The 288,358-nt window shown below is 35.5% G+C and overlaps 1 long non-coding RNA gene and 1 pseudogene across 5 annotated transcripts, besides 8 other annotated features; one reads left to right on the top strand and one right to left on the bottom strand.

Moving 5' to 3' along the window:
- RNU11-5P (RNA, U11 small nuclear 5, pseudogene) lies at positions 21,493-21,621 on the bottom strand (annotated as a pseudogene).
- Positions 38,793-40,127: an enhancer, noted in NCBI's record as "VISTA enhancer hs598". NCBI's record gives its function as "enhancer in: neural tube[4/4]" and the evidence as "EXISTENCE:transgenic organism evidence [ECO:0001131][PMID:17130149]".
- Positions 43,578-44,134: an enhancer, noted in NCBI's record as "OCT4-NANOG hESC enhancer chr14:29923477-29924033 (GRCh37/hg19 assembly coordinates)". NCBI's record gives its function as "activates a minimal SCP1, AML or CMV promoter by ChIP-STARR-seq in primed H9 embryonic stem cells {active_cell/tissue: H9 hESC(primed)}" and the evidence as "EXISTENCE:reporter gene assay evidence [ECO:0000049][PMID:30033119]".
- Positions 105,263-107,082: an enhancer, noted in NCBI's record as "VISTA enhancer hs342". NCBI's record gives its function as "enhancer in: forebrain[4/7]" and the evidence as "EXISTENCE:transgenic organism evidence [ECO:0001131][PMID:17130149]".
- Positions 105,263-109,681: a biological region, named in NCBI's record as "VISTA enhancers hs342 and hs1523".
- On the top strand, positions 106,351-287,419 carry LOC102724934 (uncharacterized). Of its 5 annotated transcripts, none has more exons than XR_001750707.2 (7): positions 106,362-106,656; positions 117,141-117,224; positions 119,949-120,112; positions 151,880-151,960; positions 223,624-223,723; positions 230,631-230,671; positions 286,991-287,282. It is a non-coding gene; the product is annotated as an uncharacterized LOC102724934 (long non-coding RNA). The 5 variants fall into 5 exon arrangements; XR_001750708.2 differs by lacking the exon at positions 286,991-287,282 and adding an exon at positions 245,676-245,780; XR_943701.3 differs by lacking the exon at positions 286,991-287,282 and having other exon boundaries at positions 106,351-106,656; positions 230,631-234,025.
- Positions 107,063-109,681: an enhancer, noted in NCBI's record as "VISTA enhancer hs1523". NCBI's record gives its function as "enhancer in: midbrain (mesencephalon)[11/13] | forebrain[12/13]" and the evidence as "EXISTENCE:transgenic organism evidence [ECO:0001131][PMID:17130149]".
- Positions 221,730-224,237: an enhancer, noted in NCBI's record as "VISTA enhancer hs1168". NCBI's record gives its function as "enhancer in: hindbrain (rhombencephalon)[3/8] | cranial nerve[8/8] | facial mesenchyme[7/8]" and the evidence as "EXISTENCE:transgenic organism evidence [ECO:0001131][PMID:17130149]".
- Positions 254,271-256,726: an enhancer, noted in NCBI's record as "VISTA enhancer hs1539". NCBI's record gives its function as "enhancer in: hindbrain (rhombencephalon)[4/5]" and the evidence as "EXISTENCE:transgenic organism evidence [ECO:0001131][PMID:17130149]".
- Positions 280,867-282,715: an enhancer, noted in NCBI's record as "VISTA enhancer hs566". NCBI's record gives its function as "enhancer in: forebrain[5/5]" and the evidence as "EXISTENCE:transgenic organism evidence [ECO:0001131][PMID:17130149]".
- Positions 287,420-288,358: the final 939 nt, after the last annotated feature.

Here is a 288,358-nt window from a genome sequence, read left to right as displayed (position 1 = left end):
TGCCATGTAACTGTAGGTTTTGACCGAAGGTCATTGCTCTTGTCAAATGGCCGTCTCTTTATAACCTTGGGGTTTCAGTAATGTTTCCTTCCCTTTAACCACTGGGACCTAGTGGTGCCAATAATTTCCAGCTGTAACTAGTGTTGGTTTTCCCACACCCTACCCGTTCTTTGTAAATAGTTCCTTCTTCTTTGTTGGAGTTGGGGTTGCCTAGGCTGGAGTGCAGTTGTTATTCACAGGTTATCATAGTCCACTACAGCCTCAAACTCCTGGGCTCAAGGGATCCTTCCCCCTCAGCCTTCCAAATAGCTAGAACTACAGGCGATGCCAATGTTTGGCCAGTTCTTTTGTCAAACTCTCCTCAAGTTATCTAGTTTCTATGTGCTGAATATATTGTGCCGGGAAAGTTGCTGATACATTATTTTCAAGTTTACTTTCTCTTTATTTCTATTGGCCAAATATATTTTTAGCTTTTATTTATTTTAAACCATTCTATGTCATTTTGTGTATATTTCTATAAAACAGCATTTATAGATTTTCCTTTTTGTTTATTCAAATTGAATGTTTGGTCTTTTAAATATAAATGGTTCTCAGTCCATTTATATTTATATGAGCTCTGAAACATCTTATTCTTAACATCTTATTTTTTGCCTTCTTCTTATTTCCCTTTCTTTAATGTTGACTTCTATGAAATTATCATGACATTGCTCCTTAAATTTTTTAAAGACATACCCATAAAATACATAAAGTATGATTCCATTTGTATAAATTTGAGAATAGGCAAAGCTCAACTATTCTGCAGGTATGCCTACTAAGGTAGTGTGACTAAGGACCATAAAAACAAAGATGGTGGGCAACAAGCTGCAAGTCAGGTAACGGGAATGGTTTTGTTGAGAACACTGGAAGCTGCTAAGGGGGTGGCAATGAAGGTGATTGCACAAATGTCCACTTTATAGTCATCCATTAAACTCTATGTTTCAAAAACATCTTTAGTGGTTTGGTAGTATACATCCTGTTTCTGTAAAATACTTGATCTTCTGTTTCATTATTAGCAAGATGAATATTAATAACCTAATTCTCAAACAAGATATGACTTTAACATACTTTTATTCATCACCCATGGCTTCCAGTTATTTAAGGAATCAGCAAATTTACTTACAAATTGTCATAAAAGTTTATTTTACAGCATTTTCTCATAAGAACAATTAAATATAATGAAATAGCTTAATTAAAGACCATGATCGGTATAGTAGAATTTTATTCATTATAAAGCAATGTTAGTGGAGAATATACTTCATGCTCACATTGGGCAACATGGATGCTTTGTTTTGTTTTCAAAATGGGTATTGAAAAATGCAATGAACAGCAATGGTGAGAAGAATGTTCAGGATAGTTATAATCTTGGAGGTGCTGAAAAACATGGTTACTCCTCTTGATAAAAAGCTGCATGTAGTTAATATTGGAATGATGTGGCGATATATATTCTTGGCTTTTTTTTTTTTCTTGGAAAAAATGTTGTTACCTGTTTGAAATTCTGTAGCCCTAGTTCCAGTCACTTTTTTAGTAGTAGAATTGCATTATAATATGGATGATTTTTTAGAAGATTGACCTGTATTTTTAAATATTTATTCATTAATTCAGCATATATTATTGAATGCTTACTGTGTATAATACACAGGCATACATCACCGAACAAATGAGACATAACATTTGTCCTGGGAAGCTGACATTCAAGGAGTGGAAAACATGTAAAAATTATGTGCATAATGAATATAAACATCCTTATTTGACTTCTTCCATAATTATGCTATTTGGAACTATTTGTTTCAGGGCACAAGTGACTCTTCTTGCTTTTCTTAGACCTCATTTTATTTGATCTCATTTGAGGTGTCCAACAACATTGACTTCCCACCTTCCCTTTTTATAAATTTTTATTCTAAGCTGGACACTATGGCTCATGCCTGTAATCCTAGCACTTTGAGAGGCCGAGGTGGGTGGATCACTTGAGGTCAGGAGTTCCAGATCAGCCTGGCCAACATGATGAAATCCTGTCTCTATTAAAAATATAAAAATACAAAAATTAGCCAGGTGCAGTAGCATGTGCCTGTAGTCCAAGTTACTTGGGAGGTGAGACAGAAGATTCACTTGAACCCAGGAGGCATAGGTTGCAGTGAGCCGAGATCATGGCACTGTACTCCAGCCTGAGCGACAGAGTAAATAATAATAATAATAATAAATAAATTCTTATTCTTTTCCTGTCTGAGACTATAATAGCTGGACTCTTCTATCTCTTTTTCTTCTTCCTTTGTGAGTTTGTCTACCTCTCTCTGTCCTTTGGCTGAAGTTATTTTAAAAGGCTAAGATCTTGAATCTTCTTTCTTTCTCATTTATTCTCATGCTTTAAATGATCCCTTCTATATAAAGTTTTCCAGTCTTATATTGCCAAGTCTCTACTAGGTATTTCTGTCTTAGATGATTACTTTCTCCTTCAAACTTGCTGTTTTTCCCCCCATTTTGTCAAAACTATCCTTATTTTCTTCTTTAGCAAGCCTCAATATAAGAGTAATACAATGGTAATAAAAATAATTGTAATAATAATACTTATTTAACTCTTTCTTTGTGACAAAGACTGCTCTAAGCACTTTACATTCAGTAACTCATTCACTGTTCAAAAAGTCCAAAAATTTCATCATTACAGATGTGGAAACCAAGGTATGGAGAGGTGAAAAGTTTTCTAACTGGACTCTCAAAAGCTACTGCATCTACTGTCTTTATCCAGGTCAACCATCAAAAAGTCACTAAATCAGTATTTCTAAAACTTTGTTTTTATTATGTGAAGCTCTTAAACTTTTAATTGTAGACACTTTTAAATGTGTCTGCATTGCACATTTACTGATAATAATATTATTTATCATTCATTGAGGGTTTATTATATGTGTTAACAACTGTTCTAAGAATGTAAGCCAAAATTTGAAATTTGCATATATTAGCAAGTGCTTTTTACTTTTTCTTCTTTTATTTTGTTTTAAACAAGTGTTTATTCAAGAATAGTTTTAGATTTATAGAAAATTTGCAAAAACAGTATAGCAAGTTCCCATATACCCCACACTCATTTTCCTGTATTGTTAACATCTCATATTACTGTGGTACCATTGTCACAACTAACAAATAAACTTTAGAACATTATTATTAACTAAACTTCATATATTATTATTATTGATTAAACTCCAACAGATTTCATTAATTCTCCTCTAAAGCCCCTTTTCTGTTCCAAGTGTTTTAGATGGAAAAAATATATAAGGAAAATCTACTTTTCTTTAATGTCTCGTAACCCACATTAATTTACTGTTTTATCAGGCTTTCTCTTCAAGTATTTCTGTAATCCCAAGGGGCATTTATATGCCACACATTTATCTTCTGGTTCTTGTGTCTCCCCTCCCTGAGCCACGTCATTATGAATACTTCTTCACCTGTCCCCTTGTCGTCTGGTAACATGAGCCAGACCTTCCACAATATCTCTTTAGGTTCTGGCTCCCACTGGGGAAGCCAATTCATCTGCCTCTAGTTGGAAGACAACCAATATTGAAAACAGTTCCTTGTGAATCTTTTGTTTCTGTTGTGGCCATGAAGTATAAAAGAGCCACCTTATTAATGGAATGAAGCTAAAATATTAAACAATCTTCAGATCTTCAATTCACCTTCAATATCTCCCTCTTTCTATGTACCCACTCTCCAGATCACCAAATCTTAATACATCCTTTGCAAAATCTTTGGGCTTATCCATCCTTTGCTTTTTATTCTGTTGTGATAATAGACCAAAGTTTCTTTCCTTCCTTCCTTCTTTCCTTCCTTCCTTCTTTCCTTCCTCCCTCCCTCCCTCCATCTCTCCCTTCCTTCCTTCCTTCTTTTCTCCCTCCCTCCCTCCTCCCCTTCTTTCATTTCATTCATTCTGTCTGTCAGGGATATCTGAATCTTGCTTTGTTTCCTAATCAGATATAACCTTCACCTTTAAAGACATACATGTTACTATTGAGCAGCGTGGGAGTTAGACATAAATTGTAAGTGGTTGACATAAGTGACTGGAGTTATTATTCTCCTTTTAAAACATAACTTCCAAGAAATAGTCCAGCGATTAACAGTGACCCTTCCCACATTTTCAAGATTTAGCATGGTATTTTCTTCACTTATGAAATAACTTGCACACACAAGATGTATTATTGGCTAGGTAAGCTGGTTACTGGTGAAGTGATAGAACGTCAGCTATCAGCAGGGTTGCCATTGGTTACACTCATGACCCGTTTGAAATAATTAGATGTAAAAGACTAGAACAAGTTTATGCTCACAATCTTGGAATTACAGTCATTTAGATTATGGCATGACGTAAAGAAATGTAGAGTCTTTCTACTTAGGTATTATATTTCAAGGTTTGTTTCAGTGTGTATGAAATGAGCATGGACTAAATATTCTTTGCACATCAGAAGTGCCCTTTGTTATTTCTTTACAGTAATCTGGGTCCTGCGTAATGCTAGGTAGATACACATTCAATCAGATGTAAAAAAAAATCCTTCAAAATATACATTTGCAGAGAATGAGCATGTAAAGTAAGAGTGTGAAGTCTAATCAATTGTCTCCTCTGCCCTTTTTGCCATTAAGGCAAGTTTATTTCTAGTTTAACCAGAATGACGGAAGTCAGCTTTGGTATGTTTGTGTGGTGTTAGTGGTCACATAATAGACCTGTCGTATGGCACATCTGAGTGCCAATCCTGTTTTGCAAACATCTATTGTAGTTGTAGTTTTTTTCTTTTCTTTTCTTTTTTTTTCTTAGAGGAAATTACCTGGGTCCTGGTTAGACATCTCCAGTTATTTTAAAACATGATGGATTAGCAGAGAGGAGAGAATTAAAATACTTTTTTGTTTTCTCTGACAAACTTTATGTCCATTTCTTTTAGGGAGGAAGCATTGCTACTGGTCTCTATCAGATTGGTAGGACTTTGAAACACTTTCAAGGTTCACAGAGGTTAGTGAATGGGGCACTGAGGAATAAGAAACATGCACCCTTCCCACCTCTTTTCTTCTCTGATCTCTTCTCTCCTCCCCTCCCTTCCTCTTCTGTTTCCCTTTTCTTTCCTTGTTTTTCTCCTCCCTCTCTCTCTCATCCACTCCTTTCTCCTCCCCCTTCCCTCTTCTCTTTTTTTCCTTTCTTTTCCCCATGCCCCACTTTCTACTCACCCCCACCTTTGTACATTTACTAAACTGGTTTAGGGCTTTCCTTGGGGCTAGATTATTCCTCTTCCTTTTTCTCCTTTTCACATTAGTGTACTAGTCACTGCTTTGAGTTCTTAGAACATTGGGCAGAATGGTCCTGCCAAGATTCAGGTGGGGAATAGATGAAGCTGGTTGGAAGGTAGATAGCTCTTCTCACATATATTCCAACAGATTTTCCAGAGTTCCATACACTGGAGAATTGGGTGCTGGTTCAACTATCATAACAGTGGTCCTTTCATTACCATTTTGAATTTGTTTCTTGCCTATTGTGCCTACACTATGAGGACAAGTAATTTGTAGTGTAAGATTCTAGCATTCCTGAACATAATCCCACAAAATTCCTGCAAAATCGTACCTTGTTCTCAACAGTGGGATAATTCCACTTGGTTCCAAGAATCCCAGAGGGAGAATGGGAGCAGGGCAGGCTGGAGGTGTTAAAATAATTTCCCTGGCTGGGAGGTGGCTCACGCCTGTAATCCCAACACTTTGGGAGGCCGAGGCGGGTGGATCACCTGAGGTCAGGAGTTCCAGACGAGCCTGGCCAAAATGACAAAACCTTGTCTCTACTAAATATACAAAAATTAGCTGGGCATGGTGGTGCACGCCTGTAATCCCAGCTATTTGGGAGGCTGAGGCAGGAGAATCGCTTGAACTCAGGACAGAGAGGTTGCAGTGAGCCGAGAGTATGCCACTACACTCCAGCCTGGGTGACTGAGACTCCGTCTCAAGAAAAAAAAAAAAAAAAAAAAGAATTTCCCTGTATTCTGATTCCATATTAGCCTTCAAACATATACTTAGTGTCTCTGCCTTGTGGGGAAAGCCCAGGTGGAGACTGAGAACAGACTTGTCATGGCACCTCCCGCTCTTATTTTGTTATCTTGAGAATGCCATTCCTCCCACCAAGGAGAAGTGTGATTGCTTGCATATGCCATCTGCTTACAAACCCCTGTGAGCTGAAATTCTCCCCCAAAAGGTTTATGTAAGCCCCCTGTGAACTGAAACTACTATGTTTTGCTCAGCTCAAATAAACACCGAAAAAGTATCTAAGCATTTGAACTTATAATAACATATTTATCCCAACACATGAGGCTACTCATCATTGGTGTATGTGTAATATATAATTGCAGCATGCAGAAAACAAACAGCTCTCGATCAGAGAAGTCTCTGGATCCCACGGGGCACTAATCATCTACCAAAAATAGAGATGGTTGGGGAAAATAACTTATAATTGCATTGGCAATCCACTATTAAAGTATAATTTCATGTTGTTTTCATTTCCAGCAAATAAATAATATAACAACCGACTTGAAAAAATTGCTCATTGCACTTAGTTGCAGACTAAAACATGAAATCTAAAAATTGAGTATGTATACACATTTGACTAAGTGTGCATTTTAAAATTCGAGGAAAAATATGCACATGCACATCTATACATATATGTATAAGAACTTATGTCCTTAATTTATAAGTAAAAATTGACTTATACTCCTTATAAAATTTAAATTATGCTTTTTAAAATAGAAATTCATTCATTTGACTTATAAATAAAATTATGAGTATATATATAATTTTCTTTAATGGCCTAAAATATTTATATTTTAAAGATCCATTTTTGTTATTTGTTCTCAAGATGGAGGAATTACATGTCAACTGTATTTGCATATATGAAGCATAGAATTGTAGGTCAGCCAGCAAACTGAGACTGAAATTACATAATACTAAGTGAACCTGGCATTATTTGAACTGAATAATTTATGTTAATGAAAATTATATAGGTTTAATCAAAGAAGAATAAAAAATGATATTATAAGGCAGAGAAAATAAAAGGAGCTTAAGATAAGGGGTGACCAAATGCCCAGCTGTGAATGCTTTGTCCTTGTTTCCTCTTGTTGCTATTTCACTAAAATGTGTTTATGACGTGAGTCAAGACTATACTATGATAGGGAATTGATCTCTCATCTCTAAAATATTATCCATGTAAATTTCATTTAAAGCTATCTACCTCATGGCTAGTTGTAAAGATGAACAAAAAATATGAAGTAAGACTGTTTTATAACCACAATAGAATAAAAGGCATCATGCAAAGTTAAAGTAGTAGCTACAGTAATAAATAATTAGAAATAAAACCTTATTTCCCACCTTGTTAAAAGGAGACAAGAGGGCCCTCCAATGATGTTCGTGGAATAAGAGTTTGAATCTAGACATAGCCAGCAACAAATTTCCGCACTCCAGTATGTCACTGCAGAGGTTTATTGTGCCTTTTGGTGCCAGGACACACTGAATTCAAGGAGTCCTTACCTTTAAAATGTATAAGGCAGACTTTCTAGTCGCTGAGATGAACTATCAAGAAAACACATTCTGCTGAAGCATCCAGCTGCAGCAGGGCGTTAAATCCAGTTGACCCATAGGTTAAGGGAAAGATGCAACGATGACTCCAAGAGTTTTCTATCAATAAAAAAGCAACATTTTTGGGCATAAGTTGCACAGTATATTGGATTGATACACTAGTCAAAAGAAAAATAGACTCCCTAGAGTGTTGCCTTTTGAATTTATAGTTAGCTTGTCAACTGGCAGCAGCAGTAGGTTTTATTGATGAGCTGAGCAGGACTTCCAATGGCTGCTACCTTTGGAAGGTGGGTTACTAAAATAAACATTGCTTTATGGGTGACAATAAATTAGTTAGTCTATAGTTAAATATGGAAAATATAGAGGAAACCCCACAGAAGTTCAACAGGGATAGAGAAAAATTTAAGGCAGCTACTTGTGTGGGTTTTATATAACATGTAACCTTTTAAAATAAAGTGATCTGCATTGGCTCATGTAGACTGTGGGAAGACTTGGCGAGGAACACTTTTGGGTATATTCAAGGCTGTATAAATGACTCCCAATGTGTCATCTGAAAGCTGTTAGGATTGAAAAAGGCACTGGAACCAATTCTTTCTTTTGTCTCCAGGAGGATTCGAACAGCCCACTCTCCTGGACTCAGAGAGAAATCTTTTTCACACCTCTCCCAAAGACACTGGTGCCGGAAGCATGCGCTGGGCCATATGTAAGAAGCAGCTACTGCAAAGGCAGCTTTGCCAGTGTATTCCCACTGGCCCTTAAAGGGCAGGGGAAATGTCACCCTTATACCTGCTGACACTTTGCAGATTCTCCTGTTTATCATGCCACACTTGGGTACCATATTCACAGAGGTTAAGGAAGTTTTATGAAGCAAAACCTCATTGCTACATAGGGAATGCTGTCCCTGAATTTGAATTTCTAAATACAGGATCTTAAATGGGATAAGATTACTCTAAAGCTCAAATGAAATAATACAAATATTTCAAAACTTGTAAAGTGCTAAATATAAGCTATTATGTAGCTGATATAACAACTCAGTTTTGAGAAGAAATTAAAGCCACACTGCATTGTAAAAGGAGTCCTATATCTAACCACTAAAAGTCTGCATACTCTAGCTTTATATTATCACCAGCAATTCCCATCATGTAAGAGTCATCAGATTCCAAGACACTGGACTGGTTTTGTGGCCCTTCAAGGACATACAGATTTATAGAATTCTTACATTTCTTACTTTATATGCCAGCTTGGGGGCTGTATCCCCAGACCGCCAAATTTCATGTAAACCAAAAATATCTAATATGTGAGCCACACGTAGGCAGCCAGATTTGAACTGCACTGCTCTGAGAAGAGGGTTGCAAAAAAGGAGCAAGGGACTATTGGAAAAAACAGGTCCCAAGCCATCAAGTACTTTGAAGAACTATTTCAGAAAATAAAGAAAACAAGCAAATTCAACCCAGAGACTGGTACTTGGGTGTTTGTGCTCCTAGCAGCTCACCCCACTAAGAAGGTGAACAGCTGCATTCCCACCTGCAGGAAACGCTGGGTGGTCTTGAAGCTAGCCTTGTATAGAGCGCTTCACAACAATTAGCTTGGAGGTAACAAAAGTCTGAAGAGATTGGTATTTCATCAATTTTATGTGAATAGTCCCATATCAGATGTTACAGGAAATGTAGAAATGTATATATTTCTAGTTTCTTTCTTTAAATGTCAGAGTTTTGTGTTACTTTATAATTTCTTTCCCATTAATAATACTATAATGCAATTTAGAAAAAAAATTTAAAAACTAAAAACAAATGCATTGTAAAGGCCTTTGATACATATGAATTTGCTTTTCAGAAAAGTTATATTTTTACCAACTCAGTTTATGATTCATGTTTTTCAATATTGAATATTAGACTTAAAAATGGAAATTTAACAGGTAAAAAATGCTACCTAAATATTTGTTTGTATTTATTTTATTAATGAGTTAAAGATTTTTATGTGTTTACTATTAATTCATGTTTATTTGCTTATGTATTTGAACTAATTTAAGACTCAGTGAAAAAAATCTGTAATTCTCAGGCTCAGTGACAAGTTGTTGTCAGTAAACTATTATTTAATCCAAACTATTAAAATTAAATCTCACTTATTATCAACAGTAGTGTATAGTATTTATTGAACGCTAACGATGTGGCATACACTCTGGGAAAGACTTTCATATATCACCTTAATTCTCTCCAGTCACTGGCCTACTTCTCAGCTCCTCTCGACAGTAACGCTTATCAGAAGTCCATACTCACTGCCTCCAGTTTGTTACTGCTGCATTTTGCCGTAACCCAAATGAATACAGATTCTGTCTGCCATTTCATTCAGCCGTAGGGACATAATCTCCTGATCAGCAAACTGAAAAATCACTGTATATTTTTAATGTTTCTCCACCCCTCAAGAGGCATTCACAAAGTTGAACAGTTGTGAAAAAGGACTTAAAAGGCTGCGCTGCTCTCTTGTCTTCTATGACTGCAATTTCCTGGTTTACCTGCTCCCTTCCTGGTGGCTTTTCTACTGTATTTTCCTGGGCTGCACCTCATCCTGTCATGCAGTCAAGCTGGGAATCCCAGAGATCAGTCTTGGATCCTCTTCTTGCCTTCTACATCTTCCTTCCAGGGGAATTCTCATCATAGAATGCAAGCCCTATAAGGGCAAGAATTTTTAGCTGTATTTTTTTGCAGTGTTTATTCCTAGCACCTAGAACAGTACCTGGTTCATATTAGGTGCTCAATAAATATTTGTTGAACAAATGAATGAGTGACTCCAGCCTCAAAATATATGTATCATCTATATACTGATGGTTTTTTTTTTTTTTTTTTTTTGAGATGGAGTTTTGCTCTGTCACCCAGGCTGGAGTGCAGTGGTGCATCAGCTCACTGCAACCTCCACCTCCAGGGTTTAAGCAATTCTTCTGCCTCAGCCTCCCGAGTAGCTGGGACTACAAGCGCGCACCATCACGCCCAGTTAATTTTTGTATTTTTAGTAGAGACGGGGTTTCATTGTATTGGCCAAGCTGATCTCGAACTCTTGACCTCATGATCTGCTCACCTCGGCCTCCCAAAGTGCTGGGATTACAGGCGTGAGCCACCTCTCTCAGCCATGTTAATGGCTTTCAAATGATAATCAGTTGCTTGACTTCTTCAGCTGTGAACTCTAGACCTGTGTTTCTGTTCACCTATCACACCTCCACAGGGATGGGTAAAAAGTGTCTCCAGCTTATCATGTCTGAAGCACAACTGTAAATAACTCTTACTTTTTTGTGTTCTAGTCTTTCTCACCATATGACATAGTTACTCAAGTGAAAAACCTAGGATTTTGCCTTCGTTTCCTAGCTCCCCAATTTAGTCCATTGGAAAGTCCCTTTAGTACTATTCCCAATATATCTCAAATCTTTTCACATTTCACCATCTTGGCTGCTACCACCTTTGGTGAAGCCACCCTCATCTCTCATCTGGACTAAAACAGAGTCCTCCCTCCCCATTCGCACGCTTATCTCTTCACCCTAATCCACATGGGATCCTGAAGGGGCATCATCTCACTACCCTGCTTAGTATTTTCCAATGGCTCTTTGCTCCTCTGAGAATACAATCTAAGTATCTTACCAAGACCTGTAAGATTTGAATCATCTTTAGTATCAATTCAGAATGTGAACTGGATAACAGAGTATGTCAATGTCTACAAGACTGGAACTTGCTTTTGTTTGTTTGTTTGTTTGTTTGTTTTGAGACGGAGTCTCACTTTATCGCCCAGGCTGGAGTGCAATCGCACAATCTTGGCTCACTGCAACCTCTGTCTCCCAGGTTCAAGTGATCCTCCTGCCTCAGCTTCCTGAGTAGCTGGGATTACAGGAGCCGCCACCACGCCCAGCTAATTTTTTTATTTTTAGTAGAGACGGGGTTCTACCATGTTGGTCAGGCTGGTCTTAAACTCCGACCTCAAGCGATCTGCCTGCCTCAGCCTCCCAAAGTACTGGGATTACAGGCGTGAGTCACCATGCCAGGCCACATTTGTTATTTTTTAAATGAAATGAAATGAAATGAAAAATTTTTGATATTGAGTCTCACTCTATCGCCCAGGCTGGAGTGTAATGCACGATTTTGGCTCTCTGCAACCTCCGCCTCCCAAGTTCAAGCGATTCTTTTGCCTCGGCTTCCCAAGTAGCTGGGATTACAGGTGCCCACCACCATGCCCAGCTAATTTTTGTATTTTCAGTAGAGATGGGGTTTCACCATGTTGGCCAGGCTGGTCTCGAACTTCTGGGCTCAAGTGATCTGCTGGCCTTGGCCTCCCAAAGTGCTTGGCATGAGCCACCGCGCCTGCAGAAAGTTTGTTATATTTTCAAGTGGAAGGTGGCAATCTCTCTCCAGAATAGCCAATGACTAACTAACCAGATTTATTAGTTCCAGATTTTATTTCCTGAAAGCTAGTGTTTTACGAGGAGAAGGATGTGGGCAGAGAGCACTACACTGCTATTAGGACAGGTACTGAGTAATACTTATTGTAAATGAATATGTCAGTACTGTAGTACTTAAAGCAAATGCTTGAAGAAAATATTGCATTTAATACTGGAATACTTAGGAAAACTGCAGCATCAGAAATGACCACAGGCTGTTGCTATTTATCCACAATTTGGGGATTAGGTAGCACTTCTTATTATATGATAATTCTTTAAGATTGTCATTTAATTGGAGTGTATTGATTAGTTTATTACACATATTTTATGTATATAATTATGCATATTGAATGTATGCATAAACATACATTTCTCAACTTTGTCCTATTTTGTGAGTTTTTTTATTGGTTTATTTGTGAAAATAATGAAATCTCCTTATTTTAACGTGCAAGTACTCTAGGAGAAAATAGTGTAGAATACATGATTGTTACTTTTTTCATTGTTGGTAGACTATTTAAAAATATAGTTTAATATTTTCTCCTAAATATTCACAATTTGACATGTATTTTATATACTCTTAACTCACTGAAGAAAATATAGGCATATTATTTTCAAAGGTGTATATATTCACATCCATATGTATCCCTACAGTATATTTTTAAGACAGCTCCAATTAGGAATTTTTAGTTCTACTTCTTACTGTTACCTACTTTGTTTTTAAATGATATACACTTATTCACATTGAAATTGTCAGTCTCTTCAAACATTTTTAGCTTATTGTCTCTGGATTTTACGTTTTAATATATTTGTAAAAAATAACTAAAGATTTAAAGAAATTAATCAATTCATTAATCAAACCTGTCCACTTCACATTTTGTAGAGATAAATTAGCACACTATTTCAGAACTCAGTATCATGATTTTAAATCTCTAATATTAATATTAAAAATAAACATTTTTGTGTTTGATATTTTTTCCAGCTCTACGCAGATATTTAAATGGTTTTAAATAAAAACTTTCTATTTGCTTTTAATTTGAATGTCTTTTAAAATCAATTCCTTAACTTTCTCTCATGTCTGACAATCTTTTAGACTTTTGAAATCTTTGATTAGGAAGTGTATGTTAAAATAGTCTGTCATTAATTCCACATCAATTTATTGGTTTTTATCTTCCACCAACACTAAAAAAATTAAAGGAAATTAAAACTTTACAATTTAAAAAATAGGAACATCTAACTCCAATGTACACCCTACATTTTTATTTTTTATTTATTTTTATTATTATTATTTTTTTAGAGTCTCACACTACTACCAGGGCTGGAGTGCAATGGCGCGATCTCGGCTCACTGCAACCTCTGCCTCCTGGGTTCAAGCAATTCTCCTGCCTCAGCCTCCTGAATAGCTGGGATTACAGGTGCCCGCCACCGCGTCTGGCTAATTTTTTGTATTTTTTTTCTTTTTCTTTTTTTTTTTTTTGTAGATGTGGGATTTCACTATGTTGGTTAGGCTGTCTTGAACTCCTGACCTCGTGATCTGCCCGCCTCGGCCTCCCAAAGTGCTGGGATTACAGGGATTACAGATGTGAGCCACTGTGCCCGGCCCGTACACCCTAAATTCCAAAAGCATATTTGACTCTTAGGAAGACTCAAGCTCCATATTAAATGCAATAGAATCTAACTGAGGGTTCTGTAGAGGGCTGATAGGTGGCAGGTTGTGAATGCCACGGCTTTACTGCACTGGCATGAAGTAAAACATTATAAAAAAATCTACTGTTGATATGAGTTTTAAAATTGTAATCAAGTTACCTCCCCTTCTGACCATTTCATACTTAATTAACAAATATAAATAATATATTAAATATAATAATAGTGATAAATGCAAAAAAAAAAAAAAACAACCATAGCCTTTAACTGGGTGTACTTTACTGGCTTAACACTGCCTAGGAATTTTTCTGTTTTTCCTAACAAACATACTTTTTCCAGCTTTATTGAGGCACAACTGACAAATAAAAATTATATATATTTGGCCAGGTTCGGTGTCTCAAGCCTGTAATCCCAGCACTTTGGGAGGCCGAGGTGGGCAGATCACAAGGTCAGGAGTTCAAGACCAGCCTGACCAACATGGTGAAACCCCGTCTCCACTAAAAATACAAAAATTAGCGGGCATGGTGGTGCGTGCCTGTAATCCTAGCTACTTAGGAGGCTGAGGCAGGAGAGTCACTGGAAGCCAGGAGGTGGAGGTTGCAGTGAGCAGAGACCGCACCACTGCACTCCAGCCTGGGCGATAGAGAGACTCCTTCTCAAAAAACAAACAAACAAACAAACCCCAAATATATATATATATATATGCACACACACACACACACGCACACTTAAGGTGAACATGATATTTTGGTATACAGTATGTGTATGTTGTGAAATGATTACTATAATCAAACAAATTAACCTATCACCTTACATAGTTGCTTTCTAGTGTGATGAGAATACTTTAGAGCTACTCTCAGGAAATTTCAAGAATTTTTTAATTACTGTACTAAATTGACTTTCCCTCAAAATTTGAAGAAAACTTTAAATTATGAATATTTTTAGCAAACACAAAAGTAAAATGTATTATAGAAAAATAACTGTATTTTCACTATCAAGGTTTATAATGATTTTTTAACTCATAGGAAGAGTAATTATGGAAGAAGTAGATTTAAAAATTATTTTTTGGCCAGGCGAGGTGGCTTATGCCTGTAATCCCAGCATTTTGGGAGGCCGAGGCGAGTGGATCACGAGGTCAAGAGATTGAGATCATCTTGGCCAAGCTGGTGAAACCCAGTCTCTACTAAAAATAAAAATTTTAGCCGGGCTTGGTGGTGTGTGCCTGGTCCCACCTACTTGGGAGGCTGAGGCAGGAGAATCGTTTGAACCTGGGAGGCGGAGGTTGCAGTGAGCCGAGATCCCGCCACGGCACTCTAGCCTGGCTACAAAGCGAGACTCCATTTCAAAAAAATGTATATTTTTTATGATAATGAACAATTATTTTTACTTTATAAAGGCTACATAAAAAAGTCAAAGACAGCCGGACGCGGTGGCTCACGCCTGTAATCCCAGCACTTTGGGAGGCCGAGGCGGGTGGATCACCTGAGGTCGGGAGTTGGAGACCAGCCTGACCAACATGGAGAAACCCCATCTCTACTGAAAATACAAAATTAGCCAGACGTGGTGGTGCATGCCTGTAATCCCAGCTACTCGGGAGGCTGAGGCAGAAGAATCGCTTGAACCCAGGAGGCAGAAGTTACGGTGAGCTGAGATCGCGTCGTTGCACTCCAACCTGGGCAACAAGAGCGAAACTCCGTCTAAAAAAAAAAAAAAGTCAAAGACACAAAAATTACTAGTATTTGCTTAAATTGAAAGGGTTGGGTGATTAATAAAGTACAGAGTTTATGAAGAAGAATAAAAAATTTTGGAGAAGAAATTATGGAAATAAATATTTGATTGCTTGTCCTTAATTTTCAAAATTTTGATTTAGGTCTATTTTAAATTAGAAAATAGAAAGATCTAAATATAGACATGGAGACAGAGACATAGATGCTTGTATTTTAAGTTATGACTGATGTTGACATAGAGTAAAACTTTATTGATTTAAATTTCTCTTAATCTTTCTCTTAAGAGGAATATTGCTCTTTCTTTGTTATCAGAACATTCTAGAGAGGTGATAGATGAGTGCTTGTTGTGTGTTAGGACTCATTATTAGCGGTATCTTTTCATAAACATGTGTTTCATTTTGTTTTACCAAATCCAAATCCTTCTGTCAGTAGTACCAGCTATCGGTAAAGTGAGACAAATATGTTATTCAACCCTAGACTCTGGAAGTTAAGTAATTAATTTTTAAGATGATTGATTATTATAGAATCTAAATTTTTGCCCAAATTATGTTTTTATGAAGGTTTTCTCAAAATAAATGTTCTAGGATAAACCTCATAGGAAAGACAAAACTCATGCAAAAGTTATTTTTTCTATATTGGATATAAAACAATAATTTAAAAATTATGCAATTTGGTAGAATAATTTTTCTGATAACATTATTAGACAAAATATTTTCAATATTGATAATGTCTCACAGTAAGTGTTTCTGAAAAGTTATTATAAAATCTATATAGAGGTATCACAATAGCTCATTGAGTTATGAAGTACTAATATAATTTTTGATATCAAATTCTACTTTTTAAATTGCTGACTCTTTCAAAACTTTCTTGATTTCCAGGTCACATCTTCCACTTTCTGTCTATTTGAATTTCTAAGGTTTAATTTATGCCAAGCACTAAGTACTTTGCATGTATTAGCTAATTTATAGTTCTGATACTCTGTAAGTTATGTGGTGGTGCATGCCTGTAATCCCCTTTTTATCCTTATCATCCCCTTTTACAGATAAGGATGTTGAAAACAGGTGAATAACTTGCCATGTTTGGGAACCCAGACAGCCTGGTTCCAGCACTGACATTCTTAATTGCTATCCCTTACAACTGCTAGCATCATATTTTCTAGTTTAAAGACGAGGCCAGGCTCATCGCTTATATTAAGGAATGGAGAATTTTATGGCATAATCCACTGAGCAAGTCCTTCTGTCAGTAGTCCTAATAAGTAACAGTTATTAGTATTTACTAAAGTGCCACTGTGTATGAGTCTTAGAGCCAAGTCCTGGAAGGATGCAAAGATAGACTGTCCTTAAAGAAATCTAGACACTTAAAGAGAAGAGAGATGTGCTCACCAATAGAGATATGAGCAAAATATTGTGATAACACAGAGAAAATTAAAAAAAAATAATCTGAGATGGTTAAAGGGAGTGAGGAGAGAAAAAAGCAATCATTGTTAAGAGGGTCTGGCCTAAGACCACAGTGCAATCAAACTAGAACTCAGGATTAAGAATCTCACTCAAAGCCACTCAACTACATGGAAACTGAACAACCTGCTCCTGAATGACTACTGGGTACATAACAAAATGAAGGCAGAAATAAAGATGTTCTTTGAAACCAACGAGAACAAAGACACAACATACCAGAATCTCTGGGACACATTCAAAGCAGTGTGTAGAGGGAAATTTATAGCACTAAATGCCCACAAGAGAAAGCAGGAAAGATCCAAAATTGACACCCTAACATCACAATTAAAAGAACTAGAAAAGCAAGAGCAAATACATTCAAAAGCTAGCAGAAGGCAAGAAATAACTAAAATCAGAGCAGAACTGAAGGAAATAGAGACACAAAAAACCCTTCAAAAAATCAATGAATCAATCCAGGAGCTGGTTTTTTGAAAGGATCAACAAAATTGATAGACCGCTAGCAAGACTAATAAAGAAAAAAAGAGAGAAGAATCAAATAGACACAATAAAAAATGATAAAGGGGATATCACCACTGATCCCACAGAAATACAAACTACCATCAGAGAATACTACAAACACCTCTACGCAAATAAACTAGAAAATCTAGCAGAAATGGATAAATTCCTCGACACATACACTCTCCCAAGACTAAACCAGGAAGAAGTTGAATCTCTGAATAGACCAATAACAGGAGCTGAAATTGTGGCAATAATCAATAGTTTACCAACCAAAAAGAGTCCAGGACCAGATGGATTCACAGCCGAATTCTACCAGAGGTACAAGGAGGAACTGGTACCATTCCTTCTGAAACTATTCCAATCAATAGAAAAAGAGGGAATCCTCCCTAACTCATTTTATGAGGCCAGCATCATTCTGATACCAAAGCCGGGCAGAGACACAACCAAAAAAGAGAATTTTAGACCAATATCCTTGATGAACATTGATGCAAAAATCCTCAATAAAATACTGGCAAACCGAATCCAGCAGCACATCAAAAAGCTTATCCACCATGATCAAGTGGGCTTCATCCCTGGGATGCAAGGCTGGTTCAATACACGCAAATCAATAAATGTAATCCAGCATATAAACAGAGCCAAAGACAAAAACCACATGATTAACTCAATAGATGCAGAAAAAGCCTTTGACAAAATTCAACAACCCTTCATGCTAAAAACTCTCAATAAATTAGGTATTGATGGGATGTATTTCAAAATAATAAGAGCTATCTATGACAAACCCACAGCCAATATCATACTGAATGGGCAAAAACTGGAAGCATTCCCTTTGAAAACTGGCACAAGAAAGGGATGCCCTCTCTCACCGCTCCTATTCAACATAGTGTTGGAAGTTCTGGCCAGGGCAATCAGGCAGGAGAAGGAAATAAAGGGTATTCAATTAGGAAAAGAGGAAGTCAAATTGTCCCTGTTTGCAGACGACATGATTGTTTATCTAGAAAATCCCATCATCTCAGCCCAAAATCTCCTTAAGCTGATAAGCAACTTCAGCAAAGTCTCAGGATACAAAATCAATGTACAAAAATCACAAGCATTCTTATACACCAACAACAGACAAACAGAGAGCCAAATCATGAGTGAACTCCCATTCACAATTGCTTCAAAGAGAATAAAATACCTAGGAATCCAACTTACAAGGGATGTGAAGGACCTCTTCAAGGAGAACTACAAACCACTGCTCAAGGAAATAAAAGAGGATACAAACAAATGGAAGAACATTCCATGCTCATGGGTAGGAAGAATCAATATCGTGAAAATGGCCATACTGCCCAAGGTAATTTACAGATTCAATGCCATCCCCATCAAGCTACCAATGACTTTCTTCACAAAATTGGAAAAAACTACTTTAAAGTTCATATGGAACCAAAAAAGAGCCCGCATCACCAAGTCAATCCTAAGCCAAAAGAACAAAGCTGGAGGCATCATACTACCTGACTTCAAACTATACTACAAGGCTACAGTAACCAAAACAGCATGGTACTGGTACCAAAACAGAGATATAGATCAATGGAACAGAACAGAGCCCTCAGAAATAATGCTGCATACCTACAACTATCTGATCTTTGACAAACCTGAGAAAAACAAGCAATGGGGAAAGGATTCCCTATTTAATAAATGGTGCTGGGAAAACTGGCTAGCCATATGTAGAAAGCTGAAACTGGATCCCTTCCTTACACCTTATACAAAAATCAATTCAAGATGGATTAAAGATTTAAACGTTAGACCTAAAACCATAAAAACCCTAGAAGAAAACCTAGGCATTACCATTCAGGACATAGGCATGGGCAAGGACTTCATGTCCAAAACACCAAAAGCAATGGCAACAAAAGCCAAAATTGACCAATGGGATCTAATTAAACTAAAGAGCTTCTGCACAGCAAAAGAAACTACCATCAGAGTGAACAGGCAACCTACAAAATGGGACAAAATTTTCTCAATCTACTCATCTGACAAAGGGCTAATATCCAGAATCTACAATGAACTCAAACAAATTTACAAGAAAAAAGCAAACAACCCCATCAAAAAGTGGGCGAAGGACATGAACAGACACTTCTCAAAAGAAGACATTTATGCAGCCAAAAAACACATGAAAAAATGCTCATCATCACTGGCCATCAGAGAAATGCAAATCAAAACCACAATGAGATATCATCTCACACCAGTTAGAATGGCAATCATTAAAAAGTCAGGAAACAACAGGTGCTGGAGAGGATGTGGAGAAATAGGAACACTTTTACACTGTTGGTGGGACTGTAAACTAGTTCAACCATTGTGGAAGTCAGTGTGGTGATTCCTCAGGGATCTAGAACTAGAAATACCATTTGACCCAGCCATCCCATTACTGGGTATATACCCAAATGACTATAAATCATGCTGCTATAAAGACACATGCACACGTATGTTTATTGCGGCATTATTCACAATAGCAAAGACTTGGAACCAACCCAAATGTCCAACAATGATAGACTGGATTAAGAAAATGTGGCACATATACACCATGGAGTACTATGCAGCCATAAAAAAGGATGAGTTCATGTCCTTTGTAGGGCCATGGATGAAATTGGAAATCATCATTCTCAGTAAACTATCACAAGAACAAAAAACCAAACACCGCATATTCTCACTCATAGGTGGGAATTGAACAATGAGATCACATGGACACAGGAAGGGGAATATCACACTCTGGGGACTGTTGTGGGGTGGGGGAAGGGGGGAGGGATAGCATTGGGAGATATACCTAATGCTAGATGACGAGTTAGTGGGTGCAGCGCACCAGCATGGCACATGTATACATATGTAACTAACCTGCACAATGTGCACATGTACCCTAAAACTTAAAGTATAATAATAATAAAAAAAAAAGAGATTTAAGAGACACAGTAACCAAAAAAAAAAAAAAAAAAGAGGGTCTGGCCTAAAAATTGAGATAAGATGCATATTTGACATCAATCAGAGTTATTTTTTAAAACAAGAAAAGTAGAGCAAGAATAAGAAATATAAGCATTTATGTTAATTAAATTCTTATTTATCTTCCAAAGGACAAGGGTCAATGAAACTAAAGATAATTCCTTTCCCTGTCCTTGAATACATTCACATAAATACATAAAGAGAAATAAAAATCGCCATTACTTAAGATGAGCCAGGGCATACATCCTTTTAGGTTAATTCACAGGACAGGGACAAGCTCCAAACCACCAGGTAGAGTGGGTGAGGCATTTCTAGTATACAGTCAAGACCTGTCGAGACTCTCCAGCCTGTAGGACACTCAGATGTCAAATTGAAGTGGTAGAAGTTTACTTGAGGTCCAAAGAGCAGAGCATAACTACTTTCTGCTTTGTTAGGGTGTGGAAGGTGGTTTGCTGAAGTAATAAGTCTAGAGGTCGTTAGTCCCATTTCTTCCAGTTTTGTGTATATAATGATAGTAAATTAAATTTAAAACTTATTATTAAAAATCCTCTTTGAAGTAGTGTTTCTGGTTTTTTAAAAAATAACTCCAGCATTAGCCTCCAGATAAACAATATAAGTTTTTTTACCTTAATTTTGAGAAAGATTTTTTTTGTAAAGCTTTAAAAAATCACCTATTTACTTTCAGAATGGATTGAGGAAAACTTATTTAAAAAGATGTGTACACAAAAAGGCTTATTTATTTATTTATTTATTTATTTATTTATTTTATGAGTAAGGGCACCAGGACCAACAATCACCAGTGATATGGTTTGGATCTGTGTCACCGCCCAAATTTCATCTTGAATTGTAATCCCCAATGTTGAAGGTGGAGCCTGCTGGGAGGCATGGGTCATGGGAGTGGATTTCCCCATTGGTGCTGTTCTCATGATAGTGAGTGAGTTCTTATGAGATCCGGTTGTTTAAAAGCATGTAGTACGTCTCCCCTCTCTTGGTCTTGCTCCTGCTCCAGCCATGTAAGAAGAGCTGCTTCTCCTTTGCCTTCTGCCATGAATGTAAAGTTCCTGAAACCTTCCCAGAAGCTGAACAGAAGCTGCTGTGCTTCTTGTACAGCCTGCAGAACCGTGAGCTAATTAAACCTCTTTTCTTATAAATTACGCAGTCTCAGGTATTTGTAGCGTGTGAGAATGGACTAATACAACCAGCTATCCACCTGCCAAAAAATTATACTTCCAAAATTCCTTGATGTCAATTCTGCACTAAGAGCAATCAAGTTGCCCTGCATGTATCACTCACAACAGCAGCTTTTTTTTTTTTTTTCAAAAAACCGTTTAGAATAGAGAAAAAAAATGCTTTTTTTTTTTTGGAAGTCGAAAATATATGATTACAGGAGCAAATATATTAACTGTGATTAAACCCACACAGAAATTCCTGATAGCCAGTAACAAGGTAAACAGAATGGATTTTATAACTCCTATAATCTTGTAAAAGATGTGGATTACTTTTTCAAAGGAAAAAATTATGTGTAAGGGACATTGAACAAAATATGTAGATGGTTTCCAATGATAGTTTTATATGGTTTGTCCTATATAGACTCTAGATAAAAATCAAGGCCATCACATCAAAATTCTAGTACTTGTAAATTATTTGCAATATTTTTTACTTGTCTTTTTTTTTGTAAATAATTTGTAAACCATTTACTTAGTAAATCTGTTATCGTGGGAGGCTTAGTGAATGTGGTCCAAGTTTACAGCTTTCTGGTTTAATTTGCTATGAGGTAGTTCTTAGTCTATCAGACAAACTACTCATACACCCCTCTAAATATTCTATTTTCTTTTGATATGTACCACTTAGAGCTTTTGAAGGGAAACTAGATAGGAGAATGTGTTTATATCACTAATAAAACACGGTTTGCATATAAGTTCTGTGTTAGGAATTAAAAATGTCTAGCTCTCAAAGGTTTATTGTAGCAGTATAAAGTGCAGCTGTAGAGACAAAATGCCAAGGTTCAAATGCAAGATTCGCCCTCTTTTTAGTTGCAGTACTTTAGTGCCTATGCATCCTCTTCTATAAAATGGAGTTGAAACTAGAGACAACTATAAGTTCTAGGCAATGATTAATGCATATATCACACCTAATCAGCACCATCTAATTGAGTGCTTTTATTGTCTTAGATGAGATGTTTCACATGCTGTTATGACATGAGTCAGACTGAATTCTTTTTGTAGAGAGGAGTTCCCTCCTGTACAGATGTGAGTAAAAGCCCTCAGGGCTTATCTTTTCCTTTAAGAAGTAGCTTGTGAGCTACTCAAATTCCTGAAGATGCATTTGAATAAAGTATAATTACACATCAAAGTACAGGACAGAAATAATTTTACACCCACACTTTCAGGATAAGTCATCTACCTCAGCTGTGAGGGAGCTATAGTTTTGAAATATTTGACTTCAAATTGTATCAAAATTACCAGCTAAACTAGCAAAACTTAGTCATTTAATCCATTTCTAGAAAATTTAAAGAAATTGATGTACTGGATTAGGTAGTTTAATATAGGAAATACCAATTTTAGGTTTGGCAGAGTTGATATCAGAAATGTTTGAGTTAGCTATTTCAGAACCAATGACTTGTGTGTATAAACACACATACATTGTGTATATAGATACACACATATTGGAATATATATGTGTGTGTGTGTATATATGTATATTTATACCAATTATATATATGTGTGTGTGTGTGTGTGTGTCTGTGTGCGTGCATGTATGTATGGAGATTTATCACATAAATTAACTCACACAGTTATAGAGGCCAAGAATTACCATGATCTGCTGTTTGCAAGCTACAAAGTTGGTGGTGTAATTCATTCTAAGTGTGAAGGTCTGAGAACTGAGGGGCTAATGGTATAAGTCCTGGCCTGAGTCCAAAAGCCCAGGAGCCAGGAACACCGATATCTGAAGGGAGGAGAAGATGGATGTCTCATCTCAAGCAGAGAGAGAAAATTCATCCTTCCTCCACATTTTCTTCTATTTGAGACCACAGTGGACTGGATGATGCCCACCCACACTGGTGAGAAAGGATCTTTTTTACTCAGTCTGCTGATTTAAATGTTAATCTCTTCTGGAAACACCATCACAAACACATCCAGAAATAATGTTTTACCAGCTGTCTGGGCATCCCTTAGTACAGTTATGTTGATATATAAAATTAACCCTCACAGCTATAACAAGGCAAGAGCTTGTGAAATCTAAAGATTTGAAAAGCCAGGAAAAGGATAATTAAGCCTATTTTATGACCTTTCAGTGGGGCTACTTAAAGCATTTCAGAAATATGGGAGTGGGTCTCACTGTAAACATGGCTTAGGTGAGAAAAGATGCAATACCACTGAACATAGAGTACCTCTATAAATTTCCCAGTATGTCCACTGGAGAACCCCAGTCACTCAGCAGATCCTTCTCTTCTTTCTTTCTGGACTGAACTGCTCACAAAACTCAGGGGCACAATAATTAATTAATAAGCACTGTCTCTGGTAGATTTCTTAATTCTATCTGATATAATCTCCTTTCTGAAGTTGCCTGCTGTGACACCCATAGTGACCTATATTAAGTTAACAATAAGAAGAAAATAATTATATCTTGGATACCTGTTTATTAAGCATGGATTTTTAATGATTGCCATGTTTTATCTGACTTTGAATCAACCCTTTGGACCTAGAACATATTCAAAAGCTATTCCCAGGCACTAAGACCCAAAGGAATTCAGTAAGTATTAACTATTATTTGAGTTTGATTGAGAGGAACTAAGTAAAATTCCAAATCATCTATTGAAACCTTCTTTGAAGATGATAAATAATTTGATGTTTAAACATCAAGGACTTTGGTTGGATGGCAGCAGGAATAGTGGAGTAAGGAATTTCAAAAATTCACTTCTGCATTAAGGAATAAAAACATTGGCAAAAATGGTCTAAATATCTTTTTTAGAACTCTGGAAATTACCTAAAGACTTGCAACAATCCAAGACACATCTGTTAAAGAAAAATGGCTGAATCTGGGTAAGAACAGCAAACTTTGTGGTATTTTAATTTGTCCTAATTCTACCCCTCTTTCTCCAGCTCTGCAGTAGCCTTGCGAACCAGCAGCCCCACAATCACAATGAAAACAAGGCAGTTAGCAGTCACCAGAAGGGTCACAATGGGTTGATGCCTTTTCAACGCTCTATTCTCAGAGAATTGTCATTTATCTTGCAGTTCTCTGAAACTCTTCACTTGCGGGAAGGGTTTGTCTATATGTGAAGCAACTCAGAAATCACTCTGAACAAATCACTTTTCCCCTGGGAGAAAACTAACAGTTGTAATTATTTGATATCACCTCTGTCTGAGGCAGCAATAACAGTTGGAGCAAACAAGAAGCTTGCCAAAGAAACAGCTAGAGATGAGATGTCTGTAAGGCACTTTGAAAAGCTTCTACTAATTCCTGGGAATCAAGGAGTCCACAGGGCTACGTACATGCCCAGGAAACACCTAAAAAGGCCCTAACCTCTCATCTCTGGCTGACCCTGAGGCTCTGTTAAAACAGAAAGTGCAGGCTAAAGCAGAGTTGAAAACTGACCAGCTGAACAGTTAAGTGATGACCCAACATGTACACAGAGCAAAGGCTGGACAACCTATTGCTTTCAGGAATTTAAGGAAATCTCTGTCCAATCATTAGCCAACCACTAAGCTAACTAATCACAGAAACAACAGAGAATACAAATTTTAAAGGATCAGATTTAGTTCTGGAAAGCCACTGAAAAAATATATCAGCAAGAATAATAAACCATGGGATAGAGAATCTGATTTACAGAGCTGTCACATTATATTATTGCAGATGTCTAGGTTTCAAGAAAATAACTGTGAGGCATGTGAAGAAACAAGAGTATGATTCATGCACAAGAATAAAAGCAGTCAATAGAACCTGCCAATGAGGAAATACAGATGTTGGATTTACTATGCAAATACTTTAAATTAGCAATTTAAAATACTTTCAAAGAACAAAAGGAAAGTATACATAAAGAACTAAAGAAAATATTAGAATGGTATCTTATCAAATAGATAATATCAATATAAAGATAGAAATTATAAAAAGACAGACATTTTAGAATTAAAAATTAAAGAAATTGAAATGAGAAATTCACTAAAGGGCTTAGTAGCAGATTTGAGATGGCAAAAATAAAATTTAGTGAACTTGAAGATACGTCAATTGAGATTATCCAAATCCAAGAACGAAAGACGGAAGAAAATAAACAAAAATCTCAAGAGACCCAAGGGATAGAACCAAGCATACTAACATGCTCATAATAGGAGTTCCAGAAGCAGAGGAGAGACAGAAAGGGGCAAAAAGAATACTTGAAAAAATAATGGCCAAAAATGTCCTAAGTTTCATGAAAAACAACAATCTGTGTACCCATGAAGCTCAATGAATTCCACTTAGGATAAACTCAAGAAGATCCACACCTAGATACAACACAATCAACTTCAAAAGCTAAATAAAGAATTTTGAAAGCAGAAAATTAAAGTGACTTTTTATGTCACAGGATCCTCTTGTTACCTTTATGTGTAAGTTACCTCTTGTAACAGACAATTTCTCAACAGAAATCACACAAGTCAGGAAAGAGTGAGATGACTGACTCAAGGTGCTGAAAGAATAATACTGTCAAATGAGAAATCTATATCCATCAAAGCTACCCTTCAAAAATGAAGGGAAAATTAACATATTCTAAGATGAATAAAAACTGAGAAAACACATTGCTAGCTGACTTGCCCTAAAATAAATAATAAAGGAAGACATTTAGGCTGAAATGAAACGAGATAGTAACTTGACTCTACAAGAATAAATAAAGGGCACCAGTAAATATAACTGCATAGATAAATGTAAATGACAATATTAACGTAGTTTTAAATTTGTAGCTCATTTTTAATTCTACCTAATTTACAAAGAAAACTACGTGAAACAATAATTATAAATCTGTGTTGACGGGCATATAGTGTTTGAAGGTTAAATTATATGACAATAGCACAAAGGAGCAGGGAGTGAATGGAACTACATAGAGCAATTTTTTGTGTACTATTAAAATTAACTTGGTATCAATAAGAAACAGATTGTTATAAGTGAATATGTTAATTGTAAATTCCAGGACAGCCACTAAGAAAATAAATGTAAAAAATATAGTAAAATAAATGACACTGGATTTAAATGGTACACTAGAAAATATCTATTGACACAAAAAATATTCTTGTAATAGAGAAATAGAGTAACAGAGAAATGAAAAAAGACATGACATGTAGACATAAGACATAAACAAATAGTAAAATGCCATATGTAATAATAAAATATGGGCAATTACATTAAATATAAGTCAATTCAATTCTCAAATCACAAGGCAGAGATTGGCAAACCAAGAAAAAATTTGCATTTCTAATGGCATCAAAAGGAATGAAATGCTTAGTAACAGATTTAAGAAAAGTGCAAAACATACACTTAAAAAAATAAGAAGCCTTAAAAAAATTTACACCCATCTTTTATGAACTATTCCAAAAATAGAAGAAGAGGGAACACTTTCCAATTCTTCTATGTGGCCAGTGTTCCTCTGACACCAAAATCAGACAGGAATATCACAAGGAAAGAAAATTACAGACCAATATTCCTTATTAATATAAACACAAAAGTAGTCAGAAAATAGTAACAAACCTAATCCAATTGTCAATATAGAAAATTATATTATCTGTGAATACATCAAAGACCTAATAAATGTGAATAAATTAAAGACCTAGAAAATGGAAAGACGTTCTGTGCTAATAGATTTGAATATAATGTTATTAAGATGGCAATACTCTGTAAACTATTCTATGGATTTAATGCAATCTGTATCAAAACTATCAAACGAGAGCTGACTTTTTTCAGGAAATAAAAAGCTAATCCTAAAATTTAAACAGTAGAATATTATTCAGTTGTGAAAAGAAGTGAAGCTTTGATACATTCTACAAGACAGACGAACATTGACAACATTATGCTAAGTGAAAGAAGTCAGACATCAAGGCCATGTATGGTATGATTGTATTTATATGAAATGTTGAAAATAGGCAAATCCTGTTAGTGGTTGCCAGGTATTGGGAGAATAAAGCATGAGAAGTGACTTCTAATTGGTAAACGGTTTCTTTTCGGGTGACAAAAATGACCGGAATTAGATAGTGATTGTGATTGCAAAAATTTGTACATATACTAACACCTATTAATGCGTAAAATTTTAAGAGTAAATTTTATGGTTTATGAATTATAATTTAAATGAATGAATGAGTTGAATCACTAAAAAATTTCCACCAACCTTTGACTGGAGCTTCCCTGCCATTTCATATCTGTTTTCTGACAGCTAATGATCAATGATAAAATATAATTGTTTGAGTCACAGGTGATTACAAATGACAGTATATGCTAGGTCTGCTATGTGCTAGACTAAATATTGTATTTATTTTCATTGGGAATTGACATGATACAATTCTAAGAAGAATGTCTTGTGCTTAATTAGTATTTTTTTAAATCACTGAATTGTTAAAAAGTTTTAAAGCTTTTATTATTAAGTTTTGTGAAAATTATTTTGGTAACTATGTTATTCATTAGCTCAATTTTTCCCAGTAAGGGCATCTTCAGGGCTGACTCTAAACCCAATAATAGAAAACAAAACAAAACGAAATTTCTGTATAAAACAATACTCACCTCATTAGTAAACTCCAAGCTAAATTCAAATGTAGTCATTCTGATAAAGTTCATATTTTGACAATCATGATTCATTGTCCTTTTACAGCAGTTAGGGGGTAGCCATGAACTATTTCACGTCATCAGGGAACTCAATTATTGGGGCCAATTATTTGCCAAATGTTAGTGACTTTTCTGTGTGTTTGCCTAAGGAAGTATCATGTCGTATTTAGAATTGAAATGCTTTTCCCTAGTCAGATGATAGTGTTGTACAGTAGTCATTTATGGACTTTTTGGTAGATTAATGTGGAAAACAGCAATATAATACATCTATACAACAACACATTTCTAGATGAAGCAAGCACTTCTGTTGATTTTTCTGAATAGTAGCTTGTATTAGAACTGGTGAACCAAATGAAATGTTCCCTTGATCTGGATATTTTCTAACAATGCCAAATTAAACAAATTCAAGTGAATTTTTTTTATCTGTACTTCTAATCAAGGCAAAGTTTTTAACCTACAAACCTGAAGATTTTCCTCTGTGAATTCGTTTTATGTTTACCTTTGTTTACTTACAGAGTGACCTGTTGGTGGATATAATAGATATTCATAACTATAGAGAATATTAATACTAATTAATCAGAAATAGTATATTTATTATTGTGGCTGAATGTATGCTTAATGTAATTTAAATAGTAATAATATGTCAAACAGTTGTTGAAGTCTTTTTCAAAGTGTTTTGCATGTGTTGATGTCTTAAAGGTGATGTAACTAAGTTACAGAGAGGATAAGTAAGTTGCCTGATGTCACCCAGACCACCAGCTAGTAAGCACTTGAGCTGAAATTAAAATTTCAGTAGTTTGACTTCAGAGGCTATTCTCTTAACTATTTTGCAATGCTGTTTCTCAATTAAAAAAAAGTTGGATAGATTATTATGTACTACTTACTTTGGTGAAGGAATAGGGGAAATATTAGGCTGAAAGGGTTATTAAAGATGAAAGTTCTGTGATTATTTGTGAATTTCCATAGTTATCAGCCCTTAGTGTGACAGCCATTCCCTACCTCCAGTAATAGGACTTGAATATATAGAAGTCATATCTGATATGTCAGGCATTTGGTCAACCACAGACTCAAATATTAGCAGACATAATCTGGTATGAGTATTAGTAAGAACAGATTTTCCACTGCTTTACAAATTATTCCACCCAAGCACCTCAATCAAGAGAGAAGAATGAACCAGCATTTCATGAAGACTTAGGGAAGGGCTATGCTATTGTGCTTTCAAACGGAAACTTTTATCTTAACAAATATATGTGATTAATTCTTTTGCAAAATGGATTTAATTCCAAAAACTCTATTGTTTTAATACAAAAGTAGGTTTTACCATATTTTGCAATAATTTGACATTCTAGGAATATGAGCTATGTTGACTCTAGATATATAAATTGTAGCTTAAGAAACACAGGATTCCACTCCACACCCATTAGGTTGACTAATATCAAAGAAGCACACAGAACGGAACTAGTCACCAGAGCTGTTGACACTGTGGAGAAATTGGGACCTGTGTGCACTATTGCTGGGATACAAAATGGTGCAGCAAACTGTGGAAAACAAATGATGGTTCCTCAAACAATTAAAAATAGAATTACTATATAGTCCAGCAATTCTGCTTCTGAATATATACCTAAAATAATTGAAAGAAGGGTCTCAAAAAGATTATTGTACACCCATGTTCATTGCAGCATTATTTGAAATAGCCAAAGGATGGAAGCAACCAAATAGTCACTGATGGATTAATGGGTAAATAAAGTGTGATATATACAGATAATCAAATACTATTCAGCCTTGAAAAAAAGTAAATTCTGACACACCCTACAATATGCCTGAACTTTGATGATGTTATGCTAAGTGAAATAATCCAGTTACCAAAGGACTAATATTGTATTATTCCACTTACATGAAATACCTAGTTAAATTCATAGAGATAGTCTTATGGTGGTTGTCAGGTACTTAAGGAAGAGGTAATGGGAGATTATTGTTTAATGAGTATAGAGTTTCAGTTTTTTAGGAGAAAGAGTTGCCAAGATGGATGGTGATGATAGTTGTGTAAGAATGTGAATGTACTTAATACACTAAACTGCACACTTAAAAATGGTTAAAATGGTAAACTTTTTATTGTATGTATTTTACCACAAGAAATAAAATGCAAGTTAAGAAAAAGGAAATGTAGGATTATGTGATAAGTATCATCTCCTGTGCAGAATATGCTTTATTTCACTGCTACCTCCATGATCCAAGCTACCTGGATCAATCTCCTACTGCATTACTTTTATAGTCTTGTACTTTAGGGTGACCATATATTTGTCATTCATACTGGGGCACTTTTGAGAGTGAAAGGGTATACTCCAAGACAACTGGTATAAACTTGATTGTGCTAATCTCAACAGAGAAGCCATAGTGGTCTTTGAAAAATATCACATCGTATTCTACTGAAAACCCCCATCACCTCCCTATTTTCCCAAGTGACTAATGACTGCCACATTGGACAGTGCTGATCTAGATAATTTAGATACCTGAGCTTTCTATTTTTCCTCAAACATTGGGCTATTTTGCTCCTTTTAGAAGGTTTAATAGCTTTCATAGTTTATAGCTAATATGTAAGCTCTATGAGAGCAGGGAATGTACTGTTTATTCACTGCTACATCCCAGGCACTTAGTCCAGTGACTGGGATGAGGCAAGGACTTCATATTTGCAGTATTCAAGCAAACTATGATTTTTGCCTTAAGACCAGAAAAATGTTTAGAAATTCAACAAATAATTTGAGAAATTATATTCTGGAATGATATTTTTTATTTCCATTTTATCTGATAAATATTGTGATAGGTAATGTAGAAACGTTTGAACCCAAAGATAAACAAGTAGACATTAGTGTATCAAGATTATGTCAATGTAACTGATGCATCCTGTTGGAAAAATGAACAAAATTTTTGAACTTTGTCTTTTCTTATCCACTACTAAGTTGTTAATTCTGTGCTAATTTTTTTTATGAACCAGAGCTATCCATTATATTGCCTTTTACTTGAAATATGTCTATCAACTGTGTCATATTTTACCATTCACCACCCGTTGTACTTTCAATTTTGGGGAGGTAGGTGAAGTGAGAAAGGAGAATACTGATGGCATTCAGGGCTCACAAACATGTACAAAGAAATACTTTGTGAAATCATGCTCCTTTTCTTCATCTTTATTTAACTGGGCTCATGTGAGGAATGTTTAAAGCTTTGTGTGTGTGTGTGTGTGTGTGTGTGTGTGTGTGTGTGAGCGTGCACACGCACGTGCATGTGCATGGAAGAGGGAAAGAGAGAGAGAAAAATGCATGACAGTGCTTACCTATGAAAGTTAGAACATGACAGTATGGCACAGAAACTTCTAACATTCTGGCTATATTATATCATAAGCAAATCATGAGTCGTGTCTATATTTTGTTTATTTCTGCATACTTCACAGTGCCAAGCCCTCAGTAGTCGCTCAGAAAATTTATTCTAAAAAATAATGCATTCCCAGTTAGCATTTGTTATCAACCAGCAGCAACCAAAATCACATTTTGATAACAATATGTGGATATTGCCCAAACAAGCAGATTTATTGGATGAGCATTACTACAACCATAGAGCATTTTAATAGCTTAAGATTTTATGTATGCAATGTAAATATCTTCTTGATACATTGAATATTATGACAAAAAGTTTTATTACTTCAGAACAGATGAATAATGATGCAAGGATGAATTTTGAAGAACATTCTTGCTAGATGGATAGACAAAGTGTTCAAAAACATTTGAGAAAAGAATTTACTAAACATTATCTGCATGTGACCTCAAGCAATTTGTGATGAAACGTGTATGTGTGCACATGTGTGTATGTGTAGGAAATAAACTCAAATAGCAAAGATACATATATATTTATATTTTATATGTATTTATATATAAATTGATATATTATTTATATATATTTATATATTTTTATATATTATATATTATATATTTATATATTTTTATATATTATATATTTATATATTATATATTATATATTTTTATATATTATATATTTATATATTATATATTATATATTTTTATATATTATATATTTATATATTTTATATATCTATTTTATATTTTTAAATATATTTATATATTTTTGTATATAAATTTATATATTATGTATATATATTTCTGTTATATATATTTTATATATATTTATGTATATAAAATATAGATATATTTTAATTCATTGCATTAAATTCATAGTTAGCTCATAGGCACACAGAATTTAGTCTCTTTCTTCTCTGTCATTTTCTTCTTTTATAATTTGTTTTACCATAAAGAGATCAGAGAAGCCTGTTATGGTACCGTGGCAGGAGAACAGGAGATCTCAGGAGAAATCCAATAATTAAACCACTTTGCCTGGCAAGTAACCCGTTGGAAGGTAATGGTTCTGGAGAATAAGTTGGTAGGAGCACTTAATTATGGCAGCCTTTAATTCAATGTGAGCTGCCTGAACACTAAGAGTTTGATCAGTATGTGTTAATCTAGTTAAAATAAGCACTTTTTTCCTCAAAGTAAACTGGGTACCTAAATGTATGCATCTCAAAAATCTGACTTATAGTAACTCCATATTTTAGAGATAAAGATTTAGGTAGGGTGGCATTTAAAACAAACCACTTGCCATTATCTGCAAAAATGTGATTATTCTAACTTAAGGATTTAGTCTTACCCAAGTTTTTTCTTTTTATATACACATGTACTCACACATATATGTAGTGAATGATGATGACATGTAATGAAATAATACTGTATTTTCAAAGCCACCTACCTTTTAATCCACTCAAAACAGTGCCTGTGCATGTTGATTATGTGGCAGTTGAGACCAGCTGCCCTATTGCTTCTTTTCTATTGAAGTTGCGTTCTAGAAATGACAGAAGCCTTAACCTTTATTTAGCGGGAAAAGCCATTAATCTGTCTTCAGACTTTCCCCTACCTCCCACAGAAAAAACAATTTGCTCTTCAAAAGTTTGTTTGGAAATGAAACCAAATTCTGTGTTTCCTCTACAGATGGTTGACCTCTTTCAGTTGGTGACTGCATTACTCATTTAAACAATTATACAGGTCAGTATAGTGTAATCTAAATTATTTAGTCTCTTAGTGTTTTTCAGACACTACTGACAGTTGGAGAGCCTCCAGCTGCTGGTGGTACCTGGATTTGAACTCCACACAATGATAACAGAATTTTAGTCTGAATTCAAGAGCCCATCCATTGACAGTGCCTACTAACTCGCTTGACAAGCTTGCACACTGGTCCCAAGGGAGTTATAACTTAAGTAACAATATGTCAACACATAAAGATTTTCAGAAGAAAAGTTTAAAATACGTGTGATTTTAAAACAATCATTACTACCTGGTTGATCTTTCTTCTGAAGCCTAACCCTGAAATACCTTTCTTTTTTGTTTGTCCCCCACAGGGAACAACTCTAAACTACCAAACAGATTAGCAAAATATTATGATAATCTTTTCCATCTTAATTTGTACTGGAGACTGAATGTGCCCCAGTATCAACCTTAATTACTGTATAACATTTCAGCAGTGTAGTTCATGAAAATGTCAGGGAGTTAGCTAAAGGGGACTTGGGGTCTTGGAAACATCAGCGGGGGACTCGTAAGAGAATGTGTGCTCCACAGGACAGTGGAGATTTACAAACACAAAATTTAGGACGGAGATGGAAATGAAACCTAGGGCTAAGGTGTTAACACCAAGCAAATCCAATAAAGTTTGAGTTTCTCAAGGTAGAGAGAAGGCACAATGCAATATAGTCTGGTGGTCTTTCTAACACCTTTAAATAATTTTAAAATTAGTAAAATTTAGGTTCCAGCAGTTAACACAACAGCTTGTAAAATGACTCTTTATAATGAGGGATCTAGTATGTTCAAGTTAATATATCAGTTTGAATTAATGAATTTTTAATTCAGATTCCTTTTGCAGCTTGAATTCAGACTAATTACAGGTTTTAAATTGTCACTAGTCGGAGCTCAGCCAAGGCATATTTCCTCTCTTCTTTACTTGCACCCTGAGAATTCATGAATCAATTTTTTTCTGGGTCATGACTTTGCCCCACCAGGAGCAGATAAAACCCTTTAGTGAGAAGAAAATGCAATGGCAGGGATCCCAGTCAGTCAGAATTTGTACGCAAAATGCAAGGAGGTAAAAATGACAGAGGAAATTTCCCAGCTATGAGGAAAAAATGCTTAAAAATCATGTATATAATCGAAACAGTAATGAATTTAGTAAATACTTTTAAGCACAGCAGTATCCACTTTTATCCTTGTAATTTAGGATTATTGGATATCTTACGAGAGGGACTGCCTTTTGCAAACCTTATTTTTAAACAGCAGAGGTCACCTTAGTACAAACCTCTTCAGGGGGGGAAATGCTTTCTGTTCAGTGGTGATAAATGAAGTACTTTTAAACGATCAGTAACCCTTCTCTTATTTCATTGAAACTCAAAAATCAAACTCACGTGGTTAGTTGGGAATTTAAAAAAGTTGAGCAAAATGAAATTGTTTTAAAGTTCAATTACTTTTTATTTATATCCATTTTAAAATGATTCTTTTCCAAAAGGAGAATTACATGAAATAATTTAAGTAATCATAGGGTCCGATATATTTCCAACTTGGTTAACAATATTCCATTTTGTGTTTACTATTAAAAATATCCAGTAAATCATTCTGGCTCAACCACTATGGCTTATTTTTAAAGCTAATTGTATCTGTAAAATATACCTCTTAGGAAGGAATGGCTAATAAATAGCTCACTAAATGTAAAATCTTTCAAAAGGCAAAAAGTAAAAAGTTATTAAATAAAATTTCATTTAATAAAACATAGATCTGTTTAGATAAATTGATAATATTCTCATGCTTTGTTTTGTGACTTTCGTAGCTATAAGCTATAGTTCACCTAATAATGTGTGATAAGCTAGTTTAGGCATTTGCTTTTCAGATGTTTGAAGACCAGAAGATGTGAAGTGGAATGTTTCTGTTTTACAAGACTTGATGTAAAAATATTCTTTTTTTAGTAGTCGTAAGTTCATTAGAATACACCTTTAATTAATAATTATGTCTGGTTACATTATATGATCTTTATTGAATTCATATTTTAAGTAAATTGACCTATGAGATATAATCAATTTTTGATAAGTAGTTCAAATAATCCTTTTATTGAATATGCCAATATGTCATTTTCATGTTATAATGAACAACAATAACTATTCTGACAATAGGAATAAGATTTATTAATACTCCCTCCTTCCTCTGCCTTTTCCTTCTCTCCCACCAGATGACAAAGTTGCGTAACTTTCACACTGACTGCTGAGACAATTGCCCTCTTACAGGGAATGGGAGGGAAATTCAAAGAAATAAAAATTCCCAGGAAATTCTTAAATGCTATTTTAGATTTTAATCACTTTATTAGATTTCTTGCTTGAGTGATTTGTGCAGAAAACATTTTATCTATTTTGTTTTCCTCTGATTACCGAACTGTGTTGGACACAAAAGTCTACTTGGAACTAGCTTACAGTTTAAAGACAGGTTTAATAACAGGTGAACACTGGAAAATATGCAAACAAAATGGCAGACATGAATGACTTCATTTAAAGCATAATTGCTTCTCATCAACCCAAGAAATCATGCAGAAACAGTCTCTGTTTTATCCAGCCAGGAAGAGACCAGAGAAATCACTCAGGCAGAGATACTAAAAGGAAGGTCCATTCTTGGGTCTCAGCCAGACAACCACTCTACACACAGATCCAAGCTTAAAGACAATAGTCCTTAGAATCACAGTTCATCATAACAGATAATTATACAGCAAGTAAGACAATAAGGTTTTTTGGCCTCTGACTATATAGACTAATTGCTGGCTATGGAGCTCTGCCTGGAAGGCACACAGCACAGCCTCTGCAATGTCTTCCTAATATGTGGGGACTGGTGTAATTTCGGTGGACAAGAGGTTTACTGTTTAGTGAATTCCATATGGTGGTTCTTTCTCTTTTGCCGATTTTTTTCCCCCAGCAGACATATAAGTATTTCAAATGATTCCTGACATATCTACCTGGAGAGAGTTTAAAAGGAAATAATCCTGCCTAGTATTCCAAGGAAGTTTCCCATTGATTTTTAAAGAAATCATTAAAAAGGATGCAAAAAAGTCTGGCCATGTAACTATAGTGTTTAACATTGCACATTCCATTCCAAAATATTAAAAATTAGGATATGATATCAACTTTTATTTAAATGCATATGGATGTCAGCACTTTTGCTTGATAATATAGGCAAAACCAAGAGTTAACGAACATTGCTTTTGAATATGCACCTGGAAGGAATAAAGTTCCACTCTCGTTTTGGTTTTGTTTTGTTCTTTTTAATCTTTAACAGAATCCATCATGATTACACTTGTTATTTATTTATTTATTATCAGGAAAGATTAGAGGTATCAACTTTGAAGATATTTATTCACCAGAGAGAGTTCCTGACAAGCTAGCAAGGGGGTGCAGAGACTCAAGAACAGTGATCCTGCCTCTCCCCATCAGAAACAAATATGTCTCTCTTCAATTTGTGTAGCCCCAAACACCAGCCAATTAACTTGAAGCTGAGTTTTGACTCAAACTCGTGACCCTTCAGGCCATAGAGCCCTGTTCTGCATCTGGTGTCATTGAACCAAGTTAGGATAAAAATAATCTCTGCTATTGTTTTTGTGTGTGTGTGTTGCTTCTTTTTCCTTGCTTTTAAAAATAAATAATGCTTTTAAGACCTACTGAGGTCTTTACGATTCCTAAAGCTTTCTACATGATATTTGTATGTTTTCTCTTCTTTGGAAGGAGAAAAAAGCTGGAACACAATCATTTTTATTGAACAAAGTTTGCAGTTCATTAAAGGCTTTCTGGCTCCCATGTGCAAGTGCTGACCATTACATCACGCGCCCTGAGGGTTGTGCTAGAAAAGAGAAAAGAAGGCGAAATCAGCAAAAATAAAAGCGTCTTCCTGACTTGAATTGAAAAATGTGCTTGTTTTTTGTTAAACACCACAAATTTGCAGGAAGGCTGGCAAGTGTAATAGCATTCTGAGCATATGCTACCTCGGAGGCACAAAGCCCTCGCTTAAAGAAATACACTCAAAACCTACACTTTGATCCCCAAGATTTGATCAAATAAAACAATAGTTTCCAAGCTGTGTCATCTATTACTAAGTTAGTTTAAAGATTCTGTTAAATAGGAATGAATATGTACCACCGAAACCATTTTCATTTCATTCACTTTTTTTTTTGTAAAATAATTTAAAAAATTCCAGTGGAAAGAAAAAGATGGATATCTTTCGAAATAAGGTGAACTGAGGAGCAAAACAAAAAAGAGGGGGCTGAGGATAGAAAATTTGCTCTTTTATTCTATTTAACTCTTGTTTTCTAAGAATTCAGCAACATTTGGCTATTGGGGATGTCTGGAACGTAGGACTATGTATAAAATCTATGTTCAGACGTTATAAGTTATATCATAATAAAAGTCCAGAAGTGTAATGAGGTGGATGTGTACAAAAGGGGCTTCAAGTAGTGTCTGCAACCCAGTGGCCATTAAATTCTGATATAATTTTGGCCCTAAATAGTGTCTATTTTTTTAATTGCGAATACAGTGAATTCACCATTTCTTTGTGGTTTGATATTCAGAAGAAAAAAGCAAAACCAAGCCCAACAAGGCCAATATCATTGCTATTGAGGCGATATTTTAATGTATTCTTTTATTGTGTGAATACTTTTTTGAAAGTACACAGATCTTAAATATCATAGCTAGAAAGTTGATATGGCTTAGATTTCAGATGATAAACACTACCACACGGTGTCATATTAAAATGTAAAAACTATGTATGCACGCCACAGCCTCTGCCTGCTATGAGTTTGGTTGTACGAATGTTTTTTTGACTTCTAAATCACACATTTGCTAAAATGAGCTCTGGTAGATATCAGTTTGCGCACAGGCACAATGTGTCTCAGTCAGATTCATAAAACAGAGAGCTGAACTATACTTTGACTTTTGACATCAACAATCTGACTTCAATATTTCTCCACAAAAAGAGACTCCTGACTCTGTGCTGTTTCAATGTGATGGATAGCTTTTCAGCTGCTGACAGCACTGAACATAATAAATGTATTCATCAGCATCAGGGGCTGCATATCCCCATGTCTTAAGTTTTATAGCTAGTGGTTTTTGAAATGCCACCCAGAAACACCTGCAGCACTGCCTTGTTTCTGCAGAACTGCAAAGCCACTGTGAAAAAATATTATTGTAAAGTTGTCTGTATATCAGCATTTCTGTGCTAAACAACCTTTTAATTGCCTACCCTCTAATTTTTCTTTGCCTTGAAACACTTGCAGACACATATTTTAATTTAAGCCGCTCTGTTTGACTCCTCTGATCATCTGGGTTTTCATTGTCGTTGCTTCACAATAATTTAATGTCATATATAATGGCATCAAATTGGGGAAAGCCCTAAAAGCTGCCAATCCAAAGTGATCTGAATGTTCCCGAGTACAAGTCTAGATAAGCTTGACTTGTTTGTGCCAACATTATTCATCACATTCTGTGTCTAACTGGGCCAGTGTTCTCTTGCTATTGCATTTTTAAATCCTCTTTCAACATACTCTGAAGCTCCTTAATCAGTGTGTTTTCTATGCTACAGTTAACAAAATGGTTGCAAGTATACGTATGCACTAAAAATAAAAGAAAGAGTATTATGACGATGCTTCCTACACTACTATCTAAACGTTTTACCATATTGTTCTTTAACTTGGTTCTTGTTTAACAAATCGCATTTTGTTTGCCGCTAGAAGAGAAGAGTTGGACCACATGTGCAATTCCACATTGGTTTTAGATTTTAATTTAATAATATTACAGAGAGCTAACTACTATTAATGAAAACTTATTTGTGAGGCTACTCCAAAGTTGATCATATATGTCTTCTTGGGAGGAGAAGAGTTTTATTTTATAGCTAATTAAAAGTTTCTAAAGATGCTGTGGATTTTTTTGTGCAAATTAAAATTAATTAGAGTTATTAAGGAGCCATGAAAAGAAGGATTTGAGAAATAGTGAGAAATATTATTTAAACCCTAATGGAATTCAGTGAAACCCACAGGTCTATTACAGGCCCCTGATTTGCCAGGATCACTGCAGGGAATCTAACATTAATAAGCACACTGGTAATTAAATCATTTGTTACTTTGTCTGTAATGTTGTAATGTTTCACTGATACTCTGTCAGAGCTCTTTGTGCAGATCAGAGCTAATCAAAGGTAATCAATTTTCAGCATTTGAGAAATCTGTAAATGATTATACATTCATCAGATCATTTAGTGGAGTGCAAGGAAAGTGCAATGCAATTAATCTTCCTGCATGAGGAGGAATTACCACCACAGAATTCAACAGTTATAATTAATTTCATTGTCTTGCTGTGAATTTTGATTGCTTTTCTTTGGACTGTATAGTACAAATGATGATTCATTGCAAAGTATTTGCAAAGCAAACACACCAGTGTGCTATGCAAATTAAAGTAGCTGTATAACAGATAGGTTTCAAACTTCCTATTTACTCAGGGTTGTTGAGTACTAATTTGGCAAATAATAATTGCTTGTTAACTTTATACACTCTTCCCTTGAATATCAAGATTGGTAACCAATATAAATAGAAAGCACGTGCTATTTTGTATCTTATGGTATGTATGCAAAATACTAGTTAGCACTTAAACTTGTTCGCTTTACCAAATAATTTAGGCATTAAAAATGGTTATTTACTTCTGAAATCATTTGCTATTTATTTAACTTAAACAAAATAGCAGGAATAGATTATGCATAGAAGTGGGTGTTGCTTTTCCCATTAATTGTAACTAGAAATGTTTAAGAGACTTTCACTTGAGACATTTGATTTTTAGAATCTATTTGTAATATAGAATGTTGCTATTTAACAGAAATATGTAATTTTGGTACATAGCAGGGTGTTGCTAAAACACTCTTCATCATTTACAGATTTCCTACATAATCTCCTTCAGTTTCCCAATATTCTGTACATTTAAAAATATGCTTGTGGAAACAAATACCAATTCAGAAGTGATCTAAAAAGTTCATCTCTTATTTTGTGATAAATAAAATATATATATTTTTTGAGACAGTGTTTCACTCTTGTCAACCCAGGATGGAGTGCAATGGCGTGATCTTGGCTCACTGCAACCTCCCCCTCCCGAGTTTAAGCGATTCTCCTGCCTCAGCCTCCCAAGTAGCTGGGAGTACAGGCGCCTGCCACCACGCCTGGCTAATTTTTGTATTTTTGGTAGAGACGGGGTTTCACTATGTTGGCCAGGCTTGTCTTGAACTCCTGACCTCAAGTGATCCACCCACTTCGGCCTCCCAAAGTGCTGGGATTACAGGCATGAGCCACCGCACCCGGCCAATAAAATGATTTTTTAAATGAAGTGAACGTTAATGATAAACAATAACAATGTACATAACTTTAATGTTAACTGTTTGTGAAATGACTCCAATTCCTGTAATAATTAAAATGTGAATCATGATTGTTTTTCTTTAAATCACTTTGTGAGATCCAAGTCTCTAGTGTTTTTCCCTAAATTAAACTTATCTAAGTGTTAAAATCAGCTTCAATCCTTTACATACATATACATCCAAAAATATGAAGCCTCACTTTAATATTTCTTAATCAAGAATTTGAACTATGTACTTGAATGTCAATTGAAAACCAATATAAGATGTTATATTTTCCTCAGATATGTTCTGTGTGTGATGTTACTTTTGTAACATCTTTGTTGATTGAACTTTGAGGAATAAGTAACTTTTTTCACATGTTAATTTTTAAACCTGTGAATTAGTTTAGGTTAGTTCAGTTACCTGCTAAAATCAGGAGTACTATAAGTCTTTTCTGTTCTGAAAAACAGAAACAAGAACAAAAACCTGAACAAAACTCTAATGGGTTAACTGACTAAATTAACACATTCCAAATCATGTGAAATTGAAAAGTCAAGATATCATCATTTAAAATTCATGGTAAGGTAAATAATACAAGATGTAGACTAAAATAATGCAAACTTAATGGTAAATTGATACTTTTTTTTCTGAGAGAATAAATTAAGCTGTCTGGAAATCCAAATAAATATTCAAATAATAAATGAGGCCCCAAACCACTATTTTGCTGTCAAAATCCATAGAGCAACCATGGGAAAACTCTTTATGGCATCAAATCTGTCATATGCTTTAAAACCTTTGTCTATTGTTTTTGCAATGAATGCAATGAATGCTTCATTTAAGATTTTGATAAAAGACAAATATTAAGATAAATAATATACAGGTATACTGTATAAAATTTTCCTATTTCTTAACCATAAATGTATTTATATTATCTCTTTTTTATAGGATTTTAAAAACATTTATTCAAGTTACTTCATTTTAATCTTTGCTCATATTTTTCTTTTAATGATTTTCCATTGTTGCCAGCATCGTAGCAATCCTGTTTTATAATTCTTTCCAGTTTTCATGTTTGATACACCATGCTGATTTTTGGTATTGAAGTTGGTTCAAGCAATATTATGTGTTAAATATAGTTCAACTAATTTAAAATTATTGAACTATATTTAAAATTATTTCTGCCAGGTTCAGAAAATTTACTTAAGGAAAACTAGTCTTTTCAATTGATGCATTCCCTAATTTATTCAAGGTTGGATCAGCAGGTACTAACTCACTTGATCATTTTGACTAAGTTTGCCAGTCAAATCATCAGAAAAATATAGTTAATAGAATAGAGATATAAACACAAGATAAACCAAAGACGGAAAAAGAATAAAATGCATAATATAGAATGTTTTCTATGAGGATCATGGGCTTTTGAGTGAAAAAGACTTGGTTTATATCCTGGGTCAACTTCTTTCAGGTGGTGTGACCATGTGAAATTTTCCTCACATAAACTTTCTACGTTTTGTTCATAAAATGAGACTAGTACTCTGTTTTGCAGAAAGTTATTGTATTGGAAATGCGTGTGAAACAGTCTGGCACATAGTAGGTGCTCAAAGAGTGAAAGCTGTTATTATGACCCACAGAATGAAGAAAAGACATGTGTTAGGTGATGGTGGCAATACAGGAAGAGACAGCCATAACTTTGGGCTTTTGTAGGAATGTAAAACAAATTTTTCCAACATATTGGCCTGTTTGTTACAAAAATCAGACAATGAAAAATATACTGTTATTGATTAAAGAATTTGAAACACATGGTTCAGGTTGGGGATATAGATGTTATGAAGTTCTTCAGTAATTGTTTCTGAAAAGGTTTTCTTTTATTTTTAATTAATATGCTTGAATTACTTCAATAATCTATTCCTGCATGTCCCTCAACTTACATCTCTTACATATCTACTTTTAAAAAAGTTTCTATAGGGCTCCTGAATTATGACCTCCTTTTTCATTTCCATTGTAAGAGAAAAGTTTGAAATGGCAAAAATATTTTGATAATTTCTACTAGCTTGTCTCAGCATTATTTTTAAAGTAATAATAATTAACAAGCTTATTTATTAGATTTATCTTCAATTTAGCTAAGCAATTATTTTCTAGGTAGGATTGTAGAATCCAAGACATTCAGAAACTTTTAGTTTACCACAAGTCAATTTGAAAAACTGAGTCAAGGGTCAATATTAAAGTATCAAAATGCAACATAAATATTTTTTAAAGTAAATATATCTCTGGAAAGATAAATTTTCATAGTATAATTTTTCCACAATTCTTGGCTGGCTCTTTTCTAAATCTCCTATTAAGTATAAATCAAAATATTTTGTAAGTAAAAAATAAAGTCAGGGCTAGCTTTATAAGATTGGAAAAACATGTTTTATTTTTATTTTAGTAACCACAAATTCAGGACATGTTCCTTATATAACATTTAATTAATCATTTGATGAAACTTGATATTTCACCTAGTGTACATTTTAAGGAAACTTTTTATAACTCAGTAAATATATTTATTAACTAAATATGATTGTTGAATATATGTTTCTGCTGGTGATGTCCATAATCCGTCTACTAAGTACCAACACTGTTTTCTCTTTTCCTTTTCTCAACATTCAGAAATTCTAAATTTATTTCATTGGACATCCAAGTGGCCTTGAGAAATTCCCAACTATAATAATGAATGAAATGCAACTGGTGAATGAGCCATATATAATGTTGACAGATTTTACAAGTGTTGTTCTGTTATTTTAAAGCAGCAGTCTTTGAAATTTTCCTTTAATGTAAGATGGAGAGCAATATAAATAATACATCTGACTGAAAGGACATGAAAATAAGAAAAAAAAACCTGATAGGGTCTTGCAATATCATAATTTATGTGAAACATGTAAAAAAATGCATACATAGCACCTTTCCTGTCTGGCTTCAACTGCATTCATTTGTTGTCAAAACAGGTTTCCATATTTAACTTCTTTTTTTGATTATGCCTTTTCCTTTATTTCATGGAATGATATGTTATTATCTCTGAAGTGTAGATTTCTGCCAAGTTCTATGCACTTCAGTGTTAAGAGTATGGCCCACGACTCTGGGAATCTTTGTTGAAGCTGTAGAAATAAAATGAATAGTATCAAAGCTTGATGGCATCTGTGGATAGGAAACTCATTAAAGGCCCCAGCCCTCTGTTTTATTTCTAACCACATTTTCCCTGTGGGATTTCAATGTCTTGCAGGATGAAACCAGCAGGACTCATTACTTACAAAACAATGTTTAGAGTCCTTTCGTGGTGCTGGAATGCTTCTGCCAGTCAGGTAAAGAACCTAGGCCTTTATCCTTTTGGGGACAATGCCGGCCAGCTCACAAACTGCTTGGAAAAGTCATGCCTTTGAATGTAACTGCAGGTGTTGCTCCCCAAAGGCTGTTGGTTGGTACCCTCCTATGCAATGTACAATGGGATAATAGAAAATTCACTTTGGAATTCAAACAAAGTCTTAGAGAAATGGAAATAATAGGAACACAATTTTGAGACTTCCTTAGTTTTTCCCACGAACTATGGACCATGACTAATACCCTCGGGGCAAAAAACATCCCTTTGCCTTTAAGGGATGTATACAGTTCAGTGTTTCAGATAAGTAAGTTTCATGACTTCATCAATTTTGTGGCTTCTATTCATTTACTAGAAAATAAATTTAAGCAAGAGAAGAAAGCCATGTTATGGGATAGAACTTTAAGACACCAAATCTAAAAAAAGGTCAATGCATTTGAATATAAAGTACAAAATATAGCTTTTTTTTCCTCCTAAAAGAAATCATTGCTTTAACTAGATTCACTAAATCAAATTAGTATAGCTCTGAGTGAATTGCCTGTCTCTCTTTGGCAATGTGGCCAGTGGCATTTTGGAAATATTCTTAGAACTTGTAAAATTCCTGCAAGAATAATAAGGACCTTGCCATTGTGGAATCAAAGAGATTCAATCACTTAAAGTAGTACTATAGGCTTGTCAAGTGGAATTGCTTTAACAGATTTGCTGAATAACTCATCCATAATGGCTGAAAATTTCAGCCATTTTGTTAAAACATCCAAGGCAGGAGAGATTAGTGCACACTATAGAATAGCATATGTATAATCACGAAGAAATTTAGACCACGTCTGCACTGTGAAGTACCATTTAAACATCCCAAGCTCTAGTCATTGCATTATGGAAAACAATGTGAGCTATCTAAAAAAATGAAGTGTGGTTTGTCCTTTGCTAGCTGATGAGACTTCAATAGCATTTAGGCTTGGTAAAATGTATTTCTAAACAAAGTTGCTATCATTACAGCTTGTCCTTACAGATGAGAAGTTCATGTAGAATTTAACTGGAGGGATTATAAAAAACAGTTAAATGTGGCAACCATAGAGAAGAAGTTAATCAGTGAGAAAGTGCTAACCTAGTTGTTGAAGAATTAGTATCAGTTAGATTCCTATTAATAATAGTAGGATGAGCTGACAACAAACATCTGGGTTGCTAAAATGAGAAATCATTAAGCCTTTCTCTTTTAAACACATTGTTGACAATGGAGACATGCATGTTATTTGTCAATGGGCAAGTTTCAACTTGCAGATTTCAGGTATTTGTTTTCACAATTTTATCTTAATTCTGAAACTGAAATCAGCAAATAAACTGCCATTTTAAAGATTGTCCTTCAAGCTTGGTGTGCTTTGCAGAAATGATCATGAAAGTAGCTGCTGGGATAGGAAGGGAGAATCATAATTTAAAATGTGAAATTCATCTCTTATTTTCCATGCAGAAAATGTCAAAAATACGATACTTGACTTTGTACAAAGGTGAAAAAAATCTTAGTTGAGAATAAACATTTTCCCCACCTATATTTCGAATTTTACATTTTGAGGGTTATATTTGGCTTGAGTTGCATATGGCATTCCGTAGAATAAAAACATGTCTATAAAAGTCATCTTCAGCTTGAATTTAAATTCATCTGCTTGTTACCTTGTTTAAACAATAAAAAGGGAAAATATTCACCAGGAAAGATGTTTAAATACCAGGATGTAAATAATGATGTAGCCATGTAATTTGAATAAAATTTTAATGGAAAGAAGAGCAGATGAATATCAGAATATGTTATGAATAGAATACATGCAACGGAAGGGTATTTCCTATCAAAAGAAAAGTGGTAAGAAATTTAATAGCTATAATTTATAGTCCCAAAACTAATGCATTTGGAATAGGATATATAGAACTCTTTAAGCTTCTCTCTTCCAAGAATCTCAAGAGTCTATATACATGCAGATTATAAAATTGAGTCAGAAGGATGTTAACACAATCAACAATATATTTTGCTTTTCGCTGTTTACATAGCTTTTGCCAGAGACCATGGGATAGGTCAGCTGTACTACCAGAAATCAAAACTTTAATTTTAGCATTTTTTTCTACAACACTTCTGTATTCTCCAAAGCAAAGTTGCTAAAAGGATTAGAAAATTCCTCTTAAAAGCACACAAAGCTTTTTGGGGAAAAAAAAAATCAACTAATTAACCAATCTAATGAGTCATTCAATAGTAAAAGCAGGATTTATTTTACATGTTCCAAATATGCCAGCAATTGCTGCCTCTTCTTCCAAATCATATTGAATCCGTCTTTACCAAGCTTTCCCATCCCAGTTGGCTGTGCTCAGGGACTTAGAGAAAGCCAATAAATAACACCCTTTTTTTCCTCCTAAGTTTAGGATCAATTAAAAGATATGTAGTAGAGGAAGCAGAATGAAACTCAAAATGTCAGCTGTATTACCGGTAAATGGTGGAAAATAGGACTTGACTAACAGGTAAACCACTAAAAACATAACTCTATAAACAAACCTCCCACATAGCCACAGGCAAAGTCCCATACCTGCAAACACCCCTAGCAGGGCTGGAGCCTCTTGACTATAGGAGAGTGAACCTAGACTTATTCTCCCCATTGGCAGACAGATCTGAAGGAGAAAAATGCAGAACTGTCTTCCTCCTAAAAGCACCTGTACAGAAGTTGCTCTCCCTCCACTGGGACCCGAGAATGAAGGCGATATGGGTCCTCTTGGACGTTTGTCCTTCTAAGAAATAAGAATAAATAAATCAATCAACAAATAAATAAAGTAAGAGGATACTTCTCTTCTCTTCTTAGGAAACAAGAGGAGTGGGGAGTAAATATGCCCTTAAAAGCTGTCAGATAAATCTTTTAGTTTTGCTACTGAGTTGAAAATCTCATTTGTTCTGTGTACTTATTTTCTCTTTCTTTCCCTATTCTAATTTTATTTATTTTGTGCCTTTTTTTCCCCCTTCCACATGCACATTTTTTCAAGTAGCCTAGACTGTTTTATTATGTAGCTGTTTGGGGACTAGAGAGGAAGGTTTTATTTTTTAAAACCTACATATAACTTCCTATTCCTCACTCCACAGTATGGCTTTCTATAAGAGAATGTCTGAGTCAGATACTGTAGTTGAAAGAGTGATATTAATAAGACCAATGAATTTTCTTTTGAAGGGACTAAAGTATTTAGGTGCCCATATTTATATCTTAATAAATCCTAATTTACCTTTTCATCTTACTCATATTTTTATAAGCTCTTTCGTTTCATTTCCTACTGGTGAGTGACCCTGTTGCACCAATTAAATAAATCTGTTGTTTTAGAAATGTAAACTTATATGAGAAGGATGTGGATCCCTGCTACTTAAACAAAAACAAAAACAAAAAAACAAAACAAAACACATCATTAGATCAAACCACTGCATGCCACTACAAACATGCACTGAATAAAACTGATTTCTGTTTTTCACACATAGAGAACCTGTTATTTCTACTCAGAGCATGGTCCCCGGGCTAGCAACACCAGAATCATGGACAGCTGTTAGAAATACAGACGATTGGCCGGGCGCAGTGGCTCACGCCTGTAATCCCAGCACTTTGGGAGGCCGAGGAGGGCGGATCATGAGGTTAGGAGATCGAGACCATCCTGGCTAGCATGGTGAAACCCTGTCTCTACTAAAAATACAAAAAATTAGCTGGGCGTGGTGGTGGGTGCCTGTAGTCCCAGCTACTAGGGAGACTGAGGCAGGAGAATGGCTTGAACCCGGGAGGCGGAGCTTGCAGTGAGCCGAGATCGCGCCACTGCACTCCTGCCTGGGCGACAGAGCGAGACTCCGTCTCAAGAAAAACAAAAAACAAAAACAAAAAACAGAATGTTGTGTGCCATTCCAGCTCTCCTGAACTAGAATCTGCCCTTTTACAAGCCCTCCCAAGTGATAGGTGGGCACGTTACCTTTAGAGAAGCACTGGGTTAGGTAATTATTATCTCATCTCAAGAAGCTCTTGTTACTCAAACTTTTTTTGGAGCTGTGCCGTAGAGAGGTGATGGGGATTTGTTCTGTTCACATCGTTGCCAGGAGTGTCTTAGTCCAGTAGCTGAGACAGTGGGTGGGTAGGCAGGGCCCTATAAAAGAGGTCCCTGACTCTGAGCTACTCCAGGGCACCACTGACGCAATGTGAACTGTGGACTCAGACTTGGGTTTGAGCCCCAGCTTCACCACTTACCAGCACTGCAAACCTGGCAAGTTCCTGGACGTCTCAAAGCCTCATATTCTTGTGTGTGAAATTAGGAAAATAATACTGATTTGTTTAGATTTATTGTAAAGATTACATTACGAGACATATGGTAAGTGCATGCCATACAGTAGGGAAATAATATATTTTAGTTCTTTTCCCTCATTTCCTACAAGTGATAGGTGTCCTTATTTTAGTTTTAATAGTCTCAGATTCAGCCTCATGATTCTACACTAGCCAATGGGAGAGGTGGGGAGGGAGGAAGGTTTTCCCCTCCCTCTACGAGGCCCTTCATGGTTGAGTGATGATTATCATATTATATTCTGATCTACCACAAATAGGTCTCGTGCACTGATCACCAACTCTTCTCACAACCATCTTTTTAAGTGGGAACTGTACCTATATCGCTTATTCATAGGTGACATACAGGTGCAACAGTTATGTAATTACCCAAGGTCACACAGCTTGTAAGAGTTCAGACTGAGATTCAAACCTGTGCTCTTTCTAGGGACCATGTTATTCACAAGTGTGTTAGACATAGAAGTGGAATTATTCAGTCACTTTCTTTCATGCGGTTTCGTTAATGGCCTAAGGGCATGTATTTTTAGGTTAAGGGTAGAGTCCAAAATCTGTAGAAAAAAAAAAAACGGAAATTAACTGGCACACGCAGGAGAAGCCATCTTAGATGTTGGCCTCATTTTTCTAGGTAAGAGTCACACTGTTCCATCAAGCAGCAACAATTTCTCTACACTGAAAAGTTAAGTCATCTCGTATTCCCTATTGTCTTAGGAAATAAATAATTCTGGCTTCACATAGCTACTTTAAAGAACTCTGGCTCAACAATGAATGGTGGTGGAAGAGAAGATGGAGTCAGCTGCCTACCTGGCTTTCTTTCGTGGTCAGCAGGAGGCTGTAACCAATGCCAGTTTTTCACACATAGAGAACCTGTTATTGCTACTCAGAGCATGGTCCCTGGGCTAGCAACACCAGAATCATGGACAGCTGTTAGAAATACAGAATATTGGCCGGAGAACAAAAGCGAATGTGAGCTCATCTTACTTTTTAGACCCCTTTATGAACACCATTCTTCTTTTCAAATTTTATTATAGGCAATCATAACATTTATGAAATATAACTTACTTCTGATCTCTTGACAATTTTAAAACTGTACTCAAGATGATATTGTTTTAAAGAAAATCTAAAACTTCTGAATTTAATTAGTGTAATTCGTTCATTTATTCATTCACTAATTCGTTCAAGAAACGTATATGATATATCTTCCTATGTGAGCCTCAGCATAGTCACTGATACATCAATGAGAAAGACAAGATGTCTACTTTCACAGAGCCTGTGTTCCAGTCAGAGGGGACAGAATTCCTGCTCTAGTGGTAAAGCTGCCCCATTTCATCTATCTTAATGGTTTTTAGCTGGTGATGGGGAAAAGACATAGAACATTTAATTTAGTGAAAAACACCAAATGTTTTGTAATTACACAAACAAAAAAACTAGTTGTAACCTTTCCTGGTGAAAACTAACCCATTTCAATACGCATATATCTTACCATAATCAGGTTCTGTCTCTGAAAGCATTGAATGATGATGATAATTTAAATTAACAATATCATTTGTAACTGTAAGGTAAATTGATTAATACCTAAATATGGAAATTTCAGTTTCTAGAAACATCTCAAATAATGTCCAGAAAATATGGTACATAGCATAAAAACATCTATCTGTCCATCTATTTATCTAACTATATTCATAATATCTAATAAGTTTACTATTTTTGATACAACTGGATTCTTTGCCAGGTGCCATTACTTATTCAATTAAATGAATATCTTAGACATCTATACTTCAGTAACAACTTTTGGAGAAAAATGTGCCTGGGAATTTTCCAGATTATTGTTATGCTGTGGAAAAGTAGTATTGCACATTGCCCGAAGAAGGTGCTCATAGTTTAATTCTCATGCAAGACCCCGAAATTTTCTATTTTAAACATTTCTTTTCCACCATTCTTGACATTTGAATTAATCATTCACGTCTGTGACATGTTTTCATATTATCATTTAATACTGATGTCAGTACCAAACAGTAATAAGGGTGCAAACATCTGTTGTTTACTCTGAAATGATTAGCTTCCATATATAATAATAAAAATTTACCCCATTGCAATAATGTTTTAAAAAACCTTGCAAACATTTTGAACTCTGGTGATGCCTTTCAAAAGGCAATGGAAAATCACTTATATAAAGTTTGCTTTCTATCCACTTAATCCCAGAAAAATCTAGGATGGATGGGAATAAGGTTCATTCCCGAAGATGTTTATATTAAGAAGAGCCTATTAAATATATTCTTAAGCCTGCTTGCTGTTGCTTAACTTCACTGAGACCTAGAAACAATGCAACTGAAGTGACAAAATCACCTTGACATCTGGTGAGTCAGGTCTATTATTTTATTATTTTACTGTCCCTGTCCCAACTTTGCTGGTTGTTTCTTTGGTGACATTTAAGGACAAGACACAGTTGATTGATAATAATGCTGACTTAAAGTAGAAATGGAAACATCTGGAGGAATCACATTTCTTTGCCTGGATAACCTTTATCTGTCCTTTGAAATTCTGCTTAGATGTCATTTTCTAAAGCAAGCTTTCCCTAAACCCGTAAATTAGCCTAAATGTCCCTTTTTGGAACTCATGGCACTTAGTGTGTACTCCTGGTTCAGTGTTAGAATTATATCATAGCTGAAAATCCTCCCTATTAGACTGTAAGCAGAGCAGCACCAGCCTTATTATCTTTGTACTACTGGTATCTAATATAGCAATATACTGCCTGATCATGCATAAGGAGCCAGAATTAGGACACAATGATGAGAGTTAGAAAATAGCATCAGGCAATATATTAGGTAGGCAGAGGATGAACAAGATATTTTGTTTCCCTCAAGATCTAATTGGATATAATCTGTACGTAAATAGATAGTACCATGAGGGTGTGCACAGGCTACTACAGGGATTAAAAAAGGAATTTAATCAGCCTAAGCGGAAAGGAATGCCAAGGAAATCTTTCAGAAGAGCTAATGTGGGAACAAAGTGCTCATGGATCGCCTCAAGCATAAGTGAACAAGACAACTTTCGGAGCTGCCAATAGTTAATGGTGTTTTGAATTTAGAATTTTAAAGGTAGAAGATTGTATTAGAAAAGTAGATGGGAGTTAGGACAGGATGATGTAAACCGAAATGCCAAGTACTTAGTTTTGTAACCTGCAAAATGAGAAGCCATTGAAAAGTTTTAAGCAGGGCAGTGCTATGATAAAATGTAAATTTGAGAGGGCTAATCTAGAGTAGCATGATAGAAGATGAATATGGGGGTGCACAAACTGTGACAAAGAGACAGTGAAGAGGTATGACTCCAGAACTGAGGTATAAGAGTCAGGGATAGAATAAAGGCATATTAAATAGGCAAAATTAAAAGGACTTGGTGAATTAAAAGATTAGGTGTCTGGCAAGGTGAATTGAGTTTTCTGGATTGGCCATAGCGGGTACAAAGGGGACATTCATTGAGAAAAGTACACGAGGATAGGGAAGAGAGCTCAGTTTTGGACAGGGTGTGTTTGGGGAGCCTGTAGATGAGGAAGTCCAAAAGGCATTTAGGTGTGTGAGTCTGGAGTTCAAGGGCAAGGTCTGTGGTAATGATACAAGTTTGGAATTTGTCATGCTGGTTGAAGTTGTGGGGATTATAGAGGGCATTGATATTTTTAACACAAATCCCTTGGGATCCCTTTTGCCCTTTGCTTTCTATCCAGCTCCTCCACCCCACTCCCTCATAGTTTTGTATCTACTGGTGTGGGGGGTTGCCCTTGGGTATGGTGGCTGCTTCATCTGCAGGTTCAGAGAGCTGAAAGCATCTGGTTATTCCAATCCTAGAAGCAGACGTTAGACAAGGACCAACCAGTACAGGAGTATGAGATCAGCTCTCTTGCCTCTTGTCAGGGGCAAAGTGTGAGTTGTAATTTGCCCTCCAGGACTTTACCCAAAATTGTACCTTTGCTTAATTTTTTCCCATTGCTTGTCCTGCTTCTGCATTCGCTTACTAGTCTCCTTGGGGAGAACTTCTCTAATGAATCACTGGAACGCAAATTCTCATCTCGGGTCTATTTCTGGGTATGTCTACTTAAAACATATTGTGAGTAAGACCATCCAAGTGGAGTATTTAAAATGGAAAGGAAACATGTCAAAAAAAAAAAACAACCCCCAAAAAACCCACAGGGATATCACCGGTCAAGGATGGACTGTGAGAATCATGATCTTGGATTGTGTGACTATAGGTAGGGCCATCTTAGGTGTTGAAAAATGTCCTTTCAGACCAAGTGGTTTTTTCATCCCTTGCTCTATTTCTGGCAGGATGAATTCTTGCTGCTGGTAAATGTGAAGAAATGCGGGATTATCTGATAAGGTCACAGTGACACTGTTAGGAAGGATGCTGATAAATATATCTTGGCCACAACAAAGAATTAATCCTAGATTGGGACCAATTGGATATTGTGGACTGCTTCATACATGAGAAGGAATCGTAATTTCACCCCCGTTTTCCACCAGTGTTATGTGGTGACATCTTTCTATGGACTTAAATATATAGATCTACATCATTATTTTTAATTACTGCTTTGCATATTGTTGCATATATGAATTATGGTCCAATAAATAACTCATCTTTCATAGATATCTTGTTTTTCCTCATGTTTTTCTTATTATAAATGATGCTGTGAAGAACAACCTAACACACACATCTCTTTTTGTATAGTTGATTATCTTTTTCTCAGGAAATATTTTTAGAAGTGAGATTTGTTTGCTAAATGATATATGTGTTACACATTTGGACACAGGTAGTTCTATAAGTTTTTTAATTAACATGACATATATTTATGCATACAAGTTATAACTTTATTTTCTCATAATTCAACAACGGCACCTCTATTGTAAACCCCCATTTCCAATTGACAACAGAAAATCTTATCTAATAGTCAATTTTAGGTTAAATCAGTCCAATAAAGTAACTTTAAACTTAGTTAATGCTATTTAAAAATGCCACCATGTGGAGGTTTAAATTTTCTGTTCTGGGCCTCTCTTACTGTATCTTATCTGGGGCCAGTTCTTAGTTCCAGGGTGCTTATGCAACTGTCACCAGGGTCTGATCTGGCTCTGAGTTGGTTCTGCACTGGCAATTTCCCCAGATGTGATTTATCAAGACTCTCCTTTGGCACTAATGGCACACAGTGTTTCTTCAGTGATGACATGTCTGAAGTTTGAATGGAACGCTGCTTAGATGTTTGGCCCAGCTGATTTTTCTGAGATGCAGCTTTGTTGTTCTCAGGTTTCTGGTTGGAACAGTAACCAACTCTGTGTCCCATCATCCCAGCCCTAGGATTCCTCAACTGACCGCTGGCTCTATCTCTCAGCAAATCTTCCCGTCCCACTGGACACATGGAAACTTTGGATCTCTATGCAACAATCAAAGGGAACAAGCAACTGTAGGGAAAGTAGGAAGTCCAACAATTTCTTCTTCATAGACCGTTTTGCCTGATCTTCCTGAGGAAAGAGGTAATGTCACTAGGTAATTCTGAAGAGAATGAGGAGAGTAGTCAAGCTTTGAAGAAGCAGCTGAAGAGAAGAAGCTAACTATGGGAAGAAGTGTCAGGCAGTGTTGATAAACTCCAGACTATAAATTTCTAGTAGGCAAACATGGGCAAATATGTTACATTTTCTCCATCACTGCCCAGTGATAATAGCAAAGGGTTGAAGACTTGCAGAACATCCAGGGGAGGTAGGACGGGGAGGTTGAGGATGTCTAAACATAGTGGGAATAAAACAATGAATGAGCTGGACAGATACACGGCAGGCTGTGGTCAGATAAGGGGATAATGGGTTTTCATAGTTTAAAGGTTGAAAGTTTTCAGGAGATGAAAAACCTTGTAGGGGAGGATTAAAGTAAAGGAGTCAAAACCAATAAATTTAGAAAGTCAAATCACTGTGAGGCTGGGGATTTGCTTGGAAATTGAAGCTGGTTAGGATGAAGGTTGAACTTGGGGTGAAGAGGAAGACACATTTCCAGGTTCTAAAGACATGGAGGGAAACCGCTGGGAGTTAAATAGAATGAAATTAAGATAATGAGCATTACAACAGCAAGGAGGGTTAACATATATCAGAGGGCAAAAGCCTGAAAGGAAAACAGATTTGAGAGGAGTTAAGAAGGTAATGGTCTGAAAAGGAAAACCAGGACAATGGAATACTAATCATTCTCTCTATCTCTCTTCCCCAACTGCAGAGCTAGAAGACATAGACAAGGATGAGAAGAGCTATTCTTAGGGGAGAGCCAGATTTCAGGTAAGGAGATAGAGGTAGTTCATTTGGCAGATGATTCAGAGAGCAGGAAGAGCGAAGCATGAAGAAAGTGAAAGCACAGTAGAGAATAAAAAGCTAGTGAAGCTTGCGTTTTGAATGACAGGCAAAGCAGAGGGAATCGGGAGAGAAATTTAGTGGACTGTTCTGAAGAAAGCCTTCTGAAGAGAACTTTGGTACATAACCGCTTGCTGTCCCTGGCTGAGGTCGTCAGAGTTTGTAGCTCTATTCATTCTCTCTTTGTGTCTTAGTCGGCAGGCGGTGACTTAGCTTGAGGTTCCAAAAAGAATATTGATTAAAATACATTTTAAAGTTTACACCTGGAGTTGTGTGCTGCTGTTAAGTGTGAATATGCTTAATGTTTTGAATAGAAGTAAAATTCACTTGTGGGACAAAGTTGAAATTTGCATGTGGACCTAGCCAAAATTGATTTGAGTTTCTTGGGTTGTGTGATATAATTAGCAAAAATATTATTAAAGCCTTTAAAGTCATTTTTCCCAAAGCAGATGCTAATGGCAGCAAAAAAGCAGTCTCTTTCATCTAGAATTTGAGAATTATAAGCGAGGGCGAGGTGAACAGAAGCCCCGAAAAACTTCACAGCTAAATTTGATGAATTCTATTGGTATCTTGTCATCCTCAATTCTTATTTTTTTAGTTATCATAACAAAACTGAACCCTAAATATCAAATTAGGAAAGGAATTTTTAAAAACTGTAGAGAAAGATAAATGACAGCAGGCCCGTTATTTTCTTGCTATCATCCCACTTCTCCAAGAGAGTGGCAGTAGCTATCAGGCAAGTGTAGGTGCTTTTTCATGTTACTGTTCGGTCATACCAGGGCACAGCTAAAGATATCAGACTGGAGTTGGATCCTGGCTTTGCATTTCTTTTCTGTCTTTAATCAGTCATTTCCTGTTTGGTGTGAGTTAACAGTTCCTTTGGTGGATTTTTTTTTTTTTCCTCTGAGTCATCTTACTTGATAATGTCAGCCATGGACTCACTGGCACATGTTGTATTGTCAATCTGTGATTCTCACTTTGGGCCATTTCTGTTGCTTGTGTCTCTTCTACTTTCAATTTCCCTTTGGTTGCCATCCCCTATTTTAGGAGAACTCAATCCACGTGCAGAGAAATATTATAGGTTAATCTCAGCAGGATGTGTGAGAAAGAGACCTTGGAAACAGGATGAAACTTGGAGTGTCATAATTCTATTTGCAGAGACTTGATCCTTGCTTACATGGACTGATCACAGTTGCTGAAAAAAAATAACTCTGTGATATTTTCATGGATTCAGCCATATGGCACCGCCCTACCTGAACCATCATTCTGTTTTCCCTTACAGACACTGAGGAATGCAATATGGACATCCCGTCTGACTACACAGTATACAAACTCTTTACCTAATGTTGCAGATGGGTTTCATATATCCGAGGGGCTGTTTATTAATGTGGATATTTTTTCTTTTGCTTATTTACATATTGCTCAGAAGCCTGCCTACAACATGGAAATGATTTGCATGCATCTCGTTTCTTAGGAGTAAAGCACACTCCTACACAATAGGGCACATCATTTCACAAAGAGGCAAGTCATTTTGGGGTCTCCATTTTCACATTTTGTGGGGGCAGTGCCATAAAAGCACTCTACACAAAGCGATCTCTACAATTTACTTGGAATGTGAGCAGATATAAAGAAGGACTTAAATGCTTGGAGACAGTAAGGTATGGTAGAGAAGGTGGTAGAAGGAGTGAAGGTATTAGAATAAGGCACGCTGAAGAAATATTCCCGATTTTGCTATTTACCACCTGTGCAGTCTTGGAAAATATTTAACCTGAATCAACCTAATTCCTCATCTATGAAATAGGAAAAATAGCATATCATGTAAAGTTTTTGTAAGAATTGGTCATAATGCATATGTTATTAATAATGAAGTTGTTAAAATTAGTTAGGAATTATCATTATTACTGTTTTCCCAGGACAGGTATGTTGATGCTTTCAGGAAGTAAAGATGATTTTTCTTTGATTATTTGTCTTTACTCCACAACAGTTTTTGAGGTGTATATTCCTATTACCTACAGAAGTGCCTGGAACATGATCTGCCATGCTCATGGATTATCAATGCATGTTAGTTTACGTAATTGTAAAATAGATCCGTTCAAATGAAAAACATATCCCTAAATAGGCACTCATATTTAGAGAGATGGAATCAAAATTTTATAGATGATTACTGGGTAACTTGTTGGAGAAAAAGATGTAAAATATAAAAAGAAAGGTTGAATTATTTTCTTTTTTTACTGTTTACTTGACTCAAACTCTTTGGTTTAGAAGTGGAAACTTGAAACTTGGAGAACAACAACAACAATAGCAACAACAACAGAATAGGAACATCATACAAGGCATTTCTTCATTTGTGTGTACTGTCTTCCACCAGCAGAATGTTAACCTGCCTGAGAACAGGGATTTTGTCTGTTTCCTCGTCTGGTAAAAACCTGCCCACTGCCTTGAAGAGTGTCTTGAACACAGTAATTGCTCAATATGTATTGAATAGATTTTCATTTCTTCATATCTAATATCTAGAGAGTTCATAATAACACATCCTTTCTGCTCTTCATACCTAGGATGAGGAAATCCATTTGTCTTTAAATACAGGATTTTTAAAATTTCAGGATTCATTTTCATTTTTAACAGAAGTATTTACTCTTTGGCCATTAATTTTTATTTCTATCACTTGGCAAAATGGTTATCCAAATAATTTACCCTACGTGCCTAAATTTGTTTCAATCAAAACACTTAAATTTGGCTACCCATAACAATCATATTATTATATTTTATTGTCTTTGTATTTCAGTCATGATATTTCAGGTATTTATATATGGGGAAGACCTTGGCTAGCACAGCAAGCTTTGTGGAAAAGAATGGATATTAATTATTCTCTCAGAAATTAATTTTTTTATCAGATAAAACTTCCAGATGGATGCCAGATCATAGAATCACATTTTTATTTCCTGCTATCTTATGGCACACTGAAACACTGATTTGCAAGCTGGAACATGATGCTCTGACCATGTAATTGTCAATAGCATAACCTGTTTTGCACCTTATACCTGGATCCTTTAATTTTCACACTTATTCTGACACATTTAGAAAGCCTATGGTCTGAATTCTTCAATTCATGTTCACTGAGAAGTTAGTGAGGTTCTCTCCTGTAATGCCAGCACTTTGGGAGGCTGAGGCAGGAGGATCACGAGGTCAGGAGACCGAAACCAGCCTGGCTAACACGGTGAAACCCCATCTCTACTAGAAATACAAAAAATTAGCTGGGCGTGGTGGCACGTGCCTGTGGTCCCAGCTACTCGAGAGGCTGAGGCAGGAGAATCACTTGAGCCTGGGAGGCGGAGGTCGCAGTGAGCCGAGATCGCGCCACTGCACTCCATCCTGGGCAACAGAGTGAGACTCTGACTCAAAAAAAAAAAAAGTTAGTGAAGTTCTAAAGTACAAAAACTCTAGTAGGAACTTAATGAAAGCCAATAAACAAAATCATAGATTATTCCCCAAGACAATTATTATCTTCTTCTGGAACTAGAGTAAGGTTCCACGTAAGTTGAATTTCTTGCTCTTCTTAAGTTCTTTTTACAGTAAAATTTCCAGTAAACATAGCTGGCCATAACATGAGAAGTCAGACACATTAGCAGGGACTTAACAATGCAGCAGAAATGTGGACTCTAGGTCCCTCTTGCCCATTTTTTGGTTGTGTGACCCTGGGCAAGCTGTTTAAACTTTGTGACCACTGATTCCTCACAGAAAAAAAAGCAAGGCTTTCAGTAAGATAGCTTTGACATCCTTTGTGTTTCTAAAATTTTTATAATCCACAAACCAGGTAGGCTAACTCCAAATTATTGAAAAATCAATACACAGTTATATGAAATGAAGATGGTCTTTTTTTTTAATCACAATGAGCTCTTTGAAATAAAAGCAGACTCCTTAGTTTTGTTTACATTTATATGACAAAATACCATCTCAGCGACAGCCTTGTCCTAGATGTTGTCATGCATGAGCAATAAATTTTAAAATGTTTGAGGGGTTCAAAAGATCACTCTGAATTCATCTCTAACAATTTGAGGAAAAACGAACTCTGACAAAAATAGGTTCCAAGGTCTCGGTTAATGTGCTCTGGAAAATGTTAAATATTAAAAAGATAGCAATAGCAAATATACCAGTAATTTATAGATCATGATAGAACTCAGGCGTGTGTGTGGCTTATCTCTCTAAATTAACATGTTGACAGCAGAGCAATAATGATGTTTAATTCAAACAATCTTTTTTATGGCAGGCAGTATGTGAGAAATATTTTTGATGTATTCATCATGTTTTTGTGTTCTGGGATCATCTTGCAAAAGCAGACTTGAATCTTTCCTAAATGCATGGTCCTTCGATTTCAACTGATAGAATATTATGACTTCCTTTGTCTTCTGTTTTGTGATTTTGCCAGTAGTTGAAACAAGGAGAACAATAGAGTGTACATGAATAGAATTGAGCATTACGGAAGGTGTAAAGATACTGAAAGCTGACAAAAGAGGAACACTAATGAACCAAAAAAAAAAAAATTGGCTTAATTTTTTTGAGTTAGGAATTTCTACATCTATATCTCTATCTTTTGTTTTCCTTTAAAAAGAACAAATAGTTTATTTAAAGGGAATTAATTCCTTCACTAATAGCTATATATGATTTATTTAAATTCACATGGAATTTCTTTAATAAATACCTAAAAGGAAAAGATAAAATGCTGCTAGTCTTTGTGGGGAAAGGGTTCCACAAGAAAAACAATGAAAAATTGTTTATTGATTTATTATGCAAAATGATTTATTGATTTATTTATACATGCTTTCTATGTATAATGTAATTCTTTCTCTAGTCTTTGCCATTATCAACCTTTAGCAGAAAGTCAATTGCTGCATCAAAATGATCTTTCATAACATACAAGCAATTTGCTCTAGGAATCCAGGCACAGTGGTCCATGGGAACCTGAATTTTGTCTTAGATGCTCTCCCTACATTTCTTGATCTTTCTCAGAGCACCATGTCGCCTCCTACTCTCTGTTAACTGGGAACTTACTGTATGTTTCCCTGGAGCTGTATGCTGCCAGTTTCTTCAATGAAGTACTCCTTTCTCCAGAATTAACACTTCAGACTCTTCTCCGCAGTCAGTCTATCAGTTTGGATATATTAATGTATGTTGAAATGTGATTAGCTTTAGCTCTGGTGTAATTTGCATTTTTAATATTAGTTTTTTAATGGAAAGGGATTTCTAATTGTTGGATTTGCTTGATTCCCACCTTCAACCCCTGTTAATTCTCCACCTTAAACTTCTCATCCTGCTAATAAAAGACTTCATTTAGTTATTGTGAATTCCCATATTTGTTGAAAAATAGTTTATTTCTTCACAAAAATGTATTTTTCAGAACATTCAGAAATGTTTTCAGAACATTTTTATGTCTTTCCCCCTGGGTTTACATTGCCCCCAGTTTTTGCTTTGATGTTTCTATCTGTCTGTTGTTACACTAGATCCCACAGCTAATGGGTCCTAGGTGAAAGCACTTTAGTTATTTGTTCCCAGGCACCATGGTTCAACTGCTAAGCAGAGCAGTCCTTCCTCATCTTCTTTCTTGTGAGATCTTTGTAGGCACTTCCAAAGGAGGTGAGAAGACTCAGCATTTCATCCCCAGTTTCTGCCTTCACATCTATTAGCCCATTCTCATGCTGCTAAGAAAATGTGGCACATATACACCATGGAATACTATGCAGCCATAAAAAAGGATGAGTTCATGTCCTTTGCTGAGACATGGATGAAGCTGGAAACCATCATTCTCATCAAACTAAGACAAGAACAGAAAACCAAACACCACATATTCTCACTCATAAGTGGGAGTTGAACAATGAGAACACATGGACACAGGGAAGGGAACATCACACACTGAGGCCTGTTGGCGGGTGGGGGTCAGGGGGAGGGATAGCATTAGGAGAAATACCTACTATAGATGACAGGTTGATGGGTGCAGCAAACCACCATGGCACATGTATACCTATGTAACAAACCTGCACGTTCTGCACAGGTGCCCCAGAACTTAAAGTATTAAAAAAAAAAAGGAAATACCTGAAACTGGGTAATTTCTAAAGGACAGAAGTTTAAGGGACTCACAGTTCCACATGGCTGGGGAGGCCTTGCAATCATGGTGGAAGGCAAAGGAAGAGCAAAGAAACATCTTACATGGTGGCAGGCAAGAGAGCTTGTGTAGGGGAACTCCCCTTTGTAAAACCATCAGATCTCATGAGACTTACTCACTTTCATGAGAATACCACAGGAAAGACCCACCCCTGTGATTCAATTATCTCCCACTGGGTCCCTCCTCCAAAACCTGGGGATTTTTTGTTTGTTTGTTTTGTTTTGTTTTAAGATGGAGTCTTGCTCTGTCACCCAGGCTGGAGTGCAGTGGCGCAATCTCAGCTCACTGCAACCTCTGCCTCCTGGGTTCAAGCGATTCTCCTGCCTCAGCCTCCCTAGTAGCTGGGACTACAGGTGCGTGTCACCAAGCCCAGCTAATTTTTTGTAGTTTTAGTAGAGACGGGGTTTCACCGTGTTAGCCAGAATGGTCTTGATCTCCTGACCTCCTGATCCACCCACCTCGGCCTCCCACAGTGCTGGGATTACAGGCATGAGCCACGGCGCCCAGCCAAACGTGGGGATTATTATAATTCAAGGTGAGATGTGGGTAGGGACACAGAGCCAAACCGTATTATTGCCTCTCTCTTCTCCAGCTGTGCCTTATTTCTTAGCTTGCCTCCTGTCTCTCTCACTTTGGCATAGTAATGATGGACCTCTCCTGATTTACTATGTTTCAAAGTGTCTCAGAGGCCACTTAGGGCAGCTTCCAGCTGCCCCTACATATCTGATCTTTGGTAGTAAAGTCTCAGTCACTTTCCATCCAGCAGGGGAACATCTTCCTTTCTAGGTCCAGATTTTGGTGAGGCTGGTGGTCTCATGTTAGTGAGACTAGGTCCAGAATAACACTGAGCTTTCAGTTTTACTGTACCAATGCTCTGTACCTGAAACTCCATCCCATAGATGTGGTGCTGAATTTGCCTGGCAACACCAATGTTGAGCCTTACTCAGGATACTTTTTTTCTTAGAGCACTCATTGTTTCTGTCTGTTGTCTAGCCTCTGTTTTCACCCCCGTTAGTCTATAAGACATATTAGTATATGTTTGGAATCCTGTTGAAAACTGGGTTCACGTTCTTCCCCACAATGTTCATGCAATGGCTTACAAATCAGAGGATGTGGCTGTTGACCTCTGCTTAAGTTTCTGTAAGCAGATAAGAAAGCTTTGTCTTACCAGTGTCAGCTCTGGCCCAAATAAATCATGTTACACCACATTTCTTCATTTGGTCAGACTAATTTATTTATTCAGAGTACAGAAGGGAGAAAGATCTTTTTCTTCACGGTTAGTCTAAATATTATATTAGCTGCGTTGCCTGCTTTGTTACTGGCTTGGGGAGAGTGAATGGTAGGGCATGTGGGAGTTAGCATGACTCCATGTTTTTATTGTAAAACATCAGCTGTACATTGTAGAGCAACAGGTAAGAATGGAACCCTCCTCCATAGCCAGGACCTGATGAGAAAAAAAGGGGAAAACATAGTAAATACCAAATAAGTATGAGTTTAGAAACAGGAAAAGAAGTTTTGCAAGCAGAATAGAATTTTGTGGCATTCAAAAATGGAAAACTGAAAATTTAGAAAGCTGCCCTTAGTATGAGTTTGGGAAACAAAATGAAACCAGAGAAGGTTTTCATAAATCATACCCCCAAAGAGCTTCATCTCCATCAGCAGGTATGAAATTCATGGCAGCTTAAGAAAGCAGGGCCCAAAGGAATAAAGTCTGGTTGGCTAGAAATAGAAGCCTCCAGTGGTAACCCAGAATATTAACGGTAAATAGAGGAAAGAAGCTTCAAAGTTGGAACTAACTATTCCTGAAACCTACCTTCTTTTAAATTCTTTTCTTATTTTAAAACCTTTATACCCCAAATTTTCTGTATACTCATAGGGAAGCTGGTGTTTACTGGCTTGCCACATTTGGCCACTGGGCTGCAGTGAACACCATGAGAGAAAGGAAATATAAGTTACAGAAATAATTTAGCATCAAGAAGTGGGCTTTGAGAAAGGGAAAGGTGGCACTAGTCCTCAGACACTGAGATGGGAACTCTGATCTTTGGATAAAACAAGAGGTTCCAGGGCAAAATGCATGTATACAAAATCTCCTGCATACATTACAAAAATGTTCTCATTAATCTATAAAATCTCTGTGAATTAATAATTTGTCTCTCTACAATTTTCTTGTGATATTAAAGTATTCATTTTTATATAACCTTCAGTGAATTTTTACCCTATAATTAAATTGTTGGTAAATGTGGTCAGAAGGTAATTATGACTACCACAACCAAGAACAGGAAATTTTAAGATTTTAATTTATTTAACGAGAGATTACCCAACCCACAGAATGTATTTCTTCAAAAATGATTTCTTTTGCTAAAAATTTAGTGAGGTTATTATATGCATATATGTGTTGCCGGAGAACGGTTATTAATAATTAGAGATCCTTAGGTCAGGATCAATACAAGTTTCAAATAATATTGTTTCATAGAAGTCCTTAATCAGTGAGTTATTTTCCTGCAAGTGGTTCTGGAGACTCTGAAAAACAAGGTCTTGAGTGTTCATGAATGTGCCTCTGATTGTAGTCCCTGTGTAATTTTATCAGTGTTTCAAGCCAAGAATCACAATGGTAGGGCAACTGACAAAATTGTTTCATAAAATTGGTACAGGTGGGCCCGGCGTGTTGGCTCACACCTGTAATCCTAGCACTTTGGGAGATGGAGGCAAGGGGATCACCTGAGGTCAGGAGTTCGAGACCAGCCTGGCCAACATAGCAACACCCTATCTCTACTAAAAACACAAAAATTAGCTAGGTGTGGTGGTGGGCGCCTGTAATCCCAGCTACTCAGACGGCTGAGGTGTGAGAATCACTTGAACTCAGGAGAAAGAGGTTGCAGTGAGCAGAGATCGCACCACTGCACTCCAGCCTGGGTAACAGAGCAAGACTCTGTCTCAAAAACAGAACAAAACCAAACGCTGGTCCAGCTGTCCTCATTCTCCAGGAAGGTTACATCTTGGTGTTTCTGTAATATGAAAGCCTCCATATCACACTGATGTGGAAATCAAAGCTCTAACCTGGTTGTCTTCTATCTCAGAGTGGGCATAAATAGTACTGCCCTTACTGTGCTAGACTTGTCTGTAATTTGAATAGATTCAACTGGATCTTTAAGGTCATTTCCACTTGCAAATTCTGTGACTTTTGGCCTGAATCTTTGCACTGACTTTATCGTTATTTGGAGGTGGGATGTGATGGTTGACTTGACATGTCAATTTGGCTGGGTTAAGGGACACCCTGATAACTGATAAAGGAATATTTCTGGGCATGTCTGTGAGGCAGTTTCTGGAACAGACTGGTATCTGAATCAGTGGATTGAGTGGATTGAGTAGAAAAGATCTGCCCTCACGTAATGTGAGATCTCATCCGACTGGTTGAGAGCCTAGATAGAACAGAAAGACAGAGGAAAGGCAAACCCTCTCACTCTCTCTTTTCTGAAGCTACGGCACTCTTCTTCTTCTGACTTTGGACATCAGAATTCCAGGTTCTTCTACCTTTAGATTCCAGCACTCGCACCTTTGGACTCCAGAATCCCTAGGATTTTTGGCCAATACTGTAACTCTTCAGCCTTGGACTGAGAGTTGCAGTATTGGCTTCTCTGGTTCACACACCTTCAGACATGGACTGAGTGATGCCACCAGCTTCCTGTGTTCTCCAGCTTGTAGACCACATATTATGGGACTTCTCAGCGTTCATAATCATGAGCCAATTCCTCTAGTATATAAAAGGGGATTTCTCTATACACATATATCCTATTGGTTCTGAATTCTCCTATTTTTTTCTGGAGAATCTTAATACATGGAGAACTTTAAAATATTGAACTTTTCCATCCAATACTTATTAAATTTTATATCATTTTATTAAAGTTCTATAGTTTAGTACCTATGTAGTATTAATTTTTTAATTTGATATTTTAGTGTTTTATTGTTTGCTGAGGACAGGAAAGTCAATATGGTCCCACCATTGCCAACCTCTCTCAGAATTTTTAAGAGATTTTTTGTTGACAGCCTAAAATTTTCTAGGTTGACACAAAGGCATACCTCATGGATGTGACATCTAGAATGGATCATTTTTGAGCACTCCATCCTTTATGTAACAAAATTGTTTTCAGTAATAATCATGAAAGGAATCAAATAATAATAATCCCCAGAAAAGGAATGCAGATAGATTAGTAATTCTCTTTATTTAAATTTCATATTTATATAATGCTACTTAAAAATTAATATTAAAAATAGGCCAAGTGCAGTGGCTTATGTCTGTAATCCCAGCACTTTGGGAGGCCGAGGCGGGCGGATCACAAGGTCAGGAGATTGAGACCATCCTGGCTAACACAGTGAAACCCTGTTTCTACTAAAAATACAAAAAATTAGCTGGGCGTGGTGACACACGCCTGTAGTCCCAACTACTAGGGAGGCTGAGGCAGGAGAATTGCTTGAACCCAGGAGGCAGAGGTTGCAGTGAGCCGAGATCGCGCCACTGCACTCCAGCCTGGACGGCAGAAAGAGACTCCGTCTCAAAAAATAAATAAATAAATAAAATAATAATAATAATAATACAAGTGTTACAGTACATAAAAGGAACATGTTATAGATTAGCACTTTCAATTATACTAATGTGTTTTTTGAAAAGGGAAATTAATATTTACAATGGTCTGTTTCAGTAATAATAACTTTATAATTTTTATTTTCAAATCTTAACTTCTGTACATTATTCAAGGACTTTGGAAAAATTAATCTTTACTAGCCAGATTAATCCATCTTTACTCACAGTAGATAGAACATTTTTCTTACTTTTAATTAATTTTTTTCACATGAAGCAACAGATGTATAAATATGAAAAGTCTTAAATATAAGGGTAAAATTGTCAGTGATTCACAAAAATTCTTTCTTGAGAAATTCCAGAAATTATAATACTGTCAATTTCTTTTTTGAGAACAAATTCTGTGAATTTCATTATTGATAGTGTTTTAGAATTGCTGACAAATGGGAATAATAAAAGCAGACCGAGTTTTAGCTGGCCCTGCTCTTGTTTTAAAAATGTCTACAGATAACATAAACCTTTGTGCATCTCAAGTCCACCACTCTTATCACTTTTCACTTGATTTTTTTTTCTATAACTTTCCAATATCTGTACATTTTGTTTATTCTTCTAGGCTGGCCAGGCTAGAATACTATTACATTGTAACAGTGATAATGAGCATTTCTGACTGGATCCTGACTGACATGAAATTGTCTCTAATTTTTCTATTACATATCTTTTTGACAGCTGTTTTATAAACAACCCATTATTTAGAAGAAGATTCCTTATATTTCTAACTTACCCATTTTTTAAAAAAATCGGAATTGCATGTGGAATTTTATGAAATAAATTTCTGTATGCATTGGGCTGATCATTTGGCTTCTATCCTTCTACTTATAAATTTCGCATTAATAAGTTTTTTTAAGTTTGAAGTATCCTTGAACTTTTGGAGTAAAAGCTACTTTTTCATGATGTACCAGTATTTTGCAGAATGCTTTTAAATATGTGCTGGTATTTTGTTTAAAAACATTTACAAATCGTATAGGTCTAGAGGTTGTTTTGTATGTATTACTCTTAGTTTTGATATCAGGATCACAAAATATCATAGGATGAGTTTGGAAATTTGTTTTTCATAGTCTTTAGGAATTTACACAAACAGTAATAGTCTATTCCTTGCAGACTTAGTTATTTTCCCCCCTTTTAAAAGGAGTATTTATGTATTTTGTTATCTTATTTATATCAGTCTCAGAATTGTTTATGATAGTATAATAGGGAGCTTATCTTGATTTTAAAACATAGATGTGATATCCCCTTCAGTGTTTCTCTTGGAGACATTATTTTAATTATTTTAACATTATCAGTTTCCTCTATTAGCACTGTTTTATTTGCAGTGGAGTTTAGCACTTTTCTGTGTTAAGTTTAGTTTCTCTCTTGCTGGTGGTTTTCCTCAAATGCCTGCCAATTCTTGGTTATCTCTTTTCATGTGTAAATGAGGTTCTAGGTTGAACAGTATTGGTATCTGAGACAGAGTTTCAAGATATCTCCAGACAGTAAAAATGTTGCTAATGGAATTTGAAAGCCCTCCTCATCACTTCACACTTTTCACTCTCCAACCCTGAGAAGAAACGGGCCCTTAGAGACACTTAGAGGGAGGATTCGAGTGGATAAAAAACAACTGCTGCTTCCTGGTGCAGAAGTATTCATTCTCTTTTTTTTTTTTTTTTTGAGATGGAGTCTTACTATGCCACCCAGGCTGGAGTGCAGTGGCGCGATCTCAGCTCACTGCAAGCTCTGCCTCCCGGGTTCACACCATTCTCCTGCCTCAGCCTCCCAAGTAGCTGGGACTACAGGCGCCCGCCACCACACCTGGCTAATTGTTTGTATTTTTAGTAGAGACGGGATTTCACTGTGTCAGCCAGGATGGTCTTGATCTCCTGACCTCGTGATCCGCCTGCCTTGGCCTCCCAAAGTGCTAGGAGTACAGGCATGAGCCACCATGCCTGGCCAAAAGTATTCATTCTTAAGGATGAGAGTAAGTAGTGGGGATCCATCTCATGTCTCTGTGTGATGCTGAAGACCTATACCATTACAAAAATCTAAGTTGAATTCATCTTACTTTTTCTCAGTGATTCAGAGATAACAGGATTTCTAGATGTCCTTATACATAAACGTGGAGAAGAATTTTCCATTTAGGTTGACATATCCAAACCTAGGCACCTGCCCTTGGAAAAGGAGTTAAGCTGTTTCCAAATTCTCTGTTGTTCCAGATAGAACTGCAATCTATTTGCTACAAATCTTGGATTAATGTCTGTGTCATGGGATATATAGGGGAAACATATTAAAAATAAAAAAAATTAAAAAATAATTAAATCAGGGATTTCCTTTGAATTGCCTGGAGAGGAAGACTCATCATGTGGAGGCATATTACAGTCAGTTCTCTGAGTCCCAATCTGTGCATTTAAAAACATGAGTAGTTCCCTAGGGAATGTGAGATTCATCTTTTTTAAGGTGAATGTCGGCTCCAGATGAGACCTCTGTGGAGGCTTTGTAATTTACCTAGAGTTGCTGTAAAGCCACTGTTTAACATTTCAGATGGCCGTGAACCTGACTTTTACCAGAAAGACATCTGTGCTGCTACATTGGCCAGTTTTTACATTTTTGTGGATTCTAAGGTACCAATATTGATTATTCCGCCGATGCCATCCTGTGTTGTTAGTGTCTTAGAAATCTTTCATTCTAGCAGGTGTTTTAGATTTTTGTCCTAAAACTTGGACAATCTGGCACATATCTCTCAAATACTGGCCTAAAACCCGTGGATCTCTCTTGGGTAATTCACTGACCTCTAAAAGATGGTGAGTTCTTTTATAGTAAGTTCCTAGGTCCTTTCTGCAAATAAACCATTGGCAGATCTATAAAGTTTCCAGATACAAAGTTTTCTTAGTTGTAGAGTGCAGACAGTTTAGTTTGCCTAGCTTGGAACCAGACAAAAGGATGAATAAATAATAGTGAATAAATAATGTTCTGTTTTTAAAATATGGGGCTGGAGTAATGAATACAGATGTTCATGATATTTATCTTTTATAACTTATATAAAAATGACATATTCATTCATACATACATATATTATATTTCAAAAATAAAAACAAAATAGGCTAAATGAACCAAATTTATATATCATTCTAGGACCTCTTCTTACCACTAAGAATTAATTTTTGAAATTTCATGTCTTCAGACTATGACTCTGCAGATAAGTGTATGTAAGTGATGGTTAGTTTACACGGTACACCTTCAGAAGTCTATTAAATTTCACCTATTCTTTAGATTTCCCACTCTGTTTTATATTAGAGTTCAGAATTATTCTACCTTAAACTCACCTCTCACATGGGCCTTGCCAGCAAGAGAGGGAATTGAGGCTGAAGTTGACCCCTTCAGTTTAACGAATGTGTTAATGTATATTAAAGCGACTTTTGTTAATTCTCCTTTTGAAAGAGACCAATTTAGGAAAAGTCTGAGACTAGAGGGGCATAGGAGGAGCAACATAAGCCTGTAGGTTTCAGAGGAGAGAGGGACAGCAGTCAAAAGTATCTAGTCCTTGTTGGCTGGGAGGGAGGCAGGAGTAAGAGTGCATGGGAAGGAAGCCTGTGAATTCTATTTCTAAAAAGTTTCTTGGCTGGGCGCAGTGGCTCACACCTGTAATCCCAGCACTTTGGGAGGCCGAGGCGGGCGGATCACCTGAGGTCACGAGTTTGAGACCAGCCTGGCCAACATGGTGAAACCTCGTCTCTACTAAAACTACAAAATTAGCCGGGCGTGGTGGTGCATGCCTGTAATCCTAGCTACTCAGGAGGCTGAGGCAGGAGAATAGCTTGAACCCTGGAGGCGGACTTTGCAGTGAGCCAAGATTGCGCCACTGTACTCCAGCCTGGATGACAAGAGCAAGACTCCTTCTCAAAAAAAAAAAAAAAAAAAAAAAAGGGTTTCTCACATCCCTGTCATCATTGTATCATTGCTTTGGTTACTCTTTCATCACCTCTCTGTCTAGATTATCACTATTATTTCCTTATTATTCCCCCTGACTAAAGTCTCCACTCCACTCTCGTCCATCCTCCATGTTATCTTTCTAAATCACAAATTGGAGCAACCATGTTTCTTCTTAAAAACCTTCAGTGGCTACCCATTATTACAGAATACTACAGAATAAAGTTCAAAGTTATTGGAGTGACCTCATTCTGTCTTTTTTTTTTTTCAGTATGTGCTCATGTTTGGGAGCTTATGCTCTGGAATCACCGGCTTCAGACCTTGACTCTACCACTTGATGTGGGGTGAGATACCATGTTCTTCTCTCTCAGTTTCCTCTTCTAAAATAATGACAATAATCCTATTTTTCATGGGTTAGTAATAAAGGTTAGTTGAAATAATACTTGTAAAGTACTTAGAAGAAGTGGTACATGCTAAGGACTCATAAGTGTTTGCATTTATTATTAATTATTATTAATAACATGTTTTGCCACTCTCCTAGAATAGGCACTGTCTATTCTACCAGTGCCATGACTTTGCTTATTCTATTCCGGGAGTTGAAAATTTAAGTATTTTGTAGGTGTCTGGTAAAGCACAGAAAGGAATCATGTGAATTGAGAGCATATGTCCTTTTCCCACAAAGGCATGCAAATTAATTTTTTTTTTTTTTTTACTGCTGTGCTGACAAAGGAATCATCTCTGTGATTCCTCCTCTACATTTGCAGCAAATTATGACCCATCACCTAAGGTCAACAGTAAATAATGTCTCTTCCATTGATTTCTTTGACTTCTTCCCTCCTCTGTACTCACAGAGTATTTATTCTCCCATTCCATTGCTTACCATCCAATCTACCATAATTCATATCTTCATTATTGCATTGAATATGTTCATTTTCCCATTGTCATGCTTATTGTATTATCACTTACTTATTTACATAATTGTCTGTCCATTTGGATTTTTTAGGTCCTCGAAAGCAAGCAAAATGGTTTTTCCATTTGTATATTTTCAGTATCTAGCCAGCAATTATTACTTTTTTAAATAAATGGTTATAGATAGTATCTAGGAGATTTGCAACATAGAAAACTAATAATAAGTAGGGATAAGAAGATTAAAAAATAAAGCTGATGGGACCATGAAGGCAGACTTAAAGTACTTTACATGTTTGTATTGGCTTTAGTTAGAATCTCTCTCATGGATTGTTGCCCTTTACTATTTGGGGGCAAATATCATTAAGGATACATCCTCTTTTGAGCCTCTGCCAATTCAACAAGGCAAGAAATTGAGAAAGTAATCAGCTCTTACTTCCTAATGGAGGTTGGCTGGTTCTTACATAAAAATTATTGAGTTATCAGTCATTGATAGAAAACACTCAGTAAAAGATTATTTTTGACATGTGCTAAAGGGGGCGATTTTCTTCTGTTTCATCAAGATAGTTTTTCTAAAACAAAATTGCTGAAACTGAAATGCCAATAATTTACCAAGTTGAAGTGCTTCTTTTTTTATACACAACAAACACACAAGCAGACAAACAAGCAAGCAGCTCCCTCCTCCCACAAACACAGAAACTAAACAAAAAGCAAAACCAGACAAACTGAAGCCAAAACTATCAATGGGAAGGGACATAGCAAGTGTCTTGGATTTGTGGCTACCTCTGTTGGACTGTCCAGACCCCATTTTTAGTTCAGGAGCACGTGGAAGCAGTGTTCAACTTCCACTGTCCAATCCCCTCAAGACTCAACAGCAGCTTCCAGGGGTTTCTCACTTCTTTGTGAGGTAGTGTGGTCTTAGCAACTGGATCTGAGTACCATTTCCCAAAGTAATTTTCTTCGCTGTTGACCAAAGAATGCTTTCTTCTGGTTAATTATATCATGTGTACTGATTTTCTATCTATTGAACCTATTTAAACATTTTATCTCTCATTTTAGTGAATTTTCTGATTGTTTATTTTTATTGGGGGAGAGTCTCAACAAATAAAATATTATTTAAGACCATAAATAAGTGTGCAGTAACAGATGAATGGATAATGAAAATGTGTTTTATTTACCCAATGAAATACTGGGTTGGTGCAAAAGTAATTGAGGTTTTTGCCACTGAGAGTAATGGCAAAAACTGCAATTACTTTTGCATCAACCTAATACTTTTCAGTCACAAAAAAGGATGAAATCTTGTCATTTGCAGCTACATGGATGAGCCTGGAGGACATTATGTTCAATGAAATAAGTCAGTTATATATAGACAAATACTGCATGATCTCACCTATGTGTAGAATCTAAAAAGTTGACTTCATAGAAGTAGGAAAGAGAATAGTGGTTACTAGAAGCTGGGAGGGGCAGTGGGAAGAGTGGGATGTGTGATTGGTCAATGGATACTAAGTTACAGTTAGATAGGAGAAATAAGTTCTAGTGTTCCATTGCACAGTAGATTGACTATAGTTAGTAGTAATATGTTGCATGTTTCAAAATAGCTAGGAGAGAGGATTGTAGATATTCTCCCCATGAAGAAATGATAATTGTCTGTGATAGATATGCTAATTACCCTAATTTGATTGTTACACATTGTATGTATATATCAAAACATCACACTGTACTCCATACATATGTACAATTATTTTGTGTCAATTAAAATAAATTTAAAAATGTAAAAAGCATTAATAAAGACAAGTATTTTAAAGGCCTTCCTTCTTTTCCTTCTTAAACAATTTTTAGCGATGTATTTACACATATTGATATGATCTCAATTAGAAAACAAAATCTTAGAATTCATGTGTCATCAAATTCAACATGAAAAATAGCGCCAACAAATTTTTGCCGATTCTCCCTGGCCCAAGTTCTTAAAATCTGATGATATGAATATAGTTTTGATGAAATAAATCAGTTGATAACATAATGCACTAGATTAAGAAAAGAAAGGAATATATTTTTTAAATCCCTCTTTTTTTTTTCTGTTTCTAATAAAGCTCTTTTTTTTTTTCATCTGCCTGAGACATCCAGTTCTTCCTAGAAACTTTGCTGTCATTATAGTACCTGCAGAGTGATACCACTAACAGACCTGGCTGTTTGTTTCTGAGTAAGAACAGCTGTGCAACAGACTGTCTGAACAGTCCCCATTTCAGGATGCAGCACAGATCTCTGACACTGAGGCAGCACCACACCAGCTGGCTCTGCGCTCGGTGCATTGCTATTCCTGGATGATTTACCTGTTCTCAGTCCTGTCACCTTACTGTTTCTGCCATCTAATTAAGAACCCATGTTATTGAATTCACTCTGCTGCAAATTAGCAATCCTATCTGTGTTCTTTCTGAGCCTAAACTGACCATTTTTACTTTTATGATACATGACTTATTTTTAAATTCATACAAGATGCTTGATTATTTATTTGTGGTATATTTTAGCTCTCTTGTGAAGTCTCGATCAGAGTAATCCTCTTCTAATGTATTCATATAGCGTGAAGATCTAAATTTCCTAATCAAAATCATGTCAGCAAAAGTAGAGCTGCTCTTATGATAACATTTTAGTCTAGAAAATGATTTTCCTTTAAAAGGGATTCAATGGACATGATGACATAAAAAGAAGTGGCAAAATTACACACAATCAGTTCACATAATCAAAACAGCAATGTTTTGTATTCAGCAAGGATTTCTTTTTTACTATAATAAATGGAACAAAATAGTCCTTTTGGAATTCTGCAACCGTGTTACGGCTACAAATGAAATACTACTAGCTTCCTATAGGATTAAGAACAAGCATTTAAAAAACTTGAGCGGAAAGGATCCCATTGAGATATAGTACCTAAATACACGTTTGGATAACATTTAATCACTAACGCTGGTGCTCTACCTTCACTTCAACTTCATTAGGAACTCACTATTAAACCAAGATTAGCTTATTTTTAAAACAGTGCAATTCATGCAAATAGTTCAAATGGTTGCATTTTAATCCTAGTTTTCTGGAAAAGAACTATTATGTTATTCTAACATGCGCTGTGGAAGTGTACACAATCTATGGAGCACTTCTGGATTCATCAGGGAAAGCTGGTCCTGTCTTGAGGAACGCTTTAATAGCCTTTGTGCATATTCTATCAGTATAGTACTCTGAAATTGTATATTATAAGATGCATTTAGTTTCTCGGAAAGATTGAGATTCTGTGAAAACAAGTATCATGTATTGCACATCTTTATAATCCTTGAATCTAGAGTTTGGAAGCCTGACATATGGTAGATGTTCCAAAAATGATTGTTGACTAACTTCATGGAAACTGAAGGGACATTAACTAGAGTTTATATGGACTAAGATACTAAGTTAATTGGCTTCATATAATGTAAAATTATAGTAACATCTAAATCCCCCAAAAAGTAGTCAAGTCATTTACATGAATAGATGTCCATATTTATAATAAAGTTCTGCTTTTTAAAATTCAAGGATCTTTGAAAATTGATCATATGAGTTGGAGACTCAAGTCTAGTCATACTCAAATAAAAAAGAGTTGAGAAGCCAGCGGGGGAAAGCATTCATGGCACTTAACATTGCTCCAAGAGTGTAATTTTCTTCAAGCCTGGCTGCTAAAACTGCATGCTGTAACCTGAAACAATTTTACCTAATGACTTCTGAAACAACCTACTACAACCTTAAGAGTGGTTTTACCCAACATCGTCACTCACCAATCAGAGCTCTCCTTTTTATAAAACTTCCAACTTCCTCTTTGTTCTTTGGACATACCGAAGACCACCTGGTCTGTGTGTATGCCCTGAATTATGATTCGTATATCCCAAGTAAAATGTTAAATTTAGAGATTTTTCTCTACATATTTTATTTGACATTGATAGGTCTCCTGATTTACAATCACCAATTTACATATGAATTTGATTTGGTCAGACAACCACTTCCTACTCAATGATCAAATTATCCTTTGGTCTTTTAACAGTTTTGACTTTAAAGACTTTATTTACACAGTTCATTTCTTCATTTTTTTTTTACCGTGAGCTACAACAAACTGTGTGTGAATTCTGGAACCATTACTTTACATACTGCAGTAGCTATATTTGAGAAGTAGAGATGGAATGACAGAGGAGCCGGCGAATTGAAAAAGTATTGAAGGTATTTCAATACTTTTTCAATACTATTTCAATAGTCAGTGGTTAGGCTGCCTTTATTGTGCGAGGAGTTACTTCAGTCCAGGATAGATATGTACTGCCACAGCTGGCTACAAAAGCTTTTTTCTTTTTTTTTTTTTTTTAAATGAGCCTGGAAATCATCAAGAAATTTTAAAATAGATAGAAGAAAACACCATTGGAAAAGGACTTTTTTCTCCAGAGGACAGGCGGCCTCACTTTCCTTCTCTCAGAAATGATTTATTTCTTTCTCAAACCACAAGGGTGTCGAGAAAAGAAGACTCTGCTTCGTGAAGGCGAACTATATAGATTCATAAAGATTCATAGGTTAGAACAGAGTAGCCTGCTAATGGGAAGTTTTCAGAGACTACTTTGTGAATTCATTACAACTAGCATCACAACTGGCTGAAGTTAAACCAGTAAGTTTATAGCATCTAGGGATCTAGCCAAGGTAGTCAATGAGACAAAAACATAAGTGAACAATAAAGTTATTGATGACCAGGAAGATCATTGGTTTTGTAGTCATTTGGAGACCTCAGTGGAGAGCCTAAAATGCTAAGGAAACAGCTTAAAATGTGGCCGAAGAGAGAAGAAACATTAAGAACATTGAGAACCTATGTTGACAACAGCAGGAGATGGATATAAAAGAGAAAGCAGAATGTCAGGAAGTGCACAAGGTGAAGAGGATAAAGAACAACACACTAGTAAGAAAGTGCTCATATTGTAATGAAAGATCTCTGTGAGTGCATAGAGAGAATCTGAGGTCCTTTATTACTGACAGGTAATGTCAGCATAGGGCCCAAGAACTGGACAATATGATTTGGGAATAAAAAAAGAAGATGGGATGGGCGCGGTGGCTCATGCCTGTAATCTCAACACTTTGGGAGGCTGAGGTGGGTGGATCACCTGAGGTCAGGAGTTCGAGACCAGCCTGGCCAACATGGTAAAACCCCCATCTCTACTAAAAATACAAATATTAGCTGGGTGTCGTGGTGCATACAAGCTACTCCGGAGGCTGATGCAGGAGAATTGCTTGAACCCAGGAGGTGGAGGTTGCAGTGAGCTAATACTGTGCCACCACACTCTATCCTGGGCAACATAGGGAGACTCTGAATAAAAAAAGAAAGGAAGGGAAGGGAAGGAAAGGGAAGGGAGGGGAGAGGAGGGGAGGGAATGCCAGCTCATTGGTCTAGGGGTATTATTCTCGCCTTGGGTGTAAAAAGAAAGGGAGGCCAAAAATGGGGACAAAGACTATGATCTTGCAAACAATTTTCTTACAAAGTTGTGTAATTCTCTGGAGGGACAACATATGTTTTTTTCTTTTTTTTGCTTGTTATAGTAGAAACCTGTGGCTTGTCTTTATGCTTTTTTCTTAATATTTTTGAGCTCAAAAGAGCTTCTTATTCATATTTTTCTGACCCTCATTTAATGTAAAAATTATATTTAATAATATTATGTATCTCTGCTTAAATATTCTTAATTATTATAGATTAAGGTAGACAATTTGAAAATAAAAATAAAAACATGTGTCTAAGTAATTATATACATATAACAATTTCTTTAAGCACAAACATAATTAATTATACATTTATATTTTATATATGTATATATTTATACCTATATATTTTATATAAAATTTATACTTAGATATGAAGTTGCCCACATTAATATGTACATATATTTACTTAACTGTTAATTTAGACATTTTATAACTAATTATAAAAAGTTATAAAATATATTTATGCACTAAAAGTTTTATTTAGTTTCTGAAATCATCAGATTTTTTTCTCCTCTAAATCCTAAAGAACCCCTTCAAATGTTATAAACCATGCACAGCTGAAATTATGAGGGACCCAACCAACATTAGGCATCATGGAATTTATCCAAAATAAAGGACAAATTATTACACCTTACATCATCTATCAGGTAAAAGGAGGCAAAATGCTAGGTGAGCCTCACTGGAATTAGAAGTATCATAGTCTGCACATTTGAATGTTATTCTGATTTACATATTGATGTCATAAAATGCTGCTATTTGGGGCTCAGTAATAGGCTCTGCATCAGGTCTAAATTTTGGAGGCTTGCCACTTTGTCTATATGTTCTGGTAAACCCCATGGTATTAGATGTATCAGTGGTGGAAGCATGGCATATAGGTTTTATATGTCCCAAAGGACAAATCACAACACAGATGGCAAAGGTTTTAAAGCAAGGGCATCCCTTTTGCAGTGAACAATTATACACCTTGTGAAAAACAGCTACTTGTATGCTTCTGGCCATTAGTAGAGAAGATGCCCTACCTGGTTGGTGGACTGAAGAGGACAGAACTGGCCATCTAAGAAAGCCTGACTTGTCAGCATTGTCTATTCCAGAGGACATTGCCTTGCACTTGACTCTTTCACCACTAGTCTGTTAACAAAGACAAATCTTGAAAAAATAATTTTGAATATGCTAAGTTGAACCATATGAAAATTGTGGGGATTTTTGCAGATAAAAATAATATCCCTAATTTCATATATTTCAAACTAGCAGAGAAAGATTAACTGACATTTATTCAGTGCCTAGCATATGCCTAAGATATGATGCCTTCCTCTTTCCCTCCTTCCTTTCCTTTCTCCCCTTCCTCCCTCCCCCCATGTCTCCCTCTTTCTCTTTCTTTCTTCCTTCCTTCTTTACAATATATTTTTCATCTGTTGTATGGTTTGAAACTTTTATTCCTTTTGAGCTACTAAATGCATTTGTATTTTTGCAGCATATACTGTCTTGTATTTTGCAATTATGGTTCATAGTTATGATTTTAAAATTGCATGAAAATCATAACCATCTCAGTTTTAAATGGCCAGCTTACACATTGATACAAAAACTTCTTTTAAGAAGTCCCCCAAATATATGAGGCACACATCAATAAATATATTATTAGAAACATGAAGGCAATAAAAGCAAATGCTAAGGAATTAGTAAATAAAGTTTCCCCGGGTTGAGTACAATTCTAGCCAACAGCACACATTAATGGTTTAGTTGAAAGCATGCCTGACTTTTGGTTCATTCTTTCTTTTTATTGTTAAGGTATCCTAAAGACAAAATAACACCTCTCATACCTAGAATTACCACCAACTAAAATTTTGCACTGCTAAAAATGCACAGAATTGCGGGGGAACTGCCCTTGTCATCTGTTAAGTTATACAAGCACGTATGCTGCTGAGAGTTAAGAAACATCTCTCTTCAAAAGAGAAGGACAAGCTCCAGTACAGGGAAAACCAAACTGTACTATTTTTTTCCCCCTCACAAATGGTACAATAAGGTTAGCCCAGTGATTTTTTATTTAACATAGTTGGACACATTATTAATATTAAGAGGCTTCTTATTCTACTTTATTTGCTATAATAATTGCAGAAATAACTGCAACTAATAAAAAATTCCAAAATATCCATTAAGGAATTTATCATAGATGTAGGCTTTTCATTTCTTGTTTTTAAAATAAGACCTTAACAGGAAGAATTATATAAGTATGAAGAAAAGGACATTAAAAAGCAGGTAGTCCAAGTTCTTTTATTTTTCAGATGAGAAAACTGGTCCAGAGAAGGGGACTTGATGATGCCAGTGACAGAACCAGGATGATAACTCGCATCTCCTGATTCTCTTGCGCTTTATTTCATCACACATATGAAAGAAGATGAGAAACGTTCAGCATTCAGTAGTGGGGACCACTTTGAGATTAGTTTGTCAATTGCCATATAAGTATGCTTTTGCTTGGTATATCTGTGTAAAGCAATATGTACTCTATGTACTAAAGGTACATGATAATTGTGACTTGAGGACAATACAAAGACTGACTGGTTTGTGATTAAACATTTCACATAGTAGTAGGTGCTTGGATATTATTATCTTTAAAACAAATGTAAAACTGATTTCAAACTAAAGCATGAGTATTTTAACAAATATATCAAATATCAGAGAGGAAGGAGGAAGGATTTTAGAACAATGAACCTGGAAAATGTGATTATTTTTGACATGTTTTCACATTCCTACAATACAAGTCACTTGATAAAAATGACCTAAAAAGTTTTTCTTTTTTTTTCTGTGCCATCTTCTCAGCTCCCAACCATGTCATTTTAACTAACAGAACTGCAGCCTATTTGTACTTTTTTCCTTCTGCATCAGTTTCGATTCCTTTTTATATACTTGCTTTTATCTAGGTGTCACATTCTCTCTAAATGATAGATTGTAATCTTAGCCATAGGAAAAAAAAAAGGAAACTTAGAAAATGGATGGATTTGATTTTAAGAGATGTAGGCTAGGCACGTGGCAGCTACAGAGAAGTGAGCCTCTAGTGAATGCTAGCATTATATGTGTTTTATATTAACCCTTGGTTCCAAGCATATAAAAATATTTTGTAAGAAATTTCTTCATGTATTTTGTAAAATTATTGTAAAAGTCCTTCCTCCTCAAGTCTCTGAGGATAATCCAAAATCTTTGGCAGTTTTAAGAATCAGGAATATGAATTTTATTCTCAAATACATTTCATCTCTCACTTTAATTATGTGTAAAGTGGTCATGTATTCATTTATATATATATTTATATATATAGAAAATTTACTAATGTCATATAAAGGAAATATTTAGCAATGTGAATGAGAAATGAATAAAACTTTCATAGAACCTATAGTCTAATAGAGGAGGCACGGAAGTAAAGAGACAATTATAACATAACGTGACAGACCTTAACCATAGGGGTGTAGAAATAGTGCTGGAAGGAATAAAGTTGTGGCTTCTGTAAAGCAGGGACTGCGCTGAAAACATGTTTTGGTTTTGTTAAAAAGAGCATATCTGCTCACTGAGTTGAAGTTCTGTGCATAGACAGATGATTCAAGGATCCTCATTCAATAAATCAGGAAGGCATCATGCTTTCCAGTTCTTATTGACAGTGTGTAAAATAGATTTTAAAAACAGCTGAATCTAGAGGGGGAATGCAGGGCAAATCAAATTATTTAAATGATTTCTCCACCCCAGTGAAGTTTAAAGAACCATATTTAGAAGAAGAATCTAATTTCACATGCAACTGATTAAGTTTTACATGAGTTTGAAAGGGAAATGGTTTGGGGCATGAGAGAAGTCGGGGAAAATGTCAAATTCTGCTGAACCAGATTTCCCAGTGTGGTTTTATTTTCAGTTTGTAATGGAGTTTCAGAGTCTCACACTCACGTTTTAGGTATAACTGTTAACACAGAAACCTATTTAATAGTTATATAAAATATTCTTAATAGTATTAACAATGCAGTTTCTTCATTATTTGAGCAGATGATTGAGAGGTGATTGTTTTGCAATGAGAATCTTCCATAGAATACAATCAGTACCAGTTATTGAGACCTGTGTCAGGCACTGTTCTACCTGCCTTATATGTGTTCATTCATTTAGCTTTATAACATCCATAAAAAGTACAGGAAAATATTATCTCTATTTTATGGATACAAAAAGTTAGGTCAGAGAAAGTGCTTTCCCAATGTCACACACCTATTAAGTGGTGAAAATGTGATGATCTCTTTAAGGAGTCACTTTTCAATCTCAAATTCAGGAATTTAAATTTTGTATTCAAGCTTCCACAGATCTATTTTTAACAATAGGCCTAGATGTTCAGAGAATATTTTAAAATTTTTATGTTTTCTGGATACACTTTATATTAGGAAACTTTGGATTTAATTATCTGAGATGATGTAACCCCACTTTAAAATTTGATTTTATTCAACCAACAGGAATAGCAAGGAGACATGTACTATCAGACATATAATGAAAATAATCATTAGAAGGAAAATTGACATATACTATTTTTAAATAACTCACATTTATTTAGTGTATTACAGTTTACAAAGCACAAATATCTGTCTGTGTTAATCTTACACTTCTTCTTGCTACCATATTTTAATTTGTACCAACATCTTGCTTTATGTATTCTTTTACTTTCTCTCCATGTATTTCCACCAGTTACTCTTTTCTCTATTTTTATTTCTTAGAATATTTTGGTGAAAATTTAGCTCAAAAGTTCTAAATGAGTAAGGTCTTTTTTTCCCATATGCTAATCTTGGGGACTAGTCTTCATTCTGGATCACCGTTATTGATCCACACAGTGGTTTAAGTTTCTTTCTGAGCCTGGGATGGAGACAGGTAGGAAGGCAGAATGAAGTTCTATACACACAGAAGCTTACTGCCTTGGTTGCTACAGACTAACACTCTGCCTATGTTCTTTGTCCCATGTCCCTAGCTTCTAGGGATAGTGCTCTGAAGTGCCCTCAAAGTAATTTTGTTTTAAATCCTATCCTTTCTCCACGTGCCACACAACATTCTGATGTCACTTCTGTTTCCTCACAACAGCAGAGTTGTGACAAGTGTGTATTTGACAATCAAGTGAGACAAGCCCATAAGAGAACTCATTAAGATTTTATCCTGATAATCAGACCTAGAATCTTATTTAAGGGGAAATCAAAAACAACAACAACACACCTATCACATAAGAATCTTAGATCAAAATCATCCAAAATGTCTTCAAATGAGCCACTTATATCCCCAACTTTTTGTTTCGTCGTGTAGATCTTGGTGGGGTATACATATGCACTATGATAGAAAAAATAAGACCTAGTGTTTGATAAATTCGTAGGGTATTATGATTTACAATAATCCATTGTATAGCTCAAAATAACTAGAAGAGAATAATTTGAATGTTTGTAGTGTAAAGACAAATATTTAAGGTGACAGATATCCCAATTATACAAATTTGATCTTTACAAATTGTATGCATATATTGTTATCACATGTATCCTGAAATTATGTACATCTATTATGTATCAGTAAAAAAGAATCAGTTGTGATTTGATCAAGAGGACTAATCTCTTGGGGATTGGAGCATGGGAGGAGGGAGAAGATGGAGTATTTCTATCCCTCCTCTGAATCAGGTTTGCTGCAGTTCCCACAATAATTGTGTTCCTCCATAGCTTTCACTTTCTCTGCCCTATGGTAACACTCTTCCTTCCCTTCAGCCCTGCAACCCAAGGAGGCTAATGGTTTCCCATTCTTGTCAACACCGATGTGTCTCAGACCCTCAGTTGGTTCCATTAATCCTGTCCATACTTATGTTAAATATCTCTTCATTAAATTCTCAGAATTTCAGCTGAGTGTGTCATCTGTTTCCTTCTGGCATCCTCACTGATGTACACCTATTTTAAAACCCTGAATTTCCCTAGTAAGTATCCTAGAGCTAAAGCCTCAGTGAGAACCTGGCTGAGCAGGCAGGTTGCTCAGCCAGGTTCTCTGAGCACCTGGCTGGAGCCAGGCAACATTTGAAGCAAGTACTGCCTAAGCACATTACAATGATGGACAACCTCACAGCCTGGGATGTAGGACATGTCTTCACTGTATTCAGTTCATTCTATATTATTGTTATTTATATGATGCCCCTCTTAGGACCAGATCCTGTATCAATTTATTTTTTTGTTTTTATTTTGTAAGTGGCAGAAAACACTAACTTAAAAAGGCCTAAATCTTAAAGAAGATGCATTATCTTCTGTAATATAAATCCAAAAGCAGGAAAGACTTAGTCAAAATTTTATTAGGGCAAAAATTCTGTTATTTTTGTATCTTCCCTCTTCAGTTGTCATGCTTACTTCATTCTCAGGGTGGCTTCCCTCAGGGTTCCAACATGGTTGCCAAGGGCAAACAGGACTACAAGCTTCTTGATTTACACTGGGAAATAGCCCTTGGCCCCTCACAACGATCATACTCATATCCTTGGCTTTACGGTGTATGACTAACAGCAACAATAATTATTTTTAAAAATTAGGTAGGAGACAAAGATCTCATGTGACTTGGTATAAAAATATATAAATTCTGGATATTTGAATATAAGAGGGATGTTTTTATTTTTCCTTAAATATTAGATGATAGGAAAATACATTCAGAAACTTAACTATATTTTTTGTGACAAAATGACTTTTAATATTGTTTCATAACAACTCTTCCAACTTGTGCCAGCCTACACTTAGCCTTTTTACTTACATTAGCATTGAGAGAAAAGCCATCTTGCTCACAGCATCATTGTTAAATATATATATAATATAAAATATAAATAAAATATGCTTTCATGAGAATAGCAGTGTGCCAAGCTTTTAATTATTTTAAAAAACAGCTATGAAATTAATGCTGCAGGTCGAGTACTTCTAGAGAGTATAGGAAGATGACAATAGACTGATGATATGTCCTGTGAGAAAATGCCTCCACATCTTTAGCTGGGCAGCTTCCCATCCACCACCCACTTCTGCAGAAGATAAGTGTTAGATTCTGTTCCAAAGGGCCATTTCAATTTGTTTCCCAAAGTAAGATTCAAATAACGGTAGTTTTAAGATATGATGGTAAGGTTACATGGTTCAATACATTTAGGAAATGATGAGTTAAAAGCTGGGTTTAAAATGTGTTCATACTTGGATTTCTGAGGACTTTTAATATGAAAATGTGCATTGCAAATGGTTAGATGGTATAGTACACTGTATTTCTCAAATATATGTTTACAACGAACACGTTTTTGAGACTGCTGTTTGAAGGAGTGCACTTAGATAAATGATAGGTTAGGTTACTGACATCTGAGTCTGGTTATCTTGTATTTATATTTAGAATTCACAAATGTCTATATGGTTTGAAAAATTATTTATTCATTCGCAGAAATTTAAGACTGCCTACTCTCTCCCCCTGTTTGATACAGTGAAAGGGGATAAGCAGGAGTTCCATAGACTTAGGTATAATCATCTGTATTAAAACCACTAACATCACTGACAGCCTTTCTTCCAGTTGATCGAATCAGCCACTGAAGCTTGTGCATTCATCACGTGGTTCTCATGCCATGGTTTTCAGCTCCATCAGGTCATTTAAGGACTTCTCTACGCTGGTTATTCTAGTTAGCCATTTGTCTAATCTTTTTTCAAGGTTTTTAGCTTCTTTGCAATGGGTTTGAACTTCCTCCTTTAGCTCGGAGAAGTTTGACTGTCTGAAGCCTTCTTCTCTCAACTTGTCAAAGTCATTCTCTGTCCAGCTTTGTTCCATTGCTGGCAAGGAGCTGCATTCCTTTGGAGGGGGAGAGGTGCTCTGATTTTTAGAATTTTCAGCTTTTCTGCTCTGTTTTTTCCCCATCTTTGTGGTTTTATCTACCTTTGGTCTTTGATGATGGTGATGTACAGATGGGGTTTTGGTGTGGATGTCCTTTCTGTTTGTTAGCTTTCCTTCTAATAGTAAGAACCCTCAGATGCAAGTCTGTTGGAGTTTGCTGGAGGTCCACTCCAGACCCTGTTTGCCTGGGTATCAGCAGTGGAGGCTGCAGAACAGCAAATACTGCTGAACAGCAAATGTTGCTGCCTGATCGTTCCTCTGGAAGCTTCATCTCCGAGGGGTACCCGGCCCTGTGAGGCGTCAGTCTGCCCCTACTGGGGGGGTGCCTCCCAGTTAGGCTACTCGGGGCCCAGGGACCCACTTGAGGAGGTAGTTTGTCCATTCTCAGATCTCAAACTCCATGCTGGGAGAACCACTACTCTCTTCAAAGCTGTCAGACAGGGACATTTAAGTCTGCAGAGGTTTCTGCTGCCTTTTGTTCGGCTATGCCCTGCCCCCAGAGGTGGAGTCTACAGAGGCAGGCAGGCCTCCTTGAGCTGCGGTGGGCTCCACCCAGTTTGAGCTTCGCAGCTGCTTTGTTTACTTACTCAAGACTCAGGAATGGCGGGCGCCCCTCCCCCAGCCTTGCTGCCACCTTGCAGTTCGATCTCAGACTGCTGTGCTAGCAATGAGCGAGGCTCCCTGGGTGTGGGACTCTCCCAGCCAGGCACGGGATATAATCCCCTGGTGTGCCATTTGCTAAGAACGTTGGAAAAGTGCAGTATTAGGGTGGGAGTGACCCTATTTTCCAGGTGTTGTTGTCTGTCACCCCTTCCCTTGGCTAGGAAAGGGAATTCCCTGACCCCTTGCGCTTCCCGGGTGAGGTGATGCCTCACCCTGCTTTGGCTCATGCTCAGAGGGCTGCACCCACTGTTCTGCCCCCACCGTCTGACAAGCCCCAGTGAGATGAATCCAATACCTCAGTTGGAAATGCAGAAATCACCCATCTTCTGCATCGCTCACACGGAGAGCTGTAGACTGGAGCTGTTCCTATTTGGCCATCATCTGCAAAGTCTCAGGATACAAAATCAGTGTGCAAAAATCACAAGCATTCTTATACACCAGTAACAGACAGAGAGCCAAATCATGAGTGAACTCCCATCCACAATTACTTCAAAGTGAATAAAATACCTAGGAATCCAACTTACAAGGGATGTGAAGGACCTCTTCAAGGAGAACTACAAACCACTGCTCAATGAAATAAAAGAGGACACAAACAAATAGAAGAACATTCCATTCTCATGGATAGGAAGAATCAAAATCATGAAAATGGTGGTACTGCCCAAGGTGATTTATAGATTCAATTCCATCCCCATCAAGCTACCAATGACTTTCTTCACAGAATTGGAAAAAACTACTTTAAAGTTCATATGGAACCAAAAAAGAGCCCACATTGCCAAGACAATCCTAAGCCAAAAGAACAAAGCTGGAAGCATCATGCTACCTGACTTCAAACTATACTACGAGGCTACAGTAACCAATACAGCATGGTACTGGTACCAAAACAGAGATATAGATCAATGGAACAGAACAGAGCCCTCAGAAATAATACCACACATATACAACCATCTGATCTTTGACAAACCTGACAAAAACAAGAAATGTGGAAAGGATTCCCTATTTAATAAATGGTGCTAGGAAAACTGTCTAGCCTATGTAGAAAGCTGAAACTGGATCCCTTCCTTACACCTTATACAAAAATTAATTCAAGAAGGATTAAAGACTTAAATGTTAGACCTAAAACCATAAAAACCCTAGAAGAAAACCTAGGCAATACCATTCAGGACATAGGCATGGGCGAGGACTTCATGTCTAAAACACCAAAAGCAATGGCAACAAAAGCCAAAATTGACAAATGGGATCTAATTAAACTAAAGAGCTTCTGCACAGCAAAAGAAACTACCATCAGAGTGAGCAGGCAACCTACACAATGGGAGAAAATTTTTGCAATCTGCTCATCTGACAAAGTGCTAATATCCAGAATCTACAAAGAACTCAAACAAATTTACAGGAAAAAAACAAACAACCCCATCAACAAGTGGGTGAAGGATATGAACAGACACTTCTCAAAAGAAGACATTTATGCAGCCAACAGACACATGAAAAAATGCTCATCATCACTGGCCATCAGAGAAATGCAAATCAAAACCACAATGAGATACCATCTCATACCAGTTAGAATGGTGATCATTAAAAAGTCAGGAAACAACAGGTGCTGGAGAGAATGTGGAGAAATAGGAACACTTTTACACTGTTGGTGGGACTGTAAACTACTTCATCCATTGTGGAAGACAGTGTGGCAATTCCTCAAGGATCTAGAACTAGAAATACCATTTGACCCAGCCATCACATTACTGGGCATATACCCAAAGGACTATAAATCATGCTGCTATAAAGACACATGCACACGTGTGTTTATTGTGGCACTATTCACAATAGCAAAGACTTGGAACCAACCCAAATGTCCATCAATGATAGACTAGATTAAGAAAATGTGACACATATACACCATGGAATACTATGCAGCCATAAAAAATGATGAGTTCATGTCCTCTGTAGGGACACGGATGAAGCTGGAAACCATCATTCTCAGCATACTATTGCAAGGACAAAAAACCAAACACCACATTTTCCCACTCATAGGTGGGAATTGAACAATGAGAACACATGGACACAGGAAGGGGAACATCACATATCGGGGCCTGTTGTGGGTTGGGGGGAGGGGGGAGGGAAAGCATTAGGAGATATACCTAATGTTAAATGACAAGTTAATGGGTGCAACACACCAACATGGCGCATGTATACCTATGTAACAAACCTGCACTTTGTGCACATGTACCCTAGAACTTAAAGTATAATAAAAAATAAATAAATAAATAAATAAAACCACTAACATCTATTGATGTATTGACAGTGTCCCATTATGCTTGGAGCACTATGCTAAAAGTCCCTGACTATAAGGACCTTATTTATGGTTAGAAAGACCAGACCACCAGAAAAAGTAATGAAATCTACCAGGTCATGTTAAGTGACAAATATCATATAGCAGGTGTTCAAGTTAGGGGGTCATGATCAAGGAGTGAAAAGGTGAGAAATGCCTTTTTGAAGAGTATGCGAGTTAAACTGGACTTTGAAGGAAGATCGGGCTTTTAAGATGTCCAGGTGAGAGTGGCATTTTGAGATTCTATGAGAATAGTTTCTCGGATAAACAGGATGAGTCTTCTGAATTAGATTGTGTTTTGCTATCAAACTAATAACCTTATTCTTCATCAATGCAGATAAAGATGTAAAGATATGTAAAAAGATATAATGACAGGGTCTATTGGAGGAGACACAGATATCACCTACTATTTAAAAAGTTCATTATATCAGGAATGGTTTTAAAACATTTATATGACTTTGGAAATAACAGAAGGTATAGCGTTTTGAGTCATTTTGGGGCCATGCCAAATCTAAATGACTATTGGAAATCTAATAAGAACTGAAGTGCTTGTCACAGAAAGCACCTCTTATTGTCATCTAATTTTAGGGTTATTGAATTGGGGTAGTGGAAAATAATGAACACCCAAAATTGTAGATTCTGTAATTTCCCTGCCTTTTGCAATTTTTCTTGGTTTCTTCTACAGCTAAGTTTTCATTTTAAAGAAATACATTTCCTTCCTTTCTAGTAGCAAAGATAAAAACCTTTTAAATCTCTCAAATTGAGACTTTATTTCTCAGCTATCCTGGTTTCCACTAAACCAGAAAAAAAACCTATAAAGTGATCTATAATTATTTCTTTTCTACTTTCAAAAGTTATACAGAATGTTGAGTCCTTTAAATCCTACTTTCTGATTCTGAGAAGTTTATTATTTCATAAGCATTCAGCTGGAGTTGAGGCACCTAAAATTACAAAACCACTTCTAGTCTGTTTTATTCTAGTTGGTCATTTTGATTATTCATTAATACAAGCTGTTGACTCAAATCACTGAAGTCATGTTTCAGTGGTTCACTTACTTCATTTTGGCAAGTGACAAGCCTGACAACATATGAATGTGAAAGTAAATTATCACCCAAAATGTAAGTCATTAATCAGAAACCATAAAATTCTGGGATTTCACTAATACGATTAAACAAATATTTATGGAACCATTAGATTCCAAGGTACTATCGAAGTCACACTTAGGGTCCTGAAGATGGATGAGCAAATCATAGCCCACTTCTATCAAAGGTTTTAATGCTATGCTGGGGAGGCCAAATAACCAAGCAGCAATGAATCAGTGCAAATACACTAAACAATCTTAAGGAATAAAGTGAGAAATAAAAGTAGGGAAAGAGAACAACTGGGTTATTGATCAGGAAATAATCCATGTGATTAAAAAGGAATTCAATTTATGCCATAAAATTAAAGTAAAATTTATATAAGAAAAAGTAGTATCTGGGGAGAAAGGTCCAAGTGATGAGGCTGTCAAGAACAACAATAGATGGATAGGAAAGTAAAGGGCTTCAGAAGATTGTAAGTAATTTCAACTGGATTGCTTCATGGGTTACAAGTGGGGAAGTGGCTGGAGCTAAGGCTCCAGGGTAGGTTGGTATACTGTGAAGTGTCCTAGGAAAGACAGGGTTGGGATTTGGTCTTGATTTGATTGATAGTGGGAAGAGGTTTACTTAAGGAAAATTTATCACTTTAGACAAGTGTAGATAAAACTGCACTTAGCTAAGTTAGGTTACCAGGGTGCAGGATACTACTTTAATCTATGGATAACCTGGGCCATGTGGTAGCAGGAGATTCTTTATGCAAAATAAAATAACTCAGGTCAAAGGTAAGAAGGCATTCGAATCTAACAAAATTTTAACTGACCCTGGATTCATTTTTTCTTATTTCATATATAAAATATTGAAAGTTTCCCTTAATGTGCAGTTTAATGCATATATATGTATATATGTAAATTACAAAGATAGTTATTAAAGACAACAGTAATTTTTTATTGGTTAAAATAATGTGTAAAAGTGTTTCCGTATTAGTGGCTTAAAGGAAAACAAGTATTTGGCCACTAAGCTGTAATTGGCTCTCTACCTCATGCATTGCCTGGAATTCAACATTGCTCCTCATTTATTCTTCCTTTTCCTTCAATATTGCTGTGTGTGGGGATTCAAAGGCATTTTTTCCCTTATTAAGTGCTTGACCACAGTTTGTTTTCCCATATGAAACCAGATTTTACAAAATCTTCCCAGTATTCCCCCATACCTTCCATCAGTTCAACCTCTCTCTCTCTCCCTCCCTCTTTCCTACTTATTCTTTCTCATACACAGAAAGAAAAGATAAAATATAAAATATATTCATTGATTTTACTTCCTAACCAATTAATTACTTTCATTCTGCTTTACTATTTTTGGAGCATAAGTCATTGTTTTTGTGTTAAATTTCATGATTAACTAAAGAGCAATTTCTTTAAGTGACATATTTTATTTGATCCCTTAAAAATATTTCTAATAACGTATATATAAATCTAATAGTTATATAGTGGGCTATATTTTTCTTTTAACATTTTAAAAACATAGGACTTTATAGGAATAGCATTGGATCTGTAAATTACTTTGGGTGGTATGACTGTTTTTACAATATTGATTCTTTCAATCCATGAGCATGGAATGCTTTTTCATTTATTTGTGTCATCTCTGATTTCTTTCATTAGTGCTTTGTAGTTCTTCTTGCAGAGATTTTTCACATATGTATTAGTCCGTTCTCACACTGCTATAAAGAATACTACCTGAGACTAGGTAATTATAAAGGAAAGAGGTTTAATTGACTCACAGTTCCACAGGCTTAACAGGAAGCATGGCTCGGAGGCCTCAGGATCCTTACAATCATGGCAGAAGACAAAAGGGGAGCAGGCGCCTTCTTCAACAAGGTCGCAGAAGGGAGTGTGAGCCTGTGAAGGAGGAACTGTCAAACACCTATAAAACCATCAGATCTCGTGAAAACTCACTATCATGAGAACGGCATGGGGAAACCACTCCCATGATCCAATCACCTCCCTCCCGCCCTATATGGGGATTACAATTTGAGATGAGATTTGGGTGGGGACACAGAGCCAACCTCCTTGGTTAGCTGTGTTCTTAGGTATTTCATTTTCTTTGTTGCTATTTTAAGTGGGATTGTGTTCCTGATTTTACCCTCAGCTGGGATTTTATTGGTGTGGAGGAATGCTACAAAATTTTTTTTTCTTTTTTTTGAGATGGAGTCTCACTCTGTTGCCAGGCTGGAGTGCAATGGTGCAATCTTTGCTCACTGCAAACTCTGCCTCCCAGGTTCAAGCAATTCTCCTGCCTCAGCCTCCTGAGTAGCTGGAAGTACAGGCGCGTGCCACCTTGCCCAACTAATTTGTGTATTTTTAGTAGAAATGGGGTTTCACCATGTTGGCCAGGGTGGCCTCCATCTCTTGACCTCGTGATCCACCCTCCTCGGCCTCCCAAAGTGCTGGGACTACAGGTATGAGCCACTGCAGAATGCTACTAATTTTTGTACATTGATTCTGTATCCTGAAACTTTACTAAAGTTATCCGTTCTAGGGGCATTTTGGTGGAGTCTTTAGGGTTTTGTAGGTATAGAAACACATTCTCAGTGAAGAGAGATAGTTTGACTTATTTTTTTTCTTACTTGAATGACCTTTCTTTTTTTCTCTTGCCTGATTGCCCTGGCTAGGACTTCCAGTATTATATCGAATAGGAGTGGCGAGGATGGGCATCCTTGTCTTGTTTCAGTTCTCAAGAAACATGTAAAGAAGCCTCCTCCTCTAGTTTCTGTAGGATTGGTATCAGTTCTTCTTGTATGTCTGTTAAAATTCAGCTGTGACTCTATCTGGTCTAGGATTTTTTGTTTGTTTTTGATTGAGAGCTTTCTTATTACTGATCCAGTTTCAGAAATTGACATTTGGTTATTCAGGGTTTCAAACTCTTTCTGACTTAATCTTGGAAGATTGTGTGCTTCCATATCATGCTTCACAGAATTAGGAAAAACTATTCCAAAAATCATATGGAACTGAAAAAACCCAAATATCCAAAAAAAAAAAAAAATCCTAAGCAAAAAGAACAAAGTTGGAGACATCACACTATTCTATTTCAAACTATGCTATAAAGCTACAGTAATCAAAACAGCATGGTACTGGTGGGAAAAAAAGACACATATACAAATGGAATAGAATAGAAAACTCAGAAATAAAGCTACACACCTACAGCCATCTGATTTTTGACAAGGCTGATGAAAACCAACAATGGTGAAAGGACTCCCTATTCAATAAATATAGTGCTGGGATAACTGGGTAGCTATATGCAGGAGATTGAAGCTGGACCCCTACCTTTCACTGTATATAAAAAGTATCTAAAAATGGATCAAATTTTTAAATGTAAGACCTCAAACTGAAAATCCTAAAAGATAACCTAGGAAATCCTCTTCTTGACATTGGCCTTGGCAAATAATTTTTGGTTAAGTCCCCAGAAGCAATTGTAACAAAAGCAGAAATGGACAAGTGGGACCTAAGTAAACTAAAGAGCTTCTGCACAGCAAAAGAAACTATTAACAGAGTAAACAGACAGTCTACAGAATGGAAGAATATATTAACAAACTATGTAATTGATAAAGGTCTAATATTCAGAATCTACTGGGAACTTAAACAAATCAACAAGCAAAAACCAAATAACCCAATTAAAAAATGGGAAAAGGACATTAACATATATTTCTTAAAAGAAGACATAGAAGTGGCTAACAAACAGGTGAAAAAATGCTCAACTTCACTAATCATCAGGGAAATGCAAGTCAAAATCACAATGAGATACCATCTCACACCCGTCAGAATGGCTAATATTAAAAAAATCAAAAAGCTGGCAAGGTTGTGGCAAGAGGGGAACACTTACACACTGTTGGAGGGAATTTAAATTAGTTCAGCCACTCTGGAAAACAGCCAAGAGATTTCTGAAAGTACTTGTAACAGAGCTACCATTAGACTCAGCAATCCCATTACTGGGTATATACCCAAAGGAAAATAAATCATTCTACTAAAAAGACACATGCACTCATATGTTCATCCCTGTGCTATTTGCAATAGCAAAGACATGGCAACCGAGGTGCCCATCAGTAGTAGACTGGATAAAGAAAATGCGGTACATATATACCATGGAATACTACAGAGCCATAAAAAAGAATGAACCATGTCCTTTGCAGCAACATGGATGCAGTTGCAGGCTATAATCCAAGCAAATTAATGCAGGAACAGAAAAATAAATACCACATCTTCTCACTTATAAGTGGGAACTAAACATTGAGCACACATGGACATAAATATGGGAACAATAGCCGCTGTGGACTACTAGAGGGGTTGGGAGGGAGGGAGAAGGGCATGTGTTGAAAACTGTAGGGTAGACTGGGCATGGTGGCTCGTGCCTGTAATCCCAGTACTTTGGGAGGCTGAGGTGGGCAGATCACGAGGTCAGGAGTTCGAGACCAGCCTGCCCAACAGAGTGAAACCCTGTCTCTACTAGAAACACAAAAAATTAGCCAGGCGTGGTGGTGTGTGCCTGTAATCCCAGCTACTCAGGAGGCTGAGGCAGGAGAATCGCTTGAACCTGGGAGGCAGAGGTTTCAGTGAGCTGAGATTGCACCACTGCACTCCAGCCTGGGCAACAGTGTGAGATTCCATCTCAAAAAAAAAGAAAAAGAAAACTGGAGAGTACTATGCTTACGACCTAGGTGATGGGATCTGTACATCATGCAACATTCCTATGTAACAAACCTGTACATGTACCCACTGTTTCTAAAATAAAAGCTGAAATTAAATAAACAAATAAGTAAATAAAAAAATAAAAGTGATGTTTATACTATAGGAAGGTTAGATGACATACAGGACATCCAGTTAAATTTGAATCTCAGATAAACAGCCAATAATTTTTAGTATAGGTATGTCCCTGCAACATTTGGGGCCTTCTTATAGGAAATTATTTGGCATTTATCTGAAATTTAAATTTAATTGTTATGTTGTATTTTTTTCTTTATTTGTTTGTTTGCTAAATCTGACAACCATCTATATCATTTAAATGTAAAATAGGGCCAGGCGCTGTGGCTCACACCTGTAATCTCAGCACGTTGGGAGGCAGAGGCAGGCGAATCACATGAGCTCAGGGGTTTTGAGACTGGCCTTTGAGACCAGCCTGGCCAACATGGCGAAATCCAGTCTCTAATAAATATAGAAAAAATAGCTGGACGTGGTGGCAGGCACCTGTAATCCCAGCTACTCAGGAGGCTGAGGCAGGAGAACCCCACTGCACTCCAGCCTGGGTGACAGAACAAGGCTTTGTCTAAAAATAAAATTAAATAAATAAATAAATAAATAAATGTAAAACAATTATTCTCCCTTCATTGAGAGATTTTTTTTAGGTCTAAGCTGCTGAGTTCATTAAGACATTACTACAGGTATTTAGCAGAACTCCACCAATTGGAAAGAATGCATAGAAATGCTTTTCCCACACCTCAGCCAATGTAAACAATTTTTTGTTTGTTTGTTTGTTTGTTTGTTTTTTAGATAGAGTCTTGGTCTGTTGCCCAGGCTCGGCTCCCTGCAACCTCCACCTCCTGGGTTCAAGCGATTCTTCTGCCTCAGCCTCCCGAATAGCTGGGACTACAGGCACGCACCACCACACCCAGCTAATTTTAGTATTTTTAGTAGGAATGGGGTTTCACCATGTTGGCCACGCTGGTCTTGAACTCCTGACCTCAGGTGATCCACTGGCCTTGGCCTCCCAAAGTATTGGGATTACAGGTGTGAACCACCAGCCTGGCCCCAGTTTTTGATATCAATTAACAATAAAGGAATTGTAGTCTTCTTAATAAAATAAACCAAATCTCACTAAATAATGGAGGACATGGTGGCTCATGCTTGCAATCCCAGCACTTTGGGAGGCTGAGGCAGGCGGATCACCTGAGGTCAGGAGTTTGAAGCCAGCCCGGCCAACATGGTGAAACCCCCTGTCTACTAAAAATACAAAAATTAGCCAGGCGTGGTGGCAGGTGCCTGTAATTCCAGCTACTCCGGAGGCTGAGGCAGGAGAATCACTTGAATCTGGGAAGCAGAGGTTTCAGTGAGCTGAGATCACACCACTGCACTCCAGCCTGGGCGACAAGAGCAGAACTCTGTCTCAATAATAATAATAATAATAATAATAATAATAATAGTTAATATTTCTTGAGGTAAAATACAAAATGCTGACAACTCTACTTCCTAAAATCCTTTAGAAAATTTTACTATTCTTCTGAAACTCTATGAGCCCTCAACTCAAGATATTTCATTGCTTTTAGGTAGTTCAGAACTGGAACTGTGTATTGGCACATTTTCTAGCTTTCAGAAGGACAAAGATAATGTTAAGGTCAGTTTATCAACATGGGTTTATCTTTGCTTATCCAATTACTCCCAAACTAAGTTGATCTTAATTTTCTTTATTCTTTCTTTTTTGTTATTCTTTTTTTTTTTTTTTTGACATTGACAGAGTCTCACTCTTTTCCCCAACGCTGGAGTGCAGTGGTGCAATCTTGGCTCACTGCAGCCTCCTCCTCCTGGGTTCAAGCAATTCTCATGCCTCAGCCTCCTAAGTAGCTGGGACTATAGACATACACTGCCACACCCAGCTATTTTTGTATTATTAGTAGAGATGGGGTTTCACCATGTTGGCCAGGTTAGTCTTCAACTCCTGACCTCAGGTAATCCACCCATTTCAGCCTCTGAAAGTGCTGGGATTACAGGCATGAGCCACTGCGCCCGGCTGACCTAAATTTTCTGTTGAGGAACAATTTCTATTATACACTGAGTGGAACTTTCACTAATACAATATATAACCAACATTTACAAATTATAAAAATAATGTTGATTGATGTCCACTTTTAGGAAGATAGACAGACTTTTCCCTAAGACTGAAAACCTTGGACATTATATATAAAATAAACATAAGATGACTCTGAAAACTGAATTGAAAAAGCCATGCTGCCTAGAGGCTTTGGGACTAAGGGCCTATTCTCTATTTTTCCTTTTTGTTTCACGTATCTCAGATTTGGAACTGAAGAAGTTGGTAAACTGGAAATACCAATGGGTGCAGACACAAAAAGCTCCAATAAAAGTCTGTTCTTGCTCGGGAAGGGGCAGTCTAGCAAGACTGGAAACTATAGACAATAACTGCTTTACATCAGCCAAAACATAGTAGAAAAAAATGTGGCCCCACCCTACTCATACCAGCAAAGGCTGAGCCAGGACCCTAGACTGCCACCCACTCTAGGCTGCAATGATGTACCTCAAATGCCTTGCCAAAATGGTATCAGAAAAGGCTGATACCTCCTTTTCCCTCCCCTCAAGCAGTAATGAACCCTCTCCCACAACCTGTTCTGTACTCCTGCCCTATGATGTCAGTAGAGATCACTTGGAAAGCCTACCTTGCCTTAATGAGGTACGAGGGCAATCTCCCTGATATGGCTTGGGTGTGTCCCCACACAACTCTTACCTTGAATTGTAGCTTCCATAAATCCCATGGCTTGTGGGAGGGACCCAGTGGGAGGTAACTGAATTATGGGGTGGGGTCCTTCTCGTGATGTTCTCATGATAGTGAATAAGTCTCATGAGATCTGATGATCTTATAAAGGGAAACCCCTTTCACTTGGTTCTCATTCTCTCTGACTTCCCACCATGTAAGTCATGCCTTTCACCTTCTGCTATGATTGTGAGGCCTCCCCAGCCACGTGGAACTGAGTCCATTACACTTCTTTTTCCTTATAAATTACCCAGTCTCAGGTATGTCTTTATTAGCAGCATGAAAATGGACTAATACACTGGCTCCTAGCCAGATCTTTCCATCCTTTTCTTTCCATCCCTGTGGTGTTAGTAATGAAGCACTCCAACCTTTCAGCCAGCAATATAACAGTAGAAATAAAAAGGAACCCAAAGCAAGTGGAAGAAAAGAAGGAAGAAAGAAAATTAATAAAGAGTAGAAATCAATGAAATTGAAGGAAAAACAGTAGAGAACTATTCATGAAATAAAGAACCAGTTGTTTGCAAAGGTCAACAAAGTTGAAACCTCTAGTAAGTCAAAGAAAAAAAGAGAGACAATACAAACTACCAATATCAGGAATGAGAAAAGAACATCACTACAGATTCTGTGGACGTCAAATGAATAATCAGGGAATGCTACAAAAATTCTATACATATAGGCTTGACAATTTAGATGAAATGGGCTAATTCCTCAAAAAATGCAAACTACCATAACTTATCAAACATGAAATTGAAAATGAAAATAACCCTATAACTAACAAGGAAATCAGATTTGTAATTGATAAAGCAATTTTCAAGCCCAGACGGTTTCACGGGAGAATTCTACCCAATATTTAAAGAATTGTTAACACCACTACTACACAATTTCTTCCAGAAAATAGAAGAGAATACTTGTCAATTCATTTTTGAAGCTAGTATCCCCAGTACAAAAGTAGAAAACTAGACACCAATATCCCGCATGGATGTAAATGCAAAACTCCTTAATAAAATACTGTTATGTGATGCACAGCAATGTTTCAGTCAACAACAGACTGCATATATGACAGTAATCCCATAAGATTATAGTACCAGATTTTCAATACACCAATACTTAGCAATGTGCTATAACTGCCTACAGTATTCAGTACAGTAACATGCTGTACAGGTTTGTGACCTAGGAGCAATAGGCTATACTATATAGCCTAGATGTGTAGTAGACTTCATTATCTAGTTGTGTAAATATGCTCTATGGTGTTTGCACAACAAAATCACCTAATGACACATTTTTCAGAATATATGTCTGTCACTAAGTGACACATGACTGTATCAGCAAATGTAATTCACCATCGTATAAAAGAAGTTATACACTATGACTAAGTGGGGTTTATCCCAGTGATGCAAAGCTAGTTCAATATCCAAAAGTCTATCAATATAATCTTTACCATATTAAGAGGTAAAGAGGAAAAATCACATGACCATGGCAATTGGTTCTTAAGAAGGATTTGACAGAATTTAATACCCATTTGTGATGAAAACTCTGAGAATTCTGGAAATGAGGCTAAACTTCCCAGACTCGATAAATGGCATCTACAAAATGCTTTCAGCTAACCTTATACTTAATGATTAAACACTGAATTCTTTCTCCCAAAGTTTGGGAAACAAGGATGTCTGCTCTCACCACTCTTATTTCACAAAGTGCTGGAAGTTTTAGATGTATAATTTAAAAAAATTAAAACACAGATCAGAAATAAAGAAATAAGACTGTCCCATTTGCCAGTGCCATGATTGTCTACCTATAAAATTCCAAAGAAGCTACCAAAAAACCATTCTATAAACCTGATAATAAAGTTCAGCATGTTAAGTATAAGTTAAATATACAACAAACAATTGTATTTCTAAATGCTACTAATGAATTTGTGAACATCAAAATTAAAAATACAATACCATTTAAATTCACTTCAAATAAAATGATTAAGTGTAAATCTAATAAAACACAAAACTTGTATGAGGAAGACTGTAAAACATTGGCAGCAGAAATCAAGAAAATCTCAACAAATAGAGGGGGGTACTCTGTGCATTGGGAAAGTCAAAGCAGTATAGATGTCAATTCTCCTCAAACTAATATGCAGATTTAATCCAATTCCTATCAATATTCCAGCAATACTTTTTGTAGATATAAATAATACTATTATAAGTCCATACAAAAAGTAAAAAAGAAAAAACTAGACTAGGTAAAGCAATTTTGAAAATAAGAATAAAAATATAATTCTTATTCTTATATTCTTCTTTTTATAATGCCACAATAGTCCAAGCCTGTGTGGTGTTGGTGGAGGGACAGTCACATAGATCAATGGACCAGAATAGGGAACCCAGAAATAGACCCATGCAAATATACCCAAGCAATTTTTGAAAAGGGTGCAAGAGCAATTCAATGGAGGAAAGATAGCCTTTTCAATAAATGATGCTAGGGCAATTGAACATCCATAGGTCAAAAAAATAAACCTTGAGCTGAGTCTCGTGCCTTATATAAAAATTAGCTCAAAATAGATCATGGACTTTAATGTAGCATATAAAACTATACAATGTTTAAAATAAAACATAGGAGAAAGTATTCAGGATGTAGGCTTAAGGCAAAGAGTTGTTGGCTTGACACATGAAGCAAAATCTATAAAGCTAAAAATGAATAAATTTTACTTCTTCAAAATTGTAATTTTACCTATGAAAGACTCTTTAAGCAGATGAAAAGACAAGGTACAGATTGTAAGAAAATATTTGCAAACCAGATATTCATTAACTATCTAGAATATGTAAAGAACTCTTAAAAGTCAACAATAAACTAAACAAAATACAACAAAAAATCCACTGGAAAAATGGTCAAAAGATATGGAAAGACATTTCATTGAAAAGGACACACATATGACAAATACAGATAGGCAGAGATGTTCAACGTCATTAATCATTAGGGAATTGCAAAGTAAACCGACAATGACAAAATAGTAAGAAGCCAAGCCCCGTACTGGGAAAAAAATATTTGCAAAATATATATTTGATAAAGGACTGCTATTCAGAATATATAAAAGAGGCCGGGCACGGTGGCTCATACCTATAATCCCAGTACTTTGGGAGGCCAAGGTGGGTGGAATACTTGAGGTCAGGGGTTCTAGACCAACCTGGCCAAAATGGTGAAAACTCGTCTCTACTAAAAATACAAAAAATTAGCCCAGCGTGGTGGCACCTGCCTGTAGTCCCAGCTACTCGGAAGGCTGAGGCAGGAGAATCACTTGAACCTAGAAGGCAGAGGCTGCAGTGAGCTGAGATCGCACCACTGCATTCCAGCCTAGTCAACAGAATGAGACTACACAACAAAACAAAGAAACAAACAAATAAAAACAAAGAAAAAAAAAAGCCCACAAAATATACAAGGGAATCTTAAAACTTAACAACAAAAAAATGAACAATCTGATTTAAAAATGGGCAAAACAAGCCCGGTGGCTCATGCCTGTAATCCCAGCATTTTGGGAGGCCGAGGTGGGTGGCTCACCTGAGGTCAGGAGTTCAAGACCAGCCTGGCCAACATGGTGAAACCCTGTCTCTACTAAAATACAAAAATAGCTGGGTGTGGTCGTATGCGTTTGTACTCCCAGCTACTAAGGAGGCTGAGGCAGGAGAATTGCTTGAACCCAGAGGTTGGAGGTGTGCAGTGAGCTGAGATCATGCCGCTGCACTCCAGCTTGGGCAACAAGAGTGAAACTAGAAAAAAAAAAAAAAAGAAAGAAAGAAAAAAAAGAAAAGGGCAAAAGACTGCAGCCTAAACAAGCTCTTAACAAATAAGATATACAGATAGCATATGACAAGATGTTCCATATATGTCATAGAAAATTACAAATTAAAATAATGAGATATCACTATACACATATTGAAATGGCCAAAATTCAATTCCGTGACAACACCAAATGCTGGTGAGGATGTAGAGCAACAAGAATTCTAATTCATTGCTGATAGGAGTGCAAAATAATTTAGTCACTTTGCAAGACTGACAGTTTCTTAGGAAACTAAACATACTCTTAACATATGATCCAGAAATTGCGTTCCTTGGTATTTACCCAAATGAATAAAAAAACTTACATCCACACAAAAATCTGTACTTGCATTTTTATAGCAGCTTTATCAATAATTGTCAGAACTTGGAAGCAACCATGTCTCTCAGTAGGTGAATGAATAAATAAATCGTGGTACATCCAGAGAGTGGAATATTACTCAGCACTAAAAAGAAATGGGCTGTCAAGGCCAGACGAGACATACAGGAAAACTAAATCATATTAGTAAGCAAAAGAAGCCAACCTGAAAGAATTATATATTGTGTGATTCCAATTATAAGACATTCTGGAGAAATCATAACTATGGAGACAGTAAAAAGATCAGTGGCTGCCAAGGGTTAGGAGGTAGGGAGAAAGAATAAATAGAGCACAGAGGATTTTTAGAGCAGTGAAATTATAAAGTATGATAATGCATGTCATTATATTTGTGTTACTATACCTTTGTACAACACCAATGGTGAATACATGTTATTATACTTTTGTTACTATACCTTTTCCCAACACCAAGAGTAAGCCCTAATGTAAACTATGGACTCTGGGTGATAATAACGTGTCAATGTAGGTTCATTGACTGTAACAAATCTATCACTGTGATGTAGAATATGAGTAGTGGTGGAGGTTGTACATGTGTGGGGACAGGGGACATTTGGAAGTTCTCTGTACTTTCTTCTCATTTTCTCCGTGAACCTAAAACTTCTCTAAGAAATAAAGTTTATTAATGTAAAAAAACCCAAGATATCATATAAGCCTCTCAGAATGACTAAAATATAAAAGAGTGACAAGACCAAATGTTAAACAAGGCTTCAGAGAAACTGGATAATTCATATATTGCTGGTGGGAATATAAAATGGTACAGACACTCTGGAAAACAGTTTGGCAGTTAAAGAACTAAACATGCAACTACCATATTAACTGTCGATTACACTCCTGGGCATTTATCTCAGAGAAATGAAGATTTATGTTCACACAAAAACCTGTGCATAAATGTTGACAGCAGTTGTATTTGTAATCTCCCTACACTGGAAATTACCCAGACATCCTTTAACAGGTGATTGATTAAACGAACAGTGGAACATCCATACCGTGGGATATTACTCATCAATAAAAAGGAAGGAAATATTAATACATGCCACAACCTGGATGACTCTCCACATAATTTTGCTGGATGAAAACATCCTAAAAAGTAACGTACTTTATGATTCTGTTTATATAACATTATTGAAATGGAAAAATTACAAAATAGAGAATACATTAATGGTTGACAATATAGGAAGAGGGTGGAGGTGGGAGGAAGTGGATGTGGTTATATTTGGCAGCATGAGGGATCCTTGTGGTGATATAAATATTCTCTATCACACTGTCAATGTCAACATCTTGGTTGTGATATTGTACTGTAGTTTTGCAAAATGTTATCATTGGAGAAAACTGGGGATAGACTCTTTCTGTATTATTTCTTACCATTGCATATGACTATACAATTATCTCAAAATAAATAATTTCACTAAAAAGCAACCTGGATTCTGAAGACAGATAAAGCAAAAAATGTTTCACAACTAAGAATCTTAATAGGAAAAGACATCAGAGCATCTGCATCAACAAATTTAGAGGAATCAAAGTTGGTGAGAGATCACAACAGACTCCATTTCAGACATTTTCCCCTCTACTAGAATACTTCTCAATTAATTCTTTAAGAATATTTAAGTTAAAGTCATCAAGTTTCTACTTTTGTGACTTTGATGCTCAGCTGAATTGATTTTGAGGCTTATATCCATGTATTTACTTAAGGCTATTTTGGGTGGATTTCTGTAATTCTTCACATTGAAGAAAGAGGGTTTACTAAATATTTAATGTGGAGAGGGAGAGCATTCTTTATAGGTCATTTCAAGGAATATATTTGCTTTTCACAGAAATTATTCAGGTGCTTGTATTGAAAAGATTCTAATTTTTTTCTTAAATGTACGTAACTCAGGTATAGAAACAGGCACAATTTTTCATTTTTATTATTTTTTTTTTGGTATTAGCTTTCCTAACTTTTTGGAAACAGCTGAATTCAGGTTTGATTACAACTGATGGCAGAAAGATGCTAAAGGAACTCATGACATCTTGAGAAATCTAGGAAGTGTCATCAATACTATTTTTACTTGTCTATCTTTGCTCATCTCAACCAGTATTATTTTTGAGCTAAACCAAGGTTAAAAATGTAATTATGTTAAAGATTTGGGAATTACTGAACATTTGTATGGTCTGCTCTCATTTTCCCCTTTCCATTTTGCCGGTGATATGCTTATTAAGAACAATTACTGTAGTTTGGTGATTCAGCTAGTGGCTGGTCAGAAGTGATTGCCAAGACTCACCTGTAAGCTTCTTCTGACATTTTCCTCCAATTTTACTTGGATACGATATGACGAAGATGAAACAACAAAGCTAAAATAAAACAGAAGGTAGCTGGCTCTTCTAGTGTCCGAATCAGCTCAATTTCTCTGTTGGTTTCTGAGAATATTTGCTTCCATGTTACCTCAAAAGCCAAAAATCGAGTTATGCACATTGACTACACGGAACCAGTAGCAATATTATAGGTTCTTAAAGAGCCTACAATAAATGTCTGTATTTCAACTGGAAATATAAAATGTTGAAAATGTTATTTTCTTCATAAGCTAAGAGTTCTATTTTGCAAAACCATGTATTTTTCCCCTCTGTTTTGTTTTGTTTTTACCTCAAGGCTTTTATCAGAGCTTTTGATGTATCAGCATATAGAATGTTTAAATAAGTGAATGGATTGTTTGGAAAACATGCCAAGACTGGACAAAAAGGTGGTTGAATTTGGAAATGTCTTCTTAAGAAAATCATTGTTCATGCTGCATCACAAATTGTCATGTTCCTAACATATAGCTATATACAGACACAGGACCCAAACTTATCAATTTTTGAACTATATGCTTTATATTTTAAGGTGTCATTTATTATAACAGTTAATATCATAAAGACAAAACATATTATTCCATCCTTGCCCTTGCAAGTGTGTCCTCCTGTTTACGGAATTAATATTTTCTAAGACAAGATCTATTGAAACATATTGTTTATTTCTGCTTGCTTGTAGAAGGTTATTTTTTTCAGGAGACACATTAATAGATAGTTTTGTGTATAACTATGACAAATAACATGGATGGTTGATTACCTAAGATAATACTTATTAAAATGTGAGACCTTTAGATGCAGTCTGGGGGATCCATTTAAAAATAGGACTGTTTATTAGAACTCTATAACCTTAAATTTGTAAGGAACTCGAAATTGTCTTTGAAGCACAGTGATTTAAATATTGGATAGCAATAAGTGTAGAAGCCCAAATATATGCTTCAGTTGGTCACTAAATTAATCTCTAAACTTTAAAACAAACAGGTGATAAAGGTAGACAAATTAGAGTTATTTTGTAAAGAAAAGAGAAATCTGAGGGACATTAAGTGATCTCAAATAAATTGGTGATATAAGTAGTTTCTTCTTCCATTAAGGAAATGATGAATACCGTATAATTTGGCATCCAAACTGGGATATGTTTGAAAGTGAATGAAGCCTATTAGTAATTAAACAGGCATAAAGGCATAAAGTCAAAATAGGCATAAAGCAGGATATATAGTTACCATAAGAATTATTTCTCCATTTATTAATTCAACAGACACTTTGCTAAGTAATTAGGTAAAAAAATGAAGAAGATAAATTCCTGTCCCCAAGATTAAGACCATGTAGGTGAAACATATATGCTTTTATTAGGAACTAAGATAAAACTCTTTGTAAGGAGCACAAAAGAAAGGTTTCTATCTCTTAAACATGATGGGCAAAGATACTGTTAAGTCTTTAAAAATCCATAGAGTTGAGAATAACACTCTCACTCCCATTTGACAGCTGGGGAAACTGAGGCTCATGCTACTCAGCAGGCTAATAGCAGATTTGAGGCTAAAGCATATGGCTCCTTGAGTTCCCGTCTATAACTGTTCATTCCACTATGTTATCCTTACGGGAATTGCCAGAAGGAAAAGATATGAAATGCTAGAGATTTGGTTTACTTTTCTGTGGATACAAAGGATAGCGTGAAACTTATTTGTGATTTATTTTCCTCCCAATGAGAGAGAAGATCTAAATGGCCCAACTTAGCCACTTGTAACCTGCTTTTTAAAGCTTTGAGATATCGTTTTTTTTTTGTTTTTTTTTTTTTTGGAAGACGCTAACACAAATTTTTCTTGTGAGTCAAATCTCATGACAAGGGGAATTGCAATTTGCATACTGCATTACACTGAGGTAACCGAGTCTTTCACTATACTGCATTAGAATTCGAATTTTATTATATACAAGTATAGCAAAAGCAGACTCAACTGTGTATACTTAACTGAAGTCCATTATGAAAATATTTTTCAGAACATGTTTTATTATATCTTAGTAACCTACTTGCTAGCAGGATGTGCTAGCCCATAATATCTAGGGTGAGCGTGCCATCATGTAGGAATAAACTCACTTAGGCACACATAAAGTTGTCAAGCTATTCTGCCATTCATTATTTATCCACTGCTACTCATTTCATTATTTGTTTAGTTAACTCTTTTTTTAAGTCATTCATAATATAACCATTAAATCAATCAAACTAATCTATCAATCAAATCAATCAAACAACACTAATACCTGAACCCTGTTTTTAGTATCACTTCTTGTTGTGATTTTAGTATAAAAATATTAAGTCTTGGAGATGGCTTATCAGTTCAGTGTGTTTATTTGGAAGATAAAATTTTGAAGATAAAAAATGGTAATTATAAAAAAGTAATAAAATGTACTGTCTTTGAGGAGGAAAGTGCAGCACTTAGACAAGACAATAGCCTACGTTCTCTGACTGATAGGAGGATATCACATTAGATGAAAATGATAAGATTTAGTAGACTGAAGAATAACTTCCCCTTGACAGTGCCCTGACCCTTGACCTGTGTCCTGACTCTTGTTGGCTTCACTAACACAGGGCAATTGTCACAGGTGTAGGATAAAAGACATTTCTGTAGAAGCTACCAACAGTTAGAGATTTATTTCTTTTGATTATCACTAATGTGCTGTTGGGATAAAACCGTAAGTTGTGACCTTCTCTGAGCTATAAGGACATAAAAATTTACTCACAAGAAAGCAAAATTCTAAATGCAAAGAGCTTTCTTTATTGTTTGGCTGGAAGAGCGCTATGTAACAGAGAAGGTACATGCATCGAGGCAAAATGATGGCAAATGTGTTATTGTCATTACCCTGAAAACGTGTTTCAAACATAATTGTGATACAGATCTAATAAAGAATATTCCATTTATCCCTGCATTTTTATAATTCTTAGTAAACTCTTACCATGTCATACCCTGGAAGTTTGTCCTGTTCTGAAATTATTCTTTTGATTTATATGCTAATCATCATTTAAAAAAATCAGTTCTTTGACTTTTATTTAAATTTTCTGAAAGTGGTAGCTTTGTGAGTACTTACGGATGATGTGGTAACAATTGTGATTTCTCATGAAAGTTAATGCCTCCTGCTGTAAGAAAATATATTGTATACTCCTTTTTAAGTAACACAAGCAAGAAATTCAGAAAATACAGTGAAGCACAATGAGTTATGTGAATCCATGTTATAAGAGAAGAATATTGCAAGGGAAAAACAAATAACTGTGACAACCATTAAAGTAAGTAAATCCATGATTGAAAAGGAAAAAATACCTGCAGAAGAATGAATTTTACAGGTAAAATGAAAATGACTTCACAATTCATTAAAATAAAGTCAAAGCAGCAACCTGATAGTGTTTCCCAATGTTTTATCATGAAGGAAATGGAGTCAAGTTTTTGAACACTTGACATGATAAAGTGATGTATTTCATTATTCTGTTTAGGGGGCGAGGGGGATGTAACACAAGAATCATCCAAATGTTTGTCACTTAATGTAAAAAAAACCGTAACAATTTCCTTGCCATAATAGATTTCCAGGACCCAATTGCTATTCAAAACTGTGTGAAAGGCATAAAATACTTTTAAATTCATTGAGGGTTCTTATTCAGGTCATAGGTCTTGCCCTTCAACATTTTTTATCCACAGCATGTTTTGATGACACAAAATTGGTATATCTAAGCTTTAGGATACTCAGTCAAGGAAAATACAAAGATTACGTTTATCATAAAGTGATTCTATAGGTAAACTACTTCAACTGATTTAGTAAAGGTGTAGCTAAACCCATTTGTTTCCAAAATATCACACTTTCTTTTTATTAAATCATGAAAATAAGGGATTATAATCATGTAACTTATTGTCATGCATACTTGCTAAAATAATGCCTTCTTCCCAGACTACCATCGTTGCAAATGTGATGAGATCATCAGGTAACAGAGTAGGATATGAAGGCTTAGCGTGCTGTGTTGTTAGCACATTAAAAAAAGAAATTGCTGGGATAATTAACAACTACCTATTTGTCTGTGGGATGCATTCATTATGGCTCTACAAATTGGAGGTCTCCAAAATCTGTGCAATAAAATTTACTCTTTGTTCGCGAAGTTCCCCTTGGATTTGGGGAAAATTCTGGTTTGCTGTGTCTATTGTAATTGTGACAGGCAGTTGACATGTCTCATAGTCTAAATGTAGTGGCAAGCAGGGGGTGGTACAATGATGAAAAAACTGCCATTCATTCTTGTGCAAAGGAAAGGTGTTTCTTAGCATATTCCAACCTATGTTCAGACTAGAGTTGGGTCTTTGGGGTTGAAGGTCAAATCTGTGAGGTCAAAGCTATTTCTTGTCAATCTTCGTTCACTAATGACACATGAATTGGAAATTAGAACAAAGTAAGTAAAACGAATAGCCAGAAGGTGAGTGTCTGTTTTATTACTCAGAAGAGCTGGGAAATCTGGCCAATTGTTGCCCTATGTGGCTTGAATGACAGTTGTTAAGTTGAAAAAGGGACAGTGTGATGGGAATGCCACTTTAAATCTCAATTACCTCCTCCACTCCAATCAGCTTGGTAGAGCTTTAATGAAGTGCAATTCTCTGTCCTTTTCCTCATACTTCTATCTCTAGAATAAGCCTCACATTCAAGTTTGACAGCAGTACAATCAGTTTTCCATTCATCACTGGCCCTGTTTTAACCCTGCTGAAAAAGGGCCTAATGTACGTGGCAGTGATGGCAATTAGGCAGAAAAGTAATATTAGAAACAGACAAAAGCCTGAGTCTTTTAGCATTACAGGTGTTTTTTTTTTTTTTTAGCCCGTTCTAGACATAAAGGAATAGGCAGTGTTGTTAAGTTCCCTTCTTCAGTCTTCTCTTAAGCTGAAAGTCCAACGATTTCAAGATTCAATTAATTAGAGACATGGAGAGCCAAAGTACAAGGTAAAAGCTAAGTTCTTTCTAACTGAAGACACACTTAGTAATTGGCCCCTTATTCAAATGGATATCTTCTGGGTGTATGTTTAATAAGGTTGATAAAAACTCGTCATTTCCTCATTAGGATAGCACATGAATACACTCTGTATGTAGAAAAGAAATCTTAAAGAGAACAAACAGGAAAATATCAATCTGTTAAATATAGGAATGTAAAACATAAAAATTGAAAAGCCTGAGAACTATAACTTTGCAGGATGGTGGGGGGGGGGTGGGTATGTTAAATGCATTGTGTGTGTGTGTCTGCACGCGCGAATGAATGAGTGTGTAAGCTGAGAATTTTTTTTTAAGACAAGTCTTGGCTCTTCAATCAGTTTATCTAGGAATGTAAAATATTTAAGCATTTGAGTTTTATAACCTGGATCAACGGTGTTTACTATGACTTAAAAAAAAAACACCAAGATTGATGACACATTTAAATGGCTTTCTCATATGGAAACAAAAGCAAGGTTTCCAAATCTATACATTTGTGTCTGCATATGTAAGTATCCATGTAATAATCATGCATGTATCTTTACACAGAAAAGTCACATATATGTGTTTAGGTACCCACAGTGTATTCTTTCATCTAATTCTATTTGTAAATGTGTCCATACAATGTGTGAAATCTTAGGAAAGAGAAAAGTTCATATATTTTTGTGCATGCATTTAATTGTTATATATGTTTTCCTAACGGTTCTTTTTATGCCAATTTAAAAAATGTCAGCCAGGTTGGGGTGTTTTTTTGTTTTGTTTTGTTTGATAGATTCCACAGGAACATGTGGCATCGGTGTAAGGATCTTGTTTAAGAGAATGGAGGCTTGGAGGAAAAGAAAAAAAAAACAGATGCAGCAATTAGGCGGCTCTTGCTGCTCATTGGGGAGGTGACACAAGTGGGTGATAGTGGCTTTCACCTCTCACACTCCCTTCTCTCCTGCCTGATTCCTAGAACAATCCCTGTCAGAAACACTCTTTGAAAAAGGCTGCATTAGACAATGGCTCTTCACCCTTATTTTACGCTTTAAGTAGTGGAGCAGAATGCTGTAAGGGGCTGAAAACAAGGCGTAATCTGAGAAAGACGCGCAGGCATTGTTATAACTGTGAAAACCAGAAGAGCCCCTTTCAGAGCCGTGACTGAAAGTGCTCGGAAGACCTTTAGTCCTTTGCACTCTCCCAATCACCAATTAGACAAACATTAACATCAATTAAGCTGTTATACGGCACAGGTTCCATATAATTACCTTAATGGGTTGACGCTTTCTTTAGCAGCAATTTCTTAAACAAACTTCATCTTTTGTGCAACAGGCTAAGAAAATTTTCAGCAGGGAGCATTTCCTTTTGTCAAGTTTTCTAAAGAGACAGCTGAATTGTTCTATTTAACAACAAACACCTTCACTAAGGACCCTCGTCTTGTCCCCGTTCCCACCACATTTGACTACTAGGCTCAAAGCTTATTAACCATCAGAGACAAAAAAACGGACTGGCCAGGGGAGCCCAGACACATGCAGGGCGGGCAGTACACAAAGGACCAGTGAGTCTGGCACCGGTTTGCAAGGAGACCCTCGGAGAAAGCACCAATTGAATTAGTTGCCTATTTAGTATCCAAAGCGCCAGATCCGTCCTTACCAAAAGCACAAAGAAAATGAAATAGAAAAACAGGATCTTGCTCATAAAACAAGACAAATCTGTCTAATTTATTTTGTACCAGTAAGTGCTAATTAAATGCAAGCTACTCAGATTCTTCCTGTTCCTGCCTCACCTAATTCGCTTAGAATCACGACAATGCCAGTCTGATTTTTCCCCCTGTTTAACAAACATTCATTTGAAATGTACTCAAATACAGCTATAAAAATACAACCCTTATATCACTTCTATTTTTACTTTATATAAAGTCCATGTGTTTTTACTCTGTTGTGAAATTATTTGGTGGGGGGAGCTCTTGGCAGAAACAAGTCCTTAAACTATCCTTGTGCATCATAATGAATAAACAACTTGAGATGCATATAATGAACTATAATTGTCCCCCCCTCACAGGGTTGGAGTAATGTATGTAACCAAATTTCACAGCAATTCATTAAAAGTCAGAAGCCTGACTCTTCTATGTACAGTTTTTAAAGCAGAACATGGTTAAAAAATAAAATTAAAAAATATAAAATATGCACTAAATACTTCTAGCAAACCAAGGAATGTTTTCTCTCTTTCTCTCTCTCTCTCTTCCGCTCTCTCCTTCACATTCTTACTGCTCATTTTCACATACCTGATTATAACAATAACCTTGGGAGCAGGCAATTCATTTTACATCTTTAAGGTCAGCGCTTGGGCTCCAAAGACAAGTGTTTGCTCCATTTAGTCCTGCCCTAGTGAACCCCCAACTCCTCTTTGGGTCAAAAGCTCAAGACCACAAAATTAAAAGATGATGATGAACTTATGTTTAGATTTTGACCGCAGGCCACTGCCACCCATGGCCAGAGGACTTTATAGGGGATGAATTCCAGACACAGAAAGATATGCAATTACAAAATAATTCTTCTCAACTGTATTGCCAAAAATTAGCATTTAAAAAATATGTATATAACTGAGGTTAATTAATCTACAATATCAAATTGGTAACCTATTTCCTGAAAAGTTTTATGGCTGTAAAATAAAATTATGGTAACCTTACCGAAAGTTCTCCCTTAGTAAATTTATATAGAAAGTGATGTTTTTCATTCCAATATTTGTCTATTATTTATTAGAAATTAGTCTTTTTTACTAAATTTATACTTTATAGTTAAAAAACATAATTTGAGCCTTCTTGGATTACTAACTGCCTTGATGCCTCATGACACTACTTTAAATATAAAACTGTATTGCTCCTATTTTTTTTCATTGGTTATTTCTGTCTGCTCCAGCACAAATACAGCTACAAATTGGGAATACCACACATAAATAGTGGGAAGCCCAAGTAAAGAGTTTCCATCGCTGAATTTTCTCTGATTGGAGCTCAGCCACTCATGATATAGCAAGAACATCTAAGATTAAATCAGGAAAGGCCTGAAGAAGAAGAGATTGTGGGGGATATCCTTTTTAACATTTACTTTATTATCGAGGGATAATTAATCTTTCCAAAATAGATAACAAATTAGAGTCACAAAAATGATTTCTTTGTAAGCATCATGTGAGAATTATACAAATTTATATCCTTCTTAAAATTTTACTTATGGCAGATATAATTGGGTATAATGAGGACAAACTCATCCCAGGTGGCAAAGTCACCTCTGTAACCACAAAGAAAATGTGCGTGGAATCTGAGATTCCTTTCTCTAATTTCCAGCATTAAGGATGAATCTGTGATGTATGAATGGATTTTTCCCCCATTCAACACATCAGGCAAAGATCTGAATAAAGTTAATGTTCGCATTTTGACACCCATATCAAACTGAAAACACCTCAATCAACTGTTGGATGGATTTGGCATAATTATTGATACACTTTGCAGGATTTAAAGAGTAAGGATTCAGTGCTCACATACCACATTTGAAATGAACACAACTTATCAAGTAGAGTTCTGACATGTGTGACTCTTAGTATCATTTTGGAAGTGAAATAACCTGTCAAATTTTAAAATGTGTTAACAACTGGATGGTTAAATGGCAGGGACATAAAGAAAGGACATGGGCTTGGTTTGAGATCTTGTTCTGGAGTAGAGTCACTGACTGCCAGCCTAGAAGCAATCACAACAAAAGTTTCCCCCCAGGGGTTCTGAACAAAAATTCTATAGTTGAATAAATAAACTACTACACAGTTATATTATCTTAACTAGCATCTGCAATCTTCCTTACAATAGCTATTTATTGATGTCTTTCCAAATGCATTAGAAGTGGCAGATGATTTATTTTGTCTTTGAAAAGTACTTATAACCATTCACTCATTCAACAAATATTTAAGTTTCCACTATGTTCCAGGCATTCTTTTCTAAGTACATTATCAAAGTCAAATAGTACCAACTGCCTAATGTTCTTATATTGGAGATATCTTCACTTGAAATGGGTTAAGGCAATTTATAGAGAAAGCACTTACCAAAAAAATTTACTTTTCTCAGACTGTAAAATTCTTCACCATATTTAATTTATGTCTGGCACCTGACACATAGTAGGTGCTTCAAATAGGATGCTCTGTTAGTTTCTCTATATTCCAACCCTAACTGATTTTTTGTGAGTGCAAAGTGATCAAGCAAAAAGGAATCCACTGACCACTGCTACTGTTCAGCTTCACTCGTCGCATTGCCATCTATGGCAGTGACCCTTTTTGTTTTATTTCAAAACATCTTTTCCTTATTCTTTCTGTAACGTTCATTCTGAAAAGAAGTGGGGGAGGCAGTGCATGTAAGGTAGGGTGGATGAGTGGTGTTGGGAGATGCTTAGTATTTATGTATTTTTGAAGTATTTTAAATGAGTTTATGTCTGTGCTTGTGTTACACATCTGAATAAACTGGAGTCTCCCAAAAGTAGAGTTAGAAATTTTGACTCTTCAAGGAAAAAATAACAGAATTGGTAGCGGTGAAACCTAGGCTGGATACAGTTTCTCTTTTGAGAACAGTCAGTCAACACCCATGCTGCTGAGCATCCATGGGACCGAACAAAGACTCTTGGTACCATTGGAAGAGATGTGGATGTTTAAGATACAAGAATGATTGAAATTTTCTTCTGAAGGAATTCAGAACCTGGGGTCTGGAATATTAATACCATAAGACATTTGTATCATATTCCTTGACATTTTTTCTGCTTATTAGGATGTTTTGAGGACATTTTGACCATCAGTATATGCTGCAAGTTGGTGTTTGAATCCACTATGAAAAACTGATTTCTTTGATTTGTAATTCCTTAAAAATAGATAACAATCATTATATGCCATTTATCTAGAGGAAAATAAGGCCTGAGATAGTTATCTAAGGACCAAAAATAATTCCATGCTAAAACTCATTCTACCAAAGCTCTATCTATCATCTATCTGTCTGTCTGTCTATCTATCTATCTATCTATCTATCTATCTATCTATCTATCTATCTATCTATCTTATATATCTGCCTGTCTACCTACCTATCCATGTATCTACTTATAATAAAAATATACCCCCATGAACATTAATACAATAAAATGCATTCTTCATCAAACATAATTATAGATTGCAATCATTCAATATGTGGTATATATACATCCATACACTGACAAATGCAAAGCGGCAATATTACTAATGACATTTGGAAATGCTAATATATTTCTAGCACTTCAAATATTCTGCATACATAGATATAAAGGGGCAAGTCCTTACAACCTCTTCGAGGAAAGTTAGCATTTTTATTCAAAACATTGAGAGTTAAGTGAAAAGGCAAAGCCTTCTGGCAATAGGCATACAAATGAATATCTCCTCTGAAATTCCTTTCTCTGTATTTTACCATCCAAAAAAGAGAAGGGTCTTACTGCAAATGTTACTTTTTCAAGCTACTTGAGCCTATCTATAGGTGTAAATCATTTCTATGATCCCCAAACCAAATACATTTTATAATCCGTTTCATCTTTACCCAATGTCTTCTACAGGAGATAAACTATGTAAAGAGGGACCAGTCAGTGTATTAGCTTTGGACTACACTTCCGGTTTTTAACCTATAATAGAATTATTTTATGTTTTACTTCCAAACATGTATGACTTTCCACTCTGAGTAAAAATTTAATGAAAACTTGGGGAGACATATTTTAAGAAAATACTTTAAAATTATGCTTCATCTTGCTACTGTGGTATCTAAAGCCCAAGCACTATTGAAATCAATTCTTTGATGATCAGTTCTGGGAAGTTTTGAACTTTTCTCCAAAGTGCAAACGTGTTTCTGTTCTTAAATGGAGTGCTGCCAGTGTGCTAAGTACTCTTTCATACTCATAATTTTTTTCAAGTCTTTATTCAGTTATTTAAACTTGAGCCTTTGGATGTCTGGGGGTCAATACATTTCACCTGATTTAGTGAGTTCCCATTTAGTTAACCTGGTATGGCCTACATTCCTGAGAGTTTCTAGAGCTACTATGTTGTGTATAATCTTCATAATAGTTCAGCCTGGTTAACAAACACTATTTCTGCCTTGTTTATCCTAGTCTATAGGAGAGGCCAAAGCTTTTCACTCTAACTGTGGTAAGTTTGCTCCTCTTTTGCAGGTGGTGGTGTAAACAGAAAAGATCAGGGTGTGTCCTGGGCCATGTCCTTCCTTAGTGCCTCTCCTCCTTTTTTTTTGACAAAGGAGTGACAAGAGCAGAGGAGACTTGAGGCATGTTAGTGCAAGAGAATATGAACCAGGATGGGGATGATGTGAGCAGGGACGATAAAACAATAATAGGAAAGTGAAATGAGGGAATACTGGAATATACAATAAAAAAAATGGCACAACCAAAAAGAGGGCCTAAGCGTTTGTACATACAGCTTGTTTGTTTTGCTTTTCAAAAGGTGTTAGGAACAAAGTACAGTGGGTCAATTAGAGGTATCCCAGATCTTACAAAGGAAAAAAAAGAGGTAGGGGGAAAGAACTCGCCTTAGTAGCCACCCCCTGCCCTCTTTATTTTGGTACAATGCCTCAGGAAATGATTATGACACAGAGACCTTGCTTTTTATAAATGCATCATCTTTTTAATATAAATATTAACTACATTTGGCGTTTTGGGAGTCACACAATTAGCAAATTAGTCATTGACTAAAGCTATTAATCTAGGTTTTATAACACTTTCCCCACCTTAATTTTAGAATATTACATGCAAGGGGAAAAATCGCCTTCTTTTTTATCACATTCATTGAAATACCTTCTCTTAATGGTAGGCTCTAAAGTTATAGTGGCAGTTAGTTCTGTTATCAGAATATCAGCACATTGAATGAAATTTTGAAAATTACAAAGACTGCACAGGCATATAGTGGAATCGATCATTCCCTCTACATGCTAAATGCACCCTCATTTGAATCTTATGCATTCCCTTTAATATACCCTCCCTTTCAATTCAATTCATTGCATTTTTTACAAGTATGAGATGGAAATTAGAAAGTTCCTCCAAGGCTTCATATCTTTTGTGTGCAAGACTTATGAGGAAGAGAAATTTTTGCTATTCTTTTATTTATAAAATTTAGTGAATTGAGATAATACCCTAAGACATAAAACAAGCTGTTCATTTGTACTTACATGTGCAAGTATGAAAGACAATATCCATGTCATTAATCTTCTACTTAATATCACCTTAAGTGAAAATCTAATTGTATGAGTCCAGAACTGCAACATAATATTATGAAGACAAGTGCATATATATTCCTTAATGTTCTAGTAAGAGCTTTAAAGGTTTATATAACTTGGAATCACCATTTTGAATATTACTGGTAAAATTATGAAAAGTAGTTTTAGGATCAAAACACAATGGCACAATATTCATTTTAATTCCCATGTTTAAAGTAACTTAATTATAACGAGATGTACAATTTGCTGTCTGTATCCATGGATTCAGCATCCGAGGATTCAACCAACCTCAGAAGGAAAATATTCCGGGAAAAACTCAATAAGAAATAACAACACAACTATAATAATACAAAGAATACAGTGTAACAATGATTTGCATAGCATTTGCATTGCATTAGGTATTATAAATAATCTAGACATGATTTAAAGTGTACAGGAGGATATCCATAGGTTATATGCAAACACTGCGCAACTCTATATAAGAAACTTGAGCATCCACAGATTTTGATAAAGGCAGGGGTTCTGGAACCAATCCCTGGTGGATACTGAGGGACAACTGTACTCCCTAAATACAACATTTCAAATATGGCATTCAGAGGGGCCTAAATGCTGTGCTGCATCTTTTTGGATCATCCATGTTGAAAATTTACCAAGGGACTGTCACCTTGTGGTTTTTGGCTAAGAAATCAGGTTATATAAAGCTGAAACAGTGGCCATTTTTATTTTAATCCATTTCTTCTTGACTTTCGCAACTTTCCCATTGGAATAAAAGAAACGCAACTGCTCTCCAGCAAATCCAAGAGCAGTTAGCCATTCTCTGCCAGAGGTAGTCGCCATCCATTACCAGTGCCTAGGGATACTCAAGAATGGCAGTGTATGCCATTCCTGGACAACAGGAGGGGTGATTGAAAACTGTCTAGTGTTTTGTCCATCATACCCATTAAGAGAGTTGTGTAATGGGATAACATTTTTTTTTTAATTTGAGTATTTAGCTCTTGGAGTCACCATGGATTGGTACTGAGACCTTGAATAAAGTCCTCCTCTTATAGAGGAGCTGGCACTGTGTTAAATAGTCATATAAATTCATGCATTTCCATCTGTTTCTGCAGATAAGGGTGTTTCTTTACTCGTCAAGTCATTAATCTTCTACTTAATATCACACTTAAGCCAAAACCTAATTATATGAGTCCAGAACCACAGCATAATATTATAAAGACAAGTGCATATATATTCCTTAATGTTGTAGTGAGAGCTTTAAAGGTTTATATAACTTGAAATCACCATTTTGAATATTATTGGTAAAATTATGAAAAAGAGTTTTAGTATGAAAACAAAATGGCATGTTAATTTCATAGGTAAATCTTGCAACTAAATTTAATGTTATCCATTTCAATAGCTGTGGGTTATTATACAGTTTAATTCAATTATTCTTGATTAAATAGAGTTAATCCATTGTCAGGATTGATTAACATAATTCTGGCAATTTGCAGAGGATAGATATGTTAAAGATATATAGTAAGAAATATTTTATTTAACATATGTTTATACTAGCTGAGTTTCAGAACTTAAAGATTATAATTTACTTTGCTCTGCCAGTGCATGCACACACACACACACACACACACACGCATGCACACATACACAAACACTCATGTGCACACCCACACCCACACACCCTGTGGTTAGTTTATTCCTTGCTACTTTTAACAATCAGTTACTGCTTTGGTGAAAGCCTAAAGCTTAATCCATTAAGAGCCATTCAGAACAAAACAAACAAACAAAGCTTTAACCACTTCAGTGACAACAGTGCAGCACCAACAAGGAGACTTCTTAGAAAACCCTAGCAATTTTAGGATCAATAGCCTCACATTAGATGCTCTTAAGTGATGAAAGCTAGAAAATTTGTGCTGCCAGGTTTTAGAGAAAACGCAAAACACAAAAAAAAGGTTGGGAAAAGATAATTTAATAAGTTTAGTTTGGAAATACCCATGCAGTTTAGAGGGCTAACTTAAGTCCCGTCAGTAGTTACGATGAAAACAAACTAATTTAAACATCACGTTGGGCTGAAAACTTTACCTATGCATCCTGCAAATGGAACTGTTAAAATATCTTTTAGACTCTCTCCAAGTTCCACTACTTAGGGCTTTCTTATTATTTCTTCTAATTAGTGTAAGTGAAATCTTTGGGGTGTATATATACATATATGTATGTATATATGTATAAAAATTACAAATATTTCCTTGAAAACAAGTCTAAAGTATTTAGGAGAACTTTACAATCCACTTAATTCAGGGCTACAGTTTGAACAATAAAACCAACAAATACATTTATATATGAGAGGAGCAAAAACAAACATTTTTTTCCACAAGATTAAAAGCCTGTTCATTTCCTTTAAGAATTATTCTATTGTATATTATCTTTTGTGAAAAAATCCATTAGATTCTTTTATACATCCTCAAATCTTAAACAACACACCACTGCTGCAGGATGTGTTTTATGGAGAAAATCTACTGTCACTCCATAGAATTAAAAAAGGCCTCCTACATCTTTTGTGTTCATTACAATTATCCTTTTCAGTTTCACAAAACAATTTTAAAATACTGTATCTCCTGTAGCTATAGTTTTTAAAATGCCTTTACATTAATACTTAATTATAAACTCAGTAATGAAATAGGAGTGTTATTTATTATTTATCTCAAAATGTCAGCTGGTTAGACTTTACCCACAAATTATCTGAAGGCATTAAATTACATACCTTCATAGGTAGTCAACAGACACTGTTGGGATTGTCTACAGTATGTTTACAAGCTAATTTGTTTACAGAATGTTGACTACTCATTTACATTTCTGCTTTTTTTATTCTAGCAGATCCTCTTTGGACAAACATACTTAATATAAGGAACTTGTAAAGGAAATCTTTTTAGCTTAAAAAATAAGTGTCAGATCAAAAGCAGAATAATCTCTTTGCTGAAATGTTATCAAATAATATTGACCATCAATATTTTACACACTAAAGAATTAAATTACCCTGAAATATCATGGAAATGCATGATTTTCCTGTGTGTCAGGAATGCTGTGCAGTTTTGTCTGGATTCATTAAGGCGCTCACTGCCTAAGTGCGTTGCCAACCGGAATGTGGGTGGCTATAATGGCAGCCTGTAGGTTTGTATGGAAAACAAGTATGGCACTGTGAAAAAATCCTTCTCTCACCCTACAGATACCTGTACGGAGAACTTGGGAGGCATTTTTATAAGCTCATTGTCAAGTGAATGTTAAAGTCCCCATTCACTGAGAAGCAAAGGTAAGTCTGAAAAATGCGTTGAAAAAAGAAAAGGGGGTGGGGAGTGGGGTGGAATCACCTAGCATTGAAGCAGCCTAACCAAGTGACAGACACGTAGACAACTCCGATGCTGCCAGAATAACACTCTGCACAGCCCACCAGCAAGCAATTTGTCACTGCGACAAGAATATCCTCCGCAATTTGGCATCAGGGTCCTTGGACAGCCAACTGCGCCTGTACAGCACGAGACGTGCTATTCGGCAACGGGAAGATGGGAACCAAGGTTCTCGTTATTATGTCCAAATGTATTATTTTATGAAAAACATATCTTTTGTCATGATCAACATAGAGATAGAATAGAAGTAATCGATAATAACTGGGGAAAATGAGATGAAAAATTGAGAAAAATATGTCCTTGTATTTTTTTAGGTACCCTGACTGTTGAGAGAATTTCAGGATGTTTGCTTGATGTGTCTGGTATTTTATGGCACACTTCCACAGTGTTTCATAGGAATAATAAATCCATAGGTGCAGAATGAACTGGGAAGATTTTGGGGGGTATTAAGCCATTTGCTTTAGGCAGACCGTGCTCTTTGCTTTGTTTTGGACTTTATGTGATTGTATATGGTGTTTGATTAATAATATGTTGCTGGGTGCAAATCCTTTCTTATTGCTCTGATTTGAAGTAAGACAAAGAGTACAAGGTAAGTTGAGTTAAAAATTTGCAAAGGAAAGACCTTTTACTCTTTACATTGCTATCCTGGTAATCTATTATAAAAGTGCAGTAAAGGAAAGAAGCCAGGAGCATAGGATAAAGGTATCTGATAAATAAGCAAGTAGTGTTCCCCTTGCCAATTACTTGGCATCTTACTTTGTAATTAATGCCACAGTAATGAAAAAAGTGGTAGGCACGAAGATTGGGCCTTTTGTGCATTCTATACAGAAGCAAACACTCATAAAAATCTAGCTCAAAGCTACCCTAGTTTGGCTTTCTCCACAATCAAAACTTGCTGGAGAATTAGAACAATCCCATAGGGGTGTGTGTGTGTGTGTGTGTGTGTGTGTGTGTGTGTGTGTGTGTTACAATGTATTATATAAGAGTGACATCAGCCAATTGTGGTATTGCTCTCTCCATTACACAGACAAGGGTATCCTTCATTCCCCAGACATGATGGAATCTTGTACCCATTCTGCCAGGAGCTAACATCATGGTATCTATTATGTTGTTCACTAGCTGTCCTATGAAGCACTTTAGCTAACTGCTGCTTAAGTCGCTATATTAACTGCCTGGCCATGCCTGATGTATTTCCAAGAAGCTTATTTAGTTGTGCTCTATGCAAACCTTCAGGAAATCCTAAAAGTACTTAAAAGTTAAACAATAATGAGAGTAGTAATATTAATAGGCATTTTTAAGAAGGAAGAAAGAATATAATTTAGGTAATTTTGATATTATTTGAAATCCAGTACATGTTTCAAAAATTATCGAGCTAGTATTGTAACAATATTCCACAAAAATGTTTTCCCCACATAAACTGGACAATGGTGAATGGCTGAGGGTCAGCAGGTTGGATAATGAGTTGTTTAATTGTGACACCGTGGAAGTGGTGCTGGGATAGAGTGTGTTGAGTACCTATGCACATGGATGGTTAAGTGAAAAGGCCTAAGATTTATATTATTTGAGGGATAAGCTACAAAGAAAGGGGAGAACAGAAGGTGAGTGAAGACAGAGTGTTCAAGGCTAGAGAGTACAAAATACAGTGGAGACCATAAAGAAAACTAACCCCTACTTTTCTAAGCTTTGCATGGGGTGTTTTCCTTGCAACTCCCATTAAAGTCAATGGGAATCCTGCAGCTAAAACCCTGTGTAACTCTTTGACAATTTACTTCCTAGTGTCAGAAAAAGAGTACTACCTACTAAAGGCAATTTACTCATTTTAGTTTGTGCCTCCCATACAAAGATGAATTTGATAGCACATAGCAGGAGGAAAATGGAGACTACATTTAAGAATTTTGTTATTGCAAAAGAAGTCATCATTGAAAAATGTCGCCTAAACTCTCACCTTGTTTAGCAACAACAATAAACAGAGAAAAGCAATCCAGTGAAAGAATATGAAAAGAAGTATGGACTTGATTACAGGAAATATAGTGATTGCTAGTATTAGGTGTTTTTTTTTTTTTCATTTTAAATTCTCTAGCTCTGAGCACAATCGCAGGATAATAAGAATACAGGACGATTCTTAAGACACCAAATTGAAGTTCCTGATTACTTGCTTTTTCCTTGCACCTCAAGTTGTATATATGTAAATACAGCAATAGTATCCTTACAGAATTAATAATACACATACAGTGGGGGTGGGGCTACCATAGGCTCCTAGTTATAGGTAGCAAAATAAGTAAATGGCAGATGTCTATTCTGCTGTAAGCAATAACTAAATAAATGCAACATACCCTCTATATAGCAGTATTTTTGAAAGCTATAGAATGTGCCTGTTAAAAAGTGCATGCTATTTACAGACTACTTCATGAACTTTGAAGTCGGAATACTAACACTGGCTTTCAGCCTTTATTTTCATTATGTCTCTATATTTCTTTACTCTCACATGAGAAGTCTTTATTTCAGTGCTCTTCCATTTTACTGATATAATTCTAATTTCACTGTTATAAATGGTATGTGGGCTGAAGATAGGGCTTCTGTATTTTCTGACTCCCTTCTCTGTGATTTGTTTTGTGACTTGTCCTTTGGAGGGTGAAGAAGTGAGACCCTACATGGCTTTTTAGTGCATTGATGGAGCAGAGACACGTCTATGAACAACTGCCTATGCAAACTGATTACTCGGCAGTATAATTTATCAGTTTGTATGAGTAAGTGAGTGCTTCTCACTATGGATTTAGCTTGCACTTCAATTTAGGTAAGTATACTGCTGCAGCAGCCTCGAAACCAGTGCTCTCTGATTGTACCAATTAGTAAATCCTGAACTTTACCATCAGAAAAAGACATAGCTCCACATTTATGAATGCCTGGCTTTTGAGAATGAGAGTAATTATGTCACCAAAACTGCCATTGATTTTTCAGATAGACATCTCAATAATTTTGCAAGAGTAAAAGCCTTTTTCTAAAGCACATGGGTGTTTTTTTATGGTACGAATAATACATAGGGATGAATACAGTGATTTGATATGTGAGAACATTTAAGGGAGGAGGTATTTTATTTGAACAGAATTTAGATGTGCTTCCGGGCTGAGTCCTTGATTATAAATTTCATGTTGGAGGGTTTTGACTGTGTGAGAACTTCTGACATCTAATTTTTTTGGAGGAGGGGATTGAGAATTTACAAAATAATAAAATAGGATATGCTGTTGTTAAAACAGATTGTAATATTATCATAAAATAATAGATGAAAATACATTTAATTTTCTATGTTTAGTTTAAATATTCACAGCTGGTTTATGCTCCTCCTTATATCCCAAGCCATTCACCATTGGTGACTAGATCATATATCCTTAACCAAATATACATTAAAAGATTTCTGTTCACAAATTAAGCCTGAACTGAATTTAGCACATAGAGCTTTTAGCCAACGATTAAACTTCTTCATTTTTTTCCTTCTAATTGAACATAGGCATGGCTAATAGTATTTTTGTATCAGCAAAAATAAATGAGTACCAGTATTTAAATCCCCAGCCCCCCCAAAAATCCTGATATTGCAGGGAAAATGTCATTCACAATATTACAGATACTTGTTTTCTTCTCATATTCGAGGGTCATTGTTTCATTTTAGGTAAGCACCTGAATAATCATTAACACATTTTATGGAGTTAAAGACTTATAAGGTCATATACTCTAGATCTCTTATTTTAGGAATTATATTTTCCATGATCTGAAAGAATTAGATATTTGAACCAATTAAGTTCTAAAATTAATCTGTTTGTTTCAGACTTGTTTTGCTGGGGAATTTGCTATAAATCAATGTTTGCTGTCACTGAAGTTTAGGGCATCTTTCGATATTCATTTTAAAAATATCTCCTTCCACATGGTTAAGAAATTATTATGACTTTGATATTACATCTATGCAATCATTTTGCAGTATGTGTAGCTGGAGAAAGGCTTACAGAAATAATATAGTTTGCCTTTCAATATCTCAAAATCATGTTTTTAGTTTCTAGCACAGGTTTTTAGGCACACACACACACACACACACACACACACACACTGCATTGCCTTTAGCTCAATGAGAAACACTTTGAATATATTTAACCTGAAATATTTATTTCAGTCCCGGGGATACTGTTTCTTGAACTAATTTTATCACCTGTACAAAAGATTTATGTAAACATTATCACTAAGAAAGTCTAAGAAGCAAAAAGAATAAATGTATAATCAAATTAATGACTGATTATATGCATAAGGACGAGTTTGTATTCATTATTTTCTTCACCGTGACCACATTTCTCTTTTTCCTGTTTTCCTATTTATCTGCATTTCTTCAGACATGACACTTGACTAGCCTTCTGCAACTAAAATAAGCTAAAATGTGGAAGGAGGTAATTGTTGGGTAAGACATGGCACTGTTAACGATGTTGATTCTCTGGCTTCAGAGATCTTCGGGATTTTTCATATGGTAAATTTCTGATGCTCCACCTCAAAGATTTGAAGCCTGATCTCTTCGTTCTATATCCAAGAAAAGGAAGTCATTGTACAATAGACTGAGTATTCTGGAGCAAAAGGTCATCCAACGTTATAAAAGCTTGCCTGAGACCAAAGCATGGAAAGGAAATCCTCCTCCCAGGCAGTGTTAAGTTGTCTGTTCCCTTCTTGGCATGTATGCACAACTTCTTTAACACTAAGGAGATTTATTCATGGGTACTGAGGGAGGAAGGGGCTTTATAAAGTGAAATGGGGCCTTGAAATTTCTCAAGGATACCCTAAAACAGACAAGGAACAAGTCTGTTCCAAATGGTAAGATGGAGCAGGATAGTAATGATGGGACAGTGTAATTTTTTATTTACAGATATAAAACATCAGATGAAATACATCATAATTTTCATAGTTATTTAAGTGTGAAAGGCACATAATTGGTAAGTTAAGTTATTTCACGATCTTTTAAGTGGCAGTGTTGGGCAATGGGAAAATAAATAGGTTATTTCTGTTTTTTTCAATAACATGCAATACAAATTTGAGCAATTCATTTAATTAGGGCTTTGTATTGCCTCATTAGCAGAAATTCATAGCATCCATTTGATTATATTTCAGGTCTTTTGGGATACTGGTATTGGATGATTCTGTGTCACAGCTATAGTTGTCAAAAGTGCCTACATGGGTACAAGGCAAACGATATTCTAACACTGTTGACATAACAAGTGATGCAAGATTATTGCTGATACCTGATTTTTTTTTCATTGTTATTTGAGCTCTTATTCCCCAAGAGGATATATTATATTTACTATGATGGTTTCATTCATTTGCTCATTTGTTCACTCAAAAATAATACCGAGTATTGACTAAAGGGCATGTCTATCTTGTCTGTCAGTAATTCAGAAACCACTAAGATATAGTTTCAAAACTTCAAAATACTGATCATCTGGTGAATGAGGATATAAAACAAAGGCAACAACACAACACAGCCAGCGCTATGATAAAAATGTGCCAACATTTTTATGGGAAGTTGGAGGAGTTGCTCCTAACTTGCCTCAGAGAGGCTAGAAGATTCATACAGGAGGTGATTGCTGAACTAGATTGACGATAAAGATGGGACCACTTCAAACTCTTGTCAGTAGACTGAAGATTGCCACAGGAAGGCTCAAAGTTAATTAATGTTTTTTAGAAGGTCTTTGGCTTTAACACTTTCCATGGCTTCAAAAACATACATTATCGTAAAGCTCTGCTTCTATCATTTTGTTTTGGTATTGGCTTGCTTTCTTGTCTCTTTTACATTACATAGGAAGGGAGGGGAAAAACAATAAGTACTAAATGTAGGTGTATGGTTAATATCATGACTACTTTCCACTCGTTCAATACCTCCATTTAAAAAATAATATATCTCCATGTGTATGTGCATGAAAAGTAAATATATGTAAATTATTATGATATTTTTCTGAGATAACAGGAAAGATAATGGAATATTAATAAGCCCAAGAAGAGAAATCTATACTCAAATTATTTTAAATAGTTGAGTAATTCTAGGGCTATCCAAGAACAGTTAAATACTCAAAAATTTTTTTCCCATTATACAATGTGTTAGAAGGATTCTTTTTCTAGTAGGTGTGAAAAAGAAGCAGGTAGCAGGAGAGCTTGGTACACAGAACATATTTGAAACAAAATCAGAATTTAATGATCTAGGTCAGTGATTATCAAACTATAATGTGTTTAAGAACTACCTGAAGAACTTGTTAAAGCAGTAGGCCTGGGGTAGGACCGATTAATTTTCATTTTTTACAGACCCATAGATGATGCTGATGCTGTTGGTTTAGAATCACACTTGGGGAATCACTTATCTAGACAAGGGCTTCTGATATTTAATCTGTACAAATCCCCCTAATCTTGTTATATTGAAGATACTGATTCCATAGGCCTCAGGTGGGTGGGAGTATTTGCATTTCAAACAAGCTCAAAGGTGATGCTTATGCTACTCTCCGCAGACCCATTGTGGGAAGCAAGGATTTAGATGATCCACTATTATAAGCCCAAGTCATATTGCATGGTTTGGTGATTTCAGAAAATAATAGGTTCAAATAAGGCTTCGAGTTTATTTCCTGACCAAATAAGATTGTATCCTTACCAACAAGATCGCTGTTTCTTGTGTACAGTATGAATATATATTATCACCCCCTTGAGAGAAGCATTTACTGAGCTCCTGTTTCCTGTATGAAATGACTGCCCTAGTTACTAATTAAGTAAAAAGTGGATTTCTTCTTTTACTTAGCTTCCATAAGTATTCTGAAGCTTTAGAAATGAAACACTACCCAGACCGGTCATTTATTAAGTTTATTATGTTTTCTTGATTCTAATAAATTGTATATAAGTACAGATGGCAAAAAAGGATTGTTCTAATACCTCAACTCAAACAAAGAAGCATTTTAGAAATACCATATTAGGCAAGGATCATTATCTAACCCCCTTATTTAAAATTTTTATTTAGACAAAGTCTATTCATATAAAGCAAAAAGTTGAACTAAATCTCGTCAAATGAGCTGGAAAATATACTTAATTTTGATGAGATAACAGTACCTGGTGGATTATATGGGTGTGGGCGTGAAGGAGCCTTACTAATAAGTGTTGGCTGTCTTCAACCCACATTTTCTCAGTAATTGATAATTCTCCATTTCTTCTCTGCTATGTAAACCTTTTAAAAAATAGAACAGTGAAATAATGATAATGATAATACATTAAGAAATTTGAAGTATCACTTTCTAACAGAGCATTCAAATAAAAAAATACAAGTAATAGAATCTGTAGTATACATTTTGGCCAACTTTGAATTGTTTGAAGAACCGTGGGGATGCATACTTTCTTTTTTCTCTTATGATGCTCCCATTCACAAATTTTCAAGTGATATGATACTGTTAAATTCTGTAATTCAGTTACTTGAAATGATGTTTGCATAGTTAGCAGTAAATATTTCTATTCTGCTTATTTATGTATTTATTTATTTGGCTGGACTGGAACAAATATAGTTAACTGATTTGAGTATTTGTTAATGCAAATACCAAAGCCCTTAGCCATATTATTGTAAAACTATTTTAAAGTATCATAATGATTTTAAGATTTATTTTTGCCTGGTGTATGTGGCTTTTTATATGATCATTTATGAGGATAAATGATTATAATAATAATTTGTAATTAAGTACTTTGTCATTTCTACTCCTTTTCCCATTTCCAAAGGGTATTGATTGAACTCATCAAATTGAACGATTACAAAAAAAAAAAAGTTTTACTTGCAGGATGTTTGACTTCTTAAAAAACACCATACTTGTGTCTTTTGGTAGTATCTATCTTAAAAAAGGTGCAAACAATGCGATCTCATAATGTAGATATTTGGGCTAGAGAAGCAGAGGTTCTTAAACCTTTTTGGAAATACAATTCTTTATAAACCCTGTGGTCCTTCTTTACAGAAAATGTTTATGAAGTACACACAAAGAAATTTTGCAAAAAAAGTAATGTCTATTCACGATCTTCTTGAAGGAAGATTCAGTAACTCTAGTCTTGATAATTGAGGTAACGTTAACCAAAATGCCATCTTTTTCCTTCTTTCTTATATAGACATTGAAACCAGATGGATCAATAGACTGTTTTTCTAAATACATCATTTTGTTTTTATTGTGTAAACCTTTCCTTACAAATAAGCCTTTAGACTGATTTGTAACATGGAAGTAAGTGGACATCTGGCTTCTCTGAAAAATATGATTCACTCATTTGCATTTTTAAATTCCATTCATTCCATTTTTAAATTTTTCACTTGTCCTCTTTGCTCTTTCTAAAAGCAACTCTTCTCAACTCTTTTCAATTTCAAATACCTAAAGAGTTTACATTTCTTATAATTCAGAACATCATTTTTAAAAAATGTTTATATGAAAATCAATATTCAAGATCCACAGCATGAGGGAAACCCTGATATGTAGGTGAGTGAGAAGCTATTTTAACTGCAAAAGAATTTGGGTGACAAAAATCAATTTACCCCTAGTTATTTCTCATATGTTGGTCTTGGTTGACTTGGAAATATCTTTCAAAGGTCATTTTTAAAATTTCAGGGGCAAGATACTAATAAGTAATTCATTCCTTCTTCAGGTTGGTTATGAGATTCCTTCAAAAAGTATTTTGAGTATATAAAGGTATTTCTATTATCAATGATATGCTTGAAATAAATTCTGGGATGAAAGACTATAGTGCTGTTTGATTGTTCATGTTTATTATTTACAGTAATAGATTTTGTGAGTAAAAGTTGAAGGTCTAATAACTTAAAATCTGGAAGATTTATTCATTCATTTCAAGGTCTCATCCTTCTTTATAGTAGCAAAACAGAATTTGTAATGATTTCCACAACATTGAACTATCACAATAACCAAGAACAGAATGACTTGGAAATTCCATTCAAATTTTAGATAAGGCTTCTCAGAGAGCATTTTATTTCTCATCTTAAAATAATAGGCGCATGTGGAATCCTAATTAAACACATCTAATATCTTTGAATATTTTCCTCTAATCAACCAGTCATATCCCAGAAAGGTGCAAGCACGTGTGTGTGTGTGTATGTGTGTGTGTGTATGTGTATGTGTAAATATCTCCTCCAGTTGAGTGAAATAGTTGGTAGAGCCAAAACTAGATGGACCACCATGATAGGCAAAGATGAGAGAATGAGAGAAGTTAGTTCACCATGATCTTCAGATGTGAAATTTGGACTGAATTCTGAAAGTATAGCAGAAGATTATGCTTTTCTTAGAATATCAGTAACGTTAGTCTTAAGATTTTCTTAGGGGATATGCAGCATGGATGGTAGGGATGTATAGAAGTAAAACAAACCAAGAAGACCAAGTGGTCAAAGTTCTCAAGCTCTGAGCTTGCATGATCTCACTTGTAATTCCTGTCTCACAGCTGATATTCTTGTTAATATCATACAATTTAGAAAATACTAGGATGAACACATTGGACTTAAAATTAGGAAAAGTAAGTTTGATTCCACTTCCCAGCCTAGATTTCATGACAGCCGTTACATTGAACTGAATCTCATTTCCTTAATGGAAATGTGATTTAATTTAGATTTAGATTTAATAGAGCACCATGTTGCTCTATTCCCTCCCCAGTTTTGGTGCCTAAAATTGGGGAGAAATAGATGATTGTATTAATGATGTGGTTCATAGATATGTTAGAAAATGAGAATTCCCCTTATTGAAGTCAAGGAATTATAAGCCTTTTAAAGAAAGCCTGTAGAATTTCATAAGATAGAATTATAGATTTGGATCACTCCTAGAACCAACTACCCTTTAGAGAAGTCAATTCTCAGTCTACTGTAGCATAATCAGAGAGAATACATCAATCTCTTGAGATAAGGCAAATTGGTCCCATTAATCCTTTCAGAAATGCCCCAGCTCTTCTGTTCTCGGGAGGATGAGGTTACTATCATCAGAATACCCCTATAATTTTTGGAAAATTGTTACCAGTTTTGCACACATTGCATGGCAGTCCAGTATGAATGTAACAATCTTCAGTTCCTTAAGAACAAGTAGTTCACTTCTCTTTCTCGCTGATGTAGCTATAAGAATTCTGCATCAGGAGGCAGGTCGTATCCTCTCTCTTTAGAAAAAAAAAAATAGTTACTCTCCTAGTAAAGCTATGGATGTAAGTATGTAAGGTGTTGAATGCTGATTAGCACGTCATTCGGGCTTTCCACTTGATGTAATTAGGAGAAATGAAGGAGCCCTGAAAAACAGCTCTGGAGAGAAATGTGGACAGCTGTCCAAAGCATTTTGTGTTTCAAACAAATATTCATAGAATTCTTCACTGAAGGAGATGCTAGAAACTAGTCTCTGGGCATGACTAGATGAGTCTGTGTTTAGCAGATTAGGTCAAAGCAGAAATTATGTGTGTGAGTTGGTAAGGCCATAAAACAAGTGCAGAATCAATCAATCACCCTCTTTTTAGTAAAAATCCAAATGGGTTTTGGTGGTGGTTTTGGTTCATTTTGTCTTGCCTTGTGAGACAGATAATATCTTTCTCTATTCACTTCATAAGCACGTGGCAAGGACACAGTAAAAGACAATTGCAGTTATGCATCACATAAAGACATTTCAGCCAATGATGGACCACATATATAACAGTGGTCCCAAAAGATTATAATATCAGATGTTTACTGTACCTTTCCTATGTGTAGATACACACATACTTACTACTGTGTTGCAGTTGCCTATGGTATTCAGTACAGTAACATGCCGTACAGGTTTGTAGCTTAGGAGCAACACTCTATGGCATATAGCCCAGGTGAGTCGTAGGCTATACCATCCAGGTTTCTGTGAGTACACACTATGATGTTCCTGTAGCAATGAAATTGCCTAATGATGCAGTTCTCTGACTGCATGTCTGTCACTAGATGACACATGACTGTTCTCAATAAAATAACTTAGAGATTTAAGGGGAAAAAAGTACAACCATATAAAAATTAAGACATGTAAGTGTTCTATTGTGGTTTATAGTGGCTTTCACTTGAAGTTATTATTGTGGTGGTACGTATGAACTGATGTCCTTAACCTCTCTTTACCATAAGTAAAATTGAAGACTAAAGTCTCCATGAAGCCAATATAGAACTTAAAATTTTGGGACAATATCTTTACTGGTATAGCAGGTCAGTGAAGAGAGGAAAAGATGAAGCTAAAACTTTTCTTCTGAACTATATTTTCATCAGCCCTGCAGTTTGTTTTGTGTTAAGTAAATTTTTTGTTGAAATAAAACATTAAAGCCTGGGCGCAGTAGCTTACACCTGTAATCCCAACACTTTGGGAAGCTGAGGCAGGTGAATCACGAGGTCAAGAGATCAAGACCACCCTGGCCAACATAGTGAAATCCCGTCTCTACTGAAAAACAAAAATTAGTCGGGCACGGTGGTGCGTGCCTGTAGTCCTAGCTACTCGGGAGGCTGAGGCACGAATCACCGGAACCCAGGAGGTGGAGGTTGCAGTGAGCCGAGATCATGCCATTGCACTCCAGCCTGGGCGATAGAGCGCGACTCTGTCTCAAAAAAAAAAAAAAAAAAAAAAAAAGAAAGAAAGAAATAAGACATTAAAAATGCACAAATGAAAATGTACATATTATTAAATACTTTTAAAAAGGGAACATATCTGTGTAATACTCAGTAAGTTCAAGAAATAGAACATTATTAGCATATAAGAACCTCCCCTTTCTCACATTTTGTCATTACCCCCTCCAAAAGAAATTGTTGTCTTGATTCTTTTATCTTTCAATTAGTTTTATGTTGCTGACCTTTATATAAGTAGTAACGTATCATATGCGCTTTGTTGTACCTATATTGTGTTGTGTAATTGCAGTTCATTCCTTTTCATTGCAGTAGAATATTTCATCACATAAATATACTAAAATTCATTAAACCCGACTTTTGATAGACATGGGTTGTCTTTAATTGTTGGCTGCTGTTAATCTTCTTCATGTGATTTGGGCACACAAGTACACATTTCTGTTGAATATACCTAGGAGTGGAAATGCTGTGTAATAAGGTGTATGTTTGTTCAACTGTGGTAGATTTGATCAAATAATTTTCTGAAGCAGTTGTACTTTTTAATGCTTGTACCAGCAACGTCTGATGTTGCTCTATATCCTCACCAGGGTTTGGTGTTGTCATTCTCTTCAATTTTATCCATTTTGGTGGATATATAGTGATATCTCACTGTAATTTTAATTTGCACCCCTTTGACAACTAATAAAATTTGACCACTTTACCTACATTTATTGGCCATGGATATTACCTTTTGTGAAATATCTGATCAACTCCGTTGCTCGTTTCTTTTTTGAGTTGTCTTTTTTCTTCTGGTGGTGTAGTAGTTGGTATATTCTGGATATGTGTTCTTTTGAAACATGTGCCTTGCAAACATCTCTTTCCAGTCTATGGTTTGCTTTTTTTTGACTTTCTTAATGATGTCTTTGGATGAATATAATCTCCTAATTTTAATGTGGTCTTCCTTAATGGTTAGTGCATTTTGTGTACTGTTAAAAATAGCTTTACTTATCCAAGAGCATAACAATATATTCTTATTTTTTGGAAATGTATTTTTACCATTCATTTTTATGTCTACAAAGCACCTGAATTGATTTCTGTGTATGCTGAAAGGTAAGGTCCTTTATATATTTTTTCTTTTTGTATAACCAATTTGCTCAGCAGTATTTATAGAGAAGAAAATTCTTTCAATATTCCAGTGCAGTTTCACTTTTGTCATAAAGCAAGAGACTACATATTTGTGCAGATTTGTCTTTAGGTTCTCCTTGTGTACACTGTCTCCTTTCTCTGTGTATACACTGTCTTAATTACTATATATTTTATTAAGTCTTGATTTCCAGGGTTATATCTCTGTTGAATTTGTTCTTCTTCAAGATGATCTTGGTTATTCTTATCCCTTTACATTTCCATATGGATTTTAAAATTATCTTGTGGATTTCCATATTTAAAAATATCTGCTAGAATTTTGATTGAATCTATATATCATTTTTGAAAGAAATGCTATCTTTTCAGCATTGTATTCTGTTCAGAAACATGGTAAATCCTTTCATTTGTAGTTTTTATAGTCTTTAATTTCTCTCAGTAATTTTTTTTTGATTTTACCTGTGCAGATCTTATGCATATTTTATTAGATTTTTTTCTTTTGGTATTTGCTTTCTTTGGATGCTGTTGCAAATTGTATGTATATTTTTATAATTTCATTTTCTAATTGTCTGTTAGTGGTATTTAAAAGTACAATTGATTTGTAAATATTGACTATTCCTTCAGTTCTCTTGCTAAATTTATTTATAAATATTAATTGGTTTACTGTAGAAGCCTTTGAGTTTTATACATATAGAGTTACATCATCTGCCAATAATGTCATTTTTTCTTTTGTTTTCTAATCCTTATATCTTCCAGTTATTTTTCTTGCTTAACTCTAGCTAGATATTGAACTGAAGAGGCATTAATGGACATCTTTGTCTTGTTCCAACCTCATGGAGAAAAGTTTCTGTGTTTATGTATGATACTAATTATGAGTTTTATGTAGATACCTATTAATATCTGTATATATTATTAGGAAATTTTATTCTATTTCTAGAAGTGCATTGATTAATTTTCGAACATCTGTGGATTTTCTACTTAAAAAATTCAGTTTCTAATCAACAGCAATAAGATCAGAGAATGCACTATGATTTTAATTCTCAGAAATGTGTTGAACCTATAACAACATTGAATAAAACATGATCTGTTTTAGCATACATTCCACATGCACTTGAAAGAATACCTATCACCTTTGAACACAATGTTTTAAATAAGTCAGTTACATCGTGAGTGTTTATTTTCTTGCTAAAATCATCTGTATCCTTACTGATATTTTGTCCATTTATCATTTCTTAGAGAAATATGTTAAAATTTCCCACTATGATTGTTGATTTGTTCATTTTCTTTCTATTTCTGTCAATTTCTTTTGTTTCATATGCTTGAAGCAATGTCATTAGATAGGTAGATGTATAAATTTTAAACCACTGTATTTTTCTCAGGTACTAACCCTTTTATCATTAAAATATGCTCTTTGTCTTTAATAAAATTAGGCTGCCTGAATGTTTACCTTGTTTGATATCATTGTAGCAACATCAGTTTTATTTTGATTCATATTTTTGAGTTGTTTTTCCATCCGTTACTTTCATCCGCTCTGTGGTATTTAAGGGCATATGTGTTTGTGTGTGTGTGTTTTAATAGCGTAAAGTAGAGCTTTTAAAAATAATCTCACATCTTTGTTTTTACAATGTTGTATTTAGTCCATTTATATTTAATGTAACTGCTGATACATTTGAATTTATATTTACCATACTACAATTAATTTTCTATTGCATTAACTTACTTTGTTTCTGTTGTTTCCTTGTTTCGCACTAATTAAATTTTTCATGAATCCACTCTCATATTTGGCTAGTTTAGTAATTATACTTCACATATTTTTATTGATTTCCCAAGAGATTGCAACTCATACTCTTATTTAAGATAATCTATTTTATTTTTGTGTGTATGTTTTTGTTTTTGTTTGTTTGTTTGTTTTTCTTGAGACAGGGTCTCTGTCAGCCAGGCTGAAGTGCAGTGGCATGATCATACTCTTGGGCTCAGACTCTTGGGCTCAAGTGATCCTCCCACCTTAACCTCCTGAGTAGCTGGCATTACAGTTTCGAGCCACCATGCCCAGCTAATTTTTATTTTTTTGGAAATGGGGTCTTGCTATGTTGCCCAGGCTGGTATCAAATTTTGGTCTCAAGTGATCCTCCAACTTCAGTCTCCCAAGTAGCTGGAGCTACAGGCACATGCTGCTGGGCCAAGCCCAGAGCATCTATCTTAAATTTGCACTCTTAATAATTTCCAGAAAATACAAAACCCATAAAACACTTTATCTTATTTACCCATTTCTTGATTTTTGTATTCATATTGTCATGCATTTTAATTCTAGCTGTATTTGTTTATTTTTATTTATTTATTTTTTTGAGACGGAGTCTTGCTCTGTCACCCAGGCTGGAGTGCAGTGGCGCGATCTCAGCTCCCTGCAACCTCCGCCTCCTGGGTTCAAGCAGTTCTCCTGCCTCAGCCTCCCAAGTCACTGGGACTACAGGCGCAAGCCACCATGCCCTGCTAATTTTTGTATTTTTAGTAGAGATGGGGTTTCGCCATGTTGGGCAGGCTGGTCTCGAACTCCTGACCTCAGGTGATCCACCGGCCTCGGCCTCCCAAAGTGCTGGGATTACAGGCATGAGCTACTGTGCCCTACCAATTCTAGCTGTATTTTAAACCACAAAGTACTTTATTTCTTTTTGTAGGTATTATGTATTTTCAGATATACATGCATATTTACCATTTCCATTGATCTTCACTTCTCTCTGCATTTTTCTATTTGCTTCTGGGTTCTTTTTCATTTTGCTCAAAGAAATACTTTACTATTTTCTTTATTTTGTGTCTACTGCTAATAATTAATCTTAGTTTTTATATTCTTTCATTTTTGGAGGACATATTATCTGAGTCTAAAATTCTACTTTAGTAGGGATTTTTTTCCCCTTTAAGCACTTTAAAGATATGGCATTACCTCCTGGTTTCTATTGTCCCTTCCACTTCTTTGAAAGAAATGGTATTTTCACCCTCTGGGCACTCTTAAGGTTTTTCTCCTTGTCCATACATTTTGCTAGTTTTATGCAGAAGTATCTCATTGTGATTTTCTTTGTATAGTTTTCTTTATATTTATTCTACTTCAGGTACACAGGATGTTCTGAATTTGTGCTTGCAGTTTTTCTTCAGCATTGAGAAATTCTTGGTAAAAGTCTCTGCGATATTGCATTTGCCACATTCTCCCTCTGCTCTCTTTCCAGCACTCAAGTTAACATACATGATAGACCTTTCTATCATGACCCACATATGTCTTATGCTCTTTTCTGTACTTTCCATTCATTTTACTCCACATCAGTCTCAATATTTTCTACTGAGCTACCTTCCAGTGTTGTAATCCCTATTTTAGCTCTTTCCAAACTACTGTTAAGCTTATCTTTTAACATATGAGTTTAAGTGACTATAGTTTTAGATTTATATTTTTTATCTGATTTTGTTTAGGTTTCATTTGTGTGGTAAATTTCTCTGTCATCTTTCATTTCTTGAAGCTATTGATTAATTTATCTTAAATTATGTGTCTGTTATCTCTAATATATGTGTCACCTATGGGTTTGTTTCTATTGTCTGCTTGTTCTTTCGAGACTCCTTCTTCAACAAGACTGTACTGTCTTTTTTTTTTTTCATTGAATCATAGACATTTTGTTTGATTGTAAGAGCCAATCTGTTATCTCATTCCAGAGAAGATTCATTCCTTTCTCTGACAGGGAGCAAAAGAATGGGACATATCAATCTAATGATGAATTGAGCTGACTGTAGATGGTTTTCTGCCTTCATAAGTCTTAGTATTCCTCTTTCCAAGGGTATAGCTTTCTAGATATCCTAGTTGAGAGTTCTCACAGGATCATGAGAATGCCAGTATTCAGTCCTGACATATATATATATAATTTTTTTTTTCCTGAATGCCTCTTAGACTATTGTTCAATGCAGCTTAATTAGTTAGTATCTTCCTTGAAGAGTGGAGTGGTACAAATCCTGATTCTTTTTCTTTGGATTCTAGGTCTTTCAAATTTCTATCTTTTTTGTTACCACAAAACTACAATTTTTTACTTGTTAGTCTCTTGAGATTGCCTAAAACTTCTCTGCCTATTAGCAGCTGGCCTTCATCTGCCCTTCCGTCTTCTTGCTCTATGGCAGATGCCACAAAGAGAAAATAAATATTAAAAAAATTGGGATTGCCATGGTAAGCTCCCTTTTCTCCACAAGTTTGTTCCTAAGTTTTGACTGTTTCAGAAGCTCTCCTATGCCTTCATCTTGTGTCTTTGCATATTGTCCAGCTTCTCCTAATTGCTTTTAGCTACAGCTTATTATTATTATTTTGTTGATGAAGCAAGGGTCAACATCCAGTTTGAAATCTATTAACTTTGGAAAAATAATTATCTACTACATATATATTATAAAATAAATAAACTTATTTCAGGTTTTTAAAAAAGTCTATTTTATTATTTTTGATCTACTATAAGCCGCTCCATGATATTTGGAAGTGGAAATCACTTCCTATGAATATTTTCTTTGGAAAATAATGATATTAGATAATGTTCAGTGATTTTTACATGTTAACAAATTGTTTGAAAATAAATCACTTAAAACTCTATATCCTCTGGTATTACAAGGAATTCCAATGTATAACCTTCTGAGTATCCTTTCTTTCTCTCTCTTTCTCTCTTTCTTTCTTTCTTTCTTCTTTCTTTTTTTCTCTTTCTTTCTTTCTCTCCCTCTCTTTCTCTCTTTCCTCTTCCTTTCCCTTCCCTTCCCTTCCCTTCCCTTCCCTTCCCTTCCCTTCCCTTCCCTTCCCTTCCCTTCCCTTCCCCTCCCCTCCCCTCTCCTCCCTTCCCCTCCCCTCCCCTCTCCTCCCTTCCCCTCCTCTCCCCTCCCCTCCCCTTCCCTTTGTTTTTCGGAGTTTCGCTCTTTTTGCCCAGGCTGGAGTGCAATGGCGTGTGATCTTGGCTCACTGCAACCTCTGCCTCCCAGGCTCAAATGAGTCTCCTGCCTCAGTCTCCCGAGTAGCTGGGATTACAGGCACATGCCACCACACCCAGCTAATTTTTTATATTTTTAGTAGAGACAGGGTTTCACCATGTTGGCCAGGCTGGTCTCGAACTCCTGACCTCAGGTGATCCGCCTGCCTTGGCCTTCCAAAGTGCTGGGATTACAGGTGTGAGCCACCACGCCCAGCCATATCCTTTCTAGAGTACGCAAATTGTGTGTCTGAATTCAAACAATCTGCCAATACCTCTTAAAATATATGTATTATATGCTTTAAGCTTGGCTATGTTTTGAGATATTGTTAGAAATTTAGTACATAATATTTTAATTATAAAGTGATGTATTAGTCCATTATTGCCTTATTATAAATAAATACCCAAGACTGGGTAATTTATAAAAAAGAGGTTTAATTGGCTCACAGTTCTACAGCCTGTATAGGAGGCATGGCACCAGCATCTGCTTCTGGGAAGGCCTCAGGAAGCTTTCACTCATGGCAGAAGGTGAAGCAGGAGCAAACATTTCACATGAGAGAAGGAGGTGCCACACAATTTTAAACAACCAGATCTTATGAGAACTTACTCACTTTTGTGAGGACAGCACCAAGAGGATGGTGCTAAACCATTCATGAAAAATCCACCCCCATGATCTGATCACCTCCCACCAGGCTGCACCTCCAATATTAGGAATTACAATTCAACATGAGATTTGGGCAGGAAAAATATGTAAACTATATCAAATGATAATAACATAGGAGAAAAAAAACTTGGAACTTCATAATAATATATTTGGCTATTGGGGTACAAGCTCATATGGATGCCTTTAAAAAGAGTCTCAATAGTTAGATTATCTTGGTAATATAATGAACAATGAATGTTGTTAGAATGAGTTCTTAGAATTGTAGCTTTCAATTATGTGTTAAGAATTGATATAAAATTAAAATAATTAGTATACATACTGAATCAAAAATATTTTGCAAGTGAGGTGTGTCCTGGAATTTCTTACTCAAGAAGCTGAAATTGAGTAAACTCTGTGTTAAATGAAATAGTTTTGGAACTGCCATGTTCAGCACCTATTTCTTTTTGACATTACACTGTCACTGTTTGCACCAAAGACCTATTTTGGATACTTGATTACAAATCATGATTGGCTTTTCCTCTATATTTTAGTACCTTGATTCTCAGGAAGGCTTAATTCCATGTTTCCTGCTCCTTCCCATCCTCCCATTCTCTCATGTAATCTTACCTCAGGTATGTCCTTTTTTTTTTTTTTCACCAAAGGCAGGTATATTCCTGAACTCATCTTCCTGCATGATGAATTCAGGTGCACATTATCAAATAGCTGATCTGATAAACTGATATTTAATAAGATCCATGTTTCAAGTGGAAAGCTTTAAACATATTTCAATCAAATATTTCATTATGATAGGTCTTGAGTAAAATAGTCTTCATGTTATGTTAAACACATTTTCAAAGGAAAAACATTGTTTTTTTATGTTAAGCATTTAAATGAGTCTTCATATTACACTTTTCTGGTTATAAATATATAGATTTAGTAGATTCTAAAGATTTTCCCCCCTCAACCAATTCCAACCTGAGGGATATGGTAGAACAACTGTCATAGTAATTAATCTATTCCTGTACTTTGAAACTTTTCTTCCAACCAAGGTAGCATCTGGTTTTCTTTATTTTGACAATTGCAATTTCCCAGTTTCAGGAAATTTTACATTTTCCTTCAAATTAGCATTGTATGTATGAGTGTCTGCCAGTTTCACAGTTTGCAAGTGTAATATCCATTGGATATTTTTATTGGAAATTACGGGTTTTTTAATTTAATAGTATGCTTTTAAAAGGGATGTTATCTGTAAGTCCATGAAAAAATAAGACATTTGCATTAAAATCTCTAAATTATTTTAACACCTCCATTCTATAAAGATATTTGTCTCAGTGATGTTCAAGGATGCATTAGAAAACAAAATATACATACGTTGCCACTTGTATATAAAAACAATTTTGAAGATGTTTCACAAAATGCAGAAAGCAAACCATAAAAAGCAAAATGAAAATATTATTATATTATTGGTGGCCTTTATCCACAAACTTTACTATCCTATCATAAGCCTTATATTCAGATTATTACTTTTATATAAATTATCAGCAACAGCCTGATATCACTCTGGTTATATTATTATTCTCTTATCTATGTCATTAAACACCTTACTACTTAATTATAATCTCTAAGTGGTGTTAATATAAAACAGTTGTAACTTCAACACATTGAAAATCCCTGGTCTAGCTGTTACAACACCATGTCCATAAGATATAGTATATGCCTCTTTTCTACTGCACTTATGTTTAAATGGAATGCCAACATGTTATTGCTAAGAAACATGTGAAGCGAGGATGGAGACACCATATTTATCGAAGGGCACATCTACATTGGCAGGTGTTTTCTGACTTAAACATTTGTTTCAGATAATATTTTATTCAGGAGCATCTTATCAGCCAAAATGTTTTCTCTTTTTTTTTTTTCCAGTTTTGAAAATTCCAGTTTCCTCACCACATATTTTAAGCTGGAAATGTTTGAGAGGAAATATTCTTTTCCTTGGTCCCAAATGCTTCAAAACTCTCATTTCCTCAGTGAAAATCTTCTGTCCAGGCTGGTATTCACACGGAATATTTCAGCTCTTCAGGCATTGAACTTTATTTTCCAAATGTTTTCTCTTTAAAAATAGGCTTTTAGATTGTAGCTTCTCATTTGGAAACAGTTGAAAGGGTATGTAAGTACACAGGTCAAGCGGGAGGGACTTGAAAAGTGCCAATTAGTGTATGGCATTTGTCTAAGACAATTTTAATATTAATCTCGGAAAGATGAATGACTAAGGTTCTTAAAGAAACTGCTGACAATGTCTGGAATTAACACGCTTAATTCTAAATCTGTGGAATTTGACCTTAATTTTTTTGTGAACAAAAGTTCCACTTTGCACTAATTTGCATTGCTGCTACTTTCATTTTAAATTGGAATTTTTTATCACCATCCATCTGTAAGATACCTCCTGTTACTAATTTCTGATGTGGATCCTCTCATTAATATGAGATTCACAATTGCATAGATTAAAAGTTATCTGATCATATCTGGCTCATCCCATGTTGTATCATTCTGTTCCTATATTTGATAGAGAGTGAGTTAACTGTGACAATGTTAGTATATAAAGATAACGAGCCAGATAGTAACTATTAGAAGAGTAGAATTTTAATATATATGTTGACAGTTTTATATTACAGGGTTTAGCACTATTAGGTGGGTTTCTTTTTCTTTTTTAGGCACTTTAATAGAGTAGAAAACATGAACTTTGCATTTTGTGGTCTCATAAATCATAAAGATTTAGACATAAATGACATGATAATGATATTTTAAATGGTTTTCTAAAGCAATATTATGCATGTGAGAGTAAATTTTTTTCTTTTTAGTGATGAATCACTTGGAAAGGTCTTTAAGCAAAACAAATTTCTGTTTCTGATAAAAACTTTTATAAGCATATATAGCAATATAGAAAACATTGTTTTTAAGGATATCTGAAGACCAATAGGTTGAGTTACTGAGAGAGAAAAGAAGCCTCTGGAATCCATTTCCCACAGAAACTCTTCATGCTCTTAATTGGTGGCTTAGATCAGCAACAAAGAAACAAACCTTCCCAGCAAAAGACAGGAGTGCAGTGAACTGAGGATCCCTGTAAGAGCTGAATTTGAGGGTGGAGTTAAAGTATCTATAGAGACATCAAGAATTCTCTTTATGATCTCGGACACATCAGTTCCTGAGTAGGCCAATGCAGAGACTTCAGGATACTTGGAAACTCTCAGCATCTGTTCTTTTATTTGCTTAAAAATTGAGCATCTCTAAATGTTAAAATACCATCTTTAATATCAGTGATAATTCACTGAAGGATTAAAGGACTCTTGCTGCTACCTGGTTTCAGTAATTATAATAAGCTTTATATAAGGCTGTGCATTTTTTGGCCTCTATCATTCAACTTCCCCAGTTCTTTGATACCTATTATCTCAGCTTTTTTTCCCCAATCTTCCCAGCGTATTAACTCTGAGAAGAAACGTGTACTTTGACTAGTGCTTCCTAGAAATGATGCCTCTATTTTCTTTCCTGGAAAATAAGGATGATGCTACCTACCTTCCAAAGTGGTTGGGGTGATAAATGAAATAACATTTGTGAAAGTGCTCAGCTCAGTGCCTCGTACATAGAAGGTGCTAATAAATTAAGGCTCTTTTCCCAGCTCTTCTCTGCCCCTACCTGCTGGTATGATGAGAATTGCTGTATGATGAGATTTGCTGGTACCCAGGGTAATGAGAGCTTTTGGAGCCAGTGGTATTTCATGCTACCTAACCATGCCATGTAGAAGACTGCCTACCCTTGGTAGACTTCCCTGTTGGTCACCTTAAACTCCTTTCCTCTCAAGCTTCTCCTATATATTTACTGCTATTTGACTTAACAAATCTGAAGACCTGAAGTCTAAATGATTAGAAAGTGTAACCCATTTCTAACAGCATCCCAAGTGAAGAAAAGAATTGAAAAACCAAATAAATAATGTTAGTGTGAGAACCATAAGGGCCACAGAAATTACCATGGAAGAGTGAAAAGAGCTGTTGCCTAAGTGGCCAGAGCCCCTTTCCCTTTCCTAGTTTTAAGTAGCACATGCTAGTAGGGTACTCTAACATTTCGTAATCATTTACAGTATTAGAGTATTAAGTTAAATCAGGTGCAAAGTTCTTCCTAGAACAATAGCACTTAGATACTCTAAGAAAATATAGTCAAATATATTTGAAAACTGCTGCGTGCTATACCCTCCTCCCATACCCCCAATCATGTAGAGTCGCAAAGTGACATTACAAAGTCTGTGAGTTCCTGGAAGGTGAAATTTGCTTAAGATGATCTATTTCAGTGCCCCCCCCCCAATTATTATTTCCTAAAAATCATTCTGGACAACATGCTAGACACTTCCATCTTCAGTGAGAAACCTAATTTTAAGAATATGGCAATCCTTACGTCTTAACTGGCCATTCTTCTTAGTGTAAGAGGAATATACATCATCATATCCTCAAATTTGCTACTGAATCTGTTTCCCTAAAGAAGGTACCATTTTTCTGGCCTTTTTGGCTTATTTAAAGTCCTAACGTGTCATTAGTTATTGTTGGCAGTTAAAAACAGCTCAGGGAGTTGATGGCAGCCTGTCATCATAGAGCACCTATTTTTTTGAGCTTATCCTGAAATATGAGATGTATGATTACAAAGAGATAATTGCTATTAACAATGATTTTTTTTCTTTTTGTGGATTAAATGTGGTTTTTACCAACCAATATTAATTCAGTTCAATTCTAGTAAACTCCTATTTCATGTCTTCCATTATAACGCATTGTGCTGGAATGCCTGCTGTGCCTCTCCCACTTTTGTGGCCGAGCGCAATACACATGGGACAGCAAATAGAGGTTTAGAAAGGTTGAGTGATGTTCTCTTTGGCCTAGAATGTGTTGAAGAGTCTGGGAGGTAAAGTCATGGTCTGGCACACTGGTAGAGGAAGAGTGACTGAAGGGATTCTTGACCTTTCTGTGAAGAACACGGCACAGGCCCTTTGCCTGCTTAGTGTCCCATTCCCTATTGTGACAAACGAGGTATAACTAAATTCCAGCATTTCTCAGGTCCTTTCATGTTCTAATCATCCGAAGAACCCTTTAGCTAGTTAATAATTCCTTTTCATCCTAATAGAGCCTTAGAGAATAATTTCGATCATAGTTAAGCACAGTTAAGTCAAGCAGAGTTAATTAATAGGCATTTCATGTTTCGTATGCCAAGTATTTTTGTAGATGGGGATGAGCCCTGGAACAGGTGTCATAGACATGTTATTGTGGAGGTATGTGTGTGTGCCCAGATCAGGAAGGAACACACGAGGACTGGGTAAAAAGGGAGAGAAAAAAAGAGAAGAATGTGAAGGAAGGTGACTCTAACCTGACTGAGAGTAGTGTTTCTTTAGAGGGGGGACTACAATTTGTATTTGTGATTGGAAGAGATTATGTAAAGTGCTGAACTGAAGGAATGTGTAAAATGTACATAGTGATGAAAGATGGGAGTTTGGTACTGAAAGTATCTGGTGGAAATGGAGCAATGGCTGGGGCATGTTTTCAGTCTAAGTGACAGAAAGGCAGGTAAGTATATTTTTTGCTGCTCTGACTTGCAAAGATTAATAGTGTATACGTGCCAACTAAAGGTTCAATATTAAATTTCAGAGGGGTTATCAAAATAACTACTGCATTATTCCACTAGAAACGCTCAGTAAACAGAGTACTTTATTTCTTCTTAAAAATTAAAGGCTTGATTGTTAAACGTTACACTTGACATTTGATTAGCATGACTGTCAAAATGTTCTCTGTCTTAGGGGTAATTAAACATTATGGGAAAGCATATCCCATTTTCAAGAGTAGCTTTTTGATCAATACTACAGAAATATCACATATCGGAAAAACATATATGATTTGTTCATATACAAGTCAGAAAATTACACTAATGATTTAATTTACATTCAACCCCAGCCGTCTATTTTACAGGCAGAAAATTTGTGCTTCCTGTAATTGCACAAGCAATTAGGCATTTACACTCTAAAAATTAAGAGAAAATGTCTGATTGTGTATGCAATATCTGTGCCCACAACTAACAGTGGCTACAAACAATCCTGCTACCAAAATGAAAGCCAGGGATAAAAAGCCGGCCCCAAGTCATTGCCCTTTTGGAAGCCTGGAACATGCTTTGCTCATAACTTCAGTGGCTTTGAAAGTTCTGTTTTTGACAGACATAAGCATTAGCCTGTAGTGCTCCTTACAATCTGAAGTACAAATTATTATCATTTAAATAAAGTGGAAATGGTGACAAATTCTGAACAATTTATTATAAAGATATATTATATTTGAACATTTTCTCTGGAGTATTTTACACCAATCATGTTGGAAATTTATGTTAATATGACTGCCTGATTTTTAAAGTTACATTTCCTGCTCTTAAAGCCCACCCAGAATTTGTCTCTAGTCACTTTACACCTCTTCAAATGACACCCAAATATTTACAGCCCCAAAAGCACCACAGGAATTACATGAAATGCATTACATTCACAAAAAGCTGTCGTAGAAATGAACAAAGGATGATTCTGTGTCTTTCCATCTAAAATGTCTATTTTGTTAGTATACCACTGAATTTAAGTTGTGTTTTTCTCACTGTAATATGGAAAATATGCTTTCTGTGTTCAATGCCTATCTTTCAAAGTAAGAGTTAGGAAGAAAACAGTGTCCATTTGCTACTGAGTGTCTTCACTCAATGTCTCTAAATAAAAGCTAAAGACTTAAGACCCTGATCCAAGTTAAATGCCCTCCATGCAGTAATCAAATTCAGTGATTAAAAAAAAAAACAGCTGTTAAACACAAAAATCTATGAGATTAAATTTTGCTATAACCAAATACTGAAAAATCTCTCCTTTTGCTAGACCTATTTAGAAGCTCATAAGAGTAGCCAAGCACAACCAACTCTTAATTCTACTTTACTCTCTCAGTCTGATATTCCAGCCATTATTTTTGTTGTTTTTCAAAAAATCTAACTACCCTTGCACTTATGTCATAAAAAATTCTGCCTTTTTTCCCTTTTTTAATATTTGTATTCAAGACAAACAACAGGAGGTTGAAATCAGGCCATTTAAAAGAAACATCTGCTGACATTTATTCATATGCTACATGTTCCACTTTCATCATTGAATGTAATGATAAACACACATTCCAGTCAATAATGGCAATTCCCAGCCAAGCTTTACAAATGGTCTCTTTAACACCTAAATTGACAGCTCGGGAGATTTTGAGATAGAAGCTAAATATGGTACATTTGGACACTGTTTGTCTAAGTCTAGGATGTCTTGAAGACTTTAATAAGCAGGCATACATTATAAAATAGTAGAAAGTCTTGACTGTGCAGGTATTGGAGCAGTTAAGTTTGACATTTTTTTGAGCAGATTAAATGCAGAAAAAAAGAGAATCTCTCAAAAACAAATGGGCCCTTTGAAGAATAAAGTAAAATAAAGCTTTGACCCACACTATGTGGAGAATAGCTTCAAGAAAAAAAACTAATTGCATATCACTAAAATTATAGATCTTAATTGCAGAATGCTAAATACGTTAAATATTTATTTTGAGTCACAAGTTAATTGAAATAAACTCTGCTTTGGGTTTCAATTATTTTAAGAACATTTTAATAAAATATGAAATGTGTTTCATTTATTGCTTGCAATGAGTAATTATGTCAGCTTTTAATTTGCTAAGGATATCTTTCAAAACTATGCCATAGTTTTTGGTGCCTATTCCTCATTTTTCCTCAAAGGGAATCTTTCACAGCAAAGTGAATTAACACTTAAGGTAGCCATTAGAGATCCCATGGTAGGTTTGAAATTGGCTTGAGTCTCCACTGTGAGGACATATAAATACATGTTCCTCTGAGACATTAAGGATTCCATTTTATGTGTATCTTTTATCCGTATCCCTTTACATTTTAGTTCAGATTGATTAACCTTATAACTGAATCATAGACTGTGTTCCAGCCAAGCAGAAAATCACAGCTTTGCCCAGCTCCGTCATGTGTGAAGAGTTTTTCTTTTCAAAACTCTGCTGTTACTGTGGTTTAAAACAGGTCACTTGATCCTTGACTGAAAAGAATCTAGACATTTAACAAACTATCTCTGAAACATAATGAGAGTTTTGTAAAGTTATCTCATACAGTGTCATCCAAAGAACGAGTCACACCAATCTGCAGTACTCCGATTAATGGTATTTTTCTCTGAAATCAGCTCAATTCAGGAGACAGCTTGAAATTGTTTTTTGTTTTTTGAGTTTATTTCTCTATGCAGGACAAATGGGGCTAAATTTGGAATGTCATATTACAATGCTTTCATCTGCTCCCAAGGCTTGTTAAGCAAAGTCACCAGACAAATTCTAACACCTTATTATTGTTATATGTGGAAAAATAAAAAAACCCACAGTATAAACTTACAGTCCTGTATGGCATGTGCCACAGCAATATAAAGCCTTTCTTGATCATGGTAGGTGGAGGACAGGTCACAAGGACTTCTCAGGCAATAAGATAGAGGTCTGGGTTGAAATCAGGGTTTTTATCATCAACATTTAAATTAACAGTAAGTGCATCAGAGAAAAACCTTAATATCATAATGTTCTTTTTCATAATGTCACCTCTTCTATGAATCCACTGAAATTAGTTTAATGAAATTTTCCTCCAAACACCCACTTTCACATATTCACATCTCTACTGTGCAGTAACATTATGTGGGTAAAGCAATTTGTGAAAGCTTTTGGGCAAGATTTAAAGAAACTGTTTAATTTCTACTGATACTGTATCCTAAAAGCTTTTAAACATGGATGTTTGGTGGGAGTATAACTCAGACCTGCAGCAACTGCACTTGAGCAGACTGTACTTAAGGGTAAAAGGGAGGGAAAGTAGTATGCGCTCTCTCCCAGGCCCCCAAAGCCAGAGCGGAGCGAAGATGGGACGCCAAATAAATCTGCCAGTGATTACGCTAAAGGAAATTATGATCTTGTTATAGAAACCATTAAAGGAAAACCAGAGTTGGTATGTAAATATTGTTGCATCATTATACCACTGAAAAAAACAACCTAGTGCAACATTAGTATGTTATGCAATTAACAAAATGAAAAATGAGCTGCTTGAATTTAAAGCTTTTAATGTTTTTCAAACAGATAATAAGCATTTTCAATACCAATGTAAAACATAATAGAAAAGGTCTCCCTCAAAGAGTGACATTTTTCGTCAATACTTGCTAAGCCTTAAAGAGCTGATATGCATTCGCCTATGTCTGTTATTTGTTATTTTCTAACTCATCAAACATCAATCACCTATAAACTAAAGGAGGATGAAGATAAAGACTTGCTAGAAAATCAGAAAATGTGATATTTGTGATGCTTTCAGAGATGTGTTTTTCTGATTTTGAGAAAAACGGCTTGGATAGCCAACTTGGTTTAGGCAAAAGCCTATTATTAAATATTGTAGGAAACATTTTTCATCTAAAAGTATTTTAAAATGTTAATTTAATTATTCAGAATGGAAGAATTATAAATTACAATTAATATTTCATCTATTATTCAACATTCTTATTGACTTCTGAAGAACCAGCAATTAATTTATATTATCAATTACTCTAGTAGAATCTAAAAAATAGTTTCACAGAGTTACTTACTTCATTGGAAAATGGGAAAACAAAAATTTCTTCAAAATATGTCACAAAACATTCTCATGCACTATAGTCTGCCAATATTGTGCAACGATTTTAATATATATTAATGATAACAATATTGTTCATCTTACTGTGCTACTAGCTATAGCTGAATTTTAAAAACCACAACTATTTGCTATTGAAAGCCAATGTATTGCCCAATCAAAAACAACTTCATAAAAATGAACTTACATTACCAACAATGAAGCTATTTACTTTGTAGATGATGGTGAATTTTCAGTATCAAATTCAGAACAGTAAGGAAAAATTCATATGGGCACAATGCAACTTTAATAATTTCTAAATGAATATAATTTACTGTAGGCACTAGAAAGTTAATATGTTCTCTAAAGATTTCTTTAATTTAGTTGTTGCTAATTTATTCACACTAATACAGAAAAAAATACTGCAAAATTTTTCATAACAAAAAAACTGTGCATATCTCTGTGTTTTAGCTGGCATGTGGTCCTACACAGATGGTTTGGGGCTTTCTTTGCTGCAAAACAGATGGGCCTGCACTGTCCCTTACCAATCAAAAGAGAACTTGAAAATATAGGAATATCTTTACCTACATTGCGTCCTTTAATTCAAGAAATTAAAATGCCTAAAAGTATAAATAACTGCCTATGGAAAATAATTTTTGAAATGGGATGTCATATGTTGAAATTATACAGTAACCCAGTTCATGTTTAATGCAAAAAATATAAAAACTTTGGCTTGTACTTGATACTGTTTGTAACATGCAACTATTAACTTAAGAAATTTACAACTATGCAATGACTGTTATCATGTGTTCACCTTGCCCAAAAAACACGGCTGTTTTAAAACTTCAAGTGTGGTTAAGCATATTTCAATTCAAAGTGATCATTCTAGGCAGCATCATCCATTGAACCAAGTTAGCAAACACATATGAGTTTGGTACACTTAGAACTGACATACTTTTGCAACCAAAATAGAAGCTGAAACAAAACTCCGAGTTAATCTGAATGCTTTAAGTATTACTTTAATTATTCGCAACAGAAATTTAAAAAGTATTTTGTACATTGAATCAGAATTGAGGCCTACTTTCATCTTTAAGGTCTCTGTTGAAATGTGGAAGCATGACATTCAGGATTATTAAAAGCACTTTCTTTGTTTTGTATATATCAGTAAATTTTACAAAGTAATGTGACAGCACCCTCTTATAGATAGCATCACCATGTGAGAGACAGACATCGTGGGCTCAATGAGCTTAGAATATAGTGTTGCTTATAGGAAGAACTCCCACTGCTTTTATCTCCAATATACAAATAAAGTTGTCAACATGTAATACTGCAACCAGTTTTTGATATTTTGTAAATTTTGCATTCTAACAGCGAGTAACTTTTCTGACCCTAGTCAAGGCTTTTAGAGGCTGATATTCCTCTGTGGCATTGTCCGCAAATGCCAGTAGAGCTATTTGGTCTACCTGTATTTTTTACCCAGGATAAGTGGTCTTCAGAGTACTATGCAATGTGTATTTTACTCTTCTCTAAAGTAATGTCTCTAATGCTTAACCATAAGGAAAAAAAAAACTATATATCTATATATTTACATGAATGCTTATACATATGTTTATATGTATTTACAACTATACATCTATAACTGTATATAACTATACTTATAAAATCCTATATAGATATATCTATAGGATATATCTCTATCCTTCCATCTCTATATCAAGATACATATATATCTTCATTCCTTGCAACTGTTTTACCAAGGAATACAGAAAGACTTGTTCTCTACATATAAGCAGCATATCTTAAATTGGTTTCTGTTTATAATGTTTAGATTCTAAAAAGCAACTGAGTATTTTTTCTTTTGTCTGTGTGATGCAAAATAACAGCTTTGCTTATATTTTTTCAATTACATGAAAACCAGTGTCTCTCATAGATCTATGATGAAAGGTTTTGCCAGGCTAGTAAATGTAAATAAAACTATAAAATAAATATTTTTAAGACAAGTAACTGTTCCCAAGCACTCCTAAATACTTTGGCAGCATCTACATAAATAAACAGTGATATGGTAATTACAAATAATTTTTATCCATTCTTTAAAAATAGTTTCTAAAGATGTCTTCTAGCCTAAACCTAGATCAAATTACTGCAGTTAAATAAAGTAAGACCACAATCTTAAAAAGGTCCCACACTTTAGTTTTCTAATAAGTTAGCCTTTTAAAATATATACATTATTAAAGTTTTCTAGAATAGTTTTCCAGCAATGTACGAGTTATGAAGTTCTCTGGCTTAACATTCAGTAAATAAACATTAATTATACTATAGAACCAAGGCGCATAATCAGCAAATTTAAGTTTTGCTGCGTTAAAAATAAATCTGAAGTACTGGTAATATTCTGGCTATTCAGAGGAATCAATGTAACCCAAGATAAGAAAAAACCTAAGGATATCATTTCAGTTTTTATTACATGAAAGAAACTCTGCTTGTAATGTGGAGAACAGGTGGGTGTGGAGAAGCCCATAGTTAGAAATATTAGCTGTAGGACACCAAGTTTCAGATAATTTAGTGGGAGAGAGAAATGAATAGTTTCCAACCTAATGTGGAACTCTGAGTGGTGAGAGTCAGAGGCTCAAGCAAGGCTTTGTGCAGAAGATGAGTCTAAAGAGGAAATAAAATGTGAATCTAATTTTGACTGGGAAATGTTCAAGAAAAGATCATTATTATTTTGTGACTGATCTGACAAATGACCAAGAATTATCTGAATTTAATTCTCTGTTTTCTTTATTATTTAAACATAGAGTTATTTTAAAGTTTCGTGGGCTTTACACATTATTCCTCATGTCCTTTAGTTTATTATTTAATTAATATTTATTTATTTATTTTAAAATGTATTAACTATTCATTGTAGAAGATTTGGAAACTCTTGACTAGGTCCCCTTTCTCCCAAATTCTTACACAAAATAAAATAAAATAAAACAAAGCAAAACTCCACAAATTATCATAGGCATAACATTTAATATTTTAGTGATTTTTCTAATATATGCCTTTTATATAAAAAATATATTCATATTATGGGCTGGGCGCAGTGGCTCATGCCCGTAATCCCAGCATCTTGGGAGGCCGAAGCGGGTGGATCACAAGGTCAAGAGATCGAAACCATCCTGGCCAACCAACATGGTGAAACCCCGTCTCTAGTAAAAATACAAAAATGAGCTGGGCATAGTGGCACACGCCTGTAGTCCCAGCTGCTTGGGAGGCTGAGGCAGGATAATCTCTTGAACCCAGGAGGTGGAGGTTGCAGTGAGCTGAGATTGTGCCACTGCACTCCAGCCTGGGTGACAGAGCGAGACTCCATCTCAATGTATAAAATATATGAATATATATATTCATATATAATATATAAAATATATATAATATACATAAATATATTAAAATAAAATAAATAAAATAAAAATATATAATATATATAATATATGAATATATATTCATATTATATAAAATTATAAAATAATATTGTTTTATAAACAGATTTTTCTACCATATAATGAACAGTTTCCATATCATTAAATATTATTTTCATTGCAATATAGAATTCCATTAATGGACATGTAATTCATTTAACCCATATTCTACCACTGGGTATGTAGATTATTTTCATTCCTTTTTCCTATTCTAAGAAATGCCAGTAGGGACGTATTCTCATAGGTATGTTTTTGAAAGCACTTAAGGTATTTTGAATACACTGCTTAGCAGGATACAATAATATCTATTCTCCTCAATCAATAAATTCCTATAAATAAGTCTCCTTTCCTAAGCAGATGAAAGTATTAAACTACAAACTGTGTGCCTCATATACTAGTAGAGAATATTATACTAGCCCATCAGATTTATTTGTTTATTTTAATTCTTCCATCCTGCACTACTGCCTTGTGCATCTTACCCTAGTAATCAAAGAGCTGAGTTTTTCTGAAGAGGCACAAACTCAAAAAATCCCAGTTGTATCCTGTCACCTTATGCATGGATATTCACATCCTGGCAGCACTGTGCCAGACACCAGCACACCCATTTCCCAAATAGTCTGATTTATGTCACTGTGGAGCCAACCACCAGCCAATCCACACAGCTGGATTCAGGAATGGCCATGAAACCTCCAGGCAGAAGTTTGAAAGTCAGTATATGAGTGACTATGTCTTTTTTGCCCCCTTTGCTATGAGACCATGTCTAGGTAGAGGCTGACCTATTAGTCTCCTCCTGTAATGCACATTTGGAATATAGCCACAGCTACAATGGACAAAGGATGAGTGAAAAATTACACTCTGCTGTTGTAAGGTACTGAAATTCTGGATTCATTTGTTATGACACATTGATGATCTTCTCCTGACTAATACACTTAGAGAACAGCAATGTATTCATAGAAATAAGGAAATCTTGAGAGGCAACATCGAGAAGTGGATGAAGCCAGTCTCTTTAGGCTAAAACCTTCTTCTTGCCTCTTTCTAACCAAGTAAACTTGAAGACATTGCATAACTTTTATAGGTTCTTAACCTCCATGGAAAATGAAGATAATAGTACCTAGCCTCAAATAGTTATTATGAAGACTGTATGATATATTACATGTAGCATTTAATGTCTGATAATACATAGAAAATCTTCAATATATATCAGCTCATTTTTAAAACTAGCATTAGTAGTTTTAAGCAGAGATTACAGCAGTAGAGAATTTGGGTTTTAACTCAGAAACACCTGGCTTCAACTCTCAATTCTGACACTCTCAGTGTAAATTTGTGTTCATAACTTGAGTTTTCTGAGCCTTTGTTTATTGACTTACAAAGTGAGGATAAGAATGCCTACCTATTGTATCACTGAGGCGATGAAATAAGTTTGTATGTATAGGGAGCACAATGCAGGGCACATTGGAAACACACAATAAATGATGATGCTGTTATGATTAAAAATCAATAGTGATCATTTTAAAAAGACTCTGAATGATGGAAAGGTACTTTGGTGGCCATATTTGGCCATCTTCTCTGGATATTAGAATCTCAATTTGTTGCTTTAAAATCTGCTGCTGTAATCCCAGCACTTTGGGAGGCTGAGGCGGGCAGATCATGAAGTCAGGAGATCGAGCCCATCCTGGCTAATATGGTGAAACCCCGTCTCTACTAAAAATACAAAAAATTAGCCGGGTGTGGTGGCGGGCACCTGTAGTCCCAGCTACTCAGGAGACTGAGGCAGGAGAATGGCGTGAATCTGGGAGGCGGAGCTTGCAGTGAGCCGAAATAGTGCCACTGCACTCCAGCCTGGGTGACAGAGTGACAGTCCATCTAAAAAAATAATAATAATAAAAAATCTGCTGCTAAACTTCTAAATCAACTTGATGGGTCAACTCTGATTTTATGCACAAATTTCATGTAGCATGACTGCGAGAATCATCTTTGATCTGACCAAGAATCTCTTTAAATAATTAAACCATGTTGAACTACATAAAATATGTGTTATACAAAATGTAATCATCCATTAGTCAAATCTGTCTAGTGAAAGAGGATTTCAAGTGTTTGCTGAGAGACAAAGAACAGACAAAGAAGTGAACCTACCTGGTTTATAGTCTTGATTCACAAAAACAGGCCCTATGAACTTGGAGAAAACTTATGGGTACAAGTTTTCTCATCGTTAAGCTTACTTTGTCATGGTTCATTAGGCAATGACTGAAGTAGGAGAAACTGTATATTTGATTTCCAACACCCTGAGGTGATAAAAAAGATAGTTTTTGTCATATAATTTCAGCATAGTTTTCTCTTCAAATGTAGAACTGCGTTGAAACTATCAAATATAAGTGACTTTTGAAAGTGCCAATAAGCTAGGACCTTACTTTGCATGGCTCCCATGGTTTTTGAAGTTCTTAAGTAAATTCAAAGTAAGCGACACCAGCATCACCATAAGTAATGATGAGTAAACAATCCCACTTGCCAGCTCCATGCCTAGGTTTTCCTCATTGTAGTGAATGTTGTGATGTGAGCATGAAAGTAGGAAAAAACTATCACTTTTCAACAACGGTATTAATTTTTTCAAATCTTTCATTTCTCATTTTAATACCATCCAATATTTCTTCATTTTCCCCCATTACTTGTGTGGTTTTTTCCCAAAACTTCTCAAATTATTTGCAAAGAGCCCCTTTCACAGAAGTAAAATCCAACTTAAATAGAGAATATTTAAAATGGGACATAAGGAGAAAATGTAATTTAAATTAGATGCATGGATATGCTTCAGACATCCATAAAAATGTAAGATATGGATAGAATTAGTTTTAGTTTTAGTTTTATAATACCATCAGACCTCAGGTATCTATTTTTATGACCTTGAACATCAGGAAGAAAATAGTAAAAAACATTTAGTTCAAGATCTGAGTGTTTGCAAACATCCAGATGTTTGTTTTTGTATAACTAATGCACACTTAAAACTTTTTTATGTCAGTTATATTTGTAAAACATTGGCACTTTTATTTTTATTTAGAACTAGAAGGAATAAGTGGAAATCAGGAGAAATATTAAAGACATTCCAGTGTCACTGAGCATGCCGAAACCTGAAAACATGGTAAGTTTATTGCTTTGCCAAATAACAAAGCCTTCTAAAAATGACTTAAAACTTTCCATGCAGGCAAGGGGCATTACATTAGGATGTCTTTGTATTGTGGACCAGCGCAGGGGTATCTATCAGAAACAGACCAGCAAATATTTACTCTCCTAAGGTAACAGCAGGTGAAAGGCAAAATAGACAAAGCAAAAACTGAAAAGATAGACAGGGAGCTAGAACAGTATGAGTGATGCTATGAAAGCCCCAAGCCATAGTGATACTTATAAGTCTGGCTAAGAATACAGTTTAGAGGGAATCTAGGTTGGGTGTGTTAATAAGCCTGGTATATAATTAACTCAGAAAAGTGATGGTGGGAGGCTTAGAGAAGGACTTTGGAGGGCTTTGAATATCAAGTCAGAGTGTGGAGTTTCTTCTGGAGACAGTGGGAAACCAAGATAGTTTGTGAGCAGGGGTTGATATAAGCAGAGTGATGCCATGAGAAGATTGATAACCTAGCAGCAATGTGAAAAAGAGAAGTGTATGGAGAAGGTTCCCTGGTTTTCATATAACAAGGTGCCATCAAGACACAAAGGGACTTTTTTTTAAAGCTTTATTGGCAGAAATCTTATATACCTAATTCTGTTTTCTTTTAGGCTTTAAAATCTGCATACATGGCAAAACATTATGTTCAATCTTAAATTAATATATATTTTTCACATTGAGTTCACAAAAAAAAATTGGGGGGGTCTCATTGCAAATCTTTCTCTTTTGACAAAAAAATCTTCCCTGTGGTTAGTAACATTCAGCAAAAGCACTAATGTAGAATAATGTGAACATCTAAAGAGAAGTAACTACTGCAGTCTAGAAAGCCTTACTCAGTCTCTACCCTTTCACGTAAAATTAAAAAAAAAGACCAACACAAATACTTAATCATGAAATCTCATAGTAGCTTTACTAGTAATTAGAAAGGGCCTATAACATTGTGATTATATAACTAGAGAAGCAGTATATTATCACAAGTCATTTTTCTTCTTTCTGAAGAAAACAAATATTGCCATTTCACTTGAAAACTTGATGATATTCATTCATTTCTTCCTGTGATGAACAACATTATTAACTATAAACAGGTAAGTGGAACACAAATGAACCACTGATGTGTTTTCCAGAACTGCCCTTGACAAAATTTTGACACTTTTAAACTTACAAATGTTGGCTCTGTTCAGTACATATACAATACAATTTTCATCCTTTCTAAATAGCATCAAGAGAGGCAGAAACATTCTGAATCTTTAAGCAGATAACTATAATTACTATAAAGTTTTAAATATCATCTCTTAAAACATATTTAAATTATAAATGCCATAGAGGGATTTCAAATATAAGAAATTTCAAATACAGTTAAGGCAAGTGTCATTTCCTTTTCTATTTGTAACTTGTCTACCTTTCACAAAACCCCACAAAGAAACATTTTGTCAAGTAACGATATAATAAATTTGACTTGTGATTTGAAGTGTTAAAACAAAGGATTTTTTTCAATACAGGTAATATAAGAGGGTTTTCTGCTGTACTGTTTCAGAACTCTTTCTCAGTAAAGAAACCTTATCTAATCCTGTTTCATCCTTTAAAACTGCCTACACACTAATCTCAAGGGACAAATTTAATACTTTGCAACAAAGAGAATATATCCCTTTTCAGTTTGAATAGAGGAATTGTTAGGACACCAGTGAGGTATGAATAACATTATAATGCTGCCATTTACTTGGCAAAAGAAAAAGAAAGTCTCTTGTTGCAACCAGAAAAGAAGGCTTCCTTCTTTGGGTTAAATTTTTTGACCCCTGGTATATCCCCAGACACCTATGTTACTGTGCTATTTGGGTCTTCTACCTCTTGCGAAGTAAACACTGAGCAAATCTAAGTAAACAGTTTGTTTTAGTTGAAGATAGAAAGACTCCATTTAATTGAGTTTTGATGATAGATGTGCTCCAAATGGTGCAAACAACTTTGACATGGTAAAATAATATTGTCTTACGGCATGTGTAACACTACATAAAGAATCTTAGCTTAGCACTTTCTGAGTTTACAACATTTAAGTGAGAAAATGACAAAAGAAAGCCAAACTGTCAGAAACAGAAAAACCTTTAACAATCCTAAAATACAGACTATAATTCTCTTCTTTATTCATTTGATTTTGGGAATAATCTTTGCAACAGAAGGAGGGAATGAGAAAGCAGCTGAACTTTGTACTTAAGAAACTTTACTTTTCTGTGGTCCACTGCATAGAGTTGAAAATGACACCACAACTAACACTTGAGCATTGATTCTATGATGTGGTTGTGGGCAAGTGGTTGAGGCAAATCAACATGTCAAGGAAGGTAAACTCTAACCGAAAAAAATCCTTCTCTACTGTTTTACCTACTACCACTTATTGATGATTTTACGTAAAAAGTATATTGTTATTAAAACCCCATCCATCCATAGAAATTAAAAATTCAAAGTCTTATTTGATAAGTCTCTACATAAAGAAGATGCCTCATTTTAAACATTCATTATAAACCAGCTAATTTTGAAATGGCAAAATGCGGGTGTTAGATTATTGTTAAACTCAACAATCAACATTTTTATTCTCTTATCTTCACAGTACAGCTAATTCTTTTGCCAGCTTTTGATAAATGTCTTCTTAAATATAGTCTTACTAAACATCAAGTATATATATATATTTTAAACTTTCTATATATATCTATCTTAAACTTTTTAAAAACAAACTTCTTTGAAGAGTTACTTTATTTGATTTTATTTACATAATATGGCTAATCTCATTTGTACTGTTTTCACATACGTATTACTCAGAATTCACGTCATCACAATGGCTCCTGCTAAATACAGAACAGTATCTTTTGGGATCAGATACAAGATCTCATGTAATTTCAAAATCAGAAGAGGTCAATCTGTAGCTGAACAAGTGATTTTGGTTAATTATAAGTTATCATCCAAGATTTTCTTGACATTCTCAAATCAATTCTACCCGTAGTAAAGTCAGAATGTTTCTAAGTCCCATTCAACAAGACTGGAAAAGTAAATATATCAGTGATCCAATATTTGTAAGAGAAGTTGTAAACTTTGAATACACTATCTGCTTCTCAACAGGAACTTGTTTTCTTAATTTTATTTTTCTTTTGTATTTTCAACTTCTCCCTCCCACCCGATTCTTGGCTTTGTGCATCAAAATATTTTCTCCTTGGCTATACATGGCAGTCCACGCCTGTAATTCCAGCTACTCAGGAGTAGGAGGTGGGAGGATCACTTGAGCCCAAAAGTTCGAGACCAGCCTCGGCAACAAAGCAAAACTCTGTCTCTGAAAATTAAATAAATATTATCACCTCTCTTTTAAAACTCAAAAACTCTTAATAAACACTTCACAATCAACTAACAAGTCTATGAAATAATGCGTAATTTTATTAGTCATCAGGAAATTGCAAACTGAAAACTCAAATTAAAACTCACTCTAGAATTACTAAAGTTAAAAAAGGTGGAAAATATCAACTGCTAGAAAGGATGTGGAGCCACTGGAACTCATGTGAACTGCTGGTGGAAAAGATAAATGATACAGTCACATTGAGAAACCGTGACATTTCCTTTCTTTTTTTTAAACTTTTAGGTTCATGGGTACATGTGAAGGTTTGTTATATAAGTAAATTCGTGAAGATTTGTTATATAAGTAAATTCATGTCACAGGAATTTGTTATATAGATTATTTCTCAAATATATACTTAGGCTATAATCCATTAGTCAGTCCTAGAAAAATAAAAAGATAGGGTCAAACAAAGACTTGTTTACAAATGATAGACCAATAGTCACCAGTGGATGACTAACAATATATGGCATATTCATACAGTGGAACCCTACTCAACAATACGAAGCAGCAGACTACCGCTACACACCACCAAGAATATTATATTAAATGAAAGAAGCCAGACAGAAAAGAAAATGTGCTGTATGCTTCCGTTCATATAAAATTCTAGAGTTAGCAAGCCGAAGTTATAATGATGGAAATTAGGGGATCAATTTCCTTTGGGGACTGACCTGAAAGAAGCATAAGGGAGCTTTTTAGGATCATGAAAATGTTTTATACCTTGGATGAGCTGGCGGTTACTTGATTGTCTTGTTTTAAAAACTATTTGAACTGTACACTTAAAACCTATGTATTTTCTTGTATGTAAATTGTAACACAATTTAAAAAGTGGGAATTACAATCCTGTTTTTATTTCATATAAAATCCATCTCTTTCAACAGCCAGACTTCTTGAATGGGTTGCTTTTATTTGCGTTCTCCATTTTCTTACCTTTGCGCAGCCTTAAACTCAGTCATTCACTACAGTAATCCCCCACCCATATGCTGTTCCTCTTTTCCAAAATTACCTTCCCCTGGATGATTTGGCTTGGCTAATCCTACTCATTCTTTTGATTTCGACCTAAACATCATCATCTCCTAGCCCTCTAGACCACACTGAGTGCTATGGATATGTATTTCCATAGAATCCTTTACTTTCATAATACAGCATTCAGCATCTCTTCTTATAATTACTTGCTTAAATTATCTCTCTTTACACTAAGCCATATGCTCTGGGCAGGGATGTTTATTTTGTTCACCCCTGAATTATCAGTACCAAGCAATTTGCTTGGTACATGATACTTGAAAAGCTATCTGTCGAATGAATAAATAAGTAAATGAATGAGCCATCTCTCATACTTTTCATATACTTTTTATCTCTCGTACTTTTCATATATCAGCTCTATCACTCTTCCTTTGATTTATTTCTATTTTCTCTTCCACAATTCTAGTGAGTCCTTAACATCTCTTCCCTAGGCTTTTGTAATACGTTTCTAACAGATCCCTAGGCCTCTGGTCTCTTGTGTTTCTAATCTAGTATTTGCATTGCCACAAGAAACATCTACCTAAAATGTCTGTTAACTTGTCATTTTTTTTCTCTTTTCAGTATCTTTGATTACTTACTACATAAATAAAAAACTTTCAACATTATTTTTCTGGATCAATCCTTTATTTGTCAGGTCATATCTCAGGATATGTTTCTTGTATCTATTTCTACTTTCTCTTTACCATTTGAACTGTTGCAAACCTCAACTTCTTTCTACCTCCAGTACCTTTCCATTCTAGTGCATTTTCCACAGAATTGACAGTGTTATCTCCCCATAATAAAATTTGATTAAATTGATTGTTAGTTTAAAACATTTTATTGGCCTGCTATTGTCTACAAAATAACATTTACAGTTCTTAATTCTGAAAAAAATGACCTCTATAATGTGATTCTTTAAAAAAATTGTTCCAAAGTAAGGAACTACAAATGTTATTTTCTAAACAATAGCAGGCCAATAAAAGCCTTTAAACTAACAAGGGATATAATCAAATTTTATTTTATGGGGAGATAACACTGGCAGTTCTGTGGGAAATGCACTAGAATGAAAAGGCACCAGAGGTATTCCAAATACTGTGATTTGATCAGCACACATTGTATTCTTGTATCAAATATCACATGGACCCCATAATGTGTATTTGTAATACCTATAAATAAAATATTACAAAAAATTTGCACATACTATTCGTTTGTTTTGTTTTGTTTTGTTTTGTTTTTTGAGACGGAGTCTCGCTCTGTCGCCCAGGCTGGAGTGCAGTGGCGCCATCTCAGCTCACTGCAAGCTCCGCCTCGCCGGTTCACGCCATTCTCCTGCCTCAGCCTCCCGAGTAGATGGGACTACAGGCACCCGCCACCACGCCCGGCTAATGTTTTGTATTTTTAGTAGAGACGGTGAAACACCGTGTTAGCCAGGATGATCTCAATTTCCTGACTTCGTGATCCACCCGCCTCGGCCTCCCAAAGTGCTGGGATTACAGGCGTGAGCCACAGCGCCCGTCCCTGTTCTTTATTTTTTAAGGTCTATTTCTCCTTTCCTCACTTTTAAATACTCAATGAAATGTCATATTTTTAGTGACCTCATACAAGTCCCCAAGCTTGGCTAATTTTCTTGCTTGTTCTTTGTGCTACCCCATTACTTAATTCATGTTTCCACAACACTCCCATGCTGTATCATAATTTTTTCTTTTCATATTTGTTTTCCCTTGTTAAGACTATGTTTTCTTGAGGGCAACAATAATGTATTATGATTTTATTTTTATTCTCTTTACTTAGTACAATGCTTGGGATAGAGCGATAATCAACGAATATCTGTCGACTGAATGCACTAATAAATGATGAATTCATTCCAGTTTTGAATGTATTTGACCTTTTCGCAAGCCTTGATTTTACTTCTGTGGTTTGCTCAGCTTGGATTGCCTTTCTAACTCTGTGATTAGTGAAAATCTATATCTTTTAAAGGTCTGGTTTGACTGATTCTTTTTATGTGGCACTCTCCCAACCCTCTTACGTGAGAATTAATTGTGCCTGCCTGTATGTTCCCTTGGTGGCTGTTATGTATGTATCCATTATTTAACTCAACAAACATAATATAGTGAACTGGCTATATGGCAGGCACTATGGATGCTATGAAGGTGACAGCAGAGAATGTGACCTGCTGGCTACCATTGAGAAGTTCATAGTGTAATGGAGAAATGCATTTGTAAAAATATAGATACAACTTAATCTGTTAAATGCTATAACCAAGGTGAGAACAAAATGCTATAAGATCAGAGAGCTTGGAAGAATTAATGTGACATGATTCATAGGCAATGATTCATAGACTGGTTGAGATCTGAGCTGGTGCTTGAAAAAGGCATAGGAGTGTGACAGGAAAATAGGTGGTTGTAAAGATATTCTAGGCAGAAGAAACAGCCTTTGTAAATGCACAGGTTCATGAGAAAGGATTCTGGCAACTGATTCACCCTTTTTATCCTCCACAATGATCTGAACTTCTTGTCCATGCATATAACACTTTTGAACTCTAGCGAACAACTTACTAACTCTCAGCACTATAGACTCCAGTCAGCCTCTTCAATACATTGGATTTGGTGTCACCTGGAATAGTAAAAGCCTTAAAATTCTTAATTCCAATATTTCCCTCTCATACTTCCAATTCATCCACTTCCTTAACCACATTTATTTTCTGTACTTGTCATGATCTTATGACCCTCCAATTCACATTACCTCTCTTTTATGTGTCCCCCTTTTTTGTTTTCCATAAGAATGTCTTGTTAAAAGAGTAACTTAATAATTTCAGAAAAATAATAACCAGAATTTCATGTAGAACAATTTCCTTTTTTTTTTTTCACAGTATCATTAGTTTATCACATAAATTGCCTAGTACTCTTTATCTGGAAATTTGCAGACATCATTCCTAAATTGGTCTCGATGTGGTGATTGGTGCATTACAAGTGAATAACAACAGTAAATAATTCATAATCAAATCTCCCTTGAAGACATAAGTAAACATATAAATAACTGTAATAAATTAGAAGGGAACATGATGACTTTGATTTGATTGACAAAACTACCTGATGCTTTGTCTCCAGGGAGACATCATCAGGCATGATGCAGATTCTCCACTGCAAATTAGAATTCTATGCACGACTTTGTTCTGAAGCTCAATTAACTTTGAAATTTAAAAATGCTTTACAGAACCAGGCTTGGGTTGATGAAAAGTAGAGTTATTAGTTTTAACCACAAAATAGGATATATTTCCAAACTATATTGAAAGACCAAGATAAACTAACATGAAACCAAGCTTTCAGGAAGTAACTAATGTATAAGAGAAAATAACAAAAGTCTCAAATGTTCTGTTAACAGTTTTATTTTGTTTTTGTTTTTAAGTTATTGTTGTTTTGCATCTGGCTTTCTGTTACATTTCTGTAACATTTCTGTAGCTATGTGGCTTTTAGTACTTTTGGTAACATAAAAATTTCAGTCCCGCATAGACATACTTTTGTAAACATAGGCGTATTTATTTCTGCCAAATAGAGATAAAGAGAAATAAGTTTTCATACCAAGCTATCTTTATATTTTGCAAAAGAAGCCACATTGAGCCATTTAAAACAGAGTACTTAATTTCCATCTCCCCACTCCACCATCCCCATCAAATGTTGTGTCTTACCCTAGTCTCCTTTTCCTTTCTTCTGCCCTAGGACATGAGCCTTTTTGAGACTGTGGATGAAATCACACAGAATCCAAGGTTTAACTTGGCACCAGAAGATGGTGCCAAAATTGCTACATTAATTTAAATAGCACACTCCTTTTAGAAATAATAACTTTATTTATTTTTTTCAGATAAATTATTAACCAAACAACACTGAAGTTCATTTAATTTTTGGCACGTGTTTTGCTTGTGGAGAGTGTGATGATAAAAGAAAACACCTCAAGAGGCGGGCTCATTTTTAGGACTTGTTTACAAGGTTATGACACACTCCCATTTATACGTCTAAGAATGCATTGCATTTTGTGAGTGCTTATCTCATTTATAAATAATGATGATGTGGAACTTCACCTAGCAGCAACATAAAATTCTATGGATTCAGAGGTAGTATACAGATATTGGATAAAATCTGTAGCCTCTGAATTGTGATCCCATCTCTGCCTTAGTTTAAATCTGACTTATGAGTCTCTTAGATTCTACAGGTTCTTCTTGTGAAAACAAACAAACAAACAGAGAGTAAACAGCACTCTGCTTTCTTCAATGTTATTATGAGAAACGAATGGGATAGGTAGTATACACGCAAATATATATTTTACTTTTCATTTTAGCATGTTACGATGAAAAATTCCAACATATCCACATGTTGAGAGAACAGTATAAAGAATCTCCATGCACTCATCCCCAACTTCCATGAATATAAATTCAGGGCCAATTTGTGGCATTTATGTTCCTATCTACTTCTCAGTTTTTTATGTTTATTTTTATTTTTTGAGACGGAGTCTAGCTTTGTCACCCAGGCACCCAGGCTGGAGTGCATTGATTTCAGCTCGCTGCAAACTCCACTTTCCAGGTTCAAGCGATTCTCCTGCCTCAGCCTCCTGAGTAGCTGGGATTACAGGCATGCACCACCACGCCCAGCTAATTATTGTATTTTTAGTAGAGACGGGGTTTCACTGTGTTAGTCAGGCTGGTCTCGAACTCCTGACCTGGTGATCAGCCTGCCACAGCTTCCCAAAGTGCTGGGATTACAAGCGTGAGCCACCACGCCCGGCCTCAAAATTGTTTTTAAGCAAATACTCAACATTTTATAATTTCATCCATAAATATATTGGCATTTATGTCCAAAAACTATGGTCTCATAAAAATCACAGAACCGGCTGGGCACGGTGGCTCACACCTGTAATCCCAACACTTGGAAGGCCAAGGCGAGCAGATCACTTGAGGTCATGAGTTTACGACCAGCCTGGCCAACACAGTGAAACCCTGTCTCTACTAAAAATACAAAAATTAGCCAAGCGTTGTGGTGTGTGCCCATAATCCCAGCTACTTGGGAGGTTAAGACAGGAGAATTGCTTGAACCCAGGAGGTGGTGGTTGCAGTGAGCCAGAGATCACGCCACTGCACTCCAGCCTGGGAAACAGAACGAGACTCCGTCTCAAAAAAGAAAAAAAATCACAGTACCATTATCACAGGTTAAATAATTAAATAGTAATGATATAATACATCAAAAGTAACAATCTAATATATCAAACAATACATCAAATAATCATTGATAAAATCCAGCATTCAAATTCCTCCTCTTTTCTGATAAGTTTTTGCAACACTTTGAATGAAGATCCAAATAAGGTCCATATATTAGCGTTTGTCCATAAATTGTGATTCAATGTTGTTTTAAACTATGAGTTACTCCGCTCCTTTTTTCACAATGCATTTTATTTGTTGGAGAGCCTCATTTATTTTCCTCATTGTGTCAACAAGTGCTGTCTTCTGTATTTCTTGTAAATTATGGCTATATCTAGAGCCTTAGTAAAATTTATATTTTACTTTTCTCTTATTCCAAAATTGTATTCCTAATATTATTTTTTTAAACATTATTTTCTCTACAAACAACTTTCCCCTACTATTTCTATTAAAATTTTTCAGTCAGGGCAAACCCATGTGATATACTAAACAAGAATAGACATCATAATGCTCTGAAACCTACCTTCCCATATGTTTAATTTACGACCAAGAAGGAATTACTGAGTTGTACTCATTGCCTCTCCTCCTTCCCAATGAAACAATAAGTGTTCAGAGTTATGATGAGTATTTATGTTATTATCCCTCCATCCTCGTTTCTTTCTTCTTCTTATTCTTATATATATATTACAATCTTAATTGTATTTCACCATTTGAACAATGTAATACTGAATTACATATATGAAGATTATAAAGCATGATGATAACATGAAGATGATAAAACAAAATAAAACAAGATGATCTTCTAGATGTTACATTGAGTGTTACACTAGAACATCAATGTAACATCTAGAACATCATGAATATGGCCTCACTCCCAGTCCATCCTATCTCACTGCCTACTTTCTCATACGCAAGCACTGTTCCTTTGCTTTATAAAAATCAGTTTTATTATATGTATAATATCCAAAAACGTTATTAGAGTTTACTTTTTAAAGCTTTATCAAAATGATACAATATATAATAGTTACCTGGAATTGAATGTGTTTATTCAAACTGTTTTAAAGTTTCATCCATGTGGTTGTTCAATTTATTTTCCCTGCCATAAACAATTTAATTTAGCCATTTATTTATTAACTCTCCTATCATTAAACATTTGGGTAGTTTCCAGTGTTTTACTGTTTCCCAAGTGAGACTGTAGATATTCTTATGGTTGTTTCTTGGTATACGTGTCCCAAAGTGTTTCTAGAGATTCTCTTCAGCAGTAGAATTGCTGTGCAATATCGTGTGCACATGTTCAATTTTACAAAATAATACAAAATTGTATCCAAAGTAGTTTGCCATCCTAACAGCATGTAAGCATCACCACTTATTAACAACATCTTCAATTTTTGGGACTACCAGAATTGCTGTTTTTTTTAAGAAAGTAGGTATGAAGAGTATCTCATTTTTGACTTAATTGACATGGCACTGATTAATAATGACATAGCATTTCGTTTTCCATGGGTTATTGCCATACATATTTCAAATCCTCTGAAATTCCTGTTCATATATCTTTCCTACTTTTGTTTTTGTTTTAGAGGAATCGAAAATCTGGTATGCATTTTAGATACTACTTTTTGTCAATTACATGTGTTGAAATTATAGTCTCTCATTTCGTGGCTAATCTTACAACTCCTTTAAGAATGGCTTTTGATGAACGTAAGTTTAAACTTTCTTTTTTTTTATTATACTTTAAGTTTTAGGGTACATGTGCACAACGTGCAGTCTTGTTACATATGTATACATGTGCCATGTTGGCATGCTGCACCCATTAACTCGTCATTTAGCATTAGGTATATCTCCTAATGTGATCACTCCCCCTCCCCCAACAACTGTCCCCGGTGTGTGATGTTCCCCTTCCTGTGTCCATGTGTTCTCCTTGTTCAATTCCCACCTATGAGTGAGAATATGTGATATTTGGTTTTTTGTCCTTGCGATAGTTTGCTGAGAATGATGGTTTCCAGCTTCATCCATGTCCCTACAAAGGACAGGAACTCATCATTTTTTACGGCTGCATAGTATTCCATGGTGTATATGTGCCACATTTTCTTAATCCAGTCTATCATTGTTGGACATTTGGGTTGGTTCCAAGTCTTTGCTATTGTGAATAGTGCTGCAATAAACATGTGTGTGCATGTGTCTTTATAGCAGCATGATTTATAATCCTTTGGGTATATACCCAGTAATGGGATGACTGGGCCAAATGGTATTTCTAGTTCTAGATCCCTGAGGAATCGCCACACTGACTTCCACAATGGTTGAACTAGTTTACAGTCCCACCAACAGTGTAAAAGTGTTCCTATTTCTCCACATCCTCTCCAGCACCTGTTGTTTCCTGACTTTTTAATGATCGCCATTCTAACTGGTGTGAGATGGTATCTCATTGTGGTTTTGATTTGCATTTCTCTGATGGCCAGTGATGATGAGCATTTTTTCATGTGCTTTTTGGCTGCATAAGTGTCTTCTTTTGAGAAGTGTCTGTTAATATCCTTTGCCCACTTTTTGATGGGGTTGTTTGTTTATTTCTTGTAAATTTGTTTGAGTTCATTGTAGATTCTGGATATTAGCCCTTTGTCAGATGAGTAGATCGCAAAAATTTTCTCCCATTCTGTAGGTTGCCTGTTCACTCTGATGGTAGTCTCTTTTGCTGTGCAGAAGCTCTTTAGTTTAATTAGACCCCATTTGTCAATTTTGGTTTTTGTTGCCATTGCTTTTGGTGTTTTGGACATGAAGTCCTTGCCCATGCCTATGTCCTGAATGGTATTGCCTAGGTTTTCTTCTAGGGTTTTTATGGTTTTAGGTCTAAGATTTAAGTCTTTAATCCATCTTGAATTAATTTTTGTATAAGGTGTAAGGAAGGGATCCAGTTTCAGCTTTCTGCATATGGCTAGCCAGTTTTCCCAGCAAAATTTATTACATAGGGAATCCTTTCCGCATTTCTTGTTTTTGTAAGGTTTGTCAAAGATCAGATAGTTGTAGATATGTGGCATTATTTCTGAGGCCTCTGTTCTGTTCCATTGGTCTATATCTCTGTTTTGGTACCAGTACCATGCTGTTTTCGTTACTGTAGCCTTGTAGTATAGTTTGAAGTCAGGTAGCATGATGCCTCCAGCTTTGTTCTTTTGACTTAGGATTGACTTGGCTATGCGGGCTCTTTTTTGGTTCCATATGAACTTTAAAGTAGTTTTTTCCAATTCTGTGACGAAAATCATTGGTAGCTTGATGGCGATGGCATTGAATCTGTAAATTACCTTGGGCAGTATGGCCATTTTCACGATATTGATTCTTCCTACCCATGAGCATGGAATGTTCTTCCATTTGTTTGTATCCTCTTTTACTTGAGCAGTGGTTTGTAATTCTCCTTGAACTCTCATTCACAATTGCTTCAAAGAGTACAAAATACCTAGGAATCCAACTTACGAGGGATGTGAAGTTGAAACTTTCAATGTAGTCATAAATATCAGTATTATTCTTCATGGTTAGGGATTTTCTAGTTTTCATTTTTATCCCTATTCTGAAGTTATAAAGCTGTTTCCCTATATTTTAAATCTAAAAATGTTAAAGTTACACTTTTCATATTGAAATTCTTGTTCCACTTGGAATTGTTTTTGTGTGTGTGTAGTGTGAGGTTGGATTCAATTTTTTTCTCCCACATAAATAACTAATTGAGCACCTTTTAGGGCATTATCCTGTATTCACAATGGTCTATAATAACACATTTATCATCTATTAAAGTTCCATGTGTAAGCATGTATCTATACATTGGCTATTTAGCCCCATTGATCTCTTTTTTTTATCATTATTTAAACATCAAACTATCCTAAATGCTTGAAATTTATGATAATTCTTGAAATCTTGGTGTGTTAATTTTCCACATTAATCCTGTTTAGGAATATTTTGGCTATACTTGATGCTTTGCTCTTCCAACAAATTTTAAATCATCTTGTGAAGCTTCTTTAAATAATATTGTTGGGATTTTTATATGAGTCACATTGAATATATATATATGGAAAATCTGTATCTTTATGATATTAAGTTTTTCTATCCATAAACATATCTCTCCATTTATTAGGTCTTCATTAAGATCTTTCAATAAATTTTATAATTTTCTCCACAAAGGATTTAAATATGTTTTGTCATTTTGTCCTCATTAATATATAATTTTTGTTATTGTAAATGATAGCTAATTATCATTATTTTGTTACTGATGCAAAACATTTGAATTGATTTTGGAATATTTACCTTGTGTCTTTTCACTTTGCTAAACTTATTTTTTAATAATCTGTTCATAGTTATTTTTTAGGGGGTTTCAATGTAGACAATCATACCATCTGCCAATAATGACAGTTTTGTTTCTACCTCCCCCATTCTCAGGTACTTAGCTTCATTTCTTAAATGATTACTTTACTATTAAGATCTATTAGTGTGCTTATAGCATGCACTTTTGACTTGTATCTAATTTTTAAAGGTATGTTTTCAAAGTTTCCATATTAAAAAATGACATTTTCTATAGGCTTTTTATAGGGAGCTGTTTTATTCTGTTCTCTCTTGCTTACAACAGAATACCAGAAACTGAGTAATTTATTTTATAAAGTAATGTATGTTTTACAGTTACAGGGACCAAGAAGTCCAACATCAAGGGTCCACCTCTGGTGAAGGGCTTCTTGCTGATGGGACTCTGTAAAGTCCTGAGGTAGTACAGGGCATCACATGGTGAAGGGGCTGTGTGTGCTAGCTCAGGTATCTGCTCTTCTTATAAAGTCACGAGTGGCACTCCCATGACAACCTATTAATTGATTAACCCATTAATAATCAATAAATGGATTAATCCATTCGTGAGGGCTTTGCCCTCATGATCTAATATGTACACTGGCTATGTACCCACAAAAATTAAGAATTAAAAAGAAGAGCCAGTCATCCGTTAAAGGCCCCACCTCTCAATACTGTCACATTGGGGATTAAATTTCAACATGAGTTTTGGAGGGGATAAATATTCAAACCATAGTAGTACCTTTTAAGGAAGTTATCTCTTATTTTTAGTTTGCTAAGTGTATTTTTAAAAATCGTAAATGCATGTTGAATTTTATTAAAACATTTTTGCATATGATAGTAGGGATATTTTCCTTATGGCCAAATAATTCTTATATTGGGATAAATTCTACTTGTTCATGATACATTTTCTTATACACCTCTATATTCAGTTTGTTAGTATTTTGCATTTATATTCACAAATAATACAATCCTTTTCTTTTTCTTATACTGATGATTTTGGTTTCAAAGTTATACCGATCCCAGGGAGTGACCTGGGAGGTTTCTCCTCCTTTTGAAACTTCTGAAAAAGTTAGCTGAAGACTGGAGTGACTAGTACTTTGAAGATTTGGCATAAATTGTCATTAACCCTGAATGATTAGTGTGAAAAAATTAGCATTTAATTTAACTTCCTATTAAAGCATTCTTTTTCTTTCTTAGTTTTCAGAAGCTGTATTTTACTGGGGTATTTTTCATTTCATTTAAATTTTCAAATTTATTGTCATGCAGTTCAGAGTATTGCTATCTTTTTAACTGCTATGAGATATATATAGTTGTATCTATCTTTTTTATTCCCAATATTATTTATTTGTGCCTTCACTTTGTGAAATTTATTTTTCCATTTTACTAGTTCGTAAAGTATTATTATTTACGGCAGCAGCATACAGTAAATGGGGTGGTGGGAGTGGTCTCGCCTGGATACAAGAGAAAGCATGGTGTGTAGAGGATAAAACACTACGATAAAACTGACTAAAAGTTGGTGTGCTTTTTATTATCATCATGGACTGGCAATCCTAAACAAAATCAGTGATAAAATACTCCTCTATTAAAAATTGCTTTGTTGTCCTACCATCTAAATGATTGCTGTGGTTACTGTTGAATTTCAAAAACACAGAAAATTTCAAATTACTATGTGCTTACTATTTGCATTATTCAACATTGTATTTGGCCTGGAAGGTAATGGAGTAACTCTGTACAGTCTACCTGTGACACATGTAGATTTAGTTAAATGACTCCATTTGGAGAGTAGATTCATAAGAGTTTAGAATTATTACATCTTATTTCAGACAGTTTGTGCTCCCAATTGCAATGGTTTACATATTCCTGTTATACAGCAGGTTCAAGATAAATAATGATAAGACATAGAGCTCAAGTTATTTCATTTCTGTCATTCTAGGTTACACTTGGAGTTCTTATTTTGTTTAAAGTTTTAAACAGTGAAGTAAAGTGTGAAGTGCTAGGTGTAAGATTACTTTTGTGAAGTGAAAAATTTTCATTTAAACCTGAAATGTTACATGGAATTTGATAATACCTCTAAAGTAAAAATTTATTCTCCTTTTTAAATGTCATCTTTTAAATTTTAATTGCTCCTTGTTATTAACTGTAATGTTTTTCATTACTGCAGCAAAATCCATAAGTACAAGTTTTTTTCTTTTTTCAATAAAATTTATCAATGTAATTCAAAAGCATTGCTTCACTACTTTTTTCCTTTTTTATGCCATAATATTTATTTTCACTATTTTTCTACTGGCCTGATTTTATATATATGTATAACATCATCGAAATAAAATATTTACTGCCTGTGTGTCTTTTCTGGCCATTATTATTAGTCCTTTCATTTTATTTTTATTACTGAAAAGTTTTGTCCCTGCAGTGTAGATCATCTCTAATGTATCTTTTTTTTTATTTTTTTTTAAATTTTTTGGAGGTTTTGGGTTTTAGATTTATTATCTCCTTCAACTCTCCATGCATTTAATTTTTCTTTTTCTTTTTCTTTTTTTTGTATATTATACTTTAAGTTCTGGGATACATGTGCAGAACGTGCAGGCTTGTTACATAGGTATGCATGCGCCATGGTGGTTTGTTGCACCCATCAATCTGTCATCTGTATTTCTCCTAATGCTACCCCTCCCCTAGCCCCCACCCCCTGACAGGCCTCGGTGTGTGATGTTTCCCTCCCTGTGTCCATGTGTTCTCATTGTTCAACTCCCACTTAGGAGTGAGAACGTGTGGTGTTTGGTTTTCTGTTCCTGTATCAGCTTGCTGAGAATGATGGTTTCCAGCTTCATCCATGTCCCCGCAAAGGATCTAAACTCATTCTTTTTTATGGATGCATAGTATTCCATGGTGTATATGTACCACATTTTCTTTATCCAGTCTATCATTGATGGGCATTTGGGTTGGTTCCAAATGCCCTTGCTATTGTGAACAGTGCTGCAATAAACCTACGTGTGCATGTGTACTTATAGTAGAATGATTTATAATCCTTTGGGTATATACCCAGTAATGGACTAAAACACAAAAGGCAATGGCAACAAAAGCCAAACTTGACAAATGGGATCTAATTAAACTAAAGGGCTTCTTCACAGCATAAGAAACTATCATCAGAGTGAACAGGCAACCTACAGAATGGGAGAAAATTTTGCAATATATCTATCTGACAAAGGGCTAATATCCAGAATCTACAAAGAACTTAAACAAATTTAAAGAAAAAAACAAACACCCTATCAAAAAGTAGGCGAAGGATATGAACAAACACTTCTCAAAAGAAGACATTCATGAAGCCAACAAACATATGAAAAAAAGCTCATCAGCACTGGTCATTAGAGAAATGCAAATCAAAACCACAATGAGATGCCACCTCATGCCAGTTAGAATGGCAATCATTAAAAAGGCAGGAAACAACAGATGCAGGAGAGGATGTGGAGAAATAGGAACACTTTTACACTATTGGTGGGAATGTAAATTAGTTCAACCATTGTGGAAGACAGTGTGGTGATTCCGCAAGGATTTAGAACCAGTAATTTTTGTTTTTCTAACTTTAGTGGCATGCTTAAGTCATTAATTCTCATCTTTTTTTTTTTTTTTTTTTTAGAGCTGTAGAGTTTTAACCAAAATTTCAAGGGTGCAATTTAACAAATATATCTTTCTTAGGTGAAAATAAAGAAGGATAATTCCTTCATCCCTTCCCTTATTTATTAGCTTTAAAAAAGGAATTGAGGCTGGGCACAGTGGCTCACGCCTATAATCCCAGCACTTTGGGAGGCTGAGTTGGGTTTATTACCTGAGGTCAGGAGTTTGAGACCAGCCTGGCCAACATCGTGAAACTCCATTTCTACCAAAAATACCAAAATTAGCTGGGTGTGGTGGCAGGCGCCTGTAATCTCAGCTACTCGGGAGGCTGAGGCAGAAGAATAGCTTGAACCTGGGAGGCCGAAGTTACAGTGAGCCGAGATCGCGCCACTGCACTCCAGCCTGGGTAACAGAGGGAGAAAGAAAGAAAGGGAGAAAGAAGAAAGAAAGAAAGAAAGAAAGAAAGAAAGAAAGAAAGAAAGAAAGAAAGAAAGAAAGAAAGAAAGAAAGAAAGAAAGAAGAAAGGAAGAAAGGAAGAAAGGAAGAAAGGAAGAAAGGAAGAAAGGAAGAAAGGAAGGAAGGAAGGAAGGAAGGAAGGAAGGAAGGAAGGAAGGAGAGGAAGAAATAAAGAAAGAAAGGAAGGAGAAGTGAATTAGTGAATTGGTTCATTAGTGTCTTCCAAAGTACAGTAAGAGTTTTTTCCCCCATTTCCCTCCCTTCCTTCCTTCCTTCCTTCCTTGTTTAAATCAACACAAAGTGGTGGATGTAAACATATTTCATGTGTTTCAATTAATGGCAGACATTATATTTATGAATATGAATATATTATGAATAATGATATCCATTGAATATCATTTGGCCAGTAATAGCCATTTAATATTTTTCCTGAGTCCATTGGAGATCATCTGAATAGGCTTTGATAGTAAATTGCTTTTTGGTATTTAGTCAGAAATTGTAGTTAAGGACAAGGGTCTAAGAGCATACATTGATACTATATTGTTCACTGTTTCAGAATCTGCCCTCTCTATCTACCCCTTCCTCTTCTAGAGAAATTTTATATATTTAGTTTGATGCTTATTTTTATAGTATATATATTTTATTATTATATAATGTAAATGTTATATTTCCATGATATTGTAATGTAAATATGATAGAATTTAAATATGTACATATTCATATATTCCCTTTCTTAGATAAACAGTGACACACCATACACCTTGTTTACCCCCTTGATATTTTTTCACCTGACATTTCTCCATAATAGTATATGGAGAATAGTCCTCATTAGTTTTCACTGTTTTTAATTCCTCCATTGTGTTGATATACATGGTTTATTCAAGCAGTTCCCCATGTGACGGACTTTTTTTTAAATTTTTTGCTATTGCAAAAAGTGTTTTAATAAATCACCATTTGCATATTTACCAGCATATTTTGGGATAGTTTCCTAGAAATGAAATTGCTAGGTCAAAAGGTAAATATATATGAAATTCAATTAAATATTACCGGTTTCTATCCATAGAAGTTATTATAGTTTGCATTCTTACCTGCAATATATTAGAGTATCTGTTTCCCAACAGGCTCACTTACAGGTAGTGTCATCAAACTTTTGTATTATGTCCATTCTGATAGGTGAGAAATGGTCTTACACTATATTCTCTTACTGTAAGAAAATTTGAACATTTTTCATAGCCACAGAACATTTAGGATTGATTGTTGGTGTGTTTCTTCTCTGTTATTATAAGTTCATTATATATTAAAATATTAGCCCTTTGCCTGTAATATAATTGCAAACAATTTCCCCAGTTGTTCTTTTTTGCTTATGATATTTTTTCCTTGTAAAACATTCTTAAAAATTTAATAAGATCTGTCATTTTTCCTCTGTATTTAAAATCACAGTTACGAAAGTTTTCCCCAGACACAAATTATAGGGCAATCAATCCATGTTTTCTTTTAGCACTTGTTTTATTTTATTTTATTTTTTAACACTCAACTCTCAGATCCTTTTGGAATGTATCCTGATATATGATGTAAAGAGTCAATTCACTTTTATTGTTTTCCAAGTGGCTACTCTTGTCTAGCCATCTTGTTAATTAAGCAGTCCACTTTCTCACTACTTATAGGAGATACTGATTTCTTAAATATGGCATTTTCATAAGCAATTAAGCCCATTTCCTCTTTTACCCTCTCCTCACTGTTTCTACTCTCTTCTTCTTAGTATTAAAATAAACCGGTCCTTCTCATTAACGATGAAGTGCACCTGCTGAAGAGTCTCAGAACTATCAGGAACACAAACAGGTGTGCACAAAATGTATGGCCTTTAAAAGATACATTTTATGTAAATGTGCATCTCTTGCTCCATGTGTCTTTAACACAGATAAAACCCACAGGTCCTATATTTAACTCAGCTACAGAGTTGTTGGGTGTTCTCACATATATCAGCTCCTCAAAGCTGAGGATTATTATGCAATCATTAAAAATATAGTATATAAAACGAGGTGGAATTGCTTCTTTTGGCAAGCAGAATCATTGGTATACATTTAATAATGCATCTATTTTAACAATCTGTTATTAAAACTTTGATACTAGTCCTTTAACTAATTTTGTCTTACATCAAATTTACCATACAAGATAAACTATACCTGTAATATGTTTTTCAAAATCACATTTAATTGTAAGATCCCAATCAACAAGTTGTTTATCATTACTATGGACATACGCACATTCAGGATTTTTCTGTGCTCTTGTTCTGCTTGTCTATGAATTACTGGAAAGTAACTATTTTTAAAAATGACAGAAGGAAGGAAAGAAAGAGAAAAGAAATCTCACAATTTTCCAAAAAATGAAGTTGAAAGAACTCTCTGGAGACTTCATTATAAATGGTTTTAGCACAATTATGCTAAATGGAATCGATATGTTTACATTGTTTTATTCAAGGTTTATCACGTTCTATTATGAAACAATGAAATGCAATTAATAAATCATCAGTTCATTTTTCTTGTTTTATTTGAAAATGCTTTGGCATATTTTAGCATATCATTTTTAGAGTAGCAAATAACTCTAATGTATAACATTAATAAACGGTGATAGACTTTACTATAAATATTGCATCTGTTGCCAAGAAAAGTTACATACAAAAACAGAGCATTGCAAACAGCAGTTCAGTAATTTTTCTTTTGGTAGTAGAGACATGGGCCTTCTGTATCATTTTAAGTATCTTTGCACTACTTGACCCTCTGCACTTGGAGAATATTGTTTTTTTTATGCATGAACAGTTTGCTGGGTTTAAGGGACTAACACCATATATGTGGTGTTGTGAGAGCCCAGATAACCAAATTGAGCAGTTTTTTCTCTCCTTGTGTTTTATTTGAGGGAGAAGAGTTGAGGATTGAGGAAAAGCTGTGACAAACTTTTCGTGTGTGCAGTCATAGCCAGATATTTTCACAAACAACAACTTCAAAAAATCAAGGCAATAGAATAAAATATTAAGATAGAACATGAAATATAAACCACCAGTCCAATGGTTTCCATGGACTAAGTTATTTTGGATTAAAAATGCTCATTGTTCTTTATTTGAAAATAAATATTTAAGTAATAAAATATGTAAGAACTCAAAATATATTGTTTTCTGGTATTGCTTGATATACCAAAGCAGATACTAATTATATTTAATTGGGATTTTTATGCAACTGTGTGACTGTACTCTGAATTTCACATAGTTTTAAATTCTGATTTGCATATTCTATATTAATTCAAAGGAAGCTTGAGACATCGTAAAGCACACAAAATGCTGTAAAATCAGAAAACAGATCAACTACCATTATTTTTAAACTTCTTCCTTCTTTTATATCAAGCTTCATGAGAAATGTAGCAAAAGATTGGAATTTCTTTTTCTACGTAAGGGGATAAAATATTTTATATGTAGTTTAACTTAAATACAAAAACAGGACTTTTATCTCTAAATGCTATTTCTATTGACTTGAGATATTTAGGTTGACTTCTAATACTACATATTCTTTCATTTGTGCCTACCCAATTCCTGATACAACCAGACAATAGGACACAGAAAATAGATGACATGGAATTGGTAACTGTAAAGGGGTGAAATAGATGAGGTCTCTGAACCTTGTAGAATAAGAAGTTGCCCATCTCATATGTTATGAAATTTTTGGAAGTCCTCCTGCACTCTCTACCTTCTAGTAAAACATGTTCCCTTCATACTGGCCTGCTTTCCCGAAGGCCTTAAATTCCCATTAGAGAATCATTTTTTTCAGAGCAGGACTTTTCTACCTCTCTTCAAAATACAAATACTATTTTTTAAAAGAACGTATTAGCTGAATAGTAATTAAAACTCAATTTATATCTTCAAATATGAACAAGTCAGTAAGCTTCAGCTCAGCCATAGATATGACTGGTAAGTCAACGGGAGGGGAATTCTGTGCAAGGGTTCCTGCCCAAAGAGGAGTAGCCTCAGTGGAGTGCTGGGGCAGAGACATCTTAATATGGAACATGGACAAAGTAAGAATAAGTTCCAAGAAATTTTCATTCACACTTACCAATTCCAACCACATCCAGTTTTTTATTCTCCTTTGGTTGTATGTTTTTTGCCCTCCAATCTACTTCAAAAAAAGTAGAAAATAAGATTTAAAGCAAATATTTTCCTTTGAAATATTTTTGATCAACCATCTTAAAATTGTTCCATCTTTTCACTGGCAAACTTTGATACTGAATGATCAGTGTTCATTATCTCCATTTTACTGATGTTCATTATCTTTTAACACTTTTGATCATTTTTCAGACTCCATCACATTCACTGAAACTTCTATGTTGAAGAGTTTTTGTCACAAAAAATGTTCTTTTTCTGACTTTACTTATTCATTTCTGTTTATAATTTAAAACTTTAAAATTTATTCTTGGGGTTCATTTTCAGTAGGTTGAGTAAGTAATACCCCTTAACTCGTGGCATATTGTCATCATTACCGATACATGCAATGCACTTCTATTATTTAATTACTTGTTCTGTTGTTCCTATACTCAATTTCCATTCTCTTCCTCAGCAGTCATTCTTATATATTTTATATGTATCTATTTTTGTGTTCTTCCAAAAATGTATATTGTTTGTGTACATGTACATTAATGTATCTAAATGGGATTGTGCTCATTTTCTATATTTTGTGACCAAGTACTCTGTTTTTATACTCTATGTCACTTCATGTACACCTCATTTGTTGCTTCCTACTGCTACATAATACTGCATAGGGTGTTAATCACACTTTACCTGTTTGTTTTCCCACTGCTGGAAATAACAAATAAACTGCAGAGAACCTTGCTGGCATTTTCTCTTTGATTTAGTCTGAAAATTCCTTGGAATATAAATTCAGGAGTGCACTTGCTAGTTCCCGGGTATACAGACACTCATCTCAGTAATGTCAGCTACTCTTCACAGGGACCGCAACAGGCTACATGCTCACCAGCGGAGCGTGGTGGTTACTCCGTTCTCACTTCACCAACATCCCTCATCAAATTCAGCATTTTCATTTTTACCAGTCCTAGGTATTAAGTGATACTTTATTGTGTCTTAGTGTTTATCATTTCTCTGTAATGCTTTGAATCATTCCTCAAATGCTTTTTATTTTTCTGCAAATGAATTTTTCATAACTTTTGTCCAATATTCCATGGGAGTTCTTTCTTTGTTGTTGTTGCTGTTGAGTTACAGGAGTTCCTTAATTGTTCTGATATCAATCATTTGCAAGATATTAATTCTTCTCCCATCTGGTTATCACTATAGTGATAGTAGTAGTAGTAGTAGTAGTAGTAGTAGTAGTAGTAGTAGTAGTAGAGGTGCCATGCAGAGACGTAACAGGTTTTCTGGGTTAAAGTCAGGGCCCTAATAGAAACTGAGTGAGACCATCTAACCCAAAATGGGAACATTGGGGAACATTTGGGTGGACAAGTCAGAGAATTATCAGCTCCCAGATGCTCCTGAACCATTGAGGATGGCAGAAGCAGCTTCTTCTCTATAGCCTCCCATCACTTGGAGGTCTGTTAGAGACCTTACCTGCGGGAAGTTTCTTGCAAAGTAATGCTTCTTCTTTTCAAGATTTCGTTTTGTTTCATCGCCTCCAGACCACTCACAAGGATCAAATTGTAGCATAGCCTGAGGGGAAAGTACAATACATTCTCCATGAGGAAATGACATACATTTGCAAATAATAGCTAGATCCAAGTAACATATGCTGTCAGCACCAGGACAAATGTAAGAGTGGAGAAAGTGGAAGATTATGTTACATAGAGGAATATCTGTTGACCCCAGGCAAAGAAAGCGGTCACGGTATTGTTGGAGTAATTTATGCTCAACACTATGAAGAACCAAAGAACACTTTGGTTGCAGACAGGGAGAAGTATGTGTGGAACCCAGAAGATTCACTTATACATATCTTGGTACTTCCACACTCAGTGAGAACTGTAAATGGTCAGTTGCAGCAGCCTTAGTCTCGACTTCATTTAGCATGGGTGGTGGGCAGGAAGATGACTGATAATTATGGTGTAATGACCAGAATCCATAGCAGGAATGGTAGCTTTCTTCTTTCTATGTTAAGTCTTTTGTAGAAAATTTGGCAGGGATCTGCTTGAAGGATTCTGTAATGCATTGGACTTAATGGAGCACCTGAGTTTATCTGAGTAGCACATGAAGTGCATGGGCCCTGCCTCACACCTGCTCAGCCTACCTTTTATACATGCCATGTTTGTATATGCAGCCTTCCTTTTATACCAGCCATGCAAGTTTATTCAATTCTGTCTCAAATAATCTTACCTCAACTTCACTCTATATTTTTCACTTTCTGCTTTGAGGATTTTTCAATTCCTTGTGTGGCGTGGTTGTGGGCATCCACTGGGCACATGCATGTGTGAACTTGAATGTGTGAGTGAGTTAACATTTCATGGACAAATCTTGACCAATGGGGAACCAGAGATGGAGGGTAAAGGCATCTTTTTCCTTTGCTGTACTAGTCTGTGTTCTCCAGAGAATTAGCTCTTGAAATTATGTAGGCTGGTAAGTCCCAAGATCCATGGGGTGAGTCATCAAGCTGGAGACCTAGGAGAGCTGATAGTGTAGCTCCAGTCCCAAGGCAGAAAAAAGCCAATGTTTCAGCTCAAAGGCTGTCATGTGGGAAGAATGCTCTCAACTCAGAGGTGAATCAGAGTTTTTGTTGTATTCAGGCCTTCAAATAATTGGATGAGGTATCCTCAAATTATGAAGGGCAATCTGCTTTACTCAGTTTGTCAATTTAAATTTTAATCTTATCCAAAAACACCTTCACAGAAACACCCAGAATAATGTTTGACCAAATATCTGAACACCCCACTGCTCTGTCAAATTGACACATAAAATTAACTCGCACAAGGCCACCCCTTGTCAGCTTGGCTGGCCATCTTCTTCCATGACCTATTCTCTATTCCCTTTACCTCAGAGAGCATTTCAGCCAAGTGTGGTCTTTTGCCTTGTAAAGTGGCCCAAACTTTTATTCCTAAAGAGTCTGGGCCATTAGGCCAGGCGCAGTGGCTCATGCCTGTAATCCCGGTACTTTGAGAGGCTGAGGCAGGTGGATCACAAGGTCAGGAGATCGAGACCATCCTGGCTAACACGGTGAAACCCCATTTCTACTAAAAATACAAAAAATTAGCTGGGCGTGGTGGTGGGTGCCTGTAGTCCCAGCTACTCAGGAGGCTGAGGCAGGAGAATGGGTGAACCCAGGAGGCGGAGTTTGCAGTGAGCCGAGATCATGCCACTGCACTCCAGCCTGAGCGACAGAGTGAGACTCCGTCTCAAAAAAAAAAAAAAGAGTGTAGAGTCTGGGCCATTAGTAGTCCTACCTGCATTGGGTTATTGCAGATTTCCATTGAGCTTAATCACAGGGCATGATAATTCAAAGAGATACCGTAAGAGATCTCCTGTATTCCTGACATACTCCTTCTTATCTCTATTGCAAAGCAGTAGTCCAATTTCCTCTTGGTAGTCAAGATCAATCTCTCCAGCCAGTACAGTAATTTTCTGCTTTGCCTCTTGTTTCAGAGGCCTGAGAAGCCCCAAGTGGCCAGTTGGCAATTTTAACTTCCAGTTTAATGGAAATATTGCTTTTTCTAGTAGAAGCATTCCTCCATTTGGAACTAAGGTCTCTAGGTCAGCACAATATACAGTTAAAGGGATAGAACAAAGGTTTGCTATTGCATCAATAAGGATAATACTGAGGTGTGCCACTCCCATTTCCACCCCTTGATTCCTGGACTCCAAGAATCCTGGCTATGGGATAAACAACACCATATATTGGATGCTGATTCTGAGCATATATAGTCTCCTGGAGAACCTTGTCCCAGGCCTGCAATATATTGCCACCTAACTGGGGCTGTTAATGAGTCATCGAAAGACCATTCCACTTTTCTATCAATTCAGCAGCTTTATGATGGTGGGAGACATGGTGAGACCAGTGAATTCCATGAGCATGAGCTCATTGCCAAACTGCTTTTGCTATGAAGTGAGTTTCTTGACCAGAAGCAATGCTACATGGAATACCATGATAGTAGATAAGAAAGCTTCATAGCTACATGATCACCCTGGGGAATGGTATTATACTGTGTACTCATTGTCTCAGCTGCTGGTAATTTAAGTACTTAGCAGTGACCATAAGCCAGGTAAGCCTTGGTAAGTGGAAGTCCATGTTGCTGGGCCCATATATGATCTTTCTCCCTGCCATCATGTGTACTTTGTTCATGAACCCATTGGGAAAGGATAGGGGTTGTTGGGGAAGAGGCTGACTGGTATCTAAAGAACAGGTTAACTTATACTGTTGATTATTAAAATCTCCTTCTAGTGAGTTCGTGTTTTGGTGAGCATTCACTTAAGACACAAATATCTTCACATTTCTTTTGCCCATTCAGAAAGGTCTATCCATATATCTTGCCCGAAATTTTCTTGGCACCAATTTTCCAATTATGTTTCTTCCAAGTTTCTATGTTCCAATCAGAACATTGGCCACAGCCCATAAGTCTATATATAATTGCCTGTCTGGCTATTTCTCCTTTCAAGCAAAGTGAACAACCAGGTGCAATGATCAGCATTCTGTTCACTGGGAAGATTTCCATTCACTACTCAGCTTTATGGATGTCCCAGATTTCCCTTCACCAGTAACCTTTAGGGATGCTGCAGCTGTCCACTTTTTGGTGGTGGTCATAATGGACAGCTCAGGTTATATGTTAATTCATGGCCCATAGTTAAGCATTTGGTCTGTACCAAGGCCCAGTAGCAGGCTAAGAGCTGTTTTTCAAAGACAGAGAAGTTATCCACAAAGGATGCCAGGACTCTGCTCCAAAAATTCCATGAGCCTGAGCTGTGATTTACCTGCAGGGACCCACCAAAGACTCCAAATAGCATTTCTATCTGCCACTAATAATTCAAATACCATTGTATCTTCTGGATATTATGGCTCAAGTGGCAAAGCAGTTTGCACAGCAGCCTGGACATATTAAAGAGCCTTCACTTTGTTTGGGCCTCAAACGCTAGCACTTTTGAGTCACTTGGCAAATAGGCAGGAGTAACACACCCATATTAATAATATATCTTCTCCAAAATCCAAAGAAGCCCATTATGTATTTTTATTATTTTGGTTGTAGGAAGGACCAGATGCAATAGTTTATCCCTCACCTTAAAAGGTATGTCTCAACACGCCTTGTATCACTGGACCTCTAGAAATTTCACTGAGGTAGAAGGCCTCTGAATTTTTGTTGGATTTATTTCCCACCTTCCGACACACACAAGTGTCTTGCCAATAAGTCCAGAGCATTTGCTGCTTCTTACTCACTAGGTCAAATCAGCATAATGTCGTGAATATAATGGACAAGTGTAATATCTTATAGAAGGAGAGATTATTAAGATCTCTGTAACCTAAATTTCGACATAAGGCTGGATAGTTGATATATCACTAAGTTTGGAGAGCGAACGTGTATTTCTGGCCTTGCCAGCTGAAAGCAAACTGCTTTTGGTGATCTTTCTTAACAGATATGAAGAAAAATGCACTTGCCTGATCAATAGCTGCCTACCAGGTAACGGGATGTGTTAATTTGTTCAAGCAGTGAAATCACATCTGGTACAGCAGCTACAATTAGAGTCGCCACCTGGTTAAGCTTATGAAAATCCACTGTCATTCTCCAAGATCAATCTGTCTTCTGCACAGACCAAATTGATGAGTTAAATGGGAATGTGGTGGGAATTATCAGCTCTGCACCTTTCAAGTGCTGGATGATGGCATTAATCTCTACAATTCCTCCAGGAATGCACTATTTTTTTTTTTATTCCTATTTGCCAAGGTAGACACAGTTCTAGCAGCCTCCATTTGATCTTTCCCACCAGAATGCCCTTACTCAACAGGTTAGGGAACCAATGTGGGAGTCCTGCCAACTGTTGTGTATATATATTCCAATTACGCAGTCCAGACTGAGTAAATGACCACAGGATGCGTTCGAGAAACCCACTGGGCCCACTGAGCTAAAACTCCATTGACTCTGACCTCTATAAGCTGCTACTCTGACTTATGGACCACAGTGATGTTTAGGTTTCCTGAAATAAGTGTCAATTCAGAATCAATGAAAAGTCTGATTATTTTCTTTTCCCTAGTGCACAGTGACCTTGATAAAAGGCCATAGATACCTTTGAGGATGGCCAAGGGAAAGATTAACAGTATAATTTTTTGGCGGTGTCCAGGGTCTTTCCTCAAAGGACCTGACCACCCCTTCATTCAAAGAGTTCTGGGTCTACAAACTGGCTCAAGTCTGGGAATTAATTGAGAGGCCATGACTGTTTTTATGATTCAGATTAGACTTTTGTTCACTTGACCTAGAACTTTTCCACTTTTACAGACCAAATGAAGCGTTTAGCAGGATTCTTATCTATTGCAGGTCGAGGAACACCATGAGCAACTAGCCAATGCCATAGGTCTGCATGAGTAAGTATTCTGATTGATACTTTGGCTCTACTGACCTCTAATATAGTAACCACACCCACCTTGTCTGTCTTGATCAGTTGGGGCTGCTATAACAAAATACTGTAGACTAGATGGCTTAAACATCAGACATTTATTTACCATAGTTGTGGAGGCTGGGAAGTCCAAGATCAGGTGCTGGCATATTTGGCTTTCAGTGATGGTCATTTTCCTTGCTTTTAGGTGGTCATTTTCTTATTGGATGCTCACATGGCCTTTCCTCTGTGCATGTACCTGAGAGAGAGCGCTGTTAAGTCTCTTTCTCTTCTTATGAGAACACTGATGTAATCATAGGGACTTTATCCTTCTGATGTCATCAAAACCTAATTATTTCCCAAAGAGTCCACCTCCAAATACCCTCAAATTGTGGGATAGGGGATCAACACATGAATGTCTGGGGGGGACAAAAACATTCAGTCCATAGCTTCACTTTTGCAAACTGAGTACTGCTACTTGACCTAAGGATCAAGTTACTCCCATTGACCCACCCCAGGATCTAATTATATCCATAGCATTTAGTTTCCCAATTCATTACAAACTACAGTTCCCATTGGAAGATCTGGCCTACAAAAAATAGTAATCACAAAGCCCTTCAAGGTTGCTGGGGCTCCCCTCACAAACTTATTTCTCACTGATGTGGCGAAAGATGTGGATTTGTCTGGCACTTCTGACTCTCTCACTGGTGGCCACCTTGTGCTTTCTGTATTAGCCAACCAACGAAATAAAATGTTAGAGCCCTTTCTAACTCCTTGAGCTGCAACATTAAATGCAAAATCTTTGCTTGGTCAGCAAATAAATTTGGCTTGATTCAACTTTACATTCCTTCCACCATTATTCCACACCCTCAGTATTCATTTCCACTAATATTCCCTAGATTCTTCTTTGTTTAAATTACAAAACTCTGTTCTTTTGGAGCATAGTGTCCTTCCTTATGAGTCATACTTTGCATCTCACCTTTAGGGGCCTGTGGGACTTGAGTCTAGTTAAATGTCTAAGTGTTAGATGTATAGCAGCTAGAAGAGTGATGGCGGTGGGTCCTGAGGAGATTCAGCATTGTCTTTCACGGCAACTGCATCAGGAGAAGTCACAGTTTTCCCAGGCAATGCAGGGTTAATCTCCTCAGATGGGGGTGAAAGGGCTGCTTCTACTGGAGGTAGAGAGGCTGCTTCCACTGGGGTGAAGAGGCCTCTTCCATGCAAGGTGGGAGACTGCTTCCATTGACAAAGAAGACTCCTCAATTTAGGGGCTCAACGCCTTCAGCTTCATCAGGGTCTTCCCACAGAACCTCATCCAACTTTCAGGATCCCATTCTTTGCCAATCACTGCCCTCAATTTAACAGCAGACACCTTGTGAGTCTGGGAGATTACTTGTGTTGTACGTCAGCCAGTTGCAGTCTGAGATTCTGAGTTTGGTTTTAACTAAACTCAGCTCTGTTGCTACAGGAGAAATTCAAATCTCTGAGCTCATCTTTTTATTTTACCACATTATCCAGTGACCTTAGTAGATAACAGCTGATCTCATTATACTAGTTAGTTTGAGAAAAATGTTTGAAAGTATCATATACACAGTGGCTCAGACACTTGCTTATACTAGTTGATTAGGAGTGTCTAATGGTAATGTTTTGTGTCTCTTTTGCCAAATCACATATCATGTGATGGAAATAATATGTAAATCTAATCAGATTAAAAAGCCAATTCCAGAAATTCCAAAACCAATTCAGTAGACTCATTCCTAAAATCCTGTTCCTATAGAATAATTCTTGGCATAAAAATCTGTACTAGCTGGTGTTCACCAGATAATCAGAACCAATAGGATACAGAATGTGTATAGGATGCATATATCTATAAATATATATCATTATATATTTTATTAAGTATATATATCATTATAAGGAATTGGCTCACACAATTATAGAGACTGACAAGTCCCATAATATTCAGGGTGATTTGGTAAGCTGGACACAAAGGAGAACCAATAGTATAGTTCCAATCCAAGTGCAAAGGCCTAGGAACCAGGACAGTCAATGGTGCAGTTCTAGTCCAAAGGTCAGCAGTCTAGAGACCCAGAAACTGCCAATGTTTTAGTTCAAGTTTGAAGAAAAAGCTAGCATCTCAGTTTGAAGGCTAACAGGTAGCAGGAATTCCCTCTAACTCCAGGGAAATCTCATCAGCCTTTTTGTTCTATAAAGGTCTTCAAGTGATTGGGTGGAGACCACACACATTATGGAGGGCAAACTGCTTTATTTAATCTGTAGATTTAAAGTTAATCTCATAAAAAAGAAACAACACTGGAAGAGAAACATCTAGAAAAATGTCTGTCAAAATATCTGGGCCCCTTGTAATCCTGTCAAATTGAGGCATGAAGTTAATCATCACATCTTTCTTGGGTAAATAATTTTAAATGCATTCTACACAGGTCCTCAAAAGGTCTCAACAGGATGAAGGCCATGACAGTGACCTGACTGATAATATGTGCCTGTATGAATGTTTCCTCCTTTCCTGTTTTTCTCTTCCCAGGAACTCATTCCTTTAAATCACTTCACAGAATAAACTACATGTACACAAATTCTGCTTTGTGGCAAGAACACACACAAAGACAACCTATTAATTTGTCTGTCATGTTTTTATTAAACAGAAATCCTTTATAATATGTATAATTCAGTTAATTGATTTTCCCTTATACATTGTACTCTTGACATTTTGTTTAAGAAGTCTTATGACACAAATAAATTTTCTTATTTTAAAATTATTTTCAAAGTTTAATTTGTCTTTATCTAGAGATAATTTTTGTCTGTTAATATATAGAATTCCAGTTACATATTTCTCCATATGTTAGAGAATATTATTTTCATAATATTATCTACTGCTCTGGTTTCAGTTTGTCCTCTCCAAAACTCATGTTGATATTTAATTGCCATTGTACTAGTTTTGAGAGGTGGAAGCTTTGAGAGATTAGGCCATGAGGTTTCTACCCTCATAGGTGGAATTGGTGGCCGTATAAAAGTCTAGGCCACCCTTTCTTTCTTTTCTTTTTCTTTCTTTCTTTCTTTCTTTCTTTCTTTCTTTCTTTCTTTCTTTTCTTTCCTTCTTTCTTTTTCTTTCTTTCCTTCTTTCTTTCTATCTTTCTTTCTTTCTTTTTCTTCCTTCCTTCCTCTTTTCTTTCCTTCTTTCTTTCTTTCTTTTTCTTTCTTTCTCTTTCTTTCTTTCTTTCCTTGTCTTTCTCTCTCTTTCTTTCCTTGTCTTTCTCTCTCTTTCTTTCCTTTTTGGATGGACTCTCACTCTGTTGCCCAGGCTGGAGTGCAATGGCATGATCTCAGCTTACTGCAACCTCTGCCTCCCCACATTCAAGAGATTCTCCTGCCTCAGCCTCCGGAGTAGCTGGGATGCCTGACATGCGTCACCACACCCAGCTAATTTTTGTATTTTTAGTAGAGACAGGGTTTCACCAGGTTGGCCAGGCTGGTCTTGAACTCTCAACCTCAGGTGATCTGCCCCCCTCAGCCTCCCAAAGTGCTGGGATTATAGGTGTGAGCCACCTATTCTTGTTCTTTCTTAACATTTTACCTTTACCATGGGATGACATATCACGAAGACCCTTGCCAGATGCCTGCACTTGATGTTGGACTTCACAACCTCCAGAAATGTGAGCCAATAAATTTCTGTTCATCGTAAATTATCTGGTCTCAGATATTCTGCAAAAATGGGCTAAGACATCTATTAAACAATCTGTTTATCTATTGATTCATGGTACAACTTTATCATGGACTATTTCCTTATGTGCACATGTCTGATTCTGAACTCTCTGTTTTATTCTATTAGTTTTCTTTTTTGTTTCTCGAAAACTGTTTTTTACTACTACATAAAAAATCTTTTTATCAGTGTCATAATTGTATATTTTTCTTCCCTTTTTTGGCCAAAAGCTGTGTCTTCTTCTGTATTTATGCTTTCTATTTATATAATATTTTATTACAATAAAAAAAGTTAAATTTATTACACACTGCATAAAGAATAACAATTATGCAAATAATTTTGGAAAATAATTTTATTACATGAAGAATTCATATTTTAAACAAAATATTTGTGTCTGAAAATATTTTTATTACATGAAGAATTCATATTTTAAACAAAATATTTGTGTCTGAAAAAGTAGAATTTGCCCTCAACTTCTTCTTAGATATAACCATTAATACTTTGATATGCATTATTACCAGTTTCTTTTTGTTCAAGTGTACAAACACATATACACATACATACACACACACGCACACCAAACAATTTTTATGTTAGTCATTGATACTAGTCCTTTCAGAGAAGAAACTATTTTCGTTTGGGAAATGACTTGGAAAGCTGCTTAGTAGAAAGCTTAAACCCCAAGGATCAATAGAAATTAAGTCAACAATAGAATTTGCTAAATTTCCAGACATTAGAAGGGGAAAGAAAATTGGCCACTGAGGAGAAATACAAAAAAAAAAAAAAATGACGATGGTGGGGGAAATGGGATGGAATTAGGAATCTAAAGAGAAATCAGAAAGTCAGGACACTATGTGTGGGTGACAGAGCCAGTAAAAAATTCTCAAAAATTGGGTAACTTTGAAAGAGTTTTGATATAAAGCTTAAGTCAATGGAGAAATTACTGTGGGGCCGTATTCAAATGCATGGTTCAAGGGCAGAAACAGATTTACAGCTGGTCCTCAGATGAACTAGAAGTGGGATACGAGGCTATGGAAAACTGAGGCAGGAGTTTTCTCATTTTCAGTGCTATTGGCATCTTTGTTTCTCTACTTGTGTCTGCTCCATCTCCTATGTCTTCCTTTTCTTGAGTTACAAAATATACAAGGCTTATTATGAGTGCCCCCTATGTTCTATCTGGTTTTTCCTCTGATGAAGGCTCTTTGGCTTTGACTCCTGCTGCTATCTGATTTGCTTTCCCAGTGAGTCCCTCCCCAACTCCTGAGATGGACATTTGTCCTAGTTTACCTTTTTGCAACAGGCTATAAATTATTGCCAGCTTTTTGTCATAATTCCTTCTGTCTCCAAATCCATTTGCCTTAAGGCTTGGGTTGTCAGTATCAGATGATTAAAGCATGTCTATCTTGATCTGTGCTTCACAGGAATTGAGAGTGGAAATTGGTCCATAGCATTGTGTTCAGACTTCTTTCACTGCATTTAGCCCTTTGTGTTGTAATTTTTCTTATGTTTGTCTTGTCCCACTAGACTGTGAGCTCTCTGATGGCACAGATGTGTTTGTACATATACAGATTCCTTATTTAGTGATGTGGTTAGTGCTCAATGATTTGCTGAATAAACAAACCAATTAGTAAATGAAAGACAAGACATGCTCTACTGGATTGGTTTTCTTTGAAAAGTTAAGGGCTAACAGATCTGGTCAAGTTGTTACCACTGCATCACAGTTGCAACTTAAAACAATTATATTTAACTTATCTGAAACATCTCCTGTTTCACTATATAAGCAAATGCTATCATCCTTCAATGTCCCATGTTATTCTCAACACTTTCAAAAGCTTTTACTGACTCCTCCAGCCTTCGATTGTCTCTGAAATTTTATAATATATGAAGTTCCTGCCACATAGTTTTCTACTTAGCTGTACATAACTATATTCCATTCTAAGTTGTTTATCATTGTTTCAGAACTTTGTAATCTGAGTATCCCAGGACTTCATCTGTGGACTTCAGTAGCTCATTAGCTCAACCTTGCATATATCATTACAGGACTTTGGTGCACATTCCTGCAACTTTGTTATTTTGGGGATGCCAAGAAGCATAGTGATGAACTTAGGATCAAGACTTTTCAGGTTCTTCTGCACTAGCCATTCGAGAGTGGTGACTCAATACAGACACTACTGCCATGAGAAGGCCTCTTAATGGGTGTTGTACTTTTTCCTGCAGTTCTTTCAAGCATGGAAGTTTCCTCTGATGGATTATTTGAGCTCTTAGTAAGTCAAAACTTCTGTGATTTCTAGAAAAGAATAGGAAGTTAAAAATGGTCTTATTTCTCCAAATCCATGTCAAATTATATTATTTGCATTGCCTTGCCTATGCCATTACTTTATGTTGTAAGTGTCACATAATCTAGCTTGGAAAAATTACCTCGGTTGTCTATTTTTAATATCACGTCCTTTAAAGGCTCAAAAATGGTTTCTTTTAGGAATCTATGCTGTATCTTCAATTTCTCTTCCTATTATATCTTCTCTATGAGCTTTATGCACAAAACAACTTTTCTGTCTTCTTTGCCCTTTCTTCTTAGACAAAACTACTGAAAGCCCTCATGTAAATTAACTAATATAAATAAAGATGAAACATGTGGAGGAAAGGAGGGAGTGGGAATCCATCCCATAAAATTGCCACTTGCGTTTGTCTTGGAAACCTCACTACATATTTCTATCCTGCCTTTCAGTTTGGATGACAAGTCCTCAGAGGAAAGGCTTCTGTTTTCCCTGTTCTTCAAAGTACCTAGCAGAATACTCTGCAGATTGGAGATGTAAAATAAGTACTGAATTAAATTTATTAGAAGTAAAATTATGAGTACATTTTCAAACATCAAGTGGAAAATTTTATAGAGTAAGTGAGAACCATTCAACCCAGAGATTTTACTAATCTACAGAATTTTCCTGTTGATAGTTTTCAAAAAAATCCTGTGGTCACTATTGTCAGAGATTGCATTATGAAAATCTAGCAAATGTAAGGCTTTGAGATTTTCTGAACCTAAATATTCTAACTTTGGTATAACCACCCCTGAAAGTCACTGGTACATATATACTATATCACTGTGGATATGACATATATTTTACTACATTTTGGAGGTAGAAGAGAATGAAGGATCATTGCACATTAATGCTAAATCTGTTTAAACTTATAAAAAACAAGGAATTATGTCATTAAAGATTACAAAGATGATGATGAATTGCAATGATATTTGGATGTTCCAGGGAGTGAGTGTGGTCTGAGTCAGAAGCTGAGCCACAGGAATAGAAGTCCAGGAACAGCAATGGCACTGAAGAATTAGACGCCTAAATTCTTGTAAATTCTTGTGATAAATTAAGATTTCTGAGTATGATGTCTTATGTCATATAAACAGATCCTATTGTGTGTGTGTGTGTGTGTGTGTGTATGTAACATGTATACACTTCCCTTGCTCATATTATACAAAGTAATTTCATGTTTTTTCTATACTCCTTTTGATCTGTAGATAGTATTGGGATTAGGGTTATGAGATATAAGTTATTAGGTATAATATTTTTTCTTAGTTTCTATCATTTTTTAAGAAAGAGGAATGAAAATATCACAGCCAGCTTTTCAAAATGATACCTTATCATGTAAATAAGGAAGTAGGTAAACTAATCTGAAATCTTTTGGAGAGAAGACAACTATTCAAACAAAGAAAATTTTAAGATGCCCACTTTAATCTTCTTCAATAAAGATCAATCACCAGGGTAATATTTGACCTATTACTCATTGTCATTCTAGGCCATAGAAAAAACAGATTTTGAGGATTCACTGCCCATCTGTTTTAGTTGCCATAATTAATAAATATCTGCCAGATGCTGTACTAAATCCATGTTTTTAGCTCTTTCTGACAGGTGAGTCTTTTTTTTTTTTGAAGCAAGAATACTGCACACTCTATTCAGCCATCACTGAATAGACTGTGCAGTATGAAAAGGGTCAGGAGGGAGAGGATGATTACAATAGTAATTTCAGCTGTTACAATGACTATATTTCTTAATTAGATTTGTTATACTTTTTCTAGTATATACATTTCTACTTGGGTCCCTGGGGGATTTTTTTTTAAATAACACTTCTGTTATTTTCTTATGTATTTTATGAAAGTCTAGAAATTTCAGTGTCTTAGTCATTTTGTGTTGCTATAGTAGAATACCTGAGACTGGGTGATTTAATAAAGATAAGAAATTTACTTGGCTTACAATTCTGGAGGCTGAGAAGCCCAAGATCAGGCAGCCCATCTGGTGAGAGTCTTGTGCTGCCTCAACTAAGGGCAGAAAGTAGAAGGGGAAGCAGATGTATGAAGAGAGGGACACCTGAAAGTCTGGGCTCACTTTATAACAGCTCGCTCTCATGGGAACTAATTCATTCCAGGAAGATTGAGAACTCACTCACTCCAGTAAGATGTCCCCATGATGCAAACACCTACTCAATACGGCCATATTGAGAATCAAATTTCAACATGAGTTTCAGAGGTGACACACTCCAAGAAGAAAACCTGGAAAGATGAGAACAAGAAACAGCTGTGAAGAGAGGAAAGTTGAAAGAGTGTGGATGAAATCTAGAGAGAATATTTCCTGAGAATAGACATTTGCTTGTTATCAGATGAAAGTACTTCCATATAGCTCATATTTGCATTCTCCAAAGTATTTGGCACAGCACTTTTTTTGCTGAAGGCATTGAATGTTTTAAATTAATGTTTATATCATTCCAAGTCACATTGTTTTCTAACAAAGCATAACTTTTCTTAAATTTCCAAATGGTCTAAATTTCAAACTTTTATTTGTTTTCATGGATAACAAAGTGATACTTAACTTAGAACTATGTTTGTTGTTGTTCTTGTTCTTGTTCTTGTTTGAGACAGAGTCTAGTTCTGTCACCCAGGTTGGAGTGCAGTGGTGTGATTTTGGCTCATTGTAACTTCCGCCTCCTGGATTCAAGCAATTCTCCTGCCTCAGCCTCCCAAGCAGTTGGGATTACAGGTGTCTGACACCCTGCCCAGGTAATTTTTGTATTTTTAGTAGAGAGGATGTTTCACCATGTTGGCCATGGCTGACCTCATGTGATCTGCCACCTTGGCCTTCCAAAGTGCTGAGATTACAGGTGAGAACTATGTTTTTGATGGAAAACCCTGGCCACTATATCTCTATTTTACAGAAACATTTTGAAATTGTTGAATAATAAAAATTTGGGGTACAAAAGAGCTGTGTATTCTGAAAGATCATATTCATCTGCTTTACTTGTAAAATTTTTTAGTGTCAGAAATGTAATTATTTGCATCTTATCATAAAGAAGGCCAATTTTCAGGAGGTCCATCTTGATATTTCTCCTCACATTATTAGGTCCCTTTAAGTGAACCATGATTTTATTCTTTCTACTTCTGTCTATGTTTTCTCTCTTCATGTTCTGGGGACAGAGGCAAACTAGCAGATGCTGGTAGATGCAGTAGCTTCATTTATTTGAGACCATGTTCCTGAAAGCTAGCAAGCCCATCATATACTCTTGCTGTGACTCTGAAAGAGTACCAATTGCTCTAGGTCTCTCTGTGTGCAAATAAAAATCCTCAGTTTCCTTATGTAATTTATTAATAATTATTAAATACAAGATTCTCTGTCCTGGTTCAATGTACAAGGTAATGGCAGAAATATACGGCAAGCTGGATATAAACTTACTATGCAACAACTTGTTCAACGTTGTCTAAGCAGCCCTATCCAATCAAAATATAATGCATGCTACCTATGTAATTTGGCTTGGCTCTGTGTCCTCATCCAAATCTCACTTTGAATTGCAATAATCCCCACATGTCAAGGGCAGGACTAGGTGGAGATAATTGAATTATGGGGGCAGTTTCCCCCATGCTGTTCTCCTGATAATGAGTGAGTTCCCACAAAATCTAATGGTTTTATAAGGGGCTTCTTTATTTGCTTGGCACTCATTCTCTCTCCTGCCGCCCTGTGAAGTGCTGCCTTCTGCCATGATTGTAAGTTTCCTGAGGTCTCCCCAGTTATGTGGAACTTTGAGTTGATTAAACCTCTTTTCTTTATAGATTACCCTGTGCCAGATATTTCTTCATAGCAATGTAAGAATGGACTAATACACTATGTAAATTTAAATATTCTAGTAGCTACATTTTAAAAAGTGAAAACAAACAAGTGAAATTATTTTTAGTAAAATATATTATTTAGTCATGTTTTTCCAAATATTAGCATTTCAATGTGTAATCAATATTAAAAAATTATTAATGAGATAGTTTACTTTTTTTATGTCAAGCTTTCAAAATCCAGTGTATATTTTCTACTTACAGTGGCTCTCAATTAGGATACTAAATTTTCATTGGGTATACTTGACCTGTATTTATATTTCATAAAGTATACACTTGAACAAAATGAACACATTTATATCTGAGTTATCCAAAATATACTTAAAAATGTTAGAATAGCTGAATAGAATACCAGATTTTTGTTTAAATTTAAATTAATGAAAATTAAATAAAATTAAAGATTCAAAGTCTAATTTAAATTAATGAAAATTAAATAAAATTAAAGATTCAAAGTCTAATTTGCACTGCTCCCATTTCACGTGTGGTATCTACATATGGCTGGTGGCTATTAGACATTTCACGTCTCAGAGATTGGTGATTACTATCTTCCAACCTTCCCACCTCTCCTCAGAAATCAGATCACTCATAGAGTCATTTGTTCTTGTTTCCAGTTGTCCCCTTGGAACCTGTAAACACTTTGGCATAAAGATCTGACAGATTCAGCTTCTCCATAAATGAATTTCTTTTCGGCTTATCTCTGGGTGAGTTGTGCTTCTTGGCTATGGTGGTTCAACTACTTTATCAGCTACTTTATCTGATGTCAGCTGTAGCCATCCAGGTAGATTTTTAAAAAATATTTTCTTTCATAGTTTACTCATCAAGACAATCACATACGAGTGTTAAACAACCTCCATTAAAATCTTGCAATCCACATTGCTACTTGCTGTGGTGCCAAAAGAATCCATTTCTTTCTGGGTCCTTCACAATTCTAAATATTAAACTATCCATGGAATGAACAAACCAACCTCTTTAAATTTACCACACCATAGCAATGTATAAAGACAGACATTCTCTAATTGAAAATGGACATTTATATATGTAGATTAAGGGTTAGGATTTTTGTTTCCAAGACATGTGTATGATTCTACAACATATTAGTATCACCAAACTTTGATTGGACAACCAGTTCTTAAAATTACCTAGAATCAAAAGTTTTCATTGGGTAATAGAAGTTATTTTTTTTAATTGTTGCACCATGATCATCTATCTAAAATATAATTTGAAATTTAACCAGCAATATTTTTTCAACATGTGGTCAAAAGTCACCTACTTCAAAACCATCTGGGGAGCTTTACAAAAAGGCAGATTTCTGGGCTACCCCAGAGATTCTGATTCCTTAGTCACAGAGTGAAGCCTACATATTCACCTTTTCAGTAAATATCCACATAATTCTGATATATACTGGTGTTTTAAACTACCGGCGTTAAGATGATTTTAATGCCCTTCTTTAATACTTGAAAATGACTCCCAAAGAGGCTATTTGAAACTCTAAAAGAGTTTTTAGAATTTTAGAATTTTAACACTGGTTCAAATTTCTGTTTTTTTTGGTTCAAAATGTTATGCTGATGTCCACTTCATGGTTATTCTCTTTATTTTATAGTCAGTATATTAGTTCATTTTCTTGCTGATAAAGACAAACCTGAGACTGGGTAATCTGTAAAGTGGAAGTGGTTTAATGGAATCACAGTTCCACGTGGCTGGGGATGCCTCATGATCATGGCAGAAGAGCAAAGGACCACTTACATGGCCACAGGCAAGAGAGAATGAAGAACCAAGCGAAAGGGGTTTCCCCTTATCAAACCATCAGATCTCATGAGACTTATTCACTACCATGAGAACAGTATGGGGGAAACTGCCCCCGTGATTCAATTATCTCCCACCAGGTCCCTCCCACGATACATGGGAATCATAGGAGTTATAATTCAAGATGAATTTTGGGTGGCGACATGGCCAAACCATATCAGTCAAGTGGCCTTTTCTCTTGAGTTCTCAGTCATACATGTGTGCAGAAATGAAAACAAAAGAAATATAAATACCTTGTTAATTGGCATTTTAATTAGTTACATGTTCTTTAGAAATAAACATTTTAAAAGGTAAATACTGGATGTATTACAGGTTATATAGAGATAAATTTCAACGAAAGCCTGGCACACTATTATATCTATATTTAGTCTGTAAAAAGACTTCTACATTTATTTTAAATTTCCTACCTGCCCATATGTTTTTTTTTTTCCCTGAAACCTGAGACACTTTAAACAGTAAAATTTTTCAAAAAGTTATTTTAGGAAAAGATTCATTTTAGTTCATTTCATTTGGTAAATAATGTTAAAATGAGTCATTCCATTTGCAACTTTATTTTAATAAGTTTAATGTATTTATATTTACATGGCTGCTTATAATGTATATATCCTTGTTTAAATCTCATTATGTTTTTAATTGTTTATCTTTGCCATTTCCACAGTTTTTTTTTTTGCATGTGTTAAATCTGGAGGTTTTGCCAAATGAAAAACCAAACAAAGAGAATGAAGTATATCAATTACAAAAAGAGTAATTAGTATGTATATTTGTGCTGTGTGCAATTACCTATATTCTTTGAACACTTCCTTGAAAATGCTGCTACATATTTTTTAATAGATCCTCTTTCCCACTTCTAGGAAAATTATTTTGTACCTTATTTTTTTTCTTTCTACCTTACTCATATACTTACACTTCTTCATCATCCACTCACATTATAATTCACAGAGGAAAACAGAAAATGGTAGACGGGAACTAATTCTCTCATGTTCTTATCAGCAAATAGACATATGGCTACTTCCATTGTTACCTATCTTATTTACTTTTTATATTAAAATGCAGGAAGTCTCTCCTATTAAAGGACCATCTCCCTCCTTGTAAGCCAGATACCGTGCTCTCTCATCTACTCTGGGGTGTGACTTTTATGGGTAGCCCCCTCTCTCGTATCTTGCCCCTGGCTCTTACTCATAAATTCCTCTGCTTAGAACATTGTTCCTCTGCTCTTTTTCCAATGGCTGTTTTACATTATTCCTTCAGCTTCACTTTAAATATTATCTCAAAGGGATATTCTCTACCACCTATTTTATTAAAGTTCCCCTCCTCCAACCTCCCATCTCAGTTATTTGTCTATCATATAACATCCTATTTTCCTCTTGATCTTTATGGGTCATCATTTACTTGGTTGTCAGTTTTCCAGACTACAAGCTCTGCAGGATCACAGGCCACATCAGTCTTCTTTGCTTCTGTGTCCCTAGCTCTTGGCACAATGCTGGCCCATGGTAATTTCTCAGTAAGTATTTATTGGGCACATAATTAACTTCTCCCAGGTAGATGTATTTTAATATACAATAGCATAGTAATTCACCTATCTATGAGTATTTCAGTTATTTCCAATTTTTCTATTGCAAGCAATACTTCATATTTTGTTTGTTTATTTTCATGTATTCATAATATAATTTATATAAAAAGAATTCGTTGAAGCGGGATTGCTGGATCATGTCATATGCCATTTAAGATTCTGATACCTAGGAATCAGAATCTACATACTCATTAGGTTGACTCTAAATATAAGAAAAATTTTCCATTTTGTTCCACCCAAATCCTTTTTTCAGGGCTGCTCCTTCCTACACATTCAATGAGGTGTTTATTTTTAACACCCGGGTGTGTATTTCACATTGTGGACAGTTATTTGTCTTTGTGGCTCCCACCATGGTCTTTTAGTACCAATAGTTAATTACCCAGTTGGCTTCTCCTGAAGACTTTGCCTCCTTTCCACATTCTTTGCAAATGCTGGCTTTACTTTTACCTCCAAGGATGGCAATGGGCTGCCTGCTGCTGTTATTGCTGTTGCTTCAGATGTCACTCTCTCTTCCATTGACTACTCCTTGTCTGCCTTTTTATTCTGGGATCAACATCCTTTCTGTCTGTTTTGACATTAACAGTATTTGTTTAAATCTCTTCTGGAGAAAAGAGTGAACTGCTCCTAGGAGCTTCGGACTTAACACGAAAATGCTAAGGTCCATGCCGGAACTAGGATTGTGATACTCTTCCATGTCTTCTTATTCAGTGTTATTCCCTGTTTCCCTGGAATCCTTTTACTCTCCACAGAAATGTGTAATCTTCCTTATAAGTATAAGCAGAAACTTTCTCATACCCTCCAGACTGAAGTAATCTTTCTTACAGACACTTGGTAACTGTAACAATCTTTCTTACTGACACTTTGTAATTGTTAGCATAAAAGAAAATGATGTTTTATTACGTTTTCTGTTCCCACATCTTTTTCTCTGGCCGGTCCTAAGCCCTTTGAGGACAGGGACTGTGTAGTTAAATACATCGAGCTGTGCAATCAGAAAAACCTGGGTTTGAATCCATTGTTATCACTTTCTAGCTGGGCAAGCCACTTAGCTTCAGTTGTCTCATCTATGAAAACAGAATAATTAAAGAACAAATCTCACCATGTTGTGAAGAATCAAGGTGGTAATTCCTAAAATATGCTTAGAGTGGTGACTGGCGTGTTTAAGATCTCAATAAGTGCTGATTTGTGGCAGCCATGAAAATGCACATCTTAGACTTCAGACTATGGAGTATCTGTGGCAGCCATGAAAATGAACGTCTTAGATCTCAGACTATGGAGTATCTTTGACCCATAGCTTCAGCTGCTGAGCTCTGAAATTCACTTCTGTTGCTGTATCTACCATAGGCTGCTCCCAGCCAGTGATGAGTGTGGCAGAGACACTAAGGCCCATTCTCAGGAGACATGAGAGCATTATGGCTTTGTCTCCAGGACTCCCATGATCTATTGCTGAACTTCCTTACAATTGCCCTGTGGTCTAAGGCTCTTCCACCCACAAGTCTTTCCTTCCCATTCTCTTTAAAAAGCCTCAGATCTGCATCACAGCTTGATAGCTTTCTCAGGCTCCTCCTCCTCTAGTTCCTTTCCCAATTTCCTTTAAGGTATTTCTTGAGTGTCTAATTTTGCCTTGTCATTGGCTTCTTGGAGTACTTGAACCAGCATATACAGTTCTGAGAGTAGTTTGAGAAAATTGGCTGTGGTGGGATGGAAATTTTAGAGACTGGCTCACCCATCACCTGCTGGGTTGAAGAGGATGCTATTCTGGTTAGTAGAGGGGCATGAATTGTCCCTGGCACAAGGTGGCAGTTCAACTGCTAAAGGTTTCACTAGTGGTACCCCAGGAAAATATTCCTGGAGGGGAATGCTTTAGCAAGTGCAATTATGTAGGTCATTTGGAAACAGTGCCTATAAAGACAGTTGGCTGGCTATTGCTAAGTTGTATAGATGCCCTGCAGATAATTACAGATTGGGGACAGTAAACAAACAGTTAATGGCTAAAGGTGGCAGCCAGAGGGCCTCTGAGGTACTCTTTAAACAGGCTTTTTTTTTTTTTTTTCCTGTGGTGGAAAAGCAGATATATCTGAGCAGCAACCTGAAGATGTCATTTGTTAGAGTTGCAGAGCATCAGAAAAATTTGAATACTCAGCCAAGGCATATCTGTTATGCAAAAGTCTAGGAGTATGGGCTGAAGACAAGCTCCGTTGTGGGGAAAATCTAGCACCTAAAAACATGGGATTGTATCTGATTGACTACCCTTGATGAGGTTAACTCTATAAGATCCACTTACCCTCTGGGCTTTCCCTACCCTAGTTACCCTTCGCTAGTAACAGCCAGCACTTCCCTATGCTGAATAATGCTGAAGAAGCTTTTCTTCCATAAATTAACAAGTATTGCCCTTGGGAGCTGCTTTCACCTTATATCTTGACTGAAAAGATGCTAACTAGGGTTAAATCCCTACATAGCACAATAGAAGATGTGCTGGGCCTAATAAGGAAGAGAAAAGACTATACACCAAGAGAATTTCAAGAATTTGTTAGCATGTGCCAACAGAAGCTGGTAGAGTACATCGGGAAATGGATTTTGAGGAGGCTTGATCAAAGAGGCAAGAATACAAGACTGGATGAAGAATAATTCATTGACTTGGGGACGCTTTCTTAGGATACTGGATTAAGACTAGTAGGAAGCCAATGGGAATAGGGAAACTCTCTCCTAGAGTGGCCATTAGAAGTCTGGAAAAGGCTATGTCCAACACTCAGCAAAGTGGAAATCCCATTTCCCTGGAAGATGGTGAAAGAAGCAATGAATGATCTGAGGGAATTGGGCTTGCTGAAATGGATATATTATCTAAGACAAAGGATCCATCAGAAGATTATGTTCCACAGAAAAGCTCAGAGGATACCTTATTTACCCAGGGCATATGGAATAAATTAGTAAACTGGGCACAAGATCACTAAGAAGTTCAGTGGTGGCTGGCCTACTTATCCCTGACTCATTATAGGAGAGATAGTCAAAGAGCTGGGCTCATCAACATCTATGGAATAATGGAATCCCAAATAAATAGAGGCCAGTTGGTGGAGCTTAAACACCCAAAGTGTCCTGGCACCTTGTTTAGAAAGCAGACCTTCATGGAATCCTGGATAAGGTCCAGGTCACAATGTGGCCACTCGGTCAAAGGACTTGCTCAGTGGTCATTTTCCTAATTGCTGAATGTACGTAATTGGAATTAATATACTTGTCAGTGGGAACAACCCACATTGGGTCCTTGGTCATTTGGATAAGAGCACTCATGGTAGGGGCTGGAGGGAGTTTAGTGCCATTATTAAAAACAAAAAAGATGTAGTTGCAGTAGTCATTATCATTTCTCTACTTGTTTTACTAGTTTGGTCTCTGCATAAACCCCATCCTGAATAATGACTGAAGACTACAGCAGATTTAGCCAAGTAGTAATCTAGGTCACAGGTGCACTGGCTTATGTGGTATCATTGCTAGAGCACATTATTAAGGTCATAGGTATATAGCATGTGGCCAATGATTTGGCAAATGCATTCTTCTCAATTTTACTTAGAAAAGTAGATCAGAACAATTTTCATTTATGTAAACAAATAACGGTATTTATTTACAGTTTTGTAGCTGTGATATATTACCTCTCCTGCTTCTGTCATAATATAGTCCAAAGAGAATTGAACTGCATGAACATTCCACAGAATACGACACAGATCTATTACAACAATGACATTATATTGATTGGAGAAGATGGGCAAGAGGTGAACTAGTATGCTTAAGGCTTTGGTAAGACACTTCTACTCTGAGGATGGGAGATTAAACCCTAAGAAGTGTTAGGGACCTGCTACTTCTGTGAAATTTAAGGATGGAGTGGTCAGAGGTGTTCTGAGGTATCTATTCCAAAGTAAAATGAATTGCTGAATCTTCCATCTCCTACAACAAAAATGGAAACACTGCACCTAGTAGGTATTTTCCGAGTTCTGGATGCAGCACATTCCACATCTAGAACTATTGCTTTGGTGTAATAGTAAGTGACAGGGAAGGCTGTCAATTTTAAGTCCAGCCTTGAGCAGAAAATGACTCTGCAGAAATTCCAGGCTTCAGTGCACCAGTCCTGCCACTTGGACTATATGACCTAGCAGACTCTATGGTGCTGGTTCTTATAAGGAAGGAAAAAGGCTATACACCAAGATGTATAATAGTTGGGGGGTGGGGGGAGGGATGCCAATAGTGAAAAAGGAAGCCATATGGAGATTATGTCAATCCCCATTAAGAGAACTCAGTGCAGGCCCCTGGAATTCTAGAACAGGGTCATGCCATTATACCTAGAGATTGCATACACTCTGAGGAAGAGATTACATATGTAGAGATTACATACACTTTGAGATTACATATACTTTGAGAAACAGCTCTTGACATTACTCGGCCCTGGCAGAGACAGAATGGTTGACCTTGGAGTAAACCCAAAGTGACCATGCATCTGAAAATGTCCATTATGAGCTGGATTCTGTCAGACTTGGCAAGTCAAAGTCAGATGTTCTCAGCAGAAGTACATTGTAAGATGGAAATGGTACCTTTGGATTGAGTCCAGGCAAGACTAGATGTCCAAGTAGCTGCATGAGCAAGTGACCACGCACCATGCCACCCACCATGATTGCACACAGTGCTCTTCTCCAGTTTGTGCCTATGTGGGGTCTTGTACAAACAGCTAAAGGACAAGGAAAAAGTCTAACATTGGCATATTATAGGGGCTTAGTAGATAGTAAGTGAATGAAAGGATTTGGTTAAGCTTCTGCCTTTGTTTATGCACATAATTATTTTCTGTGTTCAACAGATGTAGAAACTGAGGCCAAGTAAATTAAGCAAAATTCATTACCCACAGGTAATGAATAAAGGGGCTGGAAAACAGATGTTCTGCCTCATATGATAATGTATTTTCTATGGCATTATTCTGTTGTTGTTTTTTTTTTCCACATTTACCACAGGATATTTTCTTCATTTTAAAAGAAGAATCAAGTTCATTATTAAACATTAAATCATAACACAGTTAACGTTCCACATTTAAAACACTTAAAATGCCATGCCCCATTTGCTAACCTAAAAACTGGTATCCACATATGTTGAGTCACTTTTTTTCAATTACTTGCAAAAATGGATAGAGATTGGGAGGGGCTGTGAATTTATGCATACTAATGAAACCTTAAAATAAAATGTTTCCATGTGCAACTTCCAGTCTTGTTGGATAACTTTACTTGATTGAAAATTACTTGAGAAAGATGAAATCATAAATTACCTTAAATTTACTGAAAGCCTATGAGGCACCTATATTAAGTGTGAAGCTGATGAAGTTTCAGCTTGAATGAAAATAAGCTGAGAAAACCACATGGGTAAGGTTCCAGGTAGATATCCAGAAAGAAGGCCAACATTTAATATAAGCTCTGCTGGGTTCAATAGTGGGCAACATTGCAAGTAGATTCCTACTAGCATTATAATTGTTAAAACTCCATCTAACATTCACAGTTTCTACTCGTTCCACTCATATTTCCTAGTGTGTATAATCACTCCAAACACTTGCTGACTACTCCTGATCCATTCATTCATTTATTCCCTCATTCAACAAACGTTTAACTTGTTATATGCTAGCCACTGTGTACTTGAGGGAGATAACATATTATTAAATTGTGACAAGATAACATTTTACAGACGAAGAAAATGAGGCAAAGAGAGTTTTAGCATCTTCTTCAGTGTTACACACTTAGTGTGCAAAGAAGTTGGGACTAAGAACAGAATGTCTCTGGAGTCCATGCTTCTAACCACCATATTTTTTTCTCATGACATTCATAGTGTGTCACTCTGCACTTTTCTGTTAGAAGATATCACTAGCATATTTCTGAGGGAAACATATACAGAATTCCATTAGGAAGTCTACACATAATGGCAAAAAAGAGGAGTCTCTCTCTCTATAGATAGATAGATAGATAGATAGATAGATAGATAGATAGATAGATGATAGCTAGATATAGATATAGATATAGTAGGCCTGTGGCAACTTACGGTAGGTCTCAGAAAACTGCATATTAAAATAATTTTTATCATAAATCACTTGGAAATTATCTGATGGGTGTTGTGGCTAAGCTAGCTGATGTAGAATTTTATATTCTAGATATGACAGAAATTATTGAAAACACCTCTGTATGTGATTTAGTCATTGGAATACAAATTAAGTGAAAATATGAATGGACAATAAGTGATATGCAGCAAGGTTATTTTAAGAATATATGCAAACATAATAAAATTAGAGTCATATTGGTAAGACTTCCTTTTTATTGATTAAATTTGGGTAATGATAAACTTATTTAGAGTTCTACAGAAACATATTATACATGTTGATATGGTTTGGCTCTGTGTTCCCACCCAAATCTCACCTTGAATTGTAATAATCCCCATGTGTCATGGCAGGGACTGGGTGAGAGGTAATTGAATCATGGAGGCAGGTCTTTTCCTGTGCTATTCCTGTGATAATCAATGAGTCTCATGAGATCTGATGGTTGTATAAAGGGGAGTTCTCCTGCACTTACCCTCTTGCCTGCTGCCGCGTAAGACGTATCTTGCTTCCCCTTCATTTTCACCATGACTGTGAGGGCTCCCCAGCCATGTGGAACAGTGAGTCAATTAAACTTCTTTTCTTTATAAATTACCCAGTCTTGAGTGTGTTTTTAATAGAAGCATGAGTACAGACTAATACAGGAAGTTGGTACCAGTAGAGTGGGGCATTGATGAAAAGTTACCCAAAAATGTGGAAGTGACTTTGGAAATGGGTAACAGGTAGAGCCTGGAACAGTTTGAAGGGCTCAGAAGAAGACAGGAAAATGTGGGAAAGTTTGAAACTTCCTAGAGACTTGTTGAATGGCTTTGCCCGAAATGCTGATAGTGATATGGACAATGAAATTCAGGCTGAGGTGGTCTCAAATGGAGATGAGGAACTTGTTGGGAATTGGAGTAAAGGTTACTCTTGCTATGTTTTAGCAAAGAAACTGGTGTCATTTTGCCCCTGCCCTAGAGATTTGTGGAACTTTGAACTTGAGGGAGATGATATAGGGTATCTAGCAAAAGAAATTTCTAAGCAGCAAAGCATTCAAGAGGGAACTTGGGTGCCCTTAAAAGCATTCAGTTTTATAAGGGAAGCAGAGCATAAAAGTTTGGAAAATTTGCAGCCTGACAATGCAATAGAAAAGAAAATCCCATTTTATGGGGAGAAATTCAAGCTGGCTGCAGAAATTTGTGTAAGTAGCAAAGAGCCTAATTTTAATCCCCAAGACCAAGGGGAAAATGTCTCCAGGCAATATCATAGAACTACCCTGCAGCCCCTCCTATCACAGGCCCAGAGGCCCAGGAGAAAATAAATGGTTTCATAGGCTGGGCCCAGGGTCCCCATGCTATGTGCAGCCTAGGGACTTGGTGCCCTGTGTCCCAGCCACTTCAGCCCTGGCTGAAAGGGGCCAATGTACAGCTCAGGCTATTGCTTCAGAAGGTGGAAGCCCCCAACCTTGGCAGCTACCTTGTGATGTTGAGTATGTGGGTGCATGGAAGTCGAGAATTGAGGTTTGGGAACCTCCGCCTAGATTTCAGAAGATGTATGAAAATGCTTGGATGCTCAGGCAAAAGTTTGCTGCAGGGCGGGGCCCTCATGGAGAACCTCTGCTAGGGCAGTGCAGAAGGGAAATATGGGGCGTGAGTCCCCATGCAGAATCTCCACTGGGTCACTGCCTAGTGGAGCTGTGAGAAGAGGGCCACTATCTTCCAGACTCCAGAATGGTAGACCCACCTGCAGCTTGTACTGTGTGCCTGGAAAAGCTGCAAACATTCAATGCCAGCTTATGAAAGCAGCTGGTAGTAGGGAGCTGGAGAGGTGGCTATAGCCTGCAGAGCCACAGGGATGGAGCTTCCCAAGACTGTGGGATCCCATCTATTGCATAGGATGCCCTGAATGTGAGACATGGAGCCAAAGGAGATCATTTTGGAGCTTTAAGATTTAATTACTGCCCTGCTGGATTTCAAACTTGCATGGAGCAACCAGGAGGGGGCTGTACCCTTCAATACCACAGAGCTAGAGCTGTCCAAGACTATGGGAAAACACCTCTTGCATCAGCATGCCCCAAATGTGAGACATGGAGTCAAAGGAGATCATTTCGGACCTTTAAGATTTAACTGACCACTGAATTTCAGACTTGCATGGGACCTGTAGCTCCTTCATTTTGGCCAATTTATCCCATTTGGAATGGGTGTATTTACCCAATGCGTGTACCCCCATTGTATCTTGGAAGTAACTAATTTGCTTTTGATTTTACAGGATCATAGGTGGAAGGGATTTGCCTTGTCTCTGATGAGACTTTGGACTGTGGACTTTTGAGTTAATGCTGAAATGAGTTAACACTTTGAGGGACTGTTGGAAAGGCATGATTGGTTTTGAAATGTGAGCACATGAGATTTAGTATGGGCCAGTGGCAGAGTGGTAAGGTTTGGCTGTGTCACCCACCCAAATCTCATCTTGAGTTGTAATAATCCCCAAGTGTCATTAGAGGGGCCAAGTGGGGAGAATTTGAATCATTTGGCAAGATCTTTCCTCTGCTGTTCTCGTGATAGTGAATGAGTCCCACGAGATCTGCACACACCGTCTTGCCTGATGCTGTGTAAGACGTGTCTTGCTTCCCCTTCGCCTTCCACCATGATTGTGAGGCCTCCCCAGCCATGTGTAACTGTGGATCAATTAAATCTCTTTTTTAAAATAAATTACCCAGTCTTAGGTAGGTCTTTATTAGCAGCATGAGAACAGATTAATACAGATATAATACATCTAAGCTATATGCCCAGCAATAAAATAAATAAATCGCCTAATACTCAAAGAACTTCATGACTGAAGCTGAGTTGGAAGATTCTACTGGTAACACTCTAGTATGATATTTGAAAGGGCATGTGTATTAGTGTATTAGTCTGTTCTCACACTGCTATAAAAAACTGCCCAAGACTGGGTTATTTATAAAGAAAAGAGGTTTAATTGACTCACAGTTCCAAATAGCTGGGGAGGTTTCAGGAAACGTTCAATAGTGGCAGAAGGGGAACAGGTACCTTTTACATGGTGGCAGGTGAGAGAAAGTGAATGTCTGAAGGAGGAACTTTCAGACACTTATAAAACCATCAGATCTCATGAGAACTCACTATCATGAGAACAGCATGGGAGACACCACTCCAATGATCTAATCACCTCCCACCAGGTCTACCCTTTGACATGTGGGGATTGTGGGGATTACAATTCAAGAAGAGATTTGGGTGAGGACACAAAGCCTAACTATATCATTCCATTTCTGGCACCCCCCAAATCTTATGTCCTCACTTGTCAAAACCAATCATGCCTTCCCATCAGTCCCCCAAAGGGTTCACTCATTTCAACATTAGCTCAAAAGTCCAAGTCCAAAGTTTCATTTCAGGCAAGACAAGTCCCTTCTGCCTAGGAGCTTGTAAAATCAAAAGCAAGTTAGTTGCTTTCAAGATACAGTTGGGGTATAGGCAATGGATAAACGATCCCATTGCAAATGAGAGGAATTAGCCAAAACAAAGAGCCTACAGGTCCCATGAAAGTCTGAAATCCAACGGGGCAGTAACTAAATCTTAGAGCTCTGAAATGATTTCCTTTGACACCATGTCTCACATTTGGGGCATGCTGATGCAAGAGGTGGGCTCCCACAATCTTGGGAAGCTCCAATCCTGTGGCTTTGCAGGGTACAGCCTCCCCTCAATCCCCTGTTCCCTGGCTTCTTTCATTGGCTAGAGTTGAGTGTCTGTGGCTTTTCCAGGTGCATAGGGCAAGGTGTTGGTGGATCTACCATTCTGGAGTCTGGAGGGTGGTGGCCTCCTTCTTGCAGTTCCACTAGGCAGTACCCCAGTGGCGACTCAGGGTGGGGACTCCAACCCCACATTTTCCTTCTGCACTGCCCTAGCAGAGGTCCTCCATGAGGGCTCCACCACGGCAGCAAACTTCTGGCTGGACATCCAGGCAATTCCATACCTCCTCTGAAATCTAGGCGGAAGTTCTCAAACCTCAATTCTTGACTTATGTGCACCCAGAGTCCCAACACCATGTGGAAGTCACCAAAAGTTGGGGCTTGCACCCTCTGAAGCAATGACTTGAGCTGTACATTGGCCCCTTTTAGCCATGGCTGAGATGGAGGCTGCCAAGTCCCAAGGCTGCATAGAGCAGCAGTGAGGCCCTTGTCCTGTTCCACAAAATCATTTTTTCCTCCTAGGCCTCTTGGGCTGTGATGGGAAGGGACTACCAGGAAGGTCTCTGACATGCCCTGGAGATATTTTCCTCATCTTCTTGGCTATTAACATTGTGCTCCTCATTACTCATGCAAATTTCTGAAGCTGGCTTGAATTTCTCCCCAGAAAATGGGTTTTTCTTTTCTATTACATGGTCAGTGTGATGGTTAATACTACGTGTCAACTTGATTGGATTGAAGGATGCAAAGTATTATCGCTGGGTGTGTCTGTGAGAATTGCTAAAGGAGATTAACACTTGAGTCAGTGGACTAGGAGAGGCAGACCCACCCTCAATCTGGGTTGGCACATTTTATCAGCTGCCAGTGGGACGAGAATTAAAGTAGGCAGAAGAATTTGGAAGGAGTAGACAGACTGAGGCTTCTGACCTCCATCTTTCTCCTGTGCTGGATGCTTCCTGCCCTCAAACATCAGACTCCATGTTCCTCAGCTTTTTGACTCTTGGACATACAACAGTGGTTTGTCAGCAGCTCTTGGCCTGTTGACCACATACTGAAGGCTGCACTATCAGCTTCCCTAGTTTTGAGGTTTTGGGAATTGGAATGGCTTCCTGGCTCCTCAGCTTGCAGGTGGCCTATTGTTGGACTTCATCTTGTGATCATGTGAGACAGTTCTCCTAGTAAACTCCCCTTTGTATATTCATCTATCCAATTAGTTCTGTTCCTTTAGAGAACTCTGACTTATAAAGTCAGGCTGCAGATTTTCCAATCTTTTACACTCTGCTTCCCTTTTAAACATAATTTCCAATTTTAAGCCATCTCTGTGTAAATGTATAATACTGAATGGTTTCAAAATCAACCAGGTTACATCTTGAATACTTTGCTGCTTAGAAATTTCTTCTGCCAGACACTCTAAATCATCTCTGTTAAGTTCAAAGTTCCCCAGATCTCTAGGGCAGGGCAAAATACTGCCAGTCTCTTTGCTAAAGCATAGCAAGAGCAACCTTTCCTCCAGTTCTCAGTAAGTTCCTCATCTCTATCAGAGACCACCACAGCCTGGACTTCATTGTCCATATCATTACCAGCATTTTGGTCAAAATCATTCAACAAGTGTTTGGGAAGTTCCAAACATTCCCACATCTTCCTCCCTTCTTCTGAGCCTGCCTGTTACCCAGTTCATAAGTCACTTCCACATTTTCAAGCATCTTTAGAGCAGTACCACCCCACTACTTTGGTACCAATTAACTGTATTAGTCCATCCTCACACTGCTATAAAGGGTTGCCCAAGACTGAGTAATTTATAAAGAAAGAGGTTTAATTGACTCACAGTTCCTCATGTCTGAGGAGCCCTCAGGAAACTTACAATCATGGTGGAAGGGGAAGAAGTACATCTTATCAATATTGGTTTATTAATTGTGCCAAATGCCATATGAATATAAGATGCAAATAATAAACTGGGTGTGGGGTATATGGGCAATCTGTACTAGCTTTGAAACTTTTCTGTAAATCTAAATCAAATGTAAAATAAAAGTTTAAGAAGTGATCTTGAGGTGAATTGACTTCTAGATTGAGCTTGAAAGTGTTGTTATTGAGTACAAAACTAATGGAGGGGGTAATTTAATAGATCAGAGCTCAATGGAAAAGTTTACTATTTGAACATTGGCTAGAAATCCTTGTTTAGCTAGACAAGTTAGGACTCCAACAAGAGTGTGAACTGTCATAGTGCCGTGGAAGCTGATGGATATGAATGCACACAATTGAGAAATGAAGCCCCAGGAGCAATTGGGAAATAACCATAGGATTCCCAGTCCAAGATATCCAATTGCAAAAGATTTTTATTTTTTATTTTAGTAAACTCAGTTCATTAAATTAATCTCAAAGGATGTTATTGTTTACCAGCATACATACCCAATAGAGTGATTAGAGAACAGTAAAGCTTCTTATCAGGTTAGACTGTAGGATGACTTATGAATTAGAAAGAAAAGTTTCCAGTTGTTTTTAGTCTCATGCCCTCTAGGGTCTCTTTTAGCTCAATCATATGAAGATTTTGATTTCCAGTATATAAGACCTGGTATCCATTTAAACCAAGCACATACTTTAAAATACTGCTGTGTAAAAGACTACAGTGGCTATAAAGGGATAAAGCACGCTGATATTGTAAAGGCTTTGTGTCCTCACCCCAATCTCATCTTGACTTATAATCCTCATAATCCCCATGTGTCAATGGAGAGGTCTGGTGGGAGGTGATTGGATCATGGAGACAGTGTCCTCCATGCTCTTTTCATAACAGGAAGTGAGTTCTCACAAGATCTGATGGTTTTATAAGTGTCTGACAGTTTATCTTTCACAAACTTGCTCTCTCTTGCCTGCCACCATGTAAGATGTACCTCTTCCCCTTCCATCATGATTGTAAGTTTCCTGAGGGCTCCTCAGACATGAGGAACTGTGAGTCAATTAAACCTCTTTCTTTATAAATTACTCAGTCTTGGGCAACTCTTTATAGCAGTGTGAGGATGGACTAATACAGTTAATTTGTACCAAAGTAGTGGGGTGGTACTGCTCTAAAGATGCTTGAAAATGTGGAAGTGACTTATGAACTGGGTAACAGGCAGGCTCAGAAGAAGGGAGGAAGATGTGGGAATGTTTGGAACCTCCCAAACACTTGTTGAATGATTTTGACCAAATTTTTTTTGACCAAATTTGATTGACTTGTAAGAATCTTGGAAAATCTTGGAAAAGAAAAAAAATGTTAGGTAAAATGTAAATCCTTTCCAAGATTTAGTTGTCATGTTTCCTTACGCTCATCTTGACTATGACTGTTTCTCAGACTTTTTTCTTTTTAAGAGCTTGATAATTTGAGGAGTGCTCATCAGGTATTTTGCAGAATATCCCTCAGACAGAATTTGTCTGATTATTTCATCACGATTAAACTGGGATTATGAGATTTTAGGAGGGAAACCATACGAAGGTAAACAACACTTTCATCATATTACAGCAAGCGTACATATTATCAACATGATTTATCACTGTTGATGATATTGGCCTTGATCAACTGGATGAGGTAGTGTTGGTGAGATTTCTCCACTCCATCTCAGTCTTTTTTTTTTAATCCCCCCTGTTTGTTCTATATTCTTTGTAAGAGAGTCACTATGAGCAGCCCACACTTAAGAAGTGGAAAATTATCTACCACCTACTTGAGAATGAAATATCTACATAAATTATTTAAAACTCTTGTGCATGGGAGATTTGTCTATTATCTCTCATTTATTTACTCAATAATTTATCTATATCAGTATGGACTTATGGATATTTATTTTATAATTTGTGCTATAACCCAATACTATTTTATTTACTTTATTTTTTTGTTCAAGTTGTACAAGTTTTGGCCATTGGGAAATCTTTCAAGTGCCCCCTATATCCCTTTGACATACTCCCATCATTAAGGTTTGTTTGTTTGCTTGTTTTACATGTCTTTACTTGCTGGCAGTGCAATATATTCTAGCCTTATGTATATTTCCTGCCTAGTCCAAGGATCTGTCATTTTTCCAAGGAACCCTGGTTCTTGTTTTTGGAGAATGGTGGGAGAAATCAAGATCTTGCTACTAGTTAAACTCATTGTTTTTAGGCCCTTTCAGCTGATAAAGTAAAAATGAAAAAAACTGTGTACATATACATATATCTTTGCATAGTTCTCTCTCTCTCTCTCTCTTTCTCTCCCATCTGAATTTATATTAAGTTCGAACTGATGTCTTCAACTCTAAGCCATGACTGCATGAATTATTCATGTCTCCTCTTGCTTGTCTATAACCTCCCACTCCAACAGTGAGAAATCTGGCTCCCACCTTCCACCACCCATTTATTTAATTGTTCAATTCCAGTATACATCTATTGTGGTTTCAGAATTGTTAACCGTTATCCCCATGGGAAAAATGTTATACTCTAGGGTATAATATTTATGCACAATTCCTTTTGCCTTTAGCCTTCAGACTCCATCATTTTTAGTTACGTAGGTCAGCATCTTTCCCTCACCTCCTTCAAGTGAGGTTGTTTTACATTTGTAATGTGGTTAGATAATTTATGATCACATTCTGCATTCCATCCTGTAATCTTGACTTCTTAAATTTAAAAGATGACTTCTTAAAATAAAAAAAAATTGCATATATTAATGTTCACTCTTCATATCATAAAGTTCTATGGATTTTGACACATGCACAATCTCATATATTCCCCATGAAGGCATCATACAGAATATTTTCTTACCCTAAAATTTCCCTATATTTCATCTATTCAAACTTCCCACACCCTATAAGACTAATTTTCAAACTACGTTTTTCTTCTATCTAACCATCATTTTTCTCGAAATATTTTACATATAAAGGTGACCTACAGCTCAATTTCTGGTAGAGAAATAGTGTTAAAGTGAAAAATCTTTCTAACTGAATGATCTTGTATTTGCCTTTATATGAGTAAGACTGAAGAAAATATTCATGCTCTGTTATGATCAATACAAAAATACTTTGTTTGCTTTTTTGCATGTCTTTACTATAAATAATTCTAAAATACTTAATGAATATTTTGAAATAGATATGTCGGTCTATGAGCATTAGGTTAGGAAATAATGATAAAAAGTTAAACTATGCAAACTGCAGAATGTTAGTATTAGGGACTAAAATACAGCAGCCACCATACTTATTATTAACAACTCAGAGACCCATAATAAATTATCAAATTTGAAAGTAAAGCAGCAGATCAGAATCAGAAAGAATTCTGAAAACTAAACAAATGGTGATTCAAACATCTAGTTGCATAGGCACTAGGAAATCCATGAAGAACAGAAAAAAAGGCAGCAGATCCTGTCATATCTACCTAACCAGTTTTTTCCCTCGGTCTAGAAGTCGTAATGGGCTTTGGGTTAGATTAAAAATCAAGTATCAAGGATAGAATCTGAAATTTGAAGTTGACTGTAGTAACTAGTGTTGGAAAATGAGTAGTTGGGAAAGAAGATAGCTCCTGACTGGATATTAAATTCCATTATTTCATATTCATTTAGGAGAAAAGACTTACAAAATATTTTTTTAGCTAAGCTACAGGTTGAAAACCTGGTCATCTTCCTTTTTAGTTTAATTAAATTCAATAAATATTTCTGGAATTGGTACTATATTTAAGAGACTGCCCTGAGCACTGGGTATATAAGGATGTCAGTTGATGTTTTTTAAGGAGCTCATGGCTTTATGAGGAGAGGCAGATCAGAAAACATTGCTCTGGGTTTCAGGAATACTTTTCCTCATAATAATTCCCTTCAGCTGAGTTTGGAGCTGTTACTCACAGTCCACCAGAAAGTTAGGACTGGGAGGAAGCAAGGGTATTCCAGTCAAAGGGAGAGTGTTGGCCAAGTACAGCAGGCCAGGATGAAGGCACATACCTATGAAAGGAGTGGTACACAGCCAACTGTAGTTACGATTTAGAATATTGTCACAGTGTGGGGAAATTAGGAGAGAGGCTGAAAAAGTAGGATATTACTATGTTATGAAAGAATGATAGGCTATACTGAAGGGCTTGGCCTTCATCCTGAAGGCCAGTGATCCACGCTCCCTGGCTCCACCCCTAGAGATCTTGATTCACATAAAGTGGGGTGGAGTCTCAAATTTAAAAGTATAGTAAGGATGAAGAAATTTTGCAGCAATGACACTTAGTAAAGCCTTATAAGTAATACTGTTTTAGAAGTTTTTTACACTGAGGCCATATTTTTTACCTTATATATTATAATTGAGAAATACATTTAGTTTTGTAGGAAATATGTTATATTTTATAATTGGTAGTATAAAAGGATATGTGTATATGTGTGTGTATAAATGTATGCATATCACTATTCAGTTCCTTGTTTGATTATATGTGTATATATATACACATATATATATATATTTAAAATTTTAAAATCTGCTAACTTTTTGGCCTAAGGTGGAACTAATGAGAAGCTAAATAAATGCATACTTTGTAATATATAACTAAACTAACCTCTTATTTGACATTCATTTTTATTTTAAGGTCATATAGTATATTGTAATTAGGCACATTGCATCATTCAATGAATCTTTATTCAAGCCTCACAAATTGAGAGAAATCAATGACTCCATATGACCAAATGGCTAATGCTAGATGTTTGGTATATGGCTATCAGTTCAAAATCTATAATAGGTGAGAGACCAAAGCTTGTTGGTTTATATAGACATCTAGACCAAATTTTCTTTGTATTTTATTTTGGGTTTACAAATATAAGCTTTGACATTTGAATCTTCAATTTTTTTTGCGCTTTTTTTTTTTTTTTTTTTACTGACACAAGGAAAATATGTCTGTTTACTGTAGAATAAATACAGTTTCCTTAAAACATTTTTAAAGCATGCAAAAGTTCATGTTTTATAATGTTAGGAGGGTTTCTTTAGGTAGGAGTTCTGCATTTCAGAGGAGCCATATATGACACAAACAGTGCACAATTGGGAACACTAGCTGATAATGATATGATCATTTTTGGCAGGCTCTTCATGTAGTTCTGGCAGAAACGTAGTGATACATTAGTCATTTTCACAGAGAAGATACGGGTCCATGCCAGTCTCCTATTTGGGGTGCCATCTGTACCATTTTTGTCAGTAAATTCAAAAAGAAAATATATCCATTGATGGGTACTATTTCTATTTTTTAATCATTGTTTGAGGCAAACTATACCATTCTTAGAATAAAACAATGAGTACACATAACTAAAATTGCTTCTGGGCATTCTTCACTAATGGAATACCCATATCAAAATTACTCCAACAAATTTTAACACTTTCTTTTAATTTAAATTGTCCACAATTTACTGTCTCTGGAGCTCTTGGTATATAAAAGGAAACAGTGAATTCTACTTTTTGTTTTATTAATAATGGAGCAACTCACTTGACTCTCATTGTTTTGCCTCCTTCATCTGTAAATATAGTAATAAGGACAAGCAGTATTTGAATTAAAAAGGGCTATATTTCTGTTAAGGTTAGCAACAAGTAAATTTATTCTAAACCTAAATGTTGGTTGTAATGTATGGAGGCAGGCAGTTCAAAGTTTGCTGACTTACTTTGACTAAATGTCTATGTTAATATTATAAATTTAATACAGATCATAAATTTGTTGAAGAGAAGAGTTGTATGTTATTCATGCTTTGAACATATTAAGCACTCAGTAGATATTTATTGTGCTGAACTGAAGCACAGATGGACTTGCTATAATGACTTAAGGGGATCTTCTGTTAAGCAGAGGAATTAGCAGACGTACATTGGTATAAAATAGGATTGGGAAGAATGGTTTCTTACTATTGATATTTTTGGTATGTATGAAAAGGAAACTATTACTTACCTCCAGATTGAATTCAGAAGTGTTGTGGTTTTCTGAACTGGTTTTGGGTCATTACAGAAGGTGTTCTTCAGAATAATGAGTATCGCATAAATGACTATTCCATAAATATAGTTGAATTTTCTTCATTCAACTACTAGTAGCTAAAGAGAAATAACACGTATTAATAATTAAAATCTATTGAAATCTTGCTTTGCACAAGGCATATTAAACATTTTACCTCTATTACCTAATTTGATCCCTTAATTACCCTTTTAGATAAATACAATTTTTATTTTCATTTTACCAATGGGTAAAATGAATCCTGACACATTTTAGTACTATCATCCTCCTTGCAGTGAATAGCTTTAAGATATACATCTTATTTATATTACAGGTCCCTGAGTATAACTGTAGCTGGCTAATGTGTATAAAAGGCCGCATTTTGTTGCCCAAATGTACTAGTGAGAGACCGGATGTTTTGCCAGTTATTAAGAATAGACAAAATACTGAGAAATGGTAATACCCTATTAATTAAGTCTAATAGAGAAAACACTTTCTTTGATATTTTAGGCTGTAATACCATGGCATTTCTAATCTTGTAGCTAAGACCTGCTACCTCATCTAAAGGGAAGCCCAGTTTCTATTTGTGATTTCTTTTTTTTTCTTTTGAAAGAGCGTTTTTTATTATTATTATACTTAAAGTTCTAGGGTACATGTGCACAACGTGCAGGTTAGTTACATATGTATACATGTGCCATGTTGGTGTGCTGCACCCAGTAACTCGTCATTTACATTAGGTATATCTGCTAATGCTATCCCTCCCCCTCCCCCAACCCCACAACAGGCCCTGGTGTGTGATGTCCCTCTTCCCGTGTCCAAGTGTTCTCATTGTTCAATTCCCAGCTATGAGTGAGAACATGCGGTGTTTGGTTTTTTGTTCTTGCGATAGTTTGCTGAGAATGATGGTTTCCAGCTTCATCCATGTCCCTACAAAGGACATGAACTCATCATTTTTTATGGCTGCATAGTATTCCATGGGGTATAGGTGCCACATTTTCTTAATCCAGTCTATCATTATTGGACATCTGGGTTGGTTCCAGGTCTTTGCTATTGTGAATAGTGCCACAATAAACATACATGTGCATGTGTCTTTATAGTAGCATAATTTATAATCCTCTGGGTATATACCCAGTAATGGGATGGCTGGGTCAAATGGTATTTCTAGTTCTAGATCCCTGAGGAATCACCACACTGTCTTCCACAGTGGTTGAACCAGTTTTTGTCCCACCAACAGTGTAAAAGTGTTCCTATTTCTCCACATCCTCTCCAGCACCTGTTGTTTCCTGACTTTTTAATGATCACCATTCTAACTGGTGTGAGATGGTATCTCATTGTGGTTTTGATTTGCATTTCTCTGATGGCCAGTGATGATGAGCATTTTTACATGTGTCTGTTGGCTCCCTTCTTTTGAGAAGTGTCTGTTCATATCCTTCTCCCATTTGTTGATGGAGTTGTTTGTTTTTTTCTTGTAAATTTGTTTGAGTTCTTTGTATATTCTGGATATTAGCCATTTGTCAGATAAATAGATTGCAAAAATTTTCTCCCATTCTGTAGGTTGCCTGTTCACTCTGATGGTAGTTTCTTTTTTATTATTATTATACTTTAAGTTTTAGGGTACATGTGCACAACGTGCAGGTTAGTTACATATGTATACATGTGCCATGTTGGTGTGCTGCACCAAGCAGACCTAATAGACATGTACAGAACTCTCCACCCCAAGTCAACAGAATATACTTTCTTCTCAGCACCACACTGCACTTATTCCAAAATTGACCACATAGTTGGAAGTAAAGCACTCCTCAGCAAATGTAGAAGAACAGAAATTATAGCAAACTGTCTCTCAGACCACAGTGCAATCAAACTAGAACTCAGGATTAAGAAACTCACTCAAAACCGTTCAACTACATGGAAACTGAACAACCTGCTCCTGAATGACTACTGGGTACATAACAAAAAGAAGGCAGAAATAAAGATGTTCTTTGAAACCAACAAGAACAAAGACACAACATACCAGAATCTCTGGGACACATTCAAAGCAGTGCGTAGAGGAAAATTTATAGCTCTGATGGTAGTTTCTTTTGCTGTGCAGAAACTCTTTAGTTTAATTAGATCCCATTTGTCAATTTTGGCTTTTGTTGCCATTGTTTTTGTTGTTTTAGACATGAAGTCCTTGCCCATGCCCACGTCCTGAATGGTATTGCCTAGGTTTTCTTCTAGGGTTTTTATGGTTTTAGGTCTAACATTTAAGTCTTTAATCCATCTTGAATTAATTTTGTATAAGGTGTAAGGAAGGGATCCAGTTTCAGCTTTCTACATATGGCTAGCCAGTTTGCCCAGCACCATTTGTTAAATAGGGAATCCTTTCCCCATTTCTTGTTTTTGTCAGGTTTGTCAAAGATCAGGTATTTGTAGATGTGTGGTTTTATTTCTGAGGGCTCTGTTCTGTTTCATTGGTCTATATCTCTGTTTTGGTACCAGTACCATGCTGTTTTGGTTACTGTAGCCTTGTAGTATAGTTTGAAGTCAGGAAGCGTGATGCCCCCAGCTTTGTTCTTTTGGCTTAGGATTGACTTGGCAATGCGGGCTCTTTTTTGGTTCCATATGAACTTTAAAGTAGTCTTTTTCCAGTTCTGTGAAGAAAGTCATTGGTAGCTTGATGGAGACGGCATTGAATCTATAAATTACCTTGGACAGTATGGCCATTTTCACATTGATTCTTCCTATCCATGAGCATGGAATGTTCTTCCTTTTTGTTTGTATCCTCTTTTATTTTGTTGAGCAGTGGTTTGTAGTTCTCCTTGAAGAGGTCCTTCACATCCTTTGTAAGTTGGATTCCTAGGTATTTTATTCTCTTTGAAGCAATTGCGAATGGGAGTTCACTCATGATTTGGCTCTCTTTTTGTCTGTTTTTGGCATATAAGAATGCCTGTGATTTTTGCACATTGATTCTGTATCTTGAGACTTTGCTGAAGTTGCTTATCAGCTTAAGGAGATTTTGGGCTGAGACGATGGGGTTTTCTAGATATGCAATCATGTCATCTGCAAACAGGGACAATAGATAACCCTGATGGCCAACTTCTTCCTCCAGCCTTAAGAATAAACATATGAAAAATAAATGTATTAGATATGGTTTACCAAATGCCTGGAGAGTGGTGTTTCTGTAGCCACCTATATAAATAGATGCTCATTCGGTATGTGCAAATAATGGCCTCAGAGCACCTTGGGACTGGTATGAAATCCCACAAGAGACGCATTGTAGTAGACCCTGTATGTTCATTTTAGTACATTGTCTAGGAAGATGGCAAACAGAGGCATCAAAGTAGTGTTTTGTTTGGTAGGTTTTTGCCTAATATGGCTTTTATTCTGTTCAGTCAATACAAAATTATTGATTATCCATTAGAGACAGATGAATTTTCAAAATAAAAATTTGAATAAAACAGAAACACCTGAATGGAAGGAAAATAACATATTTTTAACTCACCACTTTCCAAAATGTTGTATTTTGCAATGGATATTCTCTAAATTGGATATGTAAAATAATACTATAAAATACTAGAAAAATTCTTCCGAAAGTTTGGAAGAATGAAATCACTTTAGATTGAAAGAGAGTCTAGGACTTTGAAAGGAATTTGGAGAAGTTTGGGATCAAAGGGCAAATGGCAGCACCAATTGTTCCCAGTTTTGAAAACGAAGTTTATAAAAGTAAAAAAGATTTGATATTTAAACAGTATCCTGGGTAAATAGTAGCCTGGGCATTAAGAAAGATCTCTTGTGTAGTCATATTTCTAACCTAGATAAAGATGTGAATATAGATATATTCCTAATTATAGGCACACCACCAAAGGCCCTGCCTGATCCTAGAGACATGCACCATTTAGGGCTTACCCCTTCTTAAGTCAGTGGCAGAGATTAAGAATATTTCCCTCGCCAAAAATATCCTGGGACCCTTCTTACCAAGACCAGTGATATAAGTAAATAGTTACTATGATGCTAAATGTCATTCCTTCATTCTGCCATGGCCACTCCCCCCAGTATATTTCCTATTGTTTAGAATTATGTGCAGTTGTATACCTAAGGATACTTTCAATACACTTTCTCTTTGTTTCTCCAAAATGAGAGTGAAACTTGAAAGTGGTTACTCTTGCTTCTGAAATCTAAAGCCATATTACATATCCCATAATAGGGCAGTAAAATTATCCATACTCAACATAAGCCACACCTTAGGTCTGAAAAATAATGAAAACTTCTAAATCTTCACTGGGTATATTATCATTTTACACATTGTGCAAACTACTTTTGTAAAGTCATTTTTTAATATTATAGAAGTGTCCACTGATAATTTATCAAAATTACCCTAGAGTAAACTCAAGATGCAATAGCAAAATTTCCTTTGTAACACAGTAAATGAGTAAACGTACATTTAAAAATTCACTGCCTTGCAAGCATGGGTCATTTTAAATTCCCATTTTAGTAGGTAAGTTCATCTCTTCTCCATTGTTCAAAATTCCATTAACTCTGTGCATCTTCCTTCATTCAGTAGCTCCTGAAAATTTTCCCTGTAGGCCACACTTGAAAGAAAAAGGCCTTGCTTTTATTTCTGATTGTGATTCTTAAGTCTGGAATGCATTTTGAAGTGAATAAGGAATATTTTTGTTGTTTAATCATGAAGTTGAAGAAATTAGGTTTTCCTGTCATGAAAAGCCTGTGTAATTTCAAGTGCTTATGTGTCTTCTCAAATATTTATGCCACCCAACTTATGTATCCATTAGTTTGGCTCTTGATCTGGATTTCCACAGTCACATATCTCTTCATTCCTGATGTATATCTGGCTTACACAAAAAACACGAGAGCCCAAGATTTAAGAGAGAAGATGGAGTTTCAGAAGTGTAAGCATTCCTGGGAGACCTTACTTTGATGTTTCAACAATCTGTCTTCCCGAGAGAGAAGACAGGTTGAAGAGGGATATGAAGAATTTTTTTTTCACTGCTTAAATAAACTTCATTGAAGTATAGTTTGCATGTAATAAAATTTTAAGTATACAATTTGAGGAGTTTTGATAAAGGTGTATATCTGTGTTACCATTATAATAAAGATATAGGAAATTTCAGTCATCCTAGAGAATTCCCCTCTGATCCACTGTGGTCAATTCCTCTCCATACACTCATATCCAATCCCAGACAACCAGTGATCTGATTTCTGTTATTATAGTTTTATCTGCTATAAAATTTTATATACATGGAATCAAATAGTAGGTACTCTGGATTATTTTGGTCAGCATAAACTTTTTATAATGTTAAATTTTTTTAAATGGTAGAAATTTAATGGGCCTCATACTAATACTCTGTAAGTAATACCTCATGTAATAATTATTTTTCCAAATATATTTCATTATTACTTAAATCAATCATAAAAATGTCTTAAGATTCTATGTTCAATTCCAACTTAAAAATAAATCACTATATACATAAGCAGAATATATATAGAAAATAAAAAAGAAATTACTATAGTTTCTAATTATCTTAAAGAATGTACTGATTTGCTGTTGCAGGAGGATAATGTTAGAGGAAAATGATGCTTGGAAAAATTGAAAGGATAATCTAAATCTTACTCTATTCTTTTGAAGATCCCAATCTGAAGACGATCAATCAAGATAGTTTAATTACAGAATAATAGAATAGCAAACTTTTCATTAATAAATAAACTTTCTAAATTACAAATTTTGCCATTACTGACTAAATAATAATTAAATTTGTCATTATTTGAAATTGTCTTCATTGCCTACACATTTCATAAATCCTTTATGTGATTTCTCAAGACTAAAGTTAGTTTTAACTTACATGGCATATGTTTCTTTAGTGATTATTATTATTATTATTATTATTATTGCTTTTTTTTTTTGAGATGGAGTCTTGCTCTGTCGTTCAGGCTGGAGTGCAGTGGTGCAATCTTGATTCACTATAAGCTCCACCTCCCGGGTTCATGCCATTCTCCTGCCTCAGCCTCCCGAGTAGCTGGGACTACAGGAGCCCGCCACCACGCCCGGCTAATTTTTTGTATTTTTAGTAGAGATGGGGTTTCACCTTGTTAGCCAGGATGGTCTCGATCTCCTGACCTCGTGATCCACCCACCTCGGCCTCCCAAAGTGCTGGGATTACAGGCTTGAGCCACTGCGCCTGGCTAGTGATTATTTTAACTCATATTGAAACACAGAGGAATTTTTCAATGCATAGAAATATGAGTCAAAAGAAAACGATATTGGAGAGTATAATATTTGGTACATTGAGTAATGATGATGAAAACTAGCTTATAAAAATTCAAACTACATTTTGTGTAACTATTCTATAGCTAGAATCTTGAGAATCACAGTACCTACACAGTGGGAGAGTACAAATGAAGACCTATGCAGACGTCTGCTATAAGAACAGAACAGCCAACACACTATATGATGGAAAGGAGCAAAATGAAGAACAGATGATAAGTGGTGCTTAACTTTATTAAGCCAAGTGAACACTATTAATGAAAGTCTGTATCTAACAAAGGCAAATTACTTTGCTGTAATCATGTTCATGAGCTGTCTTGTGGCTGCCAGTCAGGGCCTGCCACTCATCTAAAGGAAATGAAAGCCTTGAAAATGTTAATTAGATGTTACAGCCTGATCAATATTGAAGAACCTTTAATTTATAAGTTTCCACCATTTTCTTTGCAATGTCCTCATGTGTTTATAAGAACAAAAGCCATGGAATTGTGGCAACATGAAAAGGTCAGCCTGCTACCTAAATTCTTTTGAAATCTTGACCTGTGTAGTCACATATGTCTAAATGAAAATCTATCAATTATCTCACTGAGAAATATTTCTAAAATATCAGTGAAGAATTAACTTGGCCTTACATCAGAAAATCTATTTCCTGAGCATAGATGTTCCTTTAATTGAAGATAACATGTAATTTTGGCTTTATTTAGGTAGAAAAATTCCTATTTGCGGTATTCTGGTAGAACCCTGCCTGGCGGTAAAATCAATAAAGCTTCATCCTCTACACTACTAAAATTCTTCAATTTGAAATTCTTTCCTAGCTTTAGGTCACAGATATACAGCCATCTAGGAAGAGGTAACAGATGAGGCTGCATTCTTCAACATTTTTAAGTACAAATGTATTTATCAAATTCTTCTTCACAAGCACTTTGGATGAGACCTCAGAGGAGGTGGGCTTATAGAAAATATGACTACTTCAGAGAAGGACAAAACAGCCTAAGAGGAGAATGCTAAATGTTCTGAAACAACAACAGAATAACATAAGCTTCTGCCTATAACTTCCTTTCATTTTGGTAATATACGTCAACATTCCTATTAAGAAAGCAGTGACAGAACCTGTTAATAACAGATTATTTTATTATAATTCATATGAATTAAACACAAACTACCGATAACTTATCTTCTACTTAGGGAACATGGGGAAAAATTTTAAATCTCAGTTAATGGCTGGTGGAAAGTGGAGGGAAAGTTCAGATACACAATTTCCTTTTTCTTCCCTTTGTTTGGGTTGACTTTCAGGTAGGTGCTTTAGAAATGACTAAGAAAAGGTAGTGTTCTTACAAAAAAAAAATGAAGAATAACAGTTGAGTTTTTGAGTCCCTGGAAATAGTTGTATGAAATCTTAATCCGGTCATTGGTGACTTTTACTATCAAATTTTTCTTCAGCTTATAGAATTTCTGATCCATAACAAAAGTATCCAAAATTACTGCTTATACTTGTTTTTCCCACATTTGAGCTTTTAAAAAGGGTAGTTTATGCTCATTTTCTAAACTTTTCTACCTTCTATTTATCTTAAACTTGCTGTGTTCTGGCTTTTTTCCCCACCACTCCACTGAAACTGCTCTCAGTAATGTCACTGTTGATTTCTAACTTGACAACTTCAATAGATGCTTTCAGTAGCCTCCCTGTGCCATTTGAAGCGGCTATTCCCTCCCTTCTTGATATTACCTCTTCAGTTCTATGACTCACTGTTGGTCTCATTTTCTCTTAGTTTTTTCTACCTAAAGGATTAAATCTTAGGCTACTGCAGGGGCCCTTCTTCTTCCACACATTACATTTGGGTATACTTCAGAATTCCATTTTTGTTCTTCATATTCTATATATATTCCTAGATGATCACCCACTCTTAAGATTTGCCCACTATTTATATTAATTGCTTTTAATAATCCAGCAAACAGAGTCTGGAGGGTCAGCCTATCTGAGTCCAGAGGTGAAAACTGCCTGGGGAATTGTACCAGGGACAATGAAGAATAACAGCACACTGTCTCTATAGCCTGTAGCAGGGATTTGCTCAACCCATCATCTCCTCTCACTGACTATGTGCCAGGCATTGTAAGAAAAATTGTATATGGAAGGGTATATAAAATAAATCAAAATGTCATGATATTCTACTTGTCTCACATAAATCTACCCATAGGAGTGATTGAATAACCATTTGCTAATTGTTTGGGTCTACTAAATAGGTCATAGGAAGTTCATCTGGTCTAGAAACTTCCTAGTATTACTCAAGAATAATAAAAATAGAAAAAGAGAGACAAGAACAGATGCTGTTGTAGAGATCATGCCAAGAAAATGTAAAGCTTTGAAGCTTTTCATTTCCTGGTAACTACCACCATTACCTCTTCAAATTTCAAATTGAATGTTTGTCACTATTAAGTCAAAGAGACAAACTGTTCATGCTACAAGTTCATTATATTCTATAGGTGTACATGACAAATGCATCTGAGAATGGTACCTTCAGGATAAACCTTTAGGCAGTTAGCTTTAAATAAATTATTTTGTTGGTGTGTTATGGAACCCTCGCTTAATGAGATTTATAGGATGTGACCACTCAGATTATATTCTTCAGTGATCTATGGATCAGTGTAGTACTGTGGATCAATATGACTAAGTTACATGTTTCCCCTAAGACTTGTTATCTCTAGGGTACAGTTAATTTAGGAAAGAAAATACTAGGGGATTAAAATATCAACTTTCCCCTGGGGCCTGAAATAAATAAAACGGGTAGTAATACTACTTCTCTTTTAAAGTATTGGAATATAAAAATACCTTTTCCCAGAAAATTGTACCCTACTACCTAAACTTTCCCTAAAGTGTCTCCTATTCTTAGTCATGCTGTCTATGAGCTGTGCCTCATAGCAACAATGCATTGTCCTACTGTGTACCTGTGACTACCTTGACCAGACAAGCTCAGAAGTCTGCAGAAGTGGAAAAGAATTAAAATAGAAAGAAAAAAATAAACAAGAATTAGAGAGCGTGTGTCCTACTGGCCTTTGTATTGATTATTCAAGTCTTGTATGACACCTGGATCCTCTACCTTGAGTAGTGTTTAAGATAGCATTGTATTTTTTTCAATAAAAGCCCTGATATTTTGAATGAATTTGTTTTGAAATGTGTTGCCTAGTATTTAAGTGCCAAAATACCCATTTCATCGGGGAACAATTTGTTCCTTCTTTCAGAAAATATTCCTCTTCTCTGCTTCTCAATTTTACTCTAGGTGTACAACTTCTGTGGAAAGTGCTATATTTTTACATAAACCCTATGGTCTGGCTATAGTTGATTATTGCTAGGTATGGACCAATTACAGCTCTTACCTACTATTTTTGAGTCATGAAGCAGGGAGAGCATTAGACCATTGTCTCTCCAGAGGCACATTTTTTAAATATAAAACTTGCAAAAATGCAAGCATGTTTCCTGCTAATGTAGGTCTGTAGTAAAACACTGTAAAGTCAAAACCTTGATGCACAATCTGGAGAGAATATCGAAGGTGTTCATGTCATGGCTTCTAAATGATCCCTAAACAGGCTTCTTTTGCCTTTTTGCATTTTACTTGTTTAAACCTTTCTTAGATTTTCTGAGTCAATAATTCCCACATATGTCTAAGCTTGTTTAAATTGGGTTTCAATTAGGGTTGCCAGATTTAGCAAATAAAAATGCAAGATACCTTTACCTTTGAATATCACATAAACAATGATATTGCAATATTGGGACATACTAAAAAAGATCCATTTTTTATCTGATATTCAAATGTAACTGGACATTCCATATTTCATCTGGAACCCTAGTTTTGATCACTTGCAGCAAAACTGAATCAGTTGCTCTCTGTGACTCGTAACCAGACAGAACTATTTCTTATAGTACTTTGGATACACATTTGTATTTAATCAAAAAAGAACACAGGAAGCAATTTTGTGCTTTCCAGGAAATTTTGTGTAGCCTAAATATCACTGTACAACTCTGATTCTTCCTATACAACTTTGGTAAGTATCTCTCTACAGAGTGCAAATGTAACTTTGAAGCAGAGCATTTAAGTGATCCAGGAGCCTTAATGTGTATTTCAAGTCAAGGCTCTGAGAAATGGATTTAATGTTCTCTTAAGGCTGAAATCCAGGAACCCTTGAGTGTCAAAGCCCAATGAGGGCTCCTGGACAAATCACTTAATCTCGCTTCTTCAGTCTCCTTATCTTTAAGCTGTAGGTAATATTTCTTTCCAGTCTTCCAGAAGTGTCACGGTGATTAACATTTATGGACTGCTTTGAAGATGAAAATTCTATATCTTGTTAAGCATTAGCAAGATGGCAAATAATATATAATTATGCTGTGTACCTGCAATAATCTAAGAGCATGCATGTTTTCACAGTTTTAATAATAATTTCAGTAAAATAAAAACATGAGGTTTAGTTCTCACTTTAATTTGATAAAATGCTTTACTTTGGTTTCACAGCTATGGGAAAGGTTATTTGAAAAAAGAAGTGAAAAAATAAACGCAAATATTTTATAATATTTGGGCTACAAGCAATTTTTCTTCATAAAAACCTAATTGTTCTCAAATACAAATGGCCAACTGTTTGCTTTTCAAATGAGGTTTACCATTAGGACTGCTTTTGAAAGCATGCATTAAGATGGAGGGATGGGAAGTTACTATAATTTTCAGTTCATGTTACTTCTTGAGTACTGTCACTTTTCTATATAAAGCTATAGAAAGTGAACATTAGCCCTTTAAAAGAGTCATATTTCAAGGATCAGGTGGGAAAGACAGAAGTGTTGGATGCACCTCACTGCACTGCTGTTCATCCCCAACACTTTGCACAATGTGAGAATGTTTAATAATTCCAACCCAACCTACAGATAAGAATCTCTGGTGTCACATCACAACTGACAGTGCTGGTGTGAGATTTGCAGTAAAACAATATTCCAGCTGTAGCTTTCATTTACAGAAATAAAACAGCAGAAGTGGAGGGAAAAAGGCCAGGAGAAGATAAACACTTTCATCTTGAAACAGCACTGACATTAAATTATAATAGCTATACTCAAACAAGGAGAGAAAATCCAACCTCAGGACCTAAACCTAACATGTATTATATCAGCTAAAATCCATCGCTCTGTCTATATTTTATGTGAGCCAGTTAATGTTTAGTTATCCAGAGAGATCACCAAATATAAATAAGCTCTTTCCCAAATAAAGGCTATGGCAACTGTGGGACAGGCGGCCTTATTTTTCTCCCATTAATCACTAGAAACTTCACACGGCGTCAAAGTCTCCAGGGATATTTCTGGCTGGGAAAAAGATCCTCCCTCCTCAGTTCTAATCAGTCCATCCCATCTGTAATGGCTTTAGAAAATTGTTAATGACATAAAGTGACAGTCGAAGGGCTTTTTGGTCTGTCAGTGTAGGGTTACTATGAGCTCTCTAACAAACTACTACATCCAGGCCTCAAAGCTGCTGGAAAATGATCTGGATTACGAAGGAATAAATTTGATATGTTAGCAATCACAAGCGGGAACTGAAAAGAAAGGCTTCCTTAATACGGTTCTTTTAGGCTATAATGGGAAATATGAAGATAAATCTGGCTCAGAGACAAACCCACATAAGACTGCCACGAGCACACAGAATATAGATCTCGGTTATGAGATGTGTAAAACACACAATGGCCTGAATCAGGAGCTAAGTATATAAGTGCAAACAAACCCGTTTTTATAGTTAGCATGGCATTTTGAATGGAGTTTTAAGCCTAAAGGACAGTATCCTACTTGCAGAAGAAGATGGGAAATGTAACAGTAAGTACTGGGCTTTTATATATAGAAGTCTAATAAGAAAATGTTCTAGAAAATTATGAACATAAAGCAAATTAAACTGAAATTGGCTTTCCCCATAAAAATTGAAATACCTTGCTTTCCCTAATCTAAAATATTGTTTTTCTTTTAGTTCCATTATCTTGCTTTGGATTTATGGAAATTCTGAACAGTGATGTGAGAGTGACTACAGTTTGAAGTATCTGTTAAATACAGCAACATGACATCACAAGGTATAATCTCATTCCTTGCCTTATATAAAAATTCTGCACAGAATTGATAAATAAATGCATATCTGGGAATTTGAATCTGTTAAAAATAGGCAGATAATAGAAATGGAAATATGGAGATTTTTTTAAAAAAAAAAAGACTAATTTTATCCTAATGCGGTAAAACGTTTTCTTTCTTGTATTTTTTTTTTAGTTTCTAGAATATTCACCTCATTAGGACATCACAGAAATTGACAATATAAACAGTCAGTTTCCCACACATCTCCTGTAGGTAGTGCAAAGTACCTTAAAAATATTACATCCTGACAAATCTACAGATTTTGCATGATTAAGTGAAATGATTTTTACCTAGTTGTGCAGAAAGATTTTTACTTAGTAGTAGAGAACAGCAAGGTGATATATTATCCCCAAATCCTACCATGTTCCATAAGCTACATAAAAGCAAATGTTATCTCAATATAAATATTTTTCCTATTAGTGAAAAAAAATTCAGACCTTTAAAGCAGGATAATTTCTTATTAGTCTGAGACAGTTTCACAAGGGCTGTATCTGACAAACTCCACTTTTACCAGATGGTTTCTAGAGAAACCCTCCAACTCCATCATTCTACAATTAACCATAATTTTTCTTAGGTGAGTATCATTTAGTAGGAATAGACAACCAGCGAATAGGCCCTGAATTCTGCTACAGTTGTGCATTGGTAACAGGAATGGAATGAAGAGAGAACAAGAATAATTTCTCAGCAAATAATCCTCATTGAATTATGTAGGGGAATTTCAACTGATTCCTTTTCCATCGTCAAATGTTGCACATTCTCTTAGAGAAGAAATCACTGGCATACTGAAGGAAGTTCATCCTATTTGACTTTGGAGCAGGTCATAGGCTTTGGAGACCTATGCTAATTCTTTCAGACTGCTAGGGAGCTAACTCATAAATATCTATTTCAGTGTTCTAAAATGATTAAATGACATCATAATGACCTGGTTTAAAGAAAATGTTACAAGAGATCCCCTAAATGATACCCTGGTGGCCTGAAAGAGTTAATGCAGTTTCCTTAAGTGCCCAATTCAATCTTAGTTTGCAATATACAGAGCAGGGAATGTGTCCCAGTAACTCACTAATAGCCATATCTAATAAAAGTATATTAAGGAGAGATAAGTTCTTTGAAGGAGTCTATCAAAGAGCAGGTGGCAATTCTGATTAATACAGCTCTGCTAAGAAAGGAGAAATGGAGCCTTTGGAAATTCAGTAATCCTGTAGAGAAACATTGAGATGATGCCCTTCTTAAAGAATATCTCAAGGGATCATGATCCATGACAACAGATACTATGTTCTTCCAAAATATAGTTAAGGTTTATGTGTAACACACTCTGGCAGCAAACAATATTTTTTATAGCGAGACTGGGAGAGTACGAGAATGTTTTTCTAAGTTTTCAATGTATTCAATATCGTATATCTACGTAATATATCAGAAAAGCAGATAGAAATTGGAAACAGGTCTCTTATTATAGTATACGGAATATTTTTACTATACAAGTTTATATTTTATATAAAATGTGATCATTTTATATAAAGTTTAATATTATTAGATCGAATTCTACAATCAAGTTGGGCATCAGATGACAGAACATGAGAATGAAATAGAAGAGAAAGAGAAGAGAGACAATTTTAATAGTAGAAGTAGAAAACACATTTTGGTATTCAAAGATAATTTAGTCAAATGAATGAATCAATTAATAGAAGCCTAGAAACATGGAGCAAAAAGAACTAACCATGAGTTCTGTAATCACCTTAAAATTATTGCACATATAAGTACATATATAGAATGTTTAAGTCCAGAAACAACACAAGTAGGTATATATATAGTTATATATTTGTACAATATAAATTTATTCTATGATAAAAGAAATCTTTCAAATCTATGAGCAAGGGAAAAGATTTGGAAGTCAGTACAATGTGATTGTGAAGAGAATGAAATCTTGGCTTGATATCTCTTGGTTCTAATCTCAGCTCTTATTCTTAATAGCTGTATTACCTTGAACAAATCACTAAACTGTCCTTCGATTCCCTTATCTGAAAATTGGGGAGTATAATCACACTTACATTGAAAAGTAACAGAAATAATAAATGTAAAGCATTTGGCAGAGTATTTGGCTCATAGTAAACCATAATAAATGCTAATTATTATTATTCAATAAATGGGGATTTAAACAAATGGCTAACCACATAGTAAACAAGTTAGGTCTCCCTTATGCCTTATGTAAAACATAGAATCAGATGGATGAAAGAGTAAATATAAAAAAGAGAATTCTAACAGTAGGAAAGGAAATATATATGAATATTTATAATAATATTGTGGTTGGGGAAAGCAGGAAACACAAAGCCATAGACCTATGAAAGACTGTTGAAAAATTTAAACTTCTGATAGAAAAATAAGGATAACAATAAAAGACACACAGCAGACTAGAAAAATATTTGTAGTGTATAATACAAAGGGTCATGATAATTTACATAAAGAGTTCCTATCATCAGTTTTTCTAAAACATAATGTTTGATCAGGCAGCTAATAAACACAGATGGTATATATTGCGAATTCATTGCTCTGTGTAGTTTCAGAGCCTTCTCAAAATTTATCTCAGGTAACTTTTTCTGTATATAAAGGAATCAACTTAAATGTTACTTCAGTAGAAAGGCCTCTTCTGATCTTCAATCTAAATATGTTTTTTTAAATTTCCTTCTCATGGCATGTATTTTTTGTGTGTATGTGTCATAGCTCTTGTTCTTTATCACATGTTTATATCTGTTGGTTTATAACCATTTCCCCCTCATTAGACAATAGCTCATAGGACTGGGTGTATAGTGTTTACACTCTGTAGTAAGTCCCAAACATATAATAGATATTGAAGTAATAAGATCATTTAAAGGATCCAGAACACTATGTTAAAGCATTTAGCCTTTACATCTAAAACAGTCAAAGAAGAATTTTAAGCAGGGTTAAGCCTTATTGGGCTTCAGTGAAGGGTGAAGCATGAAATGGAAAGTATACACTTAGAGGCCAGGTGCTCCTTTAGAAAAGGGATTGAAACAATCTAAGAAACTGGGAAGATCTAAACTAAGGAAGTTTAATGCCAATATAGGAATAATTCCAAAGATACTTAAAATTAGGTGATTTTAACTGAAGTAGTGTATGCATAAAGGGAAACAATGAGAATAAAATTTGATTTTGGATTTTAGAGCAGACTGTAAAATTTTGATGCTATACCAAGACATTTGTAATTTTTCCTCTGAGAAGTAGAAAGCCGATGAAGAATTTTGAAAATTAAATTTTGTCTTTCATTTGCTTACTTGTATGTTTTAAATCATCTTGATTATGAAGACTAAGTTATTGAAACACATGAATTAGACTTCTGAGGACCATAGGAAAGTTGAAGTTTTAGTTCTGTGAGTTACTACTCTCAAATTTAGCCATAAGTATCTAGAGGCAAGGTCATCTTAATGAAAAATTTTGGGATCCTGACAACTATTGTCAAATGAACTTCCTTTATCATCATTATCATTACCACCACAATCATCATCAACATCACCACCCCCAACGACAATAATGGCAGCAATGACAACCACAACAACAACACACATTTGTTGGAAAATTATGTAAGATACTGCAGTAGGTTCTTGAGTACATAGAAATCTGGCATAGTCCCCGACATCGAAAAAGTAAAATATGTGCATTAAAATAACACTAGTCATGTAGAGGAGCATGTGATAAAATGAGTAGTAAGGAAATAATTTATTCTGGAGTTTAAAGAGAGAATTGTTTGTGGACCGAAGTGTCTTTAGAAAAAGGTTGATGGAGCAGGTGACACTTGAATTGGTCTTTGAGGAAGAAACACATTCAGATAAATATAAATATACCTACTGAGACAGACGTACTACAAGACAGAAGAGGAAGTTCCTACGGCCTCTTCTAAGGACAAGTAGACCAGTATACAAATAAGAGTGCTTTGACCATACCTTAGAGTTCATAAGGAAAACTAAAAGAAATATTCAGAGAGCTGGATAGAAACAGATTTTAAAGTATTTCGAAAATAAGATACTTTACTACAAATAAAGAGTAAACTAAGGTTTATTTTGAGGAAAGTGGAGAACCACTTACATGTTCAGAGCAAAGTAGCTACTTGTAGAAAGTTGTGTTTTAAGATTTAGAGAATGAACATAATGAGCATGTTCAACATGAAGCTTAGGGGTTAAAATTCTGGTTAAAGAAACCACTGTGATGGTAAGTTTTTTTTTAGTACAGGAAAAGGAGAACCTGATGTAAGAAATCAGAAGAATGGAATAATATGAATTTCTTTCTCTTATCTTTTATTAGGAAAAATTTCAAACAATATTAAAGAGAATATAATGAACCCCCAAATATTCACCACTCAGCTTCAAAAATTATCAATTCATGACTAATCTTATTTTATCTATATTCTTGCCTACCTACTTTACCTCCAGATTTTTTGAAGCCCATCATCATTTCACTTCACCTATTGATTTAATATAAATTTCTAAAAGATAAGGAATAATGAAAAACAAACAACCATAATACCATTTTCATACCTAAAAAATCAATAATTTTTAACAATCCCAAACATGCAATCAGTGTTTAGATTTCTTCAATTTTTATATAAAATTTCTTTATAATTAATTTCTTTGAATTATTGTCCAAATAAGGCCCATTCACTTGAGTTGGTTTATGTTTCTGAAATCTCTTTAAATCTTTAGTTTCATCTTTCACCTCTTTTTTCTTGAAACACAGTCTCTATTTTGCTGACCACATACTCAGGGTAGGATTTGCTATGCACTTCTGTTCCCTATGTATTCCTGAAAATGGTGGTTGAATTTAAAATCTTGAACAGATTTAGGTTCAATTTTTTTTTTTGGCCAGAATTGGGCCAGGCACCATGGCTCATGCCTATAATCCCAGCACTTTGGGAGGCCGAGGACAGTAGATTGTTTGAGCCCAGGAATTCGAGACTAGCTTGGGCAACATGGTAAACCCTGTATTTAAAAAAAAAAAAAAAAAAAAAATTTAGACGAGCATGGCGTGCCCCCTTAGTCCCAGCTACTTCTTTGGAGAGTGAAATGGGAGAATCATTTGAGCCCAGAAGGTCGAGGCTGTGATCTCGCCACTGCACTCTGCACTCCAGTCCAGGTGAACAGAACAAAACCCTTTCTCAAAAAAACAAAAAACAAAAACAAAAAAAACAGAAACAGAAAACCAAAATAATTGTTTATAGGTTGTGTTGTGTACTATTTCATTGTCTTTTGTTTCCCTGTTGGTATTATAGCAGTTATTACAAAATGGCGATATTCTACTTCAATCTTTTATTAACTGAAATACTACTATAACATGAAACTTCTCATAAATAATTTGATTACACTGATTTATAGCTCATTTAGAAAATTCAGATGTCTATTGCTCTTTATAAAACAGTTTGCAAACTGATAAGTTGATTCCCTAGCATCTTCCTAAGTTGATTTCCTAGCATCTTCCAAAGTTGACCAGTGAGTTTTATTTCTTCATTTTTAAAGAACTATTATGAGCTCATGGATTAGAACGTGTTTGATGTATTTCAATCTATCGCAATTATTGATTGCAATAATTATTAAACTCCTTATTTAAGTTGACTTCTGAGGCTTTTTGATATAGCCGTGGAGGCTTTGAGAGTTTTCTCACATTCTTGTATGATAAGATGCCCCAAGATTATCTTAAATTTCCTACCCAGAACTCAGAATCCTCTATTTCTCCAAGGAGTCTTTATTGCTTGTACTATGAAATGATATTTAGAAATTACAATTTGAGTGCTAGAGGTGCTAATTACTATAGCATTGGAAATTGTTTATATATATATAAACTATATATATATATATATATCCAGAGGACGAACCTAAGAAATCTGGATTTGGAAATACAAAATTTGTTATGGTTTTATAAAGATGTTTCCAATTCAAATTCAGGAGTATATGATTTTTACCTTTATTTCACTTTTATTTCCTGTTTCTCTCATGTCAGCAATCCTGGCCTTTAACCATACTCATAAATCCTTATTTGTTCTTCCCTTAATACACATACAAGTCTCATAATAATAACGTATCAATGACATCTACAAATATAATCCACAAACTGTATAATTATTTTCAAGTTTTTGTCTTAGAATATATCCAACCAAGGATACACCGTCAAGTTATTGTGTTTTAAAGTCACTGTAAATAGTCGTTCTCTCTGTATTATACCACTTGTCTGTCTCTTCATACACAGATTCAATATTGTCTTAATTATAGAAAGGTTTGGCTGGGTGCGGTGGCTTACGCTTGTAATCCCAGCATTTTGGGAGGCTGAGGCCAGCGGATCACCTGAGGTCAGGAGTTCGAGACCAGCATGTCCAACATGTAGAAACCCCATCTCTACTAAAAATACAAAATTAGCCTTGGGTGGTGGTGCATGCCTATAATCCCAGCTACTCGGGAGGCTGAGGCAGGAGAATCGCTTGAATCTGGGAGGCAGAGGTTGCAGTGAGCCAAGATTGTGCCATTGCACTCCAGCCTGGGCAACAAAAGTGAAACTCCGTATAAATAAATAAATAAATAAATAAATAAATAAATAAATAAATAAATAAATTATAGGAGGTTCATAATATGTGTTGACAACTTTTAGGGCTAGATTACTCATACTCTTTTCTTTTTTAGGATTATCCTTTATTTCAGAGTTTTCCTACTTTTTTTCAAACCGAACTCTGTTTAGCTTCAAAGAAAATGAAAACTAATGGCATTTTTATGGAGACTGCATATTTAATACATTAACTCTTCCCACCCAAGATAATGGTATGTCTTTCCACTTGTTTATTTCTACATTTATGTCTTTCAGGATTGTTTTGGAGTCTTCTGGATATGAGAACATTATAAAAGGTGAAAAAGTAGAACTGAAATATGAAGGGAGAAAAAGAGACAAACATGGTTTCAAGTCTCACTTAGAGAAGAAGGATTGTTTATTTATTTGATGGAAATTGGGTCAATTGAAGACTCTGACACAGAGAATAACGGTACCAGACCTGAGTCCAGTCTTAGCTTTAGTAGGAACAAAATGTATCAATCAAATTTATATAGGACCAAATACCAGTGAAAGAAATTAGACATAATTACTGAAAGAATAAATTACATGAGATATTCACTGTACTTAGCCACATGACATGAAAACCTATGCCCTTTAGAGCAAGCACAGTTCCATGCAAAACTGTAGAGAAGTTTTCTCACCCCTTTTTCACATGCTTCTCACATTGTAGCACCCCTCCTTGAAACCATCCTACTTCTACTATCCTCCAGTTTCCTCTGGATTTGAATGTCCATATCATGCTATGGTCCTTCAGTCAGCTCCTGTGTCAGAAATCAGGGCCCTGCTCTGGGCTCTTCCTTCATCCTGTAACTATAGTCAAATAAGTCCTGTTAAGTCTACTTCCTTAAAAACTCTTAATAATCTCTTCCCCTTCTTCATTGCCATTGCCTATTGCACCATCTTATTCAGAACACCATTTTTCTTACCTATAATGTTGAAAGTAACTCTTCAACAGTCCTGTTGCGTGCTTTATCCCATTGCTTCTTATATAACAGATGTGGTGATATTTAGCCTATTTGTAGTTCCTTGAAACCATCCTTTGTACTGCCATCTAAGTAATCTTTAAAATAACAAGATAAATATTTCTATGACCTCCATTGTCTAAAGCAAATTTCCAATGTATATTGTGAAAAAAATGCCAAAGAGTTTCATGACAAATGCTATATACTATAGTCTTGGGAGAGCCACAGGGTAAATTAGTTCTAAAGAGCTCTCTTTGGTAGAGGAAACTGTTAAAATGTGATCAGCCTAATAAGATCATAATCATATGACTATGAACTATTTTAAATGTACCTATCAATTTTTTCAACCTACTGTTTTGAAGTATATTCAATCTATTGTCTCAAGTATATTTTTCAATGTACTTGAGAGTATATTGACCTGAAGAGAAAAGTCCAAACTCCTATGACCTTACTATTGTTCTGACCTCATCTCTCACAGCTCCCTCTTATTCCTGGTGTTCTATCACATGATAATGAAATTTGACAGAACAGTATTTATGTTACTGGGGGTGTGGGGCATTGAGGAAGCATGGCAAATGAGAGGGAAGTGGTAGAAAAATGACTTTTATCATGTGCCTCTAAGAAGAGACATATATGGATTGAGATCCACTTAAAAGGGAAAAGTTAAAAAAAATCAAAACCCAAAAATCACCACCATTCTGTGGATGTGGTATATTTAATTGTCTAATAATAATAAATTTCCCACAATGTCAGATGTTAAGAGTACAAGAAAGAGTTACAAAAGGAAGAGGTTAGGGCAATAAATTGAAAAGTGAGTAGAGTTGAGGAAAATGCTTTGCTAGATTGCTAGATTGAAGTTTTCTTCAATCTAGCAAAAAAGGAGACAGGAGAAAAGGAGCAAATTGCAAAGGCAATGGAGGGGAGATAACATAGCTGATTACTAAAGAGGATATTTGTGTACTTATTTGTATGGTGTGTGTGTGTACGTGTGTGTGTGTGTGTCTGTGTATGTGTGGTGGTACTTGAAAGACAAATTGGATTAGGGTAGTATTTTGATTCTGTGTTCAATTCTCTGAACAATGACTCAGCTTGATAGGCTATTAATGTTTAATAGTCCCATATATTTCTCCTATGCTGTCTACAAGAATATCATTCTCATTATAAAATTTTGTGTATCTCATTTGTCTTACATTTTCACAAATATAAAAAAATACTTCTTTACTCACTCTACAGCTCTGTGAACGTTCAGAGTAAACCTTCTTAGGATTACTTATGGAAAAGAAAAGAATATTCACTCTATCTTGTATATACAAACCATGTTAACATTATTTCTAGATATAGAACTGGCTGCATACGATTTCAACTGTTATTCTGAACAAATTTAAGTAATTCTTTATTCTCAGCATATTGGCAACATAGAAATGCATTTTAGAGGTGCAGAGGCACAGAGGGAAATTTGAGCCAAATGAATCTGCTAGATATTTCTGCACAGTTTTCATAATTCATTGTTAGGTCTGGCTTCAAGGAGGGCAAAGTTCACATATTTCTTTTTTATATTGAAATAATCACAATATTATTTTTTAGTAAAAATGTTTGATTTTATTCCAAAAAATCTTTAAGTAAGGAGTAAGATTTCTGCATGATCTGCGAAATGAAGGTGGAACAGAATAGAAGCCCTCTTCTGTACAATGTCACCAAAACATCCCGAAGTTTTATCCTGCCTGGAAAATTTCTTACACATGATTCTTACTGCTTAGCTTGAAATTGCACCTAGGAAGAAGCTTTTGTTCTCAGTGCTGCCAAAACTTCCATTTTTCAGCAGTGACCTCAGTTTAGCACCTGCTTATAAGATGTGTTTGCACATCGTTGGTACGTTATAGTGACATACATGTTCTCATCTAGGAGATTGTCATAGAATTCAAGAGATGTTAACATTTTTCCATCTGTGTGTGTGAAAGTGACGTTTCCTGTTAATTTTGTTCTCTTGCTGAATTCTCTAAGCAAAAGCCTTCTGTGGGAGGGAGAATGATGTCATTATAGTCATAGCATAAAAATTTTCAACCTTTAGAATGAGACATATTGTGGCATATATATTACTACTTTTAAAAGCAGTGACACAAAAACTTGGAGGACGATGATATCAATTTTATATTTTCAGGTGTGGGGGTTTCCAGGAGACTTGAGAATGACTCCAGGACTCATAGTTCTCCTGGAACATGGTTTTCCACTGTAGCCTTAGAAGAGGAAAGCCCATCTATGGATACTTATGTTTATGAGAATAGAGACTTGACTGTTTAATGTCAGAGGAATAGAGAGTTTGGCAAGCAGAACAATCTATCAGTGACGGCCTTTGGAAAAAATGGGCTATTTTTAGTAAAAGTTTTCATAATGACATGATTTAAAGTAAAATAAATTAGACTTTTGATTTCAACTCTGTGTTAGAGTTCTCCAGATAAATGGAACCAATAAAAAATATTTACAGGAAATGGCTCACATATTATGGTGGCTAAGAAGTCCTACGATCTGCTGTCTTCAAACTGGAGAACCATAAATGTCAATGGTGTAATTCAGTCTGAATCTGAAGGCCTAAGAACCAAGAGAAATGATGGTATAATTCCTGGTCTGAATCCAAAAGCAGGAGAAGATGTCCCAGTTCAAGCAGAAGGAATAAATTCATTCTTTATCTTCCTTCTTGTTCTATTTGTGTCTTCCATGGACTGGATGTTGACTGTCCACATTGGTGAGGGCACATCTTTTTTGTTCAGTGTACTTATAGAAATGCTAATCTCTTCCAGAAACACCCTCACAGACATATCCAGAAGTAATATTTTAATAGCTATCTGGATATCCCTTAACCCAATCAAGTTGACACATAAAATTAACCATCAAAAGCTCTGACATGTAAAAAGCTTTTTTTTTTTTTTAATACTTTTACTGGACCCATTAGAGAACTGAGGTTCCAGAGTATATTGCTACCTTGAAATATAGAGAAACAGGCAAATATGGAGATGCTTTCAATTTCCTTTTCTGGAAAAGAAGCCACTGGAGTCATAAGCTGATAAGAACACTCAAATGATAGTTTTAATTTATTGTTGGAGGCTCAGTGTGGACTACCATGAGAATGAGAAATTCCTGTGAGCAGCAATCTTGGTGCTCAGCACTCCAAACCCCTAAATAATTTCTTGGGTTTTTCCTGCAGGAACCACACTAAATTCACATGTTGAAAAGTCAAAAAATATCTTCTCCTGGTTCTGGGAGGAGAAGGGGAAAATTAGCCAGTGTTAAATACTCATAGAGTATTCTCCACACACACACACACATACACAAAGAAAAGTTTACTCTGTAAGGGTAAGACTTTACTGGAGCCTTATCCACCTGATGATAAGGATGGCATAAGGAAGTCATTTCTTCGACTCTAGCATCGTCTGGTCTTTCTGTGACATTTAAGGGGGGAAAAAAATCTAAGAACTGTAACTTGTGAAAGTTACAGTCTATGTCTAAAGACCCACTAAAAGACAGATTTAATCATAATGCTGTAGAATGCTCTTCCTCCCTGACTCCTTACCATCACATCAATAAGGATCCAGTATAATAGTGTTATTTCCCAAAGAGCTGTAAGGTAGACTTTATCTAAAGAGTTCTGAGGGACACTAAACACAACAGGGGAGACAAAAACAAGGGCACTCTAGGCATTTGAATTCTCTGGCACCTACAACTACAACAAACAGTAAACATGGCCCTACTCCTAGCCACATTATCATAAAACCCCACACTAAAGGTCTACTTACCTAATTTCCTAACACCTACCTCATGCATCATATTTGACTTTCAACCAAAAAAAAAAAAATTTACGAAACATAACAAAAGGCAAGAGAAAATGTTCTGAAGACAAAGCAAACATCAGATAAGACTCAGCTGTGACACAGAGTTGGAATCATCAAGGAATTTAAAATAACTGTTACTAATATGTTTGGTATGCTGTAAAAAAAGAGGTAGAGAGAATAATAGAACAGACAGGTAAATTAAACAGAATGATAAAACCTTCATGAAAGGAAAATGCTAGAAATCAAAGCCATGGTAACAGAAATGAAAAATTCTTTACAAGGGCTCATCAGCTGATAAAAATTAAGTTAACATGAAGATAAATCATTATACATTTTCCAAACAGAAATGCAAAGAGAAAAGAGAAAAATAATTTTTAGAAAAAAATAGAAGAATCAATAAATGTAACTTACATATAATGAAAACAGCAGAAGGAAAAGAAAGAGAGAAAAGGACAGAGGAAATATTGGAAGGAATAATGGCTGAGGATTTTCCAAAATTAATGGCCAAAGCAAACCATCGATCTAGAAAGTTCAGAGAACACTGAGAAAGATAAATACCAAAACATCTAAGCATATTAAAATCAAACTTCAGTAAACAAAGGCAAAGAGAAAATTTTGAAAGAAGTCAGCAGAAGAAAACAAAATAAAACTTACTTTTCAGGAAAAAGGAAAATAATTATGAAAGACTTTCCTTCTAAAACTATGTTATCAAAAAGACAGTGAAGTGAAATATTTAGTATTAAAAGAAAAGCAAAATGAAATCTAAAATTTTATATCCAGTGAAATTTTTCTTCAAACTTGTAGGCAAAGTAACAACTTTCTCAGATAAAAATCTGAGGAAATTTATCATCAATAGATCTTCCCTACAAGTAATATTTTTAAAATTCTTTAGAGGGAAAGAAAATGGTATCATTCAGAAACTCACATCTAAATAAAGAAAGGAAGAACATCGGCGGAGGGAAAATTAAAGGCATTAAATAAAATTAAAATATTTTTTCTTCTTAATTATGAAAGATATCTTTTTATTTACAGTAATTCTAACGGTGTGTTGTATGATTATAGTCCTTGGATAAGTTAAATGACAGTAACATCATAGTGGATAAAAGCAGATAATCAATGAAATTGAAAACAGAAAACAATAGAGAAAAATCAATGAAATCCTAAGCTTGTTCGGAATGATAAATAAAATTGATAAACCTATAAGAAGGTTAACTAAGAAGAAATAGAGAATACAGAAATTCACAGCATCAGAAAGGAAAGATGTATTATCTGTACTGGTCCCACAAACATCAAAAGAATAGTAAAGAAATATTAACAACCATAGATCTAGAAAGCTCAGAGAACTCTGAGAAAGATAAATACCAAAACATCTAAGCATATTAAAATCAAACTTCAGTAAACAAAGGCAAAGAGAAAATTTTGAAAGATGTCAGTAGAAGAAAACAAAATAAAACTTACTTTTCAGGAAAAAGGAAAAGAATTATGAAAGACTTTCCTTATGTTTCTTAATTGATACTTTATAAGAAACGAACCAATGTTTTGAAAAATACAAACTGCTGAACTCATACAAGGAGACCACCTTATTTGGATATACCTATGTATATTCAAAAAATTGAATCAATAATTAATAACCTTCCAAAATAGAAAGCACCAGTTAGGTTCACTTTTAGCAAACATTTAATGAAAAAAATACAATAGAAATTGTAGAGAAATAATATTTTTTCATTAAATGTTTGCTAAATGTATCATTTCTCCTCCAAAAGGCAGAAACAGTAGGAATACTTTCTAACTCATTCTATGAGGCTGGTGCTACCCTACTACCAAAACCAGAAAAAGACCCAGTACAAATAAAGAAGACTAGAGCAATATCTCTTATGAACATAGATGCAGAAATTCTTAGCCTAATATCAGCAAATTAAATTCAACACCATTAAGAGAATGAAAACAGCAGTCCAGACCAATACAAAAACATCTGCAAAATACATACCTGAAAAAGACTTGTATCTGAAGTATAGAAATAACTCTTAAAATGTAATTCTTAAAAAATACTAATTTAAAAATAAAAACAGAAATTTCATCAAAGAAAATACACAGATGACAAATAGGTATATAAAAATAATCAACATCATTTATTATTAGAGAATTTCAAATTAGAGCAATGATGAGATATTGCTGCACACCTAGTAGAATGAGTAAAACTAAAACAATACAAAAAGCTCTAACAATAACAAATGGTGGTGAGGATGTGGAGCAGCAGGAACTTTCATTTATTATGTGTGGGAAGGCAAAATGGTACAGCCAATTTTGAAACAGATAGTTTCTTATAATGCTAAACACAGTCTTACCACGTGGTCCAGCAATTGTGCTCCAAGATATTTGCCCAACTCTTTTACAAACTTATGTTCACCCAAAAGCCTACACATGAATGCTTATAAAATCTGTTTTCATTATTACCAGAACCTGGAAACTACCAAGATGTCCTTCAAAAGGTGAATGAATAAACAAACTGTGGTATATTCATACATACAATGGAATATTACTCAGTGATACAAAGAAAAACACTATTAACTCATATGAAGATGAAAATGAATCTTAAATCCCTATTTTAGTGAAAGAAGCCAGTCTGGAAAGCCTACATTCTATAATTCCAATTACATGACATTCTGGAAAAGGCAAATAAATCTACAGACAGTAAAAGGATCAGTGATTGCAAGGAGGAATGGGGAAAAATAGTACAGGTAAAGTACTGGGGATTTACAGTGTAGTGAAACTATTTAGTATAATATTGCAATGTTAGATACATATTATACTTTTGTCAAAATCCATATGAAAGTGCAGTATAAAAGTTAAATAATATATTTTTAAAATAAATTTTAAAAATCATTTAGACATTTCAGAGATCTCAGGACAAAATGCAATATATGACAAAAATTTAAGCTTATTGCAAATATGTGAAACAACCACACTGAAGGTGTTAGGAGAAAAGGTTTTTACTTAAGAAATTTTGGAAATGAATGGAGTCTGAGAGTAGGCAAAAGAACAATGCATAAGCACTATACACTAGTTAACAAATGTTTTTCCCCATTAGTTAAGAATTCTGATACTGGTATACATTTATGCTGGAGTTAAATAATTACATAAGTGGATAGTGGACTGTGGGATCCACCTTTCATACTGTTGCAATGGGAATTTACAAATAAATGAAGGGAGAAGGCTAGGATCATCAATGTGGTAATGGATTTACATTGGAGACATCAGTATAAGTTTAGCTTAATATAGGTACAGGTGATAATGTTTATAGATATCTGTATATACATGGATTAGAATTCACAGATATATTTCTTTGTTCTGTCAGCTGAGAGTGCCTAAAAATGACATTTCATTGGACAAGTGTACACTGAGTACCCAGATCTTAATTACTAATACAATTTTCCACTAGAAGGAATCAGAGTTCCATAGATAAATGACTAATTGTAGGTTTGGGGCTGGAAATATGTACGATGCACCTGGATAATCTCATAGCACCAAAAGCATGAAAGGGTTAAACATATACACACATACACACAAACAAACACATACATACATACATAAATACACACTGGTGGGGGTCTGTCAAAGAGACACAGGATCCAATGGAAAGAATTCTCGCGATAGTTTACTGAGAATGATGGTTTCCAATTTCATCCATGTCCCTACAAAGGACATGAACTCATCATTTTTTATGGCTGCATAGTATTCCATGGTGTATATGTGCCACATTTTCTTAATCCAGTCTATCATTGTTGGACATTTGGGTTGGTTCCAAGTCTTTGCTATTGTGAATAGTGCCGCAATAAACATACGTGTGCATGTGTCTTTATAGCAGCATGATTTATAGTCCTTTGGGTATATACCCAGTAATGGGATGGCTGGGTCAAATGGTATTTCTAGTTCTAGATCCCTGAGGAATCGCCACACTGACTTCCACAATGGTTGAACTAGTTTACAGTCCCACCAACAGTGTAAAAGTGTTCCTATTTCTCCACATCCTCTCCAGCACCTGTTGTTTCCTGACTTTTTAATGATTGCCATTCTAACTGGTGTGAGATGATGTCTCATAGGTGGGAATTGAACAATGAGATCACATGGACACAGGAAGGGGAATATCACACTCTGGGGACTGTGGTGGGGTCGGGGGAGGGGGGAGGGATAGCATTGGGAGATATACCTAATGCTAGATGACACGTTAGTGGGTGCAGCGCACCAGCATGGCACATGTATACATATGTAACTAACCTGCACAATGTGCACATGTACCCTAAAACTTAGAGTATAATAAAAAAAAAAAATTAAAAAAAAAATAAAAATAAAAATAAAAATAAAAAAGAAATCAATATTAGTTGCAAAACAAAAAAAAAAAAAAAGAATTCTCAAAAGGCATGGATAGAACAATGAGCAAAGAAATAAAGTAGCATTGAATTTTAACCAAAATATAAAATAAATATGCATAAATCTTCACTTATTGAATAAGTAAAGAAATGGTGGAACAAAAACAAATCTTCCTTGCAGAAGAATACCAAATAATTTGTGTAGCTGCTTTACTCTCAAGACGATAGGAGCACAATTCTCTAGTTTTAAAGTGAGGGCTATGCGTAGGGACTCTCAAAAAAATATATAGTATAGAAAGGAATAAAAGTAGCTGCCTTACAGTGGAGAAATTTGACAACTACTGCCTCAGTTGATGATCAAGGTAAACATCAACAGTGATAAATCGTGTTGACAGTATGTGCCATGACATGATGCAATGAAAATGGTATATCTATGGTCTTCCTCCCAAAAAGACATAACCTCAGTGTTTTGAAATGTGAGAAAGACATGAGATTTGGGAGGGGCAAGGAGTAGAATGATATGGTTTGGCTTTGTGTCCTGACCCAGATCTCACAAACTGTGTCTCAACTTGTAATCCCAACATGTCAAGGGAAGGAACTGGTGGGAGGTAATTGAATCATTGGGGTGGTTTCCCCCCATGCTGTTCTTGTGATAGTGAGTGAATTCACATGAGATCTGATGGTTTAAAAGTGTGTGGCTGTTACCCTCTCGCTGTCTCTCTATCCTGCCACCATGTAAGATGTACCTTGTTTTCCTCTTCTGCCATGATTGTGAGTTTCCTGTGACCTCCCAGTAATGCTTTCTGTTAAGCCTGTGGTAATGTGAGTCATTAAATCTCTTTTCTTCATAAATTACCCAGTCTCAGGTAATTCTTTATAGCAATGTGAAAATGGACTAATACAGAACATTGGTACTGAGAGAAGTTGGGTATTGCTATAAGGATAATTTAAAATGTGGACGTGATTTTGGAAATGGGTAATGGGCAGAGGCTAGAATAGTTGGGAGAGCTCAGAAGAAGACAAGAACACATGGGAAAGTTTTGAACATCCTAGAGACTCGTTGAATGGTTTTGACCAAAATGCTGATAGTGATATAGACAATGAAGTCCAGGGGCTGAGGTGGTCTCAGATGGAGATGAGGAACTAATTGGGAACTGGAGCAAAGGTCAGTCTTGCTATGTTCTAGCAAAGAGACTGGTAGCATTTTGTCCCTGCCCTAGAGATTTGCAGAAATTTGAACTTGAGAGAGATGATTTAGGGTGTCTGGTTAAAGAAATGTCTAAGCAGCAAAAAGTTCAAGATGTGACATGGCTTTTTCTAAAAATGTACATTCATATGCATTAAGAAAGAGATGAACTGAAATTAGAACTTATGTTTAAGAGTGGAGCAGGGCATAAAAGTTTGGAGAATTTGCAGCCTGACTATGTGGGAGAAAAGACAAACCATTTTTTGGGGAGAAATTCAAGCTGGTTGCAGAAATTTTCATAAGTAGTGAGGGCCAGATGTTAATAGCCAAGACAATGGGGAAAACGTCTCCAGGGCATTTCAGAAATCTTCATGGCAACCTGTCCCGTCACAAGCCTAGAGGATAGGAGGGAAAAATGCTTTCATGGGCCCCACTACTCTGTGCAGTCTCAGGACATGGTGCCTTGCTTCCCATCCACTGCAGCTCCAGCCATGGCTAAAAGGGGCCAACATACAGCTCAGGCCATTGATTCAGAGGGTGCAAGCCCCAAGCCTTGGCAGCTTCCATGTGGTGTTGGGCCTGCAGGTGTGAAGAAGATAAGAGCTGAGCTTTGGGAGCCTCTGCCAATTTCAGACGATGTATGGAAATGCCTGGATGTCCAGGCAGAAGCCTGCTGCAGGAGTGGAGTCCTCATGGAGAGCCTCTATTAGTGCAATGCAGAGGGAAAATGTGAGGCTGGTGCCCCCACAGACAGTCCCCACTGGGGCACTGCCTAGTGGAGCCATGAGAAGCTGGCCACTGTCCTCAAGGGCCCAGAATGGCAGATCTACTGACAGCTTGCACCACACCCCTGGAGAAGACACAGGCACTCAATGCCAGTCAGTCAAAGAAGCCAAGGGGTCTGTGCCCTGCAGGGCCACAGGAGCAGAGCTGCCCAAGGCCTTGGAAGCCCACTCCTTGCATTAGTGTGTCCTGGACGTGAGACATGGAGTCAAAGGATATTTTGGATATTTAAGATTTAATGGCTGCCCTATTGGGTTTTGGACTTGCATTAGACCTGTAACCCTTTTGTTTTGGCCAATTTCTCCCATTTGGAATGGGAACACTTACCCAATGCCTGTACCCCCATTGCATCTCAGAAGTAACTAACTTGCTTTTGATTTTACAGGCTTATAGGCAGAGGGACTTCCCTTGTCTCAGATGAGACTTTGGACTTGGACTTTCGGGTTAATGTTAGAATGAGTTAAGACTTTTGGGGACTGTTGGAAAGGCATGATTGTGTTTTGAAATGTGAGAAAGACATGAGATTTTGGATGGGCCCCAGACAGAATGATATCGTTTGGCTTTGTCTCCCCACCCAAATCTCCTCTTGAATTGTAGTGTCCACCTCTCAAGGGAGAGACCTGGTGGGGAGTGATTGGATCATGGGGGCGGTTTCCTCCCATGCTGTTCTCATGACAGTGAGTGAGGTCTCATGAGATCTGATGGTTTAAAAGTGTGTGGCAGTTCTTCTCATTGTTCTGTCTATATCCTGCCATCATGTAAGATGTGCCTTGTTTCCCCTTTTCCTTCTGCCATTATTGTAATTTTCCTGAGGCCTCCCAGTCATGCTTCCTGTTAAGGATGCAGAATTTTAGTCAATTAAATCTCTTTTCTTCGTAAATTACCCAGTCTAAGGTAGTTCTTTATAGCAGTGTGAAAATGGACTAATACATTCTGTTTGATAACAGGAGGTATATTAGACAAATCCCATAGGCATTTTACAAAATACCCAATCCATAGTCCCCAAAACTGTCAATGTCATCAAAACAAGAGAACTCTGATTGCTGTCAAAGTGTAGAGTAGCCTAAGGAGGAATGATAGCTAATATAGTGTGATATCTTAGATGGGGTTCTGGAACAGCAATAATGAAAAGATATTTGGTAAAAACTAAGGAAATCTAAATAAAATGTGGACTTTAGTTAAAAATAGTGTGTAAATATTAGCTCATCAATTGTAACAATTGTGCTATGCAAATGTAAGATGTTAATAATAGGGGCAACTAGATTAACAGTTTATGGAAAATCTCTGTACTATCCTCATAATTTTCTGCAATTCTGAAAGTGTTCTAACAATAAAATTTCATTAATAAAATATTACTTAATTCATATAGAATAGAAAAAACCTAAGAATTATTACATAAATTAAAAGTATTACATCAAAAACCAAAAAATATATAATAATAATTAAAATTACCCTGAGAAATAAACAGTTTTAGAAATAGTAATCTGTAGAGAGGTGATAAAAATCTTCCCCATTTGTGTTCCATGTATCAAGGTAAATGAAATAATACATTATTCTACATAATATTTCTATCTTTAATTTTACTGTGTGATTTATATTTTTGCCATTAGAAGTCTAAAATATTTTCTGTTGCAAATAACATTTCCTCTTATTATAAAATTAATATATATTCATTGTAGAACATTTAGAAAGTACAAAAAAATTATAAAGAAGAAAATAATAATTCACATTTGTAGCCATCAGAGATAACAAGTTTTTAAGGTTTTAGTACTTTATTTTCTAGCCATAACATTTTATTTTACTAAAATATTTAAAATGTTATATAGAATAAGCATTTCTATATTAATATGATAGTATTTAAAAGATTACTAAACCTCCTTTAGTGAGTTCTGTTCATTTTTGTGTGTGTGCCCTAGAGACTGAGTACCATTGGGCTTGTATTTTTGAGAAATGCAAATAACTTTACATTTAATTATGTTAGTGAGAAGCTATCATATAAATTATACCTACATAATGACATTTTGACTGCACGCATTTGCTAGTCAAATAGAATAAGTCAGCTGAGTCTTAAAACTATCCAAACTGACTGACATCCTAGACATAGAGTCACTTTGTTTGAAAATCTTTTTCACTTGTGAGGGAATCAACCATTCGAGAAATATTTGCAAACCTATTTTATACAGGCACTATTCTAGGCCCTGTATACAACAGCTAACCAAAGAGACACAGTTCCTGACTTCACAGAACCTTCTAGTGAAGTTGAGGGGAGGTAAACTACATTTGTTTGTGAGTAATATCATATAGTAATAATTGCTACTGAGAAAAATAAAGAGAGAAGTAGCATAGGGAATGAGCATGCATGGTCAAGGCAGGAGGATTGCTCTCTAATCATAGGATTTTGGGGGTTATATTTTCAGAATGCAGGGCAGTCCAGGGCATCTTATAATTACAGAGGAAACAGCAAAATGATCAGCACCAAGTCAGGTTGTAATTTTTGCAGGGTGGTATTATGGAGAACTTTCCATGAATACCATAAATTCAGGAGCTTCTTTTAACTTCTGGCATGGTGACCTGAAGGAGGGGAAAAGAATCCATTTTGAAATATGCCAGAGCATTCTGTTTTTCTTAACAAGGAATGCCCTCAGGAGGATTTTTTTTTTTTTAACAGAGCCTTACCTGTTGGGGTTATGTCAGGACCTAATTGATCTTGGGGAAGGGAGATATCCAGTGTCATCACCCTCTAGCCATTCTCTTCCACCTAAGTAAGGGGAGGGTAAATTAAGAAGCATTTGGGAAGTTTATAGCCCAGAGGTACAGGCTTATTAAGAAATTAAAACCTAATTATAAAACTATAGGGTCTTATGATTTTCACTACATTACGAAATGCATATTTACCATGATTTCTTTTCTTTTCTTTCTTTCTTTCTTTTTTTCTTTCTTTCTTTTCTTTTTTTTTTTTTTTTTTTTTTTTTTGTGAGACAGAGCCTTGCTCTGTCGCCAGGTTGGAGTGCAATGTCATGATCTTGGCTCACTGCAGTCTTCGCCTCCCAGGTTCAAGCAATTCCCTGCCTCAGCCTCTCAAGTAGGTGGGACTAGAGGTGCACACTGCCACACCCAGCTAATTTTTTTGTATTTTTAGTAGTGATGGGGTTTCACCATGTTGGCCAGGATGGTCTTGATCCCCTGGCCTCATAATCTGTCCTCCTCAGCCTCCCAAAGTGCTGGGATTACAGGTGTGAGCCACCGCACCCAGCCATCAATGATTTCTTTTACTCAGTACATCATGCCAAGCTTTCGAAAAAATTACAAGGCATACTAACAGGCAACACAACACATTTTATCACAACTGAATAGAGTATCAGAACCAGAATCAGATGTGATGGGAATGTGTTAGAATTATCAGACCAAAAATTTTAAAAGAAAAAAAACTATGATAAATATGCTAGAGGGTTAAATGGAAAAGTAGACAATGTGAAAGAAGATATGAATGATATAAGCATAGAGATAGAAATTCTAAGAAAAAATAAAAATGCTAGAGATAAGAAATGTTACAACAGAAATGAAAAATGCCTTTGAATGGAAACATGTCTTTGATGGGCAAAAAATCTCTGAGTTTTAGGCAATGACAATAAAAACCCTCAATTCTAAAAAACAAAGAAAAACAGACTGGAAAAAATAATACCCGAGAACAGAATGTCCAAGAGCTGTGGGACAACTACTACAGATGTAACATATGTTTAATGCTAATACCATAAGGAAAAGAAAGAAAAAAAGGAGCAGAAGCAATCTTTGAAGCAATAATGATTGAGAATCTTTCCAAATTAATGTCAAACACCAAACCACAGATCCAGAAAGCGAAGAGAACAGTAAGCTGAACAAATGACAAAAAAAACTACACCTAGATAAATCATATTTAAACTTCAGGACATAAAAGATAAAGAAAAAAACTCAGAAAAGAAAAAAAAAATCTTACCTATGGAGGAGTGAAGATAAGAATTGCATCCAAACTCTCCTCAGAACCACTGCAAGCAATATGAGAGTAGAGTGACATGTTAAAAAAATATATAAACCAACCTAGAATTCTGACCTTGTGAAATTATTCTTTGAAAATGAAGGAGAAATAAAGACTTAACTCAAACAAAAATACATTGAGGGATTTTTTTTTTTTTTGCTAATAGATTTTCCATACAAGAAAAATTAAAAGAAGTTCTTCAGAGAGAGGGAGTATGATATACGTCAGAAACTTCGGACTACATAAAGAAAGAGCATTAGAAAAAAAATAAGTAAAGGTAAAATTTTTCTTAATTTGTTTTTAAAGTTCTTAATTTAACAAATAGCAGTTTGCTCAAAATAATAATAGCAGTAATGTATTTTATTGTATATGCTTATGTATATATATATGCTTATGCATAAGGGAAATAAATGATAACAATAGAAAGAACTGGAGAAAGGAATTAGAATTGTTATCATATGCTACTTGTCTTACAAGTATTTTATAGTGCTATTTGAAAGTAGACTTAGATTAGTTATACATATCTATGGTAAACTTGAGGACAAACACAAAACAAGTAAAAAAAGAATTATATGTTAAGGATGGAGATAAAATAAAATCAAATAAAATGCTCAATTAACCCTACAAAGGACAGAAAAAGTGTAAAGACAAAAATAGGAACAAAGGCAATAAACACAGAAAACAGTAACAAATACAGTAAGTATTAATCAAACTATACGAATAGTTACTTTATTTTTTTTTATTTTATTATTATTATACTCTAAGTTTTAGAGTACATGTGCACAATGTGCAGGTTAGTGACATATGTATACATGTGCCCTGCTAGTGTGCTGCACCCATTAACTCATCATTTAGCATTAGATATATCTCCTAAAGCTATCCCTCCCCCCTCCCCCCACCCCACAACAGTCCCCAGAGTATGATGTTCCCCTTCCTGTGTCCATGTGTTCTGATTGTTCAATTCCTACCTATGAGTGAGAACATGCGGTGTTTGGTTTTTTGTTCTTGTGATAGTTTACTGAGAATGATGATTTCCAATTTCATCCATGTCCCTACAAAGGACATGAACTCATCATTTTTTATGGCTGCATAGTATTCCACAGTGTATATGTGCCACATTTTCTTAATCCAGTCTGTCACTGTTGGACATTTGGGTTGGTTCCAAGTCTTTGCTATTGTGAATAATGCTGCAATAAACATACGTGTGCATGTGTCTTTATAGCAGCATGATTTATAGTCCTTTGGGTATATACCCAGTAACGGGATGGCTGCGTCAAATGGTATTTCTAGTTCTAGATCCCTGAGGAATCGCCACACTGACTTCCACAAGGGTTGAACTAGTTTACAGTCCCACCAACAGTGTAAAAGTGTTCCTATTTCTCCACATCCTCTCCAGCACCTGTTGTTTCCTGACTTTTTAATGATTGCCATTCTAACTGGTGTGAGATGGTATCTCATTGTGGTTTTGATTTGCATTTCTCTGATGGCCAGTGATGGTGAGCATTTTTTCATGTGTTTTTTGGCTGCATAAATGTCTTCTTTTGAGAAGTGTCTGTTCATGTCCTTCACCCACTTTTTGATGGGGTTGTTTGTTTTTTACTTGTAAATTTGTTTGAGTTCATTGTAGATTCTGGATATTAGCCCTTTGTCAGATGAGTAGATTGCAAAAATTTTCTCCCATTTTATAGGTTGCCTGTTCACTCTGATGGTAGTTTCTTCTGCTGTGCAGAAGCTCTTTAGTTTAATTAGATCCCATTTGTCAATTTTGGCTTTTGTTGCCATTGCTCTTGGTGTTTTAGACATGAAGTCCTTGCCCGTGCCTATGTCCTGAATGGTAATGCCTAGGTTTTCTTCTAGGGTTTTTATGGTTTTAGGTCTAACATGTAAGTCTTTAATCCATCTTGAATTAATTTTTGTATAAGGTGTAAGGAAGGGGTCCAGTTTCTGCTTTCTACATATGGCTAGCCAGTTTTCCCAGCACCATTTATTAATAGGGAATCCTTTCCCCATTGCTTGTTTTTCTCAGGTTTGTCAAAGATCAGATAGTTGTAGATATGTGGTTTTATTTCTGAGGCCTCTGTTCTGTTCCATTGATCTATATCTCTGTTTTGGTACCAGTACCATGCTGTTTTGGTTACTGTAGCCTTGTAGTATAGTTTGAAGTCAGGTAGTGTGATGCCTCCAGCTTTGTTCTTTTGGCTTAGGATTGACTTGGTGATGCGGGCTCTTTTTTGGTTCCATATGAACTTTAAAGTAGTTTTTTCCAATTCTGTGAAGAAAGTCACTGGTAGCTTGATGGGGATGGCATTGAATCTATAAATTCCCTTGGGCAGTATGGCCATTTTCAGGAATTGATTCTTCCTATCCATGAGCATGGAATGTTCTTCCGTTTGTTTGTATCCTCTTTTATTTCGTTGAGCAGTGGTTTGTAGTTCTCCTTGAAGAGGTCCTTCACGTCCCTTGTAAGTTGGATTCCTAGGTATTTTATTCACTTTGAAGCAATTGTGAATGGGAGTTCACTCAAGATTTGGCTCTCTGTTTGTCTGTTATTGGTGTATAAGAATGCTTGTGATTTTTGAACACTGATTTTGTATCCTGAGACTTTGCTGAAGTTGCTTATCAGCTTAAGGAGATTTTGGGCTGAGACAATGGGGTTTTCTAGATATACAATCATGTCATCTGCAATAGTTACTTTAAAAATCAGGAGTCTAAATACATCAATTAAAAGACTAAGATAGTAAAAGTGGATCAAAAATCAAGACCTAATATATGACGCCTAAAAAAAATTCATTGTAAATATAAAGATGCATATCTATTAAAAGTAAATGGAAGGAGAAAGATATACCATGCTAACACTACTCAAAAGAAAGTGAGAATACTATATTAATTTTAGACAAACCAGACGTTAGAGCAAGGAAAGGTATCAGGCATATAGAGGGGCATTAAATAATGATAAAGGGGAAAATACCACAAGAAAACCTAACAGTCCTTGGTGTGTATGTGCCTAGCAACAACGTGTCAAAACACATGAAGAAAGAATAGATAAAACAGCAAGGAGAAATAGTTGAATACACTATTACAGTTGGAGATTTTAACACATATCTATTATAAATCTATCAATCGACCAATCAGTTGAGCAGAAAATCAGTAAAGATATAGTTGAATTTAACAGCATCATTAATCAACTGGACATAAATAACATCTATAGACTTTTTCATTGAACAACAACAGAGTACACATTCTTCTCAAGAATACATTAAACATTCAAGATAGACCACATTCTGAGCCATAACACATATATTAACAAATTTTGAAGAACAGGAATTATGCAATATCTGCTCTAATACCACAGTGGAACTAAACTAAAAATAAACTACAGAAATAAAGCTGGAAAATCCCAAAATATTTGAATATTAAATAAGGCATTTCTAAATAACAATTGCTTCCAAGAAAAAAATCTCAAAATAAAAAACATATAAAGCAAATTAAAATGAAAATACAACTCATCAAAATGTGTAGGATGTAGCAAAAGCAGCATAGAGGAAAGTTTATAGCATAGAATGTATATAACAGAAAAGAAGAAAGATTTAATATTAATTATCTAAGCTTCCACCTTAAAATATTAGGGAAAAAAAGAGCAAATTAAGTCCAAATAAGCGGGAGAAAGGAAATAAAAACCAGAGCAGTAATCAACAAAATTGCAAACAGGAAATAGAAGAAAATCAGTGACACCAAAAGCTGATTCTTTGACAAGATCAATAATATTGATAAGCCTCTAGCCAGGATACCTAAGAAAAAAAGAGAAAAGACACAAAACGCTACTATCAGAAATAAAAGAGGAGACATCACCTTAGATATGATTGATACTAAAATGATAATCAAGTCATATTATGGAAAATTCTATGCCCACAGATTTGGTAACTTATATAAAATGAACAAATTTCTTAAAAGATATACCTGCCAAAGTCCACACAGTGGAAATTAGACAACATAAATTGTCTTATATCTATTAAAGAAATGGAATCCATAATCAGTATTCCTATAAAACAGAAAACACCAATCACAGTTGGTTTACTGTTGAATTCTACCAAACATTTGGAAAAAAATTAAACAAATTATCTACAATTTCTTCCAGAAGGTGTAAGCAAAGGGAATACTTACAAACTAATTCTATAAGGCCAGCATTGCCTGAATACCAAAAGCAGACAAATACATTACAAGTAAAGAAAACTTTAGATAAATATCTCTCATGAACATAGATGTAAAAATGCTCAAAATATATAAGCAAATCCAATGCAATATATTTAAGAAGAATTGCACACCATGACCACTTGGGCCTATCCAAGCATGCAAAGCTCATTCAACATTTGAAAGTCAGTTAATGCAATCAATTACACCAACAAGTTAAAGAATAAAAATCACATGATCATATTAATAAATTCAAAAATATCATCTGACAAAATCCAACTTCCATTCATGATGAGAACTCTTGGGAAGCTAGGAATACAGGGAACTTCCTCACTTGATTAAAAAAAAATAGAAAAATCTATAGCTAATGTAATACTTAGGCTTTCCCACTTAGATAAGGAACAAAATAAGACATTCCTTATCACCACTGCTTTTCAACATTATATTGGAAGTCCTAATTAATGCAATAAGACAAAAAGAAAAGAAAGGAAAAGAAAAAGTATACAGATATAGAAAGAAAAAATAAAACTCTCTTTGTTTGCAAATGACATGATTATCTATGTAGAAAATTTTTAAAAATTGACAAAAAATCTCTTGGAACTAACAAACAATTTTAGCAAGGGTGCACAATATAAGTTTAGTACATAAAAGTCAATCAGTTTCATATACCAGCAATAAAAAGTGAAATTTGTAATTAAAAACACATTACCATTTAGTTACCACTAAAAAATGAAATAAGTATAAACCTAACAAAACACGTACGAGATCTCTATGGAAAAAACTACAAAACTCTGATGAACAATACAACAAAAATCTAAATAAAATTTGGCGAGAGAGTCCATGTCCATGGACAGGAATACTCCATATAGTCATGATGTCACTTCATCCAAACTTGAACTATAGATGCAATACAGTCCGAATAAAATCTCAGCAAGTTTTATTTTTATTTTTATTTTTTGATATTGACAAACTGTTCTTAAAGTTTATATAGAATGGCAAAAGACCCAGAATAACCAACTCAATATTGACGGGGAAGAACAAAGTCAGAGAACTAACACACTCCGATGACATAATACTTGCTATTAAGCTACATTAATCAAGACAGTGTGGCATTGGTGAAAGAATATACAAATAGATCAATGTAACAGAATAGAGCTCAGAAATAGACCCGTATTAATATAGTCAACTAATATTTAACAGAGGATCAAAGGAAATGCAAGTAGGCAAAGATGGTCATTTCAACAAATAAGGGTGGAACAACTAAACATGCACATGCAAAAAAAAAAAAAAAAAAAAAAAAAAAAAAAAAAAAAAAAAAACCTATGTCTAAACCTTAAATCCTTTGCAAAAATTAACTTAGAATGAATCATAGACCCAAATGTAAAATGCGAAACTACCAAACTAAAATTCAAAACTTCTGCTCTGTGAACTCCAATGTGAAGAGAATAAGTCAAACTAAAGACTTGGAGAAAAATTTTTGCAAAAGACGCATCTGATAAACATCTGTTATCCAAAATATACTAAGAACACTTAAAACTCAACAATAAGAAAATAAACAACCTGAATAAAAATGGACAAAGACTTGAACAGACTCTCACCAAAGAAGATATGCAGATGGCAAGTAACCACATGAAAAGATGTTAGACATCATATTTCATTGGGAACTGCAAATTTAAACAATAATGAGATACCGCTACACACTTATTAGAATGACCAAAATCTAAAGCACTGACAATACCAAAGGTTAGTGAGGATATGGAGCAACAAAATTCTCATTTATTGCTGATGAGAATTCAAGGTAACTTTCAAAAACAGTTTGGCAGTTTTCTACAAAACAAATCACACTCTTACTGTACAATCCAGCAACGGTGCTCCTTGATATTTACGTAATGAATATAACTTTATTTTCACACAAAAACCTGCAAATGCATGTTTTTTGCAGCTTTACTCATAATTGTCAAAACTTGGAAGCAACCAAGATGTCCTTTACTAGGTGAATGGATAAATAAACTGTGGTAGATTCAGACAATGGAATATTAGTCAGTGCTTAAAAAACTAAACTATCGTGGCATGAAAAGACATGGAGGAAATTTAACTACATATTACTAAGTGAAAGAAGCCAGTCTTAAAAGACTAACACACTATGTAATTCAAATTATATGCCATTCTAGAAAAGGAAAAACTATGGAAACAGTAAACATATAAGCGATTGCCAGGGTTTAGGGGAGAGGTAGGGATAAATAGGCGAAGCATGGAAGATTTTTAGAGCAGTGAAACTACTCTGTATAGTACTACAATGGTAGACACATGTCATTATAAATTGTCAAAACTGTAGAATGTACAGCACCAAGAGTAAACCCTTATATAGACTATGAATTTTGAATGATAATAATGTGTCTGTGTAGGTTAGGTTCATTGATTATAACAAATGTACTACTGTGGTGTGGGATGTTGATAGTGCGTGAAAACTCTTTGTACTTTGTTCTCAATTTTTCTCTAACCTAAAACTTCTCTAAAACATAGTTTATTCGTTGAAAAATTACATGCCATGGCTGAGTTTTCTTAATAATATGCTGGTGAGAGAAAAAAGGGTCAATGAAATAATTTAATTTTTCAGACTTTTAAAACATACATTGCCATAAAACATAAAACTTTGTAGGTACTGAAACATAATTTATTTATATATGGATTTACAATTGAATTTCCAATTTATATAATAAAAAACAATGGGCAATTGTCAGTTATTTAAAAAATGAATTTTCTACACCATTAACCAAGTATTTCAGACCATATTAGCAATTGAGATAAAATTGAAACACATGATGAGGTTTGTAAATGTTGGTAAAAATTGAGCAGAGTTTAAAAGAGATTTAAGTTGCCATTTGAGATAAGGTTTGTGACTTACAGTTTAGGTTGGAAATGGTTGGTTATTTTTATTCTGTAGTTTGAACTCAGTGAAATGAAGCAGTATATGATGAATTGCTTTTAATGTAGTTTTCAAGTTTCTAGCCTTTCTAACCTGAGTAGCTGTATATGAAACCAGAAGCCATCCTGAAAGCCATGAAGAAGTTTCTTCCATTCAAAGTAAAATGTTGTTCCCAGTAAACAATTATCGACAATTGGGACTACTGGGAGCTTTAAGCAATTTATTTTTCTTTACCTGTTTTCTCGTTTTTTTTTCTTCCTATACCGTCATTCACATGATTGCAGCTCTGTTATTTTCTTCTAGGATCGTGCTGGTTGACCAATGACATTCAAGTGCAAAGTGCTGAGGTGATGGAATCAGAGCAGATGCCATCCTTAGCTATATGTACTCTTATTGATAGGGCAATACACAAACCATTTGCTCTTCTTTCTTTACATATCACAGTCTGGAAGAACACAGAAAATGCTTTAAGTTTGTTCATTTATTCATTCATTCAACGATTATTTATTGAGCACCTATTATGTGCCTGATCCTCTTCTGGAATAGAATATTAAGCAAAAGTGGAATCACTTTGCCCTTATGGAGGTTGTTATTGGTTGGAAGAGATGGACATTAATCAAATAATCACATACTACGATAAGGGCTAGGAAGAGACAGTGTGTAAGTGTGCATAATAAGAATTTGGCTCAGGGGAGTCAAAGAAATATTCTCCCTAAGGAACTGAAAGTTAAGCTGGAGTCAAAGATTAAGTAGAAGTTAACTGTTGGAAGAAAGAAGAAAAGAGGATTCCAGGCAGAAAATATTTAATTAAATATGTTGTCATATGTAGGGCTTAATATGATGAGTTTACTGCTGTCATATAACAGTACATAATAGAATAATTACTCATACAAATGCTACAGCAGTGCATTAAAATGTATTTAAAACTCCAGATTTAAATTGACTCCTTTTTTTTTTTTTTTTTTTTTTTTTTTTTTTTTTTTTTTGAGACGGAATCTCGCTCTGTCGCCCAGGCTAGAGTGCAGTGGCAGCGCTATCTTGGCTCACTGCAAGCTCCGCCTCTCAGGTTCACACCATTCTCCTGCCTCAGCCTCCCGAGTAGCTGGGACTACAGGCACCCACCACCACGCCCGGCTGATTTTTTGTATTTTTAGTAGAGACGGGGTTTCACCGTGTTATCCAGGATGGTCTCGGTCTCCTGACCTCGTGATCCGCCCACCTCGGCCTCCCAAAGTGCTGGGATTACAGGCATGAGCCACCGCACCCGGCCTCTATTTTTTTTTTAGATGGAGTTTCGTTCTGTTGCCCAGGCTGGAGTGCAGAAGTGTGGTCTCGGCTCACTGCAACCTCTGCCTCTGGGTTCAAGCCAATTATCCTGCCTCAGCCTCCTGAGTAGCTAGGATTACAGGGGTGTGCCACCATTCCTGGATGATTTTTGTAGTTTTAGTAGATACGGGTTTTCAACATGTTGGCTAGCTGGTCTTCAACTCCTGACCTCAGGTGATCCACCCACCTCAGAGATGGGATCATAAGTGTGTCTTTATTCTTTTCCAGTTTTCTAGATATAGTTGAGATACTTTCATAGAATAGAAATATTTTACAAAAAAACAAAGTAGCTGAATTACCTCCATTTTGTTTCACTACATAGCTGTATGGAACAAGGATTTCATTATTAAAAATAAGTTTAGAATTCAACACCTTATTTTTAATCAGTGTAAACTTGTTTTTCTCAAAAATATGATATTCTTTTAAAAGTCCCATTTATAACATACCATTCTTGGCACAGAGGACAGCCTTATAAGGGCAGGGGGTGCTCTACCCTCGGAGGAACCTCTCAACCAGTCAGAATGCTCATTATCAGTCTAATTATCCCCTGATAATTGGCCTGCCTGTAAGAATAATAGTCTGGGATGACTTAACTCAGTGCTGACATATTCACAGCATCCTACACGCTGCATTCTAAACTTCTTAACTTTTCCTTAAATATGGGCAGAATCTGATTTTAGCTGTCAGCATACTTTATTTGCTCAACATTTAACTTCCTATGAACACTGAGGAACCACTCTGCTGAGACCAGAGAGTACTCCTTGTTTGTACTAAACTTTGTAGTGTCGGCGATAAATCTTACATAACGTCCAGCTTTCTTATTTTGTCTGTGTACAACATTGTCCAAAAAGACAAGCCTCCCTTCTTGGACTCTGTGAAATTTACTCATAGGATAATGCCGTTAGAATGGAGTCACTTGGCTTGTTAATGCTTACCAGCATTTCAACACTTCTAGATGGCTGGCTGATGTCCAAATGAGACTAGGGAATGGCCAAGGAAAGAAATAGTGATGGAATGTTTCAGTGGATAGCGTATTTGCTTTTGTGTGTTTCTTGAAATAATTAGGTTGAATTAGATTAATGCTCATGGTATAGTGCTTTAAAGTTTCCAATTTGAGATTAAAATGTCCTCATTTTTATGTCTAGTGTTCTTGAAAACTTGTTAGCAGGATGAGGATGTTTGTATTCTTTAGGTCTCTCTTTTTTTTAGTTGCATAAATTCATCTGTTTAATAAATAGTTCACACACTGGCCAGAAACCAAGTGGACAAACTGTATTCACTAACCCTTTAATACTTGGCTCCTTTGTATAATGACCCAGCCCATTATTAGATAATGAAAGAGTGTATGAGAAAGTGGAAGATTATTTATGATGGAAACAAAATGAAACTAATGGGACAAGATTTGAAAGCTGTGATGCATGAAAGGTGCTATGCAGGCAGCTCTGGCACCATGACAAACAGAGATAAAGGCTCAGTGGGAAGCAACAGTGTGAACATGACTATGAAGAAGAAAGAATGGATTTCCTGAATGAATCCTTGCCATCTGGTGTTTGTTTAATACACAATGAAGGTCAAATGGCTACTGATCCTTTTTTCTATAGTCCAGTGACTACAAGAATGAGAGGAATCAATGAGTTTATCGATATGTCTGGAAATGACTCACCATATGATCTGATTGAGTCAATAAAACTCAAGTAACTTGTCATTACTCTTTCAAATGTGGTTTGGATATGGGACTAAAATTCTGTATTTCTTTTTAAAAGCCAGTTTGCTGAATCAAATGTGGCAGGTACTTTTTTTCTAGATTAATGTCATGAAGCATTTGATTTTATATGTATGCATGTATCATAGGAAACATCAGGAGGAAAATTTCTCATAAAGCTAAATGTTTCTCCAATCTTCAAATAGATCTATTCATCACTTGTTTCTGTTGAATGGTGGTGGATCAAATAAATCTTTTTTCTTCCACTGTGCCTTTTCTCTGTATGAGATTGATTACAAACCTATTTTATATAATCATTCCTAGGGGACCTATTAACTTTTGGCAAAATATGTTAATTTAATCATTATATGTAAACAGCATAAGTTTTGGGTATGTCATATGTAAGTGGAACATATTATTTTATATTATGTTCCCTTTCCTACAGGTTGTTTCAATAATGTACTTCCACAGTGTGATCTTGGAACTCTTATCATCTACTGCTGAAGTTGCAGGGTTTTCTGTTGAGTTCTTTTCTAAAGACTAAAATAAAAGATACTTTTCTCACATTAATATTTCTCAGCTGCCATGAAAACAGGGATAGGAGAAGCCAAAAATAGAGGAGCCAGCTGTGGGAGGCTGCTTTTTTTTTTCAGGACAACTCAGAAAAGTCTTTCAAATTCATTTCATAAAGAGTGTGTTAATGCAAATACTGTTTTACGTGCCTGCATGCTATAGTTTAGAAGCCGACATATACTCAGCTGTCTCACGGTGAATGTTATCTAACTGTTGTAGAGGTAGTAGAATTATTAAGTTTGTCTCTGTGGTAGATCCATTTAGGATTCTTTACCCTTTCTCTTGAAAGTACTCTCTTCTCTGATGCTAGCTAATTAAAGTAGGAAAGGGGTGATTATGAAAAAAATCATCTTCTTCCTCAAGTAGACCCAATGTGTTTTATTCTAGTTCCCACAAATTTTGTTGTTGTTTTGACTTTTTTCACCTGAATATCAAATATTACATGATCCCCTAACTATGCAAAACAAAACAAAACAAAAACCATCATTCAAGCCTGCAAAGGCACCATGTTTAATACATTGGCCTCCTTCATTTTGTTATTCATTTTTTTCTTTATGTAACTTAGGTAATAATGCAAATAAAATTTTATTCCATACTATTTTTTGCATAACATTTTTTCCATAAAACATTATGTCCATGAAGCCTTATCTGATCTACTCTTTTACCCAGGTAGAATGGCTATTCCTTCCTTTGTGCAACCACTGTGCTGTGAAGCTATATTCCAACCTTTACAATAGTGTTTCTAACTCAATTAAAAACTCTAGAGGTTTTTAACCTCTAGTACCTTTAGCATAGTGTTTTAAATTTTTATTCATCAGATTTTTAAATACTTAGAAAGTCTTATATGTGTTTAGCAACATAAAAAATAGGCATCTAAGATTAAACCTATAGACAACATAGATATTCTCCTGACACTTAGAATTGCCCATCTACTGAAGATGTTAAGACAGTCAGTTGATAAGACAGAAATGTTGTAAAACTGTTTCCTGTTTCCTGGCTGGAATTTAAATTATACAATGTACAAGTGCCCTTAAAACTTCAAGATACTAATATTCTGTTGGGTTGACAGATTAACTGCTTAGTGGCTGGGCATACCTAGCCTTGACATATAATGTCAGTGAAGTTGTATGATTCATTACTGGATATGAAATGACATTAGCTTTTTTGACCTACTGGCCATTATTTAAAGGTCCATATACATTCACCTGGCCTCAGAAGTCTGTTAGCAGCAAGTGCTATTCATGTAGGTTGACAGGCCAACAGGGCAGTGGATGCTCTGCTTACACTTCGAGGTAACTTAGAAGATAACTGGATTTAGTTGGGGCTTGAAAATTCTGAGTAGAGAAATGACTTTCAGATTAATTGCCTTAGATTTTATCAAGGTGAAAGGTGCAATAGAAATGTCAAAATGTGATTACTGTTATTATATTTTCTGTTATCAACAAATAGCTTTACTTCTTATGACTCATTTATTCAAAAGTTGGCATAAAACTAAGAAGCAGTTCTATATTCAAACTTCGAATAAAGAAAAAGTAAATTGGGGATTTATTCAGCATAAATCGACTTTATCATATATAATTTTTGTCAGATCCATGAATTTTCACTCTATGGCTATTTTGCCTGCTGTTCTTTTTTGAAACAAAAAAATATGTGGGTACATTTAGTTTTAACAGACAAATGTTGGGATTATGCAAATAACTAGTAATTTTAACTTTAGGAAATCTATTATGTCTCTACTATACTTGCTGGTCATTTTTTAGGATATGATTCATTAGATTAAAATGTGTTTCTTCATCCATTTTTCATGACTCTTTTCCTTTGGTTAGTAAAGGCTGACATTAAAAAATATTACGCCTGAAAGAAATAACCTTATATCAAACCATCTTAGCAAAAACAATTGCCTGAATCACTGGATTCTGGCAATTCACTGTGACCAACAAAAGTCATAATCCCTTAGTCATATTTACTAAAGATATCCGCTTCTCAGAGTTAGCTTCCTATGTTCTTCCACCGCTTTTGATAACTAGTATAAACTAAGAAGAACATTTCCTGGTTTTAAGTACACTTAAGAGTTCATAGTTTTCCATAACAACAAATTATAAGAGAAAGATAGTTGATTTGTAGTCATGAGATTAAATTGTATTAAATCTGAGAGCTTATTTCCTTAAGCACACTCTGAAGGCGTTTATGTCTGGAGCTTACAGGTTTTTAGTATTTAACATTGACAAGTCACAGAAGTTATAAATTCCATTTTAGAATACCATTGATTTGTGTTATCTGAACCCTATGCCTCCCTCCCTGTGGACATATTTTATTTAAGGTTACATTTTCTCAAAAGGGTCCTATGCAAGATACATCAGAAATAGAGTCTTTAGATTGTTATATTATTATTATTATTATTATTTATGATTTTCCTCTGGGCTGGCCTTGAAAGCTTGAAATTCCATAGTTTTGCTTCCTTGAAAAAATTATCTGTGCAATATCACTTTTTTTTAGATGGAGTTTCACTCTTGTTGCCCAGGCTGCAATGCAACGGTGCAATCTCGGCTCACTGCAACCTCAGCCTCCAGGGCTCTAGTGATTCTCCTGCCTCAGCCTCCCGAGTAGCTGAGATTACAGGCATGTGCCACCATGCCTGGCCAATTTTGTTGTATTTTTAGTAGAAATGGGGTTTCACCATGTTGGGCAGGCTGGTCTCGAACTCCTGACCTCGGGTGATCTGCCCATCTCGGCCTCCCAAAGTTCTGGGATTACAGGTGTGAGCCACTGTGCCCAGCCGCAATATGACTTTTAAAGTGATTAATGACTAGAACAAGTGTGGTGAACACTAGACCTGTATGTATGGATAAAGCTAAATATCAACTCAGGATTTTGCATTGAGTAAATATATATTTTCTGCTTCACTTGGAAATTGTAAGGCTAACTTACTCTAGCAGCCATAAAGTCTTAATCCATTTCTTTTACATATCTTAGGTATCAAAAATGGGTAAGAAATGCAGTGGTGATAAGGAGTATTTGAACATCTTGGGCCTTTAAGAAAATCCAAATGAAATTGACACAAATAAGGCAAAATCAAATTTTTCTTATAAATATATGCCTTTTAAAAAATATATAATATTTCATACATTTAAAATAATAATGAACTTTTAAATTTGCATAAAAACACCGTTTCAAAATAAACTACACATAGCTTAAATGTTGTGTCTGCGTGTGCATGTATTATTGCATTTTATAATATTCTCCTAGGTGGTAAATTGAGAACTTAGTGTGTAATATATCTCTCCTGAAAATTATTTGGTTCAGCTTTTGGACAAACTCTCCTGAGGGCTTTGTTAAAAGAGATGGTAAATCTTGTTTTAGATTGAGATTGAAACAAAGATTGTATTTCTTTTAAAATAGACAAACATACATAATATTTCCTATTTTATACATATTTCATATCAGTATCTAAAAGATTGTGTCCTTTGTTAGCCTGACTTTGCCCTGCTAGGGTCCAACAAATGGGCAAGCAACGCAACAATTGGATGGAAATTCTAACAGCACAAAGGATTTGAGTAGGAAGATGACCAGAGAAGATCAGATAATTAACCCCAAGAAGTTGGGTTCAGTGCCTTTATTGGGGGATTACAGAGGTAAAATAAGGTCATTTCTCTTGTATAGAGGAAGACAGAGGGGTCAAGAACTGAGAAACACGGACAGGGAAAAGAGGAAGAAAGGGCATGGTGCTACTCTTCATTTCCTGCTATGTGACAAAGGTCAGAATGATGGCACTTTCTGAACTTTGAAGAGGTGATCTTCCTTTATTGAGATTAAGTTGCCAAAGTCGCATTCACTGAACTTCCTAAAAGTAGCAATGAACATTTCAGAATGAACTTCTAAAGCACAAGGATTCTCGACTCCATGCAGAAAATTTCCCAGCTAAACAAAGCACTGGAGGGGTACTCTGATAATACATTAGTTCAAAGCCATATTAAGCAATCTGGCCTATTTACAGACAAGTTGTGAGCCTTTACCTCTCAAAATGGATGTCAAAAGACAGCCATTACACACAAAAATAACATTTGTATATTCTCAGACAAATATAAGAATATCTACTCAAAAATATCTATAGACAGTAAGATATGATTTTTTTTATTTGCTGTAACTGTTTTATGTACAGTGCCATAGGTGTTATTATTATTTTTTTTTTTTGGTCACAGTTTTAGAGTCCAAGCACTTTCTTATAATAAATAACTTAGTTTCTCCAGAGTCCCAAATAGGCATTGAATCCAAATCAGAATGGTGTATTAAGAAGATTAGTTTACCTGAATTAAAGACCAACTCTCATTTTATCCTGACCATCTTTTCACTTTGTCTTTAAAGCCTTATTTGAGTCTTAATAAAATCTAGCCATGGAGAAACTTGCAAATTTTTTGAGTTCTCATCAGGTATTTTGTGGTTTTATTGTTTAATTTTGCCTTACAGTTTTGCCTTTTAATTTTGCCTTACAGTTAAGGAAATAGCTATCTATTCCCTCTGTCTCTCTCTTTGTCTCTCTCTGTCTCCCTCTCTTTATATCATTTATCTACCTACCTACCTACCTATCTACCTACCTATGTATCTAACTATATCTATCTATAACATTTTCTACTTCATGATACTGACTGAGGTTTGTAGTTTCTAATTTGAATTAAAATAAATCTATGAGGTCTATATGACACTCAGTGTTTATATTGCTTATTTGGACAGGTATAGCTTTTTATAAATACTAACACATTGTGATTTCTATATTTTTTTGGTTTTTGTTATATCATAGCATTATTTACTCAGATCCCAAGAATTAGCTAACTGTGCTTGTAAGAAAATTTTCAAAAATTTTGGAAATCCACATAATTGAAGAAAATACTTTCTCTCACCAAATTGGAATGGAAAACAAGCTTAGAAATTGTACACATCTTTGAATTCCAGTGACATCAACAGTTACAAATCAGGTTTCTTCCCTGCCTTGTTTGGGATGTATGCAAACTGAGTTAATATAGTTCATCATTTTTCACTCAGAGAAATTTTATGACTTCATTTTTAGAAATGAACTCAAATGCAATTCTCCCTTGATTGAGTGACTAAGGCAGTGACTTTACCATGGTATATTGTGGAGGAGAAAAAATATCGATGAGTCACAGAAGGTTTTGATGAAAGCACAGATTTTATTCCACTTAGTGACTCATTTGTGACTTTTCTTTCTCTTTGCTTACTTTAAGTGTTTCAATCCCCCTCACTCAAAGCAAGGAGAGCAGGGGCTGAAAGACTATAAATTTCTTCTTTCTCTATTGTAAAAACGGCAAGGGGTTAAGGACCCCATGAGGGAAGTTGTTCTTAAGTGAAGGTTAGAGGTTGTTCTAGTTCTCCCTTCCTTAACTAATGAAGCTAAGGTAATTATTAAGTTTCAACTCTGACTTGTTTCCTAAGATGTATGATTGTGGTAAAATCAGAGCACTAATTTTCTGCTTCTACTAATATTCTTGAGGTAGTGACTGAGCTTGTTTCTGTGTACAGACCAACCTTCCTTTTCTTCTTCAAGGAATTCTGATAGTCTCTCTATCTCATTGGCAACTCAGGCTGACTGGCTGGTGTTTAGCTTAAGCACTAGTCTGGGTAACAGCATGGTAATGGTGGAGAACAATTTATAATAATCTTATTCAGATCAATTTATAATAATCTTATTCAGATCAATGAACAGTGTTCTGCTATTTGACACTCTTGCCATATTTTGAAAAATGTATTGTCTCTCCCAAAGTAAATGGTCTACTTTTTTTTTCCAGTAAAATCTCACCTATTAACAAATGATACATAAAATGCAGTTTTTCTATTCTGAGAAATAAGAGCTTAAACAACTAGGGTAGGCTTTTTTTTTTTTGGTTTTATGTCACATGGCATAATATAAAATGAAAATACTGCATTTAAGAATGTCAGGGGGGAAATGTACTTGGCAAACACTAAGATTCTTCTGAGGATTGTGAAGCTGTCTTTTGCATTACAGATAATATAAACAGGAAGAAGATAAAATTGCTCCTGCTTAGTTGTCAGATCATGCTAACAATTACAAAACATTCTAACCTGGCAAAGTCAAATATGTGCATTTAATACTAATAATTTCTTCATACAATCGTGTAACAAATATACTGAATACCTTCTCTGTTTTATATGAATCAAATATTATTTGGGAATATATATATTTAAAAGCAGATAGGCAAAGTTAATGATATTCTTTGAGGTCAGATATGCTTTTAAGAAACAAATAAGCAAAAATGTAATTTTAAAAAGTTTTATTTATATTTGCTACATAATGGCATTTCTTAGTTATAATCACTGCTTATAGCTTATAAAATCTCACCAAATTACAAAGTTTTGAGTGGCATAGAAAGTAGCTTCTAGTAATAGACACAGAAATATGCAAATTGACTAAGCCCAACTGTATGCTAATTGGCCAACACACCTCTCATTTAACCAACAGTGAGCTATTCCACAAGTATCTAGAAATCAAATGGGTGACTGTGTAGGTGTAAATGCGTCTCTAAATTAATTTTCCAATAATAGACAATCTCTAACAAACAGAAACTTGGAAAAATAAACAAGCATAAGGGCAGAAGGATATTTTGTGTGTGATTTTAATAAGTACGATGTTTTTTGTGTTTAGATGCTGTGGAATTTCATCAACCACACAAAACATAATAAAAGTAAACTTTGACTAAGGTTTTCTATACACAACGAGCATTTGGTGTCACTACAAATAATTCATTCTCTTCTTAACAATTCACCACACTGTTAAATAAGGCCAAAACATCTACTGTATGTTCTATTAAAAAGCAATTCTATTTTTTCCCAGAATCACTTTCAATTACAAGAGTATATCATATATTTATTCACATATGTTTACTAGATTTGTGCCTACACACACAAATAAATTTTTCTAAATTTTTATTAGAATAACACACAATCTCCATCAATAGAGTATAAAGGAATTATTGGAACACATTAAAATAAACAACAAGCAGTGATTCTTGTTTATTTGCCCATACTAATATCTGTATCATATTCATAGAATCAGAGAGCTTGAAAGGGTTCTTAAAGGTGTTTTAATAAAATCTTTCCATATTATAGACAAGAAAATTGCACTTAAGCAACTTATCTACTGTTACATAATTAGATATATGCAGATTTTTTAAAAATTTGGTGGTTTTTGAAATCTTTCTGTGGCATACAAAACATTCAAATGTCATTAGAATCAAATTTCTGATGCTAAAATCTGATGATGTTTCCAATATTAGATATTACTAAAACACTAGATACCATTGACAAAGCCATAGACTTATCTCAGTTTTCTTCCAAATTTGTCCATCTTTAAGTTTCATCCTCAGAGTAGCATAGATTTATAAGAATTCATAACTACATAAATCATATGTTCTCATGGTTTATTTGTTTTATGAAATAATAAAATTTTACTTCAAAATACATACTGTTTTAATATATAAAGAAAACAGCAATCACAAATTATAGATATGAAAACGTAAATTTTCTCTTTGTATTGAACTCCATGTAAAGCTCTTACACTTTCATGTTTTAATCCACAGAGCAGAATCCAAAGAGAGTATCAAAATAGCACTGTAAATGTAAATTGTTGAAACTGAGTTAGTAGCAAAAAAAAAATCCATTTTACTGGAGTTAACATTGTTTAAGAATTTCATCTCTCTTTATTTATAATTTTGACCACATCTTCTATAAGTTTTTGTGCTGATTAATTTAGCAAATCAAACTTCTTACACAGACTGCTTTAGAAATTACAACTACGCTGTTGCCGACTTAAAGTTACTGATACTCATTTCATTAATATATATTCAGTCACATATAAGCTCATGGAGATACCAATATTAAGAATAAGCACGGTAAGAAATGTGGGCCTTTGTTAAATATCATGGTAAAATTCTCTTCCTTTAGGTCCATTACAGACATATACCTGGTACATCAAAAATGCTTGTAACAATAATTAACACCTATTGGTGCCTATATCATAGAACAACTTGAAAGCATCAAGTGATTTTTAAATGACACTTGCATTGTGACAAGTGGACTGAAGAACGTATTTACTGAAATTGCTTAAATATCAAGGGCAAACTGGTTGGCAGATGACACAACAGATGTTAATTCCAGTCCTCTCTTCTCCTTTCCAACCCAGAATTTTCACAGCAATTGGAGGTCTGAGGGTGCTGTAGTTCAATCAGTAGTTATACCCTGTCTCTAGCAGTTAAGCATGAATTATTTCTTATAATAGAAGTAGCTCTTTTAGTCAGAATTTTAAGAGAATGAACATTTATTCAAATATATATTGGAAATAATTTTTCTTTGGGGGGTTTGTGAGGATCCCATGAATTTTGGTACTGCTCAATATATTGGCTTAAGTATAAAATATTGGCACTTTAAATGGCATTCTCAGGTTAAGTCTAAAAACACAGTCTCTTTGCTTATACAAACATCTTTAAAAGAGGGTAATTAGTGACCAGTGGCTAAGAAGACCTCTGTCTTGAGAGGTTATGCTTAAGCCTCTTGAAGATTCTCCATGTAAACAAGTCGGATGGCATCACTCATTATCCCTTCTTTGTTTACTTGGAAAAAGGTTCAAACTATTTAATGAGAAGATTACACCTACTTCGACTCTATTGAAAAAGATTAATTGATATTTTCCTGTTGGAGGTTTCACCACTTGCATTTGGCTTCCACTCGCCTATTGTTATTGACGCTGTGATCAACAGAGCAAAGTTCTTAAAGGTTATCCAAATTTCACAGCTCAGCATTATTCAAACTAATTATGGTTCTTCCTTGACTCATAGATGTTGACTTCCAAGGACTGTTAACTTGTTGTTCAAAGAGACTATGTTTTAAACTTTACTTGTCTGAATAGAAAATTTTGTGACTAGAATCTGGATATTTTGGAAAATTTTGCTAGCTATATTATAGATAAAGTAGAGCACCTACTCAAAATGGAATGTTAAAACATAGAGCCAAATTCCCGTGAAAACCTAAAAATAATGTCTTTTTCCATCCTAATATATTTAAAAGATTTTGAAACATAATTTCATATCTTACCATCTTCATGGGAACACAATATAAAAAACAAGACCCCCACCATTTTGAGATACAATTCTGTGATAGAAATCTTTACAAATTTTTCCCCAAAAAATGTGTGTATTATGGACATATGGCTGCATATTTGGATAACACCATTTGCATTTTTCAAACTTGCATTTTTTTAAGCACTAGCTTGGCTTTTGCTGTCAGAATGGCAAACTGCTAGTGTATTCATCTAAAATTCCTAGTTTAACTCTTTGTCACTTTAACATTTTATGTAATGCTAATATGTTCACCTTTTCTTAAAAAAGTAACCTAATATGTTGGAGGCAGTAAAATAAGAAAGACTTTTCAAACCATAAAGTTTAATAATAGGAGGAGTCACATCATAGTGTGAAAAAAAAAGGATAGTGTCAAAATCTGATCTTAGAAAAAAATGCTTTTGAAAATTACTGGGAGAAAAAATAGTGTGTTAAAATGATTTTACTTCAGATTAATTCCCTGGAAGGATTTGTGATTTTTATAGTTTTCTAGGGTTATTTTGTAAAAGCAGTTTTAGTTCCTGAACATTTAAACATAACAAACTGGAATATAGAACACTGAAAAAAATGATGATGTGAAAATAAAGATAACAACAACCCTGACATTAGTAACTTATGGAGATTCTACTTTCAAGGGAAACGAAACTTCATTTGCTGCATGCTTTCTAACACACATCCTTACATTGCTTTATGATACATTTTCTCTGTTCAAAATGAGGCATATGAACACATGGCCTTGCCACAGCATTTTAAGACACGCTTATTCCAATACCCTTCACTCCCCAAACAAGCAATCTTATTTAAGGGAATCAAGTACCCGCTTATGGTTGAATAATTTTCCCGTCTTACATAATTTATATATATCAAAATATATGTTATGTAAATAACGTATTTTGACTTATAAATTAAATTTCATGTAAATTATACCTTTGAATTGACATTAGGAATAATTTTTTTTTATTTTTCAGATAACCACCCTGAAGGTCCATGCTCCTTTTTCTATATATGTTAAAATATGCACTATTTTAAATTTTGCAATATTGTGCATATATTTGGACATATTGCAGACATATTTGGACATACTGTGGACATATTTGGAATATTTCAGCTTTTCTCTTAATTGACATACTATATGGCTACTTATATTTCCAAGCCACTTCAATCTGCTCCTTTCAAATTATGTTTTTGCAATGTGTTTATCTAATTATTACTTATTTATTAGTTTCTGCAGAAGTATTGAATTAATTAGCATCTCATGCAAAGTCAAAAGTAAATATGAACACATAAATTATGCTATTGAATAGATACAAATTTTATTGGTCCTAATGCTGGCAAATGCAGTTAACCTTATTGATTTAGTTGAGTACCTTAAAATAACATAATAAAAAATATTTTACCACAAGGCTATATAATATGATCACTGTGTCAGCTATTTTAGCCTTCAAAATTTAAATGCATAGTTTAACTTCGAATATATTGATCCTTAAATAGTCACCCTATAATAAATATGACATTATCACTTCAAGTCTGGGCAGTTGTGTTAGGTGATTAGAGAGTAGGGATGTAATCAGAGGAAGTACTTTGAAAGATAATCTTTCTTTATTCCTTTCCTTTGAAACACACAGAGGGAGGAACTATGGAATAGCAATAATTGCTGAACTGGCTGTTACATAATCTGTGCTAAATGAAGTAATGATACTTAACAAGTGATCATCTATCCCTTTAAATATTGAGGATGTCGTATACATTCTATTGCCATGGCTGAGATAGTTCTTAGAGTTAATTTAAGATTTTTTTAAAGTATCTAAGAAAATATTTTTAAGAATTCTTTAGGAAATCATTTGACATACATTTTTATTATTCAATATATGGCACACAAAATACTAGGCACAAGTTAAAGAAAGCTGAGTTAGAGAAGATTCTAGCTCGCAGTCTAAAACTAAAGTACTTATTTTAAGATCATTAACACAAATTGTTATCTATTCATATTTAATTTGAAAAAATATATTAAGGTCAAAACATGATTGTATAATTTATATAAGTTTCTAGTAATTTAACCACTCATGAGGTTTTCACCCCAGTTTTAACACTGTTGTACAGGAATATAAAACCATAAGCCACTATTGGAAGATGATAAAATATGATCATATTTTAATAATTGATTTTAAAACCAAACATACTTAATTCAGTTATTAAAAGGCATAACTTAAACACAAGGAACACAAGACTTAAACAAAGCAGAAGACAGCTGTCCAGAAATTATCAATTACTAAAGCACACAGATTGTGATTAAATTTTAATGCGGCTTTTAAGCAATGATTTTGCTTATCAGAGAGAAAGAATCACAGAGAAAATATTGTTATTGATTTCATCATTTTAGATGTAACTGATCCTTTAAGTAATTTTTCTTGCTTTCAGTACTACTTTTTAAAGTGACCACTTATATTGGGCAAATCATTAGAGTGTATATTCATTTAAAATTCTAAGCCAAATGCATAAATTGCTCTCCAGTGCACTGAAAGTCACATCTGTTGAAAATAAAACACAACATTCAATCCATTGAGTAAAAACAAAACACAACTGTAGAATAGCTGGACAGTCAAATCTCATAAATTAAATGGCATTGAAAATGATATTTTTAATTAATTTTTTTCCAGGGAGCCCAGTCTTTGAAATTAAAGTACGTTGATTACCTTTTATGTAACCAAAGTAACAGTAAGACAAATTGATCCACTGGAGCATTATGCTAGTTTTAGGTTAAGGACTAGGAGTAGGAATAGGTTACAACTTTTTTCTTTCTTTCTTTCTTTCTTTCTTTTTTTTTTTTTCAAATAGAATGCTACCTATGTTGGCTCTCTGGATAAAGTATCATTTTGTCAATCAAATTAATTATTTAAAACGAGAAATAATTATGCTTATTCTTTATTTTCCAGCAGACCATAATTATTTAACAATGTATGAGATTGTTAATGTCAAAAACTTTAGTTTGGCTCCCTGGATATGTGCCCATGATGAGTATCTAAACATTAATTATAAATTTAAGAAATGTGTGTACATGCAGTTACATAATTACATGTATTTATTTATTTATTAATTCAGCATGAGTCTCAGCTAAATGACAGACTTTAAGCCAGGTACCAGTGTACGCATACATATTGGTAAGTTCTCATAATATGGACTTGTGTGGAAGATATAATATTGACTTAACTTTTTCTTTAAAGTATATTGACAATATGTTTATTAATTTGTCAGTGTGAAGTTAACTAAAAGCCTTATATAATGCGGTATCTCCTTTAAAGATTGTAAGTTTTCCTATTTTTAGAAATATAGGACATACCTATGAAACCAAATGAGTTTTAGTATGGCAAAAATATGTGGTCTAAATTTCCATGACTACCCAGCTCCTGTATTTTAAAAAAATATTCACAATTTATTACTCTATTTACACCTGTAGCTTTGCAAAATATTCTGAATTGATTAAATTAGTGTTGCTCTAATAGGTAACTGGCTACACAGAAGAACAAAGTAGCTAAAATTGTTTATTTGTGTCCCAAATATCTGGTTTAGAGAGATGTAGATACAGAGATAGAGATGAGATAATTGTTTGAATTTTTCACTTTTCAACCAACTTTTCAACAGCTAGGCCAACTATTAGTAAATGCAAGAGCACCTTTTGCATATTCTTATTTGTGTACTCAATTAATAGAGGTTTAAGAAATCATACAATCCTGATGGGCACACACAGAGTTAAAAGAATTAATCTCCTAAGAAGCAGTATATGTATCAATTTATTACTGTATTTAGCATTTTCTTAATATTTTGCAATCATTAAGTTTAAAAAGTTACTGACAATTAAGTGAATTCTTAATTCCAAACAAATCATTTTAGTTACTGATAACTTATACAGATCAAGTCACAGAAAACATTGGGCTAGTCCAACACAGATCATGATCCAAGTGTGATTTCTTGGTTATATTGTTTGTTATTTTTTTGGTTAAGAAGGGGAGGGAAATTGAAGTGAAAAATCATTTTAATAATATCTTCAATTTTGTAAAAAAGGCAATCTGGTATAAATTTTATCAAAACAAAATTCTTGGTTAATAGTCTGTCACTGACAGAAATAATTGCTCTCAGGAATATTAGGTAATTTGAATTTTTGGTACATGTAGTGACGTAGCATGTGCCTTCATTTGGTCTTGTACAGAAAAAAATGGTTCTTGTTTGAACTTTGTAAATTCTAATCTTAAATTTTTTATGCCACAAATGTTTAATTTGTTCAGTTAGGGATAACATTTATCCCTTAGACTAAGATTCTTCTAAACATTTGAAACTTCAAAAATATCATTACACACATTTTGAAAATCTAAATTCAATTTGCTAAAATCCTGGTATTAGTTAAATCAATCTTTAAAAATACCTGTGTATTGAAATTATAGAAAACTCTTAATCACATACAGGACCAATTATGTTTTTGTTACTGAGAAAAGTCTGCAATGACCTCAGGTATGACAGTGTCTTCCTTCAGTGAATCACTATACTCTGTGATCACTGAATACACAACCTGTAATTCCTAGGGGGTGGCACTCATGAACCAATTCATTCTTTACAGCCTGGAAATACTCTACTACTACAATTAATTTTTCATAACTGCTTATCTAATCAACTTTTGAAATAACAACAAATTTTCCATTTCTACAACTTTTCTATCATTCATCTCATCTCCTTACCTTACCAAATCACTATAGTACATGATTTATAATAAAAGTTTATGTTTCTGTATCACCTGTTAAACTCAGGACCCAAATTTCCCTTTTACCAAAATGTAGAAATATCTCATTCTCTTCTGCTTTACCCATGTTAGGCAGTCACTTCTACCATTATTTTAATAAAATGTTAGTCATTTTACCATAGATGTAATTTTTTTAAAAAAATCACATACACACATTCTTTGTAGTAGTGATGAGACACACACACAGGGAAATAGAATTAGATAATTTTTGATGGTTAATTTACATAAGCACAAACACTGAGACCAACTATTTTCTGTTAAAGAAAATCTTAGTGGATTATAAGTCCTTGTCCTTGAATTTAATGTTTCATTTAAAAGATGACGCTTCAAATTCCATCTCTTTGAGTGTGCTATTGGTAGAAGCAAAAAGGGAGTGTTGCTTTCTGTTTTCCTAACTACACAATCAGTTCAACCAGGATGAATCACATCACATGGTCCTCTTGAGCTCAAAGATGAAACTGTGGAAGTCAAAATGAAAGGAACTGTTTGGGGTAACATCATTGAACTTTTTTTTCCCTCTCCTGGACACTGTATGTTTCCCTTGAGCTGATTTCAATATATGTACTATAAAATTGAAACCCATGTCATTTTGTGAGGCTTTGTTACTAATAATAATAATTATAATCATATGCAACACATTTGAACCTCTTCTATATGTTACATATGTTACATATGAACACTAGTTCATTTTATCTTCAAAACTTAAAAGTTGTCCTATTGTGACTTCATTCCCATTGCTGGGAAGTAAATCATGTGCCTGCATCATCATGTGGCATTTCCAATGTCAACACTAAATGGTTAATTTCTAAGGGCTGAAATTTAGAGAAGGAACAGAGTAGAGTTCTGAGTATGAACCTGGGATTTAGGCATATTTATGCAGGAATCTCTAAGCCACTACTTGACCTATAGCAACTCCCTTAGCCTTCCTATGCCTCAACTACCTCATTTGAGAAACAGACAGAAAAATATCTTGCAGGGGCTGGGCGCGGTGGCACAGGCCTGTAATCCCAGCACTTTGGGAGGCGGGTGGATCACGAGGTCAAGAGATCGAGACAATCCTGGCCAACGTGGTGAAACCCTGTGTCTACTAAAAATATAAAAATTAGCTGGGTATGGTGGCGCAAGCCTGTAGTCTCAGCTACTCAGGAGGCTGAGGCAGGAGAATCACTTGAACCTGGGAGGAGGAGGTTGCAGTGAGCCAAGATCGTGCCACTACACTCCAGCTTGGTGACAAAGTGAGACTCCATCTAAAAAGCAAACAAACAAACTATATATGTACTTGCAGGGTTTCTGAGAGAATATAATGAGATAATGTCCTAAAAGCACTTAGCATTGTGTCTGTCATGGGTTAAGTATTGAATATACAAAATCTATTGTTAACATTAACAAAATATAATGGCACAAAATGGCAGAATTCCATGAAATTCTATTATGTTTTATCCTAATCCTTTTTATACTTATTAATCTTTTTGTTCATGGGGATTACCTGCCAGGAGGAATGAAACTGATAGCTTGAAAGGAAGTCAGACCCTTCAGGGTGGCCAAGATCAAAACTGGAATACAATCAGATGTTAGGAAATTAGCATATAGATATGTCGGAGTTTCCAAGCTGCCACTTCAGAGTGTAACACTTCCCCAATGAGAGTAGTGTAATTGATCAGACAAGAGTTTTATTATATTTTCTTTTGTTTTCTTCTGTTATTTTCTGTTTTTTTCTTATTTGTACGTGGCAATATCCTCACTCTCAATGTGAAGACCTCCATTTGGAAAGTGGCTGGAGTTCCTTTCTACAGATCCTATCATGCATTTTAGATTTACAGAAGTTTTCTTCTTTCTCTCTCCCAAGATCTATATTTGCAGATTATCTACAAACTATTTTAAGAGTTATTAATATCATTTTGCATGTCTTTCAGGAAGGATTTGAGTAGGCATAAGGGTATTTTTTTGTTACTAGGACTTTAATCTTTTTCTCTTTTCCTTATTATAAAGATTATTGAAAAACAGCAGAGCTAAGCTTTAAATAGGATTTGAATACATCTTTGAAAGCTAATACTTTATATTGTGCTAAATGATAGTGCTCTTTAAAATTGACTGTGTTGTGTTGTAAATAAGGTTAAAATGACAAAGAATCAAGTGTCTTAGGAATTGCAGAGTCTTGTTACATTAATCTCAGGTCAGATACGATTTTATGAGAGAGCATAATAGTTTAATGGGCATTTGTCAATTTAAATTAAATTATAACTTTCGAGACAGTAACTTGCAAACTTAAAACAGTCATATGATATTATGAATTACATCTTATGCACATTAAGAGATCTTAAAGCAAGGAAACCAAAGATAGAAAATATTGGTTCACATTTCAAACCACAATAAGTGTGAATATAGCCTCAATTTAATAAAAATGTATAATGCAACTTTCCTTGGGTTAAATGTCTTACAATTGCTCTTGGAATGGGCACTTGTTTTCCCATTATTGGCCATTTTAATTGACTTACACACTAGTTTTCTCATTTAAGATCACTTTATAGTATTGGTTACTCTTCATCTGAGGGATATGTTCTACTCCTGCCTGGTCCAACAACACAACAATTTACATATTTCTGAACTTGATCTGAAAACTGATTTAAAAATCTATATGGAAAATCCAATTTTCCTGAAAATATATACACACAAGTATGCTCAGAGGTGGCTAAAATAAAATAAATTTCATTTTAGGAGCCAGGAAGGAAGCCGAGACAAGAAAGTGAGGATTCTGAAATAAATGGGTACTTGCCCTGACCAGGATTGAAACCCACCTCTCCCAAGAGAATATTAGAAGAGGGCATGGAAGACAAGCATTGGAAAAGTAGAATGTTTGTGCTTTTCTTTCTAGTGGACTGCATTAAATATTCAGCAATAGAGGGGATCAGTTTACATTACTCTTCTTGTTTCTCATGTATCAACTGACAGGTGCTGTAAACATACATAGACAAACATGGTCCTGTGCTTGCAATGCTCCCCTGACCAAGGGAAGACAGGCTTTAATCTCCTAAACTGATCATACTGAGGCCTCAGCAGACACACTATGCTCAGATTGGAGAGAAAGCTTGCCTTTCAAATTTGATTCTCAAGAAAATCCATTCAAAGACATGGTTTCATTCCAGCAACATGTTACTAAGGTAGAACAATCTTGTTTTGATTCTGGAGACTCGACTGAATGCCTCACTCGTGCTTTTGAAATAATAGTAGCAGAACAAACCTCGTTTTCTGAGCACCTCACTTTACTCGTGGCAAACCACCAATCCGCATCTCTTATTTCGCTGAGGGTAGATTCACAGCAATCAGGGAGAAAGAACTGGCCTTGGCATTGAGATCAGAACCAGTATTTAAAACATTTATTCATTCGTGTTTTAGAGATGTCATGGTAAATAAATTATGACTGTTTACACTGAAGACTAAGAGTCTCCTTTTTCTACACTATAGGCAGCGATTTGGCTGAGATTGTATCATTCTGTGATACTATCACACACTACCTTTTTTCTCACTTGAATTGTACTTTTGGCTGTCATTTGCGCTTTTGAATAAAGGTTTACATTAGTGGAAGATATCATAATAGCATATCTCCTTTTCCTGAGTTGATATACAAATCAAAAAGAAAGGATAAGGCCAAGACTCCCTTTGTCCTTGGAAAAGTATGCCATCTGCATTGAGCTTATCATATTCAGCTGAGAACAAAATTCTAGCATAAGGATGTCGTTAATACAACCCTGAAGTTAAACTGTAAATTCAAAGTACTTTAAATGCCTTATAATAGTCAAAGCCAGTAAAATCGACCCTGTATATTTTTATTTCATCTCTGTTGGATCATATGATATTTAATAATTGGTTCTGGCACCTCGTTGCAAATTATTATAACTTTGAGATTCAACAGTCCTATTGAACATATGGGCAGCACAGGCTTAGAACATATATATGATACAGCCTCTCGAGAGGACCTTCTGTCTTGTTTTCCTTAGCTTGGAAGGGTCAGGTAAATTTTGTTGTGTCGTCATGTGCTAAGATTCCTCAATATCTGTTTTGCGGGGTAAATGCTTAATGGAACTGATTTATCCCCCCTAACTGTGAACAGTTCCTCTGCAAAGCCAAAAGAGAAATTCATGCATCTGGGATGCAGTTTTACTGGGCTCTTACTAAAGCAGTTATAAAGCTATTCCAGCATCAGTGCACAAGCATTCATCAACCCAGAATAGGTTCTATTACTTAGTGCCATATTGTATCCTGGTTTAGCTGCAAACTACAAGAGTTTCTGGAGTCAGGAGACCTTCCCATGCTATTGAAAGTGTATGATTATTCTTCACTAATCCTGGAGAAGATGGAAAGTTGGAGATAAAATACAGTTGACCCCAAGAAACCTTTTATATAGTTAGACAGTTTCCCATCAACATTTTTTTCAGTTCTATTCACAATAACACCCCGAGACAATATTAGGAAAAGCATTTCCACACCACAGCCCATTAAGCTTTTATTTTCAATGTCCCTGCTGCTTTTCCTCAATATCTAGACTGTGTGCCTTGATTTGCTCTTGTATTATTTCACATTAATTGCTATATTGTTTATTGCCACATTCAAACATACCATAATATAGTCACAGTGGCCATAATTACATAGTAAGCTGTCCTTAAAAAGAGATGTCAAGATGGATAGTGGTGGGTGGGGTAGGCAGAAGGTTATGATTTATACATTATGTTGACATTGTGGAATAGAGCTGGTTCAATTTCTTTTGATTTCACTATAATGCCTAATACTAATCTCTCTTTGTCTGTCATATAATTAGTCATTACTAAGACTACTACGCTAAAAAGTTCACAGGGTAGGAAGCAATGGTCAAAGACATTTTTCAAGCACATATTTTTCTGTTGCTCCTGCAATATTACAGTTTTTAAAATGGCATATTGGTGGATGAGAAATAACCATATGCAACGTCTATAATTCTAACTCATTATAAAAATAAATATCCTATTTTATTTAAGAACTCTTTTGGACAAAAGTACTTTTTATACTTATGCTTGTACTGATATTTATTTGTTCTAAATATGCATGAAAGGTATTTTGATGCTCTGGAATGTGATTTTCCCCCTTCTTTGTTGTGGTTGCAAAAATCCACCTCTCAGTGAACCATCCTACCCTCTTAGGACAAACTGATGTTGGAAATCTTCTTCACGATTAGGTTGTCACTTAGCCAAGACAAATACCAGGAATCATCCTAATCTTGGTGAACAGCAATTCAGTCACACTTGACCCTGGCTGATGATCATAAAGCTGAGGTCCCGTTCATATCGCAGACTTGGAAATATCTTTTACTACTGCCGATTTGCTTCGTATCACGGACTGCTTGCTTGGCATCACGTAAGCCAGTAGGTGGAGTGCTTGTTAACAGTAATTGAATATACAGAACTTGAACTTAAAATAAGTGAAAGCCACTTTTCTTGTTATAAACTGCTAAAACCATATTTACACAAAACTCTTTCTATGGATGTAATTAGTTGAAAAAAAATGTTACAAGGGCAGGGTTGAGATGAATGCAGGCCTATAGTTACATGGGAGAACACAGAGGCAAATTGTGCTCCAGAAGATCAACACATCATATGGAATAAACCTTATGTAAAAGGACACTTTCTCAAACATTCAACTGAATTTGATTTGGTAAATAGACCTTAGTCCCTCTTTTTTAAAATTTAGGATTTAAGCTGTTCAAAGGATAAACTAGCTTTGATGAGCTGCACATGAAAAAGTTTGTGAGATGGAAGATTAATTACATACATGTTGATAGCAATAGTAAATTCAGCACCTTTGGAATGAAAAGTTGCAAGAGGTACCTCCAAAATAAAGTGTAACTTTCCCATAAGAGTGCCTTGTTTTCCTCCAAAAGAAGATTTTCAAATGTATTTAAAAGCTGCAGCTTGAGGCTTGCTAACTACATCACTCTAAATCTATCTATATCACACCTAAAGATGTTAAAGCAACATTTAGAACTCCAAGGAGAAAACAAGCAACAGAATTTAGAAAGCAGGAACCACATGGAAATAAGAAAATCTTCAGTCGTTTTTTAAGAATGTGAGTTATATGATGTGAAGTAGATGAAAATGCAAGAGTTTAAAAAAGAATCTCTTGTTCCATATCAGGATACTTACAGATCTGAATCCATGGCATGCAAGTACTGAAGATATGTGTGGTTTAGAAATACCACTGCATCTATAAGGGCTTCAGAGCAAATAATTGCACAGTATACAATGACAAACACTACTAAAATAGTGACAATTTCCCCTTTAACTTTTTAATTACAAAAAATGGTGAACTCTTTTAAAAATATTTTTTGCCAAGACAGTGTTGATATTTTTTTCTAATTGTGCCATCATGTTCTCAGCTCTTTCTAAATTTTGGGTAGATTTGTGTTTCAAATATGCGACTTTTTTCACTTTGGGTTAGAAGTATAGGAACAGAGAAGAAGAGTGGGCACTGTTAAACTGAATTAATCAGCCACATCTTTATATGATAAATAACTCCTTGAAGCACTCGATAGCTTTACTCAAACCATCTCTGCCTTTTCAAGCAACATCAATAACAAATCTGATCCTCCCTCAGGCCACAAAAAGGATGAAAGAATAGTTATTGCTAATTTAAAATAATAAAATGTTATATTTTCTATTTCTTACCTGAAGAAAAAAGTATGTTCATTTCCATGAAGGACCTTAAAACAAATCAAGGAATTTGACCAGTAGATAAAAGTGGTAAACTATGCCCAGAACAGAATTTAGCTTCTTTAGCCAAGAAAGAGCACTTTGGGAAATGTATTTATTGTTAACATTTTGAATTGGAGAAATAGTATAAATATTGGCATATTCTCATTCACAGGGCTAGCCTATGAAAGAATTGCAAATGAGTTCTATTAAGGAATGTTTGCCTTCATTCATATATTTCTATGTGCTCATGTATTTCTTTAGGTTCTGCAGGTATCGTTATTTATGTGCACACTTAGTATAATTCTGTTCGTCTCATTTGAAAAAAAAGTTCACTTTTTTTGCTAGTAGTCGTTCATTTTACTTTGTCGTGCTTGCTACAGTATGTTACTTTCCCATAGATATTGAACCATGTCATTCTCAGCCAATGTTCACCCCTTGATAGTGCGTAGGCAATAGACTTTACTGAGAAATAGAAAAGTGTTAGCCACCGATCCCACCAAGGTTATATTCTGTCTTAATAGAAGCTGTTGATAGATCCTGAGCAGCTCTACACTTACCGTGTTGACTTATAGAATGAAATTCTCTGCACACAAGCACAGCAAAATATTTTGGTGAAAAGTAATTATCAGAAACAGTGACACCAGTAAATTAGTTAAGTACATTTCAGCGTGAAGCTTGAGTTACCCCTGCCCATTCTTGTTCCAGACTCATCTGAAATCAGCAGTTCAGCTTAATGATGTCACAACATTTGCCAGGCTATGGGCACTGAAGGGAAGACACGGGACTGCTCCCATTGCATGAGATTCCCCTCCTCTCTATGCACAGACAGCCCATCTGTCTCACTCATACACGGAAACTGTTATCTTTGCAACATCATTCTATTATTATCATGGCTATTCTTTTAAATTGGTCCTTAACTTGAGATGGTGTTTTGGAAATCAGGTTTTCAAATTCCCCCAGATCTTGTTGGCCAATTTAAAATGTTGATAGTAAGATGCCCTGGAAGCAGCTTATCTCACTAAAGAGCTCAAATGCTATACATTTCCATTCACTCACTGGAGGGTAACCTTTTGTGAAATACAGATAGCCTACTTTTCTAAAAAATCCCCACAAAGAATTCAACCCCTCCCAACCTCTAATATTTTTCAAAGTGTGAATTGAAGAGGACTTAGAGACAGATGGGTCTGGATGATCAGGTTACCTGTTATAGCAGCACATCTGCCGGGGCAGTCAATCACTGTGATGGCTCTGACAGGTCGATGGAGCCTGAGCAAGAACAGCTAATGCAAACAGAAGAACGGCTGGGGAAGGGCAGACCTCCTGCCTGTCTCCTGGGTTTGACTGGTCTGAAAGCTGTACTTGAATTTGCTCTGGTTAAAAATCTGTCTGTCTATTGAGCAATGATCTTCGATGAAAGATTTGGGCTCCCAATTTTTTTAAAGCCAACATATTGAATACATACAATTGGGAATGATTCGATTAGCACTTTCAAGCTGTCAGTCAATATTTGGTCGTATTTGGGGGACGTGGTATAGAGTGTGGGGTGAATAAGATTAGAAAAAGAAGAGGTGAGAAATAGGTTCAAAACCACATTTTTCCCAAAAGTGTCAAAATGGAGAAATGCATAAAGCACTGGTTCTGAGATACTTAATATCTGGGAGCTCAGTACAATAAAAATTAGCATTTACTAGGACAAAGGCAATATAAGAATGTCAGGAAGCAAAACTAATTAAGTTTATGGACACATGATACTTTGTTTTCTCTATAGGTTTAATTCTTTTATTCTACCTTCAATCACAAAGTTAATCATATTTAGCAATACTAATAGATTCAAATATTTGTCAATAGTATGCACTAGAAAAAATGGAATATGTGATTTCAAGATTTCACAAACAAAAAGATGTTTCAATTAAGTGCAGCATTAATTGTGCCACTTATATATCACATTTGTAAAAATGCAGATGTTAGAGGAAAATAAAACCAAAAAATGTCTGGCTGTAAAGCAGTATTTAAAAAAATCTAAATCTCAAAGAAATATCTAAATGGTAGGTAATGGCAAGAACTGTTAGCAAGTTAAATTTATGGTTAGTTAAATTTATGTATTTATGTATGTAAGTATCTATATTTATTTTTGTATATATGGTATATATTTTGTATTTATTATTAGAATATGTGTTTATGTATTTATCTTTAGAATACATATATTTTTTTGAAAAGTAAAAGAAAAATATTCCATAAGATAAGCATTATTATTACCCTACTGTAAAACAACAGTGAGCAAACATTGCTGAAAAGAGGGCAAAATGTTAATACATGCAGAACTGCTGTTAGTAGCGATTTTCTCCACAATGCCAAACTGATGGGGATTCGTGAAAGAGCCATTAAACAGATGCGTTGCTTTTCAATACATTCTTCAAGTATTTTTGCTCCCTCATCCACATTTTTAGTAAATGATGCTAAATGTTTTCAAAATATTACTATATTGGCTTTTTTTTACTTGAATTTTTTAAGTGGACTCATATTTAGCAGCAGATGGTTTGAGATACCAGAACTGCAATGGAGTCAGTTATTTAGGTTTAGACTACAAACTCTTATACCTCAGTTTATGGGATGGTAGAGATAAGAGCGGAAATCATCATTTTCTTAAAAAAAAATCAGAACAAACTCAGAAACAGGACTTTTCCTAAATAAGAATTCTATCTCATTACAGAAATAAGTTCATATCAATTCTTGCTAATGAAATGTTGAGTCTAAATCTTTTAAAGCTTTTAAAATGGATGGTATTTTCAGTTATAGTTTTAAAGAAAAAAAAATCACTGGAAAACTGTTCTCTGATAATAGTTTTGATACTAATTTAGCTTAAATATATTCTTAAGATAAGTGCATCCTATTAAAGAACCTCTGGATAACATGCAAACTTCTTGCAGTAGCTAACGTGGACATCATCTCACATAGATTGACTGACAATGTCAGTACATTTTTTTCTAGGAAGTGGGAAAAATAAAAGGTTTTTGATAATTTGCTGGTGGTAATCAGGAAATTGTGAATTAATTAGGGGACTTTGCCAAGCTAACCCCATTTAAATATGATTTAATAAAATTTTCTTGAGATTTTGCCAAAAATTTATGCATTATAATCTATCTATTCATCAACTCTACTAATACAGCACGAAGAAAACAAAATGAGTTTGGGAATGACTTCAGATTTTAGTGTAGGTCAGAACATTCTGGCAACTGGGACTCATGTTGCTCAGAATCACCCTGCTCTTCGGGGAAATAAACATAAGTGTCTTACAGGAATAGAATTCTCTGACTAAAGCTGATGGGGTTGGGGAGGGAGGAGGAACAAGCTACAAGAATAAAAACAAATTTCTTTAAAGCCTTAAATTAAAACTTCAACTATTAAAATAATCTGTAAAATGACAGCAATGATGTTGGAGATGTGCCCATACGAAAACAAACAAACAGAATTAGGGGTTTCCAGGGTGAAGTCTAATCCTTTCAGGGTCACAGTCCTGTGTACAAGGCAAAGACGTTCTTTTTAAAATGAGCTAATGCTCAATAAGGTCAAGGTTAGAGTAGAAAATGTGGAAATCTGCAGCTCTCCAGTCTCTAACAGGCATGAGCCTATTACTGTTCTACTTTCTTTGACCCATAGAATGACACCAGTTAATTCCATACTGACATAGTGATACAAAAAAGGTCACTGAAAATACGACTTCTGATTTTTATGCTAAGAGCAAGCTTGTTTTCAAGAGTCAAAACTCCATGAAACCTCAGATCTTAAATATATAAAAGGGAGAAGTCAAACAAGACAGAACTCTATTAGAATTCTATTAGAAATGGAGTATATCTTGTCTAATTTGTATGGCATATTTATGAATTTTGATCAGAGTCAACAGGAAATAACTCATCTTAAGAATGGCAAAGAAAATACTTTGAAGAAAGCAGGAACGCTGTATAACTATTTATGACTACCTTTACTAAGTTTTGCTACCATGTTTTTGCCATGTTTTCCCGGCTATATGTTGATCATTTCCATATTAAAAATTAATATACAACATGCCTAAGTAGATATGGGCTTGATCCTTTCCTAGGTTCATAATAATTCAATAACAGGAAGGCAAAGATAAATTAACCTCCACAAACTGTATTTATTTATTTTCTTGGAAGATGCTTAAATATTACCATTTGCTTGATTAACTGTCTACCTTAAATTTAGAGATTTGTGTTATTAAAAACAGTGTATTGTTTCAAAGCCAATACAAATCACATTGCTTTCTATCTAATCACTGCCTTTACTGCCATTAGCACAATGGCTAAATGGGAAGAGCTGCTCAAGTTCTCCGTGATGCTCAATGTAGACAGAAAAAAGCCCCAACTTGATACTGTGCTGGTATGCTGTAACCGAGCTATTTTTAATATTTCCTTGTAACTGATTTGTAAGTGGATTGTGCTTAGGCAGTGTCAGAACTTTCCTGTCAGCTACTTTAACAGCAAAGAGATAGCTTGATGAATAATTCATTGAAGGCAATTTTCTCCTAGTCACTGAGTCATCAATCATAGTTGCCTAAAGAGCCTTGAATTGGCCAGCGGAGCTCTATTCACAGGTAGTGTGATTTAGGGAATAGGAGCCACATTCATACTGACAAGTCAGGTAGCAGTAAGTAACGGAAGATGCCTCCTTTACAGACTGCTAATGAGTCACCAAAACCGCATACTATTTCCAATTCCCTTTTTTGTTTTTTTCCCCCTTTTTCAAAATATCACTCAGAATTGTAGCCATAGGGTGGTTTTGCCAAACAAAGGTGCAGTTGGATGAAAAACCAGTGTAAATATTTGCACATTTTTTCTGGCAGAAATCCTACTCTGAAAAGAACCTCTTCAAAAGGGAAAAGTGATTTGATACATGATTGCATGCATTTACCCATGTAATTGAAATAATGAGAGATGATTGCTTTGAGCTAATAGTCATAAGTTACTGGTCTTTTTGTTTAATCCAACCATCAGCTGTCAAGAGCCTCGCAGGAGCATGGGGAAGATGCACCAAGGATATCATTTGCATCACCTCAGACTGTAATTTTGTTGTTTTTTTCAGAGCTGATACAAGCGTCAGATTCTATACAAATCTCCCTGGAGCATAAGCGCTCTAGTGTTGTTTTGATAGGAGCAGAGAGAACAGGAGCACGTATATCCCTGCTCCTAGTAGCTTAAATGCTCTCAGGATCACAAATAAAATAAAAGCAGATTTTTTTTGGCAGACTTCTTACAATTGTTAAAAACTAATTTTGCAGCACAGTCAAGGTATGTCTTTATGCTGGAAAACTCACATTTGAGCAAATTTTCAAATACATACATCTTATATCATTGCGCCTATTGTTCCGCATGACAGATACCTTTGTGGTGTATTACACATCACCCATTAATTCCCTAAGCACTACCTATTGTATTAATACCAGCTGCCTATGACTGTTCAACCAGCACGAGAAAACAGGCAAAAACAATGGTGCAGTGATGAGTCATAATTTTCATAGTCTTGCTTAATAAGGAGGTGTGAAAAATGTTTTCTAAATATTGTAGCTCTGCTGTTGTCTATATGTGATTATAATGTTTATGCAAGCAACACAAAACAATGTGTACACAATCAACATCTGGCTACAGAGATTTCACTATAGAAAGACTTGGAGAAGATTTATTGAACACTGCTCACAAACTAATTAAGTTTAAATTAAGTTTTAATACATTGGATGTGGATTCCTATTGGATAAATGCTTGAAGCAGACAAGTTAATTTCTGACATATGGGAATAAGACTTTAACTTAGCAGATTGTTCACAGTGGATTGTGTACTGTTGTTTCTCTTTTCCTCTGAATTACCTACTGTCTGTGTGTGCAGATGAAATGTTACGTTACCCCACAGGATTGCACTGATCATCAGTAAGAGAGAAGACACTCTCCTCTGTAGATTATCTCTTGGCTTGGTGCGTGTCTCTTCAACTGTACCAGGCAAAGCCTTCGGTTAGTACACTAAACCCAGGGAAGCTCTCAGCTATTTTGAAGTATTTGAGTTGGGAGCTGCAGGATTTATCTCTGATCTTACCAACTTTTCACGCAAGAAGAAGCTGTTTTTTTGATTTGCCCAAAGACTTGAAGAAATGATTGAGAAAGGAAGGATCCAGCTAGTAGGAGCAGCAAAGTCTCTAAGCTTTTTAAAGAGAGACTGAGCTAAGAGACCTGTGGGATCTGTTTCAATTACAAGATATGGTACTAGGATAACATAGGTTGTGGTGGATACAGCTGCTTCAGATATGCAGCAGGTGACAATTCAAGCTGTACACATCAGTCCAGGCCTGTGAGGCTCTTTCAAGAATGGGACCTGGGAATTGCCTCAAGAACAAAACTAAAAACAAGGGCCCTAGACAGCACTCTCAACAATGGTCATTATCTTGAATTAAGACATATTTGGAATATTAAGGTTTCATTTTTGGTGGGATAGACAGGAGGATATCAATTAAGGATAACAACTCTTCACTGATAAAGATACATTAGTGATGGAAACACTATCTCTAAAATAAAAATGTTTCATGGTTCTCTAGTCCAGAGGTTCTTGGACTTTATTCCAAAAACTTATGAATAAAGAGTTTTCAATAAAAAACATACTCCTGTGGATGAACCTGGGTTTGGATAACTTCTAGCTTTTTGGTGTAAATTCACTTCTTAACCCTCTGTTTCAGGTAAGCATGGTTATATGCAAGTGAAAATGTTCTTTTTATAGAACTGACTTGAAATCATGTCTATATTTAAGTTAAATGACTCACAACTTAGTAAAGTTTGAGCCCTGAACTCCTGGCTCCTCCACTTACTAGCTGTGATGACTTTGAGCAAGGAATTTAACTCACCTGTGCCTCGATTTCTCCATCTTTGAAAATGGGATAAGGAGAGTTACTACCACTTAATGCTGTTTTGAGGATAAATGAATTAGCTCATGTAAAGTGCCTGGCATACAACAGCTCAAAAATATTTGCTATTGGCTTTACTAGTAAGAACCATATTAGTAATCTCCTCACATTTGTTTGAGATTTCAATATGTTGAGAAAGACACTGAGTTTGAGAAGCACTGATCTAGAGCCCTGAATTTTCACAATGTTTGACATAGTGCCTAATTCACAAAATTATGGGAATTATGTAAGACAAATGGAAAAGTCATCTAACAATATACTTGGCTCTGCTGGAGTAAAGATCTTTTGTTAAATACAATTTCAAGAACCTCTTCCAGACTTTCTTTCATCATTCCAACTGTCAAGGCTTTACTTACATCCCATGAGCCAGTCTAGATAAGAGGACCATTTGCATCAGTGTAAGGCTGTGTCTCTGAATGCATTAGACTAGCATGACAATCCACACTGGCATTTGACATAATCATTATTGATACTGCAGCTGAGTTGATCGGTCAGTAATCCACGATCTTTAAAATGAAGCAAAGCAAATCAGCATTAATTTAATAAGTATTTATTTGTTATAACCCAAATGAGCCAGCCTCCTTCCTTCCTTCCTTCCTTCCTTCCTTTCTCTCTCTCTCTCTTTCTCTCTTGCTCGTGTTCTCGCTCTGTCTCTCTCTCCTTTCTTCTTTCTTTTTCCTCCTTCCTTTCTTTGTATTTCTGGGCATTCCTTTAACTCTCAAACTAACTTCCTTTCACTCTTGGATTTACACAATCAAGTGTTTGAAGTTTGTTGGTTTATTTAGTCTGTGTTTTCACTTAACCAGATCAGCATCTTTACTTCCTTGTCTTGATCCAACCACTCTTGTCCCTTAATACTTGGTGCAATGATGGTAATTCTCTCTACATATTTGTCTTCTAATTAATTTCTTGTTTTGAGAACTTAACCGTCCACAAATAAGAAAAATATTTTTATTAAAATATTCCCAATTCCCAGCCCCCTTGTTGGAAAGACAACAACTTCTTCTCAGTTCTACATCAGCGTGCCTCTCTGTATGCAGTTCAAAATAGCTTTGACCTTTACGGCTGTGCTATCACACTGTAAACTCATGTAATAATATTGAACTTGTATGTAGTCCTCCATGTTTTCAAAGCATTTTACGATTATTGATTAGTTATTTCACACAATCTCCAAGCAAAGCAGTCTGGATAGGTCTGGAAAATACTAATTTTATCGATGAGGAAACTGACAGAGGCACTACCACTTAGTCCAGCCATCAGCAACTTAGTGGCAGACAGTACGGTAAGAGGCAAGTGGTGCTGCATTTCACTGACTGAGTTGTTTACAAGGAAACTGTCAATGACCATGCAGACCTTTTGCATTTGAGAAAGGCAGACCAGATAAAGAGTGTATCATGGAGCCAGATAACCTAAATTCAAACCCTGGCTTCACTGCTTCCTAACTGAGTCATCTTGGACAGTGTCCTAAGTGTGTGTCACTTTGCCAATCAGTAAGTAATACGAAGGTAGCCTCCTCATACGTGGTTGTGAGAACTGGTGATGTCCTCAAGTTAACACCTGGCAAAGAAGAACATGAAAAGTGTTGGTTGTTTTTCTATGTTGTCTTTATGTAAGTTACTTTTTTCCTTATAGTTTCCTCTATGGGCTGATAATAATGTTTGATGTCTTTTTGGAGCTATGTTCATGTGCATTTTCTAAAACTAAAACTCAATACTATGTTTTTTCCTAACTGCTCCCCACCCTTTTAAAAGAATTTAGCCAATACATCTCTGGTTTTGCCGGCACTTACAGCCAGCTTCTGCAGTCTTGTGATTGTGTGTGTATGGCTGGGGGTTCTGCCCTCATACTGCCCACTTCTCAACAGCTGCTCCCTCTTCACAGGCTGCAGTGAGCGTACAGACTCGTTCATCCATTAAAAACTTATGTAATGAGATCCTCATATGTGCTAGGAATTGTTCGAAGTACAAGGGATAGTGTATTGTACAGGTCAGACAAAAATGCCTATTTCCTGGAGGTCATTATCCACCAGGATTATGTCGTTTGTTTATAATGCCAAAGAGCACATGATGGAACTGTAGCTACCTCCAAAATTTCTTCTTTTGGGTACTTTAAACACCTGGATGAAAATAAATGCTTTGTGTTCAAGTTCTGCCTGGAAATGCTAGGGAGTGTTTTAGCCCTAGGACATGATAGATCTAGGTAGTAGAAAAAAAATACATTTTTTTCACAGTCATATTTTACAGATTGGTTAAGACTAATCAATAAGAGTTTTTATTGTATCATAAAAGTGATATGGGTGTCACAAAAAGAATTAGATAACAGATACAGATCTGATTATAGATAATTCCTAAGATTTTTAAAGACTATTATCAATACTGATCTCTCATAAACACAATTGTACATTTTTCCTCAACATATATCTCTTGAAATATTTTGGCATAAATTCTACCTTGACATAAGTTCTCTCTCTGTCTCACATATATACCACTTTTTCAGCAGTTTCTACAAAATATGCTAATTTTTCTACTACTCCTCAATCCTTACCATTAAAAAAATATGCATTTCGGCCGGGCGCGGTGGCTCACGCCTATAATCCCAGCACTTTGGGAGGCCGAGGGGGGCGGATCACGAGGTCAGGAGATCCAGACCATCCTGGCTAACATGCTGAAACCCCGTCTCTACTAAAAATACAAAAAATTAGCCAGGCATGGTGGCGGGCACCTGTAGTCCCAGCTACTCAGGAGGCTGAGGCAGGAGAATGGTGTGAACCCAGGAGGCGAAGCTTGCAGTGAGCCAAGATCACACCACTGCACTCCAGCCTGGGCGACAGAGCGAGACTCCGTCTCAAAAAAAAAAAAAAAAAAAAAAAAAGCATTTCTTTAGTTCAAGATCAAAAGATTTTTTATAAAGTTCATCTTAAATTCTTAGAAAATTGTATCTTCTTTCTCTTTTTGGTTTGAAAATGAGTGACTAAAAGTATGAATAATAAGCCATATATTTTCATTGAGACAGTGAGTATTTTAGATGATTCATTCTATGCTAGAATGTCTATAGTACTTTATTATTGTAGTTAGTAAATTATACTATTATTTATTTGAGTTCCTCTTATGTGTCAGCTATTATCAACATTTTAAATGAATGATCTCCTTTTCTTTTCACAGTAACACTGAGGTAAGCACTCTTTTCAACCCTGTTTTAGGAAGGAGGAAGCTGAAGCCATGCACTTGGAAGTGGTGGGATGATTACTTGAGTCTGGAGCTGTTTGACATTACAGTCTCTACTTTTAACTACAATACCAGATGGCCTCTCAATTGATACCCATTTTTTAAAAATCTGAGTTATTGCCTGTAGCAATACATAACAACAATAGCTGCAAGATTTCTGAGTTATTCAGAAAGATTTTTCATTCTGTTTATATCAGAGATGAGACTAGAGTTTATCATTTTTGGTCTTCTAATTTGTGAACAGCTCTACAGGTATTAGGTGGACAACACCTAAATAAATTGAATTGCAACTCATAACTGACATACTCTGATTGAAATATATGTTCAGTAAAAACGAACATGATTAAAACTTACATGAAAATATTACTTTTGTGGCTACTTCCTTTAGTTATTTGATTTGAATAATGGTTAAAATAAAAATAAACTTATTTATTGAATTGTATGGCTTTTGGCTAATCTTTAGTTAAATGGAGATACAATAAAAGATATCACTTCTACCAGTTGGTTACTAATTTAAAGATCTTGCAATAAGTTATCTTCACCATCACCAGGTTAGAACTTAACTGTGGATATAATTAATACTGGTAATGCTCTGCAGAAGTGGCAGAAAAGACCTGATACATGATATTCTATACTTGCTCTAGTCTAACATATTAAATAAAGGCAAAAGCTGAATATTTTAGCTTTCATAAACTTAAAAACAATTATGTGTATTTATAATCTAAGAGTTACTATTCATAGGTACCTTAGGGAACAGTGGCGTAACCAAAGCTGTTGCTTAGTTTTGACCTCCTATCCTACCTCTTCTGTGACAAGGTCTATGCCCTCAGGGGTAAAATCTCTCATTTCTCACCCTAAAACTATGTTGTACTCATCCTAACTTACTTCCCTCCAGTCTCCGTGGATAAAATATCCTTTGCTCTGCACAAAGGATTTTTCTGTCTCCATATTTGATCCTGTCCCTCCTATCCCCTCTGAAACTCCCCTCAATGACACTTCTGTATCATAAATTTCTCCTCACCACTGCCTTCTATCTTGTAACACACAAACAAGGGTAAACATCTTGTTCTCTCCTTTCCTTTACTATCTAGGTGTTCAAACCATTTACTCTTTCTTTCTTTAACGTCTAAATTAGATTTGCTCCACAACTCTTTCAATTGATTTTCTTTCTTCACTACCCAAGAGTTTGTAATCTTTGTAAATAGATTCATCAGATTGAGATTGCTAAATTCAATGGATAATTTTTAGTCCTCATCTGTCTTACTCCTCTAAGGCTTTCAGCACTGGCGATCACTGTCTTCTTCT

The sequence above is a fragment of the Homo sapiens genome, chromosome 14, assembly GCF_000001405.40.
Source record: "Homo sapiens chromosome 14, GRCh38.p14 Primary Assembly".
In the NCBI taxonomy this organism is placed as follows: Eukaryota; Metazoa; Chordata; class Mammalia; order Primates; family Hominidae; genus Homo; species Homo sapiens.
The sequence above is the reverse complement of the archived record's forward strand: the minus strand, read 5'-3'. Positions and strand labels throughout refer to the sequence as shown.